The sequence below is a fragment of the Patiria miniata genome, unplaced genomic scaffold (assembly GCF_015706575.1).
Source record: "Patiria miniata isolate m_02_andy unplaced genomic scaffold, ASM1570657v1 HiC_scaffold_20, whole genome shotgun sequence".
NCBI lineage: Eukaryota > Metazoa > Echinodermata > Asteroidea > Valvatida > Asterinidae > Patiria > Patiria miniata.
Genome location: NW_024037059.1, coordinates 37,503,914 through 37,749,700, shown reverse-complemented (window position 1 = coordinate 37,749,700; position 245,787 = coordinate 37,503,914). Strand labels below are relative to the sequence as shown.

At 41.5% G+C, this 245,787-nt stretch overlaps 10 protein-coding genes and 1 long non-coding RNA gene across 13 annotated transcripts; 4 read left to right on the top strand and 7 right to left on the bottom strand.

Annotated features, from left to right (window-relative positions):
• Window positions 1-5,579: 5,579 nt before the first annotated feature.
• On the bottom strand, window positions 5,580-14,258 carry LOC119728992 (L-threonine 3-dehydrogenase, mitochondrial-like). Its single transcript, XM_038201469.1, has 8 exons — window positions 14,116-14,258; window positions 11,711-11,904; window positions 9,796-9,909; window positions 9,568-9,683; window positions 8,626-8,832; window positions 7,869-7,959; window positions 6,898-7,164; window positions 5,580-6,382 (listed from the first exon to the last, which is right to left on the bottom strand). The coding sequence occupies exons 2-8, from the start codon at window positions 11,868-11,870 to the stop codon at window positions 6,219-6,221; spliced, it is 1,119 nt and encodes a 372-aa protein (XP_038057397.1). The 5' UTR covers window positions 11,871-11,904; window positions 14,116-14,258; the 3' UTR covers window positions 5,580-6,218.
• Window positions 14,259-14,987: 729 nt separating this feature from the next.
• LOC119728990 (XK-related protein 4-like) lies at window positions 14,988-21,124 on the top strand. 2 transcript variants are annotated; one of them, XM_038201467.1, is made up of 5 exons: window positions 14,988-15,132; window positions 16,243-16,505; window positions 18,398-18,614; window positions 18,883-19,067; window positions 19,781-21,124. In XM_038201467.1, exons 1-5 carry the CDS (start codon window positions 15,119-15,121, stop codon window positions 20,716-20,718), a joined length of 1,617 nt encoding a protein of 538 aa, XP_038057395.1. In that variant the 5' UTR covers window positions 14,988-15,118; the 3' UTR covers window positions 20,719-21,124. The 2 variants fall into 2 exon arrangements, with proteins under 2 accessions (XP_038057395.1, XP_038057396.1); XM_038201468.1 differs by having other exon boundaries at window positions 15,006-15,132; window positions 16,259-16,505.
• A 17,018-nt stretch (window positions 21,125-38,142) lies between these two features.
• Window positions 38,143-82,939, top strand: LOC119728985 (intraflagellar transport protein 172 homolog). The gene is made up of 38 exons (XM_038201462.1): window positions 38,143-38,298; window positions 39,882-40,025; window positions 40,857-40,969; window positions 42,091-42,276; window positions 42,978-43,280; window positions 44,355-44,478; window positions 45,140-45,298; window positions 46,216-46,368; window positions 47,204-47,307; window positions 47,724-47,922; window positions 48,649-48,816; window positions 50,107-50,243; window positions 51,218-51,410; window positions 52,456-52,548; window positions 53,393-53,470; window positions 53,820-54,068; window positions 54,874-54,952; window positions 55,311-55,431; window positions 55,690-55,834; window positions 56,589-56,678; window positions 56,826-56,923; window positions 57,652-57,787; window positions 58,335-58,451; window positions 67,407-67,549; window positions 68,338-68,496; window positions 69,330-69,510; window positions 70,260-70,369; window positions 70,577-70,712; window positions 71,499-71,597; window positions 72,990-73,163; window positions 74,082-74,285; window positions 74,788-74,898; window positions 75,571-75,690; window positions 77,772-77,927; window positions 78,732-78,830; window positions 80,628-80,781; window positions 81,799-81,890; window positions 82,515-82,939. Exons 1-38 carry the CDS (start codon window positions 38,260-38,262, stop codon window positions 82,602-82,604), a joined length of 5,256 nt encoding a protein of 1,751 aa, XP_038057390.1. The 5' UTR covers window positions 38,143-38,259; the 3' UTR covers window positions 82,605-82,939.
• On the bottom strand, window positions 59,231-64,795 carry LOC119728986. The gene is made up of 2 exons (XM_038201463.1): window positions 59,668-64,795; window positions 59,231-59,415 (listed from the first exon to the last, which is right to left on the bottom strand). The coding sequence occupies exon 1, from the start codon at window positions 64,758-64,760 to the stop codon at window positions 60,318-60,320; it is 4,443 nt and encodes a 1,480-aa protein (XP_038057391.1). The 5' UTR covers window positions 64,761-64,795; the 3' UTR covers window positions 59,231-59,415; window positions 59,668-60,317.
• Window positions 66,365-67,199, bottom strand: LOC119728987. The gene is made up of 2 exons (XR_005271174.1): window positions 66,802-67,199; window positions 66,365-66,549 (listed from the first exon to the last, which is right to left on the bottom strand). It is a non-coding gene; the product is annotated as an uncharacterized LOC119728987 (long non-coding RNA).
• An 18,304-nt stretch (window positions 82,940-101,243) lies between the features above and the next one.
• Window positions 101,244-102,212, top strand: LOC119728098 (histamine H2 receptor-like). The gene has a single exon (XM_038200170.1). The coding sequence runs from the start codon at window positions 101,244-101,246 to the stop codon at window positions 102,210-102,212; it is 969 nt and encodes a 322-aa protein (XP_038056098.1).
• Window positions 102,213-106,550: 4,338 nt separating this feature from the next.
• LOC119729335 (cytochrome P450 2D4-like) lies at window positions 106,551-111,350 on the bottom strand. Its single transcript, XM_038201960.1, has 4 exons — window positions 110,516-111,350; window positions 109,080-109,714; window positions 108,329-108,653; window positions 106,551-107,738 (listed from the first exon to the last, which is right to left on the bottom strand). The coding sequence occupies exons 1-4, from the start codon at window positions 110,898-110,900 to the stop codon at window positions 107,551-107,553; spliced, it is 1,533 nt and encodes a 510-aa protein (XP_038057888.1). The 5' UTR covers window positions 110,901-111,350; the 3' UTR covers window positions 106,551-107,550.
• Window positions 111,351-111,588: 238 nt separating this feature from the next.
• Window positions 111,589-190,429, bottom strand: LOC119728984 (laminin subunit alpha-like). 2 transcript variants are annotated; one of them, XM_038201459.1, is made up of 76 exons: window positions 190,081-190,429; window positions 189,120-189,272; window positions 181,649-181,885; window positions 180,564-180,734; window positions 179,249-179,456; window positions 178,224-178,433; window positions 177,453-177,587; window positions 177,092-177,229; window positions 174,126-174,263; window positions 173,389-173,526; window positions 172,030-172,164; window positions 170,952-171,163; window positions 168,655-168,807; window positions 167,751-167,856; window positions 167,258-167,357; window positions 166,964-167,120; window positions 166,338-166,464; window positions 165,552-165,697; window positions 165,125-165,219; window positions 164,100-164,265; window positions 163,408-163,568; window positions 162,466-162,577; window positions 162,033-162,118; window positions 161,236-161,377; window positions 159,842-159,968; window positions 159,373-159,524; window positions 159,003-159,118; window positions 157,950-158,158; window positions 156,678-156,808; window positions 156,122-156,192; window positions 154,880-155,024; window positions 154,174-154,314; window positions 153,779-153,937; window positions 153,441-153,548; window positions 152,844-152,927; window positions 151,642-151,763; window positions 150,867-150,975; window positions 150,549-150,659; window positions 149,606-149,733; window positions 148,802-148,882; window positions 147,929-148,143; window positions 147,332-147,432; window positions 146,398-146,578; window positions 145,157-145,285; window positions 144,316-144,467; window positions 143,825-143,935; window positions 142,853-142,964; window positions 140,138-140,305; window positions 139,382-139,569; window positions 138,728-138,844; window positions 137,897-138,054; window positions 137,331-137,469; window positions 136,642-136,732; window positions 136,031-136,231; window positions 135,341-135,357; window positions 135,014-135,182; window positions 134,320-134,474; window positions 132,786-132,947; window positions 131,690-131,820; window positions 131,274-131,418; window positions 128,469-128,596; window positions 127,496-127,667; window positions 127,020-127,192; window positions 126,330-126,437; window positions 124,806-124,923; window positions 123,935-124,081; window positions 123,090-123,235; window positions 122,498-122,677; window positions 122,021-122,326; window positions 120,652-120,841; window positions 119,555-119,722; window positions 118,525-118,693; window positions 116,990-117,120; window positions 116,753-116,855; window positions 115,518-115,640; window positions 111,589-114,103 (listed from the first exon to the last, which is right to left on the bottom strand). In XM_038201459.1, the coding sequence occupies exons 1-76, from the start codon at window positions 190,309-190,311 to the stop codon at window positions 113,958-113,960; spliced, it is 11,001 nt and encodes a 3,666-aa protein (XP_038057387.1). In that variant the 5' UTR covers window positions 190,312-190,429; the 3' UTR covers window positions 111,589-113,957. The 2 variants fall into 2 exon arrangements, with proteins under 2 accessions (XP_038057387.1, XP_038057388.1); XM_038201460.1 differs by having other exon boundaries at window positions 113,914-114,103; window positions 165,552-165,698; window positions 166,342-166,464.
• A 2,121-nt stretch (window positions 190,430-192,550) lies between these two features.
• On the bottom strand, window positions 192,551-216,009 carry LOC119728982 (transcription initiation factor TFIID subunit 2-like). The gene is made up of 27 exons (XM_038201457.1): window positions 215,859-216,009; window positions 215,325-215,379; window positions 214,984-215,056; window positions 213,868-213,958; window positions 212,202-212,320; window positions 211,073-211,170; window positions 210,270-210,508; window positions 209,462-209,564; window positions 209,202-209,320; window positions 207,681-207,894; window positions 206,771-207,037; window positions 206,273-206,365; window positions 205,355-205,531; window positions 204,819-204,928; window positions 203,901-203,966; window positions 203,414-203,546; window positions 201,823-201,942; window positions 201,039-201,179; window positions 200,388-200,498; window positions 199,446-199,556; window positions 198,832-199,048; window positions 198,540-198,714; window positions 197,890-197,989; window positions 195,973-196,071; window positions 195,063-195,242; window positions 194,314-194,494; window positions 192,551-193,186 (listed from the first exon to the last, which is right to left on the bottom strand). Exons 1-27 carry the CDS (start codon window positions 215,915-215,917, stop codon window positions 193,014-193,016), a joined length of 3,624 nt encoding a protein of 1,207 aa, XP_038057385.1. The 5' UTR covers window positions 215,918-216,009; the 3' UTR covers window positions 192,551-193,013.
• A 167-nt stretch (window positions 216,010-216,176) lies between these two features.
• On the top strand, window positions 216,177-220,492 carry LOC119728983 (40S ribosomal protein S21-like). The gene is made up of 6 exons (XM_038201458.1): window positions 216,177-216,259; window positions 218,055-218,118; window positions 218,484-218,547; window positions 218,986-219,057; window positions 219,468-219,523; window positions 220,144-220,492. The coding sequence occupies exons 2-6, from the start codon at window positions 218,069-218,071 to the stop codon at window positions 220,160-220,162; spliced, it is 261 nt and encodes an 86-aa protein (XP_038057386.1). The 5' UTR covers window positions 216,177-216,259; window positions 218,055-218,068; the 3' UTR covers window positions 220,163-220,492.
• Window positions 220,493-225,130: 4,638 nt separating this feature from the next.
• Window positions 225,131-232,562, bottom strand: LOC119728980. Its single transcript, XM_038201456.1, has 3 exons — window positions 232,373-232,562; window positions 228,392-231,939; window positions 225,131-225,421 (listed from the first exon to the last, which is right to left on the bottom strand). Exon 2 carries the CDS (start codon window positions 231,926-231,928, stop codon window positions 228,434-228,436), a length of 3,495 nt encoding a protein of 1,164 aa, XP_038057384.1. The 5' UTR covers window positions 231,929-231,939; window positions 232,373-232,562; the 3' UTR covers window positions 225,131-225,421; window positions 228,392-228,433.
• Between the last annotated feature and the right edge of the window lie 13,225 nt (window positions 232,563-245,787).

The following is a 245,787-nucleotide window of genomic DNA, read 5'->3' as shown; positions in this document are numbered from 1 at the left end:
TCTCTTACTCAAAGTTGGCAGCCCAGCTGGACATCTAAAGAATTTGAATTTGTAAACGTTGACGGCATTTCAACTGTTGTGAATTTCACCGCGAATGCTAACATCACGTTTGTTTCGCAATTGAATTCGCATGATGTACGCATCGGCCGTTTGGTTAATTTAGAGCTGCATTTCAGAGTAAATTATATTGCATACATGTATTTGTATCATACGTTACAGGAAAAACAACCAGCTGACTGAAAGAAATACCCTTATGCCTATGTGCACATGTTCATAATAACAACTTTTCCAACGCAAACTATGGCTCATGATGTTTACGAAAGTTACCCAACTCAACTCGGTCACGACTCACAAAATGCAATAAACTTGATTGATGTTTAAAGGAGGTAAACGTCTAAAAGGACTTTATACTCATGAAATAAAATAGCAAGTGCAGGCTTGTAATGCACTGGGTACAAATTTTTTTTTTCTACCATGTATTGTTATCACCACTCGTGAACAAGCCTACCCAGGCACATTATCATTTCGATTAGGAAGGCCCCCTTCAATGGCAAAGAGCATTGTGCTAGCTATTGTCCAGATAATCCATCACAGGGCAGCTGCTTTGCACAATAGCGTGCACAATAGATTCTCCATTAAAGGGGGCCAAAATCGTCTACAGGGCGGTGCAAAAAGAAGGAAACCCACTTTTGGCAGCAATTTTCACCTACTTGTTGAGCATATTTCAAAAATTCAATATAATGGTATAAAAAATATTGATCTTTAAACTTAAGTGAAGAAAAAAATTATAAGAAATGCAAATTTTTTTCTGTGAGATATGGTAGTTAAAAAATTGCATGTGCCAAACCTATTAATCCATGATCGTCTTTATTCCATCCGCTTTTTAGCCCTAAAGCTTGATTTGAAGACCAAAAAACCCACTAGATTTTATACATGAACAACAGTGATTTTGATGACTTGTATTCAAATTATCATAATAACGTTATTCTTGCCATTTTTTCAACAATTTTTTTTCACCATGAATGGTTGAAGAGCTATACTTCACTTTATTATAAAAAAAACATCAGTTGAAATAAGTTAAGTAGGTTAAAATTCCTGTCAAAAGTGGGTTTCCTTCTTTTTGCACCACCCTGTATATGCAATGTGTGATTTTAGAGTTTCTAGTTTAAAAAAAATGCGTAGTGTTGAACTACGTGTACATTGTTCATTGCAAAATAACAATTATTGCAACAACCCTTAAACAAATTGTGAAGATATCTCAAAAGTTTTAAAATGACTCTGTTGAAATCAAATTTTTTTTATTGAGTGTGTGACAAGTATGCTCAACTTAAAGATACATAGGATCATTTACTTATTGTGCAATTGTTTTCATCTGATGCAACAAAATTGCTCAACTACCTATTGTAGTTTGAACTCTGTGGCTACTTTACAATTTGCGAAAACAGAGCCGGAAAACATATATGCACACAACAGGATTCCATTGCAATTTCACATAAAGTGTCCACGGGCACACTTTTTCAAAAACTATCTTCAATGATAGTTTTCTTTTGATCCAAAACATTTCAGAACAGAATAACTTCACAGGGTATTTGATACCAGTTCTGTCAATAAATTGGTGGGCACTTTTCCAGGTTATTACACATGATCCAACGAGAATTTAAACCAAAATATGATTCCTAATATATCCGCAAAAAAGTGTTAGCATTTTCGTTTCAGGCTTACGGCATATTACAAAATACGAAACACATAATACAAAATGTAAACAGTTTTTAACGACAAAGTATATTTTTTTACCAAAAATAAACACGCATCACATTTATATTTTCCCAACAAGCAGTTTGGGTTAAAGAAAAACTAAAATATGGCCATTACATTACATTTTCTTTAAATGTCAGAAAAATAAAAAATACCCACAAAATATGCATTCACATTTACATGTACAAGTGTGTTGCTGCCCGTCCACCGCATACAGTTTTCAACCTTTAAATATTTCACAAATAAAAACATATAAATACTGAGTGTGAAGCTGCTATACATGACACAGAGTAGTAAAATAAAAAGTAATTTTTGAAATACTTGTGATTGGTTACCTTTGAAATTCGCTTGTACCCCCTGCCCTGCAAAAAGGACGCTGGGAAGGGCTGATGAATTTACGCTCTGATTGGATAGATTTTGCGTGACCTGTGACCTGCAAGTCATCACGGCCACGACCCTACAAGGTTTTAAACGGCCGTTACTACCGAGTCACTACTCTTTTATTCCCATTCATAAATGCGTATTTTTCGTTGAAAAAGCGTAATAATGTAGGAAAGTCTGTAAAACTTATCTGTTTTGTAAATGTTCAATTCCTGTCACTCGCTCAGGCTCCGTTTCGAATTCACGAAAGGGTCACATTGCATATTATGCAACGCTCAAATTTGTCCACATGGTCCACAATGAGACAGAAATCACATCCGGTATGCCATGTTTGCATTTTCTATGAGAAAGTTTTCGGATAGCATTTGCGCGCATTAGCTAACCGCAGTCTCAAACAGCTGCAGCTGGATGTGTATAGGTCTTGATAAGTTACCCAGAATGCCTTCCCCACTTCCTTCACAAGATTCTGTGAAGCTCATCAGCCCTTCCCAGCACCCTGTTTCCAGGGCAGGGGGGGGGGGGGACAAGCGAACCTTTGAAAATCAAACGATACTTCTACTCAACTGCAGAGAAAAATTGGCAACCTTTTGCTATAGCATTTTGAACTTGTGAAAACAAATATAAAAATGTACAAAAGATAAAGCTATCTCATGATCCGTAATTTCCAAATGCTGCTTTTGAAACTCTTAATATATGTGCGTAATTGTATGGCAAAACTGAAACTTTAAACCAAAACCTGAAATTGTTCATTTTTGAGCGTAACCTTCCATAATCCACCAAAATAATGGGCCATAATGGGCCATTTTTGGCAACTACAACATTATGTTAAAGGCATATAGGATCATTAGCTTTTCACACTTTTTTTTCGTTTTCCAACAATAACACGACTCAAAATCCAAAGAAGAATGTTCAAAACCTGACCTTTTGAAGTTTCAGCTCAGTGGATACATGTTTCACTCTTTCCCAGAAAACAGTGAAATACCATGCGCAACCTTTTCATCACAAAACACAATTTTTGTCCGTACAGGGTGGTAAAAAAAAAAACACTGTAGAGTGACTCAAACCACCTGCATGTACCAATTGATGGAGAATCCTTTTAGAAGAATTACAATACCAAAATCTCCTGATTCGGTTCAGTAGTTTTTGCTGCAGAGCCTAGCTTTTTTTGTGAAGGATAGTTCTTTCATGTGGGTATTATCAAATAACAATCCCACTTTCATTTACAATGTAAGTCAAATTCCTGGGCGCAGTTTAGTAATTCATCGGGACAAAAATGACGCCCACCTTATTTCACAAAATAGGCTCTAGAACAAAAACTACTGGACCGAATCGGGCAATCTTGGTTTCATTCATCTTTTAAAAAGATTTTCCATGCATTGGTATATGTGGTTTGAGTCTCAGGGTAGTGGAAGTATGCCATTACGTTTTTCTTTTTTTCTTTTTGGACCACCCCGCATGTACATGGGGGATAAAAATAAAAAACGAAACCGAGATATTATTGCTAATTGAAACAGAAGTAGGGCACACGTGAATCAAAGGAAGATATCCTCTGTTAGGGTTGAATCTCCTCTTTAAAATGACACCCTGATCGTGTCATTACATTCACGGTTGACTGAGCAGTGAACAATTTTATGAAAGGGTCTATTTAGAGAATTGCGCCACTTTTCATGATGAAGTCTTTTTTCCCTACCTGCCTTGATTGGCAACAATAGCCTTTCACAGAAACACAATTGAAAAGTGGCGCAAGTCACTAAATAGACGCTTTCATAAAATTGGTCACTGCTCAGTCAACCGTGAATGTAATGACATGATCAGGGTGTCATTTTAAAGAGGAGATTCAACCTTAACAGAGTATCTCCCTTTGATTCACATGTGCCCTACTTTTGTTCCAATTAGCAATAATATCTCGGTTTCGGTTTTTTTAATCCACCCTGCATAGCACCTTTTATTTCCAAAACCCAGTCAATGATTAATATTGGAAATCACCTACATTTCTTGATTTCTTCTAAATGACAGTAAGCCAGACAGAATAATTTCACAGGATGTTTGGTTTCAGTACAATCTCTAATCCAAGTAAGCTTTTTGATAATTCGGTCGGTTACTTTGGGATAAAAGCAAATGATCCAATACGTCTTTAATCTTTCTGGTTCGTAGTGTAGGTACATGAGAAACAGGCCAATCAAGCGTGACAGTTTGTTGGGCTTTGGTGGATTGAGACTTTACACAGAATATGAAAAACAGAAAACAGTCGACTCTCGATAGTACAAACTCTGTTAATACAAAATTCTGGTTATAACAAACATAAAGCCTTAGTCCCGACTGTGCATTTATGTGCACAATGAATGGGACTGATGTTCCTCTTAACACAAAATTCTGATATTACAAACAATTTGGCTAGGTCCGAAGGAGTTTGTATTAACGAGACTCGACTGTACACCCTTTGGGAACAAAAGTTTAGCTAGGACCGAAACGTAAGAATATCTTAACTTTTAAGTTACATATATGTTAATAAAAATAGGCAATACTGTCAGATGGATTTATTTACAAGTTACAACTGGGTATGTGAAAATATTAAGTTTCATGCTACAAATGCATGCTAAGGCCAAAAAAAAAAATACCTCGGTCTCTGGTCAGCGCGCACGTCGATTTTAATCATGCGCGTCAACCTTTTTTTTTTCTTCAAATTAACACGGAAGCTACAACAGCGCCCTCTATTGCCGCACCTCCTCAAAGTTTTGTATCAAGGAGCACCAAGGAATGGGGAAATTGCACCAAGGCAAATGATGAAGGGCACCAAGGCAAAATATGGAGGACACTAATGTATAATGAGGACACAAAAAAGCAAAACAGTACCCACCTTGTCTGTACAATTCAAGCTTGAAAAAAAAAAAAAAAAAAAAAAGCTGCGTCGCCGCATCAATTCCGGAACTTCGGTCTGACCAGAGACCGATTATTTTTTTGGGGGGCCTAATACCGGTATGTAAAGTACCTTGTAATCCGTTGACCTGAACAACACCCTCCCAAAATGCTTCTATCAAATGTTAAGATTTCATCAATTCTGCAACACAGGGCACTTGCTTTGAATGGGCGGATAGTACAAACAATACATAATACTGACCAAAATGTGATGGGAATCGATTACTTCATCTTCATCTCTCATACATTTTGGGGCAATGCTTTTTTTCCATACTGCACAGATAGTATTAATAATAATAAATTGCGTTTTTATAAAGTGCATGTATCCACCATTATTGGTGCTCAAGGCGCTACACCATTATTACCCCTGCTCATTGGGCCCATGAAACGTTCCAAATACCATCTCAGCTCCCTGGGGAGTATACAGCTCGATGCTGCCTGTTAGGCGCAAGGAAGCTAATTCAATCACAATAACCATCTCTGCCCTCACAGGTACCCATTTACTCCTGGGTGGGGAGAAGCAATGAGTGACAAAGTGCCTTGTCAAAGGGCACACGCACCATGACCCCAGGCTGGACTCGAACCCACACCCTGCAGAATTACCCGCAGACCACAAATTCAATGCTCCAGACCACAATTCAATGCTCCAGCACTCTACAAGTACACTTTGTGTCAATGCATGTTTGGCAAGCTTTTTGCGAGTCCTACCCTTTTCATGGCAATGGGCCGGAGACCCTGAACAAAATTCAACTTTCTCCCTGCTAAACACTGGTTGGTAGCGACCAAAAATAATTCTCGAAAGGATCGTGACATTGTTTAATATATTGCAAAAGTTCAAAGACCGTAAAATCTCCATTTGAAGCGTCTCAAATCCCACTGCATGGAAACTAGCTTTGGCTAGCTGCACAAATATCCAATTTGTCGGAAATCTTGAAATGCATTTGCGCAAATATTTTTTAAAAATCCACTCTTTTTCAAGTCCGAGACCAAGCCAGATTAAAATACTACAAAATATAATCCTACTTACAATTTTGTTAGAGCGTCATGCAACAGTCGCAGGCTCTAACACTATCATGCTAATAATATCCTTGTGCATATCCAAATATTCAATGTACAATCCTGGCATAGTTCCACCTTGTATAAAATAAATAGCTGCGATTGGAGTTCTACCTTGTTTTATTGGCCGTCGCTTTAGTCCGTGTCGACACGCCGAGCCGTTGACCTACGACCTCCAGCATGACACTGATCAGGGCGTCCAGGTCATAGTGGTGGGTCCAACCCCAGTCTGTCCTCGCTCCAGAGTCGTCGAATCGCTGCGGCCAGGAATCGGCTGTAGAAATGGGCAGAGTGTGACAGCAAGAATAACAACTGACTGAGCAAACATGAGTGTAAGAAATGAAGATTGACACATTTTCAGCCTAACAGCCTAGTCAATTTCCCTTTGCTTTTTTTAATTTGATAATCCTTGAGCAGAGGTACTTTCTGTACCTTCAATCACCGTTTTTTGTTTATTTTCAGGATTTTTGTACCTTTGTGATCCTAAATATATTTAAAATAGCCCAGAGTATTACCCCTTACTGTGATTGTTAAATGTAATTTGCAGGGGCGAATCAAGTTAAAAAATGCAAGACGAAAATAACTTTAACTACAATTTCTCTGTTTTCACCTTCCTGACAAACTGATTTCAAACGAGCATAATTTTGCCAGGGAAATCTGTTGCCATAATTGAAACTGTCATTGAAGTGGGAGAGACTTATATTTTTGTTACAATATTCCAAAAAATAATTTTCACGCAGCTGTCCAGAAGAGTCTGTTTTGGACAAAAATCATCGCATGCGGACTTACCGATATCCTGTCGTGAATCGGGCTCGTAAATGACGTCGAGTTGAGGGACGACCTTCCTGAGCTCGGTGGCAAGCTCCTCCGGGGTGAAGCTGACGGCGGCAATGTTGTACGTCCGCAGGGCCAACTTCTCCTGCGGAACCTCCAGCATCTCCACCACACCGCGCAGGCAGTCGTCGATGTAGATCATGGGCAGCATGGTGTCGGGCTTCAGGTAGCACTTGAAGGAACCCGACGTCAGGGCTTCATCGAAGATCTGCACAGCGTAGTCTGGATCAATGAAAGCCACACAAGACGTTCTTACGATTCCATTTGTTGGGGAGTGTGGCCTAGGGGTTAGGGTTTGTAAATCATGATCAGGCCGGAGTTTGAATCCTTCTGCTGACCATAAATTATGCGGTGTCCTCGGGCAAGCCACTTTACACTCTCTATCCAAACAGGAGTATGAATAGCAGTCTAGAAACTAACCCTCCTATGCAAACATACATTCTGTGCCAAGTAGTCCTTTCAGTCAAACTCAAACAAGTGACTGTTTTCAACAGTTAAGAATTCCCAGCCCACATCCAGCAGGATTGACTGGCTGTGACTGTTTAAGTAACTTGATACAGCTATGCTTTGACTCCGGGTGATTGATAAAACAGCTGTGATCACAACCTGCCTGCTTTGTCTGTTGACCCAGTTTGACTAATCACAGTGCTTGCTTGACATATGATCTGACTGCTGGTGACTAGCCTTTGTTAAAAGTATAGCAGGGGTAGTGGAAGTGAATTTCGACTGTCTGTGACTGTTTAAATAGTAAGAGGGTTAAAATAGTCTTTTTATGTGATTCTAAAAGCACTACTGTCGGGGAGTGAGCTATTTTAAAACTTCCCTTGTAAGCTTGAATATTAACATGTGGGAGATGTGTGTATGTAGGCTCAAAAATATTCATGAGGCATTTTAAAGTTAATATCAACCACGCAACAGAAACTTACCTGTTGTTCCACCCCCAGGCGTCGTGTCTCCGGATATGACACCGGGAAGCCTTAAGGAACGGAAGTCAACTCCAAATCGGTGGTGATAATACTGTCATGGGAGGGAAAAAACAGTCAAGTTATATATGCAGTGCCCATAAACCAAGGATAGATAAAAATGAAGATTTTGAAATGGCAAGTGTCAAGTGGAAGCCAGTCAATCAATTACAACAATATTTGCTGGTCCCAGAGTAGGGCTGTCCAATTTCGAATAATTTAGGATTCGATTATTCGAAACTGCACTTGACCGTGTATTCGAATATTCAAAACTTGCCGATCAAGTTTTACACACGCCAGCTGAAGCTGTCTTCCTCGCTGGTCAAAAGTTGCAAACAAAGCACGCCGGTCAAAAATTGCATGCGGTGATAGATATTATGGAACTCTGGAGTGTTTTGCAATTGCAGTACAGTGTAAGTACTGTATAACTGTCCAGGGACTTTACCCAGCTAAAAGAATGGGACCAATAAAAACATGTACTAGTCGACAAGAAAGTTACCGTCGACAAATAAAGTATCATCTAACAACAAAAATGCAACTTCACACGATAAACATGACTCCACAGACTCCATAGTTTTCTCTGGTCAAATATTCAAATCGGCAAAAAGCTATTTGCATATCCAATTGATGATCGAATATTCGGTATATTTCGTCTCATTAATTCACTAACTGACAGACAGACAGACAGACAGACAGACTGACCGTCACTTGTGACTATTACCTCTCCCAGCAGCTCGGCGTGAACTTTGGACACTCCGTAAATCGTCCGTGGTCGCTGAATGGTCACATCTGGTGTGGGATTGCGCGGCGATTCCGGCCCGAAAGCCCCGATGGTGCTCGGGCAGAAGATGCGTAGTTGGTACATCTTGGCAAGCTCCATGACGTTGTGCAGACCTTGTATGTTGACCTTGATGGCCAAAGGCACATCCTACAAGAAAGAAACTAATTTATTTAACGGTTAATAAAAAAATTTAAAAATTTAAAACCAAAGGAATACTGTTCTTCACCTAAAATTGAATCCAACAGTTCAATTTTATTAAACTGATAATATTAATAAGATATATGCTGTGATTTGTAAAAAAAAAATTATTTCTGCACTTTGGCAGAGCAATACATTTAGAAATGTTTACTTTTATGATGCATGGCTGGAGAAATAGTGCTGCATCGATTAGGAAATGCAAGTGATGGTAAACATTTCAATGGGGGAGACCACTGGAAGAGACATTCAAACGCAATGCCAGCAACGCCGACGCTCACGCGAAGACATGTATGGCTTTGTGCACAATCAGAAAATGTTTTAGTTGTGCGTACTAAGCGCTATATGGTGTGTCCTGTCTACAGTGCTCGCGAACCTGGTAAAAAAGCGCCCTCAATTGTTAACCAATCATTTACTCACGTTTTCCAAACATTGATCTTGACAGTATTTTCACCAAGTGTGTATCTGTTTTTGGTTTTGTCCCACTTTATGTTGAAAGAGTTTCGTGCATGAAATTGTGAAGGTTTTGGCTCAAGCTTTTTTCCTGGTGAACTGTGTTGTGCTATCTCATTGAAAGCCTTCATTTTCATGATGTGGTTTGTCGGTTAATCAAACAGAAAACTTTAATTGAAGATCTGAAACAACTGACTACTTTACAACTTAAAGGAAAATTTTAAAACAACTTACCTGCTCCCCAACAGCACTGAGCAGCGCACTGAAGTGAACCAACCAATCAATGCGCTCGTTGACAATCAACTGCTGTAGATTCTTGAAGTCCAGAACATCCGCAAAATAATAGGGACCTGAAATAGAACAAGGCAGCTGTCAAAAAAAATGTCGGGAGAAACAGACCACGCATCATGCACAATTGTAATGTAAATACGCACACATCCAAGAATGGTTAGACAAACTCACCGCTCTGAAGAATGTGCTTTGGAGGTTTGATAATATCTGACATGATGACGTTATCCCGACCGTACTTGTTCCGCAATACTTTGGCCAGACCCTGTCCCAGCTGCCCCAAAGCTCCTACCAAAACAGAACCCAAATTTCGTATTAATAATAATATAACTCGCAATAAGAAATCAAGTTTGTTATTCCAATTGCGAACAGGCACATTTAGATTTGAAGATTGTCATTTTGGGATAAATTCAAAGCGAAGGACTGGAAGACCAAAGACAACATGGGAGGCCCATGATACACAAGACCTCGCTCATCTCATCATCGGATGGCCAGCTGAAGATGCTGCAGTTGCTGCTCAAGACCACAAGGTCTGGGACTTGCTCTCACGTCAAGCAGCAGGTGCAGGTGCATCTTAAGACGCACCGTTGGAAATTTCCATTAGTACTTCGTTTTTTTTATTCAGCAAAGCGCGCGCAAGCATTGACACGACGCACACACGCGCGCGGTTGCTATAATTCGTCGGATCGGTGCGTGACATCGGCTCAGTGAGAATGTGTCTCGGACGCTGAGTTCAGGCCCAATTCAAAACATGATTTGCAGCAACTTTTGATGTGAAATCGAGATCCTAGAATGTTGTTTTTCTCGAAATATACAGCTGAAGCTGAGCTGAAACTTCATCAGGTTAGTTGTTCAGTACCCTTCTTTAGATTTTGAACACTTTTGTTGCTTCAAACGAACAAAACGCACAAATTACAAATGATGGACTACATGTATACCTTTAAAATGGCTGCTACACAAACTGTACCAGTATTAATGGTCAAGCTATCTACGAAACAACAGGCTTTTGCCGTGTCCGCCCTTGGACTTTTGACACAGGAAATCTTGCCCAGCCCTCGTGGTAGAAGTAACCGAGCAGCAGTACGGTGACTCATACGCAGAAAAAAATTGCCGATCACGATACGCACAGTATAATATTACACACGCCATTTACTTGCACAATATAATCGTTACACACGATTAAGGAATCCTAAAGAAAAAACCAATGCCTTGGTTTGGAGTATTACGTATTAAACCTCCCAGCAAATTCAAAACCCAACAAGGTTTTGAAGAATTTTGCAGCATTGATTGAACGAAATCACAATTATTTTGTTGTCCCTCGAGTGATATTAAAAAGTACAACGAATGCATCACTGGTTTCCTCCATACTGGAGGATTTTGGTAGGGAGTCAGGTTGGCGCAGTGGTTACTAATTTCCTCGCCTTCCACCGCTGTGACCCGGGTTCGATTCCTGCCTGGGTCCACATGTGGATTGGGTTTTCAGTCCCTACCAGAGTCTGTCGGTTTCCCCCTGAATATTCTGCAGGGGTTTTCCTCCCACCTCTAACATGTCTAAAACTGTAATTTTTTCTCACTGTCTCCTCTCTACAGGTTTCTTCAGGCTTGCGAGCTACAGTGCCGGAGAAACATTTGAGGAATCCTTTATCCTTGGTTTCATTACCAGAAAGAAATAAAATACGTAAAATATAATAATACGCTCAGGGAATTAGGGCTATGTACCATGCATCCCAGACGCTGTTACTAATAAGTACAAAATATGTACCATTGTTTTTTTTTTAATGCGCAGAATTTGCTTTGTATTGATTCAGGAAGTCGCTAGCTGAACAATGATATGAGAGTTGCATGTAGGGTGAACTTAATGTTCAACTGACATTCTTTCATGTTTCACTTTCAGCCACATGAGAACCCCTGGGCTAAGTGATCAAGACTAGGCATGCTGCCAAACAATGTGACAACATTGCCAACGTGGCAACATTGAGGACAGACATGATCGGATCAGGCCATATGGTACTCGATCGCTTCCTTAAACTGTGAGTCGGGGTTAAGGTTCAACAACCACTGTGTCCTGTTTCGTGTTACGGCCACATACCCGTTATGAGGACCCTGGGATTATCCAGGCTTGGTAGACTGCCAAAATCTTGCCGCTGGGGTGGCGTTGTGGAGAGACACCGGATCAGGCTGTGCTTGCTTCCTTGACTTGCGAGTCGGACCAAGGCACCGCCGATTGTCCGATGAAGTATGCCAGCCATGATGCCTGCACTGTACTGCTGTGGTGACTGCAAACTGAAAGGAAAACCACAAGTATACATGAACAAGCAGCTTTCAAAACCAACGTTCTACTTGACTTCATAATAAATCCACGTCACTTTGTGTGTAAGTGGTGGGCGATAAATTAGCTGTGGCGGATGCAGGTTGATAAATATGCTGGCTGGCAATAGAAACTGGGGATCGTATAGCCCGTCCAGTCCTATCGTTTGCCCTCAAATCTATCTACGTGGTTCCGTCACGGCAAAGGACCATACATTTTTCATCTCAAATATGTGCTGGGTTTATGGACGGTTTCGGGGGGCGAGAATTTTTGAAATTGTTAACTGTTGAAAACCTTTACTTAGGGAATGTACATCATTGGCTTTTGCTGTAATTTTCAGAAATGAACTATTTGAGGGGTTAGTATAATAGATCAAATATTGTTACACTGACATGTTTGAAGTTTTGTGTTCGAAAATGCTGGAAAAACCAAGAAAAACAAAAATGTTCAAAATAGTCTGGTTCCCTGACTCCACTAAAGATGAAATGGATCAATTTATAGATGCCGGAAAATTGTAAGGTAAGGGAACCAGTCTAGCTGGCCTGCACCCGTTCATGAACATGTAACCAATAGCAAACAACATTTGGACTAAACAATTGGTAAATTTGGAGCCGTAGTTGAAAAATAGTCAGGTTTTTCCAACGGTGGTCGGCCGACCACCATTGGAAATTTGTACAAAAATACCACTTTTCTTGAAAATGACTTCACACCAGGTGCCACAATTTTACAGGATGCGTTAGACTGTCATTTACCAACATCCTAGTAAAGTATTTTGTAAAAATTTGGTAGTTTTGTTTTTCCATGTTTGCAAATGTTGTATATTCCCTTTAATTGGAAAATATCAGAAAAAATGACTGTAACTGTTTTTAAATTCTAAGACAATGAGGTTCCCCCCCCCCAATAAAAAATATGCCAATCGTTTTACAGAATTCCAAGACCAGCCCACTCACCCTTTATTCCCCCTCCCAGATCAATGAAATAACCCTTCTCATTCCACGGATGATCCGTCGATCATGGCTGATGGCTTACTTGACACATATTTTTTTCCTTTTTTAAAATAAATCATATTTTATTTAAAATCATGATGCCATTAACTTCAACTGCAGTATATTTGAAAAACACCCGTTGTTACTGATCACAAAGGATTTTTTGCCACGCAATTAAAATGGCAACATCTGTCTGTATTATCAGAGCACTGTTGACAAGAACACCATCAGTAAATTGTTGAGCAAATAACCATATCACTGTGCAAAGCTTCTCTTGTCAATACTCTTGTGTAGATCCAGATAAGATAAGGGACAAATCTGTTCAGCCAAAGGCAACCGGTACAGTTATGAGCTCCCTACACCTCATTTTTCGACCATTTAAGGTCTCCGGTTTCCGGTACGGAGCTTGCCCAAAAGTGGTGCGGCAACGCAGGGTTCCCCCCCCCCTACTTTTCTTTCCTTCAAATGTCAGCTGATGTTGCAGATGACGCTTCAATCCCCTTAAAACTCTAAAAAAATATCCTTCAGGGTGGAGCTTGAGGTGACCTCAGTAAGGCCATAAGGCTTGAGAATTCTACACCCACTTATAATCTCGACCAATGCGAAGGTTCTTCGGGAAATTTGGATGGTCAAGACAAAAATCAGAGAAAACGGTAGTAACGTTAGATCATACAGCGACATCCATGACATCATGCATGAGCTGGCACTGCCAGCTGGTCATTAGTCTGCTCCCTTACAAATTACGCTAATTAGTAATTAATGTGTTTACAGGATCCAGATTATACACGTTTTTCGCTCCCTCAGTCTGGCTTCCAGATGCACAATTTAAAAAAATACACCATCGTTTTACAGACTTCTAAGACCAGCTTGAGGTATTTTCCGAACGTCCCAACAACTAAATGAAAAGTGGAGAAACAAAGTACAAAAGCTTTAAAAAATGTGTATATCTTTATCCTGAAGAGCGCCCCCTAGTATAATTTGGTGTCCAGCCCCCCCCCCCCCCCCCCCCCCCCCCCCACATTTTCCTTCCTCCATGCTCCATCTTCCAAATTTTCCAATGCCATTTGTACATGCGACGTGCTTAGCCTGTGGCCTGTGCATATCCGCCTTGCATTGCAGTATGTCGCACATCCAGCGTAGAAATCACATCAAGTGATCAAACAGTTACAATGTGTTATCATTAAACAAATATATACTCACCTAATAAAGGCAAAATCTATCAGTTTGTTGACTTATCTGCGCTCAATCGCCTTGCCGCACTGTCTTCTTGCGTGGCCGGTCGGTCACACATGAATGAATAACAACGTGACTGTGCTTCTGCGCCTGCGCAGTAAGCACGTGTAAACAAAATAAGCGGGCTGTGCGTTTTGGGGTTTAATTCGCTGGGTTTTTTTTTTCAGTTCCAGCCGATTTATAACTTCATAATGAAGTATTCTTAATTGATTGTTACAGCTAATTCAATTTATTTCCACGTGAAAAAGGAGTCTGCGCTGACTCGTGATAAGCCAATCAGCTGCGAGATCGCATGATCGCGCTGCCAGCACCAACCAATGATCAGGGAGGATGCCTTTGGCGTTCCAGCCAAGCCCACTTCACACCCCCGCTTGCTCCACCCACCTATTTCTTCCCCCCGCCCCTATTGTTTATTCGAAAAGGTGCGGCAGGGCAGAGCGTGGAGATTAATGAGTTCCGTTATTGTTCAAAAATATGATCACATCCGATTTTCCTTTAAAAAAAAAAGCCTAAAAGTAAAAGGCTCAAGACTTTTCGAATGGATGGGGTACTTTTTTTTTTAATATGGCATGAGCCCTGAAGAAGTGCGGTTGTAGTTATATTTTGTAGTAGATAAGCTAAAAAAAAAAAAATTAAAAAAGGGTGTTGATTCGGCAACCAAATAAGTTTGGTTTTTATGGAGCAAATTATTTAAATTTTTTCGGGACTGTGAATTTCTACAAGTCAGTAAATGCGACATGCAACAGCCGTAAGATAACTTTATATCATTGGGCATGCGCGATAACGCAAGTTGGCTGATGTGATCAATTGAGGGCGCTATACTCTTTTTGCAGTATCGTGCGTTCATCTTTCTTTCATGCATGTCATGTACTTCGATTCGAAGACTTGGAAGTTTAAGTTTCGAATTAAATTAGTTTACCATGAAAAATACTAACTTTAGTCGTTTTCCTCCACCTCTTTCCTGTCTTTGATGTCCCACTTAATGTGAGTACCATAACTTCGTTTCCTCGTGTTAATAATTAATAGGAACATAGTGACAGTGTAAATTAAATTATTCATCGGGTTTTTTTTTGCTAGACCTAATTGCTGACTGCTGTGTCATTTTGTAGCCTTGTTTGTTGTACACATTCATGACATTGTTGGCCGGGGGTGTGGCTGTTTCCGGTCCTTCCCTCGATTCTAAGAAATTAGAACAGATTGAGATCTGAAGAACTCAGTCACTCATGTCTGAGTCTGACCATACATCAAAATTACATGCTACATGATCTATTGTTGACATAATTTAAAATGGAAATTTTTGGTGATTGTGAAATTATTGAGAAAAAAAGAAAAAAAGGAAAGAAAAGCGGGGGGGGGGGGGGATGTCATCTTGCACTTGTACTAGTTGTAGAGATGTTATCATCTGTGTAATTCCTATTTTATTTCATTTCAGTTTATTTAAATGAATTTGTTTAACATTCTTACATTGTACTCTAAATATTTTAATTGTATATTGGGATTATTGGTATGAGCTGGGATCCATGGGAGATCAGTGAGTTTTAAGATAAATTAGAAATAGATAAATAAATATTGAATTTAAAGAAAACAAACTATTAAAAAACAATGAAATGTAAAAATAAATCTCTGATGCATCGGATTCCATGGGCATCCCAGGACCTTTGGCACGGTATTTAAACGTTCTAATTCGTCCTCCATGGTTTAACTAATCAAGCTACTTAACTCTTACAACAATGCCGCAAAGATTGCCGTCGAAAATTGTGTTACGGCTGCCGTAATAAGAGCCACTAAGGCCATCAGCTTCGGTCCAAAATTTTTGCCATTGGTATCAAATGAGGGGAATAGTCGTCATAGGGATTTTGGGCAAGGTATACACCTCCAGAGTTTGAAACTATGTGATAGCATTGCAGCGGTGGCAGCTTTTTGGGTGTTGTCACCTTTTTTCTCTCAAAATGTCCATCAAAATGCTTGTTACCACTCTAGGGGCGGTATACCTTGCGCATGCGCACTATAATCATTTATGCCCTGATTTGATACTGACCAAACCCCCAGGCTGATGGCCTAACTATGCTTACTATATTTCATCAAAATAAACAGCAAACCATCTAGACAGATGACGGCTATGAATGACAAGGATGCCAAGCCAGTTGCAATGACTGGCTCTACGGACCAGAAGGTGAATCCTCCATCCCAGAGGGCTGATGTCAGTCCCTCAACCTCGCCCCCAGAGGACGCACAGCAAACGCAGCCCAAGATGGTTCCGGTTGTGTTGAGTCGCACCCGCGTCATATTCGACTGCTTGTTTATGATGGCAGGCATGGTGACGTACGTAGCGGATATGGGCACTGACGTTTCAGTTGGTAAGAAAACTATAACTGTAATTATAGGTGCCTATGAAAACATCTGCTCACTTGCGTGAAAGTTTTCAACAGTTGTTATGTGCACTGTGGATTCAAGAACTGTTGAGATGCAATAAAATGAGTCTAAGAACTGGGTACATTTTTGTTTAAAGTTTCTGGATGTTCACGCCGACCTATCAGTTTCTAACTGACAATCTCTAACCCTAACTCCCTAGGCATTTTTGCTAGGGTACAACCTAAATCCAGCAAAATCCTCCAACTGCCTCCATGTGAAAATTGCATATAGCCTAAATACTCCCAAAATCATCTGTTATTTCTTGCATGTGGTCCTTGGAGGGGTGACCACTGCCTTAATCCTGCAAAATACTCCAGCAATCGCTGTCAAAACGTTGAGGCAGAGCCAGTGACATCCTGAAGCAGTGCGGAGGATTTCAAGTATTATCTAGGCCTAAAGTTATGCAGGGCTGAACATAAACAACACAAGGTCCGGCTTAAGACCTTGACACAGTGCATCCTCCAAAAATCAGCCACGCAGTTTTGCCATATAGCCTCAATCCTGCAAAATCCTGCATTTTGCAAAGAGGATTTTGGAGGGTTTGGGAAGGTTAGGGTGAATGCAGCTAATAGTCATTTCTGAATAATTTTAAACGACAAAAAAAACACACTGTAGGTATTGAAAGTCACTGTCCAATTTTGAGGCCCCAAAAGCACAACTTTTCAATTGAAAATCCACACATTACATGTAACTTTCCCCTAGACCTGCTCCCGGTAATGTTGCTGAGTCACTATGTATGATTTTAGGCAAAGTAAAAAAAAAAACAAGTTTCTCGTCCCCGCCCACTTCCTTTTTGGAGGCCGCCTGGATTCTTTTATTATTTTTTATTTTTGAAAAATGCAGTTAAAACACTGAAAAAGTCCACAAATTCATCGGAAAATAAATATTTGCGAAATATGTGAGTCGAGGTTTTCAGTATAGACTCTGTCGGTCACTTTGTACACCACATAATATCGACGTGTGATCGCTACCCCTGCGACAGTGCGAGCATGGCGAGTTCACAACAACTCAACCACTTGGTTCCCAGACCAAAAGATTCTGACTATTCCTGATGAATCTACGCGCCCATGGAGTCGAGGCTGAGACGTGATCGTCAGGAATAATTGTCAGGTCTAGGGAACCAGACTACGTACATGTATGTCTATTGATAGTTTTAGACTACAGTCGTTTGAAAATTCAACCGGAATAGACCTGTCTGCCGTACTGTATGCGGTAAATGCTGACTTCAAAGCCAGAATGCAACCGGTATGAGACTAGCTCACGCTGGAGCATGTGTTTAAAGAATTCGCTCGCGACTTTTGGCGGTTAAAGCAAATGCATCTAAAACTGTTCTTGGTAGACCAATACAACTCTAAAGGACACTGTAAATATGTTCAGTTCTCTTGTCCAACTTGTTTTTCATTTTAAAAGTGTCTTTGAACAGTGGAAACACCAACGGTTGCAGGAAATTTTAAAATGGTGTCCATCTTGAAAAAAATTAAAAATAAAAAGCCCCTCTTCCTCCTATTTTTCAAAAACCCGGACGAGAAACTTTGGGTTTTTTTACTCGGCCTTATTGATTTCATTGCCAGGGATGAAACTAGACACAAGTGGACGGCACTTCCAATTTTTGAGCCTCTACATGCATTAAGAGTACATTCCAGTACAAAATTAATTGCAAAATCAGTCTCATGTCTGACCGTCGTTTCACCCTGTGTTTCAATGTGTGCCGTAAAAATGATACGGAAAATGAAAGCAGCACAAATGTAGAATAACATGTACAGATGTATATGACAGTTTTGCTTATCACTGCGGAAACGTTTTCCACTTATATGATGTTTTCTTCTCTTGTCGTCAGCTGTCCAGTATGTCGTGCTCGAAGAGTACGCCTGGAGCGGTCTGACCATCGCCTTCATCGTCATTCCATCGCTGACCATTCAGTACCTCAGCTTCCGATGGTTCATTGTCGACTCCAAGCAGAGCTCGAAGACGAACCACGTGCCGTTTCTAAAGAAGGTGACCGACTGGATTCTGTGGCTGCTCTTCCATGTGCTGCAGCTGGGGGTGTTGAAGAGGTAAATGGATCGTCATCAGCCAATGAAAGAAGAGCATTTGGAAATTGACCAATCAAAAAAGTGCATTAAGCTTATGAATATGTATGAGGTGTGATAATTTGTTTTTGTTGACATTAAATTTAATGCTTATTATGCCTAGGGGGTGTGGCCTATAGATTGTCTCATCCTCCAGGATTGGAGGATGAGACATTTGAACCCAGCTGCTGGCCATATGTTGTGTCCTTAGGCAAGCCACTTTACACCTACATCCATTTCATTTGCAATGTAGATACTGGCGTACTGTCAAGTATGGTTGGCGTAGTCAAGACAAGCCTGATTACTATGACCTGAGCGTGTACGAGTATCGCGATATCACGATGCTACGCCTGCTGGAATCGTTTATGGAATCCGCACCGCAGCTGGTGCTGCAGATATACATCATGACGCAACAGAAAGATATCTACTGGCTTACAGGTAAAGGGAAGAATTTGAAGTCAAGGCCATCACAAGTCAAAACATAACTCCTTCCGAAGGCCAATCATCAGCCCATCAGAATTCCCATCGCAAGTCCATTACAAGTCAAATCACATGTCAAGTCTTAAGTCAATCACATGTCAAATCACAAGTCAAGTCACAAGTCAATCACATGTCAAATCACAAGTCAATCACATGTCAAATCACATGTCGAGTCACTTGTCAAATCACATGTCAAGTCACAAGTCAATCACATGTCAAGTCACATGTCAATCACATGTCAAGTCACAAGTCAAGTCACAAGTCAAATCACAAGTCAAATCACATGTCAAGTCAAAAGTCAATCACAAGTCCATCACAAGTCCACTGCAAGTCAAATCACACGTCAAATTACAAGTCCATAACAAGTCGAATCACAAGTCCGTCCCAAGTCAAGTCACAGGTCAACCACTAGTAAAGTAACAAATTAGGATTGTGTCATAAAAGTTAAGCAGTGCGTAAACTTCCACAGCATGTAATGGCCTAACAAATGCTGTTGTTTAGATGCCAAAGTCGCAGTATGCAGATTGAAAACGACTAATTCAAAATCTTGCTTGTCGTAGAGCCTGTCATTGCTCTTTTGGGGTTCAGAGGTCAAGTTGTTAAAAATAGCCACAGCAAACCTTTAGTCCTTCACTGATTAGCGAATGAATGTTGGGCTTTTGTTTTCACAGTAACTTCAGCGATAGTGTCTTTGGCCTCTCTGGCCTGGGGCATCGAGGCCTACCACAAAGCGCTCCGCGAGTCCTGCAGCAACAAGAACAACCTGGGCTACGTCGGGCTGACCGTCCGCATGGCCTGGCGGACCTTCACCATCACGGCCCGCGTCATCGCGCTGGCGCTCTTCGCGGCCTTCAGCAAGTGGATCTTCATTGCCTTAGTCAGCATCCACTACGTCTTCATGACCCTGTGGCTGGTCTACCAGGATACCGACTTCTGCACGACGCGGCTGGAAGAGGTGCTCTTCGACGCCGTTATCGGGGTCATCCACATCTTCTGCTTCTTCAACATGAAGGAAGGCCGCACGCGCTACCGGGCGCTGTTCTTTTACGCGATCGTCCTGATTGAGAACACTATCATGTTTGCGCTGTGGTATCACCACGGCGGTCGGGACGAAGTCTACGGAAAACCGGCTTTAAGTTTCGTCTGGGGCGGATTCTTTTTGGGACTGTTCATAATGCTGTTCTACTACCGGTGTCTTCATCCGAACGGTAATATCCGTCTCTGGGGAGGGGGATCCCCCGCTAAGCCCAAACCCGCGGTGGCAATCCAGGACGGACACGCCCGTGCATACGACAACAACGGAGTGGACGTAGTCGACGGCCCCTTATCGTGGGACGAAGTTGTGATTCCTTCCAGCACCCGAGGCTGCCACGGTAACCTGTTCACCCAAAAAGGACGCCGATACTGCTACTGGCGGGACCAGGGCGCACCCTGCCCGTGTGACGAGCCGTTGGCCAATCAGAATGCGGCTACGAGGGAACCTGCCTCCGTCGATCACGCCATGGTGGTCGTTGGGGACAGTGAGGATGACCGGAATTGCGGTTGCAACGGAGACGAGCAGAACAGATTCAACCATAACGTGAAGGAGCGAAGAGAGACCTGTTTGTAGAGTTCAACCATACCAGGTAACCAGTCATACAGCTAGAATTAAGAAAGGGGCGCAAATATGAAAAGCATTCAAGTCCAAAATGCTGCATGTGTATTTTCTTTGTACATGTATATTAGAGCTAGTTGTCACTGTGTCCTACATGCATTTTTCTACTCATTTGCACGCCAGTTTTCATGGGTTGCTATGAGCGACTTTTCAACACTCCAGACTCAAGAACCATTGAGTTTGAAAGTAAATAGGTCTGGGCACTAGACAAGGCAATGTAGGAAGCTCACAGATGTATGCACCGCCTATACGTAATTCAACCGGCTGTAGATTTTCACCTCAAGCCCCTTGGTATGACAAAAATTGCTCTCCAATGGCATTGTGTGTGAATTAAATTTCATCAAAGATTCCTGATTTTTTTTTTTGAATTTTTTTTTTATATATATAATTTTTTTTGGGGGGGGGGTAATAACAAAAGAAGAATGTTCCATAGTACGCCTCGTATGAGAGAAAGACCATTTTAATAATCCTCCATTACACATACTCCTTTCAAAAGACATTCCTTTTTTCTTTCCTTTTTTTTTATTTTAAAAATTTTACCACATAAGTGACCAATATTAGTGCATGCATGTGTAGTAGAATAGCTAATGATGCATGAAATACTTGTCATATTTTTAGCCTCTGACTCATACTAGTGTGTGGTATGTAAATATTTGCATGTACAGGCACATGTTCAATGTGTGTACAGTTTATTGACGGACTGTATAAGTGTGTGAATTAGAAATGTGTGCACATGTAGTAGTTTAATCATTTATATTGTGTTAATACTTTGGTAATGTGCTAATACTTTGGTAGGACCGTCCCACATGTACCGAATACTCGTTCATCAACGTAATATTCGAATAGTTTTTTACCGGTTCGAATATTCAAAAGAAAGAAAAAACATGCACTTTCACATCTGTAGTGTAATGTTATTTCAATCGTAAAAGTTACGACGCTTCATTGTCAAAAGCAACTTTTTTGTCGATGGTGGTTCATTGTTCTCATCCTTTTAGCAGGTTAAAGCCTTTGACAGATTTATAAAATACTTTCTCCAGCGGCCCACAACATCGTTTGCTGCATGCACATTTTATCCGACGCGCTTTGCGTACAACTTACTTGCAGCTTTCATGTGTAAAGTTGATCGGAGATTTCCGAAAATTCAAATATTTGGTCAAACTTAGCTTCGAATAATCTAATACTAGTTTATTCGGGAATGGACGGCCGTATACTTTGGTCCTGTTAGTACTTTATTGCATGGGTGTAGTGATTTTTTTTTGTGATTTTAAAATCCCAAACCTAACCATTTCCTTGGACAGTCATAGATTATCTTTATGGGGCTTAGGCCAAAAAAAAAAGTCTCCGGTTTCTGGTATGGAGCTTGCCCAAAAAGTGGTGTGGCGACGCGGCTTGTTTGGTTTTTTTTACCTGATTTTTTTTGCTTCAAATGTCGGCTGATGACTGCAAATGGTGCCCGACTAAACCTAGTGCAAATATATGGGAGTCCAGAGAGGCCACATAAAGCTTATTCTCGACCATAACCCAATTTAAAAACACGTTAAAAGTGTGCAGCAGCAGGATTCCAGTCAAACCAGTGAGTTTGGCGGTTTTGAGACATCATCTTTCATTGAAAAAAAAAACGTTTTCATTTTGCCGACGCGCATGGCTACGGCGACGCGCGCGCAAACCAGAAACCGGAGACTTTTTTTTGTTGGCCTTATTCATGAGGAAGCCAGTTATGGCTGCTGGATGTGCCCAAGCCATATTGGTTTCTACCGTACGTACACTTTTGTTTTCCCAAATGTGTATAAAAATTAGTGTGGTACGTTACTGCACTGGTGCTTGAGTTTTGTTGGCATTGTCTGCATTTTTGTATTAGAGTGGATTAAATATAATGATGCAGAGAAGTGCTGGTACACGATGCATGTAGGTGCACTGTGCAAAAAGATGTTAATGGTGCTTGCAAAAATGGCAGAGGGATACAATGCTTGAAAAGAGGTTAACAAGTATGCATAAAAGGTCAGCCTTTTTTGCGTCGTCGGTGAAAAATTAACAGAATTGAACATTGGAATTTGTAGCAAACTCAGTGGTTCATGTAAAACCGATTTTAAGCATTTGTCAATCTTTAAGCCGATTGTGTAATGTTTTGATGCTTTTTATCAGTTGAATTGTTGAGCATATTATTTTCCAGAAAAGTTATTTAGGCCAGTTTTACTTGACATTCAGCATACAATACTGATTTTTTTTTTTCAAGCATTGTAAAGTTAAACACTAAGGATTTTCTGAAATGGGCATATTTGAAATTGGAAATAAGTGGCAGTATGCACACGTTTGCGTACGTAGTGATGTTGTCCACATGTATGTACCATGAATCGGGGACGAATGATTGATTTCAGTAACATTTTAATCTATAAAAGCATGAAGTAACTATTTTTATAACAAAATACTAATACGGTTTGTTTTGTTTTTTCCTTTGTAAAATATTTAAATATGCTTTGCAGATAGTCATTACATTTATTTATATCTTGTGTATAATTATTTCAAAGTTGGACTACATTCACAGACATGTGACCATTTTTTTTGGTGAGGCTGAGTTACTATTTTCATTATTTTTTAAATGTTTTTTTAAATTCATTTTAATATATGCAGGTAAAACGAAATGCTTGGAAAAGTCTTTGCATATCATATGTAGAAAACTGATGGATGAACAATTTGTAAATTTTGGAATAGATTTTTGTTTTGTTTTAAGTGCATTATTTTTTAAGTTGCTGACTTCTTACTTTTTTGTGAAATTTTGAATCCTCAATGCTGATTGGTCGGTTACATAGCAACGGCATTCCATATTTAACGTCATTGGCCTCTGAAGCAGGTCTTGTTAAAACCGAAACGTCAGGCCAGCAAAGTTGGTTGATTTGTTTTAATACAGTGTGTTTCATGTTGTCTTATCCTATGCATGTTACGGTTACACCTCTATGTTCCAACGCCCCTATGTTCCGACACCCCAATGTTCCGACATCCCAATGTTCCGACACCCCAATGTTCCGACACCCCAATGTTCCGACACCCCAATGTTCCGACACCCCAATGTTCCGACACCCCAATGTTCCGACACCCCAATGTTCCGACACCCCAATGTTCCGACTGCAAATATTCCTATTCCTAACCCTAACCCTAACCTGGAGTAACAAATCTTATGTGTTGGTTGTCGGAACATAGGGGTGTCAGAACATAAGGGCACTGGATTCGTGGTCTGTGGGTAAAGCTGCGGGTTGTGGGTTCGAGTCCAGCCGGGGTCATGGTGCGTGTGCCCTTGAGCAAGGCACTTTGTCACTCATTGCTTCTTTCCACCCAGGAGTAAATGGGTACCTGTGAGGGCAGAGATGGTTATTGTGATTGAATAAGCTTGCTTGTGCCTAACAGGCAGCATCAAGCTGTATACTCCCCAGGGAGCTGAGATGGTATTTGGAAGTTTAATTGGCCCAATGATCAGGGGTAATAATAATACTGTAAGCGCTGTGATTTAGTTTACTAATAAGAGCGTTCTTAAATGCCGATTATTATTATTATTATTATTATTAACATACAGCTAGAGCAGTCACCCATGTGACATCTGTGCAAAGTAATATTACAGGTCCAAAATCACAATGGATATTTTTTTAATCCTGCTTGCACTTGTTGAACATTTCAAAAAGGTAGAAAATTGATGTCTATCTGCCTTCGTGCTGCGTGCCAAATTCTTAACACTTTTCTGTGTTTGACTTTAATGTGCTTTTATGGAATTACTTTTAATGTAATAGCTTGTAGGAGTCTTGGGGCAAGACATTATTGTTGAAAATAACCCGCCGTCGCGATTAACCTGCCGTCGCGATAACCTGCCGTCAAGAGAGGGCGTTATCACGACGAACCGCTATCACCCACAAACCGCCAGTTACAATGTCTTGGAAATCTTGTAAAATCTTCCTTCTTAAAAATGGAGGAAACTAGTGCGCACGCATGTGCTACTTCTGCGCTCTGCAGGCAATTATGGTCCAATAAGTCCCACCAATACTAAATACCACAAAAGAGCTGGCCAGTGAAATTGCACAAAAGTCTTGCTGCATCTTGTATGCTACAGAAGAAATTTAAGAGTTTGGTTCAGAAGTAATAATATGAAAGGTTTTGAATGCACGCTGCATATATCAGGCCAAACAGGTGCACGCACAAGCACAACCGCTGCAAGATTCTCAAGACGTTGTTTCTGGTGGTTCCTGGGTGATATCGGTTCGTCATAAATGGTTCGTCGTGAAAACGTCTTGCCCTAAGATGGAATGGCTTGTATAACAGGGTTGTGATATTTTGTAAACAAGTTAGCTTAGGCCAAAAAAAAAAAGTCTCCGGTTTCTGGTATGAAGCTTGCCCAAAAAGTGGTGCGGCGACACGGCTTTTTTTTTCTTTTTTACCTGATTTTTTTGCTTCAAATGTCGGCTGATGACTGCAAATGGTGCCCGACTAAACTTAGTGCAAATATATGGGAGTCCAGAGAGGCCTTATTGTCGACCATAACCCAATCTAAAAACACGTTAAAATTGTGCAGCAGCAGGATTCCAGTCAAACCAGTGAGTTTGGCGGTTTTGAGACATCATCTTTCATTGAAAAAAAACTTTTTCATTTTGCCGACGGGCATGGCTACGGCGACGGGCGCGCATACCAGAAACCGGAGACTTTTTTGGGGGCCTTATACATAGTAGTACATGTAATATTTCATGTTTTGTTAATCTTGTGCTTTGTAACCAGAGGAAAAATGCATTCTAAAAATTGTTTATTTAAAATGGGATAACTATATGTTTACAGTAAACAAACATTGGTGGGCCAGGTGATTAGTAGGTCTTAATTGTACAGTGTTAATATAAATATAATTTATAATCAAACTATTTTACATAATTATTTATATCGTATTTTGTAATTCCTCAATTCTGTCAGTAAATGTAATCTGTGGCGATGGAGTAATATCTCAATGAAACACTGCTTCTAACAATAGGTACAAGTGTACGTGCAAATGGATAAATGTATGTATTTAGTCATATTTGAATGGATTTTTAATATATTTCTTGGCTACTGACTAGCGCCCCTTGATCAAAGATATTGACAAAATGGGGAACTGCCAACATAGGGCTTGATAGCTCAGTTGGTAGAGCACCGGAACGGCAATCCGGAGTTGCAGGTTCAAACCCTGCTCCAGTCAATTTCTACGTTCAACTTTTAAAAAAAGTACCTTTTGGAGTTTTGTTCTTCTGGATAAGAACAAGTAAATCTTGTGTTGATTTGTTGTTACCAAATGAAAATCCTGAAACCATTTTTAACTAAGGTTAAAATCTTCATTTTCTGGCAATGGGTACCTAGGCTAGTAGATTCGAGCATTGTTTCAAACACTACAGTTGATGCTCTTTTTCTTTCAATTCAGAGCCCCCCCCCCCAAAAAAAATGCCACCATTCATGAGGTCAAATACAAAGCATGTTTATAATTAAACGTTTATCTTAAGTTTGTAACATGCACTGCCCAAAATGTAGCCAAATAACTGTGGAGCAGTATTCCCAAGAAATGTTCATGTATTGACAAACTGCCTTGACGATGCTCCGTAGGGAAAGAGTGTTGCATCCTGATGTCAGTCATTGCAAAAATGTTGAAAAGACATGAATCTGGGACTGAGAAACATTTATCAATTTTGTTACAAAATACTTTGAAAATGCACTCGACAATGTCGACTCTCCATAGACTTTGTACACAGCCAAGGAAATGGTGTCTGGATTACTACATACTTTCCCTACCAGTACGTAGCAATCAACAATCACGACAATATGATGTAAGGGAGCTCGTTGGAGAGGTATTGAATCTTACACCTCATTTCCTTTTCAATTTCCTTTTGTCTTAATACACTACCTCTGTTTATGTGGAAGAAGACATGTGTTTCATTGTACTCAGATAAATAAAATTGATTATGCCAAGATGCTTCTGTTTAGTGAGGGGGGAAGTCTACTGAAAGGGAGGAGTCATCATGAGGCATTTAATTAGACACCTCATTGCCGTTTTCATTTCCGTAAATTCTGTAGTATGTGATAACGTTGTCAGAATGTGTTGATACATTAGACATGTTTTATGTGCACCTTATGTAATTTTGGAATGACTGATTAAGGCCAAGTTAAAAAACAAACCGTTTCTCGTCCACACCTGTTTCTTTTTTCTTGCCTGCCTCGGATTTTTTTAGCATACAGTTGCAATCTTTTTTCGTCTTTTTAATTGTTTCCAGCAAAATTTTAGCTTTGTATGCAAGTTCAAAATTTGGAAGAAGCCATTCGCCATCTTGGTAAATCTACCATCTTAGGAGAAAAAGGGGGGCTGCCTCCTTCTTTTTGCAAAAAGCTCAGATGAGAAACTATTTTTTTTTACTTGGCCTAACCATTGCACATTGTGCAATAGAAAGATTAATATTGTGATGCTAAGTAAAATGCTTGAATGAGTAGAATAACAAAGAGAGTATTTTTGAATGAAAATTAAGTTATAAAAGATGAAAACTGTTACTGCTGTAGTAATTCCATTCTTTTAATTTACCTCAGGAATGTGACCAGACATTGAAACATTCACAGAATTATATCATTAATATCATATACATAAGTAGTGTGCTGTCAAGGTGAAGATTAAAATTCTTGTGAAATTTATGAATTATATTCCATGATGCTTCCAAAGAATAATGTCAACCAATAATTCTGTTAATTAAAACGAAACTACCAAAATTATAATAATGTCTGTTGAGTCATTTTTTTAAATTATCTTTAACAGCCGCAATAATTCTATTTTTAATTATTAAACAAACAAAAACAGACAAACAAACAGAAACCATTAACAAATGTTATTGTTCCCAGGGTCACCTATAGTCCTCTTCGCACCTGGCTGACTGACCGACTCCCCGACTGTCGCAAGCCGGGCAGTGCTCTTGTATAGGATTACCCTGTTACACCAATGAATGGGCTAAATCAATTTTGAATCAATTGGAGATTTTTGAGACGTTGGTGGCAGCAAACACTGTTTGCTTCATATTGAGTATGCGCGCTTTAGCTTAAACATGACGTCAACAACTGAAAAGGACCGGTGTGATTGCTGCCATCAGCGTCTCTCTCCCCTCCCCCCCCCCCCCCCCCCCCCCCCCCCCTCCCCCGCCCATTCCTTCTCGCATCCTTCAGTCCCATTAGTCTTGTCTGGTCATACTTTTTCAATTTCCAGTTTTTTGTTTACTTTATGATATATATTTGCTTTGTCATTGAACTTTTGTTCATTTGTTGGCAGAGATTCCTGGAATTATAGTAAGGATGTAATGCTAGAAAATTATCAACTCAATTTGAAAATCTATCTCTCAAGATTCCCCCTGATCTGGGGGAGGGGGGGTCCCCCACCTCCATGGGCGTCGCCAGGACTTTTTCTAACGGGGGGCAAACAAATTTTCCCCAAAAAATCTTGTCTTTCTCAACAAATTCTCGATTTATCAGATAAAGAGGGGGGCAGGGGTTTTTCATTAAAATTGGCCAAAATATGAATTTCTTTTTAATGATATATCTGTCCCTAAATATCGAGTTGGAATGTGTTCCAGGGACTTTTACGAGTCTTTCCAGGAAGTTTGGAGCATTTTCATTTTTTTGGAAGAAAATTGACATAAATTGCAAGGGGTTAGCCTTACATTTTTCATAAAATTTGGCTAAAATATGAATTTCTTTTTAATAATATATATGTCCCTAAATCGAGTCGGAATGCGTTCCAGGGTCCCTTAGGAGTCCTTCCAGGAAGTTTGGAGCAATTTCATTTTTTGACCAAAATTGACAAACAAATTTCATAAAATTTGGCTAAAATATGAATTTCTTTGTAATGATATATCCGTCCCTAAATCGAGTGGGAATGTGTTCCAGGGGACCTGAGGAGTCTTTCCAGGAAGTTTGGAGCGTTTTCATTTTTTTGTCCAAAATTGACAAACATTGCAAGGCGTTAGCCTTCCATTTTTTTAAATAAAAATTGGCTAAAATTTGAATTTCTTTTTAATGATATATCTTTCCCTAAATCGAGTTGGAATGTATTTGAGGGTTCCTTAACAGTCTTTCCAGGAAGTTTGGAGCATTTTCATTTTTGGACCAAAATAGACAAAATTTGCAAGGGGTTAGCCTTACATTTTTCATAAAATTAGGCTAAAATATGAATTTCTTTATAATGATATATCTGTCCCTGAATCGAGTTGGAATTTGTTTAAGGGTGCCTTAGGAGTCTTTCCAGGAAGTTTGGAGCAATTTCATTTTTTGACCAAAATTGACAAAAATTGTAAGGGGTTAGCCTTGCAGGAGACGGCAGCGGAAGGCACGTGCTGCTGCCGAAAGCTTCTGAAGAAATGCAGGGTCATCCCCGATGTCATTGCACACTACTCGATCATGTGTTGCGCAAAACGATCGAAGAGGTGCAGGCGCGGATCTGGGGGAGGGGGTCCCCCCACCTCCATGTGCGTCGCCATGACTTTTTCTAGAGGGGGGCAATAAAAAATTTCCCCAAAAATTCTTGTATTTCTCAACAAATTCTCGATTTATCAGTTAAAGAGGGTGGCAGGGACATTTTGCACCCCCCCCCCCCCCCCCCACTCATTAAATTTACACCACTATGACTTCGCGGATGTTTTTCTCTTTTTTTTTCCTTTTTTTTTGTTCTTTTCTTTGGGGGGGGGGGGACAAGCGCCCCCCTCTTTGCACCCCTCGCGATGCCCATGCCCAGTTCTGTCCAAAAAAAAAATCATAGAATTCCGTGGGAAAAAAATGCGAAACACCCCCCCCCCCTTTCTGACACACTTAAACTGTTTACTGGTAATAATGTCCACTTTGCACAAAAAAAACGGACATCGGCAGCTTTGTTAGGGGGTATCTGCATATTCTGTGATATAGGCCTAGTGTTAATAACCGCTGTAGAATAGGTTTACTTTTTGTGTCAGAGCAGGGGAGGGGTTCAAACCCCACCCCCCAAAAAAAAACTTGCTCAGGATCCGCTCCTGCATGTTACTGACTGTAAAAAAGCAAGTCCGTAAAAGCCCCATGCAATGGATTTTTTTCCAATTCAACCCTTAATGTACATTCTTGTATTCCACTTGACTTTGTTTTTCATTTTGAATTTCCAGTTTTAAGGGTGATGGACTTTGTTATCTTGCGTTTTTCCCCCTATTTTGCGAATTACTATATTTGTTGGGAATGTTCACAATTAAAGAAACGTTATTTGAAAGATGTAAATAATGTTTATATTACAACGTACATCTTTATTTTTCCCCGGTATAATATGGCGTTTTTACGTCCAATTGGAAATTGCGCCATTAATAATGGTAGTCATATTGATCGAACGAAACTCCGTTTTAATTATAGTCAGTTATGATTCATTGATTCATGACATAGACCTCTGCTTCGTTTTCAAAACTACCGTATATCTGCCGAGCAGATGCAAATATCAAACTTAACCAAAGTATAAAAGAAAGAGGATAAATAAAAATCAAAAAGTTATGTGCTAGTCAAGCTTTCAGGGATCGGTCTGAGCCATAACAATGCCCCAGCCGATCCCTTAGTTCTCTTCCGGGGTCTCGGCGTCCCCGACCAATACACACTTCCTTCCCTATCCATCCATATAACCCCGGAGGGCCAGGCACCATGTAAAAGCAAAGAGCTAAGGGAGGAACAGGGCGGCACCCTAAGCCCTGATCCTCCGAGTGGACCACATGCCCTGAACCTGTACGAAGGCGCCAACCTGGAACTCGCGGACAGTACCAGCAGCAGTGCTTACCGGTTAAGCTAAGGTACTGTTGGTAATTTACGACGGGAAATTAAACATCTTATATAATGACTGAACGAGTGCGATTAAAACCAAAACAACACCGACGGGATTCGAACCCGTGCCCCGCGCGATGCGTGGACGACGAATCTAACCACTAGGCCATTCGGCTTTCTTAGAGTTCTTCTCAAAAATAACAGGTGGAGAAACGTGGCACATTGGTGGGTCCATCTGTTTGGGCTCCATGGACGAAAAGAAGTGGACATTTCGGGCAATAAAGAGCCCACTGTTTTCATTTCTTTGGAAAATTGTATACGGCAGCCTCGTTAGTCGTAGGCCTACGTGTGCTAAACGTACTTTTCGTTACGCAACAATGGAAACTATTATTATGCAGGCCTTTTTTGAAAAAGACATCAGGCGTGCAGGGGAGGATCCAGGAATTTTGGCGGGGGGGGGGGGAGGGTTCAGGCCCGTTAAAGATACATGTTTATATTCGATTGTTGCGGACAGGTGGACCTTATTATTATTGTAATTGTGATAGATGTAGGTATCTCGCAATGCATATTACCATCTGCATAATATCAGTAAGATAAAACAATACCTGAATTATTCTGTCACTGAGCAGGTTATCAGTGTGCGTCCGAACATGGGTGGGGGGTTGGCGGGGGGGGGGGGGTCAAACCTCTCTCAGGGGTTCTGCGCCTGACTTCTACTCTTTGTATTTGGACAGACACAGATTCTCAACTCCCCTACTACTATTTTAAAATCGTACGGACGTCTTTAAAAAGAAAAGGATTTCTTTTACGGATTTGTTTGTTAACACTGTATATCAGGCCTATATGCATATTCCGTTCGCTGTTCCCAACAGTCCTTCGTCAGCCTGTTATCAAACATTATTTTCGTAAAAAATAATATGAACTAGAAGTTCTCATCCTTAATTTCCAAAAAAAAAAACCCGACTTTTAAAATGTACACCAGGACATGCACCGCATTACACTAGGGGCGCTGTTCATGACACCGATGTGCAAAGCGCTTCGCTCGTACCCCCGCCCTGCAGCTTGGGCCTAGGACGCTGGGCCGGGAAGGGCTGGCGAGCTTCACAGAATCTTGTAAAGGACGGTGGGGATGGCATTCTGGGTAACTTATCATGGCCTATATCTAAAGACATAATTAAAGCTTCTGTAATAACATGGAATTTTTGGCGCCGGGGTGATATAAATCAAATTAGGTTTTGCCTAAAGCTTCTGTAGCTGTTTAAAAGGGTGCAGGCTAGTCCGGTTCTCCATACCCCATTGTCCTTTGGACTTCAAAAAATATATTTAGGTGCATGGGCCAGGTGCAGCAGGCCAGTAAATCGGTCCGAAATTGCTTAGACCGGCCAAATCACGATTTGCATGCCCTGAAATTCATCAGTATTTGGGCAAATTGTAGGCCATGAAGTTGAGGGTTCGTAAGCAATTAGGGGGGAAGCCGTACACAGGACAGAGAGTTTGTATTTCTGTGCAATTTGGATGAAATTGGGGCCCTAAAAGCGCTCTATTTTGCAATAGAGTGTAGGCACTGTTTTTTTCAAAATGGCGATGGACTTTAGGACTTTTTGAAGGGGTGATCATATTCGGATGGAAGTTTCTCCCAAAAGTCATCAGAATACTCCCAAAAATTGAAAAGAAAAAGGAAGATGATAAAATAAGCTGTAGTTTTGATGTGTGTCTCGAACACCTTGGAAAGTAAATTGTGAGTATTTTCCCTAACTTTCTGAAGTGGGGGCATTTATCATTGGGGTCTATGGCAGTTTATTGCAGGACCTATAGGGGCGCTGTCAAAAGCGGACACTCATGGACACACTCGGACAGTAGGCGGCGCTCTTCATCCCTGCGGTCTGACGTGCACGCTTTTTTTTCCGACAGACCGATGTCGCCGCCCTGATTTTGCTGCTATCATTCAGCGTCCCCGCCTGGCTCGCTCTTAAAATCTGTTGCAATTTGCCACCCTGCAACAGATGCAACATCAGGCGCGCGTGCAGGGGCAGGTCCAGGTATTTTGGCGGGGGGGAGGAAAGCTCATTAAAGTAATTTAATGCTTGAAAATTATCAACTCAATTGGAAAATCTATCTCTCAAGATTCCACACCCAAAAACACGTATACACCAACTTTGCAAATAAATATAAAAAAATGTACGATGAACATCCTTACTTTTTCACTCTGGTACGACATGTCAAAAAATATGTCCTATTGTTTATTCTTAATTAACCCTGTTGTTTATCAATGGAATTAAACTAAACGTTCATAACATGTCGACAAGGCACAACAAATTATTTTATGGGGCAAGTTTCATCAGCTTTGTTCAAGAGGGTAAGATTTAACGCCTCACCAAAAAAATACTCCCTTTCAGAGCCGAAACAGCACTGCAGAAGACGGCGGCGGAAGGTGCGTGCTGCGGCCGAAAGCTTCTAAAGAAATGCAGGGTCACCTCCGATGTCATTGCACACCATCTCGATCATTGTGTTGCGCAAAACGATCGAGGATGTGCAGGCGCGGATCCGGGTGGGGGGGGGGGGGTTTGGGGGTCAACCCCACCCCAGCTCTATCAAAAAAACAAAAAAAACTATTGAAATCCATGCAAAAAATTCGACCCCACCACTGCTCTGACACGGAAAAACTGTTTGCTGGTAATAATGTCCGCTTTGCACAAAAATACGGACATCGGCAGCTTTGTTAGGGGTGTATGCACATTCTGTGATATAGGCCTAGTGTTAATAATCATCGGATTTGAACAGCGCCCCCATTGAAAGTATACTGCGATCTCTTCCCCTCCCCCCCCCCCCCTTTACCACATTTGATTTTCGGAGGCCGAGTGTTATTGCACACTACTCGATCATGTGTTGCGCAATACCAACAAGGAGGTGCAGGCGCGGATCTGGGGGAGGGGGGGGGGGGGTCCCCAGCTCCATGGGCGTCGCCAGGACTTTTTCTAACGGGGGGCAAAACATTCTTGTATTTTTCAACAAATTCTCGATTTATCAGTTAAAGACGGGTCAGGGATTTTTCATAAAAATTTGCCAAAATATGAATTTCTTTTTAATGATATATCTGTCCCTAAATCGAATTGGAATGTGTTCCATGGTCTTTTACGAGTCTTTCCAGAAAGTTTGGAGCATTTTCATTTTGGGCGTCGCCAGGACTTTTTCTAACGGGGGGCAAAACATTCTTGTATTTTTCAACAAATTCTCGATTTATCAGTTAAAGACAGGGGCAGGGATTTTTCATAAAAATTTGCCAAAATATGAATTTCTTTTTAATGATATATCTGTCCCTAAATCGAATTGGAATGTGTTCCATGGTCTTTTACGAGTCTTTCCAGAAAGTTTGGAGCATTTTCATTTTGGGAAGAAGATTGACAAAAATTGCAGGAGGTTAGCTTTACATTATTCATAAAACTTGGCTAAAATATGAATTTCTTTTTAATAAAATATATGTCCCTAAATTGAGTCGAAATGCGTTCCAGGGTCCCTTAGGAGTCCTTCCTGGAAGTTTGGAGCATTTTCATTTTTTGACGAATATTGACAAAAATTGCAAGTGGTTAGCCTTACATTTTTCATAAAATTTGGCTAAAATATGAATTTCTTTTTAATGATATATCTGTCCCTAAATCGAGTGGGAATGTGTTTGAGGGTCCCTTAGTAGTCTTTCCAGGAAGTTTGGAGCAATTTCATTTTTGACCAAAATTCACAAAAAAATTAGGCTAAAATATGAATTTCTGTTTAATGATATATATGTCCTTGAATCGAGTTGGAATGTGTTCGAGGGTCCCTTAGGAGTCTTTCCAGGAAGCTTGGAGCATTTTCATTTTTTGACCAAAATTCACAAAAATTGCAAGGGGCTAGCCTTACATTTTTCATAAAATTAGGCTAAAATATGAATTTCTTTTTAATGATATATCTGTCCCTTAATTGCAATGGAATGTGTTCCAGGGGACCTTAGGAGTCTTTCCAGGAAGTTTGGAGCAATTTCATTTTTTGACGAAAATTGACAAACATTGCAAGAGGTTAGCCTTACAGTTTTCATAAAAATTGGCTAAATATGAATTTCTTTTTAATGATATATCTTTCCCTAAATCGAGTTGGAATGTGTTCCGAGGTTCCTTGGGAGTCTTTTCAGGAAGTTTGGAGCATTTTCATTTTTTGACTAAAACTGACAAAAAATGCAAGGGGTTAGCCTTACATTTTTCATAAAAATTGGCTAAAATATGAATTTCTTTTTATGATATATCTGTCCCTAGATCGAGTTGGAATGCGTTCCAGGGTCCCTTAGGAGTCATTCAAAGAAGTTTGGAGCAATATCATTTTTTGACCAAAATTGACAAAAATTGTAAGGGGTTAGCCTTGCAGGAGACGGCAGCGGAAGGCACGTGCTGCTGCCGAAAGCTTCTGAAGAAATGCAGGGTCATCCGCGATGTCATTGCACACTACTCGATCATGTGTTGCGCAAACGGTCGAAGAGGTGCAGGCGCAGATCTGGGGGAGGGGGAATCCCCCACCTCCATGGGCGTCGCCAGGACTTTTTCTAGAGGGGGCCAAAAAAAATTCCCCAAAAATTCTTGTATTTCTCAACAAATTCTCGATTTATCAGTTAAAGAGGGTGGCAGGAACATTTTGCACCCCCCCCCCCAACTCAATACATTTACACCACTATGACTTCGCGCCTCATTTTCTCTCTTTTTTTTCATTCTTTTTTTTTTTAAGGCTTTTCCGAGGCGGGGGAGGGGGGGGGGGGGGCAAGCGTCCCCCTCCTTGCCCCCTTGCGATGCCCATGCGCAGTTCTGTCCAAAAAAGAAATCATAGAATACCGTGAAAAAAAATGCGAAACACCCCCCTCCCTCTTTCTGACACGCTTAAACTGTTTACTGGTAATATTGTCCACTTTGCACAAAAATACAGACATCGGCAGCTTTGTTAGGGAGTATACTCTGTGATATAGTGTTAAGAATCGTCGGATTTGAACAGCGCCCCCATAGAAAGTATGTTACATTGCACACCAACTCGATCATGTGTTGGGCAAAACGATCGAGGAGGTGGAGGCACGGATCCAGGGGGGTGTTTGGGGGTCAACCCCACCCCAAGCTTTATAAAAAAAAAAAAACCATAGAAACACATGCAAAGATTGCGACCCCACCCCTGCTCTGACACGCAAAAACTGTTTACTGGTAATAATGTCCGCTTTGCACAAACTATGGACGGGTATGTATATTCTGTGATATTGTGTTAATAATTGTCGTTCTGAACAGCGCCCCCATTAAAAGTATGGTACGAGCACCTCAAACCCCCCCTTCACCACCTTTTGATTTTCGGAGGCCAAGAGTCCGGAGAAAAAAAGTCTACATCTCAGATTTTTGTGCCGATGAAACCACCCCCCCCCCCCTCCCACCGCGAAAATTCCTGGATCCGCCCGTGGTGGTGTTTGGCATTGGGGCGGGGGGGGGGGATGTTCAGGTCCGTCAGAATATCGTCAGCCCCGTTAAATACATAAAAACCGCTGCAGAATAGCTTAACTTTTTGTGTCAGAGCAGGGGAGGGGTTCGACCCCCCCCCCCCCCCCGAAAAAAATCTCCTCTGGATTCGCGCCTGCTTGTAACTGACAGTAAAAAGCAAATCGGTAAAAGCCCCATGTAATGATTTTTTTTTTCCAATTCAATCCTCAATGTACATTCCTGTATTTGTTTTTCATTTTGTATTTCCAGTTGTAAGTGTGATAGGCTTTGTTTTCTTGCGTTTTCTACGAAAGCCCGTTAGTGCCAACATTTTTTTGTGTAATTGGTTTTGTTTTGTTTGCTTCTTTTTTGTTTTGTTTTGGGGGGATTGTTTGGTTTTTTTTTTTACCTACCTGCCGTCAGCGGCGCCCTTCCCCTGATGAGATGCCACCCCTACAGGTGACCCCACGTACTGCACGCACAGGCAGGGTGACTACAAGCAATAATTATAACAAAATCATATAAAAGACAAATTAACCCAACAAAAATAAAAAATAAAAAAAAATCCTTAAAAAAAACCCTTTCCCCCAAAAATCCCGCAAAAAAACAAAAACCCTCTAAACAAAATCAAAAAAACAAACAAACAGAAAAACCTAACCCAAAAAAATTTCCGAAAAAAAAAAAAAAAAAAAAAATCGAAAAGTTTCTAAAAATAGACTGCGCGGCCTTTATGAAACCATGGACCAAGAAACAGCACTTCCGCTATGGCCTGAAATCGTACTTGTACATTATGGACATGAAGTACGGCAATGCCCGCGTACCAAAACTTCGTTTCAAAAAAAAAAAAAAAAAAAAAAAAGTCCCCCCCAAAAAAATGTTGGCACTAACGGGCTTTCGTAGTTATCCCCTGTTTTGCGAATTACTGTATTTGTTGGGAACATTCACAATTAAAGAAACGTTATTTGAAAATTGTAAATAATGTTTATATATTACAATGTACAACTTTATTTTTCCCCGGTATAACATGGCGTTTCTTACAACAATTGGAAATTGCGCCATTAATAATGGTAGCCATATTGAACTAACCAAACTCCGTTTTAATTATAGTCAATTATGATTAATTGATTCATGACATAGCCCTCTATTTCGTTTTCAAAACTACCGTACATCTGCGGAGCAGATGTAAATATCAAACTAAACCAAAGTATAAAAGATAGAGGATTAAAAAAAATCAAAAAGTTATGTGCTAGTCAAGCTTTCAGGGATCGGTCTGAGCCATAACAATGCCCCAGCCAATCCCTTAGTTCTCTTCCGGGGTCTCGGCATCCCCGACCAATACACACTTCCTTCCCTGTCCATCCATATAACCCCGGAGGGCCAGGCACCATGTAAAAGCAAAGAGCTAAGGGAGGAACAGGGCGGCCCCTAAGCCCTGATCCTCCGAGTGGACCAAATGCCCTGAACCTGTACGAAGGCGCCAACCTGGAACTCGCGGACAGTACCAGCCGCAGTGCTTACCGGTTAAGCTAAGGTACAGTTGGTGTTTTACGACGGGAAATTAAACATCTTATATAATGACTGAACGAGTGCGATTAAAACCAAAAAGACACCGACGGGATTCGAACCCGTGCCCCGCGCGATGTGGACGGCGAATCTGACCACTAGGCCATTCGGCTTTCTTAGAGTTCTTCTCAAAAATAACAGGCAGAGAAACGTGGCACATTGGTGGGTCCATCTGTTTGGGCTCCATGGACGAAAAGAAGTTGACATTTCGGGCAATAATGAGCCCACTGTTTTCATTTCTTTGGAAAATTGTATACGGCAGCCTCGTTAGTCGTAGGCCTACATGTGCTAAACATACTTCTTATCGTTACGCAACAAAAAGACATCAGGTGTGCAGGGGCGGATCCAGGAATTTTGGCGGGGGGGGGGGGGGGGGGCTCAGGCCCGTTAGAGATATATGTTTATATTCGATTGTTTACGTGAAGCCACGTGAGGAATGTGTTCTGCGGATTTCATACATGAAACAGTCATCGAAGCAAACAAATACAAAATAGCCGTTGTGCGAAGTCAGTAGTACTCTGCGCTTGCGCCATGCGTGCAGCTCATGAAATAGTCGTCTGATTGTGAACATTCCACATTATAAAATTGGATGGGGAAAACACGTCGTTTGCTAGTGATTGTCGACTTTTCCCCTTAATATTAAGTCGCAAAAGAGCTACTTTTGGAACCAACAGATATGCAGTTGAAACATATGAAGAATCTGCTGCCACCACAGGTAAAAGTTTTGCTTTGAATTTCGTGAAAATTTGGGATTTTCTTTCGTCAAATTCTGGTAGTCAATGACGCCGGCCGCGGTTGTCAACACACTGTACACATGTACAGGCACACGGGGAAAATTCTTGGCCACAAGTTGAACATCAAAATATGGAGAATTTGCCTAGGCCTACTCTTACTTAGTCTTAATAACTTCAAGCCAATTTTTGATTTATTGAAATAGTTTCTAATTCAGTACTGTTGCTTTCTTCTGACATGTCTGACCTTTGTCGAATTAAATTTTAAAACTTTTCAACATTATTTTGAGATAATAAAACCTGTGTTTTTGATTTTAGCAAGCATTTAAATTGTACTCATTTTGTAGGCTACTGACTGTTTTTCATTCACTTCAAAAGTCTTCCTCACTCACAATCAGTGGAAAAAAATGCACAGAAAAATGACCCTTCTTTAAAAGGTGACCTTAAGCTGAAATTGAAGTTTCGTGTGAGTATGACTATGAATTATGAGAAAGAATTTTAGATAAACAAACCCACATGATCATGATGCTGAAAGCTAGCCGTATATTGGACCAGGATGTCGTAACGTGTTTTGTGTATCCAAAAATGCATTGTTAAAACCCTAACTCCCTAGGCCTTTTGCTAGGATGTAGCCTCAATCCTGCAAAATCCTCCAATTGGCCTCATGGAAAAATAGCATATAGCCTCAATCCTGCAAAGTCCTCCGTTGTTTCTTGAATATGGTCCGTGGAGGGGTGACCACTGCCTGAATCCTGCAGAATCCTCCGGCTATGACTGTCAATAGGCAGAGGCAGTGACATCCTGGAGCAGTGCGGAGGATGTCAAGTATAACCAAGGACTAAATTTATGCACGGCTGAGCATAAACAACACAAGGTCCGGCCTAAGACCTTGACACAGTGCGTACTCCGAAATCAGCAATGCACTTTGGCCATGTAACCTCAATCCTGCAAATTCCTCCAATTTGCAAAAAGGATTTTGGAGGATTCAGGGCGTTAAGGCGAGTTGGCACATGGATTTGATTTAGGCTTATTAAAATATTAAATTGATTGGGGAGGGGGGGGGGGCTACAGCTTTTAAAAATTTTACATTGCAAAATATAAAATGCAACAAATTGTATAACCTTCCAATCCATGGCAGTCGAAAAATTGCTATTGAGCTCTCACCACAGACAAATCCTGGGTTTGATACTTGGTACTTGGTACTTGGTTGGTTCTTAATTCTCCTAAATACTCCGCAGGGGAGTTTTAACAGGAGGCCAGAAACAAAAAAAAACCTTCTCTTACAGTCTTAGCGATAAGGGTTACTGGGTTCTTTTACGTGCATTGCATTACACAGCACACGGGACCTACGGCTTTACGTCCCATCCGAAGGACGAAGCAATAATGGTCAACTGCCTTGCTTAAGGGCACAAGTGTCCAGACCCGGGCTCGAACCCACATTCTGCTGCCTCTGAAACACCAGAGCATGAGTCTGGTGCACGGTGCTCTTAACCGCTAGGCCATGACACTCTGCCAACAACATGATGGGCCTAATTAAGCTACTTTTTCCTCCATGTTTCGTATTCAGGATGGTGCGGCAAAAATCACAGCCCTTGCCTGGGCGCCCAACAACACCAAGATGGCGGTGTGCACGGTGGACCGTGTGGTACTGCTGTACGATGAACACGGGGAGAGACGCGACAAGTTTTCCACCAAACCCATCGATTCTAAGGTAGGCTTTAAATCCTAGTCTAAACATTTCGCAGGACAGCATTTTCTGTACAGAGAATATAGAAACTTGATTGTAACTGTCTACTTTTTGACACACTTTTCCCGTGCAGTACTAAGATTCATTTCGGAAAATTCCCATATCTGGCCATCACTAATTTTAAAGTATTTACTGAGGAAACACTTAGAAATTTTCAGACCAGTCTCATGTGCACAAGGTGACAAGTGATGGCCAGATATGGGAATCTTTCCTTTATCTCTTGCACAAGTCTACTTTCTTGTTTTGTTCATGCATTTTTCAACCTTATATCTTGGAACTCTAATGTGTTTGCATCTCACCTGATTTCATATGTAAACTTGTTCTCATAAACTCTAGGGAAAACAGTAACACTGAGCATATAGGCTCTGTTTGCAAACAAGAGAGGGCGCTTTTTTACCACTTTCGTGAGCCCAGTGGACGAAACATCGCATGCGCATACTGGTTTGCGTGCATAATGCACAAAGTACGCACACCTCATTTTATTCTGAATGTGCATAAAGCCATAATGTCTTCGCATGAGCGTCGGGCGTCGTCAGCAATTCCTTCGAATGTCTCTCCCAGTGGTCTCCACCAACTCTCCCTTTCTTACCATTGAGGGGGTACTTGTGCACGGAGCCCATAGTTCTTACAATTCGTCGGGTGCACCACGACGTGACGGATCATCTACTGACTTTGTGCACACGATCGTCACCGAGGAATTAATAAGCATTGTTGAAGGTCAAAACCCTATTTCTGAAAGTTAACACCAGCAGTGTGCTGCATGTTAAATCTTTTTGGTTCTTTTATTTTTTTCAGTTTGGCAAGAAAAGCTACACTGTGAAGGCGCTTGCCTTCTCACCAGACTCAACAAAGATTGCCGTGGGGCAAACGGACAACATCATTTATGTCTACAAGATTGGAGACGATTGGTTAGTTCTTGAACACTTGTACTGATCAAATGGGATTTCAAATTCTTCAAGTCAGGACGAATCAATCACTAATTCAGTCACAAGTCGAGTCACAAGCTCTTTGAAAGTTAAACTGTGATGAATGCGTTATTTTTCAATGTTCATCCTCTGTTATTTGTTTATGTCTACAAGATTGGAGATGGTCTGTTAAACCAGTTCACGTCAGGCCGTGTTAAAGCTATAGTCCATCATTTGCAGCCATCCGAAAAGTAACTGGCGTAATTACTGTTGAAAAACAAACTTGGTTGAAAGATAGTAAGGGAACTAAACTCCCTGTGAAATTATTCTTTCTGGGAAGCTGTCATTTTGAAGTAATCAACGAAAGAAGGCATTTCCAACGGTGATTCTTAAGAAGCACCGTAGGAAAATTTAAATTAGTAGTTCGTTTTGTTATTCGGCGCAGCGCGCACAAGGTTTGGAACGACGCACACGCGCGCGCGGTTGTTGTAATTCGTCGGATCAGTGCGCGACGTCGCGTAGAGCTGCAATTCAAAACAATTCAAAACATGATTCAGTAACTTTTGATTTGAAATTGAGATCTTAGAATGCTGTTTTTCTCGGAATATACAGCTGAAGCTTAGCTGAAACTTCATCAGGTTAGTTGCTCAGTATCCTTCATTAGATTTTGAACTCTTTTGTTGCTTCAAACGAACAAAATGCACAAATTACAAATGATGGACTATAGCTTTAACATGCAATGGCTGTTTTTATACACAGGCATATGACTGACGGGTTAAAACGTCAAGTGTGCCCCGACTTTTGATTTGGACAAGTGTGATATCAAGTTCATTAAATCAGGAGGATGCAATCACTAATTCAGTCACTAGTCATCCAGTCTCAAGTCATGTCGCAAGCTTTGGAAAAATTAACTGTGACAAATGCATTCCTTTGTCATTGTTCATCGTCTGTTTATTGTGACCTGACATTAGTGATTGACTTGTGATTGACAGGAAATGCAACATTAATACTAAACTGCTTCAATAAAACAGGATTTTTGTTAGTGTGGGTACTCAGAAAAATATTTTATTGTTTCAGTTCCCTCATCTGTTCAAATTGAATTTCTTTGTTTTTTTCCTTCTCAGGGATTCCAAGAAGGTGATTTGCAACAAGTTTGTCCAGCAGAGTGCGGTGACCTGCATGATATGGCCTCCCGACGGTAACATCGTCTTTGGTCTGGCCGACGGCAAAGTGCGCATCGCAAACATCAAGAACAACAAATCCTCCACGGTCTATGGAACGGATTCCTACGTCGTCTCATTGGCGCCAAAGTATGTCACAAGTCTGTTTTCAGATTGGTACTCGCTTTACTTTCGACAAGAATATTTGTTCATCTGTAAAAAAACAAGGAGGAAACGAAAAGGAAAATGAACAATTTTATTTTGTTTTGGTGCCACATGATATATAAACTGAGCACACAGTATTGTGCGTGCTCATATGAATTTTATTTTCAGTCCAAATGTTAGAACTAATTTGTTGATTTGTCGGATTTTGATGTGGAAATCAGGCTTGGAATTTGTGATACGGTAAAGGTATTGGACCCATAGCCATTACTGGCCGTAGGGGCAGTGGGATGTTAGAGGTCCACTGTGTCTTGGGCGCGGCATATGAGTGGCGGGGCCCAGTCCTCTCCTCTCGCCGTCTTACCTTCCCTGAACGAATCAGGTACCCATTTCACTGTTGGGTCGTCAGAGAGAGTTTTCCAGTTTTTGGTCTGAATGGGATTCCAACCGCCAACTTCCACTCCGTAGCTCCACGCTCTAACCACTCGGCTACGAGGCCCCTCCATGGTTTTTCAATTGAATTTTGTAATCCCCCTGCCCCTTTTGAACCTAAATGTGTTTCATTCTCTTCTTTTCACAGATTTCTTGAGGCTTGCTAGCTTATAGTGCCTTAATCACATTTTTTAAAAGAAAAATGAATTACAGGTTGAAGGAAGATTGAAAACAATGTTGTCTCCTCTTTTTATTAGTATGTCCGGCAAAGGCATCCTCTCTGGTCACGCCGACGGATCCGTCGTCCGTTTCTTCTTCGAGGACGAAGGCACCGGTGAATCGCAGGGCAAGATCTGCACCCACCCCTGCCCGCCCTACGCCCTGTGCTGGGCGGGCAGCAGCATCGTCGCGGCCGGCTGCGACAAAAAGATCACCATCTACGGCAAAGAAGGGCGCATCAGCCAACAGTTTGATCACAGTCGCGACGCGGACGAGCACGAGTTCACCGTGGCTGTCAACAGTCCAAGTGGGCAGTCTGTAGTGGTTGGCAGCTATGACAGGTGAGATATATAATATGTTGACCGCACCATTGGTCAATATAATGTATATGATCAGGATTTTACTGTTATTGTAAATTGTCCAAGTGGGCAGTCAGTAGTGGTTGGCACTAATATGACAGGTGAGATATTGACCTCACCATTGGTCAATATAATGTATATGATCATGAGTTCACTGTGGCAGTGAATAGTCCAAGTGGGCAGTCAGTAATGGTTGGCACTAATATGACAGGTAAGATATTGACCGCACGATTGGTCAATATAATGTATATGATCAGGACTTTACTGTGGCAGTGAATAGTCCAAGTGGGCAGTCAGTAGTGGTTGGCACTAATATGACAGGTGAGATATTGACCACACCATTGGTCAATATAATGTATATGATCAGGACTTTACTGTGGCAGTGAATAGTCCAAGTAGGCAGTCTATAGTTGTTGGCAATTATGACAGGTGAGATATACTGTATATGACCACTCCAACAATCAATATATTATACTGACTAAATAATATTTAATTGGAGTAACGCTCCCCCTTTTTGGCGACAGTGTTATAAACACTTTTAGTCTTCTCCTATAGCCAGCCCTTCACTTTTTTTTTATTTTTTGGTCCTGTTTGCTTGATTTTTTTTGTTGTTGTCCTCTTCTTTGTTTTCCTGTGTATTTTTAGTTGTTTTCTTTACTACTTTTTTATCTGATTGTATTCACTTTGGATTTTATGTGTACATTTGCCCGAATTAAGTATTGCTATTACATTGACTGTTGGTGGTAACTGTTCTATTGCCATGATTATAGCCTGAATGGGCAGTAGGTAGTTTGTGACTGCTATGGTATGTGATATATTCTGTATATATTGACCTCGCCAACAGTCAATAGAATGAATATCTACCCACTCTTGGTGTGGCCTATGACTTGTTTGTCATGGTAGATATTTTGGCTTGCCTGAGGACACACAGCACATGGTAAACAGCTGGATTTGAACCCCTGACCATCTAATCGCTAGTCACATAAACTCATCAGACTTCACTCCCCAAAACGTTGTTTATTCTAACGAAATGAACATAATTTTTCTTATCCTTAGGTTGAGGGTATTTAACTGGGCTCCTCGTCGAGGCATGTGGGAAGAAGCCAAGATGAAGGAGATCAAGAACCTCTACACCATCACTGCACTGGCCTGGAAGAAGGATGGCTCTCGCCTCGTGGCAGTGAGTAAAGTCTCATCACAGGTTACTCCCCGGCTGCTGCTGGTACCCATTTATGCCCCTGGGTAGGGAGAGACAAATGGGGTGAAGTGGCTTGCCCAAGGACACAACATATGGCCAGCGGCTGGATTGGATCCCCTTACCCTCTGATTACGAGTCACAAAACCTAACCACCAGGCCACACTCCCCCAACTGACTAACTTTACTAAACAAAAATTGCAAGGAACAACATTGGAACCTGCAACCTTTTGAACACTGTACCAGCACTCTGCCAATTGCACTTCACAAACTAAACTGTCTCGACTATATTTGTTGTTTCCCAAAATTGTAAGAATTGGTCTTTCATTTTGTCAAAGCCAGACGTTAACTATTTTAATCAAAGATGGAATTTTGCGTCGGGGTGATGTAAATCAAGTGAAGGGCAAAACCTAATTTGATTTATTTTAATCAACCTCCTACATACGGTTTGGTAGTTCATTTTGTAAAAAGGTACTGCAGCATTCTAGAGGTTGTAGGTTCACATCCTGGAGCAGTCAATGTCCTTGTTTAATCAAATTTCAAATAGAAAGAGGGATTTTGCCATGTCCAAAGTAGAATTTAAGAGAAGACAACTGACTGAACGACCATTGTCTAAATGCAGGTTTAATGTTATATTTATTTCTAGGGCACCCTGTGTGGGGGAGTGGAGTTGTTTGACTGCTGCCTGCGTCGCGCCATCTACAAGAACAAGTTTGAGATGACATATGTGGGCTTGTCCCAGGTCATCGTCAAAAACCTGTCTTCTGGGACTCGCGTCGTGCTGAAGTCTCACTATGGATATGAGGTAAGCATCAAGCTTGTAAGTGCCTTGTGCGTACCTATTAACCTGAGCATAATGACTGAACGTTGTATTGTCCAATGAAATGATTTATTGATTTTCGCAAAGTTGGTTGATATCAGGTGAAAAGTAACCATGAATTTACCCCATGTGCAATCCATTTATACAATGTATGTTGACAGGATGTTGGACTGAATGATCCATTGATCGTTTTGACAGATTGTCATATTTCTGATCGAGGTTCAGATGAGGTTTGGCTCCGAATGAACCTCATAATTGGTGCGTTCGAGTAGCTCACCCGGATCAACTCGGGTAAAGGCAGACGGGTTAGCCACGACAGCCGTGCTAGTCAAAATCTCAACCGCGAGCCATCACGATCCTCACGTGATATCCGTAGCAACGACCATAGCCACTGACAAAACACCCGTTTCGGAGTGTGTCTAAGCTTGAGATTTATTTCTTTTCAGTCAATTGCAAAACTCAAAAAAGTTGGGCTGGAATTATAGCTTCTAAAGTTGCAATGAACTCAATAAATAATTACCTTAAGGCTTCAAATGAAGTTGATTTTTGGGTCCACTTGAGATTTCCGCTGTTCGGCCGCCATATTTTTGTCCGTTTATTGGAATGAACAACGCATGCGTGTGACGTATATCCACAACTGACTCTGCTCCGTGAGCAGGGTCTGTGGTGGCTGACAGAGCCCCGAGAAAGAGGTCAGAGCTAATCGCACCGCATGGGGCTAACCCGAGTCGATCCGGGAAAGCTACCCGAACGCACCCTTAAAGTCCAGTGAATTGTGACTGATTGCACTTTATGGTTAATTTGGTATTGGTTTGGTTTGGAAACTTCATTAGTAACGTCGTTTGTAGTTACTCAATATTGCTCTCATTGATTGAGTGGTTATTGGACCAATTGTTTCACAGGTGGACGAGGTTCGTATTCTCGGCAAAGATCGCTACCTGGTGGCGCACACAACAGACACCTTGCTGCTGGGCGACCTGTCCAATAACAAACTCAGCGAGGTGCCCTGGCAGAACACGGGCGGCAACGAGAAATTCTTCTTTGAGAATGAATCGGTGAGATGCTGTCACTGGAGAATTCTTTCTGTGTAAATTTAGTAATTGAATATGGGAATTATTTTAAGGGGGAATTTTTAAAAAATTTAAAATTTTTCTGTTCTCACTGGATACTGAATGTAATGAGTTGAACTCTTCAGGGAATTCAATTCTGGCCTCTAGGCACCTCGTGTGAACTTTTGAGGAAATTTGGTGAAGTTGGATTCTTGGGTCAAAAACTGACTTTTTTGATGATGCCGGCTGTGCATGGAAATCGTTGAAGTTTTGGGGGCATTTTGTAAAAAATCAAAAAGTTTCCTTTTCTCACTGGATACTGAATTTGATGAGTTGAACTCTTCAACGAATTCAATTCTGGCCTCTAGGCACCTCGTGTGAACTTTTGAGGAAATTTGGTGAAGTTGGATTTTTGGGTCAAAAACTGACTTTTTCGATGATGCCGGCTATGGAAAACGTTGAAGTTTTGGGGGCATTTTGTAAAAAATCTCAAATGAAAATGTTTTTGGCCCATATTTTAATTTTTTTTTTAAATTGATTTCCACTGTGATCTAGAAATCCCCACACCCTGACACTGAGTCTTGTTGTTGGGTCTTCACAAGTCAGTCAGAAATCATTTACTCTCAAGTTGCGAACTATTCAAAAAAAAACTGAGACAACGGCATTCCTTTTGTATTACTTTTCATGCCCTGTTACTTGTGATTCGACTGTTGATTCGAATTGTGATTTGACTTGTGATAGACTTGTGATTTCCCTTATGAAGAAATTTGCAGCTCTACCACACTCACCTAAAACTGAATAAACTCCTTCATCAATTCTTGAATTTTTGTTTTGGTGTTAGGTGTGTATGATATTCAACGCCGGGGAGTTGAGTCTTGTCGAGTATGGGAGCAACGAGATCCTTGGTTGCGTGCGCACCGAGTTCATGAATCCTCATCTGATCAGGTAGAACACGTCTCACGTCGAGTAGTCAGATACGAGTAGTCCTGAGTAGTGTTAAATGTTCACAGTTGAGCACTTTGTATCCTCTGCGTCCCCTTTGCCTTAAGAGGCCCAGTTTCATGAAAAGGCTAATTTGTTAAGAAGAAATTTGTTCAGCAGAGAAAAGGTTTGCTTTTTTTAATAGAAGTCAGTCAGATACTAGTATTCCTGTGTAGGCGTCATCAGCAATTCCTTCGCATGTCTCTGCCAGTGGTCTCCCCAAACTCTTCCTTTCTTACCATTGAGGGGGTACTTGTGCACGGATCCCATTGGTTCAGCAGTTGAATTTCTCTAAGTAACATTTTTCTGCTTAGCAGATACTACAAAAACCACATTGAAATTGTTATCGTCAATACTTCTTTTTCTTTTCTCTGTGATAGCGTCCGTCTGAACGAACGCAAACAGCTCGGCGTCGAAGACAACAAGAAGATGGCCTACCTCGTCGATTTGAAGACCATCGCTATCGTGGATCTGCTCATGGGTTTCAACGTGGCCACCTTGCAGCACGACTCCAAGATCGACTGGCTGGAACTGAACGAAACCGGCAGGAAACTGCTGTTCCGTGACAAGCGACTCAGGGTAAGTTATCCCGAAACAAGTAAGAGTGAGCTTCAATTTACAGTCGGCAACTGTCGGCAGACTGTCTAAAGCCTGTCTGCCTACCAGTGGTTGAGGTACATTTCTCGTAGTGCTCGCAACCGAGTTTGACTGCAAGCTACAATGAACAACTGACCAAAAGTCATGATCCAGTTGGTCATTGCGTGCTGTGTGTTTGACAAGCACTGGTCCTTTTTAAGTCCCAACAATACTTAAGGGCAAAGAAACCAGTCTATTTGCCTCCCGTGGTATAAGAAGATTATATAAGTCATGAGTTTAACAACGTGCGTTAAACAGCGTTTTGTTAATTGGGGCGTCATTGCCGACTAAGCGTCCCCTCTTGTTCACCTACAAGTAAATTCTTTACATTTGTGTGTTCCTTCATTTTGGTTAATTTGTTTTTTATGCATATTCCACTTAACAAGGCTAAAAGACACTCAAGGTACAGGGGTACAAGAGAAATAAAACGAAGATTAGGTACTCAGGAAAACTGAAGGTAAGAATTAACATTCCTCTTGAAACAGGACAGATCATAGGTTGGAGGGAAACAAGCATGCCAGGCGAGGGATTCCTAAAAGATGCGGCACGTGGGCAAAAGCCATTGGAATATCCTATTGTTCTACATCTAGGTTTAACAACAGTACATGGATGAGAACAGACAGAACTCTTGAAACTCTTGACACTCTTGTTTTTTTTTTGTCTTTGCAGCTGCATCTCTTTGACATCGACACCCAAACCAAGACCACCATTCTCAACTATTCCAGCTACGTCCAGTGGGTGCCACAAAGCGACGTGGTCGTTGCCCAGAATCGCGGCAGTCTGTGCGTGTGGTACAACATTGACCACCCGGAACGGTGCACCATGTTCAACATCAAGGTATGGGGCTTGAATATTTAGGGGAGGGGATGATCTAGAGTAAAGGCAGTTTTCTAAAAGCTAAATGTTTTTTTTCACACCATTTTTTAAAGGCCTTTTTGTAATCAAAGATACTCACTCACGTCAGTTCTGTCCTGTCCATATCTGCATCTATGAAAAAGTCTTTGTTATATGGGTGACGTGATTTCAGAAGAACTTGAGAAAAAATGTGCCACTGACTTACTCGGAAATACTGCTCATTTGGATAAATATTTGACAGTCCACGTGAAAAAAAAAAAATAGAAAGGAATAAGACCTAAATTCTTATCCAATTTTAGTCTTAATGTGTCATTACCCCCAATCAAGATGGAGATGTTGAGCAAGAAAAAATGCTTTATAAATTTTCTCGAGGGGAAAAATCAGTAAGCAACAACAGTACATCTCATGACATTTTAGCCTGTAACCTGTCATTGCAATAAGCATAACTTTGCTCTGCTGTGCAAAATGAGTTCGTTTCTGCATTCAATAGGGGACGTTGAACAATAGAGGACAATAGGGTCCCCAATTCCCGAAGGTCCTCAATTTGGCGATTTGTATAAAACATATATGAGGTCTTCTTAAAAGAGTACAAACAAAAGAGGGACACTAGGGGGTCCCCGATAGCAGGCAAATACACACTTGTATGTCTGTGCTCTTCCATAAAATTGGCCCTGGAGTAACATTTGAATGCTTTTTTGAGGGTTAAGCTTAAAGCTATAGTCCATCATTTGTAATTTGTGCATTTTGTTCGTTTGAAGCAACAAAAGGGTTCAAAATCTAATGAAGGATACTGAACAACTAACCTGATGAAGTTTCAGCTAAGCTTCAGCTGTACATTCCGAGAAAAACAGCATTCTAAGATCTCAATTTCAAATCAAAAGTTACTGAATCATGTTTTGAATTGTTTTGAATTGCAGCTATACGCGACGTAGCGCACTGATCCGACGAATTATAACAACCGCGCGCGCGTGTGCGTCGTTCCAATACTTGTGCGCGCTGCACTGAATAACAAAACGAACTACTAATTTAAATTTTCCTACGGTGCTTCTTAAGAATCACCGTTGGAAATGCCTTCTTTCGTTGATTACTTCAAAATGACAGCTTGCCAGAAAGAATAATTTCACTGGGAGTTTAGTCCCCTTACTATCTTTCAACCAAGTATGTTTTTCAACAATAATAACGCCAGTTACTTTTCGGATGGCTGCAAATGATGGACTATAGCTTTAAGATCAGAGGAAAAACCTGACTTCAGCCTCCATCTATCACCCACAGGGAGACATTGTAGACCTTGAGAGGGCCAACGGCAAGACTGATGTCATCGTGAACGAAGGAGTGGCAACAATCTCTTACACTCTGGACGAAGGACTGATTGAGTTTGGCACAGCGATCGATGATGGCGACTTCACAAGGTGCATTGCAAGAAAACACTGCAAGACTCAGGGCTGAACATTTAAAAAACTTTGTTGACTTTGGTATTTGTTTGTACTCAGTGAGTTTTTTATAAAGCACTGTTGTAAATAACTGCATTTGTTTGTCTATTTTTATTACGATTCAACCATATCTACGAGTGCGAGCCAAACGTGCTTCTCTCATTGGCATTTCTTTTTAACATGTTAGGTACATAGGCCAAAAAAATTAAGTCTTCAGTTTCTGGTTTGGAGCTTGCCCCAAAAGTGGTGCGGCGACGTGTTTTTTTTTTCCCCTACTTTTTTTGTACAACACCATCTGCAAATAGTGCCCGACTATTCTGTGCAAAATATATGGAAGCCCAGAAAGGCCGCATAAAGCTTATACTCGATCGTAACCCTATCTAAAAACACGTTAAAATTGTGCAGCAGCAGGATTCCAGTCAAACCAGTGAGTTTGGCAGTTTTGAGACATCATCTTACATTGGCAATTTTTTTTAAAATTTTGCCGACGCGCATGGCTACGGCGACGCGCGCATACCAGAAACCGGAGGCCTTTTTTTTTGGGCCTAAGAAATGTTATCCCAGATGCACTTTGCATGTACTACCTCAAAAGCAGTCAGATTAGTACTGGGAAATAGTACCCCAAGTTTAGCTCCTAGACTCCTAACCATGCAATACTAGCATTCGCACAATCAGAATGAGGGTGGTACCATACACCTTAACAACAGACAATTTGCAATGTTAAATGTCAACTTTTTTCACTTGAAAATAAAATTTTGGCTGATTTTGACTACGTCCATCCACTTCCTGCCGGAAGGTAGTCAAACCAACCAACGGCTCAGAACCATTAATGTTGCACTATTTCTTCCTCAAAACCATCTTAGGCGGCTTCTTCCCATAGCCCCCGTGTGTTCTTTCCAGCCGTAGCTGAGTGATTCGGGCCCAGCCTCATATTTTTCTGTTTCTCTTTCCAGGGCTGTGGCTTTCCTGGAGACTCTGGAGATGACTAACGAGACGGAGGCCATGTGGAAGACGCTGAGCCGTCTCTCCCTTGAGGCTAAGCAGCTGCACATAGCCGAGCGCTGCTACGCTGCCCTCGGGGACGTGGCTAAGGCTAGGTACCTGCGCAACGTCAACAAGATGGCCGCGGAACTTGCCCAGGAAATCGTAAGTTGAAAAAATGCATCAGTTCTTATCTGTTTTCTGGTGGTGTGCTCTACGTCTCTTTACATAACAAGACCTTCGTGTTATTAAAGGGAATATACATGTATATACAACATTTGCTTTTGCTGTAAATTTCATAAATTGATGGATTTGGGGGTTATTATTTTATAGCAAATATTGTTAAAATGACTTGTTTGATGTTTTGGGCTCGTAAATGCTGGAAAAACCAAGAAAAACAATCATGTTCTTGTACTCTCGGTTCCCTGACCCCACACAACTTGAAACAGAGTAATTTATAGACGTTGGGGAATAGTAAGGTCAGGGAATCACTCTAGCTGGCTTGTACTCGTTCACAGGTGTGTAATCGATTGCAAAGAAAATACAAACTAATGATAAATTGGGAGCAGTGTTTTGAAAAAAGTCAGTTTTTTCCAACGTTGGTCTGCCGACCATGCATTGGAAATCGATACAAAAATACCACTTTTCTTGAAAATGACAGCACACCAGGTGCCATGATATTACAGGATGCTTGAGACTGTCATTCACTAACAGTGCAGTAAAGTATTTCAGTATAGTTTGATAGTTTTGTTTTTTGATGTTAGCAAATGTTGTATATTCCCTTTAATCTCCCTTGCGGAGAATTTAGGAGGATTTTCCACCAAGTACCAAGTACCGTGGAGATCATATCAGAGGTTTTCAAGCACTCGGTTGCAACTGGGGCGCGGAGCGCTAATTTCAGGCATGTGGGGCGGAGCGCAGGGTCTTGCGACTATCACCGTGTAAAAACTGAGCAGTGTTTAACCCTTTAGCACAAGTATTAAATTGTATAACATAGTACTCCTCCATGAATCAGTAGAACCATAGAGTGCTGGGACCGTTTGGGGCAGTATGAAGAGTAACAGACAGGGCGGTTAGGGCGGTACAATGCCCTAAACGGTGGTTCAAAACCACCCCTGTGACAGGCTCTCACACACTGATTATGACATCATGAAAATTCTGTCTGTATTTCTTCTAACCGTAATTTGCCATTTTTTTCCATTCAAACCAGGGCGGAGATGGGACCCAGCACTACACTGTCCGAGCCAAGTTGGCCATCTTGAGCAAAGACTTCAAGGAGGCGGAGTCCGTATTCCTGGAGCAGGTAAGGAGGAATCAGACTTGACTTAATTGACTATGGCCGGCGATAACACACGTGGAGTCTGAGAACAGCCAGTGCATTATCATCTTTATGACATGTGACACAGGGTCGTAGGTCAATTCATTTAAATACCTCCATGCCCAAAAATAGACACTGCGTTTAGCATCACTCAATTAGAAGCTTACTGAGGTGGTACCATACGTGCCAGCATTCCTAAATTTGAGGCATCGGTGTATTTTTACAAGTTTTAATGACACTTCTAGTTACAGGAAAATCTAATGCACACTTATGATTATCGGCCCAATTTCATAGAGCTGCTTAAGCACAAAATTTGCTTAAGCACGAAAAAACATTGCTTAGTAAAATTAGGTTACCGGCCAAAACTCCCTGCGATGTACATTGCTTGTGACTGGTATTTAGCGGTTGTTTACTTAGCATAACAATTGCATGGAGTTTTGGCCGGTAACCTGATTTTATTAAGCAAGACGTTTTTGTGCTTAAGCAAATTTTGTGCTTATAAGCAGCTCTATGAAATTGGCCCCTGGTCCCAATTTCAAGGCTCTGCTTACCGTTAGTAGAAAATCTGCTTACTGTAGTAGAAAATGGTAAGCGTATTTCACGGGTTAGCGAGGAATTTTGGCTTCTGTGCATGCGTACATTCCTAAGGATTCTGTGCTTACAGGGTTAGCACAAAATTGTTCTGCTTACAGTTAGCACAGAATGGTAATTGTAAGCAAGGGACTTTGCGGTGAGCAATGCCATAAAATTGGGCCATGATTAGTTCACTGGCTGACAGTTTTATTGAGTTATTAAAGATAGTAATTGTTGTCTTTCATTTATTTTTCAGAATGCCATTGACGAAGCCATGGAGATGTACCAGGAACTCCACAAGTGGGACGAGGCCATCGCTGTTGCCGAAGCCAAGGTATGGCCAGCCTCATCTGTCAAATCTTAGAACATTCCTTTATGATTGAAATTATATTTGTATGTGTCTTCAGTTCTAGCGCTCCACCCTATCCAACAGTGTTGTTGACGGCTTTCAAAATATATTGTGGAGGAAACCCATGGCATTATGGGTAGCTTTTTGCCATGATCCATTTGTGTATATTTTGTGCTGGATGCATTGACCTAGGTTAAACATAAATATCTCTCAAGAATTTCTGGTAAAGTTCAAAAAAAAATTGGCTACTATCAGTACCATGAGATATGGTTTGGTTAGTACAAGAGAATTTCAGGTCTTAGCAAGATTTGACCTGTCGACCTTTGAACTCCAGGGTCATCCTGAGCTGGAGAGCCTCCGTCGCAACTACTACCAGTGGCTGATGGACACCAGCCAAGAAGAGAAGGCAGGAGAGATGAAGGAAAACGAAGGGGACCATCACGCGGCCATTAACCTGTACATGAAGGCCGGTATGCCCGCCAGGGCCGCCCGGCTCGCGACGAGCCGGGGAGATCTGATGGAGAACAGGGAGTTGATTCAGCGAATCGCCGCCGCGCTCATCAAGGGAGAATTCTACGAACGGGTGAGTTGGGGACTGGTCACAAACTGTGGGGATTTATGGAAATTGATTGATTCAGGCAGTTGCTAGAAATGTAATCAAAAGAGAATTTAATGTACGGTTCAATTAGTTGATTGGGTTCAGTCTGTAGGGATTTGATAGAAATTAATGGATTCAGGCAGTTGCTAGAGAAGTTTCAAAAGAGAATTCCTATATATACAGTGGAATGAATTAACTGAGTACAGTCTGTAGGGATTCGATGGAGATTAAGTGATTCAAGCAGTTGCTGAATTCTAGGTATGGTTGGTTGTGTTGAGTGGCTACAGTCTTTGGGGATTTGTCGGAAAACAAATTATTGATTCAGGACTCATCAAAATAAATCCATGAGTGGTAAAATTGGCTTGGCTGTGGGGATCTGTTGGAATAGGGACTCGATTCAGGGACAGGCAGTGGAAGTAAATAATGGAGAATTATGTTAACAGCTGATTGGTTGAATAGATGCAAGTTGTGGGAATTTGATGGGCAATTAATAATTGGCTTAACACTAGAGAATGAATTCTAGAAGCTGTGGGGATCTGTTGGAATAGGGACTTGATACAGAAAAGCGCTGAAGCATTGGCTGAAGGAAAATGGCAAGAGCAGACAAGTAATTGATTGGGGAATTGATGGAAAATTTTGATAGAGATTTGATTTAAGAATTTCTGTGAGAATCTTCAAAGACAGTATGACAATTTTTTGTGTTTAAGGAGATCAGCATGACATTTCATTGGAGTAAACATTGTTTTTTCCTCATTGTATTTGGGGTTTTTTTGGTGGTTTTTCTGGATAGGCTGGGGACTTGTTTGAGAAGACCAGAGATGAACAGCGAGCCCTGGAGTGCTACCGACGAGGAAATTCCTTCCGACGAGGTATTGTTTGAATCTGAAGATGTTTTCGTTTTCTTCAATATCTTCTGATAGAATTATATTATGATTTTTGTGTCTGGTAGAGGAACATAGCATTCCTAAAAAAAAAAATGGCACATGGCACAGGCACTGTAGCGTGCAAGCCGGAGACAATCTATAGAGGGACGACAACAAAGACATAATTTTAGAGGTGGAAGGAAAACCCCAGATAAATATTCTCGGGAAACCAGTAGGGACTGAAAAACAGCCAGTCCACATGTTGGCCAGGGTACGATTATAAATTCAGATCGCATGGGTGAATACTATAAGTATTTCAGAAAATAAATTTTTATCTTGCGTCTTTTTAAAAAAATTTATTTAGCTGTGGAGCTGGCCCGAGGATCCTACCCGACTGAAGTGGTTCGTCTGGAGGAGGAATGGGGAGATTATCTGGTGTCTCAGAAACAGATGGATGCGGCTATCAACCACTACATCGAGGCTGGGTAAGATATGTTACGATATTGATTACTGGATGTCTACTTCATACTCATGGCATTATCAAAGTAGCCGTACAACAATAGAGTGCTGGGGTTGTATAAGTAGTAACAGGCAGGGTACTTTAGGCCGGTACAGGGACAAATGGGTTCATACAAATGACAATGAGACTCAACTGCCGGAAAATGTCAGCTAGTATAATTCCTCACTTTCAATATCTATTCATAATTTCTTTTCTTTTTTCCCCTTCATGTTTTTTTTTCCAGTTGTTCCCAAAAGGCCATTGAGTCGGCTATCAATTCCCACCAGTGGAGTAAAGCAATCCAGATCATTGAGATCCAGGATCCGTCCGTCGGTGAGAAGTACTACCCTAAGATTGCCAAGCACTATGCCACCGTCAGAAACTTTGAGGTAAAGAATTTTATGCAATTCATAATGCAAGCGTTTCACTTGAAGATACTTTTTAATTTTTTCGTATATTTTCCTGTTAAAGTATTGATTTTGTTTAAGCTGTGCTTAGCTGTATACATGCAGTACCACACGGACACAATGCATCAAAAAAGTATCAACGGTAACAATTCTAAAGCACGAATGTCAAGATTCAAGATTCAAGATTTGTTTTATTAGTCACGTAAAAAATTACATGAGATATGATCTCCTATGTGCAATCAGTAAAAAGTTACATATAGTATCCATAAAAATATATATTTAAAACAGTAAAACATGAGAGATCTAAAAAAAAAAATTGAATTGAAATAAAGTAAAAACTTTTGAACCCTTGTGGCGTTTTGAGCCATAGTGAAAAAACGAAGTTTGTTCGAGTGATGTCCGACAGATATTAACAAACTCCCATGGCGCACTGCAAGTAAAATGTAAAATTTTCAATACAAAAACAAATGTTTGTAGAAAATGTGAATAACCATAATTTTCTACAAAGTCTTGTGGAGTGGTTTAGATTTAAAAATTGCGTTTTGATTTTCACCAGAACTTTCATAAAAACTGTAAACTCAGTGCCATCCGGGAGCTTGTGACAAAAATGTTTGCTCAGGTAGGATTCGAACCTACAAAGGAGAAAAGTTGGAATAGTAAAGACCTTTGATGACATTAATGCAACGTTTGTTTACAGCAGATTGTGTGAGTGCTCATTTTGCTTTTGTTTTATTAGATGGCTGAGCGATATTTTGTGCAGGCTGGAATGACCAAAGAAGCCATTGACATGTACACGGCTGCAGGGAAATGGGAGGCCGCACACAAGGTAAGCCACAATCTAATAGAAAGTCATGCATTTTCTGAATCCTAACATACTACACTATACTTAGCATTCGTGGGGTCTGAGTGGGAAATACTGGCTTAATGGAAGATCAAGGAATTGAAGTTTCTCCTTTTTGTCTATGGACTACAGCTCGCCGTTACCTGTATGAAAGGGGAAGAGGTCGCGGTGCTGTACGTCACCCAGGCCCAGCAGTTAGAGAGCCAAGGCAAATTCAGAGAGGCAGAGAGGTAAGATTTGTATAGTGAATAACCCCCCACCCCACCCCACCCCCACTGCATCCCACCCCCACTCCTACCAACCCCATCCCCAACCCCACCCCACCCTCACCCCTACCAACCCCCACCCCTACCAACCCCATCCCCACCCACCTCAACCCACCCCATCCCCTACCCCCACCCCATCCCCCAGCCCACCTCCCTCACCCACCCCAAACCAACTCCACCCCATCCCCACGCACCCTATCCCTCACCCCACCCAAGCATCCTATCCCCCACACCACCCCCACCTTCTGCCATTACTATTTAAATAAAGGTCTCAAACCATGAGACTTGTAATTGAATGTTTTGAGTCATTTAAGCTCTTGTACTTGCGACTGACTTGTGATTTCACTGGTGATTGTCTTGTGATTGATTTATGATCGACTTCAGATTATCTTGTGATGGACTTTTGGTTAATCTGTGGTTGAGTTGTGATTTGACTTGTGACGCCTTTTGTTTGACTTGTGATGGACTTGTGACTGACTTGTGTTTGACTTGTAATTGGCTTGTGATTGTCTTTTGATTGACTTTTATGGACTTGTGAGGTACTTGTGATCAATATGTGGTTGACTTGTGATGCCTTGTGAGGTACTTGTGATGCCTTGTGATTGACTTGTGATCCACTTGTGATTCAGTTCTTATTGACTTGTGATTGCTTGTGCTTGTGATTCACCTGATCACAACTCTGTCCCTTACAGGTTGTACCTGACAGTGGATGAGCCCGATCTAGCCATCACCATGTACAAGAAGCAGCGCCAGTACGATCACATGATCCGCCTAGTCAAGCAGCACCACCCGGATCTACTGCAAGACACCCACCTACATCTGGCTAAGGTCGGAGGAAATTTCAAAAAAATTGAAATTATTGACAGAAACGAGTATGATTAACTTGCCTTGCAGAAAACAAATCGATATAGAAAGACTCTCATTCAATTTTAACACTCATTACATTGAATTGTGTGCAGTACATAGGGAGGTGGGGGTGTGGTCTAGTGGTCGGCGTTCGTGACTCATAATCAGAGGGTCAGGGGTTTGAATCCAGCTGCTGGCCATATGTCATGTCCTTTGGCAAGCCAATTCACCCCAACTTGACTCTCTCCACCCAGGAGTATAAATGGGTACCGGCATTAGCTGGGGAGTAACCTGCGATGGACTGGCATCCCATCCAGGAGAAATTGAAATATTCACAGTTGTTTTATGCCACTGAAATAGGAGATAAACGTCGGCCAGAAGGGCCACATTGGCTCGAGACAGACTCTACTTACATATAGTGAGGTCCCTTGTTCCAACTGAAGTGAATATTTGAATGTACTCTCAGTGTGTCTTTATTCTCACTATCTGACTATGTCTCATTTGCATTTGGTTGATTGTTGACTTGCAGGAGTTGGAGGGAGAGCAGGCCTTCCGACAAGCCGAGCATCACTACATTGAAGCGCGGGACTGGAAAGCTGCCATCAATATGTACAGAACTCAAGATTTGTGGGACGAGGCGTACAGGGTAGGTAGTGGGATTGGGATTATGTGGGATTAGGAGCAGCTTAAGATTGGATTAGGATTATGTAGGAGCATTCAGGTTCATTGGCAGTGTTTAGTCTAGATACTTGTGGCGGATCGCAAGCCATCATAAGTCCATTACAAGTCCATCACAAGTCCATCACAAGCCTGTCACAAGTCCGTCACAAGTCCGTCACAAGTCCGTCACAAGTCCGTCACAAGTCCGTCACAAGTCCGTCACAAGTCCATCACAAGTCCGTAACAAGTCCATCACAAGTCCATCACAAGTCCATCACAAGTCCGTAACAAGTCCATCACAAGTCCATCACAAGTCCATCACAAGTCCATCACAAGTCCGTAACAAGTCCGTAACAAGTCCATTACAAGTCCATTACAAGTCCATCACAAGTCCATCACAAGTCCATCACAAGTCATCCAGTCCCAAGTCAACTCAACAAGCTATTCAAATGAACTGTGACCAAGGCACCTGTTTGTCACTGTTCTTTTCCTGTTAGTGGCGACTGGACTTTTGAATTGACTTGTGACTTCCTTGTGATAGACATGATCCATCAAAAGTATTTCAACTGCATCAACGTAGGGATTATTTTGAAATATAAACCAAAGCAAACTCTAGGCAGTATTCATCCAGTTCCTTCCGACCCACTGGCTCATTCTGGAACTCCTGATCTATTTCCTGTTTTCCCGTTGATTGTAATCTGTCCCAGTCCAAGCACAACGTCAACACCTATATATTTTTTATTTGAAGTAGTTTTTCTTTGTGTGGCTGCCTCGGGGCTCACTTGTGCCCAGAGGAGTTTCGGACTACTAGTTCTCAAACTTATGAGAAAAGGACTCCCAAGTGACTGGTATTCGCAATCAATCCAGGAACCACACACAAAACACAATGAAGCCACTTGACAACATGGTGGTGATTGCTGATAGTAGATTGAGTAGATTGAGATAACAATCTGCAATTTAATAAAGCAGAACAAACACTAATAAGAAAACTATAATAAAAGTACATGGAAAAGTCTAATCTATTAAACATGGCAAGTTGAGTCCAAAAATGTGAAGTCTGATTTGTCAAGGCTAAACACTATTTGCAGTTCAATCTGTTTTTGCTGAATGAATAATCAACTGTAAAATCTCAGAAAATCCACTGAATTCTGTCTCTAAACTTATTAAAAGTAACTCATAAAATCAAGGAAAATGCTTCTTACCAAAATGGGGTCTTTCAAGGTCCACAAAGAGTGAATAAAGTGATGAAACTTGAAGAACTAAATCGCAATGAGTATGAAAACACTTGTCTCTGAAATCACATGGTCAGTAAATATGGCTGCCCATTGTTTATGTGGCAAGATTATGTGGTACTTGTACCCACACAAGGTCTCTGTATGCACATGGGAAGTGCACAAGGTCACTCTGGTGGTGGGAAGGAGGCTACTTAATGCAACACATAAGTAGGCTCTTTCACTTTTATGAGGTGAAAGTTAACTGTAGGCTCTTTCACTAAATATGAAGTAATACTCTAAAAATGGAATTCTAAATTTAAACTATGAAAAACTTGTTAAGAAAATTAATAAACTTAAGACAAACTCACTGCACAGCTGCTGCAGTGACATGGCTCCTCTAACTGCATCTCGCAGTTAACAAACTAAAATCAAACCTGAACTTCAAAGATTAATGTCCATGAAAATGTTCCTTCATCTTGGTGGACGTCTTGTCTCGCACGCACTGCTCCTCAGATGCGGACTAGTGTTGGCTCGTTAAATTGGTATCTACCTACTAATGAGTAACAAGAACAGTTAAAATGTAAAGTTCATAAACTAAATAGATTGTCGTCAGCAGTGGGTCTCTTCTGGCAGGATCTTCAGTTTGGCTCTTCGGTGGGGACTTCTCTGGTCTCTTGAGCTTCAGGCTTCTCTGCGGGTACCAACAGGACAAGCTTGTGTACTGGTCTGTCAAGGAGTGATGGAGAGTGTTGCCGTCTGCCAAGGTTGTCTCGTGTGCCATCGGCCATCAAGAGCTTCACTGACCTGACTCTTCCGTCATTGCTCGGGTAGGTCTCCACTACGCGTCCCAATGGCCACTGGTTCCTGGTCTGCTCACCTTCCTTGGAGATCACGACATCACCTACTTGTAGATCTCTTACTGGATTGACCCACTTTTTGCGCTCTTGAAGATGGTGCAGGAACTCTTTTCTCCATCTCACCCAAAACTCATTGGTCAAGAACTGGACACGTCTCCACCATTTGCGGGCATAGACATCTTCCTTCTGGAACTTTCCAGGCGGAGGCAGAACAACCTTGGGTTTCATGGTGAACAGATGATTGGGTGTCAATGGCTCTGGTGCGTCTGATGAGCAGAGATAGTCTGTCGTTAGAGGTCGTGAATTGATGATGCCTTCTACCTCAGTCATGAAGGTCCTGAAACATTCATCATCCAGTTGTGTCGTGGTTTTAAGAAGAAGACCCTCTAGTGCACGGCGTACTGTACCTATCTGTCTCTCCCACACGCCTCCCATGTGACTGGCATGCGGTGTGTTCAGCTTGAAGGGAATCCAGTCACAGTTGCTCTCTAACAGGTACTGGTGGACTCTGTCCTGCTCCATCTCAGCTAGCGCTTCTCTCAGCTCACTCCGAGCACCGATGAATGTTGTACCTTGGTCTGAACGCAGTTGACGTACAGGTCCTCTCCTGCTCTGGAATCTTGTAAGGGCATTGATGAAAGAACTTGCCGTTAAGGAATTTGCTGTCTCTAGATGAACACCTCTAGACGCCATACATGTGAACAGGACACCATAACGTTTCACTTGACTCCTACGCTCTTTCACCAAAAATGGACCGAAGTAGTCCACAGCGCAATAGGAAAATGGGGGCGCTGGCTCTAGTCGATCTACGGGTAGGTCAGACATCTTCTGTCGCTGCAGCGATCCACGCAGTTTGCGGCAGGTCACACATCTTGAGATGTAGTTGGACACAGCTGATGAACCACCAATTACCCAGTACCCTCTCTGACGTAGCTCGTTGTGTGTCATTCCTCTGCCCATGTGATTTACCTTCTCATGAATATGGCGAATCAACAACTGGGTGACATGACCTTTGTAAGGGAGAACGGCTGGATGCTTAGCTTCAATTGGAAGATCAGATCTGGCAATACGGCCACCCACTCGGATGATGCCATCGACATCTAGAAAGGGATCTAGCCGGTACAGACAACTCGTCTTCTTCAGGTAGTCATTTCTCACTCTTGCAGTCTTTCCATCGGTGACTTGCCCGATTACACCAAGTTCTTGTAGGGCCTGTAACTCGACACTGAAATGTTCATGCTGAACATTTTTGATGATTTCCATCTCTCCATTCTGTAGTTCTGCCACAGTGATTGCTTGCTTTGCAGGAGTGGAACAAACTTTCCCTTCACAAGGTTTTTTCACTACTCTGTTCCTCAACTTTGTCTTCAACCTCAGACAAAGAGCGACTGCCCTGCAAGCTCTATTCCAGGATGAAAAGCAATCAAGTCGGCTCACTTCGAAGTGATGATGTCGTGCGTTGTTCTCAGCTGTTGTCACGAAAGCTGAGACTTTTTTCACATCTGGGTCTGATTCACTCAGTGGTGCAACTACGGCTGGCTGGGGTTGAAAGGGGCCATCCTTCTGCAAGAAATCTGGACCGGATAACCAGCAGGACTTCTCTACAAGTTCCTTTGCTGTCAGACCACGTGATGCTTCGTCAGCAGGATTTTCTTTGGTGTCTACGTACATCCATCTCTCTGGGTTAGTCAGACTTCTGATTTGCTGCACTCTGTTAGCAACATAGACATGGAATCGTCTTGCTTCATTGTTTATGTATCCCAAAACAATCTTGCTGTCTGTCCAGTAATATTCGTGGAGCATCTCGTAACATAGCTCTCGTCGCAGGAATTCACTCACAGTTGCTGACACAGTTGCTGCTGCAAGTTCTAGCCGGGGGATGGTGACGAGCTTCAGAGGGGCCACTCTGGACTTACCAACTACAAAGGAACAATGTGCCTTATTGTTCTCATCGACTAGTCGCAGGTAGGAACACTGACCATAACCATCTTGGCTTGCATCGGAAAAATGATGCAATTCAACTGCTGTCACAGTTCCAAAATCCTTGGGCTTAAAACATCGCTGGATTTGGATCTTCTCTAAGCCGAGAACCTCTAAACGCCATTTCTCCCACTCAGGTTGTAGCATCTCTGGCACTGGACTGTCCCAATCAAGTTTGTCGCGACACATCTGCTGCAAAATTCTCTTCCCTCTGAGGGTTACTGGAGCCACATAGCCATTTGGGTCATAGATCGAACTTACAGTTGAAAGTATGCCTCGTCTTGTGAATGGTCTATCTTTCAACTCAATATGGAACTGAAAGGTGTCACTCTCGACACACCAAGTGACGCCCAGGGCTCTTTCCATTGGTAGTACATCAACCTTCAGATCTAGTTCCCTTGTACCACTGGCTCGCTCTTCTGCTGGGAATTTTTCCAACAGCTCTCTTTTGTTGGAGATGATTTTGTGCAGTTTCAACCCAGCTTTTCCACACAGATTCTGACTGGCTTTGATCAGTAATGATGCTCTTTCCACTGTGGGTAGTGACTTCAGTCCATCGTCTACGTAGAAATCATTACGAATGAAGTTTGCTGCCTCTGCTCCAAACTCATCCTCTCCGTCATCTGCTGCTCTCTTCAGCCCGAAGTTGGCACAGCCTGGTGAGCTAGCGGCCCCAAACACGTGAACTTTCATTCTGTATTCGACCACTGGCTTCTCTGGATCACCATTTTCCCACCATAGGAATCGCAGCAGGTCACGGTACTTCTCTTCTACATAGAACTGATGGAACATGCTCTTCACGTCAACCATAAAGGCCACTTCCTCTTTCCTGAATCTACACAGAACACCGAGAAGACCATTAGTCAAGTCAGGACCTTGAAGGAGATGGTCGTTTAGTGAAACGCCTCCATATTTGGCTGAACAGTCGAACACCACTCTTATCTTGTCCGGCTTTTTGGGGTGATAGACTCCGGTGTGCGGCACATAGTTTACCTTTCCCGCATCAACTTCCAGTTGGTCTAGGGGGACTTTCTCTGCACACTTTGGGATAACATCTTTCATGAACTCCCTGTAGTCTTCACGAAACTTCACATTCTTTCGGAATCTGGCGGACAGCTGATTCCATCTCTTGACTGCAAGTTGGCGGTTGTTAGGCAGGGTCGCAGCGTCAGACTTTAGTGGTAGTGGCATTTCGTAGTGGCCATCGGATGCTTTCTTTATTCCTTTTTCCATCACGCTCAGGAACTTCTCGTCTTCTACTGAGTATGGCTTCCTCTGATGATTCTCGACAAAGTCGGATTCCAACACCTTGAGAACTTTCTCTGGGTTTAAGACTTCTTTCACCCTCGTACCATAGACGAAGTGTTGGTATCGTTGTGGTTCAGCAGCAACCACTTTGTTGCATACTGCAGGTTGGTCATCGGTTTGTCGTGCAGCCTTGCACACGTTCCCAATTACTCCCCAGCCTAGTAGTGACCTCTGGCCGTAAGGGTCATCCTCTCCACCGGCGATGATTTCCCTGGGTCGAACTACTCTGGGACAATTGCTCCCGATGAGAAGAGATATTTGCAGGGTTGGGTCATAGGGCATGAGCTTCTCTCCAAGAGACTTTAGGTGGGGCCATTGATGCACAACCGCAGGTTTCGGTATCTGGGATTTCTTGGCTGGAACGCTGTCCCGCTTGAAGCAGACTGGAAGTTTAACAGTGTGCTCTCTATTGACATCAAGCACTTCAAGCCCGGATATGCGACTGCTGGTGATTTGCACATTTTGCTCTTGCATTGTACTGAGTAGTAACTGCGTCTCTGGTCCCTGCAGGTTCATCCTTTCACACAAACTCTTTGACACGAAGCAACTGTTGGATTGTTCGTCCAAGATGGCATATTCGAGGAACTCCCTCGCTGGATCACTCTCACTACGAACCAACACTGGTATAATCATGGAGTGGTCACCTTCTCCTTCTTGGTCTGGTTGGGAACACACTTGGATACAGTTGGACATTCCCTCATCTCGTTTGGGGTGCACAGCAATGACTTCTTTGGGTGGGGATGAATTGGTTGGGACTTTGTCAGCTGGTTGTTTACTTGCCGTTGCTGACTGGGGGTGACTTGAAGCAGTTTCTTCTGGCCGTCTCTGTTGGAAGTTGCGATGGAGACAGGTCAAATGGGCACCAGCGCAGATCCGACAAACTTTTTTGTCGTTACACTCTCTCACTTGATGATCACTGGAACGTGCACAGCCCATGCACAGTCTCTTCTTGAAGAAGAAATCCTTTCGCTCAGCGAGAGGCTTGCGCAGAAAGCGCTCACAGTCGTCCAGGAGATGACGCTTATTGCAGAAGAGACAACTCTTGTCACTGGACAACTGCACTCTGCTTGTTGGTTCACCTCGACTGGTACTAGTCGCAAAAACACTGGTGTTCTTTTTCGGAGCACTTCCTGCATTTGAACGTTGTTTGTCCTGACTTCGAACCACGCTCTGCAATTCAGGAATGTTTGCCCTATCTGCTGCAATCTTCACAAGTTTGACAAACTCGCTGAATGGGGGGAAGGAATCCTGACCACGGATCTGTCTCCAATAGTCAATCTTGTCCCGCCACTTTGTCTCAAGGTTGAATGGAAGTTTCTCGACTAGACGAGCATTCTCACTGGCGTAGTCCAGCACTCCAAGGCTTGCTGTGGTTGCTCGTGCTGCCTCTACTTTCCCCAGAAAATCAGAGAAATCTCTCAAGCCTGCTGCATCCCTCGGCGTTAACCTCGGCCACTGACGGAGTTTGCTTATGAAAGCAGTGCTCACTACACTACTGTTTCCGTACCTCTCGTTCAATACTTTTCTTGCCTGCGTGTAGGCCTCTTCAGTGCCGATGAGCATGTAGTGCTCCACTAGGTGCTTTGGTTTCCCCGTCACGTATTGATTGAGGTAGTTAAGCTTGGTGTCGGCGTCAAGGGGTTGGCTGTCGATAAGGGAATTGAAGGAGTTCCGCCACAGGGGGTACTGGAGTGGATCACCGTTGAATTGGGGGACGGCTATCTTTGGTAGCTGGCTAGATGCAACAAGGCGTTTGTTTACATCATGCTGTTGTCTACTGGACTCGGCCAACTGTGTAATGCACTTCTCAAGTGCCGACGACATCGTCATCCGTCCTCCTTCACTTTGGTGATGAGAATGATGTACACTGGACTGTTCATCAGATCTGTTCTGACTGGCTGATGTAACCATGGCAACTGGTTGGAGTGACGCATTGTCCACATATGCGCTTTCACTTTGGGGCACAGATGGACACAATGGAGGGGGGTGATCACTTTGATGCGAGTTGAGGAATCTCTGCATATGTTCATGTTTGTCGGCGGGGATGCCGGACAGCTCTGATGATATTGAACTGTCGCCATCCCGCTCCAGCGATGAGTACACCTGCATCACAGCTCGGGTTTCGGCCAATTTCCTCTCTATCTCAAGTTGTTCTAACTGTTTGTCTCTCTCGATCTTCATTCCCTCCACTTTCTTTGCTGCCTCCAACTCCAGGAGTTTCAGCTGTTTTTCTTTCTCTGCATAGTCTAGCTGGACCTGCAGAGCAGCCGCTGTTTTCGCTAGTTCCAGCTTTTCTTCCTGATGCCGTGCATATGATGATGTAACGGACACGGCATGACTGGCTCGACTGGAACTCTTACTTGACTTGTAAGACGACATATGACCAGCATGACTTGCTGCTCGACCGGCGTTACTCTTCTTTGACTTGTCAAACTTATGACTAGAAGACGACTGGATTGGTAACGACATGACGTGGGTTTATTCACTCTGCATGCTCTGGAACGACTGGACTTTGGTTGTGACTTTGATTGTCCTTTGTGGCTGCCTCGGGGCTCACTTGTGCCCAGAGGAGTTTCGGACTACTAGTTCTCAAACTTATGAGAAAAGGACTCCCAAGTGACTGGTATTCGCAATCAATCCAGGAACCACACACAAAACACAATGAAGCCACTTGACAACATGGTGGTGATTGCTGATAGTAGATTGAGTAGATTGAGATAACAATCTGCAATTTAATAAAGCAGAACAAACACTAATAAGAAAACTATAATAAAAGTACATGGAAAAGTCTAATCTATTAAACATGGCAAGTTGAGTCCAAAAATGTGAAGTCTGATTTGTCAAGGCTAAACACTATTTGCAGTTCAATCTGTTTTTGCTGAATGAATAATCAACTGTAAAATCTCAGAAAATCCACTGAATTCTGTCTCTAAACTTATTAAAAGTAACTCATAAAATCAAGGAAAATGCTTCTTACCAAAATGGGGTCTTTCAAGGTCCACAAAGAGTGAATAAAGTGATGAAACTTGAAGAACTAAATCGCAATGAGTATGAAAACACTTGTCTCTGAAATCACATGGTCAGTAAATATGGCTGCCCATTGTTTATGTGGCAAGATTATGTGGTACTTGTACCCACACAAGGTCTCTGTATGCACATGGGAAGTGCACAAGGTCACTCTGGTGGTGGGAAGGAGGCTACTTAATGCAACACATAAGTAGGCTCTTTCACTTTTATGAGGTGAAAGTTAACTGTAGGCTCTTTCACTAAATATGAAGTAATACTCTAAAAATGGAATTCTAAATTTAAACTATGAAAAACTTGTTAAGAAAATTAATAAACTTAAGACAAACTCACTGCACAGCTGCTGCAGTGACACTTTGTTCTTAGCTTTCCTTTTCTATCTCTTCTTTGTGTAGCCCTCACCTTGTGTGGCCCTTAAATAGAGCATAATGATGGGCGGCTCAGAACAAAATTATGTTAGATTACGTCAAATTTGTTGACAAATTCAAGATCGTTAGATTTTAGACTTGTTAGCTCCGTTCTAACATATTCTACCGTCTGTCACGCTTGATTCTGTAGGTTGCCAAGAACCACGGTGTAGCCAACACTGCTAAGCAGGTGGCTTATCTGTGGGCCAAGAGCCTAGGGGGAGATTCGGCCGTCAAGCTACTCACCAAGTTTGGTCTCTTGGAGTCGGCCATTGACTACGCCACAGAGAACTGGTGAGTAGGTCAGGGATCCCAGTCACTCTGAAAAATGAGTTGAGATTTTTTTCAGTCGGGAAAAACTCAGGGGAATTTGGGGAAAATAAACATACAAAAAATACAAGTTAGGCCCAAAAAAAAGAATACTCGGTCTCTGGTCAGCGCGTGCGTCGATTTTAATCATGCGCGTCAACCTTTTTTTCTTTCTTCAAATTAACACGGAAGCTACAACAGCGCCCTCTATTGCTGCGCCTCCTCAAATTTGTGTACCCAGGAGCACCAAGTAATTGGGAAATTGCACCAAGGCAAATGATAAAGGGCACCAAGGCAAATTATGGAGGACACCAATGTATAATGAGGACACAAAAAAGCAAAATAGTACCCACCCAAAAAATAGTAAGCCACCAAAAAAAAAAAAAAACACGTCACCACATCAATTCCGGAACTTCGGTCTGACCAGAGACCGACTATTTTTTTTTTTTGGCCTTAAACTCATGGAATTTGGAAAGTGACCCAGAGGGGACAGTTTTTCGCCAGTTTAGTGTATGTGTGTCTTGTGCCATGTGTCCAACTTGTGTCCATTGACTGACCGGCTGTGGTGGCTTTTTAGTGTTTATATGCAGTCCTGCAACCACCCCTTGTCTTCCCAGCAACCTCAGCTCGTTAGAGTGAAACTATTTGTCATGCAAGTTTGGAAATGTATCAGGGAAAAATCAGGGAATTTTGTTGTCATAAAGTGCTGTGAACCCTGAATGTGGTTACGACTTTTTATTAACAGGGTGATTATTGAATATTGCCTCTTACAGTGCGTTTGAGTTCGCCTTTGACCTGGCCCGCACCTCCATGAAGAATAAGATGCCGGACATCTCCCTGAAGCACGCCATGTTCCTGGAGGATGAGGGCAAGTACCCGGAAGCAGAGGCGGCGTTCATCAAGGCGTCAAAACCCAAGGAAGCTGTCTTGATGTAAGTAGCACCGATGTTTATAATAGTAATGTGTATTTGTAAAGTGCACCTATCCACCAGTATTGGTGCTCAAGACGCTACATCATTATAACCCTGCTCATTGGGCCAATGAAACATTCCAAAGACAATCTCATCTCCCTGGGGAGTATACAGCTGGATGCTGCCATTTTGGCGCAAAGCAGCTTAAATCGACCACAATAACCACCTCTGCCCTCACAAGTACCCATTTACTCCTGGGTGAAGAGAAGCAATGAGTGACAAAGTGCCTTGCCCAAGGGCACACACACCATAAACCCAGGCTGGACTCGAACCCACAACCTGCAGATTTACCCGCAAACCACGAGTTCAGTGCTCCAGACCAAGAGGGGCCACAGCATTCCAGGATTTGAGAAGATAATATTAAAAAGATAAAACAAGTCCCCCATTTTTTTTTCAAAACGCTTGTTTAAAGATGACAGAAGTATAGACGAATCCGGGCATATGATCACTGCACATTCACGAGGGCCCCTTCAATGGAGAATGCAATTGCACAAGCTATTGTACAAAGCAACTGCCCCTTGACAAATTATCTGAACAATAGCTAGTACAATAGTGGCACCATTGAAGGGGGCCTTTATGAAAGAATTAACAGCGTGTCATACAAATAGAGGTCATTACTGAGGAACCACGCTCTCAGGCAGATCGTTAGCGAAAGGTGCGCGCGCCTTGACTTAAAGAATGCATGCGACATGCATGCGATATTTGGATGCCTCCCAGTAACGATTTCTAATTGTGTACACAGGTTTAGTCTATAAGTCTCATCAATTTAAAATCCTTTTTTTGTGTGTGTCCAGGTACGTTCACAATCAGGATTGGGACTCGGCTCAGCGCATCGCCGAAGAATACGATCCGGACAGCGTGACGGACGTCCTGATCGGTCAAGCCCGTTACGCGTTTGACCAGAAGGAGTATCAGCGCTGCGAGGCATTCTTACTGCGTGCCCAGCGACCGGAACTAGCCATCAAATACTACAAGGTGAGTACAGCACAAAGGCGTATAGACTGCATCCACATGTGCCCCCTCTATGGTGTAAAAAGAGAGAGGTGTGGGACAATTTGGAAGATCTGTTGGGGATTTTTAGCCTGTACTCTACTCAAACGTGGCTCTAGTGACTTCTGCATTTATAACTTTCTTATTATTAATTCCTTATACCCATTAATCCCTTCACCGCCCCAAACCGCCCTGCCTGTTACTGCCTGTCCCAGCACCATATTTTTCAATGGATTAATTGGGGAATAAGTACTATAGCCAATCGTAATGAGATGTGGTCAGGGCTTTTGCATCATTCTGCGCCGCTCTGCCCGAGAACATCGAAGTGGCAACTAAACTGCCAAAAAGGTTGCGCAGTACACCGGGGTGCACCAGGTAAACGCCCAACGTAATACAATGTAGTACAGGGCCCAATTTCATGGCTCTGCTAACCACAGAATCTGCGCTTACGATCATCATTTTATGCTAACTGCTAGCAGAAAAATTCAGAAGCACAGAATCTTTAGTTACGGGATGTACCCATGCGCAGAAGCCAAAATTCCATGCTAACACTTGAAATGCGCTTACCGTGAGCACGGAGTTTTTCTGCAATAGTAAGCAGGGATTTTCTTTGCTAACAGTAAGCAGAGCCAAGAAATTGGGCCAAGGTGCTTATGGGTTTAATAAACAAAGGCTTTTGAATTGAAAAACAGGAAATTCAAAAGTATCCTATTCTTGTTTTGATTTGCTTCTAGCAATCCAACATGTGGCAAGATGCTTTGAGAGTCTGCAAGGAGTATGTACCGCACAAACTGCAGCAGCTGCAAGACGAATACGACCGAGAAGTGCTCAACAAAGGATCCAGGTAGGTAGAGGATGAAATTATGCTAAGCACAGAAGATATTTACTTAGCATAAAACAGGTTACCAGCTAAAAGCCATGTGAGGTTTATACCTGTTAGTTGGTGCTCAGCTGTATTATTGCTCAACACGACTTGGCTAAGCAATGTGTTCTGCTTAGCAGCTCATGAAATTATTCAATAATTTGGGGGTTTTTTTTCCTGGATATTCAGTGGTGCGGATGCGCTGGTTGGCCAGGCCAAGGAATGGGAAGCATCTGGGGAGTACAACAGATCTGTCGACTGCTATCTGAAGGTCACTACTCAACAGACAAATGACGAGAAGGTCCTAGTGGCCTGCTGGACAAAGGTAAGACTGAGTGACCAGTGAGTGACCACTAAGTGACCACTGAGCGATCATTGCATAACAGCTGAGTAGCCACTGGGTGACCACTGAGTGACTTCTGAGTGATCACTGAGTGACTACTGAGTGACCACCGAGTAAACACCAAGGGACACCGAGCGACAAGCCATTGACTGCTGAGTAACCTTGGCATGACTGCTGAGTAACCAATGAGTACACACTAAGTGACCACCAAGTGACCACTGAGTGACCACTAAGTGACCACTGAGCGATCATTGCATGACAGCTGAGTAGCCACTGGGTGACCACTGAATAGCCACTGAGTGATCACTGAGTGATCATCGAGTAAAGACAAAGTGACACTGAGTGACAAGCAAGTGATTGCTGAGTGACGTAGTGCTGAGTAACTGCTGAGTAAACACTGAGTGACCACCAAGTGACCACTGAGTGACCACCAAGTAACTGCTGAGTGACCACTGCATGAGTGCTGAGTGATCTCAGTTTGACCACTGAGTGACTGCTGAGTGACCATCAAGTGACCACTGAGTTGCCAATGTGTGACCACTGAGTGACTACTGAGTGACCACTAAGTGACCACCAAGTGTCCATTCAGTGACCACTGAGTGACCACCATCTCAAGAGTGCTACTCAAATCAGCGTCAAGGCCTTAGCGTTCTGCTGGACAAAGATAAGGTCCAAGTGACCATCTCCTAGGAGGCCACATTTGTTCTTGACTGACTGACCAGTGTCCAGGCCATAATAACCAATTAATGGTCCTTTTTTGCCCCGCAGGCTGCTGAGTTATCACAGAAGTTTCTGGACACGTCCAGAGCTCTCAGTGTTGTGCGCATTGTCGGCCCGAGATTGGCGGATGTCCAGAAATATAAGGAGGTGGGGCATGATATTTTTTTTCTTGCTGTCTTGTCATATCGGTGTGTCGCAATATAATACAGGGTGAATCAAAAAAAGCAGAACCCAAACCCCAACAAATATATTTCATATTTAAAAAAAACATGTAATACCAAAAATAATAATGACTGGAAAGCAAATTTCATAAGCTACTTTTAGATGAAAAAATTACTGAAATTGGTCAATCCGTTCAAACAATATCGCCATTTAAACACAATGATCCTAAAACCTGTCTCGTCCAAAAAATGCGATTTCAAGAATCGTCGTCACAATTGTCTTCAAACATCACCAGCGATACAATCTCAGTTTAAACGTTAAAAATATTCAACAAATTCCTTTTGAAGGCCCGTCATTTAAAAAAAGTTGATTTTATAAATCATATTCTTTGCCTAACCAGGGTTGTTAATAAAGATATTGTGTACTGCAGTTGGTGACAGTTGTTGGAACAAGTATTCTGTGTAATTTTCTTCGTTGTTCCAAACAGTCAAAACACACAATAAATAGCTTTTTTTGGACGAGACAGGTTTTAGGGTCATTGTGTTAAAAATGGTGATATTCTTTGAACTGATTGAGCAATTTCAATAATTTTTTCATCTAGAAGTAGCTTATGATATTGGCTTTCCAATCATTATTATGTTTGGTGCTACATATTTTTTAAATATGAAATATATTTTGGGGGGTTTGGGTTCCACTTTTTTTGACTCGCCCTGTAATGTTCATCTCCCTGAAAGCAATTCTCTCAAAATTCACGGTTGTATTTGTTATTTTCACAAATATACTTGTGCAGGTTGCTGAAATTTAACTGAGTATAGGGCATTGTTATTTCACAGAAAAAAAGGGGGAAAATGTACCACTTAAATAGACCAAATCGACATCTCGTGTGAGCAATGAAATGTGGGACAGAATTTTGGATAAACAAACCCACGTGATGCTGTTAGCTTGCTGTCTATTAGACTAGCCTCAGGATCGCGTGATGTGTTTTGTTTATCCAAAAATATGCATTGTTCATGAGAGTTTGCACATGCGCGAGTGAAATTTCGATTTGGCTTTATTGTGTGTAAAAAGAAATGTATTTCCGTTGTCTAGTGCCAAATGAATGTTGTTTGGTCACATCAAGTATTGGATGAAGACTTTTCCAACGATGCATTGACGTAGCAGTATTGCACTTGAGCCTATCATAAGTCTGTTTACAAGTGAATGATAAGACGATTCACAGTTGCAGTCACAATTAACAGGAACTGACCGATAATTAAGTGAATGCCTTTGGAACGGTCCACTTGTCATAGCTTGTGACTTGACATGGGGCTGGATCACTGGCGTGCCCTGCATTGTGGATTGTTCTATGTTTAATCCTGTGTTCCATGTGTTCTACAGGCAGCTGAGATGTACCTGAGCGTGGACATGATCAAGGAAGCCATCGACATCTTGATGGAAGGCGGCGAGTGGAACAAAGCCAAGAAGGTGGCCAAGGAGCTGGAGCCACGCTACGAGAGCTACGTGGACACCAAGTACAAGGAGCATCTCAAGAGCGAAGGACAGGCTGAGTCGGTAAGTCTTGGTCAAGATTCTTTGACGTTAACCTATTAGTCCTTGTAATGCCCCCAAAACACTACGTGTATCCCTGTACTGCCCCAACCTGCCTTGTCTGTTACTCCAGTACCACCCCAAACCACCCTGCCTGATACTCCCTGTACCACCCCACACCAACCTGCCTGATACTCCCTGTCTCTCCCCAAACAGCCCTGCCTGCTACTCCCTGTACTGCCCCATAACCCCTGCCTGTTACTCCCTGTACTGCCCCAAACCACCCTGCCTGTTACTCTCTGTACCACCCCAAACCACCCTGTCTGTTACTCCCAATCTCTGCCCAAACAGCCCTGCCTGTTACTCCCTATAGTGCCGCATAACCCCTGCCTGTTACTCCCTGAACCGCCCCTAACCTCCCTGCCTGTTACTCTCTGTATCACCCCAAACCACCCTGCCTGTTACTCCCCGCACCATGCCAAACCGCCCTGCCTGTTACTCCCTGTCTCGACCCAAACTACCCTGCCTGTTATGTCCCTGTTTCGACCTAAACTGCCCTGCCTGTTACTCCCTGCACCGTGCTAAACTGCCCTGCCTGTTACTCCCTGTACCACACAAACTGCCCCAGCACGTTATAGTTTGTGGATTCTTCAGGGACTGAACACAATGTAATACAAATGTATAATATAGTACAAGTGCTAATGGGCTATAAAAAGAACATAATGTTTTTAGTGTTTCATTTTTCATTTTTCTCAACTCGGTTGTAATTCAAATGTTGACCGGATATCCTTTTTCTTATACATCGAATATTGTTGTGTTGGATCAAATGGATATTCAAACATTTGAATATTAAATAACTTAAAGTATAGTAAGTCAGGCCCAACATTTGTTAAGTGCATTGGATGCATTTGTTGACATTGAAAGACTTTGCTCTGTTTTTAGCTGATCGGTGTTGACGTCATTGCGGCGCTGGACATGTACGCCGGCCGCGGCGAGTGGGACAAGTGCATCGAGACTGCCGAGAAGCAAGGCTTCAAGGTCCTGCACAAGTACGTGGCACTGTACGCCACGCACCTCATTAAGGAGAACCAGATTCACAAAGCACTGGAACTGTACGTACAACACGGGGCACCGGCTAATCCACAGGTAAACACACAGGGGGCGTTAAGGAATTGTTGGCTTCATCTCAGCTTCGGCTTTAAGTTCCGACTTTATGAATTTAGTCCCTGACTTGACAGACTCAATACAGTATTGGTCCTTTTTCTGGTACAGATTCCCAAAGTCTGTCACACAAGGTCCATGGTTGATGTAGTTGTGTTAGGTATGAATGTTGCAGGATTTGCATGAATCTTTGGTTGGAGACAAAGCCCAGAAGGAGCCAGAGTTTCGTAAACCCCCACACTTGACAAACAGTGTACTTGGGATGTCACTTTTGTGGACGTTTACTTCCCTATTTTTGTTCTCCTTAGTATATGTTGAAATCTTGAACTCCATAGCACTTCACTTGTGGGGTGCTGAGATTTCTAAAGACTGACTTCTGGGGTCACATTCTTCCCAATTGTTGTGCTTTGTTCCTTTACCTCTTATTTTCCCTTATATATAGTTATTGGTGTTCGGTAATTTTCAGTATTTTTAATTTTTTTTGCAGAATTACAACATTTACAAGCGCATTGTGATGGAGCTGCTTGCTAATCCCCACATGAATCAGGCGGAGGCTTTCCGCAACTGGGCAGACCTGAGGGATGTACTCTTCAATCTGGTAAGTCACAACCCCCCCCCCCCCCCCACCCTGGTCCCCGCCCCGTCACCTAGTCCCGCCCCCTCTTCCTAGTTACTGAACTCCAACAGAAAGCCGTAGAAGAACGCCATATGAAGCCATAGTGGAAACACCGGCTGGTGATCTATAAAGGACGAGTTGCTGTCTTTATCTGCAGTAGTGATTCACATTTGTAACATCGTGGTTCACCTGGTTTACCTGTTGTCCACCCACCACTGACAACGGTTCACAGTTTTCACATGTTGTGGTCTACTTTTGAATGCTGCAGTTCACTTTTTGCGACGTTTGCAAATATAATAATCACGACAGAAATGTGTCCTTTTTAGAATGTCATAATACGTGTACGTGACCAAGATGCGCGTCAAACCTTGATACAGTGTGCGCTGTATGTACACGTAGAACGTTGGCATAATGGTGGCCATTTTTGCAAGACCTGGGCAAACTGGTCAATGCAAATTCAACTATGTGACTGGTTGTATGGGCATCTGCTATTTAGTTTTTGTATAGAGATCAGTGGGCCTGATGCCCGCTCCTTACCCTATAGTCCCCATCCCTCCAATGATAAATAGAGTGATAGAAAACTCAATGCAAAAAAAAATAGACAAAAGGCTCTCCATCATTTTTTTTATATTGTTGTTGTTTTGTTTCAAACAGTGTGAACATATGACCAAGTCATCAGATGCCAACACAGCACAGCATGAGGAGTTTGAAGCCATGTTGACCATCGGTCACTACTATGCGACACGGAGCGTTTGTATGGGAACACAGAATCTGGTGAGTACATCTTCCTTCATCATCTGGGCCCGTTTCATGGTCTGCTTGCCGATAAGACGTTTTACAACACCTCACCCACAGATTCTGTTTCTAGATCGGCCAAATTTAAACACATCACATGGTATTTGCTGGGTATTTTAAAACTATTTTACCATGCACTCTCTAAAAACTATTTTACCATGCACTCCCTAAAAAGACTATATCACGATAGCCTCACTCTGATAAGTGTTATACCCATAAAAACCAAAATACTACACCATTTACATATAGAGATTTGGGACCAATTTCACGGCGCTGCTTAGCACAAAAATTTGCTTAGCACAAAAACGACTGGCTTATAAAAGCAGGTTACCAGCCAAAACTCCATATGATGTATATTGCTCGTGATTAGTATCCAGCTGTTGTTTGCTTAGCGTGAAAATCACATGGAGTTTTGACTGGTAACCTGCTTTTATAAGCCAGACTTTTTTTTGTGCTAAGCAAATTTTTGTGCTTAGCACAAAATTGACCCCTGTTTATGAATGTGCACACTGGAACTTGCCTTCGTACATATTTTTCTGATGTGCTACGAAGCAGAGTGCAAACATTCCATCAAGAGTTTGGCAAAATAGAGTTGAATTTTCAATCAATTTCAAAGTTACATGTAAACCACAAAGGCCGCCAACAACTCGTTGGAGTTTTCACGAAGAGACAACTTTGACAAAAATCAATATATTTTCGAAATTCCTTTTTGGGCCGAAATCGATTAAGTGTATTGCAACGGACATCTTGGCGAATTTATTTTGTCAAAATCAGATGAAATCATTGAGATCATGAGAATCAATAAAGGGAAAATTTCATCCAAGTCGTATTTTCAGTTTTCACGAAGAGACCATTGTAGCAAAAATGCACGTTGTTCTATTTGGACGAAATAACGCGCGTGTGCGATTTTGAGTTTTCAGTAAGAGACAACTTTCGAATGTGCGCGAGCAAAACGACGCGTGCGGGCAAAACGAAGCGCGTGTGGGATTTTGAGTTTTCACGAAGAGACAATTTGTGCGTGTTTGGATAGCGGAGAGTTTGAGCTTTCACGAAGAGACAATTGGATCATTGCCAATTTTCCCGGCAAAACCAATCGCCTGTGGAATTTTGAGTTATCACGAAGAGACAAATGACTATGGACGTTAATTGCTCCGCAATTAATTGGTTTATTGACTCGCAATTGGTACAATGTGTAAGTGTGAGATTTCAGCTTACTATCGGTATAAAAAATAATCAACATGTCCTCTAAAAGTAGGCGAAATCTTCAGTTTAAAAAGGGTTCAACTTTAAAGTTGATTTTCTCAAAACTATGTTTCAACGCCCGTGGCCACAATTCTCTCTTCGTGAAAACTCTGACGAACTGATGGCCCAGTTGGTAGGGCACCCGTACGGTATTCTGAAGGTCGTAAGTTCAAATCCCGCTCCAGGCAATGTCTTTCTTCAAATGTGGTTTTTTTTATTTCAAATTGAAATAGAAGTACATTTGGATAGGTTTCTGGTTTTGTAAAACTAGCCTCACCTTCATCTCAGGTCGGATAATGACTTATCAACTTGGGAGACCAGTAACTATACCACTCGAAACAGTCAATATTTGTATATTACATAGCTGGGATGCTTTTCTAGATCAGATAGACTTATCACCTTGGTAGACTAGTTAACTATACCACTCGAAGCAGTCAATATTTGCATATTACATAGCTGGGATGCTTTGCTAGATCAGATCGACTTATCACTTTGGGAGACTAGTTAACTATACCACTCGAGGCAGTCAATATTTGTATATTACATAGCTGGGATGCTTTTCCAGATCAGATAGACTTATCACCTTGGGAGACTACTAACTATACCACTCGAAGCAGTCAATGTTTATATATTACATAGCTGGGATGCTTTGCTAGATCAGATCGACTTATCACTTTGGAAGACTAGTTAACTATACCACTCGAAGCAGTCAATATTTGTATATTACATAGCTGGGATGCATTGCTAACAGAGAATGCTGTATGTTACTGATGCACTTGTCGATGTCTGAATTCTTTATATTTTGGTGATATTTACAGGAGACTTTAGCGGCCAAGTTGTCCATTTCTCTGCTCCGTCACACTGATATCATCCCAGCTGATAAGGCCTTCTATGAGGCCGGCATGCACGCTAGATCACAAGGAATGCTTAACATGGCCTTTGTGTTTCTGAACCGATTCCTGGATCTGACAGAGGTAAATATAAGCCAAAAGTTTTCAGAGTTTTCTCGAGTCAATCACAAGTCAAATCGTAAGCCAATCATTAGTCAGTCACAAGTAATCATACGTCAATCACAACAATCGCAAGTCAATTGCTAGTCAATCACAAGTCAGTCACAAGTCAATCACAAGTCAATCACATGTCAATCACAAGTCCATCACAAGTCAATCACAAGTCAATCACAAGGCAATCACAAGTCAATCACAAGTCAATCACAAGTCAATCACAAGTCAATCACAAGTCAATCACAAGTCAATCACAAGTCAATCACAAGTCAATCACAAGTCAATTACAAGTAAATCACAAGTCAATCACAAATCAATCACAAGTCAATCACAAATCAATCACAAGTCTTTCACAAGTCAGTCACAAGTGACTCGTCACAAGTCAATCACAGGTCACTCGCGGGTCAATCACAAGACAATCACAAATCAATCACAAGTCAATCACAAGTCAATCACAAGTCAATCACAAGTCAATCACAAGTCAATCACAAGTCAATCACAAGTCAATCACAAGTCAAGCACAAGTCAGTCACAAGTCAATTACAAGTCAATCTCATGTAAGTTTTGAAGATATAGAGGATAAACTATGACCAGGGAATGCCTTTGTCATAGTTCATTGGAGTAGCTTTTTGCTTAACTTGGGACTGGATGACATCTAATAGACTTACAAATGATTTCTGACGATTTCCTTGTGTACTTCCTTTCTGATACTTGGCTGCATCCATCCAAGTTATTTCGAACCGGAATTAACACTGAGTTTGACTTTTCCTGCAGGCCATAGAAGAGGGCAGTCTGGACATGTTGGATAATACTGACTTCCAAGACACGGATATTCCATTTGAAGTTCCCCTGCCAGAGCGTCAGCACGTCCCAGTAAGGAACACTTACTTACAGCATAAAAATATCAAAACAACTGGTTCAACTAAAGCCAGTTGTTAATCTCGTCAATTGTAAAGCTAGATGCTATAACGAAGATTCAGTTTCAGTATGCAACTAAGCACAAAATGTGACCTGTTCTGTCAAAATCAGACTTTTCTGGGCATAAGGTCAAAAATGAGATTTTTGCATATTGTTAAAATATGTTCATTATCCTTTTAATAGGTGGTTTAATTTTTGAAACCGGTCATTCCGGGGCAGAGTTATGCAATTTTGAAGTTCATTGTGTCGAAAAGTAGAAAATGGCCACGAACGTCACAAAACAGTAATTTCATTAACTGATCTACCTTAACATATCATCAAAAAAACTATATTTAGAGTTCAAATTAGGGTTTCAAACTTTTGTAGTATATTTTAGACATGTTCAGGATTACAAATATGTAAACATTTAAAAAACGAAAAAAGATCACCCCACAGCGTGTTTTTGCCCTATCTCAATTTCAACCTCTGCCCAGAAGCGTCTGCTTTTGACAGCACAGGTCACAAATTATTGCTTAGAAATAAAGTGTATGCTATTCAAAAAATCAGTTGAGTCACAAGGAGCCATAATCACATGATATTTAGGATGGTTATCTTTTTTTGTACTAAAAGCAGATTTCTGTGCCTATAGAATCTCCTTGAAATGGCTACATCTCACAACTATATGTGATGCAATTAAAGCTACACGAGTCGTTTGTCGGGAATGTTCATTTAGAGATTCAGGCCAAAATAGGGCTACTTCATCACATCACTTCATCACATCGCTTGGTGTTCCGACTTCCATAATTTTTGAACTAAAGATGGTACCAGCATGCGGTTTTCACAGCGGTAATGCTGAAATTGTGCTCTTTTCAAATCTGTAATAAAAAAATGTTGACTGGGGTCAAACAAACGACTCATTTAGCTTGATCGCATCACATATAATGGTCTGGTGTCATGGGTGGCATTGGTGTTCAAGGCGCTACATCATTATTACATCAGTGGGCTCATGAAGCATTTCCGAAGACAATCTCAGCTCCCTGGGGAGTATACAGATTCATGCTGCACAAAGCAGCTAAAATCAACAACAATAACCATCTCTGCCCTGACAGGTACGCATTTACTCTTGGGTGGGGAGAAGCAATGAGTGACAAAGTGCCTTGCGTATACAGGACACACGCACCGCAACCTCAACCTGTGCTCAAACCATAGAGCTATATTAAATTACTAGAGCGCTAACTCGCCATTCTGCGCGCGGAGATGCTTTGAAGCCGTCCTAGGCGCAGACATTTTGAATTCATGTGCGTGTTTGTAGAACATAATGAAATTAGATGGATTGAATTTTGAATGTGTACTCTACATGCAACGCGCAAGTAGAACACACCAAACAACTTAAACGCGTCATTGACCGTTCCAAAAAACGTGACGGCAAAAAACATCTGTAGCGAATATGCGCATGCGTTGCACTGTTTGCGTAGAGCAAAATGACACGCTCATTTGCTGATCGTGTGTTTCGGTTTTAGGCATATTGGCTTCGATATGCAAATAGCTGTACAAGAGCCGTACATATGTTTGTGCACAAACACGGATGCGCCCAGCAGGCATTACTTTGTACACGAAGTTAGCGCTCTGGTAATTTAATATAGCTCTATGGCTCAAACCCACATCCTGCAGATTTACCCACAGACCATGAGTTCAGTACGCCAGACCAGGAGGCCATGGCACTCCTCTGGATATGTACACTTAATAAACAAACGTTGTTTTCTTCATTGATAGGAGGATAAGAAGGAGGAAGTTAAGGAGTGGGTGCTGGCAGTATCCATGGACCAACAGGTGGAACAGTCTTTAGATCATGATGAGAGAGAGACTTACGTAGCATCCTTGGTAGCGGCGAACACCAACATTCAATCACTGCCTTGTGTTATAACTGGTGAGTTACTACCCCTTCAGCACTTGGAGTAAATTGTATTACATTGTATTGAAATAATTCCAACGATGGTCGGTTGACCATCATTGGAAATTGATACAAAAATTCCACTTTTCTTGGAAATGACAGCACACCAAGTGTCATGATACATTGTATTTTAAAAATTCCAACGATGGTCGGGCGACCATCATTGGAAATTGATACAAAAATTCCACTTTTCTTGGAAATGACAGCACACCAAATGTCATGATACATTGTATTTTAAAAATTCCAACGATGGTCGGCCGACCATCATTGGAAATTGATACAAAAATGCCACTTTTCTTGGAAATGACAGCACACCAAGTGTCATGATACATTGTATTTTAAAAATTCCAACGATGGTCGGCCGACCATCATTGGAAATTGATACAAAAATTCCACTTTTCTTGGAAATGACAGCACACCAAGTGTCATGATACATTGTATTTTAAAAATTCCAACGATGGTCGGCCGACCATCATTGGAAATTGATACAAAAATTCCACTTTTCTTGGAAATGACACCACACCAAGTGTCATGATACATTGTATTTTAAAAATTCCAACGATGGTCGGCCGACCATTATTGGAAATTGATACAAAAATTCCACTTTTCTTAGACATGACAGCACACCAAGTGTCATGATACATTGTATTTTAAAAATTCCAATGATGGTCGGCCGACCATCATTGGAAATTGATACAAAAATTCCACTTTTCTTGGAAATGACAGCACACCAGGTGCCACGATTTCACAGAATGCTTCAGACTATTATTCACTTACAGTCCAGTAAGGCATTTCATAATAATTTGGAAATTTTTTTTTTTTTGATGTTTGCAAGAGTGCCTCTGCAGGAAATATGTAAATATATCCTGGTTAGACCAGTGTTGCTCTGGGGCCTCACAAAATATGTTTCAAAGGATTGTTTAATTTCCCCAAATCTCATCCCGATTTGACATACTTGTTTCAAAGAGTTGTTGAATTCTTTGTTGATTTCAGGTTATCCCGTGCTGAGGAACAAGCTTGAATTCAAGAGACCCGGCAAGGCTGCCAACAAAGATGATTGGAACAAGTTCCTCATGGCTACCAAGGTAACGTTACATTTTATTACAGGATTCCCACAGTCATGGAAAAAAACCTGGGAAAACCTAAATGGCTTGAGACTCGGATCCAGCCCAAACGACTCCCGACTCGGACCCAACCCAAATGACTCCCAACTCTGACCCAGCCCAAATGACTCCCGACTCTGACCCAACCCAAATGACTCCCGACTCTGACCCAACCCAAATGACTCCCGACTCTTACGTCCCAACACAAATGACTCCCGACTCTGAACCAACCCAAATGACTCCCGACTCTGACCCAGCCCAAATGACTCCCGACTCTGACCCAACCCAAATGACTCCCGACTTTGACCAAGCCCAAATGACTCCCGACTCTGACCCAACCCAAATGACTCCCGACTCTGACCCAGCCCAAATGGCTCCCGACTCTGACCCAACCCAAATGACTCGGACCCATGCAACCCAAATGACTCGAGACCCGACCCCAATGACTCGAAACTTGGACTCAACACTTGGTACTCGGACACGGACTCAATGCAGAGGGCTCAGCTCGGACTCAACACTTAAGACTTAGACTGGACTCGAGGTTTTAGGACTCCATGCAAGACAAGTCTGGTCACCTTTTGTCATTTTTTTATTCCTTCATTTTAGATGTCACACAGCCCCGACTGCCAAGACGTCTTGAAGTTTGTTGGTCAGTGGTGTGGAGCAGCGCCCAATCAGAGCTATACATTCCAGTAAATCATCTCAAACTTCCCTCTTCAAGACGTGGAATTGTTGAGCTGGTCCCAGAGGGCCAGCCTAGTGTCGTCTTTGCACCTATCTCACTGACTGACTGACTGACTGTCACTTGTGAACCGGGCAGTGCTATCACGGAGGATTACCGAGTAATGCCAATGAACGTATAGCTATTTTTGGCCAATTGTGTATAGCCCCGGTGAAAATTCCAGTTGAAACCAGTTCAAAACCAGTCCCCATTTTTCAGTGCAAATGGTACCAGTTGAAACCAGTTGAACTGGTTTGAACTGGAATTGTGAGCTGGTGGACCAGATGCATGAAAAGACTCCCAGCGAAAACCAGTCTAAATCAGTTGAAGACTCAATCTTGTGCGCTCTTGATTTGTTTTACTAGGCTTGCTTTGTCTTGTTCAGTAAAGTTTTCGACATTTTATGCCTCTTACCATGCATTCCACTATAACAGTGGTGATGCTTACTTAATCCATTAAAGACTACATGTACATATTTCTCAATGTACAATGCTATGTGTCCAGACCCTTTTTTCCAATTTGGGCGATTCACAATGCAGTGCGCCACCAAGAGTTTGCCATGGAGAGTCCATCTTTCAACTCTATACGGTCGACAAAACATGGCCCATTTGAACGAGTGTCAGTAGACAACTTGAGCTGATTTGTTATAGATTGGGGCATAGCGTTCTGCTGCCTTACAAAAAAACACCATGTTGATACAAAGAAAAGAAAAGGGCCTCAAATACTACTCGAATCATACGCTTACAAAACAACTGACCGGAAAAAATAACAATTTTAAATGTCCCGCACTGCGAATTTGTCGCCCGTCTCCCGCAATGCACTGGCACTGGGAAAAATTACCTCTGTGGCAAACTCTTGGTGGCGCACTGCATTGCGAATCGCCTGAATTTGGGCAGATTTTGTCCTTTATATGATTCATTCACATTTCTTGGAAACAACAAGGTGCATCTATGTTGAAAGGTCTTAAACTGGACCATATATTCAAACCCTTAAAGCCTATAGCTCCAACTTATAAAACTTGACGAGCATTTAGTTAAGTTCTGTGCTCAAATATATGATTATTGACACAATGTCTAATGTGAAGATACAAGTAATAATAAGTGATCATAGAAATTTTTTTAATTCAATATTTATGTTGTGTGTGTATATGCAGGGTGTCCAGCTTTTATGATTTCAAGAGCTATAGTATTCAAGTTGATAATTTGTTTCTTCAAAAGAACCACCCTTCATAAATTGCAGCATCTAAATTCCTTTTTAGAAAAGTTTGTTCTGATATGTTTCTTGTATAGGTTAGAATTAATCGCCATGTTGACTGTTGGAGTTAAAGATGTAGAAAATGTTCTGGACACTTCTCGAAAGTCTCTCTATGTTGATGTTAAAACATTCCCAATGATTTTAGAAAGTGTTAAAGTGTGTACTCGTATATTAAGCTTCATTCTTGTGAGAATTCTATACATAACATTGTGAAATACGGACTGGTTGTGTATTAAAAAAAATTGATAATACATTTCGTTTCAGAGTGTCTTCATTTGGATTTTAGTTGTGATGTGATTTTCAGTATTTGTAAGTTGTAATAGATTTTTTTGATTGTAAATTTAAATGTGTATATTCTTTTGCTTTTGCAATGCAGCCAATGACAACCACAAAATAGCAAAAGAAAAAAGTTCAAGACTGTAAACCCTTTCCCATTTAGAGAAACAAAAAAGACAACTTACAAAAAAAAACACCTAAAAAGCAAGGGGAAAAAACACCAATGATCGCCCCTCGGAGGTGCTGATGACGATACAAACATGCATATACCTCTAAGGGCGACCTCAATGGTGGCTCCTAGAGGTACATACCTCTACGGGCGACCGTCAATGATCGCCCCTACAGGTACTGATGACGATACAATAAAACATTTTAATTTAACACACATTGTGTTACCTATTATGACCAAAGAGTAGAAATAAATTGCACTTAAAAACAACGAATTTTCCTTGAGTTATCGTCTCCACAACGAGTAAATTGGTTTGGTTCAACGAAGGTTGACTCTGAAATTGGCCTTAAGTACTCTGCGCGCTAAACACGCCTCATTGATTTGGTTACAATGTTTTCCTTGATGCATTATTCCTCCCGAAATTCAACAGATTTGTGTTATTTATCTTGTTTAATCAATATAGGAAATTAGTAATTTGCGAATTACTACATAAACACTGCTCACCTCATTTATTTTTGACTGATTTAACCCAAAATTCGGTCGAAATTTCATTTTGAAAAGCACATCTGTCCATAAATCATGTGTTTTAGGGTACTTAAGGAATATTTCCAGCAAGTTTGGAGATATTTCATTTTTTGTCCAAAATCGAAAAAACATGAGGGGTATAAACCCCTTGCAATTTTTGTCAATTTTGGTCAAAAAATTAAATTGCTCCAAACTTCCTGGAAAGGCTCCTAAGGGCACCTCGAACACATTCCAACTCGATTTAAGGACAGATATATCAACACAAAGAAATTCATATTTTGGCCAAATTTCATTAAAAATGTAAAGCTAACCCCTTGCAATTTTTGTCAAATTTGGTCAAAAAATTAAATTGCTCCAAACTTCCTGGAAAGACTCCTAAGGGCACCTCGAACACATTCCAACTCGATTTAGGGACAGATATATCAATACAAATGAATTCATATTTTGGCCAAATTTCATTAAAAATGTAAGGCTAACCCCTTGCAATTTTTGTCAATTTTGGTCAAAAAATGAAATTGCTCCAAACTTCCTGGAAAGGCTCCTAAGGCCACCTCAAACACATTCCAACTCGATTTAGGGACAGATATATCAATACAAATGAATTCATATTTTGGCCAAATTTTATTAAAAATGTAAGGCTAACCCCTTGCAATTTTTGTCAATTTTGGTCAAAAAATTAAATTGCTCCAAACTTCCTGGAAAGGCTCCTAAGGGCACCTCGAACACATTCCAACTCGATTTAGGGACAGATATATCAATACAAATGAATTCATATTTTGGCCAAATTTTATTAAAAATGTAAGGCTAACCCCTTGCAATTTTTGTCAATTTTGGTCAAAAAATGAAATTGCTCCAAACTTCCTGGAAAGGCTCCTAAGGGCACCTCGAACACATTCCAACTCGATTTAGGGACAGATAAATCAATTCAAAGAATTTCATATTTTGACCAAATTTCATTAAAAATGTAAGGCTAACCCCTTTCAATTTTTGTCAATTTTGGTCAAAAAATGAAATTGCTCCAAACTTCCTGGAAAGACTCCTAAGGGCACCTCCAACACATTCCAACTCGATTTAAGGACAGATAATCAAACATTTTTGCCCTAAACATTTAATATTATGTCGCCCCTTGAGGTTTCCACCTCTAGGGGCGACCATTAAATGTCGCCCTCAGCGGTTGTGACCGCTAGGGGCGACCATAATATGTCGCCCGTAGCGGTAATTGCTACCGCTGGGGGCGACCATTAAATGTCGCCCGCAGCGGTTGCAACCGCTAGGGGCTACCATAAAATGTCGCCCCTAGCAGTTGCGACCTCTGGGGGCGACCATTATGTCGCCCTAGCGGTTGCTACCGCTAGGGACGACCATTATATATCAATACAAAGAAATTCACATTTTGGCCAAATTTTATTAAAAATGTAAGGCTAACCCCTTGCAATTTTTGTCAATTTCGTCAAAAACTTAAATTGCTCCAAACTTCCTGGAAAGAACTCTAAGGGCACCTCGAACACATTCCAACTCGATTTAGGGGTAATTATATCAATACAAAGAATTTCATATTTTAGCCGAATTTCATTAAAAATGTAAGGCTAACCCCTTGCAATTTTTGTCAATTTTTGTCAAAAAATTAAATTGCTCCAAACTTCCTGGGAAAGACTCCTCAGGGCACCTCCAACACATTCCAACTCGATTTAGGGACAGATATATCAACACAAAGAAATTCATATTTTGGCCAAATTTCATTAAAAATGTAAGGCTAACCCCTTGCAATTTTTGTCAATTTTCGTCAAAAAATGAAATTGCTCCAAACTTCCTGGAAAGACTCCTAAGGGCACCTCAAACACATTCCAACTCGATTTGGGGACAGATATATCAACACAAATGAATTCATATTTTGGCCCAATTTCATTAAAAATGTAAGGCTAACCCCTTGCAATTTTTGTCAATTTTCGTCAAAAAATGAAATTGCTCCAAACTTCCTGGAAAGACTCCTAAGGGCACCTCCAACACATTCCAACTCGATTTAGGGACAGATATATCAATACAAATGAATTCATATTTTGGCCAAATTTTATTAAAAATGTAAGGCTAACCCCTTGCAATTTTTGTCAATTTTGGTCAAAAAATTAAATTGCTCCAAACTTCCTGGAAAGGCTCCTAAGGGCACCTCAAACACATTCCAACTCGATTTAGGGACAGATATATCAATACAAATGAATTCATATTTTGGCCAAAGTTCATTAAAAGTGTAAGGCTAACCCCTTGCAATTTTTGTCAATTTTGGTCAAAAAATTAAATTGCTCCAAACTTCCTGGAAAGACTCCTAAGGGCACCTCGAACACATTCCAACTCGATTTAGGGACAGATATATCAATACAAATGAATTCATATTTAGGCCAAATTTCATTAAAAATGTAAGGCTAACCCCTTGCAATTTTTGTCAATTTTGGTCAAAAAATGAAATTGCTCCAAACTTCCTGGAAAGGCTCCTAAGGGCACCTCGAACACATTCCAACTCGATTTAGGGACAGATATATCAACACAAAGAAATTCATATTTTGGCCAAATTTCATTAAAAATGTAAGGCTAACCCCTTGCAATTTTGGTCAATTTTGGTCAAAAAATGAAATTGCTCCAAACTTCCTGGAAAGACTCCTAAGGGCACCTCAAACACATTCCAACTCGATTTGGGGACAGATATATCAACACAAAGAAATTCATATTTTGGCCAAATTTCATTAAAAATGTAAGGCTAACCCCTTGCAATTTTTGTCAATTTTGGTCAAAATATTAAATTGCTCCAAACTTCCTGGAAAGACTCCTAAGGGCACCTCCAACACATTCCAACTCGATTTAGGGACAGATATATCAACACAAAGCAATTCATATTTTGGCCAAATTTCATTGAAAATATAAGGCTAACCCCTTGCAATTTTTGTCAATTTTCAATATCAACACAAAGCAATTCATATTTTGGCCAAATTTCATTGAAAATATAAGGCTAACCCCTTGCAATTTTTGTCAATTTTGGTCAAAAAATGAAATTGCTCCAAACTTCCTGGAAAGGCTCCTAAGGGCACCTCAAACACATTCCAACTCGATTTAGGGACAGATATATCAATACAAATGAATTCATATTTTGGCCAAAGTTCATTAAAAGTGTAAGGCTAACCCCTTGCAATTTTTGTCAATTTTGGTCAAAAAATTAAATTGCTCCAAACTTCCTGGAAAGACTCCTAAGGGCACCTCGAACACATTCCAACTCGATTTAGGGACAGATATATCAATACAAATGAATTCATATTTTGGCCAAATTTCATTAAAAATGTAAGGCTAACCCCTTGCAATTTTTGTCAATTTCGTCAAAAACTTAAATTGCTCCAAACTTCCTGGAAAGACTCCTAAGGGCACCTCGAACACATTCCAACTCGATTTAGGGGTAATTATATCAATACAAAGAATTTCATATTTTAGCCGAATTTCATTAAACATGTAAGGCTAACCCCTTGCAATTTTTGTCAATTTTTGTCAAAAAATTAAATTGCTCCAAACTTCCTGGGAAAGACTCCTCAGGGCACCTCCAACACATTCCAACTCGATTTAGGGACAGATATATCAACACAAAGAAATTCATATTTTGGCCAAATTTCATTAAAAATGTAAGGCTAACCCCTTGCAATTTTTGTCAATTTTCGTCAAAAAATGAAATTGCTCCAAACTTCCTGGAAAGACTCCTAAGGGCACCTCCAACACATTCCAACTCGATATAGGGACAGATATATCAATACAAATGAATTCATATTTTGGCCAAATTTTATTAAAAATGTAAGGCTAACCCCTTGCAATTTTTGTCAATTTTGGTCAAAAAAATGAAATTGCTCCAAACTTCCTGGAAAGGCTCCTAAGGGCACCTCAAACACATTCCAACTCGATTTAGGGACAGATATATCAATACAAATGAATTCATATTTTGGCCAAAGTTCATTAAAAGTGTAAGGCTAACCCCTTGCAATTTTTGTCAATTTTGGTCAAAAAATTAAATTGCTCCAAACTTCCATGAAAGACTCCTAAGGGCACCTCGAACACATTCCAACTCGATTTAGGGACAGATATATCAATACAAATGAATTCATATTTTGGCCAAATTTCATTAAAAATGTAAGGCTAACCCCTTGCAATTTTTGTCAATTTTGGTCAAAAAATGAAATTGCTCCAAACTTCCTGGAAAGGCTCCTAAGGGCACCTCGAACACATTCCAACTCGATTTAGGGACAGATATATCAACACAAAGAAATTCATATTTTGGCCAAATTTCATTAAAAATGTAAGGCTAACCCGTTGCAATTTTTGTCAATTATGGTCAAAAAATGAAATTGCTCCAAACTTCCTGGAAAGACTCCTAAGGGCACCTCCAACACATTCCAACTCGATTTAGGGACAGATATATCAATACAAATGAATTCGTATTTTGGCCATATTTTATTAAAAATGTAAGGCTAACCCCTTGCAATTTTTGTCAAATTTGGTCAAAAAATTAAATTGCTCCAAACTTCCTGGAAAGACTCCTAAGGGCACCTCGAACACATTCCAACTCGATTTAGGGACAGATATATCAATACAAATGAATTCATATTTTGGCCAAATTTCATTAAAAATGTAAGGCTAACCCCTTGCAATTTTTGTCAATTTTGGTCAAAAAATGAAATTGCTCCAAACTTCCTGGAAAGGCTCCTAAGGCCACCTCAAACACATTCCAACTCGATTTAGGGACAGATATATCAATACAAATGAATTCATATTTTGGCCAAATTTTATTAAAAATGTAAGGCTAACCCCTTGCAATTTTTGTCAATTTTGGTCAAAAAATTAAATTGCTCCAAACTTCCTGGAAAGGCTCCTAAGGGCACCTCGAACACATTCCAACTCGATTTAGGGACAGATATATCAATACAAATGAATTCATATTTTGGCCAAATTTTATTAAAAATGTAAGGCTAACCCCTTGCAATTTTTGTCAATTTTGGTCAAAAAATGAAATTGCTCCAAACTTCCTGGAAAGGCTCCTAAGGGCACCTCGAACACATTCCAACTCGATTTAGGGACAGATAAATCAATTCAAAGAATTTCATATTTTGACCAAATTTCATTAAAAATGTAAGGCTAACCCCTTTCAATTTTTGTCAATTTTGGTCAAAAAATGAAATTGCTCCAAACTTCCTGGAAAGACTCCTAAGGGCACCTCCAACACATTCCAACTCGATTTAAGGACAGATAATCAAACATTTTTGCCCTAAACATTTAATATTATGTCGCCCCTTGAGGTTTCCACCTCTAGGGGCGACCATTAAATGTCGCCCTCAGCGGTTGTGACCGCTAGGGGCGACCATAATATGTCGCCCGTAGCGGTAATTGCTACCGCTGGGGGCGACCATTAAATGTCGCCCGCAGCGGTTGCAACCGCTAGGGGCTACCATAAAATGTCGCCCCTAGCAGTTGCGACCTCTGGGGGCGACCATTATGTCGCCCTAGCGGTTGCTACCGCTAGGGACGACCATTATATATCAATACAAAGAAATTCACATTTTGGCCAAATTTTATTAAAAATGTAAGGCTAACCCCTTGCAATTTTTGTCAATTTCGTCAAAAACTTAAATTGCTCCAAACTTCCTGGAAAGAACTCTAAGGGCACCTCGAACACATTCCAACTCGATTTAGGGGTAATTATATCAATACAAAGAATTTCATATTTTAGCCGAATTTCATTAAAAATGTAAGGCTAACCCCTTGCAATTTTTGTCAATTTTTGTCAAAAAATTAAATTGCTCCAAACTTCCTGGGAAAGACTCCTCAGGGCACCTCCAACACATTCCAACTCGATTTAGGGACAGATATATCAACACAAAGAAATTCATATTTTGGCCAAATTTCATTAAAAATGTAAGGCTAACCCCTTGCAATTTTTGTCAATTTTCGTCAAAAAATGAAATTGCTCCAAACTTCCTGGAAAGACTCCTAAGGGCACCTCAAACACATTCCAACTCGATTTGGGGACAGATATATCAACACAAATGAATTCATATTTTGGCCCAATTTCATTAAAAATGTAAGGCTAACCCCTTGCAATTTTTGTCAATTTTCGTCAAAAAATGAAATTGCTCCAAACTTCCTGGAAAGACTCCTAAGGGCACCTCCAACACATTCCAACTCGATTTAGGGACAGATATATCAATACAAATGAATTCATATTTTGGCCAAATTTTATTAAAAATGTAAGGCTAACCCCTTGCAATTTTTGTCAATTTTGGTCAAAAAATTAAATTGCTCCAAACTTCCTGGAAAGGCTCCTAAGGGCACCTCAAACACATTCCAACTCGATTTAGGGACAGATATATCAATACAAATGAATTCATATTTTGGCCAAAGTTCATTAAAAGTGTAAGGCTAACCCCTTGCAATTTTTGTCAATTTTGGTCAAAAAATTAAATTGCTCCAAACTTCCTGGAAAGACTCCTAAGGGCACCTCGAACACATTCCAACTCGATTTAGGGACAGATATATCAATACAAATGAATTCATATTTAGGCCAAATTTCATTAAAAATGTAAGGCTAACCCCTTGCAATTTTTGTCAATTTTGGTCAAAAAATGAAATTGCTCCAAACTTCCTGGAAAGGCTCCTAAGGGCACCTCGAACACATTCCAACTCGATTTAGGGACAGATATATCAACACAAAGAAATTCATATTTTGGCCAAATTTCATTAAAAATGTAAGGCTAACCCCTTGCAATTTTGGTCAATTTTGGTCAAAAAATCAAATTGCTCCAAACTTCCTGGAAAGACTCCTAAGGGCACCTCAAACACATTCCAACTCGATTTGGGGACAGATATATCAACACAAAGAAATTCATATTTTGGCCAAATTTCATTAAAAATGTAAGGCTAACCCCTTGCAATTTTTGTCAATTTTGGTCAAAATATTAAATTGCTCCAAACTTCCTGGAAAGACTCCTAAGGGCACCTCCAACACATTCCAACTCGATTTAGGGACAGATATATCAACACAAAGCAATTCATATTTTGGCCAAATTTCATTGAAAATATAAGGCTAACCCCTTGCAATTTTTGTCAATTTTCAATATCAACACAAAGCAATTCATATTTTGGCCAAATTTCATTGAAAATATAAGGCTAACCCCTTGCAATTTTTGTCAATTTTGGTCAAAAAATGAAATTGCTCCAAACTTCCTGGAAAGGCTCCTAAGGGCACCTCAAACACATTCCAACTCGATTTAGGGACAGATATATCAATACAAATGAATTCATATTTTGGCCAAAGTTCATTAAAAGTGTAAGGCTAACCCCTTGCAATTTTTGTCAATTTTGGTCAAAAAATTAAATTGCTCCAAACTTCCTGGAAAGACTCCTAAGGGCACCTCGAACACATTCCAACTCGATTTAGGGACAGATATATCAATACAAATGAATTCATATTTTGGCCAAATTTCATTAAAAATGTAAGGCTAACCCCTTGCAATTTTTGTCAATTTCGTCAAAAACTTAAATTGCTCCAAACTTCCTGGAAAGACTCCTAAGGGCACCTCGAACACATTCCAACTCGATTTAGGGGTAATTATATCAATACAAAGAATTTCATATTTTAGCCGAATTTCATTAAACATGTAAGGCTAACCCCTTGCAATTTTTGTCAATTTTTGTCAAAAAATTAAATTGCTCCAAACTTCCTGGGAAAGACTCCTCAGGGCACCTCCAACACATTCCAACTCGATTTAGGGACAGATATATCAACACAAAGAAATTCATATTTTGGCCAAATTTCATTAAAAATGTAAGGCTAACCCCTTGCAATTTTTGTCAATTTTCGTCAAAAAATGAAATTGCTCCAAACTTCCTGGAAAGACTCCTAAGGGCACCTCCAACACATTCCAACTCGATTTAGGGACAGATATATCAATACAAATGAATTCATATTTTGGCCAAATTTTATTAAAAATGTAAGGCTAACCCCTTGCAATTTTTGTCAATTTTGGTCAAAAAAATGAAATTGCTCCAAACTTCCTGGAAAGGCTCCTAAGGGCACCTCAAACACATTCCAACTCGATTTAGGGACAGATATATCAATACAAATGAATTCATATTTTGGCCAAAGTTCATTAAAAGTGTAATTTTTGTCAATTTTGGTCAAAAAATTAAATTGCTCCAAACTTCCATGAAAGACTCCTAAGGGCACCTCGAACACATTCCAACTCGATTTAGGGACAGATATATCAATACAAATGAATTCATATTTTGGCCAAATTTCATTAAAAATGTAAGGCTAACCCCTTGCAATTTTTGTCAATTTTGGTCAAAAAATGAAATTGCTCCAAACTTCCTGGAAAGGCTCCTAAGGGCACCTCGAACACATTCCAACTCGATTTAGGGACAGATATATCAACACAAAGAAATTCATATTTTGGCCAAATTTCATTAAAAATGTAAGGCTAACCCGTTGCAATTTTTGTCAATTATGGTCAAAAAATGAAATTGCTCCAAACTTCCTGGAAAGACTCCTAAGGGCACCTCCAACACATTCCAACTCGATTTAGGGACAGATATATCAATACAAATGAATTCGTATTTTGGCCATATTTTATTAAAAATGTAAGGCTAACCCCTTGCAATTTTTGTCAATTTTGGTCAGAAAATGAAATTGCTCCAAACTTCCTGGAAAGGCTCCTAAGGGCACCTCAAACACATTCCAACTCGATTTAGGGACAGATATATCAATACAAATGAATTCATATTTTGGCCAAAAATCATTCAAAGTGTAAGGCTAACCCCTTGCAATTTTTGTCAATTTTGGTCAAAAAATGAAATTGCTCCAAACTTCCTGGAAAGACTCCTAAGGGCACCTCCAACACATTCCAACTCGATTTAAGGACAGATAATCAAACATTTTTGCCCTAAACTTTTAATATTATGTCGCCCCTAGAGGTTTCCACCTCTAGGGGCGACCATTAAATGTCGCCCTCAGCGGTTGTGACCGCTAGGGGCGACCATAATTTGTCGCCCATAGCGGTTATTGCTACCGCTAGGGGCGACCATAAAATGTCGCCTGCAGCGGTTCTGACCGCTAGGGGCGACCATAATATGTCGCCGGTAGCGGTAATTGCTACCGCTATGGGCGACCATTATATGTCGCCCGTAGCGGTTGCGACCGCTAGGGGCGACCATTAAATGTCGCCCGCAGCGGTTGCAACCGCTAGGGGCTACCATAATATATAAGGCTCCTCAGGGCACCTCGAACACATTCCAACTCGATTTAGGGACAGATAAATCAATACAAAGAATTTCATATTTTGGCCAAATTTCATTAAAAATGTAAGGCTAACCCCTTGCAATTTTTGTCAATTTCGTCAAAAAATTAAATTGCTCCAAACTTCCTGGGAAAGACTACTAAGGGCACCTCAAACACATTCCAACTCGATTTAGGGACAGATATATCAACACAAATAAATTCATATTTTGGCCAAATTTCATTGAAAATATAAAGCTAACCCCTTGCAATTTTTGTCAATTTTGGTCAAAAAATGAAATTGCTCCTAACTTCGTGGAAAAACTCCTCAGGGCACCTCGAACACATTCCAACTCGATTTAGAGACAGATATATCATTACAAAGAATTTCATATTTTGACCAAATTTCATTAAAAATATAAGGCTAACCCCTCGCAATTTTTGTCAATTTTGGTCAAAATATTAAATTGCTCCAAACTTCCTGGAAAGACTCCTAAGGGCACCTCGAACACATTCCAGCTCGATTTAGGGACAGATATATCAACACAAAGAAATTCATATTTTGGCCAAATTTCATTAAAAATGTAAGGCTAACCCCTTGCAATTTTTGTCAATTTTGGTCAAAATATTAAATTGCTCCAAACTTCCTGGAAAGACTCCTAAGGGCACCTCCAACACATTCCAACTCGATTTAGGGACAGATATATCAACACAAAGCAATTCATATTTTGGCCAAATTTCATTGAAAATATAAGGCTAACCCCTTGCAATTTTTGTCAATTTTCAATATCAACACAAAGCAATTCATATTTTGGCCAAATTTCATTGAAAATATAAGGCTAACCCCTTGCAATTTTTGTCAATTTTGGTAAAAAAATGAAATTGCTCCAAACTTCCTGGAAAGGCTCCTAAGGGCACCTCGAACGCATTCCAACTCGATTTAGGGACAGATATATCAATACAAATGAATTCATATTTTGGCAAAATTTCATTAAAAATGTAAGGCTAACCCCTTGCAAATTTTGTCAATTTTGGTCAAAAAATGAAATTGCTCCAAACTTCCTGGAAAGGCTCCTAAGGGCACCTCAAACACATTCCAACTCGATTTAGGGACAGATATATCAATACAAATGAATTCATATTTTGGCCAAATTTCATTAAAAATGTAAGGCTAACCCCTTGCAATTTTTGTCAATTTTGGTCAAAAAATTAAATTGCTTCAAACTTCCTGGAAAGGCTCCTAAGGCCACCTCAAACACATTCCAACTCGATTTAGGGACAGATATATCAATACAAATGAATTCATATTTTGACCAAATTTCATTAAAAATGTAAGGCTAACCCCTTGCAATTTTTGTCAATTTTGGTCAAAAAATTATATTGCTCCAAACTTCCTGGAAAGACTCCTAAGGGCACCTCAAACACATTCCAACTCGATTTAGGGACAGATATATCAACACAAAGCAATTCATATTTTGGCCAAATTTCATTGAAAATATAAGGCTAACCCCTTGCAATTTTTGTCAATTTTCAATATCAACACAAAGCAATTCATATTTTGGCCAAATTTCATTGAAAATATAAGGCTAACCCCTTGCAATTTTTGTCAATTTTGGTCAAAAAATGAAATTTCTCCAAACTTCCTGGAAAGGCTCCTAAGGGCACCTCGAACACATTCCAACTCGATTTAGGGACAGATATATCAATACAAATGAATTCATATTTTGGCCAAATTTCATTAAAAATGTAAGGCTAACCCCTTGCAATTTTTGTCAATTTTGGTCAAAAAATTAAATTGCTTCAAACTTCCTGGAAAGGCTCCTAAGGCCACCTCAAACACATTCCAACTCGATTTAGGGACAGATATATCAATACAAATGAGTTCATATTTTGACCAAATTTCATTAAAAATGTAAGGCTAACCCCTTGCAATTTTTGTCAATTTTGGTCAAAAAATTATATTGCTCCAAACTTCCTGGAAAGACTCCTAAGGGCACCTCCAACACATTCCAACTCGATTTAGGGACAGATATATCAACACAAAGCAATTCATATTTTGGCCAAATTTCATTGAAAATATAAGGCTAACCCCTTGCAATTTTTGTCAATTTTCAATATCAACACAAAGCAATTCATATTTTGGCCAAATTTCATTGAAAATATAAGGCTAACCCCTTGCAATTTTTGTCAATTTTGGTCAAAAAATGAAATTGCTCCAAACTTCCTGGAAAGACTCCTAAGGGCACCTCGAACACATTCCAACTCGATTTAAGGACAGATAATCAAACATTTTTGCCCTAAACATTTAATATTATGTCGCCCCTAGAGGTTTCCACCTCTAGGGGCGACCATTAAATGTCGCCCTCAGCGGTTGTGACCGCTAGGGGCGACCATAATTTGTCGCCCATAGCGGTTATTGCTACCGCTAGGGGCGACCATAAAATGTCGCCTGCAGCGGTTCTGACCGCTAGTGGCGACCATAATATGTCGCCCGTAGCGGTAATTGCTACCGCTATGGGCGACCATTATATGTCGCCCGTAGCGGTTGCGACCGCTAGGGGCGACCATTAAATGTCGCCCGCAGCGGTTGCAACCGCTAGGGGCTACCATAATATATAAGGCTCCTCAGGGCACCTCGAACACATTCCAACTCGATTTAGGGACAGATAAATCAATACAAAGAATTTCATATTTTGGCCAAATTTCATTAAAAATGTAAGGCTAACCCCTTGCAATTTTTGTCAATTTCGTCAAAAAATTAAATTGCTCCAAACTTCCTGGGAAAGACTACTAAGGGCACCTCAAACACATTCCAACTCGATTTAGGGACAGATATATCAACACAAATAAATTCATATTTTGGCCAAATTTCATTGAAAATATAAAGCTAACCCCTTGCAATTTTTGTCAATTTTGGTCAAAAAATGAAATTGCTCCTAACTTCGTGGAAAGACTCCTAAGGGCACCTCGAACACATTCCAACTCGATTTAGAGACAGATATATCATTACAAAGAATTTCATATTTTGACCAAATTTCATTAAAAATATAAGGCTAACCCCTTGCAATTTTTGTCAATTTTGGTCAAAATATTAAATTGCTCCAAACTTCCTGGAAAGACTCCTAAGGGCACCTCCAACACATTCCAACTCGATTTAGGGACAGATATATCAACACAAAGCAATTCATATTTTGGCCAAATTTCATTGAAAATATAAGGCTAACCCCTTGCAATTTTTGTCAATTTTCAATATCAACACAAAGCAATTCATATTTTGGCCAAATTTCATTGAAAATATAAGGCTAACCCCTTGCAATTTTTGTCAATTTTGGTAAAAAAATGAAATTGCTCCAAACTTCCTGGAAAGGCTCCTAAGGGCACCTCGAACACATTCCAACTCGATTTAGGGACAGATATATCAATACAAATGAATTCATATTTTGGCCAAATTTCATTAAAAATGTAAGGCTAACCCCTTGCAAATTTTGTCAATTTTGGTAAAAAAATGAAATTGCTCCAAACTTCCTGGAAAGGCTCCTAAGGGCACCTCGAACACATTCCAACTCGATTTAGGGACAGATATATCAATACAAATGAATTCATATTTTGGCCAAATTTCATTAAAAATGTAAAGCTAACCCCTTGCAAATTTTGTCAATTTTGGTCAAAAAATTAAATTGCTCCAAACTTCCTGGAAAGACTCCTAAGGGCACCTCAAACACATTCCAACTCGATTTAGGGACAGATATATCAATACAAATGAATTCATATTTTGGCCAAATTTCATTAAAAATGTAAGGCTAACCCCTTGCAATTTTTGTCAATTTTGGTCAAAAAATTAAATTGCTTCAAACTTCCTGGAAAGGCTCCTAAGGCCACCTCAAACACATTCCAACTCGATTTAGGGACAGATATATCAATACAAATGAATTCATATTTTGACCAAATTTCATTAAAAATGTAAGGCTAACCCCTTGCAATTTTTGTCAATTTTGGTCAAAAAATTATATTGCTCCAAACTTCCTGGAAAGACTCCTAAGGGCACCTCCAACACATTCCAACTCGATTTAGGGACAGATATATCAACACAAAGCAATTCATATTTTGGCCAAATTTCATTGAAAATTTAAGGCTAAGCCCTTGCAATTTTTGTCAATTTTGGTCAAAAAATGAAATTGCTCCAAACTTCCTGGAAAGGCTCCTAAGGGACTCTCAAACACATTCCAACTCGATTTAGGGACAGATATATCAATACAAATGAATTCATATTTTGGCCAAATTTCATTAAAAATGTAAAGCTAACCCCTTGCAAATTTTGTCAATTTTGGTCAAAAAATTAAATTGCTCCAAACTTCCTGGAAAGACTCCTAAGGGCACCTCAAACACATTCCAACTCGATTTAGGGACAGATATATCAATACAAATGAATTCATATTTTGGCCAAATTTCATTAAAAATGTAAGGCTAACCCCTTGCAATTTTTGTCAATTTTGGTCAAAAAATTAAATTGCTTCAAACTTCCTGGAAAGGCTCCTAAGGCCACCTCAAACACATTCCAACTCGATTTAGGGACAGATATATCAATACAAATGAATTCATATTTTGACCAAATTTCATTAAAAATGTAAGGCTAACCCCTTGCAATTTTGGTCAATTTTGGTCAAAAAATTAAATTACTCCAAACTTCCTGGAAAGACTCCTAAGGGCACCTCAAACACATTCCAACTCGATTGAGGGACAGATAATCAAACATTTTTGCCCCTTAACATTTAATATTATGTCGCCCCTAGAGGTTTCCAGCTCTAGGGGCGACCATTAAATGTCGCCCTCAGCGGTTGTGACCGCTAGGGGCGACCATTAAATGTCGCCTGCAGCGGTTGCAACCGCTAGGGGCTACCATAATATGCCGCCCCTAGCAGTTGCGACCTCTGGGGGCGACCAATATGTCGCCCTAGCGGTTGCTACCGCTAGGGACGACCATTATATATCAATACAAAGAAATTCACATTTTGGTAAATTTCATTAAAAATGTAAGGCTAACCCCTTGGAATTTTTTTTCAATTTTGGTCAAAAAATTAAATTGCTCCAAACTTCCTGGAAAGACTCCTAAGGGCACCTCGAACACATGATGTTGGATGCCCCTCTTGCCTTGAAAAAAATTCTGCATAATTTGAACAAGTTTTTATGCAAAATTTCATCAAAAGAGTAAGGCTTACCCCTTGTGTTTTTTTTTTAAATTGTGGGCAAAAAAAAAAATCACTTCAAACTTGCTGGAAAGATGCCTTAAGGACCATAAAACACATTCCAATTCGATTTCTGGACAGATGTGCATTTCAAAATGAAATTTCGACGAAAATTTGGGATAAAATCTGTCAAAAATAATGATTTTGTTCCCTAAAAATCGATGATTTTTGCCCAAATTTTCAAAATATTGGGTGGTAAAATGTTGATTGATGCTCCTCTTGCCTGGAAAGGAATGTCTGCATAGTTTGGAGAAAAGTATTTTTTTGGCCAAAATTCATCACACTCTAACACCCAATATTTTGAAGATTTGGGCAAAAATCATCGATTTTTTCTCTCTTTCCTAATCAAATTCTGACCACATCAATCAGCTTTTATTAGTAAATGTTATTAATCAAACGTGTGAGTACAATCATCAGACTGTGTATTGCGTCTAAACGTTATAGCACGCGTAAAACAACAAACCCCATCCTGCACGCAGTCAAGATTAAGAATAAGCATTCCAAATGAGAAGCGGTGTTGCTTTTGTGAGATGACACCAGACTCGCAATCAGGCGACCCGGGTTCGAGTCCCGGCCTCGTTACTTTTTTTTCTTGTTCATATTTTCCAATATACTTTTTAGACACATTCTACTAAGCCTATTTATTATATTATTTGTATGCTTATAAAATAATGTGGCAATAAACCAAAATCAATAATTAATCAAACAATCAATATTATTTCTTGCAATCGTTCAAAACCGAATGTTTAATCCCGAAATCACAAAGGGCTATTGATATAAACTGTTTACAAAACACTGGTTGGGGTCTGAGCACAGCCTCATTATATCATCCACTCAGCCGCATGGTATATGGGTACAGACTAAACTGCATAGACCGTACGCCAATGATAAATGTCCCCACTTTAGAAATTCGGGAACAATAATCACAACTCTCCAAGGTGTTCGAGACACATCAAATAAAAGCTGATTACATCATCTTTCATTTTGTTTTAAATTTTTTTTTTTGGGGGGGGGGGGTAATCTAATTACTATCAGGAGAAATGTTCATCCGAAGATGATCACCCCTTGAAAGTCCCGATGCCCATCGCCATTTTGAAAAACGGTGCCTACACTCCATTGCAAAATAGAGCGCCTTTAGGGCCCCAATTTCATCCAAATTTCACAGAAACACAAGTTCACAATCCCGTGCACGGCTTCCACCCTTATTTTTGTTCAAACCCTCAAGTTCATGGCCACAATGTGTTTAAATACTGAACAGTTCGGGGAATGCAAATTATCGTGATTTGGCCGGCGTAGGCAATTTTGGACCGATTTGGCCTGCAACTATTATGAGATCAGCTCTCCAGTATACGGCGAACTTAATTGGAGACGAGACGTCACTCCGACTATAGCAAGCAGCGTTCCGAGATTTCATCGTTTGCGTGGGTTGTGACGATCCATCTTTTCTAAACGATAATCTGATGATCGGCGCTATGGTTCACTCCATTACACGAGGCGAGCATCGCTCAGCGAAGTCAACCCATAGCTGTTGTGTACACTTTACTCATGCACTGTAAACCCGAGTCAATTATGAAGAACCAACAAGTCACAGCTTTTTACAATTCCATGATATATTAAGCCGATAGTGTTTATCTATCCACTAAGGAACGAGTGAGCCATCACGTCTTAAGCTATTGAAACAGAGAGCATCATCAATCAAAATATACTGCAGCAAGGTATATGATACATGGATGCACGAAGTTGAGTTCATTGTAAGGGCTTGCAAAAGGACACGCGGCTAAGCGGTGTTTTATCATCCAAAAGACCCGGCAGTAGATCATTTTTTTCACCTGTAGAGGAGATAGGATACACCTTGATGGAATGCACGCACAACGAGACTGACACGATGTTACCAGATGATGATGATGATCGTCTCAGCCCGGTGGTGATCGCTCTCCGGACCGCCTACATCGCCCTGAACAGCCTGGCGATCATCCTAGCCAACGCCCTGACGCTGGCCGTGATGTGGCGAGCCCGTGGGGAGTTCCCACCGGGCTCCACCAAGCTCGTCATGTCCTCCTTGGCCCTTTCAGACCTAGCCGTTGGGGTGTTGAGTATATCCTGCGTCCCCCTCTCGGCGATGGACCGCTGGCCCTTTGGCGATACCGTCTGTACCCTGATGTGCTCTGTCTTAGTCTTATTCGGTGGTATCTCTATCGGCAACCTGTTGAGTCTGACTCTGGATCGCTTTGTAGCCATCACCAGACCCTTCTCCTACCCGACCCTCATGTCCAGGAATCGAGTCCTTTGCATGACTTGGTTCCAGTGGATCATTTTGACCGTACTCACGGTGATCATAATGGTCACCGTTCGACCGCGTGTGCGGTACAACCGCGCTGCCGCAATGTGCTTGATCCAACAAGGCCAGGAAGCTCTCGCACTCGATATCAACTATCTCTGTTTGTCATTCATCCTTCCTATCGCCGCCATGCTTGGCATCTACATCAAGCTCATCCACACCACTCGCCAACAGGCCAAAAAGATCAACACCGTGAACACTGCTTCTTCTACGGGCGGTAGTTCCCGGGCCAAGGCCGGCAGCGGCAAGGCGGTACGACTCTTCTGCGTGGTCGTAATAGTGTACACGATCTGCTATCTGCCGTTCTCCGCGGTCCGCGTTTATGCCGATCTGCACCCGCTGGCGCGGCTGCCGCCCGCGGTGGATTTCGTCTGCGCGTGGCTCATCGTCAGCAACAGTTTCTGGAACTTTGTCATCTACGTCGTCATGAACGGAACATTCAGGCAACTCTCCAAACAGATATTACTGGAAATATTTAAGAGGTGAAGGCTATATTACACAAGATTTCACACCCTTAAACTTGTCAAGCTTTGGCTTTGATGTTCGCTAGGGGTGGGACTTGAACCCGAGACTTCCTGCCTCACAAGTGCAGACATCTTTACAACTCGTCCACTGAGCTTTCCGAGATCGGCAGCCAACTTCTGCTCGCTATAGGCCTAGATCAATTACATTCACCAGCGATTTTTGAGGTGTTTGTCTAATGTTTATTCATTAACAACAAGTCTACTTTATGCATAAAAAAAAAGCGAAACCCAAATGTCGGGACTTGTAAATAGGGGTTGTGGCGAGATGCCTTGGACGGACCAACACAAAACAAAAACAAGTACACACGGACAGTTGGACCAAGATAGAACCTAATGCGCCTATCAATATTGTTTCCCCCACCCCTCCCCCGGGCTGCCCCACCCAAGACGTGGGGATTGTCACTTTTGAAGTGACAAAATTCCCACTTTTCTGGCAAAATTTAAGTGACAATCCCCGACCATGCCCCGACATACATACGTGGGGCGCACTAGTACATGCATTTCCATGTAGCACGCCAATGGTAACAATGTAATTTGAGTGCAAAAATCTGCAATGAGTGCAATGCAAAATCTCCACCCTGGGGCATGAAAAACCGTGACCAAATCCCGACATCGGACCTGGGGCTGCGGGGGAAGAAACATTTGATAGGCGCATAAGCATGACAACTTACGGATAAACTAGAATATTACGTATTCAGAGAGAAAAAAATATTGCTGGGAAAAAAACAAAATCGCTGAAAAATCAAAGATGGCGGCAATGCAAGATCTATACAGCGCAGTATAGAGCTTTAAACTATCTTTTAAGTATGCTTTGTGCCATTCAAAAGTGCCACCATTTTATTCCGTTCCATAAAAATGTCCATTTCTCTCATAATAAGGATCTTAAACAGTGAAACATTACATTGTATAAGTCCGAGTAACTAGGACTCTACGAATCGCCTTTTGTTTACATTTGGAGATGGTAGGGGGACTATCGCCTGACCATGTCCAAATGTTAAAGAAAAGGCGATTCGTAGGCAGGTTTCATGTTCTATACAGGGTAGCGCGGCGTTTACGTCAGCCAATGAAAAACATCGTTTCATTTAGCAATTGAGTTTTTTACCGATTGATATGTGTTACCATGCAGCGCTCAAGAATCATTGAGTTTCAAGTGAATAGGTCTTGGAACTAGACAAGTGCAAGAATTAGCTCCCGGATGTCCGTGCTCGCCATAGTGATACATGTATCATACAATTCATCATCAAACTGCTCATCAACATAAAGATCTTTGACAATTCAACGGTTAACAATTCGGATGAAAGATTACATTTTTGATCTGTCGCTGAAACGATTCAATCAATTTTTTTCCTATGCTGACTCAGACCGCGCCGGTACACGTACACTACTTTGAAATTAAATTACCGCCCTAAAAGCATGGCTGTGGACACATCACTTCATCTTCTCTGTAAATTTAATAACCTTGTATAGTCAGCCGTTATACCGAATATGTGTTTAGTTGCGCTGCACTTTCTACAAACAAAACGTGACGAGAATTACAACGAAACCCTATGCTTATTATTAGGCCCTTATTAAAGGTAAATTGGTAACATGCCGTACCCAAGGTTAGTGCGGTTATAGTGCGGATCGATTTTGTTCGCAAACAATCTTGTTCTGGTAATGAAACCAGTGCATAAACCTGAAGAAACTTGAAAGACAGAACACGAGGAAGAAATTTATTCTCAAAATGTCTTAATTCCTTGAATTATGTTTAAGGTACATAGGATTATTTGCTTTTTTGTGATTTTTGTTTTCGTTTGAGGCAACAAAACTGGTCAAAATCTTAAAAAGGGTGCAGAACAACTAACTTGTGGAAGTTTCAGCTCAGTGTATACTAACTATACATTTTGAGAAATCAGAGACCATGTACGTATGCACAAATTATTGGGTCTCGTATACTGGATTCCGTTGATAATGGTAACGTAATGTTATTAAGCAGCTTTGCCCGCGTTCTTAAACAACCTGCAATGAGTGTTTTCTTCCGAACGATACCATTTCAGGAGGAATAATTTCACAGGGTATTTGGTGCCAGTCCTATTTTCACTTTGAGCAAGGACATTCTCGTAAAATCGGTAGGTATTATTCCTTTAATGAAAATACAATTTTGTTGGCGCCACACGGGAAATTTGCTTTACTTCTACGTGATGTATGAGCCGAACGAAGCCCGATTTAAAAAAAAAAACCACATGTTTTTATCAAAGTTAAAGATGCCATTTCCATAGCAACAACACACTGTAAGTGTTCATCATGGGGTTATATTCCTTTGGAAGGGGATATGCGTGAAATACATTTACTTGTCTCTTTGTGCTATGTGTGAATTAGCTTGGAGATTTCAAAATTCAAAGTCCATCCTTTTAAAACGTCAGATTTGTTATGATTAATTGGCATACTGCCATTAAAATCCAGCCGATGTTTCGAGGCGGACGCCTTGAGATCTCGTATTGAGGGTTCCTTTGGTGGCCCAGTCCTTTTTTTTTGGATCTGCATTGAATGGACGGATTCAGTAAGCTCCGCCCACTGCGCACGTAACACGTGCTCTTCTCCAATGCCACACTGAATTTTTCAGCTGCGCGCGTCATAATACGCGCGCACGCATGTCGGACATGAATCACGGCTGTGATTGGTCAGAATACCATGGGGCAGGGCTCAATACGGTTTGTGACTACGTCGTACACGCGCACGCACAACTTCTATACTAGCGCCCATTGGCTAAACACGCAACTTTGCTTTGCACTACTTCCGCAGTTCCAATGGTTCCACATCACTGATCTCTACACTACTTCATGCGCAGCAGTAGGCGTGGTAAACTGAAGTGACGTCACATTTACGAACCGGGTGGATCGGTTTACCCTTAGACAGTGCAGTACAACTGCCAATGCCCTGCATTTATACTTTTAACCAAATAGGCAATGCAATGCGTTTGTAGCACATTCGGTTTTCGCCTCCCAACTAATGGTACGGGTCTATAATGCCAACACTACCGATCGGAAGTAAAGCTATGTAGACTTCCAAATTATTATCAGCATGGAAGTTATTCCCCATGATAGCAATTATCCTTGATTCCCACGCATTACCTTTAATTAATAAATACCTTGGAGAGTTGATGGTTTCTGATTGGTCGAGACTCGTTCACGTGGCCGGTCATTAACGGTGATAATGGACCGGCTTCAAAGATCAAGCGAATAAATGGCCCCTGAACCAGCATTGATCCAGCCCCGTTCAGCCCCATGCAAGCCAATGATTGGTCAAAATATAGTAACAGTCCTGCGGTAGCTTTTAACATTCGAGCACTGCACATGCGCTCAACCCCCGTCGCGTGAGACTGACGCGCGCGTACGCAACACAGTTGCTAGGGATGCGTGCGTGCGCGCGCGTAAGGAAGTTTTGAAACGACATCGTACAGCAGTGCAGTATATTCCGAGGATGTTTACGACGAAAGCGTAGATCTACGATTTATTTTCTTTGAACACTTTACCCACCGACATATTTACCTTTCCTAAACCAAGCTTCTTTGTAATTCCGGACACAAGGAATGTGTAAACGAGATTCCAGCTTCCTCCATCAGGTAAAGATATGAAAACATTGTTGTAATTTGTTTCGCTACGGCAGCAGTTTCTCTTGAGTTTACGTCATTATAGCTGTTAAGCTAAAATATGGCCCATGAACATGAGCACAAAAAAGTCTGGAAATATCGCCGAAAGAAAGTCACAAAATTGGAGCATTTTAACTGTTTATTTCGTTATAAAGGTATTTATTAATGGGAATAACAGTCGTCTCGGTCCATTAACAGCGGTCACCCCCACACCCGGTCATTATCACGCAGTGAAGACCGGCTCCTCACACTGTTATTCCCTTATTACATGAGACGAATTTTCAGCGGGGCGAGGCTGAAAAGGGCTATTCCACGGCAATCCGCGCACATTATTTAAATAGCTTTTGTAAATATCAGCGATGTACAGGAGACAACGGTAGTAATAGCCGTTCCAATTTAATTGGACCTTGGCCGAAAGCACAATTTACCGTACAGTAAGACTGCATAATGTAATGATAATTATCTGATGTAGGCCTACATTGTAAGGGGAGACAGTCATTTTGTAAGCAATTTCACGGATGGTTTGCGAGGAGGAAAAAGAATCTTAATCATGAACGAACGACCCTTTTCATTTTAATAGGCTACATCTCCTTTTTACCATACGTGGTCTACTATATTCTTGTCTGTCTTAAAAAAAAACTCGAATAAAATTACTAATTCACGTTAAATCTGTAAAGTCTACCGAAATGTTTTGATATTTATTCAGGTTTCGAAGATATTTGATACTTATCTCTTTTTGTTGTTTGGTTCCTTTTCGACGAGCACGTATTCGCTCGAATGATATAATTGTAGTGACTTATAGCAAACCTCAACGAGATGCGATATCCGAGTGTAATTTGTAAAAATACAAACAGTCTCCAATTCGAACTTTACAATCGGATGCCAGTAATATATTGAAAGAATCGGGACGAACAGCTTGTGAAAATTAAGAATTTTAGCGAAAAAAATACAACAGAGCCGGGAAAACTTAAATTTTGTAACCTGACTCAACGACGGTCACCTTTCTTATGTTTTCCCGCTCAGAATAAAACAGCACCACATTTTGTCAAAAACGTTTGAATTTGATCAAGTGTCAACTTTATGTGATTATAGTTTGGCACAAATTGAATTTTTACCCAAACACTATAGTGTCTTTAATGACGTATGACCCACAACACACGAATTACACAACGTGTTTTTGTTTTCTCTAGGCGAAAACTGCTCCGTTTCTCTGGGTCAGTTTGATCAAATTATAGATCTGAACGGCGGAGTAGGAATTTGACGGTTGTTCGCGGAGCAGTACATGTAAATGGCAACACAGGACTTCCAACAGTGGTGACAATTTTGACAGGACAGAAATCAGTTTATTGTATAGGTGTAGTTCGCAAATCAAGCAACCGAGTTCAGGCTCCGTGAGGTAATTAACAAAAGAGGGCGCCTTAGCCTAACAACGAACGCCAGACATTTATCAATTCACCTGCGCCATAATATTGGGCAAAAATAATTATATTGCGGTAAAAGAGATTCGTCCCGTTAAATTCTATGGGCAACTAAACCAAATTAAGAAAACATCAACGAAAGAAAAATCCCTTAAAGAGTTAACTTCATTCAGGCTTAAAAACAAGAGATTCATGCCAATGATACTGAATGCGTTATGACATCACCTTGGTTCTATTAATAATGTTATTCACAGTTAATGCGTGACGGGCGTGAGGCGCACTTTGTAGGGTTTCGGAGTGTAGGTGGCACCGAAGTGACCGTGACCTTCGTCCTGGATGACCTGCCCCGGGGCGAACTCGAACTTGAACCGCTGCATCAGGGTGGTGAAGAAGACGAAGAGCTCGGTGCGGGCCAGGGACTCGCCGATGCAGACACGGGGGCCTGGGAAAGGAAGAGGGTTGACAGCAATGCTATAGCGCGCTGTAGTCACACGTCCATCACAAGTCAATTACAAGTCAATCACAAGTCCATCACAAGTCCATCACAAGTCAGTCACAAGTCCATCACAAATCAGATCACAAGTCCATCACAAGTCAGTCACAAGTCAATCACAAGGCAGTCACAAGTCAATCACAAGGCACTAGTGTCAAGCAACTAGCTATTCAACTGAATTCTCACAAACGTGTGTTTGTTCCGATTCCCTAATCGACACCGGCTTTGTGAATTGATTTGATATTTAGGCCAATCTGTAAATGGATCCAACATGAAAGACTGGGCGTCAAGTGTAAAACCCGAACTTCCGATATAGTACGTAATAATTATGTCCCGCCATCATGCTTCTTAAAAGAGAAACATGTAAACTCAACACTTTCTAGACTCTTGGTGGCAGCAGACTTCTAAGTGTCAAGCAGCGGCACCGCTTGCGTAGGAGAGACAGACTTCCGCCTAAATTGTTACAAGTTGGGTTTCATTTTCTTGTTTGGCCTGAATAATATGTATTTACTCTGTCTTTCAAAATATTATTATCTTACCAACACCAAACGGCATGAACCCATTGGGCTCGGTGAACTTTCCCTCCTTGTTCAAGAAATTGCCCGGGTCGTACTCGTACGGCTTCTTGAACTCCCTCGGGTCCCGGTGCATGCTCCACTGTGGGCTGGTCACGAAGGTGTTCTCTGGTATCGTGTAGCCGGCGATGTGCATGGTGGCCGTGGTGCGGTGTAGGGAGCCGGTCGGCCCCGGGTGCCTCAGGCGGAAGGACTCCATGACGGCCGCCTGGGTGAAGGGCAGATCGCCCCGGTCAGACATCCTCGGCGGCCGGTGGGTGCCCAGGACATCGTGGATCTCTTTCCGCACCTAGTAACAAGTTATTTAAGACTTCTTGATTGTTTTGGTAACAGTTTGAGACAAGTAAGACAGCTAGATAGGGAATGGGATATATCTAAATAGTGAAAAGAAACTTTACTGACATCTTAAACATTGCCAAATGAAGGTTATGAGGTGAGAAAAATATACGAAATAATTTTTAAGTTTGAACTTGCATCGAGATGTCAATTACTTTTCATCGATCTTTTGGGTCGAATCGTACTCTTCTCTTTCTGCCATAAGAAAGATAATCTTTAATTCGCTCCAAGATGAATTTCACGCTGTATACAAATTTGTCACGAGGCCAAAATAATTATGTTCCCGTTTCTGGTCAAAGCTAAGTTGGAAAAGTGGTACTGTGACAACTAGGCAAGGCTCATGCTGACTTGAAATTTGGAACTTTGGCGCCACACAAACCTTGTCCTGTACGTCTTGCCTCGAGGTCATCTCAAAGACAGCCCACATGAGCGAGTTGATGGTGGTATCCGCTCCAGCCCCGAACAGCTCACCCACGTTGATCCAGAGGTAGGCTTCATCGACGGGTATCTTAGCATCTTTCCCCTTCTTGACTTCTGCAATCATCATGTCCAAGACGTCCCTCATGTCGTTAGCGTCGTACGTCTCCTTGTGCTGGTCGATGACTTTCTGGGCCATGCGCCGGAAGGTCATGATGCCCCGCCGCACGGCGCTGTAGGCCGGCGTCAAGATCAGCAGCGGCCAGACCTGCATCAGGTTGGTCAGCGAGGTGTCGGCCGAGATATCTCGGATGCTCTCGATGATCTTGACGAAGTCCGGGTTGCTGTACTCCATCCGGTAGCCGAAGGTGAAGGAGCAGATGATGTTGGCCACGGCCATGTTGAGCAAGCGGCGCGGATCTAGCTGGTGCCCAGCCTCGGTCGCTACTTCTTTCTCCAGCGTGCTGCAGAGCTGCTGGGCCTCGTCTTCGATGACTTTCTCGATCTCCCTGGTACCCACGCCGAAGTGGCGCAGTGCCTTCAGGGTGAAGCTGCGCAGATCCTTCCAGTCCTGTCCCTCAGAACGGATTAGCTGGGCTACAAAATGAAAAGTAAATCATGAAGATATTGACTAAGAAATTGACAGTATTCTGGTTGCCGTTATAACTTGACGCAGGTTTCAGGGGGAAGTAGAGAACTGCCATGATAAATCGAGATAGTAGGCCTACTTACACCAGCCAATTTAAAAGATGTCTGTATAAAACAGTGACAGGTTTTTACAAGCTAGGCCTAAATATTTCTGCAAAACTTAAAACAATGGTAGTATTTTCGCAATAGGTTAACAGAGTTAGGCCATATACACCCTCAGTTCCTAAAACTATACTCTGACAACAGAATGCAGCTACCTTTAACCCACGCGTAGCTAGATCGCTTTGGGTCTGATAGCGGCGCGTCTGATACGCGAACGACGCACTGCCTCAATATTTGTTTTCGACTCTGCCATGTATAGCAGCTATTGCATAAGTGCACTTTATTCTAGAAATCACACCAAAGTGCACAATGGTGTTCTCAATGGTGGAACAACTGCCAATAACGGTTACAACAGAAACAAAAATATCACGGTGGGGTTTTTTTTTGGGGGGGGGGGGGGGCTGGGGGGGCTCATATACGGATTCGGGTATGCAGAATGACATGAAATGCAGATTGAAGGTTTTATTGTCAGTCCACCATTCTCATGTCATGTAATACATATTGAAACAAATTAGGCCAAGCAAAAATGAGCAGAAAATCAGTCAGAAGCGATATAAATCAAATGACATTTGACAAGTAACTGGTTTAATAAGCAATTAGTTTCTGTGCTGAGCAAATCCCTGTGCTATATTTGGCTACTGATCTGACCTGGCATTTTCCTGAGCGAGAAGCCGATGTCAGTGGGATGAGGCCGGCCGCTGGACACGTCACCGTTCTTCACGAACGCCTCTTTGGCCAGCTCCACGTCGTTCAGCACCACCACCAGCTGCGGCCCGAACCGAATGCTGAAGATCCGTCCGTACTGCCGGCTGATCCTCAGCAAGGCCTCGGCCGGGTTCTTGTAGCCTAGTCGGAAGTTGGCCCCGATGATGGGCAGGCCCCATGGTCCCGGCGGGAGGTTCGTGAGCTTCAGTCGGTTGTAGACGTACCGGGCCAGCATCAGGAGGACCGAGTACACCACTACGTTGCGCAGGGTGCAGAACTGCCACACCAGGTGGGCGTAGTGTCCAACCTCAGCTAATGCGTCCGCCATTTTGTTCAAGCTAATCAAGCAATAGCAGTTTGGTCCAGGGAATTAAACGCGGTGGACATGGACTTGTTCAACGATTCACACGGGTGATCTGCAGTGCTTATGTTGAAGTTCACTGGCAGAGACAAAGGCCGTCCAAAAATAAACATTTTGGTGGGCCAAATATAGCTGGGTCGCGTCGCGCCTGCACTACATCAAGATGTTTTATCAGAGGTCAACTTGGGATTGCAGGTCGGCCATAACTCAGAGTCCAACTGCTGACGAACTTTTGTGACAAATATAGCCACATCCACCGCTGAGAACTCTTATTGCACATACCAGGAATAATTATGATAAAGCACTGTGGCAGAACTGGGAACAATTTACAAGGGACACCAGCTTGGAATCCTCATTTTCTGGAAGAGCACACGATTGGTTTGATTCAATCAACACAAACATCTTTTTCCTCCTCCAAATTCTGGAGTGGCAGTTTTCTTTTCTTAGAACAGTCGAAAATTACCAGTTATTTCTTGACTTATTTTAAAAAAAAATAACCTTTTCTTTCCTACTACCACAGTGACTCTCTTTCCCCTTTAATTCCCGAGGGGGGGGGGGGGGGGGGGGTTCAACTTTTATATTGGCTAGCAGGGCTCTATTCTTTAATGAGCAATTTCATCATAGACAAAAAAATGAATATGAGGACACAAGTTGGTTGGAGTTGCAGCTGAAACAGACCTTTATTTAGAAAATGAATATAAAAATGTTAAAACCATATAAAATTGATTTAAAGTACAGTGATTTCAAAGAGTACCTTTGATAAAAGAGTGAAGGTTAACCAATTTTACAAACTGCGATGGACAGCTGAATGAAGAGACATATTGACATAGAGTCAAAATCGATGATGGAGGGACTGGGGCCCAGTCTATTTGACAATACAAGACCTTTATCATGCTGCCACCATTTCAGTCATGTTCCCTGTATCTAATAACAGTACTGAATGTTTTTTTTTGTGCAAAAAGGAGCCAGACTATTTTTCCTTCCAGCCTCGCTTTGGTTTAATACGTTGATTTGAATGGGGAAAAAATCAAGATGGCTGCAACATGATAATGGTCTATAAAAGGGCGCTATTAGCGGGTTTTCACGAAAGTGAGGGCAAGTTTTTTCATGGCTGAAGGCTACTGTGACCATTAATGATACTTTGAGATTACAATAGTATATTTATTTATTTCGAAAGGAATTTTTGTATCGTTGAGCGCCCTCACTTGGCCAAAAATGATGTTCTGCAATCTCCGGGTTAGTACTTTTTTCTTTTTGCTTTATTCCTACACTACTCTATTTTAATCCCTTAATAGCACCACACAGGAAGGTATATCTGGGGATGGTAATGAAAATATAATTGAGTAATACGGGACAGAAAAAAAATTCATTTTATGAAAGGGGACCGACGAAGGTTGCATTAACATAACTTACTTAGTTCACCAAATTCTGTCGTTTCCAAATTTAGGATGGGTTTTTAGGCTAATTCCAATATCATTACAGATGTGAGAACTTGACTAATTTGATTCAAAATTGTGTAAGTTGTTTTTAAATCAAGAATTAAACGTTGGAAGTAATCAGGAATTAGCTGTAAATTGTTATTTAGCTTATTTTGTAAGTTGCCTGATTTTGCCCTTTTTTTTTGGACATCAAAACTTTGATCACACGATTCATTAAAATTTAATTATTGTTTTCAAAAATATGGAACATGTTAAATCACAAATATAAAAAGGTGCTTAAAAAGTTTTGAAGTTGTTGTTAGGTTAAAAATAGTTTTTATTACTATAAAAATAGAAAGCTACCAAAAAAGGAGACGATGGTACTTATATTCCCTGGGGTATAAGTGTTAGTACAAAAAGTGGTCTCTAAACGCTACATTAACTAAGATTTTACTAGGCCAAAATGTATCCCAAGTTGGTAAGAGCAGACCCGAAATCCCATGACAGTCACATGGAAGTCACATGATCTTACATACAATTGGTACTAATGTTGAGAAATGTAGCAATAACTGTTACTTTTACTTTCAGAGTTTAAGCAACAGAAATGCTTTCAGACTTCACTGAACTACGGGACAATTTTGGGTGATGGTAAGCCCATATGACAAATATGGATTGTCTAGCTGCTGATTTTTTTTTTTTAAATTCTTTTTTTTTTTCATTCGGTGATGAAACTGCACTTTTTCAACTTGGGATACTTTTTGGTATTCAAGCATAGTTGAATGACCTTGAGCATGACCTTTCGAACATGAAACTTTTTAGAAGATAGTTCAGCTTTGAGTTGGGAATATCTTCTGGAAAAAAAAGACTCGGTATTGCTACCGACTCGTTCAAACCCTTTGCAAACCAAAATTCTGAGAAAAAAAGTGTAGAATGCTCAAAGCCAAGAAACTATGCTAATTTTTACTCGTTCGTCGTCATATTGAAGCAGTACATACCCTGCAGTTCTAAAACTGTTGTGCTTTGGAAATCAAAAATCTGAATCAAAAACGTTGTCTTTTCATAATATGAGGACACAAGATTTAATATCAGGACACAAGTAACAAGGGGCATTGTTTATTTGTGTGAATCCTTTTTGGGGTGGAGAAATTTCAATAGTCATTTGTATGAAAACTGAAACTTGTTCGCACCAGCCAATAAAGCAAGATATTTGTAAAATAGTGACAGGTTTAACCAGCCTAACAGTTTCTGAACTCGCAGGTGTGCTGCTTCAACTATCCGTTTCCAGTCCAGGTTCACGTCAAAAAAAGACACGAGAATCAAAAATTACACAAATAGATCAGTGTCTAATTATTTGTTTTCTTTAAACAACACCACTCCCCCCATAATCACATAAAATCCAACAACAATTACGTCAAATCACCAAATACACAATCCAGACTACACAACTTAAAAAAACAACAACCAAAAAACAAAAAACCGAACCACTTATTTGAAGAGTAAAATGTAAAAAAAGGTTTAAAACTTGTCAAATTATGTTGTACAGAGTACTCAATATTTGTGCATTTTTTCGCAGAACCTCGTTGGAAGTTGCGTTACAGCGCCCTCTCTAGGTGGCTGGGCAGGACATGGCGTTGATGTCGCCCACGATGTCCACCGCTTCCTTGAAGTTGACCAGGTCGTCGCGCAGCATGACGTCACGGATGCAGCCCACGAATCCCTCCGCGGTGGTGAGTCCCGTATGATCGGCACCATCTGGAAGGAAAGATACATAAAAACAGGTTCAAAAATCTGAATAAAAACAATGGTTTAGGCCAAAAAAAAAAGTCTCCGGTTTCTGGTATGGAGCTTGCCCAAAAAGTGGTGCGGCGACGCGGCTTTTTTTTTTTTTACCTGTTTTTTTTTTGCTTCAAATGTCGGCGGATGACTGCAAAATGGTGCCCGACTAAACTTAGTGCATATATATGGGAGTCCAGAGAGGCCACATAAAGCTTATTCTCGATCATAACCCCATCTAAAAACACGTTAAAATTGTGCAGCAGCAGGATTCCAGTCAAACCAGTGAGTTTGGTGGTTTTGAGACATCATCTTTCATTGAAAAAAAAACTTTTTCATTTTGCCGACGCGCATGGCTACGGCGACACGCGCGCATACCAGAAACCGGAGACTTATTTTTTTTGGCCTTACTGTAGGTGTTTTTTTTTCTATAACCGGCAAATATGGCAAGCAATGACTATATTTAGCCATGGAACTATGACAGTAAGAGTGCGAGTGGTACTGTTCTAAAACCTTCACAAAAAGTTACTTGTTTGACTTTTTAGTCACTGTAGCACCATAAATCGACCTGCCTATTTAAAATGTTGATTTTTACCCCCCAATGAATTTTTCATTTGTAAGCTTTGTTTAAAAGATAAGAAATTACTTTATTCCAATTTAGGGTGTCTACCACTTTCTGAAAAAGGCTTTCATTTTGTGCACAAATGAACCTGCCCTGCAACAGCCAAATTATTATCTTGCAATATTGTGAATTGTTGAATTTTGTGTAGAAAAAATCAGTAACTAAACGTCAGTGTTTTTTAAAAAACGTCGGTGAAGGGCAAAACCTAATTTGATTTATATCACCCCGACGCAAAATTCCATCTTATAATAGTTTATGCGGTACCCGCTGCTATGTACATCAGATTCGAACCGGCCAACCGATCCCGTTAGCTCGGTGGTCGAGTGGTAAGACCTTTGCACTAGAAAGCAGGAGGTTGTGGGTTCGAGTCCCACCCGAGTGATTTTTCCAACTTTCACTCGGGAGGTAACACACTGAGTATACAGTGTTTAAAAAACGTCGGTGAAGGGCAAAACCTAATTTGATTTATATCACCCCGACGCAAAATTCCATCTTATAAACGTCAGTGTATTTTTCGTTTGATAAGTTTGATGTTGCTAGGAAAAAAAATTGGGAAAAAAAAATAATAAAATCTAGTTTGCGAGGTTTCAATGCGAATAAAGCATGGGGCATGCATCTTTATTTGTGTGTCATTATTATTCAAATTCCTTGAAGGGTTTTGAAAATTTTGTCAACAATTTGTACGTGTCACCACCTAATGTGCCGCACTCCATCAGACTCGCCTATTGAGGGCGCTATTACAGTGAAGCATGAAAACAGCATTCTACTCACCGGGTATGCCGCCGAAGTAGAGCGGATCTCTAGTGTCGGCAGCGATGGCGTTCTCACTGCCCACGCCCTGCTCCCCTGGCTCCCCATCCACTGTCAACATCAGCTCATTCTCAGTCTTCTCCACTAAAAAAAATTAACGAGAAAACAAATTTTGGGGCGGTGCAAGCATAGTCTTAACTTATAATGTACTGCCCCAAAAACCCTGTACTGCCCCATATCATCCTGCCCGTTTCTCCCTGTACCGCCCCACACAGCCCTGCCAGTTGTTCCCTGTACTCCCCTACGACTTCTTCTTGTTACTCCCTGAACTGCCCAAAACCTCCCTGCTTGTTACTCCCTGTACTCCCAAAAAACCCTGCTTGTTACTCCCTGTACCGCCCCAAAACACCTTGCCTGTTACTCCCAGTACCGCCCCAAACCACACTGCCCTTTGCTCCCAGTACTGCCCCAAACCAACCTGCCTGTATACTCCCTGTACTGCCCCAAACCATCCTGTCCGTTACTACTTGTACCACCCCAAACGGCCCTGTCTGTTACTACCTGTTCCACCCCAAACGGCCCTGCTTGTTACTCCCTGTACCGGCCCTAACCACCCTGCCTGTTAATCCCTGTACCGCCCCAAACCACACTGCCCTTTGCTCCCGGTACTGCCCCAAACCACCCTGCCTGTTACTCCCTGTACCGCCCCAAACCACCCTGCCTGTTACTCCCTGTACTGCCCCAAACCACCCTGCCTGTTACTCCCGGTACTGCCCCAAGCCACCCTGCCTGTTACTCCCGGTACTGCCCCAAACCACCCTGCCCTTTGCTCCCGGTACTGCCCCAAACCACACTGCCCTTTGCTCCCGGTACTGCCCCAAACCACCCTGCCTGTTACTCCCTGTATTGCCCCAAACCACCCTGCCTGTTACTCCCTGTACCGCCCCAAACCATGCTGCCCTTTGCTCCCGGTACTGCCCTACACCACCCTGCCTGTTACTCCCTGTACTGCCCCAAACCACCCGGCCTGTTACTCCCTGTACCGCCCCAAACCACACTGCCCTTTGCTCCCGGTACTGCCCCAAACCACCCTGCCTGTTACTACCTGTACCGCCCCAAACCACCCTGCCTGTTACTCCCTGTACCGCCCCAAACCACACTGCCCTTTGCTCCCGGTACTGCCCCAAACCGCCGTTCATGTTACTCCCTGCACCACCCGGAAATTTTGTAAAGAGAAAGATAACCAAAAGGAGTACCTAGGATGTCATGCCAGTTGCCGTCGCACAGGAAGAAGGTCCCCTCGGGAGGCACATAGGTAGCAACAATCTGGCCTCCTCCATTCTCACAGCGCAGGTTCAGCTGAGAAAAGACGAAAACAGAATAATTGTGATGCGAGCAAGCTAGATGAGTCGTCCGCCGACCCTGGTCAAATTTGTTAGTTAAAAAATAGTTAGTTACGCCACTGCTAGAGCGACTGCTCCGATTGGACTTACCACTCCGTCCACCATCTCCAGAGAGAGGTAGTCCCCGCGAGCGCCTTGGACGGACATCAGGACAGCCGTGGAGACTCTTGGCTTGATGGACATCCTCATCTCAAAGGTGCTGCCGATAGAGTAGGCAGAGACTAGGGGAATGGAAGAGGTGAAAACAGATAGAGAAATTAGCACAACATTGTATACAGGGTTCCCATTACTCAAAATTTCCAGAGTTTTCCCGGAAATTTTCCGACATCCCATGAGAAATATTTCCAACTTTAATGGACCTTAGGGAATGTACTTGGAAAACAGATGGAAAAGTGTGATGAAAAATTTATACCGGGTTCCCAGCACTTTATGAAAACAAAATTCCCAGAGTTTTCCCGGATATTTCCCTGAGAAATTTCTAACATTCCATGAGAAACATTTTCAACCTTAACGAGCCTTTTCCAACTTTAAAAAGCCTTGGGGAATAGAAACCAGAAACAGATGGAACAGTGCGATGAATAATTTATGCCGAGTTCCCAGCACTTTATGAAAACAAAATTCCCAGAGTTTTCCCGGATATTTCCCTGAGAAATTTCCAACATTCCTGGAGAAATATTTTCAACCTTAACGAGCATAGGGGAATGTAAATGGAATACAGACAGAAAAGGGTGATGAACTATTTATACCGGGTTCCCAGCACTTTATGAATACAAAATTCTCACAATTTTCCCGGATATTTCCCATAGAAATTTCCAACATTCCATGAGAAATATTTCCAACTTTAACAAGCCTTGGGGAATGGAAACCGGAAACAGACAGAAAAGGGTGATGAATAATTTAAACCGGGTTCCCAGCACTTTACGAAAACAAAATTCCCAGATATTTCCAGGAGATATTTCCACCATTCCATGAGAAATAGTTTCACTATAACAAGCTTGTCGGGAAGTCCAGAGTTGGTTGCAGCAAAGCAAATAAGATACTGATAATTCACGGGCAACTTGTTGACAAGGGATGGCCTTCCTTCTGCCCTTATAGCAATCCTTTCCTTACCACATGCAACAGAGACGCACATACGCCCAACTGGCGAAAACCTTTCCCTTCTGGGTCACTGTCAAATTTCCCAGACTTTTCTCAGATTTTTTTGGTGGTTTTTTTTTTCCCCTCCAAATTCCCCGAGTTTTCCCTGACTGGAGAAATGGAATCTTGTTTCCAAGTTTTCCCTGTGTCCAGAGTGGCTGGGAACCTGTTTATAAACAGCAGCGGAGTTGTTTCCAAAGCTGCGAATGTTAATATGTAAATTATAATTAGCATAAAAAGGCCAAGATCAAACTCTTTGACACGGAACAAACAATCGATGTACAATAATGTTACAACTGGTCTATGGGCTTGCCGTGCCCAGCCGGCACCTCTTTCGTCCAAGTTATTTTCTTGCTGTGCCCAAAACTTAAGGATATCGCTTGGCCAATTTATGCGCTTAGCCGAAAATAAGCTGGGGACCATTACAACTCATGACATATTGGTTGGTAACCCGTCTCTGCTATTAAGCAAATCTTTTCTGTGCTTACTCTGCTCGAGCCATCCCCCTTCATTGCCGAAGAACACTCCTGGCTCGATGATCCCCGTGCAAGGCTCCACCTCAACGACGTTGTCTGGTTCACCGATGGGTGTGTCGGCTGCATCTTGCCCGAGCATGAAACCTCGCAGGCAACCGACAAAGCTCACGCGAGACAACGGCTACATTTGTGAGAGACAGAATAACAACAAAATTTAAATCAAAAAGCAAGAGATTTCTACTTCTATCAAATGCATTAAGTTCTACACTTTAAAGGCAGGAACACGAATCCAATCTACAGGGTGTCCAGACAAAAAGTGAACCCTCTTTTTCACAGCTCTTGAAAGAATACATCGCAAAAATCGATACATATTTGGAGAGTATATAAACTGCTCAGTTGATACAGTGGCAATTCTCACTTAAAGCCAGAGTCCATCATTTGCAGCTATCCAAAAAGTAACTGGCGTAATTATTGTTGAAAAACATACCTGGTTGAAAGATAGTAAGGGGACTAAACTCCCTGTGAAGTTATTCTTTCTGGCAAGCGTTGATTTTGAAGAAATCAACGAATGAAGGCCTTTCAAATGGCACCGTAGGAAATTTCCGTTAGTAGTTCGTTATTTTATTCGGCGAAGCGCGCACAAGGGTTGACACGACGCACAAGCGCGCGGTTGCTACAATTCGTCGGATCAGTGCGCAACATCACGGACGCTGAACTGAGGCCCAATTCAAAACATGATTCAGCAACTTTTGATTTGAAATGGAGATCCTAGACTGCTGTTTTTCTCAAAATATACAGCACAAGCTGAGCTGAAACTTCATCAGGTTAGTTGTTCAGCACCTTTCTTTAGATTTTGATCACTTTTGTTGCTTCAAACAAACAAAATGCACAAATTACAAATGATGGACTGTACCTTTAAAGAGAGAATTTTCACTATATCAACTGAGCAGTTTCAAAAACTTATTTTGTGAAGTTCTCAATAGAAAAAACCTTAAAGAAAATAGAAATAAAGAAAAAATAAACAGGTGTAAAAGAGGCTTACATCAACTTTATTGGCCTTCATGGCGGCTGCGACTTCCGAGTCAACTCCGCCGATGTAGACGGGCGTGGTGGTCCTCAAGAAGATATTTCTGCCAGCGATCTCGTCCTTATTGACCAACTGACCGTCAATGATCAGCTCGCCTAATTCACCCACTCGTTTCATGACAACCTGACCCCAAGAAACCAAAAAACAAAAACAAACTAATTAACCTTTCAGTATTAAAATTGTAAATTTTCTGTTAAGGTCAAACAAGGGCCTAAGTAAAATAGAGATGCTTGCGTCTAATGGGGTTCGAATCCTGCTGCCGGTCATGTGTCGTGTCCTTGGGCAAGCCACTCAACCCCCATTTGCCTCCCTCCACCAATATATGGTTACCAGCTATCTAACGGAGTAACCTGCAATTGAATGTGATTCGTGATCAGAGTGTCAGAGGTTCGAATCCTGCTGCCGGCCATGCGTTGTGTCCTTGGGCAAGCCACTCAACCCTCATTTGCCTCCCTCCATCAATATGGGGTTACCAGCTATCTAACAGAGTAACCTGCAATGGACTGTGATTCATGATCAGAGTGTCAGAGGTTCGAATCCTGCTGCTGGCCATGTGTCGTGTCCTTGGGCAAGCCACTCAACCCACATTTGCCTCCCTCCATCCATACATGGTTACCAGCTATCTAAAGGAGTAACCTGCAATTGAATGTGATTCGTGATCAGAGTGTCAGAGGTTCGAATCCTGCTTCTGGCAATGCGTTGTGTCCTTGGGCAAGCCGCTCCACCCCCATTTGCCTCCCTCAACCCATATATGGTTACCAGCTATCTAAAGGAGTAACCTGCAGTGGACTGTGATTCGTGATCACAAGTGTCAGAGGTTCGAATCCTGCTGCTGGCCATATGTTGTGTCCTTGGGCTAGCCACTTTACTTGCACCTGCCTCTCTCTACCTCTCAGCGCTTGCCTCTCAGCATCCCATCCAGGGGAAATTATGTTAAGTGGTTTCATGTCACGGAAACTTCAGATAAATGCTCGGAAAGGACTTTATACTTTTTTTACTCATCGCCCTTGGGTCAGGCCAGCGTCAGGCCCTTGGGAACAAGCAAATCTCACCGTGTGCCAGTTTCCGTCGTTGACGTTCTCCGGTGACTCTATCAGCAAGGGCCCACTCCCATAGTCCCAACCGAAGACCACTTTGCCGTCCCGCAGGTACACTGCAGTGAAGTCGATGTGTCGGGTGTCGGACGTGAACATGATCAGACCGTTACGGGCCACTGTCTTCAGCTCCACTTGCATGACCATGCTGTTGTCAAATTTGGGATATAGAAATAAAAGCCAAGAAATAATACAAGATATGTGATTTGCCAAACTATGCAGTTTGCGAGATCGATTTGAAAAATACCTTGTGATCTAGGTTATTATTACCCTTGGTCATTCACGTTTGACTCCATGCGCTAAAAGGCACCAAGGTTTCAGAGTAAGTAAGATATGTTATAAAGTAAAGTAAAGGTATGGTATAATTTTGAGAGGAAAAGGTAAATGCTTTGTACATTTCGCAAAAAAATAAAAACAATCCATGAATCAGGCTTAAAGTTTCAGAAGTTAAAAACAAATTTGAAGATATTCATGTGCTTATACTATCACGTTTTTGAAACTTGGGCTTCAAGAGATTTTCACGCCCTAAATTTGTCAATGACCTCGTTCCTGAATTTGTCACTGTCTTCGTTCCTGAAGTTGTCAATGTCCTCGTTCCTGAATCTGTCACTGTCCTCGTTCCTGAATCTGTCACTGTCCTCGTACCTGATGTCCTCCTTTCTGAATATCAATGTCCTCGTCCCTGAATTTGTAAATTTCCTCGTTCCTGAATTTGTCAATGTCTTCGTTCCTGAATTTGTCACTGTCCTCATTCCTGAGTTTGTCAATGTCCTCGTTCCTAAATGTGTCAATATCTTCGTTCCTGAATTTGTCAATGTCCTCGTTCCTGATTTGGTCAATGTCCTTGCTCCTGAATTTGTCAATGTCCTTGCTCCTGAATTTGTCACTGTCCTTGTTCCTGAATTTGTCAATGTCCTTGTTCCTGAATTTGTCAATGTCCTTGCTCCTGAATTTGTCAATGTCCTTGCTCCTGAATTTGTCAATGTCCTTGTTCCTGAATTTGTCAATGTCCTCGTACCTCATGTCCTCCTTTCTTAATGTCAATGTCTTCGTTCCTGAATTTGTCAATGTCCTTGTCCCTGAATTTTCAATGTCCTCGTTCCTGATTTGGTCAATGTCCTCGTTCCTAAATTTGTTAATGTCCTCGTTCCTGAATTTGTCAATGTCCTTATTCCTGAATTGTCAATGCCCTCGTTCCTGATTTGGTCAATGTCCTCGTTCCTGAATTTGTCAATGTCCTTATTCCTGAATTTTCAATGTCCTCATTCCTGATTTGGTCAATGTCCTCGATCCTGAATTTGTCAGTGTCCTCCTGAGATGGACTCACTTTCGTTTGAAGGCGGCATCCAGGACGGGGTATTCCTTGCGGCTGTAGCTGGTGATGCCATACTGATCGGCCCCCTCGTCCTCCGGCAGTTGCTCGCCGGCGCCGGCCACCCTGGGCAGCTTGCAGGCACCCTCGGCTGGTCCTGGCGTGGTCATGGCAGGGGCGGGCGCGGTGGTGGGGGCAACAGGACCCATGTCAGGCCCCGTGGTGTTGGAGGACGGGATCGTGGGATGGGCTGAGCCGAGTGGGCAGACGTTCAGATTCGCGTTGTTCTCCGAGCGGATCTGATCATTGAAGTTCACGACCCTGTTTTCACAGGAAAAAAAAATTTACATAGAAAAAAGGAGGATTTATTTTTTTCTTTGTTACAATAGAGCAGTTGAAAATTTGCTAGGATTAGAAAATAAAAGTTGTCAAAGAGCAAGGACAATGCACCTGTGAGGCAGTGTCTGGATATCTGCGTCGGCAGTTACTTACTCAAAACCGACAGCCAGATCCGATATGCAGCCGATGAAGTTGTCTGTCGTGGGCAAGATGGCGGCTTCGATGAAGCCAGGGCGTGGGAAGCCACCCACCAAGAAATAGCCATCTGTTCTCATCGCCTTCTTCTGGAAACGGCTGAAGTTGGAGTCCGAGTCGTCCACCACTACTGTTAGCCTGATGAATGGGAGAATAAATGAGGGGAAAAAAATGAGTTAAAAATGCTCATGTAGAACGCCATGGTCCAGTAGTTACGGTGTTTGACTCATTAAGGTGCGTGGGTCGAACCCTGCCAGGAACATGGTGTTTGTGCCCTTGGGCAAGACACTTAACTACAATGGCCTCTCTCCACCCAGGTGTATAAATGGGTACCTATGAGGGTCGAGGACCGATTGAGCGCTGATATCGGCTGCCGCGTGGTCCCATGGCCTGATGAACGGGGTAATAATTGTAAAGCGCTTTGAGATCGTTGATACGATGGAAAGCGCTACATAAGCACAATTATTATTATTATTATTAATTCTAGAGATGAATTTCAATGGGACAAGGACGAAGAGGTAACAGATTTATAGGAAAACCAAAAACTCACTTCCTGGCGTTCTTAGTGATGGTGACTGTGTGCCACTCCCCGTCGTTGTAAGAATTCTGGTTGGAGACAACTTCGATGCTGTCTTGTCCACTGTCGGCGACAACGTGCACCGCGCCTGAGACGATCATGGCTGCCACAAACTGAGTCTGGAAAAAAATATTAATTCAAAACAATTACAAGGTTAACCTTGCAAGGCTGGTACCAGAGTACACAGCATTCTATTCAACTGATTCAGCGTGGTCATTCACTGCAAGTCTTTTCACGCATCCGGTGTACCCAAATGGGCCAGATTTAGCCTATTACCAGGTATTCCTATACAACAGCACTGCCCGGCTGGTAAAGCTGGTCCCAGAGTACACAGGATTCCTTTCAACTGATTCAGAGTGGCTATTCACTGGAAGCCTTTTCATGCATCTGGTGTACCCAAATAGGCCGGATTAAGCCTATTATCAGGTATTCCTATACAACAGCACTGCCCGGCTAGTAAAGCTGGTCCGAAGAGCCCACAACATCTTTTCAATTGATCAATAATGATTATTCACTGCAAGTCTTTTCACGCACTTGGTGTTCCAATTAGCCCATTACATGGTAATCCTATATGACGGCACTGCCCGGTTGAACCCTAGGCCCAATTTAATGTCTCTGCTAACCACGGAATACTGCGCTGATGATCAGTATTCTGTGCTCGCAGCAGAAGTGCAGAAATCCTGTGCTAAACCTGCGCGCGCATATATCTTATAAAACATGTGCACAGGCCAAAATTTGTTGCTAACCTGTAAGATATGCTTTACCATAAGCACAGAATGTTTTGCTTACAGGGATTTTCTGCTTACTGTTACGCTTACCTTGTCTTCGCTGGACATGTACATCATTACCCCGTCGGCCTCCGTGCTGCGGAACCTGAAGATGACGTCACCGTTGCCGTTGATATCTACCGGCGTCCGTGACACGAAACCACCGTAGGGACCGTTGAATGAGACCAGGCCCACTCTCTGCAATACATTGTAAGACAGGGGAAAAAAAGGACATTTGAGTAAAAATTATTTTACAACAATTTTAACTGCTAAAATACAAAAAAATACAAATCCACAAATATTTTATAATTAAAACAAAATTTCAACATATGAAAAATTGTCTCAAATCAAAATTTCTGGGAAAAAAATGAAGTTTTTTGGCATGAGGCTATACCTGCCCTTTCAATGAATTTCAAGAGAAGCTTTAGTCTAGTACCCAACACACCACATCCAGAAACAAACACTGAATTGCAGTCTTGCAAATTCGCCAGAACTTACCTCCCGAACGGAGCGTTTTCTGGGGCCAATTTTACGGCACTGCTTAGCACAAAATTTGCTTAACACAAAAAAAGTCTGGCTTATAAAAGCAGGTTACCAGTCCAAACTCCACATGATGTAAATTGCTCATGATTGGTATTCAGCTGTTGTTTGCTTAGCATGAAAATCACATGGAGTTTTGGTTGGTAACCTGCTTTTATACGCCAGACTTTTTAATGCTAAGCACATTTATGTGCTAAGCACATTTTTGTGCTTAGCAGCGCGGTGAAATTGGGCCAGATTATATCAGCCAACTTTTTCGGGAATATTCAAATGATCTAGTACGGGGGCCAAAGAGGAAGTTGTGTGCACAGCTCAAAGGCCATGGGGACGGGGTTGGTGTATAACTTCACATCGGATGACGAGATGAAACGGTTCCGCTCACCTGTGTTACACAGTTTGGATAGATACCAAAACTCCATCTGTTCTTCAAGGGGTCAATCTGGTTGGCTCCAAAGGACAGCTCCCTCAGGCAGCCTCGGAAACCGACGCGGGTCACCGACCTAGGAGACAAAATTGCAGAAAGAGAAGGAGGTGGTTCAGGTGGTTCAGCTTCAGTGAGTTGTGTCCATAACAACACACCTTATTTCTACATACTGGCTTAATTGTGCATACGCCCATCCCCATGCACAAAGAAGTGAAGTTGTCATGAGTTGCTTTTTGGGCCTCTCAATATGGAGGCCACTCGATGTACCTGTAACTTGCAGCATACGACACAACCACATGGGTAACAATTTGAGGTGCAGATTTATTTTTCAGAGATGAAACTGGCATATGGCCAAAATATCGGAAAATATGCCGAAGAAATATACGTGTCCGAAATCTGGGCCGCGCTGCATTACACACAATCGTACATGCATGTACAATACACTTCATGCCCAATTTCCGGACACCTACTCCTGCTTTATTTTCGATTCAAACAAAATTTTACGATGAAAAAAATGGTCAGTGTTTTCTTTGCATAAAATGCCCGAATCACGATTAGAGTAATGGAGTCATCAATAAAGAAGTTCACTTCTTACTTGAGAAAGTCTAGGGAAAAGTCCGAAAGACAAGGCACCGTTCATGGTGCTTCAATCATGTCCATTCAACCACACAACTCCACTTGCATTCATACATGTCATACGTGGGGAAAAATCAGGCATTATCGTCTTTCTCTTCTAACAAATGCCAGTGAAATGTTTCGCTAATGCTCTCTTGGCTATCCTCGAGATAATCATCACGATTTTTAAGGCATTGTATTTTGTTTAACTAAATTTGAAACCTCCGAGAATCGCACAACATAATGATTTTATCCACTGGATCGTTCACAAGGCTACCCGTTCCCGACCGGCCATGTGCTAGCAGACGGTACGGTGCGGTACGTACGCTGGTATCATTGCGTACAGTACATGCACGCACGTGCGACACAGAGTGATTTTTCCATGTCGCCTGTCGATGTTTAACCTTTTGTCCAGCCGGAGAAGGCTCCGATCAGTGTTATGGCCTGTGTTTCTACCGTTGAAACACTCCAATAACGACTGGTGAAAGAGATTAAAACTACATTCGCGATGATTTAACGTGCCATTTCCATCGACTTTTCATCGACTTTTCTTCGAAATTATGATTGAATTAACATGACATTTTGTGAGAAAAATCCTTACTAAATCAAATTTTGTGGGACACACTGTAAAAAAATCGGAAATTTCGTTGGAAAATTCAAAAAGTCGGTTTTCCGATTAAAATCGGAAAAGTTTCATCTCTGTTATTTTTGGGGATTTCAGCTTACAATCTCCATGCAGTTCTCGGCATATAGAGATCAGTAAAGTGCATGGAAATAAACAGTGTTCTCAGGATAGCAACACAAGAAAGGGAGAATATAGCGTGGTTCAACAAGCAAGAGATTTGTCCAAATTTCCAGCCGACTTACGGGAAGAGGTCGTCAGGGATTGCCACCAAGCCACCCACGTAGAAGTAATCTCCAGCGGCTAGCTCGGAGCCATCTCCCGGGGATTCTCCTGATACTGCTTCCACATCGCTGGAAAAAAAAAAACAGGGGCAAAAATGAAATCAATCTAATCAACCTGATCAATGTTATCATTCAAATCAATTCAATCAAACCAATCATTGGCGTCAATGACATCAATCCAATCAATCTGATTACTCAAATCAAGCTAGTCAGGTTGGCGTAGCGGTACTTTCCTCGCCTTCCACCGCTGTGACCCTGGTTCGAATCCCGCCTGGGCCAATATGTGGATTGGGTTTTCAGTCCCTGCTTGATTCCGTGGGTTTTCCTCAGAATACTCTTTTGGGCTTTTCCTCCCACCTCTAAAACTGTAATATCTTCACATTGTCTCCTCTTTACTGGCCCCATTGGAGATCAGTGGATTCCACTGAATGGGCTACCCATTTAAAAACAAAACAATCAATCAATCAATCAACCCTATCAATCCAAGCAAACCCATAAACCCAAATCAAACCAATCAATTTGCTCCACCCTTTAGACCCAATCAATCCCACTATTAACCTGATCACTCCAATCAATAAAACAATCTAATCAATTCAGTCAATTCGGTCAATTGGAGAGTCAGCATTTCACTCAAACTCAATCGGTACTCACTTGCTCGAGGACGTTACTCGCATGCTTCCCGCATTCCCCCGCAAGTTGGCCTGGACCTTAGTCTGCTCCCCGTTGTTGTACTGCTCGTCTGTGATGAGAGTCAGGGGGCCAGTCCCCAGGTCGTACTCAAACTGCACCCGGCCGCCCTTCAGCTCAATGGCGAAATACTTGCCCTGCACAACAACAATAAATTGTCTCCTTCCATTTTTTTGTTTGTTTTAACAATTCTGTGTTTGGGTTGCAATGTGTCACTTAGGAAACCACAAATGAGTAAAACAGGAAACTCAGTTTTTCTATTCTAATTTTGTTAATTTCTGGGGGTTTTTCTTATTTCGTTTTTTTTTACAATGGAGAAGAGATCTACTGATTTAAAATCCTGTATCAACTCTGAAACTTGTCCGGAGAAAAAAAAAACAGATCACGTCAAAATAAATAAAATCAAAAAAAATCAAAAAATATAACAACAAAAATTCCACCTGGTCGCCCATGAAGAACAGCAGGCCGTTTGCAGCGTAGGTCCTGAAGGCGATGGTCATGGAGGTGAAGCGGGGATTGAAGCCGCCTTCCTTGTCCAGTACGATGTAGCCGTTCCCGTCAAACAGGACTCCTTCCGCGTCTGGATCCTCCGGAACATCGATGGTGTCATTCCTGGAATAACAGCCGGAAAAATTAGCAAAAATGAGGAAAAATGAGGGGGAAAAAAAAGAAAAATAGGGAAAAAAATGAAGTGAAAAGGTGTAATGCTATTGTCTGTTTAATATGAAAATAATTATGGAACTTGAATAAGCGTGAATTTTTCTTTAAATTTCAGGACATTCTTGCGTCGACTTCTGAGAACGTTAACCATTGTCCGAATTGATTTTTCAAAATTTTCTGCATGAACTGTTTCCCAGGTCATTTTTTTCAATCACAAGTTTCCCAAGTATCAAATGTTAAAAAAAAAAAAAAAAAAAATTCATTTTTTTTTTTAATACTTCGTGATTTGTTTGTGATTTTTATAAAATGCATTATTCCACAAAGTTAACTTTCCCCAAGACCCTTTTTTATTTCCAGGACCTTCCCCCATATCTATTTCCACTTTTTTTCCTGAATATTCACCAAGTTTCTTCGAGTGACACGTACCTTCTCAAAAAAAAGTTCAAAGCAAAGACCTTCATGTACTTCCTTCTCATCCAATTCCAAGTATATATCTTTCCACGGCTGTTTAGCATTCATCCGGAAACCTGTACTTTTTCCAGAAGCTGCCTTACACTTTTCCCGTTTTTTTCCCATGATATTCCGATACATTTTTCCCTCCTTACCCTTTTCCCGTTTTTTTCCCATGATATTCCGATACATTTTTCCCTCCTTACCCTTTTCCCGTTTTTTCCCCATGATATTCCGATACATTTTCCCACCTTACCCTTTTCCCATTTTTTTCCCATGATATTCCCATACATTTTTCCCTACCTGAGGATTCCTTCATCGGCATTGATGGCATCGGCAAAGTTCCAGAGGCTCATGGGCTGTCCGTTCACAGTCACCTCGTCAATGCCGCCACTGTTGAAGACGCGGTTGGGCAATGCCGCTGGCAGCCACTGTTAAGGAAAAAAATATTCGAATTTGACCAGAAAATTCCGCACGTGACCTAAACATAACGAGAGTTATTATAAGATGGAATTTTGCGTCGGGGTGATATAAATCAAATTTGGTTTTGCCCTTCACCGACGTTTTTAAACACTGTATACTCAGTGTGTTACCTCCCAAGTGAAAGTTGGAAAAATCACTCGGGTGGGACTCGAACCCACGACCTCCTGCTTTCTAGTGCAGATGTCTTACCACTCGACCACCGAGCTATTGGGATCGGTTGGCTGGTTTGAATCTGATCGAACGTTGGTGAAGGGCAAAACCTCATTTGATTTATAACAAGAGTTTTAAGGAACGCAAGGAAAATATCAGACAAAAGTAATCAGAATAAGTCTACATTGATCAATGCAACAGGAAATCTTTTGAGAGGCTATTGTAGTAAAGTGTCTTGCCCAAGAACACAAGCAAATGTGACACGTAAGCATACACTCCATATGTGACCTCAACACATGGCAAGCTTTAACGCAAGGAAAATAGCAGACAAAAGTAATCAGATTAGGTCTGCATTTGATCAATGTAACAGGAAATCTTTTTAGAGGCTATTGTAGTAAAGTGTCTTGCCCAAGAACACAAGCATATGTGACACGTAAGCATACACACCATATGTGACCTCAACACATGGCAAGCTTTAAGGAACGCAAGGAAAATAGCCGACAAAAGTAATCAGAATAAGTCTGCATTTGATCCATGCCACAGGAAATCTTTTGAGAGGCTATTGTAGTAAAGTGTCTTGCCCGAGAACACAAGCAAATGTGACACGTAAGCATACACTCCATATGTGACCTCAACACATGGCAAGCTTTAAGGAACGCAAGGAAAATAGCCGACAAAAGTATTCAGATTAAGTCTGCATTTGATCCATGCAACAGGAAATCTTTTGAGCGGCTATTGTAGTAAAGTGTCTTGCCCAAGAACACAAGCAAATGTGACACGTAAGCATACACACCATATGTGACCTCAACACATGGCAAGCTTTAAGGAACGCAAGGAAAATAGCCGACAAAAGTAATCAGAATAAGTCTGCATTTGATCCATGCCACAGGAAATCTTTTGAGAGGCTATTGTAGTAAAGTGTCTTGCCCGAGAACACAAGCAAATGTGACACGTAAGCATACACTCCATATGTGACCTCAACACATGGCAAGCTTTAAGGAACGCAAGGAAAATAGCCGACAAAAGTATTCAGATTAAGTCTGCATTTGATCCATGCAACAGGAAATCTTTTGAGCGGCTATTGTAGTAAAGTGTCTTGCCCAAGAACACAAGCAAATGTGACACGTAAGCATACACTTCATATGTGACCTCAACCCATGGCAAGCTTTAAGGAACGCAAGGAAAATAGCAGACAAAAGTAATCAGATTAAGTCTGCATTTGATCAATGCAACAGGAAATCTTTTGAGAGGCTATTGCAGTAAAGTCTCTTGCCCAAGAACACAAGCATATGTGACATGTAAGCATAAATTCCATATGTGACTTCAACACATGGCAAGCTTTAAGGAACGCAAGGAAAATAGCCGACAAAAGCAATCAGATTAAGTCTGCATTTGATCCATGCCACAGGAAATCTTTTGAGAGGCTATTGTAGTAAAGTGTCTTGCCCAAGAACACAAGCATAATGCGACATGTAAGCATAAATTCCATATGTGACCTCAACACATGGCAAGCTTTAAGGAACGCAAGGAAAATATCAGACAAAAGTAATCAGAATAAGTCTACATTTGATCAATGCAACAGGAAATCTTTTGAGAGGCTATTGTAGTAAAGTGTCTTGCCCAAGAACACAAGCATAATGTGACATGTAAGCATACACTCCATATGTGACCTCAACACATGGCAAGCTTTAAGGAACGCAAGGAAAATAGCCGACAAAAGTAATCAGATATAGTCTACATTTGATCAATGCAACAGGAAATCTTTTGAGAGGCTATTGTAGTAAAGTGTCTTGCCCAAGAACACAAGCATATGTGACACGTAAGCATACACTCCATATGTGACCTCAACACATGGCAAGCTTTAAGGTACGCAAGGAAAATAGCAGACAAAAGTAATCAGATTAAGTCTGCATTTGATCAATGCAACAGGAAATCTTTTGAGAGGCTATTGTAGTAAAGTGTCTTGCCCAAGAACACAAGCATAATGTGATATGTAATCATAAATTCCATATGTGACCTCAACACATGGCAAGCTTTAGGGAACGCAAGGAAAAAAGCAGACAAAAGTAATCAGATTAAGTCTGCATTTGATCCATGCAACAGGAAATCTTTTGAGAGGCTATTGTAGTAAAGTGTCTTGCCCAAGAACACAAACATATGTGACATGTAAGCATACATTCCATATGTGACCTCAACACATGGCAGGCTTTAAGGAACGCAAGGAAAATAGCCGACAAAAGTAAACAGATTAAGTCTGCATTTGATCAATGCAACATGAAATCTTTTGAGAGGCTGTTGCAGTAAAGTGTCTTGCCCAAGAACACAAGCACCATGTTACAGGTCAGGGTTCAAACCCGTGGACCATTGCGCATGAGCCAGACATCGTAACCACCTCAAGTAGACTTTTGGCCCTTGTGTTGGCCAATTGCAGTCACAAAAAAAGTGTGCCTAATGCGCCATTAAGGGACTACTGACCTGCACGTCCGGGGGAATGCCGCCTACAAACACCTGCGCATCGGGGTTTAGGTCCAGGATGGCATTTTCCCCGCTAGATTCCCCATCTTGAAGGACGTCCTCTTGTTCGAGTCCCTTGACGATCACCTTGGCATACTTGCCATTGCTGAGAGAAAAAGCGATTCAAACAAATTGTTTGTTTTAAAAAAGAAGCATGAAAAAGAAGCATGAAAACAATTTTTATTTTGACAATAATATAATAATATTACAAGTGAACTGAACAGCTTAAAATGACCCAGATCAAATTTGGGGGAGTTCCTTTGAAACCCCCCCCCCCCCACATCCTCCACATCCCCCCCCCCCTCCCCAACTTTCTCCACACCCCCACCACCCAGCCCTGACCCTCCGCTTCCTGTCAAAATGATTTCTTTTCTCACCGTTCACTGATAATCTGATGCCACCTGAAGTCGTTGACGTTCTTGGCCACCGTGACCGCGTTATCGCCGCCGCCGAGATTGTAGCGCAGGACGACGTTGGAGTCCTCGATGCCCAGAGAGTAATAGTCATCCTGCGCAAAAAGCAAAACACGCACAAAATTATTGCGTTTGTGCGTGAATTCTGCGATTACGATCACCATTGTACGCTATCAGCACTAGAAAAAAATTCTACCTTGGGCCAAAAAAAAAATAATCCAAGCTTGAAAAAAAAAAAAAGCCAAAAAAAAAAAAGCCGCGTCCCCGCGTCCATTCCGGAACTTTGGTCTGACCAGAGACCGAATATTTTTTTTTTTGGCCTTAACCAAGTTAGCACAGAATCATTATTTATGGGATGTATGAATGCGCATAATGCCAAACTTCCTGGCTAACCGAATCCATAATCAACGAAGCACTTCAAACACTACATGAAAACGTTGCTGTTGACAAATTATACTGATAATTAAGTATCCCAATAAATACTAAATTTCATGTCGTCTCACCGATTGTTGAAAAAGTATTATTGTTTCTAATTCCCTGGCCACTTTTTGCTTTAATTCCCTCTCCCTCCTTTCCTGTTTTATTGTAATTAATTGATTTCTTTCCTTGTAATGTATGGATGTAAGAAAGTATATGTATATTAATACGACTGTGAGTATTTTTTGCTGTTATTTAACTTCTTTCAATTTTATTAGTGTAAATGTATTTACCTGATATAATTTAGCCTAGTGTATGTACATATTAATTTATTAGCTTTATTTGTAATTACAGGTTCCAGGTCTTGTACAAGCATATGCTTTTGACCTGGATCCCCCATATCATTTCCGCCATTCTCTATATAGATTCTTTTTAATTATGTTTTCGTGCTATGATATGAAAAAAAAAAACCCCAAAAACCCACTGTAACCAAACCATAATCACTGTGGAATTTCCTGCTACAGTAAGTGGGCATATCTTGCTAACGGCAAGCAACGCCATGAAAATTGGGTCCGGTTTTCTGCTGAGTATGAACCAGTCCTAAGTGTTATTTAAAAACTCGAAGCCCAAATTGAATTCTTACATCAGCATTCGGCCCTCCGATGAAGTAGAGCATAGCGTTGGGCTCCTGGGTCCGGAAGTACAGGGAGGTGGAGGTGTGAGCCGCCTGGGCCTGGAGGTCTTCCGGAGCGAGGGAACGCAGCTGGACAGAGGAGTCCGGCTTGAATTTCATGGCTACTTTCACCTGACGAACAGAGAAACAAAACAATGGTCAGGGCTGGGCTGGGTAAAACAAGTCTCCACAATAATAATAATAATAATAATAACAATTACTCTTTTCGCCCCAATAGGGTGACTTTCCCATAGACTTGTGCACAAACCTAAACTGTCACCTAACCCAAGTTTACCTTATGTTTTTTCCACGAAATTTAGTATTTATACTAATTGGACCATGAGGAATCGATCTAGATGGTTAGCGACAGCCAAATTCCTTTTCCTAAGGGTCGTTTTCATAAAAGGGCGACAGTTATTTTGTCGCCTCAATAAGATGTATCGCCCTATTGTGGACGGAGTTCGCAAAACCTGTCGCCCTATTACAGTAATAGTAGTAATAATTTTTATTATTACCCTGGATTGGACATTTGGGAGACATCTCCATAGATTTGTGCACAAAATTTTTCAAACTTAAATGTGCCCTAACCCAATATTCCCTTGTCCTTTTTCCACGAATTTCGGTACGTTTACTGATTAGACCACGACCAACAAATATAACCTAATTGCGACAAAAAATTTGTGCCTCTAAAGGGGGGGGGGGGGGGGGGGGGGGCTGTGACATTACGGAGACACGAAAATGTCTCCCTAATGACCGGTGTCTCCCTATTATCGAAGAAATTACGATAACGTGTCTCCCTAATGGTACTTTGAGGAATATAATTTTTATTATTACCCTGGATTGGACATTTGGTAGACATCTCCATAGACTTGTGCACAAAATTGTTCTAACTTAAATGTGCCCTAACCCAATATTCCCTTGTCCTTTTTCCATGAATTTCAGTATGTTTACTAATTAGACCAGGAGCAACAAATATAACCTAATTGCGAAAATAAAATTGTGCCTCTTAAGGGGGGCTGTGACATTAGGGAGACATGAAAATGTCTCCCTAATGACCGATGTCTCCCATCGTTTGAAGAGATTACGATAACGTGTCTCCTTAATGGTACCATTACACTAATTGGTGCTTGTACAGTGCTTTCCACAAATGCTAGGTCTCAAAGCGCTTCACAATTATTGACCCTTTTCATCAGTCCTTGAGGCCACTTTTGAGTCAGGCTCAGTGCAATCTGGTCTCTACCCTGACATTTGTCTATTTGTACTCCTTGTTGGAGAGAGGCAATTGTAGTAAAGTGTCTTGCCCTGGGACACAAGCGTGGTTCCCCATCAGGGGTCAAACCCACGTACCACGGCACATGAGTTGAACACCGTAACCATTCGGCTGCGGCTCTATACAGTCCATAACAAATCTTTTACCAAGTATTCCACTCTCAGTTCAAATCAGGGGGGGGTGGTGTGTTTTACTAACCTACAGATCCTGCAGACCCACAACAGTTTTACTTACCCCGTCAGCCAGGGTACGGGCGTTGGCGATCTTTCTCTTGATCTCGTCCAGGTTGTACTGGAGCCCCAGGGTCATGTTCTGGATGTTGGCGTGCAAGGCAGTCAGCGAGCGGTCTAGGTTGCGGATGTCTCGCACGCCTTCCCTGGCACGGTTACCTGCGAGAAGCAAGAACGAAGGATTACGACAGGGCAAGGCATGCCTCGTAAAGCTGATTTAATAGACCAGCGCACAAAACTGTATTGGATTGATACAGAATTGCCACTGGAAGTCATTTCATGCATCTGGTGTACACGATTGGCTAGATTTAGCCCATTCATTAGCATACCAAAGTAATCCTATTAGATAGCACTGCCCCAATCTCTTCACCACTCAACAACCAGGCTAAGTCCATTGATTTGCTTAACAGGGTAATCCTATACAATAGCACTACCAGCTCCCTTCACCAGTCAACAACCAGGCTAAGTTCATTGAATGGCATAACAGAGAAATCATATACAATAGCACTGCCCCGATCTCTTCATCACTCAACAACCAGGCTATTCGCCACTGATCTGCACAACATGGTAATCCTACATGACAGCACTGCTCGGGTCTCTTCACCAGTCAACAACCACACCAAGTCACAAGTGACGGTCTGTGAGTCAGTCCGTCAGTGAGCTAGGTAGGAATCGGACCTAGCGAAAGTTTGACTTACTGGCATCAGCCGCGATGTTTCCGGCCTGGGTGGCGGCGTTGATGTCATCGGGAATCTTGTCAGCCTTAACCTTCAGCTCGGGCAGCTGGGCTTCCACATTGGCGATTGTTTCAGTGGCCTTGGTGGCCTTGGCGTTGGCCGCCATGGCCGTGTCTACGGCTTCTTGAGCCTGATTCCCCAGTTTACCTAGGAAAAGAAAACGTGAAATAATGACCTACTGTGGGAAGAACAGTTGTTCTCAAATCTGTATCACAAATGGGCAATTGTTTCAGCAGCCTAGGTAGCTTGGCGTTGGCCTCCCATGGCTGTGTCTACGGCTTCTTGAGCCTGATCCCCTAGCTTACCTAAAAAAAAAACTGAGCTAATAACCCACTGTTCAAAGAAAAGGTGTCCTCAAAACTAAAACAAAAATTGGCAATTGTTTCAGCAGCCTAGGTAGCCTTGGCATTGGCCACCATGGCTGTGTCTACAGCTTCTTGAGCCTGATCCCCTAGCTTGCCTAAAAAAAGAAAACTGAACAGGTGTTCTCAAAACTAAAACAAAAATTGGCAATTGTTTCAGCAGCCTAGTTGTTCAAAATCCAATGTTTTCACAAACCAATCAAGGTCTGTGGTTGGCTTACAAAAAACATGCTCTTTTTTTATTTAAGACTACACTTTTTTTCCCATAAATCCTGCAAATTAATTTTTTTTTTACAAATGTAATCACTTTTTCAAACAAATCTGTCAGCTCCAAGCAAAATGTGCGATCAGGTAACATTTTATCCAAAGTCTAAATGGCAAAACTGCTGTCACGGACAGTAATAGGCGTGAGACGTAATGACGTCACCCTTTGTTTACATGTGCGCTTTCCTATGTAGTAGACGGTCCACACCTTATCTGGCGTCCCGACTTCGCTCCCATGGGAAAGCGCATATGTATAAACAAAGCCATTACGACATTACGTCTCAGGTCTATTAATCTGCTTCCAAACATGAATTTAACGTTTAGAAACTGAAACGCAGAGGCCCAGCCTTACTGATGTCGCAGTTCTCCCCGGTGAAGCCAGATTTGCAGTCAGCCTGGCCCTCTTGGCAGACGGTGATGGTGCAGACGCTGCTCTCATCGGGAATATTAGCCATGCCGCGGCGGATGGCCTCCAGGCGATCGTCCGCGCCGTCCAGACGACCTTTGACCCCATCCACGCTCTCACCCACCTGGTCAAGCTTCTTTTCCAGATCTGGAATGAAAACAAATGACGCAGCGATCAAATCAAACGATACTGTTACAGTGTGCTGATCTTGCTACTTTCGGAGTTTCAACTTCAGAAGTACATTTATCACATTGGTATTTTTTTGTCTAGGAATAAAACAGTATTCACTTTGAAAAACCAAAAAGCATTAATTTAGGTTTTATGAAATACGGACTCATTGGTGGTATTGCGCATGCTCATGCATAGATAATTAGGAGAGGGACCGGTCACGTGAGAGGGTTTAACCAATAAAAGGGAAAAAGAGTCCGATTTTCATATGACAGGGGAATGTTTACTTCTACACAAGCAACTACCTCCTCCCATCCATATCCTGTTTGTGAATAAAATGTCAACAGCGCCCTCAAGCGGTCAGGCATTTATCTAATAGAGAGGTTTACCTGCCACTTCTCTGTTGGCCGTGGCGGCCTTCCTGTGCAGACGTCGGCTCTTCTTGAGCTGATCGGCCGGATTATTGCCAAAGCTGTTGGCCTAATGGACAAACAAAACATAAAACCATAAGATAGACACTTAAATTTCAAAATTTCAAGAGAAATGCTGACCTCAATTGGACAAAATGGGAAAGGGAGTATGGGACATTGTTTATCATTAGTCTTTTTGAGATAAGTTCGACACAATGGGTAGATAACTCTTTTGAATTTACCAAAATTAAACCAGTCCAAATATCTTATTAAGAGGCCAATTATTAGCAGTGTGCACAGCCACGAGACCACCAGTCCTGGTGCAGTTCAGACACAAAGAGCATTAGACCAATGCTTAACCCTAACCCCCAAAGACTTCATTTGGAGTAAAGTACCACACACTACAAGGTACTGCAACAATTATGTATGCAGGTACCAAACACTAGAAAATACTATGAGCGCTGTGCCCACTTATATGCTCAAGTACTGCATACTACCGTTTACTACTAGTAGTATTTTGTGGCTTTAGGTGAGGTTAGGGTTAAATCACAAGACACAACCCAGGAGTCTAGAGTGTATTTCCTTTCCAATGCAGCTGTGAAGGCACCCTCCCCCTCCCCCCCCCCCCCCTTTCCTTAAATGGGGAAATTAAGCCCCGCTTCTCTCACCTGTTCTTCTGCCTGGCTGCTGGCGTTCAGTGCATCCATGGCGGCCTTCTCGGCTGCGTCAATGGCGGCCACGATCTCTCCGTAGGCATTAGCCGCCTTGACGGCATTCATGGACAGGTCCAGGGTGCCGACCAATAGGCTGAAAGATAAGACGAGAATGAGGGAATCGGATTGGTCCTGAGGTGATCACGTGACTTATAAGTACTAATCGCAGAAATGTAGTCAAGTGAACAAACTGATGCCTTCCTATTGACAAGTTAATTTACAAGTCAATCTAAAGTATATATCATTAATATCATTAAACAGCAACAGATTAAAATTGACAAAGGGTGGCAATGTACAATTGTGTTTATTTCCCACTATTTCTTTTTGTTTCTCACATTTTTGTCTGTTTCTTTTCTTCTCCCTTTTCCTTTTTGGGTTTTGCCTCCCACAACACAAATTAAGTGTTTTTTCATTGACTTCCCTTCGCCAATATTTTTTTCAGGCTTGAGACCTACAAGCCGCGGGCACTGAGTAATACTCAGTTTATTAATTAAAAATAAATAATACCGAAAGCGACTTACCCACTGAGGTACTCGGACTGGTTCTTCAGGTCTGCGGCGTGTCGCATCGCCTCGTCGACGATGGCGTCCACGGAGTCCGACTTGTTGACCACAAAGTTGACCCGTGGCTCCAGTCTCCGTACGGCCTCCTCAAGGAGAGTGGAGTTGGCTTGGGTGGCCTGCAAGACCAGAGAGATGACAAAAATAAATCTATAAACATTGAAACAATGAAGGGCAAGATTCAATTAAAAGTCCGCAGGTTTTCTCAAAATTGTTTTAACAGAGTGTGCTCTGGAGTAGCTTCAGATATGAAATTCTCCCAAGCACCAAATTTTTTTTGAAACATTCCTCTAACCCTATTACCCATCTAAACTACATTGTACTACGTTGTACTACAATTGTATTACATTAAGTAAGATTTGAAACTTTGCATGTGTAAAACTATTGAGAATTTGCGGTAACACCATGTGGCAGAATCTCTTTTGAGAAGATGTCTGGTCCTGAAAAGAAACGGTTGGTTGCCAAACTCAACCGGTTCTTTTTAGAATCATACTTTTTCTAAAAAGAGATTCTGCCACATGGTGTTATCGCAAAGTCTCACTAGTTTGTATCACATTTTGTTACATTGTATTACATTGTATTACATTGTATTACATTGTATTACATTGTAATACATTGTAATACATTGTAATACAGTGTATGCATGCCTGACAAATCCATAAAGCCATACAGTACTGGGGCAGTTTTGGATGGTACATGGAGTAACTGGCATGGCAGTTTGGGGCAGTAGAGGGGCTAATTTGTTTTAATTTGTTTACATCTGTAATCAGACACTTTTGTTTTCAAACTTACATCTAGGGCGTTCTGGGCTTCTTCCAGGAACTGCAGGGCAGCCTCAATCAGGGCGGTGGCATTGTCAACGTCTCCAGTAGCTCCCTTGAACTTCTTGTCAACTTCCTGCATGACAGCCTACAAAAAAAAGAGAGACACTGGATCATAAGACTCTTTGCTTAACCAGTTAACGCCAGAGGACGTGTAAACACAATCTGGCAATGTATATTCGCAGGGGCGGATGACAGGTTACATCGTCAAGCTTTTCCTGAGTCTGCAGCAGTAGATGTGTAGACACATCAGTGGTTCCCAACTATCAAAATGAATCATGTCCAGTCTTGGGAATATTGGCGGCGCTACTCAGAAAATTCAGAGCGTACCTCACGCGCACGCATTAGCTGGAATACAGCGCACGTGAGGTGTGCTCAGAATTTTCCTGGGTAGCGCTGCCAATATTGCCAAGACTGGATTTGATTCATCTTGTTGATAGCCCCCTCGCTTGTCACGGACCGGCTGTATAAGGGGAACAAAAACCAACTCCAGTCTGGGAGCAAGACTAGGCTAAGCACCTCCATGAGCTTGGCCCCCGATTCCTAGCTTGGAAACAAAATTTGCTAAGCACTTTGCATTTTTTGGCTTTAGCAGGTTAGGAACTCCAATGAAGCCTCTACGTACCTCAAACGCAGGTACTTGGTTCATGGTGTTCAGATCCTCGGCCTGCATGGAGTGGTTGTTGGCCCGGTTGCTGGTGTCAATCAGCTTCTGCAGCTGGTCCAGGAAGCCAGCCATGTGGTCCGAGACGTTCTGGACGTGGCCCATCAGCTCAAGGGAAGCGTTACGGAGCATCTTGACCCTCTCAAGCACTGGACAGAAAAATATTCAAGACAGAAAGAAAGAAATGAAAGGTAAGTAAATACATAACGTGTACAAAAAGTGTGGAAAACATTTCTGTAGTTATGGTGGCCGGCATGTGTGGCAGTATGTGGGTTCCAATCTGATTTGGAAGATGTCGTTTGTGTTCTTGGGCAGGACACTTTACTACAATTTCCTCTCTATCTGCGACAGATTGCACTGACCTGAAACTGCTGTATAAGACTGGTCGCATGGTTTGATGAACAGGGGTTTTGAAAGGTGAAGGGTCTTTGAGACATTTGGTGTGTGTGTTCTTGGGCAAGATACTTTACCACAACTTTCTCTCTACCTGTGAGAGATTACGCTGATTTCGAACCACTGCATAAAAATGACCTTGTGGTTTGATAAACACGGCTTATAATGACGAAAAGCTTTGAGATATTTTGTGCTTGTGTTCTTGGGCAAGATGCTTAACCACAATCGTCCCTTGAACTGCTGCAATAATACTGATCTTATGGTTGATGAACTGGGGTTACAAAGGTGAAGATCTTTTGGAAATTTGTACAAAGGGCCACTTACCATCTTTCGCTGCCACGAGTTCCTCATCGGAAGCTCGACGTCCGGCCGAGAAATTCCTGGCGGCAATTTCGGCTACAATCATCCGAGCTTCGGCCAGAATGCCGGAAATGTCTGTGATGTTGGCGTTCTCGGGAATGTTGGAGTTATTGTACAGGGCCTTGATGGCATCTGAAATGCAAATAGAAAAATTGACAATTACAGGATTTGAACCAGCCACCCATGACAGGCAGCACTGGAGTGCTACCTTGGCTGTTGCCCAAGTTCCCCTTTTGACACTGTCTTTATTCAAAGAGCACCAATGAACTAACTACTCCAGATCCACATTTCGACTTGTGATTGCACTTGTGATTGACTTGTGACTGACTTGTGATTGCACTTGTGATTGACTTATGATTGCACTTGTGATTGACTTGTGATTGACTTGTGATTGCACTCGTGACTGACTTACGATTGACTTTATTCAGAGAGCACCAACGAACTAACTACTCCAAATCAACATTTCGATTTGTGATTGACTTGTAATTGACTTGTGATTGACTTGTGATTGCACTTGTGATTCCACTTGTGATTAACTTACGATTGACTTGTGATTGCACTCGTGATTGACTTGTGATTGACTTGTGATTGACTTACGATTGACTTTATTCAGAGAGCACCAACGAACTAACTACTCCATATCCACATTTCGACTTGTGATTACACTTGTGACTGACTTGTGATTGCACTTGTGACTGACTTGTGATTACACTTGTGATTGACTTGTGACTGACTTGTGATTACACTTGTGATTGACTTGTGACTGACTTGTGATTGCACTTGTGACTGACTTGTGATTACACTTGTGACGACTTGTGATTGCACTCGTGATTGCACTTGTGATTGACTTGTGACTGACTTGTGATTGCACTTGTGATTGACTTATGATTGCACTTGTGATTGACTTGTGATTGACTTGTGATTGCACTCGTGACTGACTTACGATTGACTTTATTCAGAGAGCACCAACGAACTAACTACTCCAAATCAACATTTCGATTTGTGATTGACTTGTAATTGACTTGTGATTGACTTGTGATTGCACTTGTGATTGCACTTGTGATTAACTTACGATTGACTTGTGATTGCACTCGTGATTGACTTGTGATTGACTTGTGATTGACTTACGATTGACTTTATTCAGAGAGCACCAACGAACTAACTACTCCATATCCACATTTCGACTTGTGATTACACTTCTGACTGACTTGTGATTGCACTTGTGACTGACTTGTGATTACACTTGTGATTGACTTGTGACTGACTTGTGATTACACTTGTGATTGACTTGTGACTGACTTGTGATTGCACTTGTGACTGACTTGTGATTACACTTGTGAGGACTTGTGATTGCACTCGTGATTGACTTGTGATTGACTTGTGATTGCACTCGTGATTGACTTGTGATTGACTTACGATTGACTTTATTCAGAGAGCACCAACGAACTAACTACTCAATATCCACATTTCGACTTGTGATTACACTTGTGACTGACTTGTGATTGACTTACGATTGACTTTATTCAGAGAGCACCAACGAACTAACTACTCCATATCCACATTTCGACTTGTGATTGCACTCGTGATTGACTTGTGATTGACTTACGATTGACTTTATTCAGAGAGCACCAACGAACTAACTACTCCAGATCCACATTTTGACTTGTGATTACACTTGTGATTGGCTTGTGATTGACTCGTGATTGACTCGTGATTGACTCGTGATTGACTCGTGATTGACTCGTGATTGACTCGTGATTGACTCGTGATTGACTCGTGATTGACTCGTGATTGACTTGTGATTGAGTCGTGATTGACTCGTGATTGACTCGTGGTTGACTCGTGATTGACTCGTGATTGACTCGTGATTGACTCGTGATTGACTCGTGATTGAGTCGTGATTGACTCGTGATTGACTTGTGATTGACTCGTGATTGACTCGTGATTGACTCGTGATTGACTCGTGATTGACTCGTGTTTGACTCGTGTTTGACTCGTGATTGACTTACGATTGACTTTATTCAGAGAGCACCAACGAACTAACTACTCCAAATCAGCATTTCAACTTGTGATTTGACTTGTGAGTGTACAGGGGTGTGAGTGACCACTGATAAACATAGCTGAAAACAGCTGAAAAAGGTGTAAAAAAAAAGCTGAACTTTGGAAAATTCCTATACTTTTGTACACAGCAAGTGAGGGAAAATAGCTGAAATCCAAAACAAAAAATGCTGAAATCAGCTTATAAAGCTGAGATTTCACGCCCGAATGTACTTCTGATTGGCTTGTGATTGTCTTGTGATTGGCTTGGGGTTGACTTGTGCTTGGCTTGTGATTGCACTCGTGACTGACTTGCGATAGGACTCGTGATTGACTTGTGACTGAACTTGTAATTCAACTTGTGACCCAGCTTGAATCGATTCACGATTTTTCTTGTGATTTTACCCTCCGATCTGACTTTTGGCCTTAATTGTAGTTCCAATTGTGATCAGACTTATGTTTTGGCTTGAGATTTATTAGTAATATGACTTGTGATTGGACTTATGACTGACTTGTGATTTGACATGTGATTGAGTTATGATTGACTACAATTCTCCTGTTGAGTTTTACAGAATTATTAAGGAAGGTTCCTCTCAAAAATTCGTTGGCGTTTGGTTATTATAACAATAAGAAGCAAGGTACCGAAGACTGCTTGTATTGTCTCGTTGATTTTGCGTTCGACGTCAACAGCCTTGAAGCCAGTATCCTGGGACTCCTTCTTAGTCTCGTTTGCCTGCTGCACGATCTTGTCCGACTGGAAATGTAAAAAACAAAAATATTTTTAAAAAAAAATTTAAATTGGCCAAAAACAGCTATACAGTGGAACGTCGCTATACCGAACACCTCTATACCGAACATTCGGCTATACCGAACATCGTCCTTAGCTCCCATTGTTGTTAAAAACCATCAACAGAAGAGTGACAAGTGGCTATTATTTCCCCAAGGCAAAGAAGGGGAAAGCCACCCATTGCTGTAGGTAGTAAGCTCAAAACTGTAATTACATAATACAATAGTCGGCACGTGTTCAAAGTCGTCTTTCAGTAACTACCAGGGCGTGCAGGGTGAAGTTATGAAGGGCGCCATGCCACCATTTATTGAAAAAAAGAGTACCAGAGCATCGGCAGCTTAAAATTGCTATACCGAACGATCACTATTACGAACAATTCTTATGGATCGCGCGATGTTCGTTAAAGAGGTGTTCCACTGTATTGGAAACACACAGAAGAGCCAGATATTCCCTTGTTATCAACTTTCTTTCCAATATAACGGCAATGAGACAAAATTACTTTGCTAAAATTAATATTGTACTCCCAACTATATGAACTCGAATTTTCCTTTAGTTTCTCCAACCAGTTCAAATTGTGCATATGGGGGGGGGGGGGGGGGGGGGAGTTGGGAAAAGGACAAACAGGCAGCAAGGAACACCTACACAAAAAGGTTGGAAAATACAATTCATTACATGCAGCCGTCCACGGAATTACAAGGGAAAGTACAAAATAGCGGAGAAATTCAACTTACATTACTCCTGCTTTTCTATAATTTCCCATACTTTTTCCATGGAAAAGATATCAAAAATTTGGGTTAAAAAGGAATGACATTGAGGACACTACTCACCCTGATCCGGAGCGCAATGGCCTGATCCAGCAGTGCACTGTAGTTCATCTCCACTTTCATGAAACCATCCATAACAGCCACGTTGTTCTCCGCCAAAGCGTCCGTGCGATTCTGAAACGTACAACAATGCAAAGTATGAACAAAACGCCCTACACATATTTCGTTTTGGATTTTCCCCTTGACAAAGATAATTACAAATAAATACTGTTAACAAATTCACAAGCTTACTCGGGTGTGACTAGAACCACTCGACCACTGAGCTTGCCGGGTACTACAAACAATAACTTTTAATTCGTGATGGGCCCACATAAATTGTCACCACATAAACTGTACAACAGGTGTTTTGTCCCTTCAAACTATCACACAAGTGTTTGTTGTGATGATTGGGTTTTCTATGTTCTAGTCTCAGAAACTTTCACATTTTCGCCACAAGAGGTACACTGCATGCACAGATCCATTACAATCACTGAGAGGTTTCATTTTCAGCTTACCATGGCCGCGATCACAGAATTGTTCAGTCTTCTCAGTCGCTGGTAGGTCTCGTAACCCACCGACAACCCAGACACGTTGGCCACGGCGCTGTCGATGTCAAAGTCCAGGGCTTCCATCATGTCCAGTAGGAGGGCGACGCACTCGTCGCACGCTGGTCAGGAGAAAAAGAGAGAAAACAACAAACCCATTACAAACTGGTACAATTCAAGGGGCTATACCTACGCAAGAGCAGTGCTCCATCACATTTTTGTCATCCGGTAATTTTTTTTAAAGCAAATACGGAGGATGGCCCAAACTTTACCAGTCACATACAGCTCCAGAAGGGCGTGGCTACTTAACAAACGTCCCCTACATTAAGAATAGTAACAGAAGCCATTTAACAGTGACCACACCCATGAAAAGTGGTCATGCGCATTTCCAGTGACTAACCACACCCATGGACAGTGACCACACCTGTTGACATTGACAATACCCATGGAGTGACCACACCCACCGCCAGTGACCACACCCACTGCCAGTGACCACACCCACTGCCAGTAATCACACCCACTGTCAGTGACGTCCACTGCCAGTGACCACGCCCACTGACAGTGACCACGCCCACTGACAGTGACCACGCCCACTGACAGTGACCACGCCCACTGACAGTGACCACATCCATACACAGTAAACATTTCCCTTTAACACCCTATGAATGGTACCACGCCTAAAATAAAGTGACCGCGCCCGTTAACATAGGCGACACCTTCCTCAGCCATCAATTAAATGGTTAAGAAAAAGTTATCATTAATTTCCTTTTATAAGAAATCACCTCCTCAGAGGGTAGGATTTGTGACTTACGTTGGCATCCTTCGTCCGTCATGACGTAACGATCCTCGCAGAATTCGCAGTTTTCTCCGGTAGCACCAGGCGGGCACAGGCACTCCCCGGTGACCGAGTCACAGCGAAGGTGTGGCTCACAGTTACAAGCTATTCATATGACAACCAATAAAACACAGACTTTGGTACAAGGAACACCTCGGGTAAATGATGAATATGCATATGAATTCACAATATCAAGCAGTGCATAGCATAAAAGATCACTTCTAATTTGTTTTAAGCTCTGGCAGAAGCTTCGATGATTGGTCTGTGACCAAAAAAAACGGAAAATTTACGGCAAAATTTTGGATTCTCGATGCAATGTGGTGCTATCCGAGGCTTAAACCTTGTTCTCAAGCAAGGATAATTGCACGCGAGGGAATGCAAAAAGCACATGTACATGAATCTCGCAGCCCTACACACGAGGTGCAAATGCCATTGAAGAAAATACTCAGTCTGGTCCTGAAGACAAGTGAACTCACGTCCAGCCGAATACACTACATACATGAACATCACAAATTACAGAGTAAGTAAATTTCGGCATAATTAATTAGTACATTCTAACACCCCCTCCCCATTTTCTCGACGTATTCACGCGATTCACGTGGGTTGACTTTTGAGGCCAAAAACTGGATTTCCGGGGAAAAACGGAGAAATCACATCCCTGTACATGTCACTCGGTGGTCGGTTGGTCGGTTGGTCTGTCTGTCCCTGAAAATTGACCAAAGAAGTTGACAACAAATTTCCAAATGCCCTGCCGTGGTTATATAAATGCACTCTTGCTGAAAGTTTTCAGAAGACCGGCTTTGTTTTGATCCATGCACATACGCGTCTTTTTTGCATACGAAGTGCGATTCCCCAACCGGGCCAAGCTTATTGTGTACTCGCACCCGTTTCTTGCTTGGGGAAAGTAAGCTTAAACAAATCTCCACTTCACTACTACCTTTTCGCACAACAAATCTCTTCTGTGCTTACGCAATACCGTATTAAGCGATTCCGTGACATTGGCATGTTTTTGTTTTACATCAAAGCCATATTACAATAGCACTGCTCGGCAGATTTCTCAGCAAAATTTACGTGCTTTAACAAAACTCAGTTTACAACCAGTCATAACCAATGTGCATCATACACCATTTTTGCTTGGAAAGGAGGTTTGACAGCATTCTGCAAAAATCTTAGCAAACCGGCTCCACGGATACGGCGATTGCATTTAACAAACTTACTTTGGCAGCCGTCGGAGCCGTAGTTCCAGTGTCCGTGCAGGCACTGGTCGCACTTGGCTCCGCCCACCCCCGGCTTGCACTGGCACTGGCCGGTCTCAAAGTCGCACTGTCCGCTCTCCGAGGCAAAAGCGCACTGGCAGGGAGAGCAGCCCGCGCAGCTGCTGAAATTCCAGAAGCCGGGCTGGTCGTCGGCAAAGTAAGAGATAGAAATAAAAGTTACATCACCCCTTAACTCCCTGGAAACTGTTGCCAGGAGTCTTCCTGAATCCTTCAAAATCCTCCACTTAACAGTGACCCAATGGCACATTCTGCCCACTGGCAACTTTTGAGGCCTTGAAGCCAAATGTATCAGATGAAATTGACGGTACTCAATTCCCAAAAAAAAAATTCAAAACTTTCTGTTGGAGTTTGGAGGTATTGGCACTTGAGGAGTGTAGTTGGAGTAGTTCTTTCCTTTCCAGGACACTAACAATCCTGCATCCATTGGAATCCATTTGAATCCATCGGAATACATGGGAATCTGATAGAATCCATTGGAATAGATTGGAATTCAACAGAATACATTGGAATCGATCAGAATCCATTGGAATAGATTGGAATTGAACAGAATACATTGGAATCGATCAGAATCCATTGGAATAGATTGGAATTCAACAGAATACATTGGAATCAATCAGAATCCATTGGAATAGATTGGAATTCAACAGAATACATTGGAATCGATCAGAATCCATTGGAATAGATTGGAATTCAACAGAATACATTGGAATCGATCAGAATCCATCGGAAATTTATTGGAAATCCATTGGAATCCATCAACACAGCTACTGAAATCTAGACAGCTTTAAGACGGATAGTAGGTGACTTTGATTCTATTTGGGAAAATCCTCTTAATGAATATAGTATAAACATGACAAAAGCAGGTGCAACTCACAGAGCAGCGATCGCAGAGTGTGCCGACGACATTGTCCTTGCAGTCACAGCGACCCGTGTTGACGTCGCACTCTTGGCTGCCGCAGCGATCGCATGGGCACTCTACATATCAAAAAAACAAACAGAAAACGTGTGAAAGGGCGAGTGATCTACTTATGAAACTAATATGAAAGTACATGTACTTGTGATGGAGTCAGATGGACTTGCGATAGATCTGGATCTGACTACAACACTGCCTATTACTTGAGTTGAAGAAGGGACTCCAGCATTTGTGGCCAACATGAGCTAGAAAAAAAAAAGCAAAGTCTGTTGTGAGCCATAATTCTAGTCGGGCCAGAATTTACCTCTGGTTGCCTTAGCACGAAAGGACTGACAATATCTCTTTTCCCCCTGGATGGGATGCCGGTGTATTACAGGTTACTTCCTAGTCTACATTCCAAAAAGTCTCTTCTCGGACAGTTTTTCTCTTAACATTCGGGGCTGAAATTCCATCCACAAGTACACATGTTTATTTTAGGTGGTTTTTACGACCCCTTTTTCATGTAGGGGTATTCGACTGTTTCTTGGCATTCTCCAACAAGACGACACCACAACTCACCCTGACAGTTCCTGGAAATGACGGCGTCGCCGTAGTACCACCGGTCGCACGTGTCGCAGTTGATGCCCGTGGTGCCCGGCTTGCACTGCAGGCAGTTGCCGAAGCGCGGGTCGCACTCGGGCCCGGCGGCGTTGGGGTTGGAGTTGCCGCTGCAGTTGCACTTGCGGCAGAAACCGTAGGGCTGGCTGGGGTCGCCAAAGTAGCCCTCGTCACATCTGTTTGGGGAAAAAAAATGAAACAGGAACAGTAGGTCCTGGAACAGCCCAATTGGGCTACAAAACCCCCTTTGAATTAAATGATTTTAATCGGAAATAACATTTAAAAGTAGGATTGAACATCCACACAACTATCCTTTCAAAACTTGGTGTTTTTGTGTAATTCCTGTATTATGTGTGCGAGAACAAATTTCGGGGTCCACTTCTGTGACCCCATAAATTCGCTTTGTTCGGATGCTAGTTGTGATTTCATTCGTGAAGTGTTCGTCTTTTGCGGACGTTGAAGAAACCACTATTTTTGCATTTGTGATTGGTCACCACTGTTCCTGAGACACACAACGTGTATATCGTACACTGAGAACGACACAAAAAACGTATTCGTGCTCCGTCGTGTCCGAAGTAAACAAGCGGGTTTTTTGGTCTTTTCTCAGGAACGGTAAGACATTAGGTTGGTTTCCTTTCAACCAGATGTTTGAAATAGGCTAAGTAAACAATCCAAAACATGACATTTTCGAGGATTTCAGGACCTTGTGCCTCTTTAAAGCCGACAAAAATTTGACCATGCACCAAAACACCGACAATTGAGATACACTCTGCCTTTAGCTACAACACTCTCTAATGACCAACAGACGGTAAGTCATATAGGTCTGCTACTTACACATCACAGCGTTCTCCGATATGTCCCAGCAGGCACTCGCACTTCATGCCGGTCGGCACGATGGAACAAGTGAAGGCATAACTAAATAAAGACAAAAATGATAAAATAATCTCATTATCAATTATAAATTGTAAGTAAAAACACGGGAGGCTGCCTTACCGCAGGATGCTGATCCACTTGCAAGAATCATGAACTTAAGTTCCAATGCTTTCCAATGCTCGAAACAAATCAGAATACAAAACAGGAGTTTCGATACAAAAGTTCGGCCTTTACTAAGTAATTTCTATGTCCGTAGACCTAACAATTAACAACTAAGCATTAACAAGATGTCATGATAATCCGCTCATAATCATTAACCCTCCTGCTGTCTGAACAGTCACAGATAGTCAAAAAATCAATTCTTTTCCCCTACCATGCCTTTTACACAGGCTAGTCACGAACAGTCAGATCATATTTCAAGCAAGTACTGTGACTAGTCAAATTCAGTCAACCCACAAAAGCAGGCAAGTGGTAGGCACAGCTGGCTTATCAATCACCTGCAGTCAAAGCATAGCTGTACCAAGTTCTATAAACAGTCACAGCCAGTCAATCCTGCTTTATGTAGGCTGGGAGCTATTAAGTGTTAAAAACAGTCACTTGATTGATTTTGACTGAAAGGACAACTTGGTACAGAGTGTATGTTTGCATAGGAGGGTTACATGTGACGTCATAACTACAACAATATTTTGGAAAGTTGCCAGTAATTTAATTTCAAAGCAACAAATACATTGTATTATTTAAAGTGAGTGTCTTTTACAAACTCACTTTCTCGTCTCGTCAGGATAAGGACAGGAACAGATGTTACAGCTATCAGGAGACCCACTGGTGGCGTCCCCGAAATAACCGACTTTGCAGAGCTCACAGTTGTCTCCCTCAGTGTTGTCTTGACATTCCTGAAAGAAAATATGAAAATTGTTAAACATTTCTAAATATTTCAATACCCAAATTTTGAGGCAAAAAAAAAAATTGAAAGATTCCTTTAAAAAAAAAGATGAAAGATTCCTTTGGTAAGTAGTACTAAGTATATTGCATATTCAAGCTTTGAATTGTGATTGACTCGTGATTGACTTGTGATTGACTTGAGATTCACTTCCGTGATTGGCTTGTGATTGGCTTGCAATTGACTTGTAATTAGCTTGAGATTGGCTTGGGATTGACTTGCGATTGACTCGGATTGACTTGTGATTGACTTGAGATTGACTTGCGATTGACTTGAGATTGACTTGAGATTGGCTTGTGATTGGCTAGTGATTGGCTTGTGATTGGCTTGTGATTGACTTGTGATTGGCTTGAGATTGACTTGCGATTGACTTGCGATTGACTTGAGATTGGCTTGAGATTGGCTTGTGATTGGCTTGTGATTGACTTGTGATTGGCTTGAGATTGACTTAAGATTGACTTCAGATTGACTTCAGATTGACTTCAGATTGACTTGTGATTCACTTTGTGATTGGCTTGTGATTGACTTGAGATTGACTTGTGATTGACTTGAGATTGGCTTGTGACTGACTTGTGATTGGCTTGTGACTGGCTTATGATTGGCTTGCGATTGGCTTGCCATTGACTAGTGATTGACTTACAACTGCCTTTTTCATAGACTTGTTTTTGACTTGTGTTGATCTGAGACTGACTTGTGTTCATCTGTCAAGAACTTGTGATTGACTCTGCCACAGATTCAGATTGAATGGTAAGAAAACTGCAAACTCACGTAGCATCGTCCCGTCTCGGGATCACAGGTCGTGGAGTGACCGTTGCAATCGCAGGGTTCACAGGTGCCTAGATACTGGCCCGAGGAACGACGGAAACCTGCAATGCATTCCTAGGGTGAAAATGAAATGAAAAATGTTAACATTTGAAAACTCAAAGAAAAAAGTATACAAAAAGTAGAGCTCTCTAACAGCTATCAACGCATTACAAACTTATACTCTATGGCCTCAAGGTTTTGAAAGTCCCAGCATTTTCTATAATTTTCCAATATACAACATACAAAAACTACAAAGGGAGAACAAACAACAGTTGGATATACCTCGCAAGACAGACCGGTGTAACCAGTAGGGCAGCGGCATCGTTCCACCTCGTAGGCTGGGGAGCCCCCTCCATCTCTCCTGGTGACGTCCAATGAGACATCACTGAGGCTGAGGGCACAAATAGAAATCAAAATTCTTTATCCAAATTTTGCATTAAATATTACATCACATACAAATATCACCCTTGAATGTCTATTCTCAGTGTTATTTGATGGAAGCAGTTGTCGATACTAGTTTTGTAAGTATTTTTTTTTCTCCTTTAGCAAAAGACAATGTTAAGTTTATAACTGAGGTTAGAAATGGATTCTGAGCCAGATTAAATTTGGGACAACTGTAGTTATACAGGCTATCCAACTGTTTTTCCTTTCTATCCTTGTTCTAATTTTGTGGGGGCATTTTTTGTCGTTGAATAATAAAACAGAATATTATGGTAAAATCACATCCAAAGAACGTTGTGAACACACAAGCAAGCATGCCATGCTCATTAGAACTATGTACATAAAACCTCCTACATTTTTTTGCTTGGGAAATTAACAAGGAGGCCTCCAGTGGAGTGAAATCTAGATTTTACTTTGAAACGTTTTTTTTTTTCATTTTAGTTGCCTATAGCTGTCACTGAAAGCAGCTGGTGAAGTCGAATCGATAAGCGTCTGATGAAGATCATTCCGTACCTTAACGGTTCTTGGAAAGAAAGAGTGTTCAAATGTTGATGTTGAGATGTGGATTCTCTCAAGACTATTATCTCATTTCTGAACCAATGCAATCGGTACACACCTTGCATCTAGGATCTTGTTGTAATACTGTGCCCTGATCTGGATGGACGTGATGCCAGCTAGTACCATCATCATATCCTCGCGGGTCACCGTCCGCGCCGAGAAGCTGTACTGGAAGTAATCCTGCCACAAAACGAGACAATACTCAATACTCGAAACTCATCTTGCTACTCAAACAATACACAAGATCATGTACAGGGTGAGTCAAACAACACGAAACCCAAATGTCGAGACTATTGTTTAGTGAAGTTCTGCATGTAACACTTTCAAAATCTAGGATATGAAAGCCCACTTCATAAGCTTTCTTTTAGTACAAGAATCATTCAAATCACTCATGTACTTTTCAAGTTACGGAATTTTCAACACAACCACTGTTTTAAAGTTCTGTCCACGGATCACACAAAAGGTGTGCGTTCTTTCAGCAAAACGAAAACAATTCACACACATCCCTATGTGATTTGTTTTTGTTTTGCTGAAAGAACACTTACCTTTTTGTGATCTGTGGACAGAACTTTAAAACGGTGCTTGTGTTTAAAAGTCCGTAACTTGAAACATACATGAGTGATTTGAATGATTCTTGTACTAAAAGAAAGCTTATGAATTGGGCTTTCATATTCTAGATTTTGAAAGTGCTACATTTAGAACTTCACTAAAACAATGGTCCTGACATTTGGATTTTTTTTTTTTTTACTCACCCTGTATTCTAACTTATGAATTATGTGCTGGGACAAGGCATTGTTCCCTGCTGTCCTCTAAAATACAACACTCATTCATTCATCATTAGCCTAATTCAATCCACTGCTGGATGAAGGCCTCTCCACTAACTTTCCATGCTTTTCGATCCCTTGCCAGTTGTTTCCATTTCTTCCCTATGAAATCAGAGATTTCATCTCGCCATCTCTTAGGCTGTCTTCCTCTTCGCCTCTTCAATGATAATGGCGTCCAATCCGTTACTCACCGATAGACTAAAAGCCCGTTCATACTCTGCGTGAAAGCAAAACGTGAACGCGAATTTGTCAAGTCACGGCAGGTATTCGCACTGGTCATTCGCAAATGTTGAACATATTTCAACTCCGTCAGAGTTTGCAGCAAATGTTTCCTGACGTCACATTCACTTCACATTCGCGTGAAGAACGAACCAGCTTTTAGCAATTTACTTTTGTGCAACCTGCTGAAGTTAATCACTCCGCGGGAGTGGCTTACCTCCAGAAGTTCGAGAGACATGTCCAGAGGCCGGCCATTCTGCGGCTGCTCCACGTTGATGTACATGATGGTGATGTTGTTACCCTGGTAACAAAGACAAAACAACATCAGTAGAGATGGTTAAAATGAATTGAATTTGGTAACTCCGTGTACAGTTATTCATGCCTCTGAATTTTGTGAAACTAGTGGAACAATGCCATTTTTGGAAAAAAATGTTGCAACCTGACGCCACTTTTCCTTCATGTATCATCTCAATGAAGGTCATTCATTGCAAGAAATGATGATAAGACATGAATCTTGGACTGAGAAATATTTCCAATTTTGCTAGGAAATACTTAGAAAATTTGCTTGACTCTCCATAGACTTTGTACACGATCGTGGAAGTGGCGTCAGGTTGCAACTTTTTTCCCCCATTTTCAACTTTTCACTTTTAAGAATTGTTAGTGATATTCTGTAACACAAGATGGTGCTGTTGCTGTAATTCCAGAAAGAAAAACTTACTTCAATGTGGCAAGAATAAAAAAAAAAATACCCAATTTTTTTATGTCTTTGCCCTTTTACCCAGGACTAAAAAACTAAACGTTAAGTGCAACTTACAGTGATCATGACATCAGGCCTGCGCAGCGGGCTGGAGGTTGAGTCCCCTCTCTCGGGGATGCCATTGCTGGAAACGGTAAACTCGAGCTTGCCGCCGTAAGAAGTCAACTGCGAATTAGAAAAAAAAAAAAAAATAGAAAAAAAAAAATAGAATCAATGCAAAAAATTATCAGGGAACCAGTCAAATGCAGTGTAAAATGTATGACATTTTGACCGGTAACCTGTGTTTAAAAGCGAAGAAATTTGGAAGAAGAGCTCAAGTTTTACGGGGGAATACAACTTTGTGATGACAGAATCATTGTGAGATTTGATTAACTGAGGATGACCATTGAACTGACCTTGTTGCCTAGGTAACTGGGCGGTGCCTCCCAGTAGATGGCCTGGTTGGGGTCGGTGCCCGTACCGACGTTGCCGACGAAGACGTTGACCAGGTTGCCGACGCTTCGGATCAGGGGCGACTTCATGTTGGTCACGGTCCAGCCGGCCATGTCGATGTGCTGGAGGAAGAAAAACAAGAAAAGATGTGTTATGAACTCGGTGTGTGACAACAAAGAGACGTTGCTCAAGTGAACACAACACAGGTTTGTGCAAAATCCAAATACAACAAGACGTCTTTAGTCATTCTGACCTCTATTGAATACCATATCATGTGTACTGGGATGTGCTTCACTAGGCTTGACTCATCCTGTTTGAGCTACGAGCCGAAAAGGGTAGCAGGATTTAAACATCGTACCTTTTCCCGCGGTCGGCCGTAGCTGCGGCAGTCAGAGGAGTGACCAAAGCAGAAACAGCTGATGCAGCCTTTAGGGTTGGAAGCTTCCAAGTAGAAGGTGCCCGGCTCGCACTGGTTGCATTGAACACCTTCAACATTTTCCTGGAAAATAACAAACGTCAAGAATGATTTACCTTTGTTTGGGGTAACAAACAACCGTGATCCAGGCTGCAAGTGCAACATATACATCACACTTGTGACCCTCTGGCACGATAACTGCTGATAACTTGGACCAATTTTTGAAAACTGGGATTTTGGGCTCAAGCCTCATTGGAAAGGACATTGAATTAAAAGCTTTCCAATGATGTATAGAATATGGAAATCAGACAAAATCTGACAGAGTTATATAGATAGCTTCACGATTTTCTTACCTCTGGGAAAGTATTTTGTGGTTAAAGTTTCCCAAAATGAACTCATCGGCAACGCATGTTTGAAAGCAATGAAAATGAAACTTGGAGTATACATTCATCACTTGTCCTAACTCTTTAGGACAAATTTTCATCAATATTCCGGGTTTTATAGGCTGTATCTCAACATACGACCGTGCGACTTCCGACTGGTTTTGAGCCGGAGGATCAGATTAAAGTCTGATGCATCTGATCGCAGGAATTTCTATTTTGAGAGGAAGGTTTCAGACTTTTTTGAGTGACTGAATATTTTGCCGTACCTTGCACAGGCACTCGGCAGTAGTCTGATCGCAGATGCCGTCCTCGGTCCCGCTCACGTCGCAGAAGCAGGACTCGCAGAACGGGTAGCGGTGGTATCCGGGCTGACATTGGTCGCACTGACGACCCCCGATGTTGGCCTTGCAGCTGATTGGTGAAAAAAAAAACACAAAAGATGTCAGCGTGGTATGAGATATGGATTCCAGTGATGTGTGGCCCCCCGGAATGGCCTCTCTTCATTGCCTGTGTCAGTGAGTTCTCACAATTTTGTACACTGAGATACGAATACAAGTTATGGTCCGGCGATCTGCATATCACAGACTCAACATCTTGAAATAAACTGGTTTCCTAATCAAGATCAAAACAAAACGGTTTCAAACATTACAGTCATGAGAATGACGATAACCTCGAGTGCAATAAGAAGGCTTAAATTCCCAGCCTTAAAGGTATAGCCCATCATTTGTACTTTGTGCATTTTGTTCGTTTGAAGCAACAAAAATGCTCAAGATCTAAAGACAGGTGCTGAACAACTAACCGGATGAAGTTTCAGCTCAGCTTTAGCTGTATTTTTCGAGAAAAACAACAATCTAGGATCTCAATTTCAAATAAAAAGTTGCTGAATCATGTTTTGAATTGGGCCTGAATTCAGCGTCCGAGACACGTTCTCACTGAGCCGATTGCAGCTATGCGATGTCGCGCACTGATCCGACGAACTATAGCAACCGCGCGCGCGTGTGCCTCATGCCAATGCTTGCGCGGGCTTCGCCGAATAACAAAACAAACTACTAATTTGGATTTCCTACGGTGCTTCTTAAGAAGCACTGTTGGAAAGGCCTTCTTTTTTTTGATTTCTTCAAAATGACAGCTTGCCAGAAAGTATAATTTCACAGGGAGTTTAGTCCCCTTACTATCTTACAACCAAGTATGTTTTTCAACAATAATTACGCCAGTTACTTTTTGGATAGCTGCAAATAATGGACTCTGGCTTTAATGGTCAAATTCTTACCATTACATTTGTTTTTGCAGGGGGAACCTTAGAATCTCTCAGGGGTTTTTCGGGGATACAAATATTTTAGGAGAGTTGGGAGGGGGCAAGGGAAGCCTTAAGGTGGAAAACTAATCTAAAAACATAACATGGAATAGAAAAAGCTGAGAACTGTTCCAAAGTTGGAATAACACGCCAGCACAAGTACTTGGTAAAAATAAAAAAATTTACTGAAAATTTGAACGGCTATCTGACTCACTTGCACTGGCCCGTGTTTTCGTTGCAGTTGTAATCTCCATTAACGACACCCCTGCCGTCACAGTTACATTCCTGTCAATGAAATGGAGTGTTTGAAAAAGTAAACAAATGCTTCCTCTCTTAGGAATGCAAATCCGTTCTCTTAGCAAAAATAACTCCAAGTATTCACACAGGGGAAGTAAAGACTACACAAAAATACAGCAATCTGGAGGGATTAATAAAGCCAAACTTAAGTCAACTCTATGCCAACAATCAACCTAACGAGAAAAATCACGTCAACACAGCTTGAGAAATACCGTCCGATTACATGACGTACAAATGGACGCGGAACACGCAAAATCTGAGACAAACAAAACGTAAACTTCCATAGGATTGTCTAAGGGGCATGGCTAGCTTGTAAACAGCAATAGGTCAATTTCTAGCGAAATGTTCAAAAGAGCATTACACAAAATTAACATTACATTCTTTGTACTTGAAATTAGGAGACCAAGCAAGACCAATCAGTAGGAAATAATTATTTGTGTGAAGTATTTGAATAGTTAAAAGCTCTGACTTACTGCGCAGCCGACCAGCGGGTCGTACCCATAGGTCCTGTCAGCGCAGCGATCACAGCTGTCACCGACCACGTTATCAGGGCAGATACACTCTCCAGTCACCTCGTTGCAAACTCCCGACCGACACCGACACCCTAGAAATGACAAAAAGTTGATCAAAAATACAAGCTTTTTTTGGTTTTTCTTCATTAAAGTAATTTTTCTTAAAAGAAACGTGGTTAGTCTTTTTTGTATATTTCAGAAACCACTGTAGCTCTGTATAAATTTATTGCCATGTTTCTGCCTCAACATAACCCCAAATCAACTTAAGATCGTCCATTCATCAAATTTAATATTAGATTTGGCCCTTTTCAATAGCAATATAAAAATTGCTAGAGTGCTTCAATAGTTTGTTAAATATAGCTTTTACAAGTTAACTAGGTTTGGACTCGAACCACAACTCGTAAACTTGGGCGAATGATTAACTCTCCTACTATTTAAACAACCACAGACAGCCAGAATTTCCACCCACTTCCCCAGCTATACTTTTAACACAGGCTAGTCACCAGCAGTCAGATCATAGGTCAAGCAAGCACTGTGACTAGTCAAACTCAGTCAACAGACCATGAACAGACAAAGCAGGCAAGTTGTGAGCACAGTTGGCTTATCAATCACCCACAGTCAAAGCAAAGCTGTATCAAGTTGCATAAACAGTCACAGCCAGTCAATCATGCTTTATGTACAGGTAGGCACGGAATTTTTAACTGTTGAAAACAGTCACTTCAGTAATATTAACTGAAAGGATTTCTTGGCACAGAATGTATGCTTGCATAGGAGGGTTAAGACTTCGTACCAATAAGCTGGTGGTAGTGGGTTCTCCTCCTAAAAAAGCAAACCGTGCATAATAATAATAACAATAACAGGTCCTTATATAGGGCTTTTAACTAAGATCAAAGCGTTTACATTATTATTACCCCTGATCATTGGGCCAATTAAACATTCCATATACCATCTCAGCTCCCTGGGGAGTATACAGTTCGATGCAGCCTGTTAGGCGCAAGGAAGCTAATTCAATCACAATAACCATCTCTGCCCTCACAGGTACCCATTTACTCCTGGGTGGAGAGAAGCAATGAGTGACCCCAGGCTGGACTCGAACCCACAACCTGCAGCTTGACCCGCAGACCACGAATTCAGTGCCCTTAACCACGAGGCCACAACACTCCACGTAAACTGCTTATAAAAATCAATGAGGCGCAATAAACCCAGAAATAAACTTTGAAAGCCGAAACTCACTCTGACAGCTGGGGAACTGATAGAAGCCGATCTTGCAGCGACTGCAGCGGCGACCAGCGATGTTGGGCCGGCACTGGCACTGTCCGCCCAGCTGTTCGCAGTTGAAGCTCTGCGAGCCCTGTCGGTCGCACTCGCAGGGGAGGGCGCCGTTGTTGTAGTCTGCCGAGAGGGAGAAGGTGGCTTCACGACAGAAACCGCTGCCGTCGGGACTAATGAAAAAAGGGATGATAACAAGAGTGGCGATTGTACAGTATGTCCCAAAAAAGGGTCCGTCTGACTATAATAGCTACAAAACCATGAAGTCAATTTTGAAATTTTTTGATTGTGCAGATACTTTTTATCCTTGGCCCAAACCCTTATGAGTTACATTTAATTTCAGTAACGCATCACTGCACAATGGTCAATTGATCACCGTAACATTTTTGGACACTGTGACCAAGTCCCTTGCCTTGATCGTTTTCAGCTGTGTTATAGCCGAGTAAAATCATGCATGCTGTGAAGAGAAAAAAAAACTGACGTATTTTGGGATTGGAATCATTTGCCCTTGAGCATGAAACCCAGGGGCCAATTTTAATAGAGCTGCTTAAGCACAAAATTTGCTTAAGCACAAAAATGTCTTGCTTAATAAAACCAGGTTACCGGCCAAAACTCCATGCGATTGTTATGCTAAGTAAACAACAGCTAAATACCAGTCACAAGCAATGTACATCACATGGAGTTTTGGCCGGTAACCTAATTTTACTAAGCAATGTTTTTTCGTGCTTAAGCAAATTTTCTGCTTAAGCAGCTCTATGAAATTGGGCCCAGGTCTTGCCATGATGACTGATAGCCAGGCAAATGATTCTAATCTCAAATTTGTTGATCTCTGCCACACCCAGTTTACGAACTCAAGATGGACTCGAAACTTTCTGTTTAGGAAATCAATTACAAATGTAAACTCAGTCAATCAGTGATTAAATCGATCAGTCAGTCAGTCAATCAGTCGAAAGACAATACGCTGGCCCTTCAGGTGCAGCAAAAAATGGGGGTGGAGGCAAAGGGGGAGGTGGTTACCTGATGTAGAAGTTGTTTTCTCCACAGCTGCGGATGAACTCTCCCGCCCTGTCCTGTGGATCCTCGGTCAGAACATCGTCATTGTAGTCATTCTCCGGAATGGCAATGACATAGTCCTGAAAAAAAAAAAATCCAAACATTTTTCAAAACGATAACAAATATTTTCTAATTCTATTCAATTTTTTTTTGAAATGGCAAACTGGTGGATCAATGGTGAGCAGTTTTGCTTCCCAAATCCTTCAAAAAATGCTTCTCGTTTTTTTTTTTTAGCAGCTCTGTGACATTGGCCCTTGGTCTGAAATCAAAGGGTCTTCTCTCAGGCAGGGCAAAGATTTTTTTTGAAAATTGGCGTCAAAGTTTCTAAACTTACAATCCAGATTTCGCCATCGCTGCCGTCCGGTAGTGATATGTAGTAGCCCTGGCCTGTGCCTGACAGGTCAAAGGTCGAACTGCCGTCACCGGGCCGGGTGACGACTGCGCGGCATCCCGACACGTGAGGGCAGTATCCAGCCTGGAAAGACCCTGCGAAAAGCAAAGTAATGTAGGGAAAGTGAAAACAAAGGAATATTTGGTCACAGGTCTTGTCACATCAAGTCACTGGGGATGAACAGCCACTTGACATGTGACTGACTTATGACTGACTTGTGGTCCACTTATGATTAACTTGTTATCCACTTGTGATTGACGCGTAGTCAACTTGTGATCCACTTGTGACTTACATATGATCAACTTGTGATTGACATGTGCTTGACATATGACTGACTTGTGATTGAACAGTGATGACTTCATTTCAAACTCTTCTGACAATACTAAATAACAGCAAATCCTTGTTTTGATACCTTCTCCGTCAAATTCTCCCAGCACGTTGAAGTTGACGTCCATCGTGGCCCCGGTCGGCTGGAAGTAGTGGACTACATAGACGTAGCGTCCGTCCAGGGCATCGACATTATCGTAAGTCACCGAGGTCTGCAAGAAAAAAAAAACGGACAATTCTTTGAGAAAATTGAGAAAAAGCTCAGTATGTCTCGGTACGATGTGTGCACAGAGCGGCCCTTTGCAGGTTTCAAAGCTGTAAAATTAATGATCAGTGCAATATTGGATCCTCAAGAGAAGTATGTGACAATTTGGAACCAACAACAATGCAAATTGCGACCCACTAACACAAAACCAATCAGAAGTCCCATGGCTGTATTTTGAGATTCAGTCCTAAAAAACATTACACCTAGGCAAAATTATCGAAATTTTGGGCATTAGAAGCTAGAATAATGAATACATTTCACATTTAGTGAAGTTAATTTGTAAATTACCTAAGGAATTCATTTGGGAAGCTTTAACGACAAAATTCTCAATTTTAAAAACAAAATTCCGAGACCTAAAAATTGGGACCTGAAAATAGCTGTAACTCCGTCAGATTTTGTCCGATTTCCATATTCTATACATCATTGTAAAACTTATTCAATGTCCTTTCCAATGAGCCTAAAATCCCAGTTTTCAAATATTGGTTCCAAGTGACCGTTTTTTTGTGTGCCGGAGCGTCAAACTTGAAAAAAAAATCTTGCCAAACCAGGTGATGGATTTCAGCAGTTTTTGGAATGGGTAACCCTTTCCTTACCATGGGCGACTTTTGTCGACAAGAAGAACCCCCCTGCTGGTTCCAATGGGTGACTTTAGTCGACCAGGAAACCACACACAGAACACCCTCAACACAGATATATTCACTACTTTTCAGAAAGGCGGCATGTTGATATGTTTGGCTGCCCATACATCAACCATATACCAGCTGAAAGAGTGTTTTCGGATCGTCCTAATGGTGTAGTTTATTCATAGTGTTACCATTACAAAAAAATGAGAAAAGTGCTTCAGAAGTATCCACGCACAAATTGAGGAATGGAGTGCCATTTGGTCAGGTGGTGAAATGGCTTGCAGTTTGATAAATGGAACCAGATGAACAAACAGGCATAACTTTCTTATATTTACACATATGGACTTCATTTTTACATCACATACAAGAGTAAGGTTCAAGGAACAAACTTTACACACAACACCTATGATTTAAATCACTCCTTGGCAGTGAAAATCTGGGTTGAAAAAAGTGAGTTTTGGACTTGTGGTCATTTTGTTCACGCTCTATTGATTTCCGCATGACTGAGCAAACAATTTGGTCCTAGGGAGAGCCAAGTCAATAAACAGTGTGGTAATGAAAGGGTTAAGGTTAGCGTTTTATCTTTCTTACCGAACCACTGCCGTCGGTTGTGACGTAGTGCAGGGTGATATCGCTGTCTATGACATTGGGCGGGAGTGGGGCGTCGGCGTCGATGTCAGATTTGTCGATCCATACAGAACCAGTCGGGACTGGGTAGGTTGAGATATGGCACCTGCAAAAAAATATGGGTTAAAAAAAAAAAAATGTATGGAAAGGCTTCGTTATTTAGAAACATCCGTCACTTTGCTTATATTCAACGGGAGAAGTTCACAGTTGCACTAAAACAAGGCATACGAGGAGTGCAGCATAGGGGTAGGGCTCATGACTTGTTAACAGAGCACCTGGGGTAAGACTGTGCTGTGTCCTTGGGCAAGTCACTTAACCCTAATTGCCTGTCACTATCCAGGGCAAGGAATGGGTTCCGGCATTAGCTGACTTGTGATCGGGGGGTCAAGGGTTCGAATCTTAAAGGTGGCAATGTGCTCTGTCCATAGGCAAGCCTCTTAACCTCAATTTCCTGTGACTATCTTGGACATCGAATGAGTGCCAGCATTAGCTGACTTGTGATTGGAAGGTCGAGGGTTCGAATCTAGTAGGTGGCCATGTGCTGCGTCCATAGGCAAGCCTCTTAACCTCAATTGCCACTGAATGGGCACTGACAAGAGCTTGGGGAAGTATTCTGTGAATAACCAGAATTCCATCCAGGGTCGTGGTTGGAAATAATCAAAGTTGTTTTGAGCCAAGGAAATCGCAGAAAAAAATCATCAGCCTCATGAGGTATATCTGCCTGAGAGAGACTACAAAAAAAAAGAGTAACATGTACTTACTCTCCGTCGGCTGTGCGGACGCACTGAAGAGCCGGGGTGACAAAGTCATAGGACCACTTAGGGGCAGGGATAGCGATGAGTTGGCTCTGGAAAAAGTCGATCAAATCATAATAAATGCAATTATCAAATTTCCAATTTTTTACCTTTTTTTTCCAGAACAAAGTGAATACTGTGCCTAAGCACCCCACTAATTTATTCCAAATAAAGTTTTAGGGGTAAAACTATGTGTAAATTGTTCTTTTACACCTATAAATCAATCTCAATTTTTTTTGGGGAAACGATGAATTCATCGTTTACAAATACAAATTTGATGAAAACTTTCATTATATTACCAAGGATTAAAAGTAAGTGTACCAAGATACATGTACTTTGAAAAGCTAGCAACTTAAATATCATTGAATTGTCAAGATTTTCCAATGATGGAGAGACTTACGATTCCAATCAGGTCGGGGTTGCCATTCAGGATCAATCGGACGTAAGGGTTAGGCTGATCAATGTTGAAGACCATCGGCATGCCGTCAGAATCCACCACAACAGCACGGCAACTGCCAAAAAAAAAAAAATCAAAAGTATTACATGTTTTAACCCTGTCCTTACCACATTGTTTAGTGACTTTGGCTATCCCCAGTACCAAATTAGTCAGTACAATGAATGGATATTGAAGAACTTGGAAAGGTTCCTTGCAAAGGTTCCTTGCAAAGGTTCCTTAGAAAGGTTCCTTGAAGAACGATCAGGATGTTATAGTTATGTTGAACGTTTTGGTGACTGTACTGCACAGTCACAATAGCTTACTACTGTACAATATATTAGGAGTGTAATTTTTTATATTTCATACAAAGTTTTGCATAGTTCATTTTTCTTTTATGAAAGAATATGAAGAACTTTTGATAAAAATTCATATTAGTCAAAGCCAGTACTAATCTCTCAAATCACATAACTTGCGCTGAAAAGTTTTAATACGCTTACCTAATACTTCACTTCAACATTACACTACACAACTAAGAAAACTAATTTTACAAAGAAAAATAGGAACATTTGATCATTTTATTTATTTATTTTATTATTTATTAATTACTTCTGGTACTAACACCAAGAATTCCCCAAATAGCGCCCTAGGCACTGTAAGCTCGAAAGCCTGAAGAAAGCTGTAGAGAGAAGTGAATGAGAAGAAATTACAGTTTCAGAGGTGGGAGGAAAAGCCCAGAAGAATATTCTGGGGAAAACTCACGGAATCAGGTAGGGACTGAAAACCCAATCCACATATTGGCCCGGCCGGGATTCGAACCGGGGTCACAGCGGTGGAAGGCGAGGAAAGTACCGCTACGCCAACCTGACTCCCCCAATTAATATTACTGGTTCATTTTGGCAGACTTACAGGAATGAACAGTCAAAGAAGCTGATGTAGCCACGCTGGGTTCCTCCTTGGACCAGCACCTCCACGGTGCCGGTCTGGACTCCCGGCCCTCCACCATAGTATTCATAGACAAAGACGTAGTCGCCAGACTCGCTGATGGGCACATTCAGCAAGATGTTCTTCTGTAAAACACAAAGAGAAAAAGTGGAATTATTCATAACTCAGGTTTGTCAAAACGTGGGGCTGGGGAAGGCGCTGGGAGAGGGGGTTGAAAGGTGGTGGGGGAGGGGTGGAGGTGGGAGTAGGTATAGGTAGGGGTGGGGATGGAGGTAAGGGGATGGGGAAACGGGTGGGTGTGGGCGAGGGGTGAGGGAGAGGCTGAGAGGGATGGGGTGGGGGAGGGACCAAGAGGGATGGGGTGGGAAGGGTGGGGGATTGGAGAGGGGGTGGGGTGGGAGTGGGGACATGGGGTGTGGTATGGGTAATGGCATGGGGTGGGACATGGGGTGGGGTACAGGATGATACACTGGGTGGGGGCATGGGGTGGGGCACGGGGTGGGGCACGAGGCGGGGCAAGTGGTAGGGCACAGGGTGGGGTACGGGATGGGGTATGGGATGGGGCACGGGGTGGGGTATGAGATGGGGCATGGGCTGGGGTATGGGGTAGGGCATAGGGTGAGGCAGGGGTTGTATTTTTTCCTTATTGTACTCACGTGTTGGGTATCCATGACAGCAAGATCAGGGACTCCAATCTCCAGAAGAATATCCTGGTCCAAGAAATGCGTGGCAGGGACGTTGGTGCTGTCAATTTCATAGTAACCATTGATTCCACGGACCACGTAGAAGAAGTCAGCCATTGGGTAGGTGTAATAGTTGCATCTGTAATGACAACGAGTTTAAAGATATACAATTTAAGTTGAAATACGGTGGACACAATAGACGGGTGATATTTGAAGTAAACTCTCTCTGTGGGGGAATGAGTACACAAATGCAAATGTTCTTATTCAACTAAACCTAAGCATGTTTCCATCAGTAATTCAATTCAATTCAATGATGATTTATTCATTTAAAATCCACACTGTGTGGCCCAGTGCAAAATTACAAATGGATTTACAAAAAAATGGTACGTTTTCCAAAATAATACAAACAGTATTTTTAGGCCAAAAAAAAAAGTCTCCGGTTTCTGGTATGCGCGCGCGTCACCGTAGTCATGCGCGTCGGCAAAATGAAAAAGTTTTTTTTTCAATGAAAGATGATGTCTCAAAACTGCCAAACTCACTGGTTTGACTGGAATCCTGCTGCTGCACAATTTTAATGTGTTTTTAGATTGGGTTATGGTCGAGAATAAGCTTTATGTGGCCTCTCTGAACTCCCATATATTTGCACTAAGTTTAGTCGGGCACCATTTGCTGTCATCAGCCGACATTTGAAGCAAAAAAATCAGGTAAAAAAAAAAAAAGCCGCGTCGCCGCACCACTTTTTGGGCAAGCTCCATACCAGAAACCGGAGACTTTTTTTTTTGGCCTTAGAGGAATGTTTTTTTTTCATTTTTGAGACACTCGGTTTAGAAATGGTCTGCTTCACGGATGCATTTGGCAACATCCAATTCAGTTTTAGCACAGCTGGTCGGAGATTTTCAGTAAAGCACAATCTCCAATAACTGCAGATATCAGTTGTTGTATCCAACATCGTCCAAGTACACAATGCCAAGGGAGACGTAAGTTATATTGTGTCTGACCTTTCTTGGTGAATGCCCGCGATGCAAGGCTCGGAGACACGCTGCTGTAGGATGGTGGCCTCGTAGTAGGCAGACGGGATCAAGACCAGATAATCCTAGAATATGAAGCAAAAGTCAATTAAGTCCTCTTTCCGGTGTGGTACTTTAAAAAAAATATTATATTTTTCCCCAGAAAATAAATATTTGCAAATTGTCCACATGAGTGTAGCACAATTTTGAGTCAAGTGACTGTTTCTGATAAAATGAGGGCCAAAATTAAAAAACTGAAGAAACAAGCATTTTGATACTGAATATATCATTTTTTAACTTTGAAAATGGTATCCATAACCTTTAAGTATTAATAATCAGGTTTCCAACAACTTCCAACTTGTTTCACGTCATGAAAACATTGTATTATTTGCGAAAATATAGCAGTACGATAGCTTACCAGCAGGACCCCCTCTGGAGCCTCAATTGTGACAGTCCAGGTACCGGGGTTCAGCACAAAGGGACTGATCATGCCGCCGCCTTCTACGGTTACCAGTTGGGGATCGGGGCCAGCAACAAACAGGACATCGCTGGACTGTTCCGAACCTAAAAACAGAATCGTTGATTGGAGAGTAGTTAGTGACTGGCCCATAACTTAACAGTAGTGAATTTTCCGTAAGTACTAATTGGGCAATAATTATTAATTGGGCAATAATTATGAAATGGGCAATAATTATGAATTGGGCAATACCTATGAATTGGGCAATAATTATTAATTGGGCAATAATTCTCAATTGGGCAATAATTCCCAATTGGGCTACAATTAATAGTTGGCCATATTCATTAAACGAGAAGCAATACTCATATGGCAATAATTATTTATTGACTGGACCACAATTATTGATTGGGTAATACTTAATGATTGGGTTTCTCAAAGACGGGGACAGCAAAATTCCTGGACTGGGTAAAGGCCGCGTCCGAAACACATGGCTACGACCAGCAATTACACACAAGTCTATGGGAAGTGGCTGCAGTGGCTAGCCAGTGGCATCCGCAGAAGCGCGTGTTGTTTACGGCAGTAGCCATATGATTCAGACACAGCCTGATATACTGACTCTGCTGTAACATTAATTGGGCAATAATTATTACTTGGGCTCTTCAGAAACACAAACTGCATTAACTCCAGACTCTTTATTGAAACCGGCCTGGAACTGATTGCGTTACGTACTTTTCACGACAACCTTACCCTGGTCTGGATTGGAGGGTGTAATGGTCAGCCTTCCCTTGACGTTGGAGTCCCCACGGTAGACGTAATGCAGCACCAGATGGTACAGGCTTGGCGTCGTAACCTCAACGGTCCTCAGTACAATGGGCTTAAGAAGGACAAATAGTTTTCATTAGCTGCAACTTACATCCTATTGTTATTTCACAAATGTCATACCATTGTATAATATCCAGAGATATATTTGATTCTAGCTACTTGGATTGAACACTGGAACTGCAATTCCGAAGCTCAGGTTCGAATCCTGGAAGCATCAATGTCCGTTGTTTTTTTATGATAGCTTTAACGAAGGTTCAATAATGCTGGATCGTGCTATTTGTGAAGTGGACTCAATGCTGATAGCAAAATGCAAGCATTAGGTAGAGCACTGGAACATCAATCCACTGGTTCCATGCTCGAATCCAATCTGAGTAAATTCTTCCTAAAAACATAAAATGAAGAAGAAACTCTGGTGCAGCGACTTGATGACATGACAGCCAAGTGCTTATTTCAATCACTGAAACAGCAATCTACTGGTTCGGAGTTCGAATCCAACCAAGTCAAAATCTTAATACATTAGTAAAAAGTGATCAGGGACTGCTTGCAGGTACCTGAATGGACGACATGATTGCATAAGCCAGGTAGGAGAAGCCAGGGAACTCAGTTTCGTCGAAGCCGACACGGAGGCGTCGGCCCTCGGGAGTCGAACCCCCCTCGATCTCAAACTTGTGCTGGAACAGGTCGGGGAAGAAGTGGGTCGGAAGCGGTCTGCAAGAAAAATCGAACAAAATCGTCAATTTGAATTCAGATAAGTCTAAAAAAAATAACTTGAATTAAAGAGAGAAGAATAAGGAATCAGAGATAAGACGGGCTCGTCAAAAATCAAAACAAAAACATCTGCTCACTCGTTGCACATGATTCCGGTGACCCTTGCTTTACAGACACACTGGCCGGTGGTCTTGTCACAAGCGCCGTGGCTGCTACCACCAACATCACAAGCACAGTCTGAAGAAAGAAGAAAGAAAGAAATCAGAAAGCTAACACGACAGTCCTGAAAACAGACTATAAATTCTTTAACATTAAGCAACATGGTCTTGCAGAAAAGCCTTTGTTTTTTGATCGATTTTTATTTTTATTTTTCCCTGTTTTTCTAACCAAAGTCCCATAGACTTTGTACACATATATTTCTAGTTGATTTTGTTCACTTCTAAGCTCCTTTCAAATCCTAATCCGAATTGTCCTAGAAAAAGAACTCTTTAAAGTTGAGCTGCAGACAATGATGACATCATCATCAGTCATGTGACATCAACTTAAAGATACACTTTCGTGGTCCAAAAGTCTTGAGACCTGGAGAGAACTGCGGAAACCTGCGTTGCTTAAAGATGTCGGAACCGTTACCTCTGCAGCCGAGGGGATCTTCTGCCTTCAGACCGAAAGTCCCGTCGCTGCACTCCGAGCAAGTACGTCCAGCAACTAAGGCCTTGCACAGGCACTGTCCAGAACTCTGGAAAAAAACACAGAAAAATGACCAAAATAAAGAAAATCATTTGAAAACAGGCCTTAACAATGATTGCATAAAACCTTTGAAATAAATCTCCTCTTGTTCTGCTATATCATCAGCCTTGGCGAATGAGCATAAGGGAAGGCACGCTTTCGGCAAACAATTTAGAGTTAAGCAGCCTGGTTCCCCATCCTTCATTTATGTTCCTGAAGTGGGAAGACAAGGAACCAGCCAAACCACAGGAGCTGCAATCTAGGTCTCGTGGTCCAGGACTTACCAACCTCGTCCCCAGTGCTTACTTTATTTCCAACGTTGTTTCCAATACTTAACCCTGGATAGGAAACTTCCTTCCTGCATCCTGATTCGATACCGCAATTGGCTAGAAATGGATTTATATCGTGTACTTGGTGTAGTTATTCACAACGTGCAGTACGTGTTTTCGCAATCATTCGTCCACGCCTTCTCGAAAATATTCATTTCCTTTCCAATTTGTTAATATTGATATCAAATGTGATACTGCATGTTGTCTCGTTAAGATCGTAACAGTTTAATTAAAATAAAATCATGTTTTCATAACTCACGCCATGCTCGCGCTGCGACGAATTGATTCTGTTTTTACCCCAGACACCGCATACAAAAACAAACGCAAATGTAACGCACAGGCAGGCACCAGACTACTCCTAATTTGCATACGTGTTCAAAAATCTTGCACATATGCAAATGATCCAATACCTGGGTGAGAGAGCAGGTAGTGGTGGGCGCGTACTGCTCGACACCCTGGGGACGAGGTTGAGGACTTACCATATCGCACTCGCCCATCCCATTGATGGTGCCGGCAGGGTTGCAGTCGCACCGCTCACAGCCCAGTGGGTTGCTGATCTGCAGGTTCCAGTAGGTTGGCTCACAGGTGTCGCAGGTGCGGCCCTGCACGTTGCTCTTGCACCTACAGGCCCCCTGTTAAGGTGCCAACATTTGAAGGTGCAAATCAGTGAAGTTTTTAACAAATTGGCTTTTGTTACTGTAACACTAAAAAAACATCCAGATCTAAGCATGATTTAACAGTGACAAATAACATTTCAAAGTGGTTTAAATACAGGTTATGATCTAAAATCAATATTTTGATTCACAAAAAAAAAAAAATGTCTCCAAACTACTAGAACATGCGTAATTAAATGAAGAATCTGTCAAGATTCCATTCAGATTAGTATACAGAGTAACCAAAAACGAATGCAAATGACCAAAGCTTCACCATGAGAAAAGTCACAAGATGAGGGAGAATCTCAAAATTTGGAAACTTTTTGTTCGTTCGTTTGGGAATGTTACTTTGGAATATGCCACATTCCATTCCCAAGTTTGAATGTGCATGCAAAAACACTGCCATTTATAAAGGAACGTTTGCAAATGGAACTTTATTGGCTCGATATTCAGTGGAACTTTCCAAGCATTCCAAGTTTTGAGATACTCTCTTCGTATAAACATATGTACCTCCACCAATACTTCATTGACTAAGTGCCGGAAGGCTGCTGGAAGCTCGTTCCATATGCCACTCTGAAATCACGGCGGTTATCACAAAAACGTATGCATGCAACAAAGGAAGGTTAGTGGAAAATTCACCAGTTAGTATCAGTAGTCATGCATTGTAAAGAATATTAGTCGATTAGCCCACATGCCCTCAATAGTTGGAAATTAGCCCCCATTGTTTCAGAGACCCAGCTGTACGCAACAACATGCAATGGTTCTCAAAGTAAGAAGCCTGCTCAGTGTAACAATAGGGCGACTATATGCTAAGGCCGAACTGCCTCAGAATTTGCGGTTGCCAACTACCACAGGATCCAACAGTGATATTGCTCAACATTCTAGTTCTTACTTCATTAGAATTGTGCTTATGCTGGGCCCAATTTCATAGCACTGCTTAACAGTAAGCAGAAAAGTTGTGCTTACTATAGCAGAAAATCATGCTGCTGCTTAAGCACTATTTCATGCTAACGGTTGCGCGTGCAAGTAGATTTCTATTGTTACATCACTGATTTAAGCAAAGTTTTCTTCTGGGGGTTAAGCGTGCTTTTGCTGTGCTTACTGCTTAACGGTCCCTATGAAATAGATGGAGGCTCGGTAAGCACAAAGTCCGCTGTTCAGCAGCGTTATGAAATTGGGCCCTGGTCTTGTTGACCACTGAATGTAACAGTGGCAAAATACTGGTTGAGCAGGGTTAGCATTAAATTAGTTAGGTCGATATGAAGGGCCTGATTTCATAGCACTGCTTAAAAAACAGCTGATTTTGTGTTCTGTCTATTTCATAGAGACCGTTAAGCAGTAAGCACAGCAAAAGCACGCTTAACCCCAGAGAAAAAAGTTGCTTAAATGTGACGTAACAATAGAAATCTCCATGTGCGTTCAACCGCTAGCACATCTACGCCATGAGACAGTGCTTAAGTTCTGCATGATTTTCTACTATGGTAACCACAACTTTCTGCTAACTGTTAAGGAGCGCTACGAAACTGGGCCAAGGTCATTTGTCTGATACCCTTTCTTTTTTTTTTTTACAATATGGCAGTAACATTGATGCATCATGTGGAAAACACAAAAATCAAGAACAAAAACACATCAACAACAACAGCATGCATATAAAAAATAATTAAACACATCTCTAGTTCTAATTTCTTTTTCAATAATTGGTTTCTGGTTTTGCAATGAACGGAAATGTTAGTGTAATCACCACCATGATTACAATAATGGGGGCCAATTTCAAGAAGTTGCTAAGAAAACTGCTAACCACTAACATTTCCCGCTTAGCATAAATGGGGTACCGGCTAAAATGCCATGTAAACATATATGCTTTGCGACTGGGTCCCAGCATATTTGCGCTTAGCACATAAGTTGGATAAGCAACAATTTCTGCTTAGCATAGAAAATTTGTACTAAGCAAAAATAGGTCACGAGCTAAAATTCCATTCAATCTATATGCTTTTCACTTAGCACCAATTTCTTCTTAGAAGCTCCACAAAAAAACGCCCTCGAACTGGTAAGCAGTTCCCAATGCACCATAAGCAGATTTTATTGTTAATTTTTCTTTTTTTATTTGACGATTCTTTTTTTACCCCAGTGGATGAGCCGCAGCCTCCCAGCGGTTCGCCGGGGACGTCCACCACGCCGGCCGGATCGCAGTTGCACTCCTCGCAGGAAGGGAAGTTGTAGAAGCCCTCGGCGCACTGCTCGCACATCCGCCCGCGGAAGCTGGAGCGGCAGGAGCACTGGCCCGTGCCCTGGTCGCACATGATGCTGAGGGAGCCCTGTCGGTGGCACTCGCAATCTGTGAGAACCCAAGAAGTCAGCTCCAATTCACTTCCAAACTAGAAAGCACCCAGAGAGCGCACACATACTGGAATTTGTATCCTTGTGGAGTCATTTCTTTGTTCTCGTGTACTGAAGTTTTCGAGTTTGAAAGTCTGCTTTCAAAATGCTCCTATTTCAACCAGCATTAATTTCCTGGGCTGAAATTCAGACTTAATATCCCTTACATAAAATTCTTCAATTTGCGACGGATCAACACCCCTTGGAAATTCCTAGTTTTTGAGTAAAATCCATATGTCTATTTCGTGATAACCTTGTGGAGACGTATTCACCTATAGAAATTGCTTTGTGGAGATGTATACAATCTTTTGTTCCCTATTGTGCACATGTCTCCACAGGGTACTGTGTACCAGATTACAGCTCCCCCAAAGCTAAACAATTTCCCGTCATTACACACAGCACCAAATGCGGTTTCTAAACAAATCCTCAAACTCGAACATTTTGTAGTTCACGTGTATATGCCTGTGTTGGTCTACCTTTCCACTAAAATGGTCTAGTCCACTGACCTGTGTGGTTAAATTAGGTGGGTGATGAGGAACACCGGGTCGCCGGGTCAGTGCCACGCACACGTCTTTGTGTGACCAATGCCCAACAGTTTTCCTTTTTCACTAGGTGAAAGGGCTCAGCAGTTTTATGCTTTTTAGTGAAGTCCCCAAAGGTCTAGACCAAATTCTGTCTGTGAATAACGATTGTTTTCGTTCTTCCGGAAACCTTTCCTAATTCCCCCCCCCCTCCCCAAAAAATTTAAATCCTCTGACAAAAATGGTTCATTACAAAGTAAATTCAATATCATCGTTGAAAATTCATTGACATGGTGTATCTTACCAAGGCATTCTGGGTAGCGGTAGTAACCTGGGGCGCAATCATCGCACTTGAGACCGGTGAAGTTGGGCAGGCACTGGCACTGGCCTGAGTCGTAGCAGGAGTCCGAGGCTGAACCACGGCTGTCGCAGCCACAAGCTTCAGACAGGTGAGAAAAGTCAGACGGTCAAAACCCTTCAAAGATTGCGATACTCAGAATCATAGGATTACAGTGGAACGCCGCTTTAACGAACACCGCGGGATCCACAGAAAGTGTTCGTAATAACGATCGTTCGGTATAGCGATTTTGAATAACTGGTCCCCTCTTTTGACCAAAAGTGAACTGGCATTTCTCACATCCCACGGCCCCACGAGGAGTCGTCACGAAACTTTAGCAATGCGTGATTTTCCTTTCTATTTTCTTGGGGAAAAATAGGCATATATCACTCTTCAACATTCGAACAGGATGCAACTATGGGTCGTTTGATGTTCGAGAATTAAAAGTGGCCCAAATCGCATTAAATACAACTGGTAGATTTTGTGTTAACCTGTTGACTTTTTTCAACGACAACGTTTGGTGCATTTTGTACACTAAAACCGGGAGCCAACGATTATGTTCGGTATAGCCGAATGTTCGGTATAGCAGTGTTCGGTATAGCAGCGTTCCACTGTACTGTGTTGACGTAACAAAACAATGAAGAATATTTTAGCGTTTCTCATGCCACACAGAATTTTGACTTCACATTTAGCAGGGTTAACAGTTCAGTTAGGGTAAGCTTCAATCAACAATTTGCAGAGAGTCTGAAGCCTCTCTGCAGATAGTCCACAATCGTTCTAAAAGGCTGCAGAATTGAGTAAACTTTCTTAATTTTCTTTTCCTGACAAGTCTGCATATTCTCTGCAGATTTATGCAATATCCTGCAGACTGTCCGGAGCGCAGAATTCTCTAGTTTGTAACAACCATCTAATGCATCCTTTCTGGACCAAGTTCAGTGATGCCTGACGAGTTATTGAAAAGACAGCTCATATGCATGTTTTTAAAAATATGTTTACTGAATAAATGCATGGCTTAAAACATGTCAATAAAATCTCTGCAGATTCCTGCAAACTCACACGCCTATTATTTATACTCAAGCATGCATAGGTTGCTGAATAAGGGCACAACGTCATGGCCCTGCTTACCATAGATTTTCACCCTTCCGATTACCATTCTGTGCATGGAATTTTCTGTTAAATTCTAGAAAATTGTGTAAACAGATTTTTCGCTGACTGTAAACCGAACCATGAACAGGCAGCCTTGCTTGTTCTAGTAGCTCGGATCCACTTATCCACGATTCAAGAGATTCTAGCCCCCTTCTAGCTAGGGTTAAGTCTTTCTCTTACCTTCACAGTTAGGATAGTTGAAGTTGCCGAAGGCGCAGCGATCGCAGCGCGGACCGCCAAAGTTGTCCTCACAGATGCACTGGCCGTTGGTCTTGTCACAGATCTCCTCTGTCGAGCCTACCGGGCTGCAGATACAATCTGAAAAACAATAATTAGGGAGGTCAGAGAAAATGTTCTTGTTTTCAAAATTCAAAACTGTGATAGACGTTAGCACTTGATGTGAACATGTTCAGTTTGAGTGGAGAGTATGGCCTAGTGGTTAGGGTTTGTGACTCTTTATCAGAGGGTCAGGGGTTTGAATCCAGCTGCTGGTCATATGTTGTGTCCTTGGGCAAGCCACTTCACCCCGTTAGCCTCTCTCCACCCAGGAGTACAAATGGGTACCGGCATGAGCCGGGGAGTAACCTGCGATGGGCTAGCATCCCATCCTGGGGTAACACAAATATCGTAAGTCGTTTCATGCCGAGGAAACTGGAGATAAATATGACAGCCTGATGGACTGTATTGGCTCATGCCAGGCATTACTTTTTAAACTTACAGTTTGAAAGTAGCTCATACTGTGTGAATTCATACAGTACCTAAGTACCTCAAGTACACTTTTAAGAGAAGACACTATTACCCCTGCTCATCATGCCTATGAATCATTTTGGCGACTGGCTACTGCAAGCTCCACCACACAAACATTTTGTGGATAGTTCTAGGAAATTCTAGGGCACCCTGGTTTGAGAAAAACTGACCTTGACAGGTAGGGAAGTTGTAATATCCGTTCCTGCACTCGTTGCAGGTGCGTCCGCCGTACACCGAGAGGCAACCGCACTGTCCGGTGGTGGCCTCACAGATGGTGTCAACCGAGCCAATCAGGTTGCAGTTGCAAGCTACGAGACGACAAGGACAAAAAAATAACCCAAACAAATTGAACACCCAACTTAAGCAATTTCATATTTACACAGCGAATTTAGCCCATTATTAGCCTTTGTACCGCCCCAACCCGCCCTGCCTGTTTCTTCTCATACCGCCCCAAACTGCCCCAGTACTCTATGGTTCTACTGATTCATGGAGGAGTAAATACAATGTAATACAATTTACTACAAGTGCTAAAGGGTTAAAGGCAGAGCACATCATTTGCAGCTATCCAAAAAGTAACTGACAAAAGTATTGTTAAAAAGCTTACTTGGTTTAAAGATAGTAATGGCAATAAACTCCCTGTGAAATTATTCTTTCTGGCATGCCCTCATTTTGAAGCAAACAATAAAAAAGGGTAATTTTCCAAAGATGCGTCTAAAGACACATTTTTGGAAATTTCCATTTGTAGTTCTTTTTTTTCCGGCAAAGCCTTGAATGCAATGGGTGAATGGGTGCGTGCAAGCGTTAACACGACCCACATGCCCGCGGTTGCTATGAATCGTCAGTTCAGTGCGTGACATCGCGTAGAGCTCTGCAATCGGCTGAATGAGAACGTGTCCCAGACGCAGATTTTGGGCGCAATTCAAAACATGACTCGGCAACTTTTGAATTGAAATTGAGATCCTTGAATATTGTTTTCTTTCAATATACAGCATTCACTGAGCTGAAACTTCATCAGGTTAGTTGTTAAGAACCCTTCTTTAGATTTTGAGCACATTTGTTGCTTCAAAAAAAAAAAAAAAAAAATTAACAACTAACAAATGAATACTCTACCAATAAGGCCCAGTGGATTAATTCCGATTTGCGTGCGCCCCCGTGCGCACGCGTGCGCACGCGTGCGCATGCAGGCAAGCTCGAACAAAGGAGATTTCGGACCCACTGGCCCGCATCGGCACGCATTGGCACGGACTTGCTCGCAGTGGCACGCAAACGGGCTCAGTGCCAGGCGGTACAACATTACAAACAAACCGCAGAAATGCACAATAGACATCGTCTTGGACTTTAGCCATTGTGTCCCTTAATCCGCTCATTAGTTGGTTGTAAACACTTGGCAGGGCCAGAAAGTGACTCATCTACTCTGGTGGTACCAATAATTACACGCGTTCCAAAAAGACAGGAAATTTTAACGAAATGATAAAAGTGCCCAGGAAAGGACAGGAAATGCCCCAAACATTACCGCGTGAGCCGGTACTTTCATTTAAAACACCGTGTAGAATTAAAATCTACTTGAAAAATCGAACTGTCGTTATCATAACTTTATAAATAAAAATGGTACGGACTGGTACACTCGTACCCAGAACTTAGTGCAGACTTTTATTGAAACAGTGGTATCAAAAGAAATTATTAAAAGCTTGCCGCACCTTGCCGCACCTTGCCGCAAAGAATTTTTAAAGGTCGGGGTACAGAAGCGAAATGAGAGAATTTTGTAAACGGTGAGACGCAGCCAGACTGGTCTACAACCGCATGTTATTGTACGCTGATGGAAGTGGTGTCAGACTTACATGTAGTCTGGCTGGCGGTATTTAACAGTAATAACGCGTGCACGCATGTTCCGTGTTGTGTGGAGCGGGATCGGCCATTGCCAGACGTTGTCTGACACGCGGTGGTGGTATTTATAAACAGGGATAATGCGTGGACACATATTCCGTGTGCCTATCATGACTTTTGATCGGAGGACTATAAAGTTGAATGATGAAAATGAACTTGATGTGTATTCTTTCTCTTTCAATAATTGGTGTTTAACTTGAATAATGGAGTGGAACTTTCTTAAAAATGCAGATTAATATAAATTAAGAATAATGATATAAATAAAGCAGTCTTTCAACTGACGTTCATATTTACAGTAAGAACGGTCGGTGTCTTTCAATTAAAACCGAAGCTCTCAACGAAAAATAAAAAGAAATATATACGTCCGGAGCTCAATCAAACGACGCAAAAAAAGCTATGAAAATATCCTAGCCTTACGTACGTAAAGTGTAGTACATGTAATGTCACGTATCATAAAAGAGTAATCCAGACACCATGCATTGTGGCACTGCCAGGCACCAACGTCTTTTATGTCATTGGAACTCCAGCCCTTTCATCGCAAACCTTTGATTATTTATCACAACCTCTTTGTCTGGTGCCGCCTTGGCCGGCTACCCAATTTCTTTTGTCAGCGTTAATCTAGGGATTAGTGTAGCAACCCTTGCCTGTGCTCAATAGCCCGCAATGGCACGCAGTTGCCCGCAACGGCACGCAACGGCACGCAACGGCACGCAGGGGCCTATCAGACCCGTGCAGCACGGGGTAGCACGCATGAGCACGCGTGCGCTCGCAGGCGCACGGGGGCGCACGCAAATCGGAATTAATCCACGGGGCCTAATACAAGTACCAAAGGGTTAAATGGAAAGTCAGGTTGGCACACGGTACTTTTTGTAGCGTGGGTTCGAATCCCATAGCACACCACAAGAGTTGAGTTACAAATCACAAAACAATCCTGTCTGTTTGTCTTTCCCCGAGTTTTCCTCAAATTTTAAAATTTTAATAATTTTTCACCATCTTTTTTTCCCCAGCTTCTGCAAGCTTAATGTCTTGTGCACATTTGCGAAATTCTTAATTTTATAACCATACAGAATAAAACAACAAATCATTTTACACTTTTATTTTTTGTTTCCCCTTTAACAAATTTTACAACAAAGAAGAAAGCGCACAACACAAACTTGAGTGAATCAGTTTTATTAAGATAATCAAACAAAAAAGGCTCAAACTCGACGGGAAAATAATTTTACAAATTGAGGGAGTATAAAGAAACACCTACGTGTGCATTCGGGGAAGTTGTAGAATCCCAGAGCGCAGCGGTCGCAGTTGCGGCCGGCGTAGTTCTGCTTGCAGGGGCACTGCCCGCCGTTCACCTGGCAGACTTTGTTCTGGGTGCCGTTGATGTTGCAGTCACAAGCTGTGGAGAAGCCAAAACGGGGAAGAATGCACAAATTTAACTAACGGTAACCTGAGGTTAAACCCTAGGAACCCTGCAAAAAAAACATCAAAACCCTGCATAACCTTGAGGTACACCTTGAGTTACCGCCAGGTTTTTTTTTTTATTCTCCCCTATAAATTGTGGAGTCACACAAAATAGCGTACGTCTTTGTTTCGTAAAAGACACTGTGCATCCTACTCACGTCTACAGGTGGGGTAACCATAGTACCCCTCGTTACACTGGCTGCATCCGGGTCCGGTGTACTGCGGACGGCACTCGCACTCGCCGGTGATAGCGGCGCAGTTGCCGGTTGAGAAGGTCTGATCGCAGTTGCATGCTGTCATAATACAAACAAAATGAGAGCTTCGGCTTAAATTTTACACAAAACTCAAAAGAAAAATCCCCCCAAAACCACCTCGCCTACTCACAATCTCAATAAGACACTCTCAAACTGGTAAATATATCCAGAGTTTTCAGTCAGAAAAATATTCCTCCAGAATTTCTAGTGACTGATAATTACTCTCAACAACTCTCCCTCATTACATTTTCAAAATAACGCTAAAAAGGCAAAACGTGATCCAAATGAACCACTTTTTCTTTTTTCCCAACATTATGAAACTGTGTAAAGTGAATGTGATTCTAATTAACGGCCTATTCCAGGCAGGACTCCCTCAACATGCTTACAGGCACAACCACCAAATCCCATCTTCAAATTTGAAGAATCAATATTTTTCATATTGATCAATCTCCCCAATAGTTTAGTCCACTCCATACAACTCTTCTTTGTGATAATTTTAAGCTTGTATCCTTCTCCAACGTAATTGCAAAAAGCCTAATTGCATTTAGTGCTGTTCCAAAGATTGTGCAGATTTTTTTTTTCACAAGCTTGCTTGGGTGGGAGTAGAACCCAAGACCTCCTGCTTACTAGCATACAAGTCCTTAAAAAAGGTCACAAATTGAGTTTGAATCTTACGTTGGCAGACGTCAGGAGAGTCCAAGCTGACCCCAGGCTGTCGGTAGAACCCCGGGGCACACTGGTCACAGTTGACCCCCACCGTGTTGTGCTGGCAGTTCTGGCAGACTCCTCCCCCCTCGTAGTTGCCGTAGATGTCGATGGACAGGCGCTGGTCCGCGATGGACTGGTTGAAGGCGCACTGGTTCGAGTGGCCGAAGCAGTTGCAGGCTGAACAACACGAACGGAAGATTTTGTGAACGGATAAACATTGAAGGTAGGCTTCAACAAGTCAACATTGATTCCATTCGTTCAAGGGACACAGTTCCATTTGTAACAGAATCTAAATATAACCTAGCTGAAAGCATTGGGAAAAACCTCTCTAATGTCACTTATGAACTTCAGTATTTAATTGCTAAATGCAAGATCATGAATGGTTTAGTCAACTGGGCCAGATTTAGCCCATTCATTGGTGTTGCTGGGTAATACTATTGGCTCCGCGCACAAGTACCCCTTCAACGGCCAGAAAAGGAGAGTTGGAGAAGACCTAGACTGGTTCCCGGTCCATCCACTGCATTTTTCGAATGATCCAAAGTTATTGGTGGCGGGGATTAGTCCGGGAGACCATCGCAAGTTAAATTCGAACGTATTCGCGCGCCGACAACACCTGAAGCTCACGCGCGAAGATGCTATGGCTTAGCTTTGTGCACATTCAGGATAAATAAGCCGTGCGTACTTCGCACGCGAACCAGTACAGTACGCACACGCGGAGCCCCGTCCAAGGAGCTCTCAAAAGTGGTAAAAACGCGCCCTCTTTTGTTGGCACATGGAGCCCATACAACTGGATTACCAGGGTCTTTACCAGTCTTCAACAGGTCAAAGTCACAAAAGACAGTCAGCCAGTCATTCATTCATTCAGTTGGGGAGGGGGGAGGGGGGGAGTCGGGGAGTCAGTCAGTCAGTCAGTCAATGAGGTAGGTAGAGAGAGGACACTTGGGTGGCCCTCTGCCCTCTAGGACCAGCACAAAATTCTGATCGCGACTCACGTTCGCACTCGTTGGCGCTCTCCATGGTGGCCGCCCGCCAGGCTTTCTGGACGAACCCCGGGCAGCACGTCTCACACTCATCCCCGCAGGTGTTGTGCTCGCAGGAGCAGACCAGCCGGCCGCTGTTGCCCCGCTCGTTGCAGGTGCTGGCGTGGCCGTTGCAGACGCAGCGGCCGCCGATGGAGATATCCTTGATACTGTAGAAGTACTGTCGAAATAGAGAACACAACAACAACAAAAAACCCAGAATGAAAGAAAAATGTTGCTGTAAACAGAAGTGTTTAAATTTTCAAAAGGGCACCCAGATGGGTTTATTCCTTTGTTCCAAATCTTCCACCACTGATAAAGTGGGTTTGAATCTTTTATGAAGAGTTGCATTTTCTAGCTACTCGTTTGACTGTATAAGTTTGACCCACACTTTTATTTCTGTGGATTTTTTTTATTTAAACTTCCTATTTCTTATAGGCATGCAACAAAAGTAACAAAAAGTATGAAAAAGAAGTAACAAAAAAGGATGAAATTCCAAGCTTTGTCAGACTTTATACAGTGTTTTTTTCAAATTTTTTATCGCATAACTGTGAAGTGAAAAACAAGGAAATCAGTTGATCCGAGGAAAAGTTGCACGCCTGTTACAAGGTAATTTTTCCTTCTTTTTTATTTATCAGGACTTATTTCTTAATTTTCAGGACTGCTCAAAAGGACCTGAATCCATGACCATCTGCTTTATTTAAATGTCAACTTTGAACATTTTGTTTTTTTATTTGGAAAGGATAAGTTCAGGGGGTCCAGTGGTTAAGACATCTGCACTAGCAGGCGGGAGGCCGTAGGTTCGAGTCTCAGAAATGTTTTTGCTTATGTGCTATAGGGCAATTCCACGGTTACTCAGGTTACATTTTTGATGTAATTTTGAGTTTCCTTGGGCTGTAATTACCTTACTGAAAAGGTTTAATAACTGTTATCCCCATGGTAGATAGAGTAGACCTAGACCTATCTAAGCACCAAAGATGACATCCAGAAAAATGGGTTATGTATGATAAACAAGACGCACAAAATTGGTTACTCACGTTACATTTTCGTAACGTGAGTAACCGATTTTGTGCCCTATAAGACAACACTGTTTGTAAATTTGGTGCTTATAAAATTAGGTTGGTGAAGAACAAAATGAAAATGCCAACATCCAAGAATAACAGTTTTCATCACTCAACCACTGTATCTGTACCAGGAAGATTAGGACACATGGTAACAATACAGCAAAGTGGACAGCAGACTTTATAAGCCAATTCCGTATTTTAAATTTTAAAAAATGGCAGCTCACCCTGCGGGTCACGGTGTTGTCTCGTCGGGCGATAGCCATGAGATGGCCCAGCAGCGTGTTGGTGCGCAGCAGGCGCAGCCTGATGTTGGTGGCTTTAGTCCACTCCTGGAGGACCTCAGAGAAGGAGAAATTCATGGCGCCCGGACGTCCGTTCACCAACGACACCACAATCTGTCCAGCAAAACAATTTAAGGCAGTCTTCATCTGGGGCTTGATAAGTTACCAGATAATGAGTCAACCGGGCAGTTTTTGCAGGATTTTGGAGAATTGAGGCTGAATGGCCAAAAAAAAGTGTCTGTTGATTTTGAAGGATGCATTTGTGTCACGGTCTTGAACTGTTCCCTTCATTGTTTATATTCAGCGATGCAAATTTGAGGCCTACATTATACTGGGCGTCATCTGCGCCGCTTCTAGGTGTCATCCGCACCGCCTCAAGGTATTACAGTGGTTGTTGGAGGAATTTGAAGGATTGACGCAGTGGTCACCCCTCCACTAACCCTAACTGCCCTGAATCCTTCAAAATCCTCTTTGCCAAAGTGGAGGAATTTGAAGGATTGAGGTTACATGGCAAAAGTGCGTTTCAAGGTCTTGGGCCGGGCATTGTGTTGTTTTTTGCTCAGCCATGCATAAATATAGGTCTGGATTATGCTTGAAATCCTCCGTACTGCTCCAGGATGTCACTGGCCAAGCCTCAACATATTGATTGTCACTGTTGCAGGATTTGGCAGGATTTGGCAGGATTCAGGCAGTGGGCACCCCTCCATGGACCATATTCAAGAAATAATGGAGGAATTTGCAGGATTCAGGCTATATGCTATTTTTCCATAAGGCAAATTGGAGAACTTTGCAGGATTGAGGCTACATCCTAACAAAAAGGCCAAGGGAGATAGGGCTAAACAACTTCAAGTAGTAAACAGATGATTTTTAAAGGATTGAGGCTGTATCCAGTACATGGTGGCAGTTAGACGATTTTGAAGGATTGCTGATGGCTCCTAGCCAAAAGGGCCTAAGGGGTCAGGGTTAATGCTTATAACTGCTTCTCAAGTGATTCTAGCTAAGCGAATATTTTCAGCTTATTGGCTTACCTCACCGTCCTCCAGCGGCACGATGCTGGAGTACTCGTCGGTGCACATCACGTCGTCATCCCTGGTAATCTGCTCGATAGACTCCATGCCAAATAGTTGGTTACACTCGCCTTTGGTCTCGGCAAAGTACTGCCAGGCCTGGTAGGTCTCGCCATAGTCCTTGGAACGCTCCAGGATCCAGACGCCGGGGCGTGGGGAGTTGGCAAACTTGATGATCAGGTAGGCCACATGGTAGAGCTGAAACAATTTGAATTTTTAAAAAAAGAAAGACAAGTTTTAATTATAATATTGAATTTGGTTTTGTTTATAATCGAGGTTCTTTTACTGATATTACAGTGCATAAATGATACGAAGAAAAAGTATCATCTGAGAAATCGTGGCTATGAGGATGATAATCAGATACAGCTAGGTCACATGGTACAGCTGCAATGATTTCAATAATAGGAAAGATAAATTGTCATACTTATATAGAATTTGGTTTTATTATCATTTTCGATTCTTTTACTCAAAATGTTTCCTATGTACAGTGTATTCATGGCAAGAACAAAGTTCAGGGTTTTTTCATCCCAAGATATAGTGGCTATGACATGCAGTGTATTTTATTCATGTACGGTAGTTCCATGATAACTTGTGTCATATTTTGGTGAAAACACGAAATATGAAAGTAAATTTTACAAAACCAGGAAAATCCATGTACCCTTTAAAAAAGGGGGTGCCTACACACATGCTTGTTTCACTTAGATTTAACCTACCAAAAAATAAACCTTATCAGACAGTTAACTGTGTATCTTAATCAATTTTTGCCTTTTTAGTAGAGATTCTGATAAAATCAAAACATAAGCTAACTTCAAATTTGTGTATTTAAGGTCAGTCCAGTTGGTACAGTTTGCAGCCCTGCATGTTTTCTTCATCAAAAGTAATTAAATATAATGGAAACCACATGTGCGAAATATATTGATTTCCTTTTATTTCACTCCCTGCATGGTGCAAAAGGATCAAGGGCTGTATTTCCGGGGTCAGTTTCGACAAAACCTTTTAATTACCGAAACCAAAAGTACCTGCCAAGGTAATTGAGCCAACTACAGATTCTGTTTCTCCTCTTAAACATGTGGCAGTGAATGACAAAGTTTTTATTGCAATCTATGAATTTGTGCTTGATTTATTTACTGAAACATTCTTTTTTTATCCATGAAAGCCAAAGTTCCATTGCATTTTTTTAAAAAGTATTTCTTTAATTGTTTCTTTTCAACCACATGATCATATTCCAAATATTTTAATGTGGTAAATTTTACATATTTTTTTTACGCGGTAAGAATTGCAAGCATCATAGAATATCAGACAAACTTAAATTGTCGGCCAAAAAATAAGAAAAAAGAAACTCTTCTTTACTAGTGTCAAAAAGTTTGACAAAATGATTACCAAAGGAATTTCGCAGTGGTTATTTTTGGTTTTTTTTTTATAGAAACCCTCAAAGAGTATGGTACGTGCAGAGTAATCCAATGGAACATTTTTACAGAGATGAAACTGAAAATCAACCTCCTTGTTAAATGACAAGCGCCAGTTAAGTGAAATGTAGGGTTACATTTCGTTACTGCTTTAAAAAACAAGTTTTGAAACAAATCCTTATTTCTGTGTTGCACCTGCACCGTGCTCAAATATACATGTACATAGATGTATCACACACAAGTATATGTGACCGGCTCCACAAAAAAGGGTATTATGTCGCAAAAAAGTGAAATTGAGTTATATACATGGTTGGAAAGCTCACAATGTAAGCTTTTATTTGGTATGTAATAGAGCTCCATAGCCCCTCACGTTCTGGAGATATGAGGTATTTGCGTATTAATTACTTCCTTGGAGTTCAAATTACACAACTGATAAAACAGGCTTTGAAATAGCTGGCTGTGTTGTAGAACAACAGAACGATGCACACAAAATGGTTGTTTTTTCCACTTTGTTCATCAAAATCAAAATTTCTGTGAATGAAACCTGAAACTGTAGGTATTAAAGATGCCATTCATGACAAAAAATGAAAATCACATTTTGACCAAATTTTCACCCTCTCAATGTTGAGCGGGCCATTACACAATAATGCACAGCGCGACTTAATGCCCTTTTTTGTGGAGCCGGTCACATATGTACATTTTATATTTCACTCAAACTCCACAAATTGAAAATCAACCTCCTTGTTAAAAGACGAGCGCCAGTTAAGTGAAATGTAGGGTTACATTTCGTTACTGCTTTAAAAAATAAATTTTGAAACAAATCCTGATTTCCGTATTGCACCTGCACCGTGCTCAAATATACATGTACATAGATGTATCACACACAAGTGTACATTTTAAACTTCGCTTAAACTCCACACCCCTTTAAGTTACATTTTCACAACAGCTGATCTCATTTCACAAAGAATGTTCCTAGTTGCCAACGGTTACATATCTCAAGAGTTGAGGAATCCAAAGGATACTTGACCGGGCGCCCTATGAGGTCTGGGCAAGTAATTCCACAGAGGTCACATAGGGCTTGACAGTATGGTTGGTGCACGCAATGCAGTGTGACTTCAGAAAAGAATTTATGGCCGACACAGCAGCAAATCTTGTTTGGTTGCATATGGGAATGGTATTAGAGAACAGGGAATTGATGTAAATGTCACACAAACTAGTGATACATGTTCTTAAGGTCCGCATTTATATTATTCTGTGCATGTACAATGTACGTTTTGGGCACGCAAGACCTGTTTTGGAAAATGGGTGATATCAAAAACTGGATTTTTGTTATCGATGAAAAATTAATTGTTTTATTGAATATAAAGTGCAAATATGTTTTCATATATGTAGATGTAGGCCTGTGTCTTGCTATCTTAGTGGGGTGTTTCACAAATTTTGGAGAGCCTAATTGAAAAGAAAAAAAAAGGAAATTTCTGATGAATTACCGTATTTGTGCGTAAATTTGTTTTCAGGCATGCAATGAATTTAGAAAACACGAGGAAATTCCTTACCACACAAGACTTTGTACAGTGTTTTTCAATTTGTAATGGCATTCATGAGAAGTTAAAAAAAAACGAGGAAATCAGCGGATCCGAGGAAAAGTTGCATGCCTGTGTTCTAAAAGTTTTCAGAGTTATTTTGTACATGTGCCTTTGGGGATTTGTATGCATGTTTGATATGTTTATTTGTGTGTTTTTTTGTGTAAATGCACAAACGAACAGCAATTTCCATGCCATTTTAATTTGAAACTTTAAATGTGATATCACATTTTTTTTTCAGAAATAACTAAAAGGAAAGCATAAAAAGATCAATACCACAAAACTCCCAAGGTACAAAAAATGTCAATGTTCATACACTCAAGAGCAAGCAATATTTTCTTTTTGAGTTTTTCTTCCAGAAAGTAAACAAACCCGGCACCCAGGCCCCACACGTGTTGATAGAGAAGTGTGTTTATCTTTCCATGAACTCTGAAGTAGCTGATGATGGATTCCGTGCTACCTCTCTTTCCAGTTCCGCTCCCAGCCTAAACAGCGTCTTACACAAATAAATTCAGCAGATATTTGCACAGGCCCCCAATAGGCATGTATTTTCCCCTCCGGGGAATTGACACTGTAGAAACCACTTGTGAACTTTTTTTCCATTCAATTTTGTGATTTGAATTAAATAGTTTAACATACAGTAACATTCTGTGCCAAGTTGTCCTTTCAGTCCAAATCAATCAAGTGACTGTGTTCAACAGTCCCAGCCTACATAAAGCAGGATTGACTGGCTGTGACTGTTTACGTAACTTGAAACAGCTATGATTTGACTGTAGGTAATTGATTTAACCATTTGTGCCTACCACTTGTCTGCTTTTGTCTGTTGACTGAATTTGACTAGTCACACTGCTTGCTAAGAATATATGACTGTTGGTGATTAGCCTGTGTTAAAGACATGGCAGGGGAAGAGGATTGATTTTTTTTGACTGTCTGTGACTGTTCAGATAGCAGGAGGGTTAATGAAATTTGAACTGTACATGACCAACACAGACAGAGGGAAGGACAGTTTTTGAGTTGCCAAAAAAGATGTTTTGCTTTAGTGATTCAGTTTGATCCAATGTACACTTGGGAAGAGTTCCATACACGAACAACACTTATTTTTCCCTGCAGTGACAGGTCTATTTTATCCATCAGAAAGCAATAACATGTCCTAAACAATCATATTTAGCAGGGAAAATATTCAAGTGGCATTTACAATGTACTTAGAAAACACTTAGAATTTTTCAGACCAGTCTTCTAGGGTTTGTGCACAGAGTGTCAAGTGTTGTTTGTGTGTGGATCTCTTTCCATACACTTTATTTTGTGTACTTGTACGTATAAAAAGCTTTTGAAACTGTGGATTATCAGAAGTGTTAAAAATTATATAGTGTTTTTCTTCGGCTGTTATTGTGAAAATTAAGAATCTCGTCTGGCAACTTTGTAACATTGACACCAGATAACAAATTTATTTAGGAATTCCTTCATTGAAAAACAAGCATGCAATGCACAATAACCATGATGGGAGACCATTTTAGTAGCAAGGTTTTCAACCATTATTTTTCACTCTAGTCAGAATTTTTGCCAAATTTTGTGACTATGAAGTGCTATAGAATTTGACCATGGTAGGATTAAAACACTGTGAAACCCTTGTACCACTTGCAAAAAAAATGAACAGTAATGTGGCCACGTCTACTTTTCTTTTTACAAGACCCTTGGACAGGTACATGTAGATAGACAGTTGACTGATTCATCACTGTTTTAACTGGCATTCAAAATTGCAGACCACTTGGGTTGAACTTTGTACATTTTTACACAATGGCAGTGTCAAGCTGACCCATACCATGGACCACACTTTGCTTCAAGGACCAGTATTGTCACACCACTGACACTGGAAAGGGTATTTTGGTAAGTGCATTCACATACTTGGACTACCGAGCCAGGCCTGAATATATCCGGTCTCGGCACAAGAACTTTAGGAAGCCAACCAGACTAATGTGGTGATTAACAAGCCACTGTCAACTTTAAAACTGTCAAATAGCTTTGTCCAACTGGTTACATCCGGAAAATCTCCATATCTCAGGTTATGAAAACGTGTTGTGTCTCTAAACAGGAACAGACTTTGTCTGTGGGCTTGCTACTGTTATTTCCCTCGCTGTCTGGCAAATTGGGATAAATGGTACAGGTAGTCCTAAAAATAAATTGATTTCTTTCTGTGCATGCTGCGGAAGAACTGGCATAAAAATGGGTACACATTAAACAAGTAACTTTTGAATAGCAAGATCCCTTCCTTAGAGAACATTCCTAAATTCCTCCAAAATCCACAGACTGCTGAAAATACCCTTTTTTATTTCTTTATTCATGTACTTGAACAAAAGCTTGGCTCTGCACGTTATCGAGCCAGTGTTGAATTTTGATTTTTGGTTTTTGGTTTTTTTTAAATATGCGCAATCATTTATCTTCTGTTGGTGCAGCGAAATACGAATGCCCCTTGGTACATGTAGTTGGTAGGCTAAAGAGCGCCCTCAACGGTTCATGCACCACCCCAATGGCAACTTTAATTAAACCAAAACCAAGCCCCTAATTAAAAAAAAAACAAGGAGTGCCAGCTTGGACACAGGTGTACAGTAGTTGTGGTGTGTCTGCATTCCTGGGGTGTGACATCATTGAAAGGTCATGACCCTAGGTGAGGCCCCTTGGTTGGTAAAGTACAGTGCATTAAACTTGTACAGTACTGTACTGTACAACGTGTACATTGTACATTATTTCCTGAACCACAGGTCTATACTGTTTCCCGACTGTGTACATGTACATGAACAGAGCAATAACTAATTTGTACAGTGCACACTTGTAAATCAATGTAAATTTGTGCCAAATAACTGCATTTTCGAGCCAGTAGAAAACCTTGTCTTCATCCGTATCCTAAACAAATGCAAAAATCCTAATCAGTAAATTCATGCAGGTACATTCATAGGAAAGGCATCTGTATTAATATCACAGTAGTATAGAGGTTTCAAGTTTGACTATCAAAAGAACTTGCCCAACAAACAAGATTCAAAACCAGGCCAAAAAAAAAAGATTTCTTACAAGTCTTTTTTTGTTTTTGTTTAGTGATGGCAACTTTCATCTGAGTCGGTATACATACCGGTACAGTGAAGTTGATTCATTTTCTTCAAAGAAACTTTCATGACTTTTTTGTTTTTAAAAACAAAAATCAGAGTGGCGTAGATTTGGACAAGTCTATTTTGGAGACAAACAAGTCCCACAAAAGGTATAGAGATCACAGGATGTATACATGAGTTGCATATGCACATCAGTGGCAGGCCACAGGAAATGGGCTTTTGTTATGCAGCTCAATCCAGCCATGGTCCACTGCACTGAGCTCAGCCTGTTGACAAAGCAGTCAATTTAGACTAGGCTCAGGGGCCAAGAATAGAACAACATGGAGCTATCCTCGCTCAATGGGTGGGACCTAAAATGGTCCATGGTAGGACCAAGGACACACTGCACTGTTGTGCAGTATAGCACAGGATACCACTACCTTGAGTGGTGGTTGGTTTATGTGGGAACTTTTATGTCAACTGGGGCCAAAGCAAGAGACGATAACAAGTTCCGACCACCATGGATAAAACCTTGCAGAAAACCACTGCTTACCATATGCCATGAACATTAAAAAACTAAACAACTAAATTTACAACACCGTAAACATTGTGGCCTTTCAGAATATATCCCCTGCTTGGCTCCATGGGATACTGTAAATGCATTCAATTTGCTTTTAGGCCTTAGGCATCCGTTTTCTTTTGAGTTGACCTGCTTTGCTACACTGTGGGCAAGCATGCATGTATTTTTGTGCTCTGGTTTTGTAACTTTTTGTGCAGTGATTTTTGGACAAACGTTTAACCGTAACATCCTAAGGGCTATTTGGGGGTCAAGGACCAAATACCACAGATTTATTTTTGCAGCCGGCCCCAAGCAGTCTTTTTCAAGATTAACTCAAAAGGTTTTTTTTAAATTTGATAAGTAGGCCTACTTTGCAAAAAAATGCAACTTTCTTACCTGTTTTAGCACTTAGAGGCGTGCAAGTCACAGCAGTTCAGGTACTTTCATCATTTTTCCCCTATAATTTTCCTCATAAATAAAAAAACCTTGCCCTCTTTCTATAAAATTAAGCTGACTGATAATATTCCATATGGCATTCCTGCTGGTAACTATTTTAGCAAGTTCCAAAACATTGAAGCTGTCTTTTCTTTCTCAAATATGGAACACGGCCAGGTCGACACACAAACTACAAAATTACCAAAATTACTGTAATATATAATATAGTCAAAAACTTAACTGAATAATTCTTCAGAATTGTGGTCACCTCCCCAGAAAATTTGTATGCAACCAATAAAGTGGTTTCCAAGTCAGGAATCAAGCACTGTTCCAAGTGCTACATTTGTTCCAGGTGTTTTAGTGTTTCTGTCTTACCTGACCCAAATCGATGGTGATGTTGACCTCGTTGAAATCCGTTCCCCTGGAGAGAGGGGGACTCTGCCACCATTTTTCAGTGCCGTCGATAGCGTACTCAATGGGATGAGCCTTCAATGGATTGTACGCATCACAGTAATCACAATACTGCCCCTGTTAATTAAAAAAAAGAGCAATGAAAATAATAAACAATTAAGGGGTTTTTCTGTCTTTGAAATGGAATCTAGAAAATAAACAAGATTCAAACATGCTAAAAATATAAACTGATGATGACATATTGACGAAAGCTAGAAGGTAAAGTATAAAAGCTAAATAATATTTATTTGCATGATAAAAAAACAAAATGGCATATTTTAATTTCAAATCTAACAGAGTTTCTCGTCCAGCCTGTATGAAAAAATAGAGGCAGGCGCAAAAACCGGCACCAGCGTAAGTCATTGCAAATATTTTTCGCAAAGTTTTGCTTTTATTTTTGGGACTCGAGACTCATTAGCCTTCCTCGCGTAGAGTCGAGACATTCTGATGAGGGACTCAATTCGAGTCATTTGCCCTTAGGGACTTGAGTCGAGTCGAGTCACCCAAAATTGTGACTCGAGTCGGACTCGAGTCGAGTCATGCATCGACTCGAGTCATTTCAACTCTGTTCTTAGGTGACGACTTTTTACTCTTTTCATTCTAGGTTTATTTTGTACTCATTTCAATTTTCACACAGTTTTAATTTTCCTAACTTAGCCTTTGGGTTTGGTAGACCTGGGCTGGTGACTTGTTTTTTTTTCTTAATTTTTTACTTTTTAGCCTACAAAAACCTCAAAAGTCAAAGTCAAAATAACTTAGCACAAACAAAATGTTTCATTTTTATACAGGAACATTTATCGATTATTTTATTAACCTTAATATTATCTTAAAATTAAAGTCTAGTTAATAACCCTCCGTAACGGCCCTAAAAATCCAGTTATTTTACCTGAATAATGTCCCGTTCCGATTGTCTAAACGTGTCTCCGGTGTTACCGGTCAGCTTGCAGTAAAGCTCGCCGGGCGTGGGGAACCCTTCCCCGCAGGTCGCGGTGGCAGTGATGGGTTTGCCCTCGGCCACATTAAAGTAAGTTGGCCTCAGAATTTGCGTGTTCACAGCCTGGAAGTTCAGCACCGTGAAAAGGGCGAGGGACAGCCCGAAAAATACGGGACTCGCCATGTTTTTGGACCCTGTTTTCTCGGAGAAAAAGTGGGGCCACAACTTCCACCTCCACGCACTTCTTCGTAAAATGCCAAAATTCCAGACCGAAATAATTTGGACAGCCTGGCTCGCTCGCTCCCTGTAAAAATTTCAGCGATTAAGAATGAGGGCGGAGGCTGGTACCAGACTTTCCTTCCCGGGTTTAAGACTATACCAAACTTTTTAAGGGGTTTCGTTTTCTCCAACTTAATGGTAATAAATAATTTTCTACTTTTTTTCAAAATGAGATTTTCTTTTTACTAAGAAACAATAGATAAACTTTCTGAATGTCCCTCTCATTGAAAATTCTAAAATTAACCTAGCAACTCGTGTGCATGACCATTCCCAACCCCGTAAACTATAATGAAATATTCCTAAATTCTTATGCAAATGTTTTATTATTCCAGATCCCACCCGCACTGCCTAGACTTGTAACCAGTCCTAAGGGTAGTGATAAGCCTTGATATTCAAAACATTCTTTGTCTTCTTTTTCAAACTTTTTCACAAAAATCTTGTAATCCTCTTGGAAAATCACATAAAGCACGGGATATAGCAGAACGACTGGATTTTTAAGCTCTGGCAGAAGCTTCTTCATGTCACTTGGTGGTCGGTCAGTCGGTCGGTCCCGGAAAGGACCAAAATGAGGCCCCCAAATTTCCCATAAAATATGGCTTCAAAATCTTAATTTTCAAAAAAAGCAAACAAAATAAATTAAATACTTTGTTTGTAACAATTCGGAAAGTTGTTCATGAACAGCTTGTAAATGGAGGCAAAATATGTGCAGTAATGTAGTCACGTGGTATTTATCACAAATCGCTATAAATCTAGGTATCTAAAGTACAGTGTTCCATATGTGCCATCGGCGTCGCATTTTTGGGCGTCGCATTTTTGAAGCACTGTCAGGGATCATTTTGATAGATTTCATGCAAGACTGTCAGGCAAGACGGCCAGAGCTTATTGTGCACTCGCACTTGTTTTTTTACAAATGTGCAGATATTTTTCGTTGATTCATTGCTTCTTTTCTGCTTAAAGCACCCACACTAAGGACAAGTCATCGTTCCTTTATGAAATGCATAAAGTGGACTTTGTAGCCTCCTTGTCACTCATGTCAAAGAAAAATTGAATTCAGATAGGAACTTCTGGGGATTGACAGGATCAGGAAAGCATCACCCTCTTACAAACAGATATCTGAATCTCAGGCCTGCCAACTCTCACGCATCGAGCAAGAGGCTCACGCATTTCAGGCTATTCTCACGCTATTCTCACGCTATTCTCACGCTATTCTCACTCCCACACGGGATTTCTCTAAAAGCACCTTGAAAATGATGTTCAAATGATGATCTTTTGCTCAAACAAATTAGTCAAAGTGGTCAGAAATTGCCACAGATCACACCACAGAGCATCTAGAAGCCATAATTTTCCAAGGCCCTTAAGCGGGCCCTGAACCCTATGCTGTTAGGGCTTCGCATTTTTTTTCTGATCAAGCTCCATCGCCAAATTCTCACTCTCATGTCTTATTCAAAGTTGGCAGCCCTGGAGTCTGATTTCATCTTCAAGTACTTAAATCAGGGGTGTGAGTGACCACTGCTAAAAATAGCTGAAAACAGCTGAAAAAGGTGTAAAAAAGATGAACTTTGGAAATCTCCTATACTTTTGTACACAGCAAGTGAGGGAAAAAGCTGAAAAAAGCTGAAATCCAAAACAGAAAAAAGCTGAAATCAGCTTTTAAGCTGAGATTTCACACCCCTGTACTTTGGTCCTTACCCAACCCAATGTACCCTAGCTAACCAAAATACACCCTCTACACACAAACAATATACACACATATCCTGTGAGAGCATGATTTTTATTATTCAGCAATAACATACTGTACAAATATTTACATACATGGTGTACATATATTTACATTCCTTTAGAGTAGAGCTCAGTTTTCTTATATCCAAGACAACGAAAAATATCCAAATGATGTGAGGATTTTCATGCCCAGTGCATTGGTGCAACAAGGATTAATGATGATTTACATCACCCCGACGCAAATCCCATCTTATGAATAGTTTCATTGCGGTACCCGCTGCTACATATACATCAGATTCGAACCAGCCAACTGATCCCGTTAGCTCGGTGGCCGAGGGGTGAGACGTCTGCACTAGAAAGCAGGAGGACGTGGGTTCGAGTCCCACCCGAGTGATTTTTTCCAACTTTCATTCTGGAGGTAACACACCGAGTATACAGCATACATCGGTGAAGGGCAAAACCTAATATTGATAATGTTCCTGAAGAATAGGGGGTGGGAAGGATTTTCAGTTTTGAGTTAAGGTGGTATGTTCCCTTAAATCTTGTCTAGAAAGTGTCTGATGGGCTCCAGGCAAGAGATCTGAAGAAGTTGCGTGGCCTGCTCATGTCTCAAGAGAGCCGCTTTTAGCAAAGGTTCACTGCATGTGCATATATACCAGTTGCCCTGGTCGAAAGCCAATTATGCCCTAGCCTGTGAAATTACGGTTGGACATTGGAACATTTTCTGACCATTTTGTAAACCAAAACAGATATGCTGGGTCCAATTTTTGTACTGTGTATTCTGAGTTAGTGAAGGAATTTGACACTCTCTGCGTTCAACAATTCAAGCACGATTGTGCAAGTTTCTTTGCAAAATCAGCACCCTAATTTTGAGTCAAAGTGTTTATTCAGCTTCGGTCCGGGTCCCTGTCGTGTCGTTTCTTGTGCCTGTGCTTGTCCTTTTTCTTCTTCTTCTTGTGGGGTTTGTTGGAGCCGCTGGAGGTGGAGGCATCGTGGGGGGCATCGCTGCTACGGTTCAGCTTGGGAATGCGATACTTGAAATCCACAGGTTTAGTCAATCCTGGTAGAGATTTGAAAAAACAAAAAAAGTAGAGCTGTTATCGAGACTTGCCTCAACTTTTACTTTTTTTTCTCAAAACATGAGTCCCACTTGGACTCGATTAACATACCAAGTTTCACGTTTACAACTAGTTTTCGAGTTGTGTTCAAGGCATAACAAGTAAGTCACTAGACAGATCTTACAGTCCAATGTCAAGTCAAGAGACAAGCTCTTGATTGGTTTGTAATTGACTTGTTAACTTGATTGCAACTAAATTGGAGAAAGAAATTGACTGGAGCGGGATTTGAACCTGTGACCTCCGGATTACTATTCCAGCAATTCATCAACTGAGCTATCCAGCCCTACGCTGGTGGTTCCCAATTTTGCAGGTTAATGGCTTCGGAAAAAGTTCCATACTCGATAGCCACTTTTTTCAATTAATTTTCTAGCGCCAAAAGTTACATCTTTTATGGTTATTCCCTCCACTTTCCCTCCTCTACTCTCACCCCCTCCTTTCCTTAATTTCTATTTATTAATCAGTCAGTTACTTCATCGAGATTCGAACCTCGGACACTTGCTTGATACACGAGACTCTTAACCGCTAGGCCGCACACGATCGCTGTTGCAATGATCAATCTTTGGACGTATTTGAAGTATCCATTGAAATAAACTAAATATTCATGAGAAAATAAATATTCATAGTGACGTATTGCACTATCATTGGCCGGCTCATGCGACGTCATGGTTATCGATGTCATGCGTATAACGTACCGCTGTTCCAGACACTTCAATCAGTTTTGACCGGCTGCTTCAACTTGGTTCTGCACGACGTGTGCATCCAAAAATGTGCTCTAAAAACACATTTTGACTAAATTTTTTTTACCTTAACACAGCTTCCTGGATTCCTCTTGGTTGAAATGACAAGGTGAGGTGACAATCAATATGTTTGGCAGCAGATAAATTGACGATCGAGTATGGAACTTTTCCCATGGCTTCTCACTAGCGTGCCTTGATGATAGGCATTGACAAAATGGGGAACTGCCAACATAGGGCAGGATAGCTCAGTTGGTACAGCGCCTGAACGGTAATTCGGAGATCGGAAGTTCAAACCCCGCTCCAGTCAATGGACATGAAAGTAAAGCACTCACCAGGCACACCAATCAACTCCTCCTTGACTCTGACACTGGGCGTCGGCTGAGTGCTGGGCTCGGTTTTGATCGGTCGCGAGACTGGCGACGGGTGTACCGTCTTCTCGCTAGAGGGCGCCCCCTCATCATCGGAGGACGACTCTGAAGAGATGGTGCTTCCTTGGGTTTCAAGATTTGGTCTCTGTTGGTATGGGAACAGAAAAAAAAAACACATGAATTTACATTGGGCTCATTACCACTGGAGGGTTATTCCTGACTAACTTAGTAAAATTGTGTTCAGTGCATACACTCCAACAATAATGAAAGCTGGTAAATTTATTTGTGCATCGAATGCTTCTTCTTACAGTAAGTAGATGTACAATGTGCACTTGGGTGATTCACCTATATTTGAGTAAGTTTACAATTTCACAGGAATCCCTCTTTACGAAAAAAAAAAGGATCTTGGATACATTCACACTGCCTTGTGCATGGACCTACTGATTGTAAAAACAGAAAATCCCACTTGAAAATTGGACAAGACTTGTCTGTCTTTCTAAATTGTAAACTTGAGAAAAAAATAGCATATGCCAGCAGAAGCGTGTAAAACTTCCCGATTTTGGAATTACTGATGGAAAATTTTGATCCATTTTACTCATTTGTTAGTTAGTTTTCTGGGACAAAAGGGCTAATGTCATGTAGATAAAACCTTGGACTCAGGAGCTCAAATACTCTAAATTGTTGGTTATATTTCCTCCGGGGATTCTGCCTACCTTCCTCTTGGCAGACTGATCCTCCCTGCCCTCCTCATCGCTCTTGGGCTCGGTGCGTTGCCTTGACAACGAGGCTGATGACGAGGGTGGTGGAAGCGGGGAGATGCTCTTTCGTTTCCGCTCCTGGCTGCTCTCTCCGCCGGAAGGCGGACTGTCGTCTTTGGCTTCCTGACTGTCAGCCTTAGACGAGAAATAAGGAAGATTTAGTAAACGTCTTAAATTTAAATAAGGAATTCTGTTAAAAGTTTAGTGCAGTGGGGCGTGACTGAGTGGGTTATTAGAACTTTGGGCATTATCTCAAAAGTGGATCCATACAGCAAAATGGACGAAACTATTCAAGCTAGTACGCTCTGTTTTAGTATACTAGTATGAAGTCACTACAAATGATAATGCTTAATCGATCAGGCTGGTTAAACTATCTGCGCTCAGTGAATGTTGAAATACCTGTTCAATAGTTAATACCTACTTTCCATAGAAATCAGATAGTTTATGCCGAACACTCCAGAATCCTTCAAAATCCATTGAGAAGTGGCTGCAGCCGCTTCCATAGGCATGTGTGTAATTTTCGGCTGTAGCCGAGCAAAATTCAGACAAGGCCTATGAAAGGTTCCTAGTAAAATTTGCCTAGGAAGCTAGCTAGGGGTTAAGCATTGGACAGTCATGTGATCAGGCAGTGACTTTTCCATGTGACCAGACACGTGACCTGACACGTGACCTAAGCATGCAAAGGTCTGTGATTGGCTAGAGACTTCCAATAATCATCACAGATGGTTTTATTTTGGAACAAGACAGACATGCATTTGCAGGTATGTCATGTGACAGTGTCATGTGAGTGTCTCATGCAAAGGGGGAAGGAGGGGGCTTGGCATGTGACTGTATCATGTGACTGTATCATGTGACCACTACTTACCACGGATTGCGAGTCGCTTACCGAAGGCTCTTCCTCAGGAATAATTATGGATGGGTTGAGCATGGTACGTTTCTCCTTTAAATTAAGAATCAAGCCAAGCTGCATGCGGCAAACCAAAACAAAAATAAAAAACCAGGAAAACAAAATTTGCTGGGTTGGGTTTTACATTCATTGGCGCGTTGTGCGGGGCAGGGATGGAATTTGGTAGGGCGCAATTGAGTTTCTTGAGCTGGGTTTTGGGGTTGGTGGGGGAAACAAGAGGCAATGGGGGGGGGAGGGAGGGGCGGCTGAAATGAAATAGGTTTGGATGAAAGGCAGCTGGGTAAAACTGGGTTCAAGGGGTGGGTATGGGGTTGGGAAGGGGGGTGATATGGGAAGGGGGGTGATATGGGGGGGGGTTATGGGGGGGTACAGTACATGAGAAAATCAAATGGGACAACAGACTGGGGGAGTTAACAAAATTAAGAGTTATGAAATGAGAACAGAAATTAAACGAAAAGCAAGAACGGAAATAGAGGGAAGACAAGCAAAAAAGCAACAAGGAATAAAATCTGATGGTCATGGGAAGCTGTCTTCATAATGTTACAGGAAACAGGTTTTTTTCAGGAATTAGTGACATTCTAAAAATACTCAACATGCACAATCATGCAAACAGTACCCTATCCCCATCACTGCTTTGTTCAGGCTCCAGGGTCTACAAGCCTAAGAACTGGGGAGAACAATCCTTCGCTCCAAACTGAAAACGACCGATGACTTTTGAGATCAGACTCATTGCGGACAACCCAAACCTGTCTCACCTTAACCATTTACCCTCGTCACAGTCAGAATTAAACACGGATGATATTACTCCTCTGCCCTCTACTTTCACAGCGATGGAAACAGATTGAGGATTTGCACGAGGAACTTGAAACTTTGTCTTGCATGTACCCAAGTTTAAAACCGTCTTGGAACGATGTTTCCTTTCTATACTTCTAGAGAGTCTGATAGTTCTGAAGGTCTAATGCCTGTCTGTTTTTAGTGTATCGTTGTGACTTTGACACTTGAGAGCCTACGCGATGTGCACTCATTTGGTACTGAAGAGCAGGCCACAAATTAACCCTAAACCCTGCTCAATCCAACAGGATCCAATTATTTTGCATTCCCGTTGGAAGCTGTTGGATTGAGCCCAGTCAACCCCTTGTATATATTCCTTTTGAAATCTGTTGGATTCAGCAGGCAACTGAAAACATTCAGAGTCGGTTTCTGTTGGGTACTGGTACTGGTAAACAACGCCAAGTTGGAGCGAAAAGAAAAATAACTTTATCGTAAATTTCAACGCTTTATTGTCAGGTGCCATTATTTTTGTCCTTGGTAACTTTTTTGTCGACGGCTGTTCATTGTTCCCTTCCTTTCAGCAGGTTAAAGTCTTTGACAGTTGTAAAATACTTAATGCAAAACACTCGAGCGGCCCAAATCGATTGCCGCATGCAACTTTTAACCGGCGCGCTCTGCGTGCACCTTCTGACTGGCGCAGCAGCAAGAAGCTGCAGGTGGCAGTTTCGAAAATCTGAATATTCCGTCAAACGCAGTTTCAAGTAATCAAATAATAAATTAGTCGAAAACGAACAGCCCTTCTCCCATGACAGAAGAGGAATAGGTCTCGATCAAAGGACGTCATTTCCTACGGACCATCCACGTGCATCGGCATTTTGAGCGTCAACTTGCATAACGCGCATCGGCTGCGTCGTATTTCGAACACATTTCGAGCAACAAGCGCGTGTGATTGGAACATTTTCAACACTGCGCAATGCGTGCTTGATTGCGTGAAATACACAATTGCAGTTCTCCTACAGAGATGGTTGCATTGAGGGAGCCCTATAGAATAGAAAATAAAGAGCATGCATGCCAGCTAACAGTGCAAAGCATCTGGAAACAAACCTCAGGTATAGGCAGGCAAGACGGTCGGCTCCTTCCATAGAGAGTGTGGTAGAAGTCTACTGCATCACAGCGCAGCCTGGCATCGTGTGAGGTACCGGAGCTTAGGCAACAAAAAATAAATAAATAAAAAAATGAATTCAAAAAAAAAGACAAGGCAAGCTTTTTAAAGTTGGTCCCAGAGTGCACAATAGAGAGTCTGCACAATGGGTTGAATTTAGCCCAATCATTGGCATCACAGGGTTATCCTATATGACAGCACTGCCCGATTCTCTTGACCAGTCTACAGCCAGCGACAGTCAGACAGACAAGTACAACAAGGACACTAGGCTTTCCAAGAGTTGAGTTGTGTAGCTTAAGGTGGATTTTATCTTGAGTTTTGCCCTTCGCTGATGTCATTTCATAAACGCCGAGTACTTGCTTAGGTGGGACTGGAACCCATGACGTCCTGCTTACTAGTGCAGAGGTCTCAGCCACTGTACAACCAAGCTTGCCAGTGTCAGCTAGCTGGTTCGAATCTGTCATAGCAACATGTACTCCGCTCAAAGACTTGGGATGGGTTTTATTTAAGGTAGTTTGGGTAGTTCTGGCTGACTTTCGGAAGTTCAGGTGTTGAAAAATTAGAGGAAAATGGAAAGGAAAGTGGGATTTACTTCATGAGGGTCCACAGCCTCTCCACCAGGCTTTCGTTGTTGAGCGCCGACGTCTCCCGATGCTTGAAGGGCGGATTGGCAGTCAGCATCTCAAACAGGCGGTGTCTGACCGAGGGCATGGGGTCCTGCTCCACAATGTCCAACAGCCAGGAGAAGATGTCAGCATTAGACTCCACTGGTGAAAAAAGACAAGATGGTATTATACCACGATACAAACAATTAATAAAGGCACCTTTACAAGACTAAGAATATCTACAAGACATAACCACTGACTGCCCTACTGGTGACCTACCTTTGACGTAATCCACCAGGGACTCCAGAGCAGCCATCCTGATCTCCACAAAGTGACTGTACTGGGCGTAGGTCTGGAACAAGGTGGGATCGCTGGGCAGGTGGCCGTTCTTCTGCAGGGTGCGGATGGCCTGCAGGCAGCTGATGGTCACACGGTGATGGTAGCAAGGAAGGAGTTTCTCTAGGTTCAGGCAGCGAGTTACTTCCTCCAGGACAATCTTTTTAAAAAAAATAATCAAGCTTTTACAAAGAAATTGACTGGAATGAGATTTAAACCTCTTGAACACAGTGTTGACGTTTTATCAACTGAGTTGTCCAACCCTGTGTTAGTGCAAACAATGTGATTTAGTCTCAACACCTTGGTTCAGCAACAGGGTCATTCTCACATTGGCCCAAAACTTGGTGGAGTTGTGTTCTTCCTGCTTTCCGGTACTTACCAGGGTGTGAGTGACCACTGATAAAAAGAGCTGAAAACACCTGAAAAAGGTGTAAAAAAAGTTGAACTTTGGAAATCTCCTATAATTTTGTACACAGCAAGTGAGGGAAAAAGCTGAAATCCAAAACAAAAAAAGCTGAAATCAGCTTTAAAGCTGAGATTTCACACCCCTGACTTACCCTTGTCTCCGGTGTGAGGTTCTCCACGCTGGTGCTGACCATGGCGACGGCCGGGGTGATGGTGTGGGTCAGTGCCGTGATGAGTGAGGCCCGATAGTAGTTATCGGAGAACTGCAAGTAAGAATAATCAAGATTTTATCTTGGCTTATAGACACTGTCACTTGATTGGTCTAAAATGGTCATGCGTTATTCTTTCATCAAAAATGCATTATTGAAATCACTGAGTAATGCAAGGTTTATTTAAGTCCGGGGCGGGGCACTTCCTGGCCAGTGGGTAAGTTGACGGAAATCAAAGATTACATTGCGATGATTATGGGCTTCGTGCGCATACAAGAGAGGGCGTGTTTTGACCTCTTATGAAAGCCCCATGGACAGGAACACAATGCGTGTGCATACTGGTTTGAGCGTGTATGGCCCGAAATATTGACAATTCATTTACATTCGACTCTCGTTAGTACAAACTCTGTTAATACAAAATTCTGGTTATAACAAACATAAAGCCTTGGTCCCAACTGTGCATTTATGCGCACAATGAATGGGACTGATGTTCCTTTTAATTCAAAATTCTGATATAACAAACAATTTGGCTAGGTCCGAACGAGTTTGTTATAACGAGAGTCGACTGTATTCTGAATGTGCTCAAAGCAACAGTTTTTTTTGCGTGAGCGATAGGCGTTGTTAGCAGTGCGTTCGAATGTCTCTCCCGGTAGTCTCCCCTAACTCTCCCTTTCTTACTGATGAGGGGGTACTTGTGAACGAATCCCATCAGTCAACTTTTGCTTCTTTTTGACTTGTTTGCAGGACACAATGCTAACTGCTGTGGGGCGCGTGTTTTCTCCTGCCTGCAAGGATGCATAGCACCATCTGCTAATCCTGTTAGCTTGTCATCTGCTAAGCATCGTATTTCTGCTAGAACAGCACCATGAAGAGACCTCTACTCACCTTGTTCTTGGTGTTGTCATTGTATTTGATGAGGTCGACCAGGAAGTCCAGAGATTCCTTTGGGCACAGGGAGTGAGCGTTGCGTATGGTGGCCAGGGCTACAGGCAGAGTCTGAAAAGTGCAAAATTGACAAGGGAATAAAACGGAATTGAAGTGTTTTTCTAAAGGTAGTGATATCTCAGATGTTATCCTAGAATACTATTACAACTGTACTAGGTTTTTAAGAGCGTGTGTGACATTATTTTATAAAAACAGCACTGCCACATTGTTTGCATAGTAAAACCTTTTTCCATTTTGGAACACAAATTTACTCCGCCCCAAAAAACAATTTTTTTTGTTTAAATTCAAATTGATTTTAAGGTATAACGCTGAAGGCAGATGTTACCGTTGTTTTTAATATCAAAATGTCGATATACATAAATACTAAACATCTTGCAGTCAATTTAAATACAATTTTTTTGCTTTCGGGTTGTTTCTTTTGTGGCTGAAATCGTGTGCAGCAGCCCCACATTCTTTGTACTCCAAACAATTTTGGAAAGCCAAGCCTCATTTAAAAAAGAACTGACTGCATTTCTGTACCCATAAAAATATAGCAAAAACCTGGGTGTGGGTTTGGAAGGATGTACGGTAGTTTGGAGTCAGAGGGCATACCTTTTGCAAGAAGTAGTCCATGAAATTGCTGAAGCTGTTCTGCTTGACGATGTCGGCGCAGGAGTAGGAGCCAAAGAGTTTCTTGAACATGGCGATGATGGCCGTGTGGCCCATGTAGGAGGCGACCAGCTCATTAGAAATCTACAAACGATCGGTACATTGGTACAGTAAAGTAAAACAACTGGACTTCTATTGATTAAATATGGGTCCAACTTCATGGCTCTGCTAGTGGAGAATCTCTGTTTAGGCCAAAAACAAAGAAATAGTCGGTCTCTGGTCAGGGCAAGCATAATTTTAATCATGTACAACAATATTGCTTTTTTTTCCAAATTTTCCACGCTAGCTACAACAGCGCCCTCTATTGCCGCACTGCCTCAATCTTTTGTGGGCAGCTCAACTCCAAATGATGGAGGGCACCAAGGCAAATAATGGAGGTCAAAAAGGCATATGAGGACACACAAAAGCAAAATAGTGCCCACCTTATCTGTCTAACCCAAGCATAAAAAAACCCAATAAAAACAAACAAAAAAACAACGCATCGCCGCATCAATTTTGGAACCTTGGTCTGACCAGAGACCGACTATTTTAGGGGGGCCTAACTGCAGTTGAAACAAGCAAAGTGGCATCGGAGGAGCACACCTGTTTATGCTTAAGTGCATAGTGGGTTGGGCTTTAATAGATCAGTGTGTTCCTCTCAATCATATTAAACATTTTCAAGCAGCTTTGCTCAATTTTAATAGATCCAAAGGGCAATTTTTAAAAAAAAATTGCACCACTTTTTTACCTTGGCCAGTGAGTGTGCAGCGACCATTCTCACTTTGTGGAAACACTGTCGGTTCTCGATGATCTCAGTCAGGACACTGACTGTGGAGGGACTGGGAAACCTCTCTAGGTTCTGTATCGCCTGAGCATTTCGGAACAAAACGCGAAAGAAAAAGCGTACAAATCGAGTCAGAACAGGGGGAAAAACAAGGATATTTCACATCTCGGCAGAAAATTCCGCAGAATCTGTGGCAACAATATTAACCCTAGCTCTCCAGGCCTTTTTGCTAGGATGTAGCCTCAATCCTGCAAAATCCTCCACTTGGCCTCATGGAAGAAAAAAACACATAGCCTCAATCCTCCAATTCCTCCATTATTTCTTGAATGTGGTCCGTGGAGGGGTGACCACTGCCTGAATCCTGCCAAATCCTGCGGCAGTGACTGTCAATATGTTGAGGCTTGGCCAGTGACATCCTGGAGCAGTATGGAGGATTTCAAGCATAATCCAGGCCTGTATTTATGCATAGCTGAGCAAAAACAACCAAAGGTCCGGCCCAAGACCTTGACAAATTGCATCCTACGAAATCAGTAACACACTTTTGCCATGTAACCTCAATCCTCCAAATTCCTCCACTTTGGCAAAGAAGATTTTGAAGGATTCAGGGCGGTTAGGGTTAAAAATCAAAGATAGGTTATGGTCTCCCAGTGGATTGATTAATTCTTTTCTAATTCTTTTCTGAGTATCTGTACAAGGCCATAGCATCTTGGCATGAGCTTCAGGCGTCGTCAGCAATGCATTCGAATGTCTCTCCCAGAAACCGTTGACGGGTCACTTATGCACAGAGTCAGTAATCAAAAAAGTTTTGTTGACGCAACTGTTATAGCTGTTAGCTGTGAAATTTTGCTCGATTTCTAAACACATTTCATTTGGAGTCGAGAGCCTAGAATTGAAAATGTACCCTCAACTGACTGATCGGACAAAATGTCTTCACATACCTTAGTGCCCATACTTCAATTAAGCTCTGTATAACTATCCCTGATCATGATTTTGGGGCTCGTTTTTGGACAACAAAAGCTACAAATGCGCCTGTGGACTCCGTGGGGGAGTGTGGCCTAGCGGTTAGGGTTGGTAACTCATAATCAGAGGGTCAGGGGTTCGAATCCAGTTGCTGGTCATATGTTGTGTCCTTTGGCAAGCCACTTCATCCCCACTTGCCTCTCTCCACCCAGGAGTATAAATGGGTACCGGCATTAGCTGGGGAGTAACCGGCGATGGACTAGCATCCCGTCCAGGGGGAATAGAAATATTCTCAGTTGTTTCATGCTGCTGAAACGGGAGATAAATGCCGGCCTGATGGGCCACGTAGGCTTGTGACAGACTTTACTTTTTTGCTTTACTCGGTGCAAAAGTACTCCCTTAATGATGTCAAAAAGAAGAGATATTACCAAAAATTGAATGCCCTTATTGAATATTCTGTATGCCTGGCCTAAATGCAAAGATGCTACAGGCTTGTGTGTATTCAGATCATTATAAGTCATATTTGTACTAAAGTTCACATGAATACCGCCCTCTACAGTCCCTGCGCAGAGTCCACTGTGGCCTAATGACCCACCTCAATCTGCGCGACGATGTCCCTCTCGTAGCGCAGCTGGTAGTGCCACTGGAAGTCGGGCTGCTGGAAGACCACCTGACGCAGCAGGGTCATCTGGGTGTCGATGCGGATCCACAGAACGGGCGAGTCAGAACTAGAGCATCATGGGAAGGGAAACGACAAAATGAAAAGTCAGTCAGTTTGAAGAAAGAAACCCAAATTATCCACCATAAGGCACAACTATGTTTACATAGGGCTTTTTAATTCAGAGAAGAATCTGTGTTTTCACATAATATTATTACCCCTGACCAGCACACTTATAGTAATTGGTAGATTTATAGTTTCAGAGGATCCAATATTTTCACATATTACTATTACCCCTGACCAGCATGCTTCTAGTCATTCCCGGATTTTAATTTTCAGAGGATCCAAGGATGTCATATATTATTACCCCTGACCAGCATGCTTATAGTCATTCCTGGATCTTATAACATGTGTCGGTACTCACTCCATTGTGCTGAGGTCCATGTCCACTTCTTCGCCATTCACCAAAGGGATTTTCTTTTTCTTATGCCTAAGAAGTAGAAAAAAAAATCCTCTTGTTTTTAGAAAACAGAAAATTCTGAAGTTAACGTTTTGAAAAGACATAATTAAACAACAAATTGAACATCACAATTGAACGAAGATGACAATGTTTTTTTGCATATGGATAATTTTGACCTTGTTTTTATCTGAAACAGTAAATATTTTACTTTGTTGATCATATCCACTCAAACTTTTTCGGCCAAAAGCATTACCTGAAGTGAAAGAACTGACTGCACAAGGAATCAAAGTGAACAGATATTTTTTTAGTGGGGGAGTCTAGATGAAACCATAGAGCTATATTAAATTACTAGAGCGCTAACTTCGTGTACAAAGTAATGCCTGCTGGGCGCATCCATGTTTGTGCACAAACCTATGGAGACCTAGAAATTTTGTACGGCTTTTGTACGGCTATTTGCATATCGGCGTTTGTATTCCATACCGGTGCGTTACCGAAGCCAATACGCCCAAAACCGAAACGCACGATCAGCAAATGAGCATCTCATTTTGCTCTACGCAAACAGCGCAACCCGTGCGCATATTCGCTGAAAATGCTTTTTGCCGTCACATTTTTTTGAACCGTCAATGACGCGCTTAAGTTGTTTGCATATGTTCTACTTGCGCGTTGCATGTAAAGCACACTTTCAAAATTAAATCCATCTAATTTCTTTATGTTCTACAAACACGCACATGAATTCAAAATGTCTGCGCCCAGGACGACTTTGAAGCGTCTCCGCGCGTAGAATGACGAGTTAGCGCTCTAGTAATTTAATATAGCTCTATGGATGAAACAGAGCAGTCTCCAATAAAAACTGAAAATGGAACCAAACTTGGCACAACTTACCGTCTGCTTTTTGAGTGGCAGGTGATATCTCCTTTGGTGACATTATCCTCCACCTGCAGAGTGTGCTCAAAGGAGCCGTCTAGCTCCTGAACGGTCACCTTTAAAGGTCCCTGAAACATAAACAGTTTGATTTGAGGTTAGGCTTGAATGACTCTAATATTTAAATATCGATGATTCACCTTTAAAGGTCCCTGAAACATAAACAGGTTGATTTAAGATTAGGCTTAGGTGACTCTAACATTTAAGTATCGATGATTCACCTTTAAAGGTCCTGAAACATAACTGGGTGATTTAAGATTAGGCTTGGATCACTTTAACATTTAATATCGATGATTCACCTTTAAAGGTCCCTGAAACATAACCAGGTTGATTTGAGGTTAGGCTTAGATGACTTTAAAATTTAAATATTGATGATTCACCTTTAAAGGTCCTGAAACATAAACAGGTTGATTTAAGATTAGGCTTAGGTGACTCTAACATTTATTGATTTTTCGCTTAGCACATAAATTCGCTAAGCAGTTATTTTTTGTACTTACGACATATTTCAGGATCCCTTTCCGCCCCGTGTCCTGTCTCAACTCTATCTCCACGATGTTCCGTTTCCGGTTGAAGTTGAAGCTGCCTGTGAACTGCACGATGCCGCCCTGGTACACCCACTGGTCCAGGAACAGGGACAGGTCCTTGCCCGACACCGTGGAGAGAGACTTCAAGAACTGAAAGGAGGAGGAGGAGATACACACTCACAAGTAAACTCTCTATCCAAACAGCATTTTGCAGTGTTGTAGTCGAGATAGTCCGAGACTAAGACCAAGATTGAGACCCGAAGTTTCGAAACGGAGACCGAGACCAGCACCTTCAAGGTGGACCGAGACCGATATGGTTCGGGACCGAGACCGAGACCAAGACCCCGGATAATAAATAACAATTAATATTCTAAATGAAAAACAAGACACATAATTATGGTTGTAAGTTGTAACCTTTGTATTATGTTGTAAAGAATCACCAACTCGCGGTATGTTTGCACTGTACATGTACATGTACATGTACAATGTATATACACACACGTTGACACCAGATCAAAATGATTTGCTTCGCTGCATGACTGGTACTGCTGCAGCTTTACATGTACTTTGAGGACTTTCCAACGTGCAGTCCGAACCAACCACGATACTACGATTCAAAACAATGTTGACATGATCTACGGGCTAGCAAATGTTTTAACTATCAACGGTACTGAACGAAGTGAACGCAAAGTAATCGATCAAGCTGTAAATGCTACATATTGCCGGTCTCTACCCGAGACCAGCCAAAACATCGAGACCAAAGGGGACCGAGACCGAGACCACAGCTCCCGAGACCGAGACTGAGACCAGCAAAAAGTGGTCTTGAAACCAGTCTCGAGACCTACAACACTGGCATTTTGAAGATTAGAACATTTTGAGATAATAACTCACTCCGCTTGTTGACAGCAGCATGTTCCCCCAGGAGTTGGTGATGAACTTCAGCATGGCAGCCGACGCAGCCAGGGACAAAAGCTTGTTGAAAACCTGGGAAATTCAAAGAAAGGATCTGATCTTCGTCTGGCATTAATTTGTTCAATTCGTCACATTTTTTTAACCAGTTCACTTTTTAAGGTATCATTTCTGCGGGAAATACTGAAATTGGGGGACGTTTAAATTTCACAAAAAAGAAGGACCCTCTGTCAGTTTTCAGCGACTATGATCAGTTACCATGGAAAAGAACATGCCAACTTTTGAGCCAGAGTCTGCACATAATGGTTTAGCCAATCTTTATGCTCAGGCAACTTTTTTTACAGATCACAAATGTGCTTAACTCAATTTTATTGATACCTAAAGTCTATTCCTAAAATGTCGGAATCAATCCAGAAAGTTGTCAGTATCTCGTCAGCATCTGTCCGTGTGTTTGTCTGTTTGTCGGCCTGTCTGTCTCACCTGTAGCAGCAGGTCCTGTCCAATCCTGAGCTCAATCAGCCTCATGACCAGGTGGGCCTTCACCCTCAACATGTCCAGGTATCGCCAGGACACCGTGTGGGGGCTGCGGATGGGGAAGTAGGCCCCGCTCTCCCCGGACTTTGGGGTGGTGGGGTTGGCCGCGTTCTTCTCGGGGTCGTCCGAGTCGGTGGATTGGACGGTCGGTGGATCCGGGTGAAGGATGACCCCACCAATCTCTTGCTCGTACTTGCAGAGTGACGTCAGTTCCTAATAAAAATAAATTCCGAAAAATGTCGTGTTTTAAATCTCTATTTTGTAAAAGGAGTGGCTTGGATAAGAAAAATCAGGAAAAAGTTGGTCGGTGAATGCTTAAAGGTATTTAAAACGTTCTAACAATTGCTGGCAAACCCTCTTTGTTGAAAAACAAAATTTAATTTTTTTTTTTTTTTTTTTAGCAATCTACTTGAATTTTGTTTTTTTGGGGGAGGGGGACTTTAATTTGACATATGCTGCATTGTATGATGGATTTGGGGGGGGGGGGGGCATTTGGATGTTACTTCAGTAGTGGGTTTTACACCGCACCAGCATAATACAGTGCTTAGGAAATAACGTTGGTGCAAAAACCAATAATTCAACAATTCATGTAAATAAGGACTTAAAATTCTCTCAAAAGATGCCCTAAAATGCGGGAAAAAAGGAATTTCCTTGGAATTATGATCCCAGACCCCCCCTCCCACAACACGCCTTCAAAGCTTTGCCCTCCTTTTCCCTAAACCTAGATCCATCACTGGTGAAATAGCCTACGACATCCTGGGTATTGCACAGAAAGGCCTTTCCGTAACAACATGGTCATTTCTCTATCAGCTAAAATGTCCACACAGCACTCTAGAAGAGCAAGTCAGTGGATCACCTTGTGTATGTGGTAGCGGTACTCGTTGACCCCAAACATCCGCTTGAGTAGCAAGCCCGTCAGGTACTTGGAGATGCCTTTGGGCAGCCAGAGGTCCGACCAGCTCTGGGAGCCCACGAAGCAGCCAAAGAACTGCTCGGAGAGGGACTGGGCCATGAGGCGGCGGGTCATGAAGGTCTGGTCGATGATGCGCTGGGAGTGCAGCAAGTTGGTGCTATTTGGGCGAAGGAGGAGGGAGTCCAATTTAGCATGGTTGGGTTGGATTTCCTTTCCCCTTCCATCTACCAATTTTACTGATTAACCCTAACTGAACTCAACCCATCAAAGTCCAACAGCAGGTTTTGTTGAAATCTGTTGGGATAGGTACAGTATCCCTAAAACTGATGGTCTTTCACATTGGGTTTGGCACGCCTCCAGAAACTAAGTCCAACAGTGTGTGTGTACGATTTCCCATGTGGGTGTTGGAATTTGCCAGGATGGGTACTGTTCCTAGTTAATTATGCTAGGGAGTTAGGGTTAATGCATCAATTACAAAAAAATAATGCATTCTTGTCTTTTACTAAATGTTTAAATGCAAATCTTGGCCTTTACTTTAAGGCCTTTTGGTTCCTGCAGGAGTTGGTTCAATACCTATCAGGGCCTGCCCTCTGAAAAATCCTGGCACAGCCTACGAATAAGGCATGGCAGTGAAGATCAATGCTCAAAATGTTTAAGTTCCTTTCAAAGTAAAAACGCTCTATTTGGAACATGCAGCATTGCTGTTGCACGTAGGAACAAGCAGTGATCCTAGCAGATTCCAACTGGAATACGGTTTGAGCTCAGTTAGTTGAGATCTGATATGGTTTTCTGGAAGTCGCAGGTACAAGTTCAAATTCAATTTGAGTCAGTTTTCTTTGTTAAAGCTATAGTCCATCATTTGCAGCCATCCGAAAAAGTAACTGGTGTATTATTGTTGAAAAACATACTTGGTTGAAAGATAGTAAGTGGACTAAACTCCCTGTGAAATTAATCTTTCTGGCAAGCTATCATTTTGAAGTAATCAACGAAAGAAGGCCTTTCCAATGGTGCGTCTTAAGACGCACCGTAGGAAAATTTAAATTAGTAGTTCGTTTTGTTATTCGGCGCAGCGCGCGCAAGCATTGGCACGACGCACAGGCGCGCGCGGTTGCTAAAATTCGTCGGATCAGTGCGCAACATCGCGTATAGCTGCAATTTAAAACAATTCAAAACATGATTCAGCAACTTTTGATTTGAAATTGAGATCCTAGAATGCTGTTTTTCTCGGAATATACAGCTGAAGCTGAGCTGAAACTTCATCAGGTTAGTTGTTCAGTATCCTTCATTAGATTTTGAACACTTCAAACGAACAAAATGCACAAATTAAAAATTTAGTTCTATTGTCAATTCTGGATGTAAATGTGATTATTCAGTTTTGGACTCAAGTCAAATCGAGACTCCTTTTTTCCCCCGTTTTGGCCTCAGAGTGAGATCTACAACTGACTGCAAAATGATTTTGCCTACCTTAAGATAGAGAGAGTAGCAAATGAAGAGTAGTCTTTGTACGCCTCGTCAACAAACACTTGCTTGTAGTTGCTGTAAGGATATCTGGTACCCAGACACTCCTCAAAGTAATCAAAGGCCTGCCAGAAAAAAAAAAGAACCAGACTGGTTTTTTTTTCTCGACTTTGTCTGCTTTTGCCTTCTGATAAGTTTTCTGAGGTTAACGTCAAAACCTTTTCTCCTTGCTCATAAGCAGATTAAAAAACATTTGATCGACTCACCTCGTGTAAGAATGCTGTGGAGTGCTCAAGAAGCGGCTTGAGTTGAGGCAAGCAGAAGTGGGTGACCTCCGGCATGACGGGGTCAACTAGAATCTCAAAAGGGCTTTGATATGGGAGAGGTATGGGGAAAAAAATACATCATAGTCTCCGTTCAAGGCACCAAAAAACCTGATTGTTTGGTTGCCAAAATTTGGTTCCTCAAAAGTAAAAGTTGTCTGTTCTACCCTTAGGAACCAGTGTGCTAGGAGAGACCGCATGCACTGCCTTACGCATACATATGGTGCGGTGTATGCTTGGAAAATTTTCATCTCAATATTCCTTTTTTTTACATTGTTGACGGACTACCCTAGATTTCAATTATGCATACATGCAGGCCACTTTGCCTATGAGTACCCACGTGGGTATTTACAAAACAACCCCATGTCAAAAGTCATAATGACAACGATTTGCTTGCTCTGTTCAGACTCTATATGCTACTGAGAGATACTGATGCTAAATTAAAGGGGACAACCTGTGTTAACAGGAACGGAGTGCCCATCTCTCTTTCATTAGCGATTGGGCCAGACTCATATGCTGCCGTGGGGGGGATCGCCAAACCTCCTCCACAGCGAGTCTGTTACCTTCCCAGCATTGAATAATGCCGGTACCCATTTAACAACCTGGGTTGAGAGGAGTAACTGAGGTGAAGCGCCTGACTCAAGGGCACAACACGCATGGCCGAGGCGGGGTTCGAACCCACAACCTCACGATCATGAATCCTGTGCTCGACCGCTAGACCACACGATGCTCTGTCTTAACTACAACTCACCCTACAGCCAGCGCGATATTGGGCGCCGAGGTGGGCAGATTCAGCGCGTAGTGGAAGGTCTTCTTGCGCATGTCCGGCGTGTAGACCGTCTCCATCAGGTCGCCACAGGACACGGCCGTCATGGCCTTATCGACGGTGAATTCCAGCTTCCAGGTGCAAGGCTCCGAGTAGGTGTCGATGCAAGGGAACCAGGCCCGGGAGGAGTTCTCATGGCTGTAGGTGAACATGTGGGCCGCTCTCTGCAAAACGGTTAAAATTGGGATACAAGACCTGGGCCCAACGTTTATAAAGCTGCTTATTAACAAAATATGCTTACTGAATGTACGTGTTCAGCAAAAAATTTGGCTGACAAATTAGTTACAAGTTGTCGCGTCAGTGCAACATGGTCGTAACACCATTCTGCAACAAAGTTTTATCTCGCGCGAATAAGCTGCGAGCAACAACGTCGTATCTCGACGGTCACTGACTTTGTGTGTACATCCGGGTTATTTTAAGTGAAATACGACCTTTTGACATTCTGAAACTCGCGTTTCACGTACGGCTCATTTTAGGAGATACGACCTGGTTGCACGGACACGACGAAGTTATATACATCAGACCAGTTTTGTGGTCAAGTCCATCACAAGTCTGGTCAAAAGTAAATCACAAGTATGGTCACAAGAAATAGAGGATGAACAATTTCAAAAGGAATCCTTTTGTTCCGGATAATTTGAATATCTTGTGACTTGACCTGAGACTGTAGGAATTGTGATGGACTTATGAGGACTTGTGAAGGACTCGATTAACCACTGATTATGCCTCACCTCTGCCATAGAACCTTCGGTGTCAGGGACAACAAAGTGGATCCCACCCTGGGGTCTCTCCAGGGAGAATTCAATGCTGACCCGAAGCATCTTCTGATCTGTGAGAAATAACCACACGAGTAAGAAACTGCCATTATTATTGTCAAAGTCTCAAGGTCCCTTGGTCGGTGCTTCAATCTCCAAACATAGGATACTGAAATAAGCCTTTGCACTGATGACATCACACTTTGTTTAATTGTGCACTTTTCTATGGGGCTACGAACCGTTGTCCCCACCAGGATCTGATACACCGTGCCCTCTGGAGACGTGTGTACAATAGGGAACAAAAGATTGTATACGTCTCCACAGGGCAATTTCTATAGATGAATACGTTTCCACAAGGTTTTCACGAAATAGATATATGGATTTTACTCAAAAACTAGGAATTTCCCAGGTGGGTTGATCTGTCGCAAATGGAAGAGTTTTAGAAAAGGGATATTAAGTCCAAATTTTAGCCAAGGAAATTAATTCTGGTTAAACTAAGAGCATTTTGAAACTTCACTTTCAAACTCGAAAAACTTTACTACACGAAAACAAAGAAATGTCTCCACAAGAATACAAATTTCAGTATGTGCGCTCCCATAGAAAAGCACATGTGTGAACAATGTGTGACTTCATCAGCACTGAGGTTTATTGTGCAACACCGAAGACAAATGTGCAATTTAAGTCCTGTTTTCAATGATACATAACTTGAGGGCATTAAACATCACTATGATCTCTATAATTTATTATGCCTATCCACTGAATTTAAATGCGACTTTTAACCTTGAAATGCCAAAATGCTGCATGCAAAATTTACTTTAGAAAAAGGATATTTGTTTACTGCCTTGTACAAAATACAAATAAGCACATTCTCCTTGCTAAGCAAAAAAAAAAAAAAAAAAAAAAATGGTGGGAACCAGCCACATGCAATATACATCTCGTTGACATTTCAGCTGGTATCCTGCTTTTGGTAAGTAAAATAAATGTGTGTGCTTGGAGGATCCCGGACATTTACCCATGGTCTGAGCCTGGGGTATGCCAAACAGCGCCCTCAACGGATGCCACACAAACCCAATAGACCCCTGCATAACCGAATTAACAAACTGACCGTTGACGAGGGGCATGGCGTCCTGCGGGATCTTGATAAGCAGCTCTCCGTTGGCCTGGTTTGGGTCCACCGAGTTCGTGGCCGTGTTGTGACACCCGGAGAAAAAATCTAGGTTACGCCTACGATAAAAAATAGAGATCAATGTCATGGGTGTAAGGTACAAATAAATGGGCTTTGTAATAATAATAATAATAATAATAATAATGGAGTCTTATATAGCGCACGTATCTACCAACAATTAGGTACTCAAGGCGCTGGAAATTATGTCTATTATTAAAGAAAGGTAAATAAAGTTTATATGAGAAAAATATGAGACCCATTATGTTGCACCTAATAAGGGTTTACAAGGTGCTGCAGCGCACATTGCAGCCACTGCCAGAAACACCGGGGCAAACCCCTTCTCCTAGCGATAAGTGTTACTGGGTTCTTTAACGTGCATTACACAACACACGGGACCTACGGCTTCACGTCCCATCCGAAGGACGAAGCAATAATGATAAAGTCGCTGGACTAAAGAACACCAGGCAAAAACTAATGGGCCCCTTTTGGGAACACGAGAGGGTGCTTTTTACCACTTTTGAGAGGGGCGGACAGGACACACCACGTGCGCCAGTCCGGAAATTTGGGACTCTCCATACTGTGTATGAGAGTCCCGAAACCTAAGGTACTGAAAAAACATGCAATACAAGAAAATAGACTGGCACCTGAAACAACTAGTCCAACACCCCTTTCAGTACTGCATCAATCAACTGTGCCAAACAGAAACATTTGGCATGTCTGGTACTGATCTCTATTTCTACACATTTCTCCACAGTTAGTCAACAGACTAATGAAGAGGATCGGTATTTTCAAACAGCTGGGCCATGATTGGACTTGCACCAGTCTAGTCTTTGGCCTCAAATTGATATCACTCGACTTCCCCCTTAGGTGCTAAATAGTGAAGAAAAGGCTCCTTTAAAATTGAATTGAGATCTCAAACTTGGTTGGTGAAATACTGAGGACCTTGTCTTTGCCTCATGAAAATTTTGGAGAATTTTGTCGGCTAAAGAGGAAGTAAAGTTGGTCTGATTTTGTTTTGCATGTTTTTCAGCACTTAAAGTCCCAGTCTGCTCATGCACGTACTGCTTCGAGTGAGTATAACGCAAAGTACGCATGAATAATTTCATTCTGAATGTGCACAGAGCCATAGTGTCTTCATGTGGGAATGAGATCCAAATCCAATGTGGAGTATCATGGCCTAGCGGATAAGAGCACCGGACTCATGCTCTGGTGTTTCAGAAGCAACAGTGGCATGGGTTCGAGCCCGGGCCCGGACACTTGTGCCCTTGAGCAAGGCACTTAACCATTATTGCTTCGTCCATCGGATGGGATGTTAAGCCGGAGGTCCCGTGTGTTGTATAAGACCTAACGCACGTAAAAGAACCCAGTAACACTTAACGCTAAGAGAAGGGGTTTGCCCCGGTGTTTCTGGCCTCCTAGTTATACTCCCTTGTGGAAGTCCTTAGGAGAAGAACCAACCAAGTACCAAGTAACCAACCAAGTACCAATGTCACTTTCAGCGGTCCCCCGACCTCTTCCTTCCTTACCGTTGAGGGGGTACTAGTGCACGGAGTCTATATAGCCATGCTAGTATTAGAGATGTTATACATTTGTAATTGAGACTTACTGCTTGGTTTCATTTTGACAGATGGACAAGGAAGGATCACTGTACATGAACGATGCCTCCCAGACCTCGTTGATGCAGATTCTGTAGATTCGTGGAGAGTGGATGTTAAGGTCAACAAAAAGGGGATTTACAAAAAATGTACTTTTGGTTCCTGTGTTTCGGTTTCAAGTCAAGTGCCCAAGAAGCAGTTTCACCCTAACCTTACCCTGCCGGACACAACAAGGTGCAACAGGTTCAAAGGTGTAGGGTAGATCATTTGTCATTTGTGCATTTTTTTCGTTGGAAGCAACACAAGTGCCCAAAATCTAAAGACGGGTGCTCAACAGCTAACTTGATGAAGTTTTAGCTCTGTGAATGCTGTACATCCCGAGAAAACAATATTCTAGAATCTCAATTTCAATTCAAAATTTTCCAAACCACGTTTTGAATTGCGCCGAAATCAGTGTCGGGGACACGTTCAGCCGATTGCAGCTACGCGATGTCACGCACTGAACCGACGAATAATAGCAACTGCACGTGAATGTGCGTCATGTCAACGCTAGGCGCACCCATTCACGGACTCACCGAATTACAAAGCAACTACTAACGGAAATTTCCAACAATGCGTCACTTGACACATCTTTGGAAATGGCCTTCTTGTATTGTTTTCTTCAAAACGGCAGCATGCCAGAAAGAATAATTTCACAGGGAGTTTATTGCCATTACTATCTTTAAAACAAGGAAGTTTTCAACAATTATTTTGTCAGTTACTTTTTGGATAGCTGCAAATGATCTACTCTACCTTGAAAACCCTAACTCCCTAGGCCTTTTTGCTAGGATGTAGCCTCAATCCTGCAAAATCATCCAATTGGCCTCATGGAAAAATAGCATATAGCCTCAATCCTGCAAATTCCTCCATTATTTCTTGAATATGGTCCGTGGAGGGGTGACCACTGCCTGAATCCTGCAAAATCCTGTGGCAGTGACTGTCAATATGTTGAGGCTTGGCCAGTGACATCCTGGAGCAGTACGGAGGATTTTTGGGGACAAGTTTGCATTGAGAATACCAAGATCCCTCACAATCTGAGGCTGTTTACCGTCTTCATCATGGACTTATGAATAATTACAAAAGGATATTGCACTGTTTGCTGTTGAGAAAGATGCGGTTGACCCCCGACCTGAGAGGGAGGAGATGTAGCTCAACATAGCCCTGGAAGAGGTCAAAAGTCAAAGATTAAAGGTCAGGCAGTCAATGACAACTTCTTCCAAAAAAATACACTCTACAAGGGTTTTTAAAGTCTTATAAAGCATATAGTTTGGGTTTGTAGTGTTTTATGGTTGAATCAATATTTTACTAAGACAAAGGTCGAATGTACCAAAATCTCTTGGAAGTTGGAATAAAATTATGCAAAACCGAACAATTGGCGTGGCCTAAGGCATTGGTGGACATGGTCAAGTGTAAAAACGTATCAACTTACGATTATGGACTTCCTCTGAAAGTTGACCCCAGTTATACATAATATCTGGTGATTCGTAAAAGACAAGAAAACAGACAAGTATAATGTGATTAAAACCACTTCAGCAAAATTTGTTAAACAATAGGCCTATAGGCTATATCCCCGATCCTCCATAATCTGCGCTGCGCAGATAATGCTTTGCATGCAATATTAAATCAGGCATAAAACTAAGAAAACATGAAAAACAAACAAACAAGCAAACAACCTGACAACACAAACATGACAAAAATACTAGTATTATTTTCAATAAAAACGTACTGACTGGTCTTACTTTATTAAATTAAATATACCTCAATGTCAGCGTAGGCCAACTATTCGTATATGAATAAAGTAAAGCAGGCATGGCAGGTGGCAATTATCACATAAATTGACACGACTCGAGTCGGAGTACATTTTCAAATGCAACACCAACATGACCAATGCAACTAACTTGCACACAGTTGCAGCATAAACAAATTTAATGTTTCCAACAACAAAAATGGAGAAAATACTCATAATCTAAAAGGACGAGGTGTTTCGAAGGCCTTCTCTCCCTTCTTGAAAATCTTCGACATCTTTCTGCGCTCGAAATAGTGTCACATTTCTGAAGAAATCCTGACCATCTCGACAAAATCGTCTGCTCCCAATTCTGACAATGACCTTCTTTGACCTAAAAAGAATAATAAACAAAGTAATTGGTTCTGTTCGCAAAACAAATTAAAATAAGAAAGACATCAATAATGATAAATACATTATCATTGCATTTATATTTATTTTATTACCTTTTCATTATTTTAAGAAAATATGAATGAAAAAGATAATAAAATGTTTACACTTATTTAGTAACGCCTCGTTATCGCAATTTTCTTGAAGAGCGCCCTCTTTACATGTGGCTTCTGTGCTAGTGCGAACCCTCGGTAAATCGCCCCTAAAAATGCTTTAATATTGATAAATTCCAGTAAATATATACATGAAATCATGTTTGTGATAAAGCTTAATGATTTAGTGAAGTGATTGGTTTAAAAGATTTCAGAATTGTTTGTTTGGAAGTTGGTAAAAATTAGCTGGAGTTACCCAGCCCTGAGTTTTATCATTGGGTTGTCTATTAGGGCTGGAGCAAATTTTTCTCAAAACTTGTAGTATTTGCAAAAAAAATTTGAAAAATGTTCAATTTTGTCCCCATTACACACTAATTGCAACTGCAACTCACCCCAAACTTGCCTGGAATAACCATTACACAGGTCCTTGAAGTAAAAAACGATCCACGATGAAGATTCAGCCTCCAATTGCAGTGAAAACAGGAGGAATAACCGCTAACTTGACAACCTTGCTGGATTGGCCAGGACCGCTATTGGTTTGTGCACAAAAAAAATTGTGTACAATGAATGGCGGTCGATTACCATGCACGTACAGCTCGCTGGTACTAGGCGTTTTTGCGGTCGGTGCATGACGTGACGCGGAAGCGTAATACCCGATGACTGTTTCATGCATTAATAAGAGGTTCATTCGCATCACAGTGCGGTACTGGAACGGCAACCGTCGAGTTGGCCGGCTATCGTGCATTCATAGTGCAGTGTTACTGCCGTTCCAGTACCGCACTGTGATGCGAGTGAACCTCTTATTAATGCATGAAACAGTCATCGGGTATTACGCTTCCGCGTCACGTCATGCACCGACCGCAAAAACGCCTAGTACCAGCGAGCTGTACGTGCATGGTAATCGACCGCCATTCATTGTACACAATTTTTTTTGTGCACAAACCAATAGCGGTCCTGGCCAATCCAGCAAGGTTGTCAAGTTAGCGGTTATTCCTCCTGTTTTCACTGCAATTGGAGGCTGAATCTTCATCGTGGATCGTTTTTTACTTCAAGGACCTGTGTAATGGTTATTCCAGGCAAGTTTGGGGTGAGTTGCAGTTGCAATTAGTGTGTAATGGGGACAAAATTGAACATTTTTCAAATTTTTTTTGCAAATACTACAAGTTTTGAGAAAAATTTGCTCCAGCCCTAATAGACAACCCAATGATAAAACTCAGGGCTGGGTAACTCCAGCTAGGTAAAAATAAGGTTTTGTGGTGAATGGTTCAACACGCCACAGACCACAGACACAGTGAGCTGTGCGAGTAGGCCTAGTGCGGTGTTGTAGAGGATATTGACCCCGCACTCGATTCCAGGGCATCAAAATTAGAGATCTGACAAGTGACATGTTGTCATAGCTAAATATTCACATGAACATCATAAGAAAGGACCAAATTTCAGATTGTATAGGGTTAAAATAATGCGGGATAATAAGGCCTACTCTAAAAGACTAAATACGGGCATGACGGGATTAGGGCCTACGGAAAAAATGTTGCCTGACGCCACTTTTTTCTTCATAATCGTATATATCATCTCGATGAAGGTCATTCATTGCAAAAAATGATGACAAGATTAAGAGTAGACATGAACCCGGGACTGAGAAATATTTTCAATTTTGTTAGGAAAAAAAAATAGGGCCCACTTAGAAACTTTTCTTGACTCTCCATAGACTTTGTACACAATCGCGGAAGTGCAGGTTGCAACATTTTTTTCCAAAAACACAATTAAACTAAAGCAAAGGTCAAAGGTTCTCATTGAAACTCGGAACTTCCACTTCGTCGGTCGACCCTGGAAGCTATGCAGCACTCAGGATGATTCATCGTGTTCATGATTTGAATTATTTTGTAAATTGCAGAGAAAACCGCCAAAATGCAGAACGAAGCCGGTGAATACGTGGATTTGTACATCCCCCGTAAATGGTAATAATTTGCATTGTTATAAGCATTACAAAACAAAATACACCAACCTCAATATTTGTGACATTAAACTTATCCAGCATGTCCATGAATTGTGAATTAGCCTAAAAAAAGGGCTAAATCACCTCCTTTTTCATGTTTACATGGATAACCATACCAGTGTAAGTTATATTTTTTTCATTGTGTGTTGTGACTACGTAGTTAATTATTGGCCTCAAAATTCTTCAAAATACATGTATGTGAACATTCATGCAGCTTTTCAAAAAGGTAGTAAGGGTAAATTTATTGTACACATTTTGAAGTGATAGCCTGTATCATATGTTGGAAATTAAATTTCACATTTTATTTATCGATCTTTCATCTTGTAGCTCTGCAAGCAACAGAATCATTGCAGCCAAGGACCATGCATCAGTCCAACTCAACATAGCTGAGGTGAGATGGCATTTGAGGGGCCGTGATTTATGTCCGACGTGCGTGTACGCGCGTCTGATGCGCGTGGAAGGAAAATGCAGCGTGGCATTGGAGAGGAGCACGTGTTAATTTGCCCACGTGCGCACTGGGCGGAGCTTACTGGATCGGTCCATTCATTTCACACTAAATAAGGAGGATGAGGTTGAATCGCAAATCAAATTTTATGTTTTTAGCTGGGCAAATGATTGATTCAAACAGAGATTGGCTTCCGTTGACCATTGAAGACCTTATTTCGTGACACCGCTGTTGCAGAAGACGTTTAGGAAGTTTGCATCATGACTTAAAACAAAAGTCGACAGGGAACCATCCACAAACACTATACAGCACATTATATTTTGGCTGGTAAGACATATAAGTGGAATGTTATCTAAGCTTTACTTCTCGCTTTTTTTTAATCAGGTTGACCCCACAACTGGTCTGTACACCGGCAGCTTCAAGACCTACGCCGTGTGTGGCCCCATCAGAAGAATGGTAAAAACTTTCAAAGTGAACTTGTACTTTCTCAAACATTCGGTTAATATTTTTTTCTGTGAGTCTCGCATTTATTTGTACATTCTTTACACCTTAAGCCTAACCTCCCCAACTCCATCAAAATCCATCCCCCCATTTTGGTGGTTTTGGGGGGACTTGGTCCTGCAGGCCTGGTGTGACTAAATATTGATGGAGTATGATGGACTTGGGCCTGGAGGCCTAAAGCAAAGCATGCACTGGAAGCAGTGTGATTGATGGATTTTGGTGGACTTGGTCCAGAACTTAGTAAAAGACAGTATGGAGTTGGGGTTAACCTATTTGATACCTTGTAGAGCCACTGCGTTTCTGATTTGTCACTTTTGTCCTGGAAAATTGGGGAGTCAACTTTCTTTGTTTACGTTGTGTTTCAGGGTGAATCTGATGACAGCCTCATCAGGTTGGCGCAAGCCGACAATCTGGTGGCCAAGTAAGTCGCTTTGTACTCTATAAGGGCCCGCCTCAATTCGTATCTGGGACGAGTTCTGGACAAGTTGTGGATAGAATCATCCACTTTGTCCGGAAGATTGCTCTGCATTTGTCCCGGACATGTTCCGGGGAAATTTTCATTAGCAACTGCTTGACTCCCCGATACTGATAACTTCATTGCGGGACGATTGCGGGGAAGTTGTTCAGAATCCTGCAACTTATACTCGATACAATGTCCGGAACTTACTGGAACTCGTCCCAGATATGAATTGAGGCAGGCCCTAATTGCCGTGAAACAATTTCTTTTCACTGTGTAATTTAACCTAAACCACCTTGGCATTTTTACAAAGAAGCATTCTGATTCTTCAGTGTGCAGTAAAACCAATGGCACACCGCAGTTAATTTCGTAGATTCCATCATTCACTTGCACATAATCACCATTTCGAGAAGTTTAAACAATTCACGTAGGACATATCAACAAACAAGAGCCTTCTTCCACATAAAAAAAACTTCAGCCCAGCTACAAGGTACATGTACATGGAAATAATATCAAACAAGTCACGCAGCTTACAACACCTTAAAACCAATGCATCTGTGTTCTTGTTTTACTTTTCACCCCAGGAACTTCAACCAGTATTAGCTGATGTTCTTCAGGCAATTCGCAGCTGAGATTATGCATCGAGTCAGGAGAAAGAACTGAGCCCAGAGAGTGTTGACGTCAGATCTCTCAAGAACCCATTTTAGAAATTTCTTTACCATAAGCCCTCGTTCAGACATTAAAGCCAAGCGTAATATTTGATCGACCGTTTGGCACTTTCCAAAATGTCACAACCTTATCAAAAGTTAGACATGGAGGAACAGTGTAGTCCATTTGCTATTCTGAAAATTGGTTAATCTAAAGACAAATAATGAGTTCTGTGCTTGTTGGCTGTTTGACGATGAATAAATACAATCTCAGTTGGGAAATGTATTTTGCGTGGTGAAAGTTTCTTTCTTTCTTTCGTTTTAATAATTCTAACAGTTCAAAAGCTGTATTAAAATTTTTTTTAACAAATATACATTTCATCATTTCTGTTGACAAAACTGCTTTATTCCAGAAGCAAGGGAGAAAATCTAATTTTTGGTTTCATTCCGTTACAAGTACTTACAGGAAAGTTATCTGGACTTAAATGAAAATGTTACACTGAACTTTTACTTTTATTAACACGCAAGACTTGATTCGAGTCTGAATTTCTTCTTTGTTCAATGGCTATCCAAAGGGATATATTAAAATAGCCAAGGGTGGTTCGGGAGGCAGCTGCATGCCACGGACTATAAGTCTTCAGCCTTGAATCAAGTCTAAAATGCATGCAGCATACAGAATTCAAGATGGAGCATAAGTACTACAATTCCAACAAAAGTCAAAAGTGGGCCTACGAGTTTTGGAACATGGCAAGACTACACAGTGGTTGCTGGGGGAAACGCAACCCTTTCACACAGTCAAACTAGCACCAACTCTTTCCTATTTACCAAATTTTGAAGAAGAAAAAACTGGCCTGACTAAATAAAGGCATGCAACTTTTCCTCGGATCCGCCAATTTCCTCGTAAAACTTTACAAAGTCTTGTTTGGTTTGGAATTCTTGGTTTTTTTTCTAAATTCCCTGCTAAATACAGTCGAGTCTCGTTAATACAAACTTGTTCGGACCTAGCCAAATTGTTTGTTATATCAGAATTTTGTATTAAGAGTAACATCAGTCCCATTCATTGTGCACATAAATACACAGTCGGGACTAAGGCTTTATGTTTGTTATAACCAGAATTTTGTATTAAAAGAGTTTGTACTAACGAGATTCGACTGCAGTGGGAAAAAAAGCTAGCATATAAGTCATAATTATTAGAATGCACACACTCTGCAGTTACACGTAAACTGGCCATCAAAAACTAAAAATATCCAACTAAAGGAATGTCTGTATCTACTCTCCAACAAGCATGAATTTATAATAAAACAGATTTTGGTACAAGCTGAGTAAGCCAAACTCTTCATTTCAAAATAGCATGTTGACCTTGGCTTTTCAAAAATCAAGACGTTCCCAGAAAATAAAAGATCAAATGGTTTGGTTTCCTTGGCATGTATTACCTACGCAGCATACAACATAATTAGTAAATACATAGGGTAGCCAGTGGTCAGGCGACAGTTGACGCGTCAACCCACAAAATAGTACTTTTCAAAGATAATAAGCTCACAGCTTATTTAAACATTGTTAAACTAGTGATCTCGAAATAATCTAGTTAAACAACTAGCAAACCAGAAGCCTTTTTCAGCTGAGTGAAGTTACCAAACTAACTATGGCCAAGTTAAAAAATAAATTTGGTTGAACATCCTAACAATCTTTTCCGAAGGCTGATGGAAAATTTAAGTATTGCCATTTCAGAAAATTAGCCAACATGTACAGTGCAGTATTAAGCATTAAAAATGGACCTATAAACAGAATGCTGACCTTTGTGACTTTCTCACTTGGCTTAAAGGGACACTGGGTCCTGGAACAGCCCAATTGGGCTACAAAACGTGCTTTGAACGAGATGATGTTAATCGGAAATAACATTTAAAAGTAGGATATAAACATCCACACAACTATCCTTTCAAAACTGGGCGTTTTTGTGTTATTCCACTTTTGCGACCCCATAAATTCTAGCTGTCTGGATGCTAGTTGTGATTTCATTCGTTGAAGAAACCACTTTTTTTTCATTGGTGATTGGTCACCGCTGTTCCCGAGACACACAACGTGTATATCGTACAATGAGAACGACACGAAAAACGTATTCGTACTCCGTTGTGTCCGATGTAAACAAGCCAGTTTTTTTCGTCTTCTCTCGGGAACAGTAAGACATTAGGTTGGTTTCCTTTCAACCAGATGTTTTGAAATAGGCTAAGTAAACAATCCAAAACATGAAATTTTCGGGGATTTCAGGACCTAGTGCCCCTTTAATGCCACATGAAATACACACAAGAAACCAGGGATGTAGTCAAGTCCATCACAAGACATAGTCTGACTATCACCCGTTGTCCAATGGAGCCCTCTCAGTCTCCAGCCCAACGTCTGATATATCTAAGCATGCAAATTTATGTGACCCCGTGTGCCAGCCAATCGACTTTACAAAATCGTGACGTCATTTCGATCAGAAATGTGGACTTAGCTGTTGATTGGTCAATCTGGATGCCATGATTTTGTAATACAACGGGCATAATAAAACCTAGACACGACATTGGCTCTCAAAAACTGTTAGCAAAATGCTGCGCTTATAGAATACACCAACGCACATCGTGGGCGTGACGTGAACACGTCTGAGGGCGTTCGCATTACGCCCATTATTTAAAATATGTGATGATCATTCGAAGCCACAGGACGTTTGCTCATCGCATAACATATCTTTACAGGTCGCGTGACGCAGCCTATTTTTGCTAACAATTCAAAACGTAAAAGCATAATAGATGTTGTGTCTAGGTTTTATTAGATGTCTATGACAACGGGTTACCGAAGACTCGATATAGAAGGCGCCCGCTGAATGGTCAGAATCTTGAGGTCAAGACGCAGTCTTGTTTTGCATAATTAATTGCCAAATCCCACATCATATACCCTTGCTGTGCAAGGGAATATTCAATAGACTACACAGGTCCCTGCTTAGCCCCTGAAAGTCTGTCACAATTCATCCAGTCAAAATTCAACCCACAAACTATTTAATTTAAATCAGCTCTGACAAAGGTAGTCCTGTGTTTATGACTCGAAGCTTTGCATGGCAGATGAGATAAGTTAAGTAGTAAGATTGCGGGTAACACCATGTGGAAAGATATCTCTTCTTAGAAGTGTGGTTCTGAAAAAAAACCGGTTGGTTGAGTGTAGAACTCGACGTTTCGGACAGTGTGCTCTGTCTGTCCTCAGGAGGGTGAGTGAGTTCTATGTTATTGTTCATCCACTGTTTCTTGTGACTGGACTTGTAATTCACTTGTGATGAACTCAACCACATCCCTGCAAGAAACTACACAAGGTTGAAATTGCAAAGAGTCCGACGTTGGCCATTTATCAAACCTTAACTTTGTCCCCAGCTGTGACTCCAGCTACATGATTGTAGGCCCCGGACTTCAAGGGATTGGGATGGAATATGTAAAAGTCATCTGAATGATCAGAGATGCCACCAATATATCAATAAAAAGCATGAAACTCTATTAAAAAGCCTGAAACTACCGTTACCCCTTTCAAAAATGTGTTTTCTGGATGTTTCAGACAAAATCCAGCACTTTTAATTTGTCACATTTAAAAAAACACACCTGAATTCAGGTTAAAACCTGAAAAGTGGCATCTCTGGAATGATTCACGAGCCAGTGTTGAAGCCAAAGCCAGAGACAAGCCAAGGTTTCGTAAACATCGCATAGTTTCCATGATAAGTAAAATCCATAACGTGGCCAGCCTTTATGTGCCTACCGCATCAGAAAAAATACCTTTTTAATCCCCTTACTTTTAGTACTGTAAAACCTCCACCTGCATTTAAGGCGTGCAATACAAAATGCCCACAAACTTTGGGCATCTCTATCTGTGATAAATTATTAATTACAAATCCACATATATCTATAATGCCTTCCGCGATCAAATCCTTTTGCTATAATATGTACAAGTACTCTTCAATAAATCTTATGGTACAAATTTTCAACGTCCACAAAATTACATTCCTTATGAAGCAATTTCTTTTTTCTACAAAATTCACTCATGTCAAAAGCAATGTTTACTGAATACAAACTGCTAACACGTTAAGAGCGCTTTGGTTGTTTTTGTTTTTTTTTTTTAAATACATGTACTAAAAAAGATATACACCTGGCACAAACAGAAACTGAGCAGTTTTTATAAGCATCCTTGTTTGGACATTTCTCGGTGAACATAAAAATCTGAAATAAACATTTTGTCACGGAAACTTTTCGGTTCAATTTGATACCTCCCTTGGGAACACTGTGTGAGAAATAACGAGAGCGCAAGCGCTGAATCTTAAAACTAAAAGTTGCACTTAGCGAGATTTTCAACGGGCATTGCAACACACAACTGAATGCAGAGGCCTGCATCATGCATTAATTGTCCATTAAAAATCTTGCTAAGCGCAATTGTTAGCCTGGGTTTCAGGAGCTTCAGCACTTGCGCTCTCGTTATTTCTTACTCGGTGTTCCCAAGTGAAGTATCAAATTGAACCGGAAAGTTTCCGTGACAAAACGTATATTTCGGAGTTTGGTTCACCAAGAAATGTCCAAACAGGGATGATTAGGCCAAAAAAAAAAGTCTCCGGTTTCTGGTTTGGAGCTTGCCCAAAAAGTGGTGCGGCGACACGGCTTTTTTTTTTTTTACCTGACTTTTTTGCTTCAAATGTCGGCTGATGACTGCAAATGGTGCCCGACTAAACTTAGTGCAAATATATGGGAGTCCAGAGAGGCCACATAAAGCTTTTTCTCGATCATAACCCCATCTAAAAACACGTTAAAATTGTGCAGCAGCAGGATTCCAGTCAAACCAGTGAGTTTGGCGGTTTTGAGACATCATCTTTCATTGAAAAAAAAACTTTTTCATTTTGCCGACGCACATGGCTACGGCGACGCGCGCGCATACCAGAAACCGGAGACTTTTTTTTTTGGCCTTATAAAAACTGCTTAGTTTCTTTTTGTGCCAGGCGTATTTGTTTATACAGCATCAGTCTAAAGAAATGAAGGATGTGCGATGTTGGCGGCACGGGCCTGGACACCATCTGACACTCGAGGGCGGCATTCAAGGTGGACAACGACTTTGCTGACAAGAATGGCGGTTTTGCCGACAAGAATGGTGAAGGGGGTTCTCAAATACACCCCACCCCCTCTGGCAACCCCCATTGCCAGACACATCAGCCAGCCTGTGGATTAAAGAACAAAAATACTGTTAAGAAAAATGATCCATTTTTACATTGACAGATGACAGAATAGCAAAATTAGAATTTTGTTCACATAGTAAGGTGATGAATAAACACCATGGAATGTTCCCAATCAACACAGGCAAATAACTTGGATGTGCACTGCATTATACCCAATATACAGTACATGTACATATACATGTGAGAGTAAATAATGAAAGGTTTGCGGAAACACCATGTGCGAATAATTTTTCAACTAAGAGAATGGTTCTGAAAAGAACCAGAGGTATAAACTCTTTATACGAGTTTATACCTCTGGTTCTTTTCAGAAACCATTCTCTTAGTTGAGAAATTATTCGCCCATGGTGTTTCCGCAAACCTTTCATTATTTAGTATCTCCACCATGCAAAGCCTCAAATCTTACTCATGTGAGAGTACACATAACCCATGCATGTTCATGTACATGTACATGTACGTATTTTCAATAAGGTGTCGAATACAAAGTTATTCTGAAATCTTTTACTATATACATTTGTACCTATAAAGCCAGTACCTACGGGATTTAAAATTAGGGGAAAAAAAATAAAACTTGTGCGAGTTATTCATGACCCTATTTATCAGTTTGTTGCTGTATGCAGTGAGTAGAAATTCATGCGGCGCCAACGTCAGTTGTTATTGATCAGCTGATGAATAACAACTCAATCATTCTACGCACCTTATTCGGGAATTCATGGGGTTTTCTTTAGGAGAGGATAAAAGGCTGTCACCCAATATGCAAGAAACGATCAAGTTTTTGTTATTTTTTTTTACATCTGGGCCATCATGCTGCCGTGTTTCACAGAAACCAACAATTGCCTAGACATGTGCCGTACAGTATTCCTTTACAGTCATCCGAAAAGGCTGTCACCCAATATGCAAGAAACGATCAAGTTTTTGTTATTTTTTTTACATATGGGAAATCATGCGGACGTGTTTCACAGAAACCAACAATTGCCTAGACATTTGTGTAGTACAGTATTCCTTTACAGTCATCTGAACCACTTGCACACATGTAATTCAATGACCACACGTTCTCTATTCATATGAATGGTATGTGTGCATGCATTGTATAGGTGTGTCTGTAGATTTGTAAATGTGATGACAGGTGTGAATTAAGTTAGGTAGCAATGAGTCTGCAGTACATGTGGTAATTCAAAGCCAGCTTGATACTCACTCACCACTAGTGCATTTAGTTTTAAATCGCATTATCTGTAAGGCCAAAAAAAATGGTTGTGTTGCCCTCACATGAAAAGTATCAGGAAGGTCTATCTTTTTTGTTAGGGGGGGGGGGGGGATATACATACATGTACATAGTAAACAAAATTACCAGTTCCCAACATACATGAAACGCTATGGCTACATGTAAATGTACAAAATATGGTAAATTCAAACTGTACTACCATGTACAACGTATTTGTACATGTACATGTATAATTCTATAAATTCAATAGATGATGCATTGTACATGTACATGTACATGTACATGTACAGAAATAAGAATTGGCCAAAACTCATTCCCGAGAGAATGTAGACCAAAATGAGCAAAATGATGGACATACCGGGTATGCACAAATGTCAACGTACATGTATGTATAATTCTATAAATTCAATAGACAATGCATTGTACACGTACATGTACATGTACAGAAATAAGAATTGGCCAAAACTCATTCCCGAGAGACTGTAATTTAACAGATTCCAGGGTCTGCAGACATCGGTTTACGGTACTTGCAAGTGCTACCCTACCGGTATGCTGATAAATACAATGTATTAAGTAAATGGAATGTACGGCATCTCATCAATATTATTCTATTATTGTTAGCTTGGCCTGGCCAGAATTCTTTTGGGAATTACAAAACAAATACTGTGCAAGTGAAATTCAAAATTCTGGGGCTTTTTTTAACAAGTTAATTTTGCTACAGGGATTGCAAGTGAGCGTAAATTAGTAAAAAAAAAACAGTTCTGTAAGTGTCACTTTAAATTTCAGTGGGGAATTAATTTTGCTGATATTTTGAATATGTGCAGTTCAAAATATCTTCTATTTTAAAAATTTCAAATCAACGATGTTATCCAACGCAAAGTTATGGTAAATTGAATCTATCGTGTATATAAAACAATTTCCGTCAAACAACCTTCACAACGCCTTCCTGCCAAACATCTCTAGAGCTGCCTAATTAATACCAAACGAACGGTTATCAAATCATTTCTGTATTACATGTATGTTGCAATGCTTGGCTTCAGCTCTAAAATCAGTCGTCACCGAAAAATTAATTCATATCCCACAGCACTTCCACATGTCCTCAACTAACAATAAAAATTCATCGCGCGATAGAAACCGATACAATATTAAAAGTTTTCCTTGATTACCAAAACAGATGCTATGCATGTATACATGCACATTGTGGTGTTTTGAGCCTAAGTTGTATTGAAAGTGCAATGATATTTTGAATGTGTATATGAATGTCTGTTTGTTGTTGCTTCTTCCTTGTTTCGAAAGTGAATTGTACATTTGTAAAAGTGCATTTTCAATTCAGGAAATTGTAGTGTTTATAAAAAAGAAAAAAAAAAAAGGGCTAAACTCATCTCAATTACATGTAAAAACTAAATTGTCTACAATTATTTCAATTTTATATCTTTTTTTTTCTCGGGCAAGCAGCATTCTTGCTCACACATTAGGAAAACAAGAGGTACCATGGAAAATGTTTTTGGGTCTCAATTTCAACAACCTGCTTCCGCAAAATGTGAATAGTAAAGTCGAGCTTTACAGAGATGTATTGGTTTCGACTGATTGTATGTCATTTAGATGTTGGAAAAATAGTTTGAAACAGAATGGGTGAGAGGATGCCACCTTCAAAATGATAAATTTGCGACAAATTTTTTTTTTGACTCGGGTAAAAAATGTATAGGTAAAATTTGAAGAAAATGTACACTTACTGAATTGAACCTACGGGTAGTACAAACTGTTTCTGTTGATCATCACGAGATACTGGCTGCACGCGCTTTCCTCATCTGGCACAGCCACTTGATGACCCGGGCATTCTTGGTGATGATGGACTGGGAGGTGTCCGGGAGCTTCTTGGCACGACGAAGACCCTCCTCGCTCACTTTGCTCCCCCGGGAGATGTTGTCCGAGTTCTCCGTGCTGAAAGTCCCGTCATCGTCATCTCTGACGTGCTTGTACTCGTGCATCTCGTGGAAGACTTCCTCCTCGTCGCTGTACGGCATCGGGGAGAGCGGGCCTTGGAAGAAGCTCTCATTCAGCCCCATCTGGTTGAAGAAGCGCTCCACGTCCGAGTGGGCACTGGAGACGGAGCAGCGGGGACTCACGCCCAGGTCCGACTTGGAGCGGCGGCGGCGGAAGTCGCGTCTGGTCGGAGAAGTCAAGGACTCCGGGGGTGAGACGGCATCTTCACGGTTTACTGGTTTGGCATTTCGATTGCGGTTATGGAGGGGTTTACGGACTTCAGCACTAGCCTGGAAATGTGGGATGTCCCTTTTTGGCAAGGACTTCTTTATTGCCAGGTCCTTCTCCTTTTTTGCCTCATTGTCGGATTCAGCTGTGCTGCTGCCGCAGTTATTTTTGCTAGACGTGCGAGAGACCTTCGCTTTGGGATTCTCGCGAGCTTTCACTTTGGTCCCTCTCTTCAGAGTGTTAAGCTCGTCGTCGGGGTTGATTATCCGGGACAGCAGGTTCTCCAGTGACTTGTCTTCCTTCTTCTGATTGGCATGCCTTGGAGGTTTCTTCACCCTCAGGATTTTGGTCTGTCGGTGCTCTACGTCACTGTCCGTCTCTGAGTCATCCCTGTTACTTTCGTAGGGCTTTGGTGGTGCCACCCACTTGGAATTGCCTTCTTGGTTGGATTTTGTTGCTTCTGTTTTCTCCTGAGTGGTGTCTTTACTCAGAAGATCTGCAAGGCTCACCTTCTTGACTCTCTGTGGTTCCACACTGGACCATCCCGCAACTTTAAAACCCAGATGCCCTCTGTCCTGATTTGACGAGGATGTGTCTGAGTTATGGCTAAACTTTCTCCTCTTGTCTAACTCGTCAGTTCTTTCTCCTTCCATGGACGGTCCCAGATATTTCCTTCTGTGTTCCATTTTCCCTGATGTCTCCTTACCAGTGGGAGTCATACTAGGTTCTCTCTTCTCCCACACTGCAGTTAGTTCTACGTCCTTTGAGACAGAAACCCGAGCCCTATTATTATTTTGGATGTTTGAGTTTGCGTCATCACTACCATTTGCTGGACGTGCCCAATGGGTTCCAGAAGTGTGTGTCTCGTTATCTGAAAATTCCAAGGCAATATGGTTGCCGTTGCCATCATTGTACAGGGTTCGCGGACTATCATGGATTTCACCACCTCCAGGACTGGTCATGATTCCACTGAGGAAGCTCTGAACCGTAGACTTTGCATGCTCGTGGCTATCCTCTTGTGAGATCTTTCTTGGTGTGTGTTGTTGAAGTACATGTATGTGGGTCTGTGGATTCTGCAACTCAGTGGCTGTTGTCCGAGTTCTGGAAGTGTCAGGAGACAAGGCCCTTCTATTTTGAACGAGGCCTTCTTGCGCGCCTTGTTTGTGTGCATCGTTCGTGTTTTGGTTTTGACTGAAATTTACTGGCGCCCAGGACTTCTCTTTAAAGTTTTTGATATTGTCAGGACTGGTCTTGGCATGCTTGAAGAGAACGCTTTGTGCTGAGGTTTTTCTTGCAGACGTTGGGAAGAGAGGGTCGTGTTGCAATTGGTCACCCTGACTATGATGTCTCATACGATTGGAATTGGCATCTTCCTTTGGCATGTTTGGGGCGCCAAGAGCTGGATTGTGCTGATCCAGATCTGACTTGGCTCTCCTGTGTATGACCTCCACCGAGGAATCCTCATGGCGAGTGTCTGGTGGCTGCAGCATTGACCGGAAGGCCTCGTCGCTGACATGATACTTTGATGGGAAGACACTACCGCCGACTTGCACTAAGACCCTGTCTCCAGCATGGTGAACTGCATGTTCCAGCACTGACCCCTGGCTTTTGCTCGTTTCTTCAGCATCTCCCCAACGTTCAGGAGACTTTCCAGATATATTGTACTCTTTAGTTCGCCTCAGTCTACGTATATCATCAGATGTCATAGGCTTGGAAATGTCTGGGTCCAACCTTCCTGTTCTAAAGTTTCCATCGTGATGGCTTGCCAAGTTCAATTTCTGAGACATGCCATTCTGTTTAATTTCCTCAGTGGAATTTTCATTTCCATCTGACACAGGTGGAATGTTAACAGGTGCACGAGGTCTGGAAAACAAGTCTGGTTTCGAGGCAACTTGTGAAGTCTGACCAGGACTTTCCTCTTTTGAAATGTTGGATCTTGGTCTGACCACACCATATGAAAGTTTATGAGACGGCCCATAATTCACTGAACTACTTCTTTCTTTGCTTTCTGCTTCATGATTTGTTGGCTTCAGGGTGATCCTGCTGATCTTCCGTCCTTGGCTACTCTCCTTCGCAAAGTCGGTTGCATATCTGGCTTTGAAGCGCTCCATCTGCCTTCTGGTCTGGTCACTGAGTCCTTCTGAAGACGTGGCTGAAGCCTGTTGGGGTTTTGACTTCATCCCCGATTCTTCTGTCGGATCATGGTCTTCTTCACTGGCAGTGCCAGGATTTTCAGAGGGGTCGGCTGCTTCTACTTTACTTCTCTCAAGCAAATTTGGTTTTTCAGACAAAGTACGACTTGGCCGTTGAAGTACCTCTTTTGATTTCAAGGCATCCACTTCTGAGGGAGCCTGGAAATCAGATGCTTGGGCATCTTGTGGATTACTGGGGACACTACGCTTTTTCCAAATGAGAGCAGAATCAGATGAGCTGCTTGACTTCAACAATTCGGTCGGGGACACTGGACCCTGGCTGGATTCGCTCCCACTTTCGGCAGACCCGAAGTTCAGAAACTGCTCCTTTAGTCTACGGACACGGCTACCAGCACTCGGAGAACTGGGATTGGAAAAATCTGTACTGACGACAGCTCCTCTTGGGGAGACAGGCACATCATTAGAGGATCGCCGCACACTGTGTCCTAACGAGGCTTCCACAATCTCCAGCGTGCGATCTCTACTGCCTTTTCGGTTCCGTTGAGAAGGTTTTTCCGGGACGGGAGGTGGAAGCCTAGCGTGGGACTTTTGGGCAGGGCTTCTGCCACCATCTTGGACGTAAGGCACGGCCCTGAATAAGTGACCCTGTGTTTCTTCATGGGACAAGGGCACCTGGTGCACCCTGTGAGTGTCGCTGTGCGTCCTATTTTCTTCTCCTTTGTCTTCCAGCTCCTCTCGGCTGCCTCGTCGGACATATTTGGACCGAGTCTCTGTCAGTCGCTCTGTGGCTGATTTCTTGGTGGGTTGTTGGTCTCTCGCAGATGCATCTCTTCTGAAGCCAGGTCCTGAGTTGAAGGTCCGGAGAGGAAAGTTGGTCACAGCAGAGGATTCAGAGGTGACTGCCATCTTGAATGGATCTGGAATTGAACAATTAATTGTCATGAAGTATAAGAATTTAAAAAAGACTAATAAAAATAAAATTTAATCTACTATTAAAACTGCCCAATTAGCGAACAGTTATACAAACAGAATCACTCCCACAACTTTCCAACTTTTGAAAAGAAAACTGCAAGATTTACAGACATGTGGTTTAAACTATTAATCTCCCCCCCCCCAAAAAAAAATTCTTCTCAACTTTCATTTGATTTAGAATTTGTCAAGATAAAAAAGAATCTCTTAACTTTTGCACACTTTGAACAACATATTTATTTCTTCATCAGTATCAGCCATGCATAAGTTTCACCTTTTTTCTCAAATTTTATTTAATTACAAGTAAAAAGTGAGAGTTTACATTAAGAATTCATGTTGGACATTCAAGTTATAACATGCAAAGCTTTTCAAAATGCTTACCCAACAGACATGAAGAACATTGTTCAGCAACTGATCACTCTGTGGTTTCAACAGGTATCACAGCAACTGCAAAATGCTGATGAGTCATCCAGTAGAACATCCCAAAGTCCCTGACATTATTCTGTGGTTAATAGAGTGTGCATTCTTCATCAGATGTTTGGTGTTGTGTGTATACGTGTACTTCAACAGAAGGATTCTGAAAAGAAAAGAAATCATCAGACATGTCAGACACTGAGCTTAATGCAGGACAAAATGAAGCAGAGAGCACTGTAATTCTTGGAGTTAATAATGTTCAATGAAGTGATTCTTGTGATGTGACTGACTCATTTTGAGTCATTACAAAGTCTGTTGTTTTATGTGTGTGAGTATTTTTGTGTGAGTACATCAATTACATGAACTGTACACATAATAGTACACAAATTACAAAAACATACAAATAATTGAACTTCTCAAACAAACTACAATATGAAATGGACAATTTTCTTACATTACTTTTAATAAATGTGCGAATGACATGAGTTATTAGAGAGAACATCCAACTTTGAAATGATAAAAATGACTTAATTGATTTCAACTCTAGAATCAGACATACATTGTATTGGCATGTGCAAAGAGGCAAACATGCATCACTTCACCAGTACAGCTTAAAGGTACCTGTAGGGTAGATCATTTGTCATTTGTGCATTTGATTGGTTTGAAGCAACAAACGTGTTCAAAATCTAAAGACGGGTGCTGAACAACTAACTTGATTTTTTCAGGTTAGTGAATGCTGTATATTCTGATAAAACAATATTCTAGGATCTCCATTTCAATTCAAAAGTTGCCGAGTCATGTTTTGAATTGCGCCCGAAATCTGGACACGTTCTCATGCAGTCGATTGCAGCTACGCGATGTCAAGCACTGAACCGACGAATAATAGCACCGTGCGCGTATGTGTGTTGTGTAAACGTTTGCACGTACCCATTCACAGATTCGTCGAATTACAAACCAACTATTAACAGAAATTTCCAAAAGTCCGTCACTTGACGCATCTTTGGAAATGGCCTTCTTTTATTGTTTCCTTCAAAATGACAGCATGCCAGAAAGAATAATTCCACAGGGAGTTTAGTGCCATTACTATCTTTCAACCAAGTATGTTTTTTTGACAATAATTTTGTCAGTTACTTATTGGATAGCTGAAAATGATCTACTCTACCTTTAAAGGGAATATACAACATTTGCAAACATCAAAAAATAAAACTACCAACTTTTACGAAATACCTTACTAGGATGTTGGTAAATGACAGTCTAAAGCATCCTGTAAAATTATGGCACCTGGTGTGAAGTCATTTTCAAGAAAATGGTATTTTTGTAAAAATTTCCAACGGTGGTCGGCTGACCACTGTTGGAAAAACCTAACTATTTTTCAACTACTGCTCCAAACTTACAATTTTTTCAGTCCAAATTTTGTTTGCTATTGGTTACATGTTCATGAATGGGTGCAGGCCAGCTGGACTGGTTCCCTTACCTTACAATTTTCCGTCATCTGTAAATTGATCCATTTTATATTTAGTGGAGTCAGGGAACCAGACTGCTTGAACATTTTTGCTTTTCTTGTTTTTTTTTTCAGCATTTTCGAACACAAAACTTCAAGCATGTCAGTGTAACAATATTTGATCTATTATACTAACTCCTGAAACAGTTCATTTCTGAAACTTACAGCAAAAGCCAATGATGTACATTCCCTTTATTAACATGACAATGAAGACTTGAGATTTATTACACTACCAAATTTCTCAAAGGATTAACTTAATGGAATTCTGTTTGAGATTTCTATTATAAAGGATATCTATTATCAGTTTTCCTTTTTGTGCTTCGATGCCTTTCACCGAGGCACTCATAAAAAAAAAATTGCAGAAGCCGCGTGCAGGGCATCGCAGAGTTGGAAACTACAGCCAAATTTTGTTCAATTTTTTTTTTTGGTGTTGTATTATCCTACTCTGATGTATCCATTTCTCACAGGCATGTCATCCCCTGCAACTATTGTAGCTATTCAAAGTCAGCAACCTTGAGGGACAAATAAATAAACAGTCCCACGACCCAAACAATATTTTTGTTCACAGCAGTAGGCAGACAGTCTGTATACAACCATGACAACTATGCATTGAAATGGGTGTGGACAGTTTACAGCGCTGCATGATCATGGTGATACAGTAGACTTCACATGCTGTATCTGTAATGGTTTTTTTTAATGGCAGATTGTAAATGACATGAAGCTGTAAAATACCTAAATACACATGGTCCACGGTATTTTGTGAATGTCTCCTAAAACCAAACCTTTTCCCAACATTAATCACATTTTTTGCTATTTTTGCACCCCCCTACGGTGTTTTGTGCATGTCTCTTAAAACCAACTTTTCACTTTTTTTGGCCATTTTTGCAACCCCCCCCCCCCTCCCTGTGAGATAGTCGATAGAGCATAAAATAGAATATCAAATGACAAAAACCAGATTTTATCAACCATGGACAAGTCCAACTTATGCCCTGCAATGGGGCGCGGGATGACCCAGATCGAAGTACAATTTCCAACAATAACAATTAACTCAATTTTATGCATGAAACCGATGGAGAAAATTGATAGAAAATCACATATGACCAAAACAAGAGTTTACCAATACCCACCATTAACAAGTCCAACTTATACCCTGCAATAGGGTGAGAGATTTGGACCCAGAGCAACGGACAATTTCCGATTAACAATAACCTCAATTGTATGCCTGAATCTTACCCGAGTAAAACCTTAATTTTAAAAAAAATACATAGTTTGTGCAAACACCTACCCCTTATTTACCATGAAAAACGGGCCGGACTGTATCCACCAATGTACGATTTCTATTTCAAAAAAAAGTTAATAGCACAATAACAGTAATGTGTTAGTATAGTAGGCATCTGTTCTATATTTATGTTTGATTAAAAAGGCAGCAGACATTCCGTTGGTGAACTTTGGCTGATTGCTTTTGTTGGTTTCGAGAATAACGACTCACTACTGTGTCCTGGTTTGAATGGAGTTCAACAACCATTCACGTACACGCACTTCATCTCTGTAACACGTGAAATGTGATAATGAATCATTTCTTGGAATGAATCGTTTTCTATTATTAAAAAATGTCTCATTTTTTTTTTAGATTAACGTGAATTCAATTTTATTACACGTCATTAGAACAGAGTTTGTTTCTTTTTTTTATTTTCCAGTATTGTCATGTGTCATCACTTATGTTGATTAAGGTAATACAACATTTGCTTTTGCTGCAATTTTCAGAAATGGATGGATTTGGGGGTCGGTATTTTATACCAAATATTATTACACAGACCTGTTTTGTGTTCATGGATCCTAGAAAAACTAAGAAACAATTGCTGTTCTTGTGGTCTGGTTCCCCGACCCTACTTCATGCGAAACGGAGCGGTAGATGTCTGGAGTCAGGTCAGGTAACCAGACTAGCTGGCTTTCACCCATTCATGGATGTGTAACCAACTACAAACAAAATGTGGACTAACTCAATTTGGTGAACTGGGGGCAGTATTAGAAAGAAAAAAATAACTTTTTTCCCCAACGATAGTTGGCTGACCATCGTTGGAAATTGATACAAAAATTCCATAGCCATAGTTTCACGTGATGCTTGTGACTAGTATTTCATAATAATTCGGTAGTTTTGTTTTTTTGATGTTTGCAAAAGTTGTATATTACCTTAAATTAAACCCATTTGTTTTCCTGTAATGCAATGCGTATTTAATCCAATTCAAAAACACCCAAGTACGAATCCAACAATCATTAACCCACTGTTAAATATTCAAAGGCAAGAATGCGGCTGTGGACTTTTAATTACAGTGCGTGCTTAAAAACTGTGAAGTTTCGGCTGGAGGCTGGTTTCGGCCTGACGTTGACTCCACGTAATATTTTTCAAACATTTCCTTGCTTTTGATGGGACTTAACCAGGAATTTGACTTCAAAACTGCTTCAAGTACCATTCACATGATACAGTATACCGTAGAAATTATACTATGTAAGTATGTATTTTTCTTAAAATGGTTTATAATGAAACCAAGAGTTGTACAAAATAAGACGGAACTGGGAAAATGCAAAAAATTTAGTGGGGGTATTTTTTTTTTACGATTTTCAGATTTATTGAAATTTATCACCATTGATATTGCTACCGCATGTATTTTAAAAGAAATAGAGCAAAAATTGTGGAATAAAAGTGTTTCAATTAAAGGAAAACCAATTGACATCTTTCATTTGCATGAATACAAAACTTGAAACTTTAAAGGCTTTTTCTAAATATTTCACTTTTTGACTTGTCGATAAGTGCAAACTAGTAATAGGCTCTAAATATCCAGAATTTGTCAACTGAAAGTCCAATTGAAGTGCAACACACAGTATTGTAAGGAGAATTTTATTCTCTTTCCTACCAGTAAACCCTCATTTCGACCTCTGCCCAGCTCTGTCTCATTTTGCCAAAACGCCTCGCATGAATGTACGTGTCCCTTTGGGTTCAAGTTTCTGAAAGCTGGATAAATGAATTATGACATCCAGACAACAGGTTGAATTAACCTGACCTATGAATGACACAGGGGAGACGTGGATAAATACAGAGATGCCATGGGATTCCGACCTGCCAAGCGATGTTATTCATGTTCGGTGCATGCAACCGCAAGGTGGGGGGGGGGAGTGAATAGTTTAAAATGTTAGACTTGAGCTAGTCAGTCATGTGTTCTTATTTTGTTCTCACTCTTCTTTTTTTTGTTTTTTTGTCTTTGAGATCTAGGAACTTTAGCGCTGCTTAACCCTCCAGCTATATCAACAGTCGCAGACAGTCAAAATTCACTTCCACTGCTATACTTTTAACAACAGCTAGTCACCAGCAGTCAGATCATATGTCTGACAAGCACTGTGACTAGTCAAACTGGGTCAACAGACAAAGCAGGCACATTTTGTTCACAGCTGTTTTATCACTCACTCAGAGTCAAAGCATAGCTGTATCAAGTTACTTAAACAGTCCCAGCCAGTCAATCCTGCTTATAAATTTGTAGGCTGGGAATTCTTAACAGTTGAAAACAGTCACTTGATTGATTTTGACTCAAAGGACTTCTTCAGTACTTGGCACAGAATGTACGTTTGTATAGGAGGGTTAAAGAATGCAGGGCGTACCTTGTAGACATGTTGTTGTCTGTTCACATTAACTTGTGGCGCATCTGGAATGTGAAACCCAATCACTTTTTTTCAGGATTCCTTGACCAAAGGCAATTTGGAGAACAACAAAGCAGGAGAAATGGAACCTTTCTTGGGTCACAGGTCACCGATATTCTCTTGGAAGTTGATGGAATGTCTATTTTGTAAATGAAGCCTCTGAAAATAGCCTTTTCACCAGGTAGTTTTTTATGAGGAAAAGGCCATGGCCAAATGCAATGCCGTATTGTAAAGGTTTATTTTTCAAGTAGGACGCATCTCGCCTAATGTGAGTACTTGTCTTTTCTTCCAGGTTGCACAAAAATACTTTAAAACACCGTGTTGAAATTTTGCAGTTTTAGGGTTTCCAACTTAAACATGTATTCCTCATAGTGGTACCGGTACATGTAGGGTACTTTTTTTCCGGTTTTTTAAACAAAATTGCTAACAATTTTGACAAAATATAGGGCATTTCTACAGTCAAATGCTCCGTCAAACAATTTCATCACAATATTTCAAATATATGTAGGCCTACCTTGCACAAAACGTTTCAACAAAACTTGCAAATACACGCAGGCATGCATGTACATGTACATGAACTGAAACAAGTATTATAGTCTTATTTCCTTGTTGATTACCTAATGCAAGTTATGCAACCAATCTGTCATGCATCGTGTATCCATTGGAATGTATACACTGACCCTAATTAAAAGCCAATCATTCAAGGAAGAGCAATGAGTCAATATTTACTTTGCGTATTAGAGATCCGTTTGATTAAATAAATTTTATTACCACACATGACACTGTGACTGCACTGCAGGTGTAGGAAAAAGACAGCACAAAATTAGACTAAAGGTATTCAGTCTTTAGCCGCCAAATTTCATTAAAAGTTTTAGAAACTGTCCAAGATAAGATCCTAATCCTCACAAACATGTCATCAGCCAAATTTGAGGATTCGATTCAAATTGTAAAACCGAACTTCTTTCGGGTTTTTAGTTTTTGTTGGTTTTGTTTTTCAAGTGTGCCTCATTATTTTTCAATCTTTTGAACCTCTGAAACTAAAAGAAGCCACATGATTTAATTTTAATTCAGTGGTGGGAAACTGTGAGAAACATGTGTCTAAATGGAGACTCACACCGGATATTTATTTTTGCACCATCTCCAACTCCAAGTGCAAAAACTGAAAAGAGAAAGGCCTGAGAGTAGGGAGTCTGGCGAAATCGCTATTTCTGAAATCGTATCTGCAACTGTGTAAAAATGGGTGCAACTTTCCCCTTGTTATGAACAGATGCAATCATTCAAATCCAAAAGTTAAATTCATTGTTCACCTAAAAAGGATGTACTTTTCAATTAATTTTCCTTTTTCTAACCAAAAAGTAATTGTAACGTTGAAGTTGCCATAACTACGGAGTGCATTTGCTGGTGGGTGTCGCCATCTTGGAGAATGACATAGGTGACGTCTTCCGATACTGAAAATTACGGCTTCGTATTACTGCCTTTTAAGGGGAAAATACAACATTTGCAAACATCAAAAAATAAAACTAGCAAATCATTTTGAAATACCTTGCTGGACTGTTAGTGAATGACAGTGTAAAGCATCCTGTAAAATCATGGCACCTGGTATACTGTCATTTTCAAGAAAAGTGGTATTTTTGTATCAATTTCCAACGCTGGTCGGCCGACCAGCGTTGGAAAAAACTGGCTTTTTTTCAAATACTGGCCCCAATTGACCATCGCACTTGTTTGCAATCGATTACACACCTATGAAGGGGTACAAGCCAGCTAGACTGGTTCCCTGACCTTACATTACAATTCCCCAATGTATGTAAACTGCTCTGTTTCTTCTTATATGGAGTCAGGGAACCAGACTACTTAAAAATGATTGTTTTTCTTGGTTTTTATAGCATTTTCGAACCCAAAACCTCAAAAAAGTCAGTGTAACTATATTTGCTATATATTTCCAACCCCCCAATTCCATCCATTTCTGAAAATTACAGCAAAAGCAAATGATGTATATTCCTTTAAACTAATGACCTGTATAATGTGGTCATTTCTATAGCTTTCACATGGTACCAAATTCGATGCATAGATATTGATATGGAAAAGCTGGAGAATATATGGAAAAGCTGGAGAATATATGGAAAGAGCAGGACAAAAAGCCGGTTAGTTCTTCTGATTTCTCTATCATAAAATGTTAAATTTCTCTGAAATACAGAGTTTTTGAAACCATCATAAATATACAAAATTTGGACTTTTTGTGTCAAGAATTACATTTGAAAGGTTGCAAAAGACCTTTTGCAAAGAATCGCCAGGGTACATTATCGACATCACATTCTACTTTCACGTTGTCGCCGTTGCCTTGTATGGCGGCAACCGAATATTGTGCATGGCTGGTATTGGTCCGTTGCCAGACTTAGTCTTGCACGCAGAAAACAACGAATACGCGTACGCATCTTCCGTGTTGCCGCGAGATTGGAACTGTATTTTGCCCATGGCCCGGCGAGCTGTACCGTTCGGAGCTGTCTGGTTGCATCGCAGTGTGGGCCCAGATTCAAAAATCAAATTAATGTTTATTTAATAAGGATTCTACAATATTAAACATTTTGATAGGTTTGGAAAATTAAAGAGTATTAAAATAATACAATGTTGACGCTAACATTAAAATTACAGAATGTTTTCACTGAATGTTGCTACATCTCCAAAAGCAGTCACCTATGAAAATGTTTTAAACGTTATTCATTTTGTTGTGTGACTGTGATTCTCTTTTCAATGATACTAAAAAAGTGATGATTTTTTCAAAAACAAGACATACATTGGACTCCCTTTATTACACTTTACAGTGAGACTGAGTGAGAAATGGCATGAACCGGGGGGGGGGGGGATGTTCAAAATCATGTTCAAATTTACACCATTCGCAAACCCAACTTGCCATTGATGGCAACGACAGTCAAGGTTTTTTTTCCCGCAGTGGCTATTGTTACGGCAGCCGTAACGCATTTCCCATTTTCTATCGTTACGGTAGACTGCAACCTGGCAACTTTTATAAAAAAAACATGACAAGAAAATATAAAATTAGAAGGAAAAAAGTGAATTTGAACTTTATGAAATTCGGACTTTATTTCCCTTTTAAAAAAAATCCTCCAAAGCCTCAGGTTAGAAAAGGGAAAAAATTCGAGTGCAAAACTGAAATTCGAACCCGCAACCTCGCGGTGCAAAATCCTACCCTCTATCGGCTGAGCTGGCGCACTGCTCGATAAAACGTGGGGAAACAAATAATTATATACCTGCGTGCGTATCAAAAAAAAATCGTAGAGGGCGCTAAACAACGAGTGCCGTAACGATAGCCACTTCGTTTTTTTCCCCGTCCAATTTTATTTAATTCAAGGTTAAAAAGTTATGAAAATAATGGAAGAACATATTTTGCAACTCATATGCCACACATTTTTCTTACGCAGAGTAGACGCAGAGCCAGCCAGAAGTCTGAGAAGATGCAGTGTATGCCACACTGTATCAATATCATCAATGACCGTAGGCCCTATACGCATGATACGTGAACTGGTGACGAAACACCCGCAAAATCAAAAGAATATTTCGACGTTCATGAATCTCGTCGTACACAACCAGCACAGTCATCTGAAACCGAATACTTCATTAATTTTGTTTATTTAAATTGAATGAAATTTAAGCAAACTTACTTCGTTTATCGATTCGTTTATCGCTTGAACTCGAATGAAACGGCAGACAACACATGAATGTGCGGCGGTGTTTTTGCTTTGCCTTTACGGTTAACGTTCTGCCGCCGAGAGATGGCGCTGTTTAAGCTGTACGATAGTATTTTTGGCACATTAAAAAAAATCATATTGGGATCGCACGGGGGCGCTAGATAGACAAGTCACAGAGTCCAGAGTTGCTGACGCTCAAAAACTTTTATACATGTAGATTGTTTGTATAAAATTTAGCAAAAGGCGATAACATAAAATTAAAAATCCCACACACAAGCAAGATTAAGCTCATTTTGTACCCGGATATATCATCCCCGTCATTAATCAAATTGTGAAATATATCCTTGGTCGGAAAAAGGCCCTCTCTTGATCTTCCCCAACATGGGTAGGCAGGCTGTAGGGCTACAGTGTTTAAGTACACTTTTGCTTACCCTGGCCGGTTTGGAATGTTTTATTGTCCTTGTTTTCTGTCCCTCTATCTCATCTCTCCTGTCAAACTGTCCACCCTCCCTCCCCCCCCCCCGCCCAATCCTTCTCGCATCCTTCAGTCTCATCAGTCTTGTCTACTCATACTTTTCTTTTAACATTATTGGTTCCTTTTCAATTTTCAGTTTTTGTCTACTTTATGGTATATATTTGCTTTGTCATTGTACTTGTTTCATTGTTGGCCGAATAAATAATAATAATAATTTACCTCCGTCAGACGGTCAATTTTAGGAACTGCTTAAAAAAATGTTTCTCGTCATGTGTTGCGCAAAGTCATGGGCATCGGTAACCTTTCTCTGATTCGTAACTCCATTGGCCAAGTATAGGCGAGACACCAGACACTAACACATCGCTGAGTGCATGCAGATAAGCCGAATAGAATTTGCATTTGGGTAAATACTGCGTGGTCATCTTTGCAAATACCATGCCTGTAACCGAGGGATGAAGTGTTGGATTGCAAACAGAACAGAGATAATTATTACGTAAAAATACGGATTTATGGAGAGCAGGCTCAGTTTTTTTCTAAAGAAATCATACAGGAATTAAGGTGTTATTTTCAACTTAACTGGCCAATAAAATAGTTCTAACTCAATAAACGATGTAGCTCCAGTTATTGCCTCAGCCAAGGAGATAATGATTTCATCGGCATTTGTTGTTTGTTGGTTGGTTGGTTGTAACTCAAAAAGTTATGTACGGATTTGCATGAAAAAAAAATAGGAGTGGTCCTTGGTATAAGCACTGATCGATTAGATTTTGGAAGTGATCCGGATCTGGGTCTGGATCCAGGATGGTTATGCGAATATTTCTTTTGGGTGTACTGACAATATGGCGGGAAAGTGTTTAGCCTCGGAAGTTTGCGTTCCCTGAGTGCTTTCTAGTATGTGTAGTGTTATTATAATTTGATACAAGGAATAGCAAATTATAAAAGAATAAAGAACAACTTCATTCACCGTTTATGATCGGTAGATGGCAAGTTTAGGGCGAGTTGGGGATACGTTATCAGTCTGGTTTATGAGGGGGAAACGCGCAGAGCGTAAATCCATGAATAGCTGTTTCCTCAAAGCGAAAATACAAATTGGCGTTAAGCACGACTAGTTTAAATGAAAGCCGGTCCCATACCTATTACATTGGGGATGTGTGTTACCGCAGGACGACCTTGCTATTTGAGTACAGAATGTTATAGCAGCATACGTCAATGAAACTTTAAAATGAAAAAAGAAATAACCTTCGGTATTAACAATAATTGTAAAATTGAATGAAAAAGTGCACACAACTCCTGGCAAGCATACCTGAATAACTTTGCCATCATTGTCATGGCCGAGGTTCATTGCTTTTGGGCTAAGCTTCCATCATGGCGTGGCTCCACTGGCGCCATTGTGCTGATATCATGGACATGTCATGATTTTAGATAGTTTAGAGAACTATCGATTCTGCACAGCGTGAAAATTAAAAAAAATACCTCTTCGAAAGTTTGTAGTGTTTCGGTGCATATTCCCTTAAATATTTTGCGCTATATAGAAATAACTTACAACCACAATCGACAGTAAAAATGCAACGCATTGGTATATTAAAAATCTTCCCTTTGAAGGACCATCAGAATAGCGCTTCCCATGCACAGGTTTTGAGCCTTTGCAGGAGTCGTTAAAGATATATGCTGCAGCTGCCCATCGTCAACATTTTACCAAATTACTCCTACATATTCTTTGGACAACCGCAAATGACTGGTTTTGACTTATCGAGATTTCACTGTATGTTTACCTTTATGACACTCTTGAACTGCCCCCAAAAATATGGGAAGGCAGAATGATTAGTTTCTGAGATCTCAATTTTATTTTTCTAAACTCTCTTAGCCCATGAGAAAAATTAGGCCTGCCTGTGATGTTGCAGAGAGATGCAATTGCCATGAAATGTTCTATTTTGTATGAAAAGCCTGCGTTCCGATATATTTTTTTTTTGTACTAAAGGACAGAGAAATCTTTAAAGTTTGGCCCTCACCTTGGAGTCAACTTTCCATCGGTCAGTGCCAGTGAACTGCCCCTTATCTGAACAAAATTTTCACCAAGGCCTTACTCTTCGTTATCAGATTGTTTTTACCTTGTTCTAATCCGTTACGATAGCGAAAAACAAATCCCACAGTAGCTGATCTATAGGTGGGGGTTGCACCCCCCCCCCCCCCGTCACCTCCCCCCCCCCCAGCTCAGCAAGTGACTAACGTTTTAACCAATAAAATCAGCGGGCCAAAAATATTATACGGAAAGCTAACATTCCTACAATTAGGTCTTCTCTCAAATTATAAATAATAATAATAATATCTAATTCTTGTATAGCGCCAAATCCGTCAAAATTGACGCTCAAGGCGCTTCACAGAAATAAAAATGAACAGGTTAAAATTTAAGAATAAACTAAAACTTATACAAGAATGCAGGAGAAACCATCGGTATTTTTTTTTTAAAAATATTCCCAGGGGGACATACCCCGGACCCCTCCCCCTTGCCTTCCTCAAACCTGAAAGCTAGATTCGCCTCCTGCCTGCCTCATATGCGGACACAATAGGAAGATGTGTGCGTGTGTTCACGCACACATCTTCCTATTGTGTCCGTCGTAATATCAAAAGGCCAATGAACGCACAGTTCCATATTCCATCATTGTATGAGGATCATGTTTATCAATTGATTTTATTCTCCTTTGCAATCATCGTTGCTGGGGGATAATTTAAACAAAATATTGGGTACAAGCCTTCACAAAAAAAATATTATTGTTTTTGAATCCAAAATCAAGACAATGCATGTCTTTGTGTGTTGGTAATCGAGGAGGGATGATAAAGGCCTCCTTCAAGCGATTTTTACCCCCGAAACCTAAGTCCCATGATCAAGTAGACTAGAGTTGAAACAAGGCTCCTCGCAGCGCACCGTACGCTACAGAATGAATATTAATGCAACTCTACTCATTGACATGAAACAATAACGACTTTTGTCAAGACTACATCGAGGATTAAAGAGGGGCCCTGGTTTGTTTGTTCTAAGAGGACGAGTCTCTGCCTATCTCTTTGTTATCATCCCAGCGTTCAATGCTCCCAATAAACACAACAAGATAATACAATGGCCACGTCGATGAACAAATAGTACATGAAAAGATTACGATGTGGTACCGGTACTGAGTATAGTAAAATAGTTTATAGAAATATTCTGTTGAGACCCCTGAATGTTTTGTTTTTCGCAGTTGTTGATATTTATATTTTTCGCACCAAAATAAAAACAAGGGGGAAATGCAGTTGCTACGCGAGGATTGCCTCACAAAAGCTGCATTTTGTTTGATTCCGGCTTTTATAAATAATTAAAATTAATTCAAAAGAACATGATAATTAGGAAACACTAACAGAAAAAAACTGACGCAAACTCGTCTGACCCAAAACGGAAAGAGCTATGAAAAATTGATAAGTACAGTGAATTGATGTTTCTTTTGAGTTTTCGGGTCATGTACGAAGTATATGGAATGCTCTGCTGTATGTTAATGGTTCTAGAACAATCTCAAAATGCTTGAGGGTGTCTTTATAATAGTGCTTTTACAACATCTTTGGCGAGTAGGCTTTTTTCACTGTTCCGCATGTACTATTATGGAATCCTAATTATTTGTTTTTCAGGCAATATTGTCTATAAATATCCTCCTCAGAGGAGAGATAATATCGTAAAGCAGTTTTATTGCTATTGAGGTTCAATTTTATACGTACATCCTCCCTTGGCCCAAATACAGACCCGGCGCAAAACCTCTTGCGCAAGGAGGCTTTGTCGGACCCAGCCACGTGTTTCTTCCCTTAGGAACTACCCAAGCGAATTTCCGGAAAATCATGCCACCCGCCGAAAGTAGGATATCCGTGTATTCTTCATTTATAAAAAAAAGTTTTCCCCATTGTTTTAAACTCGTTTCTCTTCAAATGTCAAAGATGGAATGCACAAGGCAGTAGTAGTGACCAAGGGCGGATCCAGGGGGGGGGGGGGGGCAAAGGG

Excerpts from the sequence above, each read along its gene's own strand:
- LOC119728992 (XM_038201469.1), bottom strand. The coding sequence starts at position 11,870 with ATGGCTGGCATACTTCATCGGACAATCGGCGGTGCCTTGGTCCGACTC. Across the intron at positions 9,684-9,795 it reads AAAGCACATTCTTCAGAGCG|GTCCCTATTATTTTGCGGAT; the intron begins GTGAGTTTGTCT and ends GTTCTATTTCAG. Across the intron at positions 6,383-6,897 it reads CGATTCACGACAGGATATCG|CCGATTCCTGGCCGCAGCGA; the intron begins GTAAGTCCGCAT and ends CCATTTCTACAG.
- LOC119728990 (XM_038201467.1), top strand. Across the intron at positions 18,615-18,882 it reads CAGCTGGGGGTGTTGAAGAG|ATACTGGCGTACTGTCAAGT; the intron begins GTAAATGGATCG and ends TTTGCAATGTAG. Across the intron at positions 19,068-19,780 it reads AGATATCTACTGGCTTACAG|TAACTTCAGCGATAGTGTCT; the intron begins GTAAAGGGAAGA and ends TTGTTTTCACAG.
- LOC119728985 (XM_038201462.1), top strand. The coding sequence starts at position 38,260 with ATGCAGTTGAAACATATGAAGAATCTGCTGCCACCACAG. Across the intron at positions 46,369-47,203 it reads TCTTCTTTGAGAATGAATCG|GTGTGTATGATATTCAACGC; the intron begins GTGAGATGCTGT and ends TTTTGGTGTTAG. Across the intron at positions 57,788-58,334 it reads CCCACCTACATCTGGCTAAG|GAGTTGGAGGGAGAGCAGGC; the intron begins GTCGGAGGAAAT and ends GTTGACTTGCAG.
- LOC119728986 (XM_038201463.1), bottom strand. The coding sequence starts at position 64,760 with ATGGGCTGTGCACGTTCCAGTGATCATCAAGTGAGAGAGTGTAACGAC.
- LOC119728098 (XM_038200170.1), top strand. The coding sequence starts at position 101,244 with ATGGAATGCACGCACAACGAGACTGACACGATGTTACCAGATGATGAT.
- LOC119729335 (XM_038201960.1), bottom strand. The coding sequence starts at position 110,900 with ATGGCGGACGCATTAGCTGAGGTTGGACACTACGCCCACCTGGTGTGG. Across the intron at positions 109,715-110,515 it reads CTCGCTCAGGAAAATGCCAG|CCCAGCTAATCCGTTCTGAG; the intron begins GTCAGATCAGTA and ends TTCATTTTGTAG. Across the intron at positions 108,654-109,079 it reads GGCAAGACGTACAGGACAAG|GTGCGGAAAGAGATCCACGA; the intron begins GTTTGTGTGGCG and ends ACTTGTTACTAG.
- LOC119728984 (XM_038201459.1), bottom strand. The coding sequence starts at position 190,311 with ATGGCGAGTCCCGTATTTTTCGGGCTGTCCCTCGCCCTTTTCACGGTG. Across the intron at positions 171,164-172,029 it reads CCGCTACCCAGAATGCCTTG|ATTGCGAGTGCCACCGACAG; the intron begins GTAAGATACACC and ends GGGTTCTCACAG. Across the intron at positions 162,119-162,465 it reads ACCCCGACCTGATTGGAATC|AGCCAACTCATCGCTATCCC; the intron begins GTAAGTCTCTCC and ends GACTTTTTCCAG.
- LOC119728982 (XM_038201457.1), bottom strand. The coding sequence starts at position 215,917 with ATGTCGAAGATTTTCAAGAAGGGAGAGAAGGCCTTCGAAACACCTCGT. Across the intron at positions 209,321-209,461 it reads CCACAGCATTCTTACACGAG|GCCTTTGATTACTTTGAGGA; the intron begins GTGAGTCGATCA and ends TTTTTCTGGCAG. Across the intron at positions 205,532-206,272 it reads TGCTGCTGTCAACAAGCGGA|TTCTTGAAGTCTCTCTCCAC; the intron begins GTGAGTTATTAT and ends TCCTCCTTTCAG.
- LOC119728983 (XM_038201458.1), top strand. The coding sequence starts at position 218,069 with ATGCAGAACGAAGCCGGTGAATACGTGGATTTGTACATCCCCCGTAAA. Across the intron at positions 218,548-218,985 it reads TCCAACTCAACATAGCTGAG|GTTGACCCCACAACTGGTCT; the intron begins GTGAGATGGCAT and ends TTTTTTAATCAG. Across the intron at positions 219,058-219,467 it reads GTGGCCCCATCAGAAGAATG|GGTGAATCTGATGACAGCCT; the intron begins GTAAAAACTTTC and ends GTTGTGTTTCAG.
- LOC119728980 (XM_038201456.1), bottom strand. The coding sequence starts at position 231,928 with ATGGCAGTCACCTCTGAATCCTCTGCTGTGACCAACTTTCCTCTCCGG.